General features: G+C 35.9%; 1 protein-coding gene across 2 annotated transcripts; it reads left to right on the top strand.

Annotated features, from left to right (window-relative positions):
• Nucleotides 1–83,591: 83,591 nt before the first annotated feature.
• On the top strand, nucleotides 83,592–204,983 carry BRWD3 (bromodomain and WD repeat domain containing 3). Of its 2 annotated transcripts, XM_082609032.1 has the most exons (41): nucleotides 83,592–83,812; nucleotides 83,942–84,000; nucleotides 84,203–84,232; nucleotides 84,634–84,693; nucleotides 95,610–95,760; nucleotides 97,127–97,225; nucleotides 127,952–128,112; nucleotides 129,413–129,634; nucleotides 133,759–133,859; nucleotides 134,366–134,436; nucleotides 135,404–135,504; nucleotides 138,002–138,042; nucleotides 141,638–141,742; nucleotides 142,772–142,925; nucleotides 146,719–146,853; nucleotides 147,873–148,001; nucleotides 149,283–149,508; nucleotides 151,282–151,449; nucleotides 153,742–153,925; nucleotides 157,266–157,359; nucleotides 159,124–159,273; nucleotides 161,968–162,044; nucleotides 162,636–162,804; nucleotides 163,913–164,026; nucleotides 168,303–168,410; nucleotides 171,272–171,396; nucleotides 178,896–178,978; nucleotides 180,050–180,161; nucleotides 181,112–181,173; nucleotides 181,277–181,432; nucleotides 182,096–182,216; nucleotides 183,229–183,354; nucleotides 183,441–183,519; nucleotides 188,121–188,177; nucleotides 189,267–189,407; nucleotides 190,287–190,361; nucleotides 191,704–191,853; nucleotides 193,173–193,336; nucleotides 193,703–193,800; nucleotides 194,346–194,504; nucleotides 199,744–204,983. In XM_082609032.1, the coding sequence occupies exons 1-41, from the start codon at nucleotides 83,782–83,784 to the stop codon at nucleotides 200,496–200,498; spliced, it is 5,403 nt and encodes a 1,800-aa protein (XP_082465158.1). In that variant the 5' UTR covers nucleotides 83,592–83,781; the 3' UTR covers nucleotides 200,499–204,983. The 2 variants fall into 2 exon arrangements, with proteins under 2 accessions (XP_082465158.1, XP_082465159.1); XM_082609033.1 differs by lacking the exon at nucleotides 191,704–191,853.
• Nucleotides 204,984–288,358: the final 83,375 nt, after the last annotated feature.

Raw genomic sequence — 288,358 nt, 5'->3', positions numbered from 1 at the left:
CCAGGACCAGATGGCTTTGCAGGTGAATTCTATCAAACATTTACAGAAGAGCTAACGCCTATCCTTCTCAAACTCTTCCAAAAAATAGCAGGTGGGGGAACACTCCCAACCTCATTCTAGGAGGACACCATCACCTTGATACCAAAACAAGAGAAGTATGTCACAAAGAAAGAAAACTACTGGCCAATATCACTGATGAACATAGATGCAAAAATCCTCAACAAATTGCTAGCAAACAGAATCCAACAGCACATTAAAAGGATCATACACCATGATCAAGTGGGGTTCATTCCAGGAATGCAAGGATACTTCAATATATGCAAATCAATCAACGTGATACACCATATTAACAAATTGAAGGAGAAAAACCATATGATCACCTCAGTAGATGCAGAGAAAGCTTTCAACAAAATTCAACACCCATTTATGGTAAAAACCATGCAGAGGGGCCTCCCTGGTGGCGCAGTGGTTGAGAGTCCGCCTGCCGGTGCAGGGGATACGGGTTCATGCCCCGGTCCGGGAGGATCCCATATGCCGCGGAGCGGCTGGGCCCGTGAGCCATGGCCGCTGAGCCTGTGCATCCGGAGCCTGTGCTCCGCAACGGGAGAGGCCACAATAGTGAGAGGCCTGCATACCGCAAAAAAAAAAAAAAAAAAAAAAAAAAAAAACCATGCAGAAAGTAGGCATAGAGGGAAATTACCTCAACATAATAAAGGCCATATATGACAAAACCACAGCCAACATCATCCTCAATGGTGAAAAATTGAAACCATTTCCACTAAGATCAGGAGCAGGACAAGGCTGTCCACTCTCACCATTCTTATTCGACATAGTTATGGAAGTTTTAGCCACAGCAATTGGAGAAGAAAAGGAAATAAAAGGAATCAAAATTGGAAAAGAAGGAGTAAAGCTGTCACTGTTTGCAGACGACATGATACTATACATAGAGAATCCTAAAGATGCTACCAGAAAACTACTGGAGGTAATCAATGAATCTGGTAAAGAAGCAGGATACAACATTAATGCACAGAAATATCTGGCATTCCTGTACACTAATGATGAAAAATATGAAAGTGAAATCAAGAAAACACTCCCATTTGCCATTGCAACAAAAGAATAAAGTATCTAGGAATAAACCTACCTAAGAAGACAAAAGACCTGCATGCAGAAAATTATAAGACACTGATGAAAGAAATTAAAAATGATACAAATAGATGGAGAGATATACCATGTTCCTGGATTGGAAGAATCAATATTGTTGAAATGACTCTACTACCCAAAGCAATCTACAGATTCAGTGCAATCCCTATCAAACTACCACTGGCATTTTTCACAGAACTAGAGCAAAAATTTTCAAAATTTGTTTGGAAAAACAAAAGACCCCGAATAGCCAAAGCAATCTTGAGAACGAAAAACAGAGCTGGAGGAAGCTCCTGACTTCAGACTATACTACAAAGCTACAGTAATTAAGACAGTGTAGTACTGGCACAAAAACAGAAAGATAGATCAATGGAACAGGATAGAAAGCCCAGAGATAAACCCACGCACGTATGGTCACCTTATCTTTGATAAAGGAGGCAGGAATGTACAGTGGAGAAAGGATAGCCTCTTCAATAAGTGGTGCTGGGAAAACTGGACAGGGACATGTAAAAGTGTGAGATTAGATCACTCCCTAACACCATACACAAAAATAAGCTCAAAATGGATTAAAGACCTAAATGTAAGGCCAGAAACTATCAAACTCTTAGAGGAAAACATAGGCAGAACACTCTATGACATAAATCACAGCAAGATTCTTTTGGACCCACCTCCTAGAGAAATGGAAATAAAAACAAAGATAAACAAATGGGACCTAATGAAACTTCAAAGCTTTTGCACAGCAAAGGAAACCATAAACAAGACCAAAAGACAACCCTCAGAATGGGAGAAAATATTTGCAAATGAAGCAACTGACAAAGGATTAATCTCCAAAATTTATAAGCAGCTCATGCAGCTCAATAGCAAAAAAAAAACCCAACACAATCCAAAAATGGGCAGAAGACTTAAATAGGCATTTCTCCAAAGAAGATACACAGACTGCCAACAAACACATGAAAGAATGCTCAACATCATTAATCATTAGAGAAATGCAAATCAAAACTACAATGAGATATCATCTCACACTATTCAGAATGGCCATCATCAAGAAATCTAGAAACCATAAATGCTGGAGAGGGTGTGGAAAAAAGGGAACACTATTGCACTGCTGGTGGGAATGTGAATTGGTACAGCCACTATGGAGAACAGTATGGAGGTTCCTTAAAAAACTAAAAATAGAACTACCATATGACCCAGCAATCCCACTACTAGGCATATACCCTGAGAAATCCATAATTCAAAAAGAGACATGTACCAAAATGTTCATTGCAGCTCTATTCACAATAGCCCGGAGCTGGAAACAACCTAAGTGTCCATCATCGGATGAGTGGGTAAAGAAGATGTGGCACATATATACAATGGAATATTACTCAGCCATAAAAAGAAACGAAACTGAGCTATTTGTAATGAGGTGGATAGACCTAGAGTTTGTCATACAGAGTGGAGTAAGTCAGAAAGAGAAAGATAAATAATGTATGCTAAGACATATATATGGATTTTAAGAAAAAAAAATGTCATGAAGAACCTAGGGGTAAAACAGGAATAAAGACACAGACCTACTTGAGAATGGACTTGAGGATATGGGGAGGGGGAAGGGTAAGCTGTGACAAAGCGAAAGAGAGGCATGGACATATATACATTACCAAACGTAAGGTAGATAGCTAGTGGGAAGCAGCCGCATAGCACAGGGAGATCAGCTCGGTGCTTTGTGACCGCCTGGAGTGGTGGGATAGGGAGGGTGAGAGGGAGGGAGATGCAAGAGGGAAGGAATTTGGGAACAGATGTATATGTATGACTGATTCACTTTGTTATAAAGCAGAAACTAATAAAAAAGTCTCATCTGTTAAATCGAAATGTTCCTCTTCATCTGATATATCAAAATTAATAAGTCCCCTAGATTTAGGAAGTGGCAGTGTAGTAGCCATTAAGGAAGTTTTATCTCCTGAAGAAGGCATTGACTTTTCTGACTTTACGTTCAAATCACCATTATCATGAAAAGAATTTAAACATTCTTTTATCAGATTCCACAAACTAAATGTAACAATGGTATTATGAGTAGGCCCTTGAGACTCAAAATATATTTTTTTAAATCTTCTCCAACTTTCTGCCAGATTTCTATATCAACAGAGCCGCCATCAGGAAACCAGGGAGATACATCATGGATATCCTGCAAAAATTCAGTCAACTGGGAGGTAGAAATATTATTACCCTGAGCTTTAAGCATTGAAAGTAAAACCTGAGCAAATAATTCACACTTCTTTGAGCCCAATTCTCCCATCTTATTTTACTTCTGACTATTGCCTTATGCCTCTATTAATTTCACATTTACTTGTGACCACACATACTTTTCATAAGGGTTCTCTTACCTTCATTTTGCTTTAATTCCCTTCATGCTTCATCTCTCTGTTCGGGTGCCATGTGCCATGGACCAGCCTGAGAAAGATGATTTCACCACTCAGGGTCAGAAGGGAAGGAGTAAGGAAAAGAAGTAGCACCAATGAATGGGGTCAGAAGGACCAAGACAACTGATGGTTGCAAGGCAAATTTTATTATGCTACGGTTGCAATTTATATAGACTGGAAAAAGGAAGGTTGCCAAACGGCGGTTTACATTACCTACAGACTGTCTCAGCTCAAGGTTAACTTTCCTGGGAGAAAACCCATAAACCCATAATCCTCCAAAATAACCTGCACGTGCAGGGGGAAGACAGCTTTGCTTGTCTCATTATACATTCTTTCTGATCTCTGGACCTTGGTAAATTATCTCCCTTGGAATGGACCAAAGAGGGGAACAAGTAGGAACACTCCCTTCGAGCAGTGGCGGTATGCCTGACATGTCCACAGACTGCTCTCAAAGCTGACCATTTCCCACACCAGAGCAACAGTCAGCTCTACCCACCACCAGTCCCGCCCATCAAGCCTCTTAGTTAGCTTCATCAACCAGAGGGCAGACAGCAGAAGCAAGAGGAACTACAGTCCTGAAGCCTGTAGAACAAAAACCACATTCACAGAAAGACAGACAAGATGAAAAGGCAGAGAACTATGTACCAGATGAAAGAACAAGATAAAACCCCAGAAAAACAACTAAATGAAATGGATATAGGCAACCTTCCAGAAAAAGTATTCAGAATAATGATAGTGAAGATGATCCAGGACCTTGGAAAAAGAATGGAGTCAAAGATGGAGAAGATGAAAGAAATGATTAACAAAGAACAAGAAGAATTAAAGAACAAACAAACAGAGATGAACAATACAAAAACTGAAATGAAAACTTCACTAGAAGGAATCAATAGCAGAAGAACTGAAGCAGAAGAACAGGTAAGTGACCTGGAAGACAGAAAGGTGGAATTTACTGCTGTTGAACAGAAGAAAGGAAAAAGAATGAAAAGAAATGAAGGCAGCCTAAGAGACCTCTGGGACAACATTAAACACAACAACATTGGCATTAAAGGGGTCCCAGAAGGAGATGAGAGAGAGAAAGGACCAGCAAAAATATTTGAAGAGATTATAGCGGAAAACTTCCCTAACATGGAAAAAGAAATATCCACCCAAGTCCAGGAAGCACAGCAAGTCCCTTATAGGATAAATCCAAGGAGGAACATGCCGAGAAACATAGTAATCAAATTGGCAAAAATTAAAGATAAAGAAAAATGATTGAAAGCAGCAAGTAAAAAAACAACAAATAATGTACAAGGGAACTCCAATAAGGTTAAAAGCTGATTTCTTAGCAGAAATTGTACAAGCCACAAGGGAGTGGCATGATATACTTAAAGTGATGAAAGGGAAGAACCTACAAGCAAAATTACTCTAACTGGCAAGGATCTCATTCAGGTTCAATGGAGAAATCAAAAGATTTACAGACAAGCAAAAGTGAAGAGAATTCAGCACCACCAAACCAGCTCTACAACAAATGCTAAAGGAACTTCTCTAAGTGAGAAACACAAGAGAAGAAAAGTACCTACAAAAACAAACCCAAAACACTTAAGAAAATGGTCATAGGAATATACATATTGATAATTACCTTAAACGTGAATGGATTAAATGTTCCAATCAAAAGACACAGGCTTGCTGAATGGATACAAAAGCAAGACCCATATATATCTTGTCTACAAGAGACCCACTTCAGACCTCGGGACACATACAGATTGAAAGTGAGGGGATGCAAAAAGATATTACATGCAAATGGAAATCAAAAGAAAGCTGGAGTAGCTATACTCATATCAGATAAAACAGACTTTAAAATAAAGAATGTTACAAGAGACAAGAAAGGACACTATATAATGATCAAGGCATCAATCCAAGAAGAAGATATAACAATTATAAATATATATGCACCCAACATAGGAGCACATCAATATATAAGGCAACTGCTAACAGCTATAAAACAGGAAATAGACAGTAACACAATAATAGTGGGGGGGGGGGCTTTAACACCTCACTTACACCAATGGACAGATCATCCAAAGTGAAAATAAATAAGGAAACAGAAGCTTTAAATGACACAAGAGACCAGATAGATTTAATTGATATTTATAGGACATTCCATCAAAAACCAGCAGATTACACTTTCTTCTCAAGTGTACACAGAACATTCTCCAGTATAGATCACATCTTTGGTCACAAATCGTCTCAGTAAATTTAAGAAAATTGAAATCATATCAAGCATCTTTTCTGACCACACTATGAGATTAGAAATGAATTACAGGGAACACAACACAAACACAAACACATAGAGGCTAACCAATAAGTAACTAAACAACCAAGAGATCATTGAAGAAATCAAAGAGGAAATCAAAAAATACCTAGAGACAAATGACAATGAAAACACGGTGATCCAAAGCCTATGGGAGGCAACAAAAGCAATTCTAAGAGGGAAGTTTATACCTATAGAAGCCTACCTCAAGAAACAAGAAAAATCACAAGTAAACAATGTAAACTTACACCTAAAGGAATTAGAAAAAGAAGAACAAACAAAATCCAAAGTTAGCAGAAGGAAAGAAATCATAAAGATCAGCACAGAAATAAATGAAATACAAAAAAAGAAAACACTACAAAAGATCAATAAAACTAAAAGCTGGTTCTTTGAGAACTTAAAGAAAATTGATACAACATTTGCCAGACTCAAGAAAAAGAAGGAGAGAATTCAAATCAATAAAATTAGAAATGAAAAAGGAGAAGTTAAAACAGACACCACAGATATACAAAGCATCCTAAGAGAATACTACAAGCAACTCTATGACAATAAAATGGACAACCTGGAAGAAATGGACAAATTCTTAGAAAGGTATAACCTTCCAAGATGGAACCAGGAAGAAACAGAAAATATGAACAGAACAATCAAAAGTAATGAAATTGAAACTGTTATTAAAAATCTTCCAACAAACATAGTCCAGGACCAGATGGCCTCACAGGTGAATTCTATCAAACATTTAGAGAAGAGCTAACACCCATCCTTCTCAAACTCTTCCAGAAATTTGCAGCAGATGTAACACTCCCAAACTCATTCTCTGAGGCTACCAGCACTCTGATACCCAAACTAGAAAAATACACTACAAAAAAAGAAAATTACAGGCCAATATCACTGATAAATATTGATGCAAAAATCCTCAACAAAATACTTGCAAACAGAATCCAACAACACATTAAAAGGATCATACTACAGGATCAAGTGGGATTTATCCCAGGGATGCAAGGATTCTTCAATATATGCAAATCAATCAATGTGATACACCATATTAACAAACTGAATAATAAAAAACATATGATCATCTCAGTAGATGCAGAAAAAGCTTTTGACAAAATTCAACACCCATTTATGATAAAAACTCTCCAGAAAGTGGGCATAGAGGGAACCTACCTCAACATAATAAAGGCCATATATGACAAACCCACAGCAAACATCTTTCTCAATGGTGAAAAACTGAAAGCATTTCCTCTAAGATCAGGAAAGAGACAAGGATGTCCTCTCTCACCACTATTATTCAACATAGTGTTGGACGTCCTAGCCACGGCAATCAGAGAAGAAAAATAAATAAAAGGAATACAGATTGGAAAAGAAGAAGTAAAACTGTCTCTGTTTGCAGGTGACATGACAGTATACATAGAGAATCCTAAAGATGCCACTAGAAAACTACTAGAGGTAATCAATGAATTTGGTAAAGTTGCAGGATACAAAATTAATGCACAGAAATTTCCTGCATTCCTATACACTAATGATGAAAAATCTGAAACAGAAATTATGGAAACACTCCCATTTACCATTGCAACAAAAAGAATAAAATACCTAGGAATAAACCTATGAAGGGAGACAAAAGACCTGTATGCAGAAAACTATAAGACACTGATGAAATAAATTAAAGATGATATCAACAGATGGAGAGATATACCATGTTCTTGGATTGGAAGAATCAATATTGTGAAAATGAATATACTCCCCAAAGCAATCTACAGATTCAATGCAATCCCTATCAAATTACCAATGTCATTTTTTATGGAACTAGGACAAATCATCTTAAAATTTCTATGGAGACACAAAACATCCCAAATAGGCAAAGCAGTCTTGAGGGGAAAAAAAACGGAGCTGGAGGAATCAGACTCCCTGACTTAAGACTATACTACAAAGCTACAGTAACCAAAACAGTATGGTACTGGCACAAAACAGAAACATACATAAATGGAACGAGATTGAAAGCCCAGAGATAAACCATGCACCTATGGTCAACTAATCTATGACAAATGAGCCAAAGATACACAATGGAGAAAAGACAGTCTCTTCAATAAGTGGTGCTCGGAAAACTGGACACCCACATGTAAAAGAATGAAATCAGAACACTCCTTAACAGCATACACAAAAATAAACTCAAAATGGATTTGAGTCCTAAATGTAAGACCAGACACCATAAAACTCTTAGAGGGAAACAGGAAGAGCACTGTTTGTTTGACATAAATCACAGCAAGATCTTTTTTGATCCACCTCCTAGAATAATGGAAATAAAAACAAAAATAAACAACTGAGACCTAATGAAACTTCAAAGCTTTTGCACAACAAAGGAAACCATAAACAAGATGAAAAGACAACCCTCAGAATGGAAGAAAATATTTGCAAATGAGTCATCAGACAAAGGATTAATCTCCAAACTATATAAACAGCTCATCCAGCTCAGTATTAAAGAAACAAACAACCCAATCCAAAAATGGGCAGAAGACTGAAATAGACATTTCTCCAAAGAAGACATACAGATGGCCAAGAAGCACATGAAAAGCTGCTCAACATCACTAATTATTAGAGAAATGCAAACCAAAACTACAATGAGGGGGCTCCCTGGTGGTGCAGTGGTTGAGAATCTGCCTGCCAATGCAGGGGACACGGGTTTGAGCCCTGGTCTGGGACGATCCCACATGCTGTGGAGTATCTTGTCCCGTGAGCCACAACTACTGAGCCTTCGTGTCTGGATCCTGTGCTACACAACAAGAGAGGCACGATAGTGAGAGGCCTGTGCACCACAATGAAAAGTGCCCCCACTTGCCATAACTAGAGAAAGCCCTCTCACAGAAACAAAGACCCAACACAGCCAAATATTAACTAATTAATTAATTAATTAATTTTTAAAAAGTATACCTTGATTGTGGTACTGGTTACATAACAATATGTGTTTGTCAAAAACTCACAGAACTATACCTTAAAAAAAAACTACAATGAAGTATCACCTCACATCAGTTAGAATGGGCATCATCAGAAAATCTACAAACAACAAATGCTGAAGAGGGTATGGAGAAAAGTGAACCCTTTTGCACTGTTGGTGGAAATGTAAATTGATACAGCCACTATGGAGAACAGTATGGAGGTTCCTTTAAAAAACTAAAAATAGAATTACCATATGATCCAGCAATCCCACTACTGGGCATATACTCAGAGAAAACCATAATTCAAGAAGACATATGCATCCCAATGTTCATTGCAGCACTATTTACAGTAGCCAGGTCATGGAAGCAACCTAAATGCCCATCGACAGATGAATGGATAAAGAAGTTGTGGTACATATATACAATGGAATATTATTCAGCTATAAAAAGGAATGAAATTGAGTCATTTGTTGAGATGTGGATGGATCTAGAGACTGTCATACAGAGTGAAGTAAGTCAGAAAGGGAAAAACAAATATCACATATTAACACATGTATGTGGAACCTAGAAAAATGGTACAGGTGAGACGGTTTGCAGGGCAGAAGTTGACAAACAGATGTAGAGGAAAAACGTATGGACACCAAGGGGGCAAAGCAGTGGGGGGTGTGGGTTGTGGTGTGATGAGCTGGGCCATTGGGTTTGACATGTATACACTGATATGTATAAAATTGATGACTAATAAGAACCTGCGGTATAAAAAAACAAACAAACAAAACCATCTAATACTAAATTTTCTTTGAGCTATTTGTATGAAAATATGTTAGTATAAATGTTTCAGACATTACATGAAATTTCTAAAAATCTTATATGTTCTGGTATAATGTTATAAGTCATAATTCTATTTATTACTTTAAAATGTATATCTCAGAAATAACTAAATTTCCTTGTCAATTGCATTATTATGAAGTTTCATTAAATCTTTAACTGTGATCATTTTTCAGTCTTTTGTCATTTACAGACAGTTCGGGGTGTATTCTGATGCTTTTGCAAAAATGTTCCTATAAAAGGGTTTCATCTTCAAGGAATTCATGGAAAAGACTCTGACAAGTACAGGTTTCTGGTAACTGACTATACTGCTGAACTAAATGAATAGGCATTTTCAGAACTCTAATGGAAAACTGATGAATTCATAAAAGTGCTAACAAAAGATCAAGATGAAAAAAAATTAATTACATGGGACTGAGTGAACTGATGAGGATGATTATAATTTTTGTGACTTTATGTTTGCATAAAAGGAAAAAATCTCACAAGGACTCAGAAGCAAAAAATATGCAAATCAATTTTCACTGCAAAGTAAACAAGCTGTTACAGTGGAGGATTACTGGACTGAATGTCAATATTATGACATAGTATGAGTGTGTTTCATGTTTGGTAATTGCCATCATTATTGCTTTTTTTGTGGTCATCCATTTACAATGCTTGGTGTCAGTTTATTTATCTCTTGTAAAAATAAAATACAGTGTGTGTGTGTGTGTGTGTGAAAAAAAAAGTACATACTTTGGATCATTCTTGGGCTTTCCTAACTGCACAAATGTGTGGTCAACACCTCCATCAGACAGACACTGAAATGGCATTCATATTTCAGTCAACAGCAGAACTTGAGGCACGAGAATAATTTTGGATGGATAGAAAGTAGTGTGAAGAGTAGGTGTTTATGAACCATTTGGACTATTCTTTTCTTTAGCATAAATTATTATTTTATTGCAACAGCTGAAACGGATGTTTGGAGTTTGATATAAAAACTGTATTTTTCTTTTAACAACTTTATTGTAGAACAATTGATATACAATAAATTGCACATATTTAAAGTGTAAAATCTGACACATCTTGATATATGTATACGTTAATGAAATGACCATTATAATCAAGATAATGAACATATCCATTAACTGAAAAGATTTCCTCATGCCTCTTTATACTCCCCTCTTTCCTCCCCTTTCTCATCTCCTGCATCACCAAGCAATCACTGAGCTTTATTTCACTACAGATTAGTTTACATTTTTTAGAATGTTAAATAAATGGAATCACGCAATGTGTACTATATTTTGTCTGGCTTCATTCACCCAGAATAATTACTTTGATATTCATTCCTGTCATTGTTTGTATATATATATATATATATATATATATATATATATATATATATATATATATATATATATTAATTTTTTGAGTAGTATTCCATGGTATAATTATATCACATAATGCCTATTGAAAGACATGTCAGTTGTTTCCAGTTTTTGGTTATTTCAAATAAAACTGCAATGAACATTCACATGTAAGTCTTTGTATGTATATATTATTTCATCTTCCTTTGGTAAATAACTAGGAATAGAATGACTGGGTCCTATGAAAGATGTATGTTTAACTCTTTAATAAAATGTTAAACTTTTTTCAAAGTGAATGTACCATTTTACATTCCCACAGCAAGTGTATGATAGTTCCAGTGATTCCACATCCTTGTCAACATTTGTTATTTGTCAGTCTTTTTATTTTAGTTTCTCTAATTGGTGCATAGTCGTATCTCACTATGGTTTTAATATGCACTTCTGCAATGATTAATGATGTTGAGCATCTTTTCATGTATTCATTTGCATCCCTATATCATTGGGGTGAAGTGTGTGTTTGCAGTATTTTGTCCATTCTTAGTTTGATTATTTATTTTATTATCGAGTTTGGAGAGAGTGCTTTATACATTCTAGACATGCATCTTTTTAGGTATTTGATTTGCAGAATACTTTCTACCATTCTCTGGTTTTTCTTTTCTTCTCTTAACAGACAGTTCTAAATTTTTATGATTTACAATTGATGATTTTTTTTTTAATTTTATGGGAAGCAGAGAGATGTTGGAGTAGAGGATGTGAGCTCACCTCTTCTTATGAAAACACCAAAATCACAATTAAGTGCTGAACAACCATTGACAAAAAAATGCTGGAACCCACCAAAAAAGATATCCTACATCCAAAGACAAAGAAGAAGCCACAAATAGATGGTAGGAGTGGAGCAACTGTGATAAAATCAAACACCATACCCCCTGGGTGAGGCACCCCAAAACTAGAAAATGATTATACCACAGAAGTTCTTCCACAGAAGTGAAAGTTCTGAGGCTCCCCAGCCTGGGGGTGTGGCAATGGGAAGAAGAGCCGCCAGAGAATCTGGTTTAGAAGGCCAACAGGGTTTGATCACAGGAATTCCACAGGAGTGGGAGAAACAGAAACTCCACTCTTGGAGAGTGCACACAATGTCAGATGCACACAAGAACCATGGGGAAAAAAATCAGTGGCCTCAAAAGAGCCTGGTCCAGACCTATCTGCTGGTATTGGATGAACTCCTGCAGAGGTCGGGGGTGGCTGTGGCTCACTGCAGGGACAAAGACACTGATGGCAGTGGTGCTGCAGAGTACTCATTAACATGAATCCTCCTGGAGGCTGCAATTTTCTCACAAAGACCTAACCCCACCCATAAGCCTGTAGGTTCCAGTGCTGGGATGCTTCAGGCCAAATAACAAACAAGGTGGAAACACAGCCTCACCCATCAGAAGATAGGCTATTAAAGTATCCCTGAGCACACAGCTGCCTGCTAAACACACCCCTTGATATGGCTCTCCCCACCAAAGGGACAAGACACATCTCCACCCAACAGTGGCCAGGAATCAAGCCCTCCCACCAGGAAGCCTGCATGAGTGACTTAGGCAGCCTCATTCAACAGAGGACAGGCAGCAGAATAAACAAGAACTACAACCCTGCAGCCTGCAGAACAGAACCCAAAATCACAGAAAGTTAGACAAGAAAGGATGGCAGAGGAATCTGTCCCAGATGAAGTAACAAGATAAAACCCCAAAAGAACAACTAAGTGAAGTGGAGCTAGGCAAACTACCTGAAAAAAAAATCACAGTAATGATAGTGAAGATTATCCAAGATCTCTAAAAAGAATGGAGACACAGATTGAGAAGATACATGTTTAACAAAAATCTAGAAGAAATAAAGAACAAACAAACAGAGTTGAGCAATACAATAACTGAAGTAAAAAATACACTAAAAGGAATCAATAGCAGAGTAACTGAGATAGAAGAATAGATAAATAACCTGGAAGACAGAAGGGTTGAAATCAGTGCCTTGGAGCAGAATAAAGAAAATCAAATGAAAAGAACTGAAGACAATTGAAGAGACTTCTGGGACAAAATTAAATGCACTGACATTCATATTATAAGGGTCCCAGAAGGAGAAGAGAGAGAGAAAGGACCTGAGAAAGTATTTGAAGAGATAGTAGCTGAAGACTTCCCTAATGTGGGAAAAGAAATAGTCACCAAACACCAGGAAGCACAGAGAATCACAGGCAGGAGAAACCCAAGTGGGAACATGCCAAGACACATAGTAATCATATTGACAAAAATCATAGACAAAGAAAAAATATTAAAAACAAGGGAGAAGCAAAAAATAATATATGAGGGAACTCCCATGAGGTTATCAGCTGATTTCTCAGCAGAGATTCTGCAGGCCAGAAGGTAGTGGCAAGATATAGTTAAAGTGATGAAAAGGAAGAAAGTGCAACCTAAAACACTCTACCCAGCAGGCTCTCATTCAGACTCAACAGAGATACCAAAAGCTTAGCAGAAAAGCAAAAGCTAAGAGAATTCAGAACCACCAGGCCAGCTTTGCAATAAATGCTAAAGGAAGTTCCCTGAGTGGAAAAGAAAAGGCCACTACTAGAAACAAGAATATTACAAATGGAAAAGCTAACCAGTAAAGGCAAACATATGGTAAAGGCAGGAAATCATCTGCACACAAATATGATATCGAAACCAGCAACTGTGAGAAGAGGAGAGCACAAATGCGGAATATTGGAAATGCATTTGAAATTAAAAGACCAGCAACTTAAAGCAATCTTGTTCATATATAGACTTCTATATCAAACCCTCATAACTGCAAACTGAAAAGCTACAATGGATACATGCATAAAAAAGAAAATGGAATCCAAACACAACACTAAAGTTAGTCATCGAATCACAAGAGAAGAGAGCAAAAGAGGAAAGGAACAAAAAAGACCTACAAAAACAAATACAAAGCAAGGAAATGTTAATAGGAATATACATATCAATGATTACTTTAAATGTAAATGGATTAAATGCACCAGCCAAAAGATATAGACTGACTGAATGGATACAAGAACAAGACCTGTATATATGCTGTCTACAAAAGACCCACTTCAGATCTAGGGACCCATACAAACTGAAAGTGAGGGGATGAAAAAAGGTATTCCATTGAAATGGAAATCAAAAGAAAGCTGGAGTAGGAATACTCATATCAGACAAAATAGGCTTTAAAATAAAGACTGTTACAAGAGACAAACAATGACAATAGAAAATGATCAAGGGATCAATCTTAGAAGAAGATATAACAGTTGTAAATACATATGAACCCAACATACAAGCACCTTGATGTATAAGACAAATGCTAACAGCCAAAATGGAGAAATCAACAGTAACACAAAAATACGGGGGAATTTAACATCCCATATTCATCAATGGACAGATCATCCAGATAGAACATCAATAAGGAAACACAGGCCTTAAATGACACATTAGACCAAATAGACTTAATTGATATTTATACAGCATTCCATTAAAAAGTAGCAGAGTACACATTTTTCTAATGTGCACATGGAATATTCTCCAGGACTGACCACATGCTGGGTCACAAAGCAAGCCTCCATAAATTTAAGAAAATTGAAATCATTTCAAGCAACTTTTTTGCCCACAACTCTATGAGATTAGAAATCAACAACAAGAAAAAAACTGTAAAAAGCACAAAAATGTGGAGGTTCAACAATATGCTACTAAACAACCAATGGATCACCAAAGAAACCAAAGATGAAACTTAAAAATACCTAGAGAAAAATGAAAGTGAAAACACGATGATCCAAAACCTATAGGACATGGCAAAAGGAGTACTAAGAGGAAACTCTATAGCAATACAATCTTACCTCAGGAAGCAAAAAAATCACAAATAAAAACCTAATCTTACATCTAAAGGAACTAGAGAAAGAAGAACAAGCAAAACCCAAAGTTAATGGAAAGAAATCATAAAGATCAGAGCAGAAATAAATCAAATAGAGAGGAAGAAAAAAATAGAAAAGATCGATGAAACCAAAAGCTGGTTCTTTGAAAAGATAAACACAATTGATTAAACTTTAGCCAGACTCATGAAGAAAAGAAGGGAAAGTGTTCAAATCCAAAAAATTAGAAATGAAAAAGGGAAAGTTATAACAAACTCTACAGACATACAAAAGATCATAAGAGACTACTGCAAGCAACTATACGCTAATAAAATGGACAACCTAAAAGAAATGGACAAATTCTTAGAAAGGTACAATCTCCCAAGACAGAACCAGGAAGATTGAAAACATGAATAGACCAATCACAAGTACAGAAATTGAAACTAAGATTTACAAACTCCCAACAAACAGAAGTCCAGGACCATGTGGCTTTACAGGTATATTCTATCAAACATTTAGAGAAGAGTTAACAGCTATCCTTCTGAGATTATTCCAAAAAAGTGCAGAAGAAGAAATACACCGAAACTCATCCTATAAGGCCTCCATCACCCTGATACAAAAACCAGAAAAAGATACCACAAAAAAAAGAAAATTATAGGCCAGTATCAATGATGAACATGGATGCAAATATCCTCAACAAAATACTAGCAATTTGAATCCAACAGTACATTAAAAGGATCATACACCATGATCAAGTGGGATTTATCCCAGAGATGCAAGGACTTTCCAATATTCGCAAATCAATCAGTGTGATACACCACATCAAAAAATTGAAAAATAAAAACCATATTATCATCTCAATAGATGCATAAAGAGCTTTTGACAAAATTCAACACTGATTCATGGTAAAAACTCTCCACAAAGTGGGCATAGAGGGAACATAACTCTACATAATACAAGCCATATATGACAAACGTACAGCTAACATTATACCCAAAAGTGAAAAGCTGAAAGCAATTCCTCTAAGATCAGAAAAAAAAGACAAGGATGCCCAGCCTCACCACTTTTATTCAACACAGTTTTGGAAGTCTTAGCCATGGCAATCAGAGAAGAAAAAATAAATAAATAAAAGAAATCCAAATTGGAGAAGAAGAAGTAAAACTGTCACTGTTTGCAGATGACATGATATTGTACATAGAAAAACCTGAAGATGCTACTAGAAAACTACTAGAGCTCATCAATGAATTCAGTAAAGTTGCAGGGTATAAAATTAATATACAGAAGTATGTTGCATTCCTATACACTAACAGCAAAATATCAGAAAGAGAAATTAAAGAAAAAATTCCATTTACCATTGCATCAAAAAGAATAAAATACCTAGAAATAAACCTACCTAAGGAGGCAAAAACCTGTATTCCAAATATGACACTGATGAAAGAAATTGAAGATGACACAGATGGAAATATATACCATGTTCTTTGACTGAAAGAATCAATATTGTCAAAATGACTATAGGACCCAAGGCAATCTACTATTCAATGCAAATCCCTATTCAATGCAATCCCTATCAAATTACCAATATCATTGTCCAAAGAATTAGAATAAAAAATCTTACAATTTTTATGGAGACACAAAAGACCCCAAATAGCCAAAGCAATCTGGAGAAAGAAAAACAAAACTGGAGAAATCAGGCTCCCTGATTTAAGACTATACTACAAATCTACAATAGTCAAAACAGTATGGTACTGGCACAAAAACAGAAATATAGATCAATGGCACAGGACAGAAAGCCCACAAGTAAACCCACACACCTATGGTCAGTTAATCTCTGACAAAGACTGTACAATGGACAAAAGACAGTCTCTTCAATAAAAGGTGCTGTAAAAATTGGACAGCTACAAGTTAAAAATGAAATTAGAACATTCTTTTACACCACACACAAAAAATAAACTCAAAATGGATTAAAGACCTAAATGTAACATCTGATATTATAAAACTCTTAGAGGAAAACATAGGCAGAACACACTTTGACGTAAATCACAGCAATAATCTTATTGAGCCATCTCCTAGAGTAATGGAAATAAAAACAAAAATAAACAAATAGGACCTAATTAAACTCAAAAGCTTTTGCACAACAAAGGAAACCAGAGACAAAATAAAAAGACAACCTGCAGGGCTTCCCTGGTGGTGCAGTGTTTGAGAGTCCACCTGCCAATGCAGGGGATGTGAGTTCATGCCCCAGTCTGGGAGGATCCCACATGCTGTGGAGCGGCTGGGCCCGTGATCCATGGCCACTGAGCCTGTGCATCCGGATCCTGTGCTCTGCAAAGGTAGAGGCCACAGCAGTGAGAGGCCCACGTACAGCAAAAAAAAAAAAAAAAAAAAAAAAAAAGACAACCCACAGAATGGGAGAAAATATTTGCAAATGATGAGACCGACAATGGATTAGTCTGCAAAATTTACAAACTGCTCATGTGGCTGAATAAAAATATATATATATATATAATAATAACCAACACACACAACCCAACCAAAAATTGGGCAGAAGAGCTAAATAGACATTTCTCTAAAGAAGACATACAGATTTCCAATAGGCACATGAAAATATGCTCAACATTGCTAATTATTAGAGAAATGCAAATCAAAACTACAATGAGATATCACTTCACACCAGTCAGAGTGGCCATCATCAAAAAATCTACAAACAATAAATGCTGGAGAGGGTGTGGGGAAAAGGGAACCTTCCTACCCTGTTGGTGGGAATGTAAATTGATACAGCCACTATGGAGAACAGTATGGAGGTTCCTTAAAAATATAATAATAGAATTAACATATGATTCAGCAATCTCACTCTTGGGCATATTTCCAGAGAAAACCATGGTTCAAAATGATACCTGCACCCCAATGTTGATTGCAGTGATGTTTACAATAGCCAAAACAGGGAAGAAACCTAAATGTTGATCGACAGATAAATGGAGAAAAAGACGTGGTATATATATACAATGGAATATGTCTTCCATAAAAAAGAATGAAATAATACCATTTGCAGCAACATGGGTGGACCTAGAAATTATCATACTAAGTGAAGTAAGTCAGACAAAGACAAATATCATATGATATTGCGTATATGTGGAATCTTAAAAAAATAATGGCACCAGTTAACTTATTTACAAAACAGAAACAGACTCACAGCCTTAGAGAACAAACTTATGGTTACCGGGGGGAAAGGTGGGGGGAGGGATAGACTGAGAATTTGGAATTGACATGTACACACTGCCATGTATAAATAGAAAACCAACAAAGACCTACTTTACCACAAAGGGAACGCTGCTCAGTACACTCTAATAACTTAAATGGGAAAAGAATTTGAAAAATAATACAAGTATATGTATAACTGAATCACTTTGCTGTACAACTGAAACTAACACAACATTGTTAATCAACTATACCCCAATATAAAATACCTTTTTAATTTATGCACTATGATTATGAGATTATATCTAATAATTTCTTAGATATAATTTGCCTAATCAAAGTTACAAATATTTTCCTCCCATGTTTCATTCCAGAAGTTTTTCTGTTAGGGGTTCTGCATTTATATGCTCTACTTTGAAATAATCTTGTATTTGGTGTGAGTTTCAAATAGAAGTTTAAATTTTTGCACATAGATAGACAATTGTTCTAGCACTCTTTGCTGAAAAGATTATCCTTTTTACACTGAATTGCCTTTGCTTCTTTGTCAAAAAATCAATTGGCCATATATGTGTGGGTGTCTTTCTGGGTTTTATTCTGTTTTATTGATCTCTTTGTGTATTTTTGTGATTATACTGCACTGTCTGGATTACTGTAACTATTAAGTGTTGAAATCAGGTGTATGTCCTCAAACACTGTTTTTCTTTTGCAAAGATGTTTTGGCTATTATAGATCCTTAGCATTTCCATATAAATTATAGGATCAGCTTGTCATTAAAAAAGAGCTTACTATCCCACTACTGGGCATATACCCTGAGAAAACCATAATTCAAAAACAGCCATGTGCCACAATGTTCATTGCAGCACTATTTACAATATCAGGACATGGAAGCAACCTAAGTGTCCATTGACAGATGAAGGGATAAATAAGATGTGGCACATATATAGAGTGTAATATTACTCATCCATAAGAAGAAATGAAATTGAGTTATTTGTAGTTAGGGGGATAGACCTAGAGTCTGTCATACAGAGTGAAGTAAGTCAGAAAGAGAAAAACAAATACCATATGTTAACATATATATATAGAATCTAAAAAACAAAAAAGGTTCTGAAGAATCTAGGGGCAGGACAGGAATAAAGATGTAGACATAGAGAATGGACTTGAGGACACGGGTTGTTGGGGGAAAAACTGAGATGAAGTGAGAGAGTAACATTGACATATGCACACTACCAAATGTAAAAAACATAGCTAGTGGGAAACAGCTGCATAGCACAGGGAGATCAGCTCCTGTTTTGTGACCATCTAGAGGGGTGGGTTAGGGAGGGTGGGAGGGATCCTCAAGAGGGTGGGTATATGGGGATATATGTACACATATAGTCGATTCACTTTGTTATACAGCAGAAACTAACACAACATTGTAAAGTAATTATACTCCAATAAAGTTCTAAAAAAACTACATAGAAAAAAGTCTGGAAGAAAATAAGCTAGAATGATAATAATGGTTGCCTTTGGAGAGTGGGAATCCTTTGGAAAGGTAGAAGGGCTTTTTTCCTACTTCTTTTAATTTTTCTTTGTCGTCTAACTTTTCCACCATTACTTTTTAGGGAAAGAGGATTTGTAAAAATGGCTTTACATCTACTTTCCTACTGTCTACAAATTAAAGCTTCTTACCATAATATACAAAAAGCCTACTTGGATTATTTGGGGGATTGATTTAAATCAAAAGATCAAGCTGTGCACATTGGAAGTGTTAAAAATATTGAGTTATTCAATCCATGTACAGCATATATCTCTCCATTTTTTTGATTTCCACTTCTTTCAGCAATATTTTATACTTTTCAATGAGTAATTCTTGCACTTATGTTTAATGTTTTATATTTTTATTGTACTGTAAATGGCATTTATTTTGATTACTGATTGTTCATTTCTGGTATATAGAGATAGATTTGATTTTTGATTTTTTGTATGTATCCTACAACTTTGCTAAACTCATTTATTAGTTCTAGAAGCTATTGCTTATAAATTACATCAGATTTTCTACATAGTTTATGTTTGTTATGAATAAAGATAGCTTTATTTTCTTCCTTCCCAACTTGGAAGCAAGTCCTTTTTCCTTGCCTCATTGAAATGCCTAGAACTTCCAGTACAATGATGAATAGACTTGGTGAAAGTAGATATTTTCTCCTTGTTTCTGATATTAGTGGTAAAGCCATAGTCTTTCACCATTAAGTATGATGTTAACTGTAAGGGTTTTTTTTTTGATATTTTATTAGATTCAGGAAGTTCTTTCTATTCCTAGTTTGTTGAGTGATTTTTTTTTGTCATGACAGAGCTTTGGATTTTATCAAATGCTTTTTCTACATCTGTTGAGGTGATAATGTTTTTTTCTTTTTCAGTTTTTTATATAGTAAATTACATTAATTGATGTATTATCCTTTTATTATACTGTTGGCTTCTATTTGCTAAAATTTTATTTCAAATATTTAAACATATATTTATTAGGGATATTGTTTTTTATTTTTCTTTTGATGTCTTTGTCTGGTTTTGGTATCACAGTACTGCTTTAACTTCAGTACTTGTTCTACTCACTGTGGCCTCCCCCAAACTCCTCATTCCAGCTCCTCAACTGCAAGATTAACACGTTCTACTTACATTCTCTTCCTTGTGCTGTGATCTGGAAACTCTCTCAAAGCAGTGACTCTGACAGTCAGTTGAGAGTCAGGGAATCACTGCCCTCCTTGCCTATTTTCCAATGTCTTGAGAATTTTTTCACGTTTGTTTCAATTTTTTGTCTGTTTTTTAGTTGTTTCAGGTGGGAGGGTATAACCACTTGTTACTCCATTTTAGGCAGTAGTGGAAACTTCACCACAATACTCTTTAATCCAAATGATGAGTCAGGAGGGCTAGTAAAACATTCTGTAAAGACATTATTATATGATTACCAGAAAAATGACCAAATGTTTATATATTAATTTCTATTAGTAAAAATATCTTCTTCCTAGTTACACAGAATGGAAATCCTCAGAATCATATTTGCCTTTTTCTGCCTCTTTGTTCTTTACAACTACACACCAAATTCAGTGAATTATAACCACAGATGTCTTCTCATTTATGATTTTCTTTCTATTCCCATTTCTCTTCTAGTTCAGGACCTTATCTTCTCTTACTTGTATTATCACAATAGCATTCTTACCAGTACAGTCCTCCCTAAATCTCTCCATGTTTCAATCCATCTTAAATATTTCCATGCCAGATTTATCTTTTGTCTAAAGCATAACTTGTGTCTAATTTTCCTGTTTATAAACCTGAATATGGTATAAACTTCTTCACCTGGAATTCAGTGTATTTTAGTATTTTCCTCCAAGATATCATTCCAACTTTTTAACCCAACATTCCTTTCATCTACCCTATGTACTCTAGCTAAACTGGAGTAGTTCATCCTTTTTTTTATTTCCATTCTTTATACTTTTGTGCTGACATGTTTTATTATGTTGTTTCCTCTATTTTAAATGTCCTGCTGAAACCCTACTTGTTCTTCAAAGCCTAGATCTAAATTCATTTCTTCCATGAGCTCTAAATCATTCTGGATGGAAAAAATAATTACCCCTTATTTTGTATTCCATGGCTTTTGTACCTTATTTATAACACCAACATCAGCTTTTTCAACTTTCTCATAGTATTCCTGCTACTAGATTGCATGTACTTAATCTAGTACAGGCACAACATTGGTTAAATGTTTAATTGAAAAACAGGAAGGATTAATAAATATCTCTATTGTTCCTGTTTCATTATTTCAGATATGAAAATGAAGGTAGAGAAATAACATTAGTTCCTAATTGGGTTTCAAACCTTTCATGGAATTCGTTAAATGGATTAAAAGGAAATTAAAGATAAGTATAAATTTTATTGAATTTCATTGAAATGACACTTTAATATTTTTGTTAGTTTTGTTTACAATTCTATTTTTTCCTTGAGATATAGTTGATGTACATTATTACATAATTTTCAGGTATACAACATAGTGATTTACAATTTGTAAAGGTTATATTCCAATTATAGTTATCATAAAATATTGGCTATATTCCCTTTGTTATGCTATCTACATATAACATTGTAGCTTATTTATTTTATACATATTAGTTAGTACCTCTTCATCTCCTACCCCTATCTTGTCCCTCCCCATTCCCTCTCTTCACTGATAATCACTAGTTTTTTCTCTATATCTGTGAGTCTTACTTCTTTTCTGTTATATTCACTAGTTTGTTGTAATTTTTAGATTGCACATATAAGTGATAACATACAATATTTTCTTTCTCTGTCTGACTTATTTCACTTAGCATAATGTCTTCCAAGTCCACTGATGTTCCTGCAAGTGACAAAATTTCATTTATTTTTATGGCTGAGTACTACTCCTTTGTGTGTGTGTGTGTCACATGTTCTTTATCCATTCATCTATTAATGGACACTTAGGTTGCTTCCATATCATGATAATTATAAAAAATGCTATTATGAACATTGGGGTGCATGTATCTTTGAGAAATAGTGTTTCCATTTTTTCTTTTCAGATTCACACTCAGGAGTAGAATTGAGTCTTTTGAGAAACCTCCATACTGTTTTCCACAGTGGCTGAACCAATTTAAATTACCCCCAACAGTGTATGAGGGTTCCCTTTTCGCCACATCTTCACCAGCACTTGATATTTGTGGACTTTTTTGATGATAGATATTCTGATAGTGTAAGGTGATATCTCATTGTAGTTTTAATATGCATTTATCTGATGATTATGGATGTTGAGCATCTTCTCATGTGACTGTTGACCATCTGTATGTTTATTTTGGAAAAATGTCTATTCAGGTTTTCACCCAGTTTTTAAATCAGGTTGATTATTTTTATACTGAGCTGTGTGAGTTGTTTGTATATTTTGAATATTAACCACTTACCAGTCATGTCATCTGCAAATATTTTTTCCCATTCAGTAGGTTGTCTTTTTGTCTTGTTTATGGTTTCCTTTGTTGTGCAAAAGCTTTTAAGTTTCATTAGCTCCCATTTGTTCATTTTTGTTTTTATTTCCTTTGTTTTAAGAGCCAGATCAAAAAATATTGCTATGATTCATGTCAAAGAGTGTTCCACCTATATTTTCTGCTAGAAATTTTAAAATTTCCAGTCTTACATTTAGGTCCTTAATCCATTTTGAGTTTATTTTTGTATATGGTGTTAGAGAATGTTCTAATTTCATTGTTTTACATGGAGCTGTCCAGTTTTCCCAGCACCACTTGTAGAAGAGACAGTCTTTTCTCCACTGTATATTCTTGCATCATTTTTCATAAATTATTTGACCATGAGTGCATAGGTTTATTTCTGGGCTCTATATCCTGTTCCATTGATCTAAATGTCTGTACTGTACTGTTTTGATGACAGTAGCTTTGTAGTATAGTCTGAAGTCTGGAAGCCCAATTCCTCTGGCTCTGTTTTTCTTTCTCAAGATTGCTTTGGGTATTCAGGTTCTTTTATGTTTCCATACAAATTGTAATTCTTTTTGTTTGAATTCTGTAAAAAAAATGCCCTTGGTAATTTGATAGGGATTGCATTGAATATGTTGATTGCTTTGGGTAGTATATTTGTTTTGGCAATATTGATTCTTCCAGTCCAATAACATGGTATACCTCTCCATCTGTTTGTGCCATCTTTTATTTCTTTCATCAGTATCTTATAGTTTTCTGAATATAGATCTTTAACCTCCTGAAGTAGGTTTATTCCTAGGTACTTTATTCTTTTGATGTGATGTTAATCAGATTGTTCCCTTAATTTTTCTTTCTGATACTTCATTGTTAGTGTATAGAAATATAACAGATTTCTGTATGTTAATTTTTTATCTTGAAAATTTACTGAATTCATTCATGAGTTCTAGTAGTATCTTCATGGCTTCTTTAGGATTTTCTTGTAGACTATCATGTCATCTGAAAACAGTGACAGTTTTATTTCTTCCTTTCCAATTTTGATTCATTTTATTTCTTTTTCTTGACTTATTGCTGTGTCTAGAACTTTCAAAACTATGTTGAATAATAGCGGCAAGAGTGAGCATCCTTGTCTTGTTACTGGTATTAGAGGAAATGCTTTCAGATTTTCACTGTTGAGTATGATGCTAGCTGTAATCATCTCATATGTGGCTTTTTATGTTGAGGTATGTTCCCTCTAAGCCCACTTTCTGGAGAGTTTCTTATCATAAATGTATGTTGAATAATCTCAAAAGCTTTTTGTATTGAGATGATCATATGATTTTTATTCAATTTTTTAATGTGGCATATCACACTGATTGATTTGTGGATATTAAAAAGTACTTACATCACTAGGGTAAATCCCACTTGATCATGGTGTATTATTTTTTATGTATTGTTGGATTCAGTTTGCTAATATCTTGTTGAGGATTTTTGTATTTATATTCATCAGTGATATTGGCCTGTAATTTTTTTTGTGTGTGATATCTTTATCAGGTTTTGGTAGCAGGGTGATGGCGGCCTCATAGAATGATTCAAAAGTGTTCCTTTCTCTGCAAATTTTGGAATAATTTCAGAAGGATAGGTATTAACTCTTCTCTAAATGTTTATTAGAATTCGCCTATGAAGCCATCTGGTCCTGGACTTTTGTTTGTTGGGTTTGTTTTATTACTGATTCAATTTCATTACCAGTAATTGGTCTGTTCATATTTTCTAATTCTTTCTGGTTCAGTCTTGGAAGGTTGTACATTTCTAGAAATTTGTCCATTTCTTCTAGGTTGTTCATTTTATTCACATCTTGTTGCTTGTAGTAGTCTCTTGTGATCCTTTGTATTTCTGTGTTGTCAGTTGTAATGTCTCCTTTTTATCTCTGATTTTATTAATTCGATTGTTCTCTCTTTTTTCTTGATGTGTCTGGTTAAATATTTATCAATTTTATTTATCTTTTCAAAACACCATCTCAGTTTTAGAAATCACTACAAGGATAAAAGTGCAAAAAACAGCAGCACCTGGAGGCTAAATGATATGCTACTAAACAACTAATGTATAACTGAAGAAATCAAAGAGTAAACCAAAAAATACCTGGAGACAAATGAAAACAAAAACACAATGATCCAAAATTTATGGGATGCAGCAAAAGCAGTTCTAAGGGGGAAATTTATAGTGAGACAACTTACCTCAGGAAACAAGAAAAATCTCAGCCAACCAAACCTTATACCTAAAGGAGCTAGAAAAAGAAAAACAAACAAAACCCAAGTTAGTAGAAGAAATCATAAAGATCAGAACAATAATATATAAGAAAGAGACTAAAATATAGAAAAGATAAATGAAATGCTATTTTTTTGCAGTGGTTCACAGAATTCTGAAGTGTAGTTCAGATTCAGAAGATAACTAATCTTCCAATATTTATTATGAAAGCCTCTTAGAAGAAATAATAGAATGGGAATCTAAAACAAGATTTTTTCCCCTTTTCTTCCAGTAATATTGATGATTGGGAGGGATTTTATTGCTCACTGGTGATTCCTATCACTAATTTCATTTTTTAGTAACTTATGAAAGAAGTATAGTGCCTTGCCTTTAGCAGAGTTAAATAGGTGTATGTTGAAATAATTTAGTTTTGAAGCCAAAAGTATAGCCAACCTTGCCATCTCTAAGAAGAGATTTCTTATCTCTGAAATTATAATATTTTATGTATGAGAACAACATCTTCAGTTTCCACACAATACCACACAATGCCCCAGCAGGTGCTTCCTGCCCCACAATAATTATTATTTACTAATGCCTTCCCATTTTTTCCTCTATATTATCCTTGGCAAAATTTTAAAATAACAGATAAGAATCATATTTGGAGCAGAAAATCAAAGTGTGTTTGTGAAATTTTGAGAAAAAAAAGGCAAATTATGCAAGTGAGCAAGTCAACTTTTTTTTTTTTTTTTTTTTTTTTTTTTTTTTTTTTGCGGTTCACAGGCCTCTCACTGTTGTGGCCTCTCCCATTGCAGAGCACAGGCTCCAGACGTGCAGGCTCAGTGGCCATGGCTCACAGGCCCAGCCACTCCACAGCATGTGGGATCTTCCCAGACTGGGGCACAAACCCCTGTCCCCTGCATCGGCAGGTGGACTCTCAACCACTGTGCCACCAGGGAAGCCCCAAGTCAACTTTTGAAAGTTGATTATGGGAGGTGGGTGAATTGGTTTCCCTATGCCTTTTTGGTGCAATTCAGATGATATTCCATGTTTCCAAAATTACATAACATTTCTAAGATGTCATAATACACTGGAAGAACTGCTGTAATTGCTAATACTTGCTTTTACCTTTACTAAAGCACCTAGAATTCAATAAAATCTAAGAAAAAGTTCTTATTTTAAATCTTGATTATTATACTTTTGCAATACTGAAGTTATTAAAAGTTTAGAAAGTTTGCTTCAGACTTATCACCATTAATAACTGAATAGGAACAAAAAGTATTTTTCCTTACCTTTTTTCCTTTAATTTCTCCCATTTCATACTTCAAAAATTAAATCATTTTTAAACTGAGCAGAAATCACCTATACTTCCCCTTACTTCATCCTCACCTACTGAAAGAAAGCGCCTTTGGAACAGCTTTCTTTAATTTCAAATTAAAACATTCAAAGAAATTTTATAAAAACCATATATGTAAATTAATCACCATGGCTTGTCATTTTAAATAGCTGTTGTTATAATTTTTATTTCTATGAAACTAGTAAAAAATTTACAGACAAATAAATATTAAATGTCACATTTGGTAAAATTATTTATTAAAACTATCTACTACTAAATTCCACATTGTTGTAAGTTCCAGAAATAAAAATCTGTGACAGCATACAGTCATCTCGAATTTCAAATTAATAAATCTTTTAAAAGATTCAAGGACAATGGTATGACCTAAATGTCCTTCATTATGAGCTCTGACAGCCAAATAATTCTCATGAAGTATTTTAAATGCTTACTATTAGACTGACATACCACTAACTTTCCCAATTTTAACTAAAAAAAGTAAAAACACTAAAGAACAGTAAGAATGTGGCAATTGTGACATAGGTGTTCTTACTTCTGTACAATTAGAAACTCAACACATTTTACACATAATGAGATTTAGCTCTTAGTCCACTTATCACTACTTTAACTGGGATCATTTTGCATATGACATGGTAGTTTTAGAGCCTAGCCTAAGTGACAGATTTTCCTTGAGTTTACTCTTCTGTTTTAAAATTTAACTAGAGTTTTTAGAAATAAATTCTAATGTGTTAATAACTCTTAATTAGAAGAATTTAATAAATATGCCACTGCTTGAAAGTTTATGTGGAAAAAGTTTTCAGGGTCTCAGTAGACTGTAGATTTAGCAAAAAGGCTAATGCTATTATAGGCTACATTAAAATAAATTTAGGGCTTCCCTGGTGGCGCAGTGGTTGAGAGTCCGCCTGCCGATGCAGGGGACGTGGGTTCGTGCCCCGGTCCAGGAGGATCCCACATGCCGCGGAGCGGCTGGGTCCGTGAGCCATGGCCACTGAGCCTGCGTGTCCGGAGCCTGTGCTCCACAACAGGAGAGGCCACAACAGTGAGAGGCCTGCGTACTGCAAAAATAGATAAATAATAAAAAATAAATAAATTTAGAGGTTAGAATAAAGGATGTGATAGTCTGGTTCCAGTTTGTGATGATTAGACCTAGTAAACTGTGTTCATTTCAGGACACCACACTTAAAGGACTTAAGCAAATTAGAAAATACCCAAGGCAGATAATGATTGTGATGATTTTAGAAGCAATAGTATCTGAGGAATGAATGAGCTGTAGTTGATTTTCATACTTTGTTTCCATATTGACACTAACTCTGGAGGAAATGTTTTAAACCAAGAAATCTGTGTACTTTTCATATCAATCCTCCCCTTCCATCATCTTATTGCCCCTTTCCATTTACTGGCCCCTTATAATTGAAAGTCAACATAGTATAGAAAAGAACTGAATTATCATCAAGACAAAAGAAAGAGATAAAAACATAAAGATTCAAAAGGAAGAAACAAAGCTAGTTATTTGCAGATAACATAATTGAGTACATAGAAAGTCTGAAAAAATCTATATTTCTATTATTTAAATTAATATGAAAATTTACTAAGGCTTCTAGATACAACATAAATGTACTGAAATGAAGTGTATCCCTTTATTCCAGAAAAATCAGAGAATAAACATAGAAAATAAACCATTAATAGTAATATCCAAAATTAAAGTACCTAGAAATAAATTTAATAAAAACATGTCAAACCTTTGTTTAGTTTAAATATTATAAAGATGCCAATTCTCTCTCACTTTAGAGAGAGATAAAAAGATTCAATGTTATCTCAAAAAAATTTTTCAATTTGCTTTTTTCATAGAATTTGACTAGCTAAATCTAAAATATATATGGAAATGAAAAAGCCAAGAATAGCCAAAACACTCTTAAAGAAAACAGATGATAAGATTTTAAGAGAAATATATAGACTTATTATAAAGCATATTAGTAAGATAGTGTGGTATTGACACAAGTATTGACAAATAGACTGAGAAAACAGAACAGAGAGAACATAAGAAGACCCACATATGTACAGGCATTTGACATATAACAGAAGATATTTCAGATCAGTGAAGAAAAGATGGAACTGCAATAATGGTGCTGGAATAATGATTTAAAAAATCTCCCTAAAATAGGAGTAGAAGGTGGTTTCCTCAATCTGATAAAATACTAAAACACTACCACTAGCATCATATTTAATGATGAAAGACTGAATACTTTCTCCCATAAACTGAGAACAAAGAAAGTATGTCTGCAACACTCAACATAGTACTCGATGTCTTAGCCAAAAAATAAAAAAAATAAATAAAAATAAAAGGCTCACAGATTGGAAAAGGTAAAGTAAAAGTTTCCCTATATATAAATGATAAGTATGTCTGCATAGACAATCCCAAGTAATATACAAAAACTTCCTAAAACGAATGAGTTTATTAATGTGGCAGTATTAAAGGTTAATACAAAAATAAATCATGTTTGTACGTTATTTTAAAGTTTTCAGAGGAAACTTGCGTAGTTAATGTTGGAATCCACATGAATAAAATGCTGATGGTTTATGAAGATATAACTTTTTAAATTAAACTTTTCTATTTTAAGAAAATTATAGGGCTTCCCTGGTGGTGCAGTGGTTGAGAATCTGCCTGCCGATGTTCATGCCCTGGTCCGGGAAGATCCCACATGCCGCAGAGCGGCTAGGCCCATAAGCCATGGCCACTGAGCCTGTGCGTCTGGAGCCTGTGCTCCACAATGTGAGAGGCCACAACAGTGAGAGTCATGCGTACTGCAAAAAAAAAAAAAAAAATTATAGATTCACATGGAGTTGTAGAAATACAACAGAGAGGTCCTATTACCTAATATACTTTACCTAGATTCCCCCAATTCTCACATCTTACAATAGAATGTACAATATCACAAGTAAGATATTGACATGGATAAAATGCACCAATTTTATTCATATTTCCTTAGTTTTGTTTGTCCTCATATTTATCCACCTCTACATAATAGTCAAAATAAAAAAGTTAAATCATCATAAGGATATTTCATGTTGCCTTTTTCTAAACATGCTTACTTCCATCCTACACCCTGTCCTGCTCCTAATCACTGGCAACCACTAATTTTCTTCATTTCTAAAATTTTGTCATTTCAAGAATGTTATATATGATAGTTACAGAATCACAGGAATTTGCAAAGATAGTACAAGATAGTCACAAGTACATTTTACTTAAATATCAAGCAAACCCACAAAATTGATGTTTTACAATTACATGTATAGTTCTATGCCATTTTTTACATGTGTAGATTTATGCAATCACTATTGCTGATTATGTTTGAGTTTTGTAGAAAAAATAAAAAATAAAAATTTGGAGGAGTGGGAAATATCCATGGAGAAAAACCCAATAAATATTTTAAAGTAAAAAGAAAAGAAAAAATTACCATGTTTGCAAACACAACAGTTAATAATTGGAAACTATATTTTACACACAATATCATTTACAATAGCTCCCCAAGATGAAATACTTAGGTATCAATCTCACAAACTATACACAGGAAACATAATGAAAAGTACAAAAAGATGATAAAATAAATATAACATAAATAAATACACATAAATACTGTGTCCATAGCTTGGAAGATTCAACCTAGTAAAGACTATTAATTCTCCTCAAATTGAGCTACAAGTTCAACTTGATTTCTATAAAAATAGGAGCAATTATGTACATATAGACAAGATAATTTTAAAATTTATAAGGGAAATGAAGATCACTGGAATAGCTACAATTTTGAAAAAGAAGAATAAAGTTGGAAAAATCACACTACTTGATTTTAAACTTACTATATAGCTACAGTAGTCAAGACAGTATGATGTTGGCAGAGAGACAGACATACATATCAATGGAATGGAATATAGATGCCATAAATAGACCAACACAAATACACCTAATTGATTTTTGACAATACAAAAGCAACTAAATAGAGAAAAGATAGACTTTACAACAAGTGGTACTGGAACAATTGAACATCCGTAGGCAAAAAAATAAACCTCTACCTAAACCTCATTTCTTTTACAAAATTAATTCAAACTAGATCATAGACCAAAATGTGAAAGGTAAAAGTGTAAAACTATTAGTGAAAATAAAACAAGATAAAATCTTTGGGGAGGAGGGTCAAGATGATAGAGTAGGAGGACGTGGAGCTCACCTCCCCCCACACCCACACAAACACATCAAAAGTGCATCTGCATGTGGAAAAACATGCACAGAAAACTAAATGGAAACTGGAAAATCTGTTATACACCCAAAGCTACAAGAAAGATCTCCATATAACTGGGTAAGATGGAGGAAAAAAAGGAATCAGATCGTGATCTGCTCCCCAGGGAGGAATCTGTAAGGAAAAGAAGGTCCACGTGGATGGACAATTATCCTGGGGAGGGAGCATGTTGACTCACAATCTAGGCCTTTCAGTCCTGGAGTCTTACACAGAATACACAAGCCCCTTTGACTGCTGGGAAATCTGCTGAGACAGATAGAAGGGGTAGAGAAGCCTAGACTTTATTCGTGAGGACTGCACACATGATGGCTTGCTAACAATTGGGGTGGAGAGAGCCTTCCACTTGAGGCTTGTATGACTATCAGTTACAGCAAGTAGCTGTAGTTATAGGTCAACATATGTGAAAACCAGGATAACCACAGATCAAAAACATATAATACATTCACAAAAACAAAAAGAACACAAGCATAACACAAAAGAAAATCATCAAACCACAAAAGGATAAAAAAAGAAGAAAGGAACAAAGAACTACAAAAAACAACTGGACAACAAGGTTTAAAATTGCAATAAGTACATAACTATCAATAATTACTTTAAATGTCAATGGATGAAATGCTCCAATCAAAATACATAGAGTGGCACATTGGATAAAAATTTAGAACTTAAAATATGCTGCTTATAAAAGACTCACTTCAGGGCAAAAGATACATACAGTCTGAAAGCAAGGATATGGAAAAATATATTTCATGAAAATGGGAATGATGAGAAGTCAGGAATAGCAATACTCAGACAAAATAGACTTTTAAAAAAATGATCATAAAAAAAGGCAAAAAAAGATATTGTATAATGATAAAGGGATCAATACAAGAGAATATTATACTATTTAGCATATACTCACCCTGTATAAGAGCACCTAAATACATAAAACAAATATTAACAAACATAAACAGAGGGGAGACCTTCAAGATGGTGGAGGAGTAAGACGTGGAGATCACCTTCCTCCACACAAATACATCAGAAATACATCCATATGTGGAACACCTCCTACAGAACACCTACTGAACACTGGCAGAAGACCTCACACTTCCCAAAAGGCAAGAAATTCCCCATGTACCTGGGTAGGGCAAAAGAAAAAATAAAAGACAGACAAACAAATAGGGACAGGACCTGCACCTCTGGGAGGGAGCTGTGAAGGAGGAAAAGTTTCCACACTCTAGGAAGCCCCTTCACTGGTGAAGACAGGGGTTTCTGGGATGGAAGCTTTGGAGCCATGGAGGAGAGTGCAGCAATAAGGGTGCAGAGGGCAAATTGGAGAGATTCCGACAGAGAGGATTGGTGCCGACCAGCACTCACCAGCCTGAGAGACTTGTCTGCTCACCTGATGGGGTGGGTGGTGGCTGGGAACTGAGGCTCTGGCTTCAGAGGTCAGATTCCAGGGAGAGAACTGGGGATGGCTGCATGAGCACAGCCTGAAGGGGACTAGTGCACTGCAGCTAGCAATGAGGGAGTCCAGGAAAAAGCCTAGAACTGCCTAAGAGGCAAGAGACAACATTTTGGGGTGCATTAGGAGAGGGAATTCAGAGCACTGCCTAACCGAGTTCTAGAGACTGGGGCAAGCCACGGCTATCAGCATGGACACCAGTGATGGGCACGAAAAAATAAGGCTGCTGCAGCCACCAAGAAACGTGTGTGCAAGCACAGGTCACTTATCCACACCTCCCTTCCAGGGAGCCTGTGCAGCCTGCGACTGCCAGGGTCCCGTGATCCAGGGACAACTTCCCCGGGAGACAAACGGTGCACCTCAGGCTCTTGCAATGTCACACCAGCCTCTGCTGACACAGGCTCACCCCGCATTCCATACCACTCCCTCCTCCTGGTGTGAGTGAGCAGGAACCACCCAATCAACTGCTACTTTAATCCCGTCCCATTGGGACAGGGAAAAGATGCCCACAGATGACATACATGCAGAGGTTGAGCTAAATCCAAAGCTGAATCCCAGGAGCTGTGTGAACAAATAAGAGAAAGGGAAATTTCTCCCAGCAACATCAGGAGCAATGGATTAAATCTCCATAATCAACTTGATGTACCCTGCATCTGTGGAACACCTGAATAGACAATGAATCATCCCAAACTTGAGGCAGTGGATTTTGGGAGCATCTGTAGACTTGGGATTTGCTTTCTGCACCTAAATTGTTTCTGATTTTATGTTTATCTTACTTTGTTATTTACAGTTTATTATCATTGGTAGATTTGTTTATTGATTTGGTTGTTCTCTTCCTTTTTTTAATATATAGATATTTTTTCCCCTTTTCTCTATTTGTTAGTGTGTATATGTACGCTACTTTGTGTGATTTTTGTCTGTATAGTTTTGCTTTTACCATTTGCCCTAGGGTTCTCTCTGTCCGATTTTCTTTCTTTTTTTTTTCTTTTTTTAGTATGGCTTTTAGCACTTGTTATTATTGGTGGATTTGATTTTTAGTTTGGTTGCTCTCTTCTTTCTTTCTTTCATTTTTTTTCCTTTTATTATTACTTTAACTTTTTTATTTTTAATCATTTTTATGTTTTTTTTTACTTTAATAACTTTTATTTTTTCTTTCTTTCTTTTTTTATCTCTTTTCTTTTGAGACATGTGGCTGACAGGGCCTTTGTGTTCCAGCCGGGTGTCAGGCCTGTGCGTCTGAGGTGGGAGAGCTCAGTTCAGGACATTGGTCCACCAGAGACCTCCCAGCTCCATGTAATATCAAATGATGAAAGCTGTCCCAGAGGTCTCGATCTCAACGCTAAGACCCAGCTCCACTCAACAACCAGTGCTGGACACCACATGCTAAACAACTAGCAAGACAGGAACACAAACCCACCCATTAGCAGGGAGGCTGCCTAAAATCATAGTAATGTCACAGACAGCCCAAAACACACCACAGGATGTGGTCCTGCCCACCAGAAAGACAATATCCAGCCTCATCCACCAGAACACAGGCACCATTCCCCTCCACCAGGAACTCTACACAACCCACTGAACCAACCTTAGACACTGGGGGCAGACACCAAAAACAACAGGAACTATGAAACTGCAGCCTGTGAAAAGGAGACCCCAAACACAGTAAGTTAACTAAAATGAGAAGACAGAGAAACACACACAGCAGATGAAGGAGCAAGGAAAAAACCCAGAAAACTGAACAAATGAAGAGGAAATAGGTAGTCTACCTGAAAAAGAATTCAGAGTAATGATAGTAAAGATGATCCAAAATCTTGGCAATAGAAAGGAGAAAACACAAGAAAGGTTTAACAAGGACCTAAAAGAACTAAAGAGCAAACAAACAATGTTGAACAACAAAATGAATGAAATTAAAAATTCTCTAGAAGGAATTAATAGCAGAATAACTGAGGCAGAAGAACGGATAAGAGACCTGGAAGATAAAAGAGTGGAAATAACTACCAGACAGCTGAATAAAGAAAAAAGAATCAAAAGATTTGAGGACAGTCTCAGAGACTCTGGGACAACATTAAATACACCAACATTCGAATTATAGGGGTCCCAAAAGATGAAGAGAAAAAGAAAGGGACTAAGAAAATATTTGAAGAGATTATAGTTGAAAACTTCCTTAATATGGGAAAGGAAATAGTCAATCAAGTCTAATAAGTGTAGAGAGTCCCATACAGGATAAACCCAAGGAGAAACGCGCCAAGACACATATTAATGAAACTAACAAAAGTTAAATACAAAGAAAAAATATTAAAAGCAGCAAGGAAAAACAACAAATAACATACAAGGGAATCCCCATAAGGTTAACAGCTGATCTTTCAGCAGAAACTCTGCAAGCCAGAAGGGAGTGGCAGGACGTATTTAAAGTGATGAAAGGGAGAAACCTACAACCAAGATTACTCTACCCAGCAAGGATCTCATTCAGATATGACAGAGAAATTAAAACCTTTACAGAAAAGCAAAAGCTAAGAGAATTCAGCATCACCAAACCGATTTACAACAAATGCTAAGGGAACTTCTCTAGGCAGGAAACACAAGAGAAAGAAAAGAAACCTACAATAACAAACCCAAAACAATTTAGAAAATGGGAATAGGAACATGCATATCGATAATTACCTTAAATGTAAATGAATTAAATGCTCCAACCAAAAGACACAGACTGGCTGAATGGAGACAAAAATAAGACCCATATATATACTGTCTACAAGAGACCCAGTTCAGACTTAGGGACACATACAGACTGAAAGAGAGGGGATGGAAAAGATATTCCATGCAAACTGAAATCAAAAGAAAGCTGGGGTAGCAATTATCATGTCAGACAAAATAGACTTTAAAGTAAAGACTATTAGAAGAGACAAAGAAGGATACTACATAATGATCAAGGGATCAATCCAAAAAGATATAACCATTGTAAATATTTATGCATGCAACATAGAAGCACCTCAATACTAAGGCAAATGTCTAAAATAGACAAAAAAAAATAAAAGTGAAAGCAACTATAACTGCAATTAACAGTGAAGTGATAAATGATCAAGATAAAAATTACACCAAAAATATAAAAATGTAAGGGAGGTGAGTAAAAGAGGTGGATCTTTTAGAATGTGTTTGAACTTTAAATGACCATGAGTTTAAAATAAGTGGATATAATTATAGGTCCACTTATATAAAACACATGGTAACCACAAATTAAAAACCCACAATAGATACACAGAAAGTAGAAGGAAAGGAACTGAAGCATGCTACTAAGGAAAATCATCAAACCACAAGGGAAGAAATGAAAGGAAAAACAAATGAATAGAGAAGGACTACAAAAACAAGTGGAAAACAAGTACTAAAATGTCAATAAGTACTTACCTATCAATAATTACTTCAATAGTCAATGGAAAAAATGCTCCAATCAATGACTTAGGGTGACTTACTTACTGCACTTGATCTTAGCCAAAAGGCCAAGAAGCAATGTGACTTACTTACTGGATTAAAAAAAAAAAAAAACAAGACCCATCTATATACTGCTTACAAGTGACTCACTTCAGAGGTAAAAACACACACAGAAAGAAAGTGCGGGGATAGAAAAATATTTCATGAAAATTGAAACAACAAGAAGAAAAATACTCATATCAAATGAAATAGATTTTAAAATAAAGTCAATAACAGAAGCCAAAGAAGGGATTTATATAATGATGAAGGGGTTAATACAATAATAGGATATTATACTCATTAACGTACATGCACCCAATACAGGAGCAACTAAATATATAAAGCAAATATTAACAGACATAAAGGGAGAAATGGACAGTACCACAAAAATAGTAGGGGAGTTTAACACCCCACTTACAGCAATGGACAAATCATCCAGACAGAAAATCAACAAGGCAACAGTGGTCTTAAATGACACAATAAACCAATGAGACATAGAATACGTACAGGACATTCCTTCCAAAAACAGCAGAATATACATTCTTTTCAAGGGTACATGGAACATTCTCCAAGATAGATGACATTCTAGGAAACAAAAAAAGGCACAAAAAATTTAAGAAGATGGAAATTATATCAAGAACTTTTCTAACCACAATGTATAAAACTAGAAATAAATTTCATCAAGAAAACAGAGAAAAGCAGAAACAGGTGGAGACTAAACAATATGCTACTAAAATAAAAATAAGTCAATGAAGAAATCAAAGATTAAATCAGAAAATACCACACGACAGAGGAAAATGGAAACAAGGTTTTTTTTTAAATCTATGAGATACAGAAAAAGCAGTTCTAAGAAGGAAGTTAATTACAATAAAGGCTTTTGTCAAAAAACAAGGAAAATATGAAATAAACAACATAATGTTCTATCTAAAGGAATTAGAAAAAGAAAAACAAACAAAGCCCAAAGTCAGCAGAGAGAAGGAAATAATAAAGATCAGAGAGGAAATAAATAATATAGAGATCGAAAAAAAACATAGAAAACATCAATTAAACCAAGAGCTGTTTATTTTTTAAAAAGATAAACAAAATTGAAAAACCTTTAGCCAGGCTAATCAAGAAGAAAAGAGAGAGGACCCAGAAAACAGTAAAAAATGAAAAAGGAGAAATATCAACTTATACCACAGAGGTACAAAAATCATAAGAGAACACTATGAACAATTACACACCAAAAAATTGGACTACCTAGAAGAAATTTTTAAGAAAATCTAGAAACAAACAATCTGCTAAGAAAGAATCAGGAAGAAACAGGCAATCTGAACCGACTAATCAATAGCATTGAAATTGAATTTGTAGTAAAACAAAAACCTGCTGGTAAACAGAAGTCCAGGACCTGATGGCTTCACAGGAGAATTCTACCAAACATATAAAGAAGAGCTAACAGCTATCCTTTTCAAATTACTGCAAAAAATTACAGAGGAGGGACACACTCCCAAATCCATTTTTTTGAAGGCACTGCTACCCTGATACCAAAACTAGACAAAGACACTATGAGAAAAGAATATTACAGGTCAATACCTGTGATGAATATAGATGCAAAAATCCTCAACAAATTATTAGCAAACTGAATTCACCAATACGTAAAAAGTATCACACACCATGGGCAAGTGGGATTTACTCCAGATATGAAATTTTATACACCACATTATCAAAAGGAAGAGTTCAACTCACATGATCATCTGAATAGATGCAGATAAATCATTTGAAAATAATTCAACAACCCTTCATAATAAAAACTCTCATCAAGGTTCATATAGAGGGAACACATCTCAATATAACAAAGGCTATTTATGACACATCCACAGCTAACATCATACTCAATGGTGAAAAGATGAAAGCCTTTCCTCTAAAATCAATAAGACAAGGATGCCCACTCTTGTTACTTCTAATTAACATAGTACTGGAAATTTTAGCCACAGCAATCAGACAAGTAAAAAATAAAAAGCATCAAAATTGGAAGGGAAGTAACAAAACTGTCACTTTGTGCAGATGACATGAAAATCTACATAGAAAACCCAAAAGTCCACCAAAAAGCTCTTGGAACTAATAAATGAATTCACTAAAGTTGCAAGATACAAAATTAATATATAAAATGTGTTGCTTTTTATAGATATAATAATGAACTATCAGAAAGGGAAAGCAAGAAAAAAATCCCATTTAAAATTTTATCAAAAAGAATAAAATATCTTGCAATAAACTTAACAAAGGAGGTGAAAGACCTATACTCTGAAAACTGTAAAACATTGATGAAGGAAATTGAAGATGATACAAAGAAATGGAAAGAAATCCTGGGTTCATGGATTCAAAGAATTAATACTGTTAAAATGACAGTATTAATCAAAGCAATCTACACATTTAATGTAATCCTTACCAAAATATCCATGACATTTTTCAGAAAACTAGAACCAATAATACAAAAATTTTTATGAAAACAGAAAATATCCCAATTTGCCAAAACAATCTTGAGAAAAAGGAACAGAGCTGGAGATATCAAGCATTCAGACTATACTACAAAGTTACAGTAAAGAAAATAGCATGGTATTACCACAAAAATAGACATATAGATGAATGGAACAGAATACACCCACATGCCTAAGGTCAACTAATCTACAACAGAGGAGTCAATAATATGCAATGCAGAAAAGGGAGTATCTTCAATAGTGGTGCTGGGAAAACTGAACAGATTCACGTAAAGAATGAGCTCAAAATATTCTCTAAAACTTTATACAAAAATAAACTGAAAATGGATTAAAGACCTAAATGTAAGACCTAAAATGATGAAACTCCTAGAAGAGAACATAGGCAGAACACTCTTTAACATAAATTGTAGCAATATTTTTTTGGATCTGTCTCCTCAGGCAAAGGAAAAAAAAGCAAAAATAAACAAGTGGAACCTAGTTAAACTTAAAAGCTTTTGCACAGCAAAGGAAACTATCAAAAAAATTACAAGACAACTTTCTGAATAGCAGAAAATATTTGCACATGATATGATGGGTAAGTAGTTAATATCCAAACTATATATATCCTAAATAGACATTTTTTCCAAAGAAGACATATGGATGGCTAATGAGCTCATACAAAGGTGCTCAACATTGCTAATTATTAGAGAAATGCAAATTAAAATGACACTGAAATATCATCTCACACCTGTCAGAATGGCTATAGTCAAAAAGACTACAAATAAGTGCTGGCTAGGATGCAAAGGAAAAGGAACACTTGCACACTATTAGTGAGAATATAAACTGCTGCATCCACTATGGAAAACAATATGGAGTTTCCTCTAAAAAACTAAAAATAGAACTGTCATATCATCCAGCATTTCCACTGCTGAGTGTATATCCAAAAAAAAAAGTGAAAACACTAACTCAAAAATATGCATGCACCCCAATGTTCATAGCAGCACAATTTACAATAGTCAAGATATGGAAGCAACCTAAGTATCCACCACAAAATGAACGGATAAAGAAGATATATATGAAGAGATTGGGAGGAAGACAGAGGAGGAGTAAGATGCAGAGATCACCTTCCTCCCCACAGATACATCAGAAATACATCTACACGTGCAACTGTTCCTACAGAACACCAACTGAATGCTGGCAGACCTCAGACTTCCCAAAAGGCTAGAAACTCCCAATGTACCTGGGTAGGGCAAAAGAAAAAAACAGAGACAAAACAATAGGGACGGGACCTGCACCAGTGGGAGGGAGCTGTGAAGGTGGAAAGGTTTCCACACACTAGGAAGCCCCTTCATGGGCAGAGACTGCGGGTGGTGGAGGGGGGAAGCTTCGGAGCCGCAGAGGAGAACACAGCAACCGGGGTGCGGAGGGAAAAGCGGAGAGATTCCCACACAGAGGATCAGTGCCAACCAGCACTCACCAGCCCGAGAGGCTTGTCTGCTCACCCGCTGGGGAGGGTGGGGCTGGGAGCTGAGGCTCAGCCTTCGGTAGGATCACAGGGAGAGGAAGGGCGGCGTGAACACAGCCTGAAGGGGTTAGTGCACCACGACTAGCCAGGAGGGAGTCTGGGAAAATGTCTGGACCTGCCAAAGAGGCAAGAGACTTTATCTTCCCTCTTTGTTTCCTGGTACGCGAGGAGAGGGGATTAAGAGTGCTGCTTAAATGAGCTCAGGAGACTGGTGCAAGTTGCGGCTAACAGCGCGGACCACAGAGACGGGCATGAGATGCTACGGCTGCTGATGCCCCCAACAAGAAGCCTGTGTGAGAGCACAGGTCACTCTCCACACCTACCCTCCCGGGAGCCTGTGCAACCCGCCACTGACAGGCTCCCGTGATCCAGGGACAACTTCCCCAGGAGAATGCATGATGCTCCTCAAGCTAGTGCAATGTCACGACGGGCTCTGCCACCGCAGGCTTGCCCCACACCAGTATACCTTCCTTGCCCCCGGCCTGTGTGAGCCAGAGCCCCCGAATCAGTGGCTCCTTTAACCCAGTCCTGTCTGAGCAAAGAACAGACGCCCTCAGGTGACCTACATGCAGACGCAGGGCCAACTCCAAAGCTGAATAACGGGAGCTGTGGGAACAAAGAAGAGAAAGGGAAATCTCTGCCAGCAGCCTCAGAAGCAGCAGATTAAATCTCCACAGTCCACTTGAGGTACCCTGCATCTGTGGAACACCTGAATAGACAAAAAATCATCACAAATTGAGGAGATGGACTTTGAGAGCAAGATATATTATTTTTTCCCCTCTTCCTCTTTTTTTCAATGTGTATGTGTATGCTTCTGTGTGAGATTTTGTCTGGATAGCTTTGCTTTCACCATTTGTGCTAGGGATCTGTCCGTCCATTTTTTGTTTGTTTTTCCTTTAAAAATTTTTCTTCTTAATAATTATTTTTTATTTTAATAACTTTATTTTATTTTATCTTTGTTTTATTTTACCCTCTTTCTTTCTTTCTTTCTTTCTACTTTTCTCCCTTTTTTTCTGAGCCGTGTGGCTGAAAGGCTCTTTGTGCTCCAGCCAGGAGTCAGTGCTGTGCCTCTGAGGTGGGAGAGCCAACTGCAGGACACTGGTCCACAAGAGAGCTCTCAGCTCCATGTGGTATCAAACAGTGAAAATCTCCCAGAGCTCTCCATCTCAACACCAAGACCCTGCTTCACTCAATGACCAGCAAGCTACAGTGCTGGACACCCTATGTCAAACAACTAGCAAGACAGTAACACAGCCCCATCCATTAGCAGAGAGGCTGCCTAAAATCATAATAAGGCCAAAGACATGCAAAAACACACCAACAGACATGGATCCGCCCACCAGAAAGACAAGATCCAGCCTCATCTACCAGAACACAGACACTAGTCCCCTCCAATAAGAAGCCTAAACAACCCACTGAACCAACCTTAGCCACTAGAGACAGACACCAAGTACAACAGGAACTATGAAACTGCAGCCTACAAAAAGGAGAGCCCAAACACAGTAAGATAAGCAAAATGAGAAGACAGAAAAACACACAGGAGATGAAGGAGCAAGGTAAAAACCCACCAGACCTAACAAATGAAGAGGAAATAGGCAGTCTACATGAAACATAGTTCAGAAAAATGATAGTAAAGATGATCCAAAATCTTGGAAATAGAGTAGAGAAAATGCAAGAAACATTTAACAAGGCCATAGAAGAACTAAAAAGGAAACAAGCAGTGATGAACAACACAATAAATGAAATTAAAAATACTCTAGATGGGATCATTAGCAGAATAACTGAGGCAGAAGAACGGATAAGTGACCTGGAAGATAAAATAGTGGAAATAACTACTGCAGAGCAGAATAATGAAAAAAGACTGAAAAGAACTGAGGACAGTCCCAGAGACCTCTGGGACAACATTAAATGCACCAACATTCGAATTATAGTGGTCCCAAAAGAAGAAGAGAAAAAGAAAGGGACTGAGAAAATATTTGAAGAGATTATAGTTGTAAACTTCCCTAATATGGAAAAGGAAATAGTTAATCAAGTCCAGGAAGAACAGAGAGTCCCATACAGGATAAATCCAAAGAGAAACATGCAGGACACATGTTAATGAAACTATCAAAAATTAAATACAAAGAAAACATATTAAAAGCAGCAAGGGAAAAACAACCAACAACACACAAGGGAATCCCCATAAGGTTAACAGGTGATATTTCAGCAGAACTCTGTAAGCCAGAAGGGAGTGGCAGGACTTATTTAAAGTGATGAAGGAGAAAAACCGACAACCAAGAATACTCTACCAAGCAAGTATCTCATTCAGACTACACAGAGAAATTAAAACCTTTACAGGCAAGCAAAACCTGAGAGAGTTCAGCACCACCAAACCAGTTTTTCAACAAATACTAAAGGAACTTCTCTAGGCAAGAAAAACAAGAGAAGGAAAAACCTTACAATAACAAGCCCAAGACAATTAAGAAAATGGGAATAGTAACATACATATTGATAATTACCTTAAATGTAAATGGACTAAATGCTCCCATCAAAACACACAGACTGGCTGAAGATACAAAAACAAGACCTGTAGATATGCTGTCTACAAAAGACCAACTTCAGACGTATTGACAAATACAGACTGAAAGTGAAGGGATGGAAAAGATATTCCATGAAAATGGAAATCAAAAGAAAGCTGGAGTAGCAAATCTCATATCAGACAAAATAGACTTTAAAATAAAGACTATTACAAGAGACAAAGAACACTACATAATGATCAGGGGATCAATGCAAGAAGAAGATATAACAATTGTAAATATTTATGCACCCAACATAGGAGCATCTCAATAAACAAGGCAAATACTAACAGCCATATAAAGGGAAATCAACAGTAATACAATCATACTAGGGGACTTTAACACCCCATGTTCACCAATGGACAGATCATCCAAAATGAAAATAAATAAGGAAACACAAGCTGTAAATGATACATTAAACAAGATGGACTTAATTGATATTTATAGAACATTACATCCAAAAACAACAAAATACACATTTTTCTCAAGTGCTCATGGAACATTCTCCGGGAGAGATCATATCGTGGGTCACAAACCAAGCCTTGGTACATTTAAGAAAATTGAAATTGTCTCAAGTACATTTTCCGACCACACTATGAGACTAGATATCAATTACAGAAAAATATCTGTAAAAAATACAAACACATGGAGGCTAAACAATGCACTACTTAATAACCAAGAGATCACTGAAGATATCAAAGAGAAAATCAAAAAGAAAAAAACTAGGAAAAATGACAATGACCACACAACGACCAAAAACGTATGGGATGCAGCAAAAGCAGTTCTAAGAGGGAAGTTTATAGCAATACAATTCTACATTAAGAAACAGGAACATCTCAAATAAAAAGCCTAACCTTGCCCTAAAGCAATTAGAGAAAGAAGGACAAAAACCCCCAAAGTTAGCAGAAGGAAAGAAATCATAAAGATCAGATCAGAAAAAAATGAAAAACAAATGAAGGAAATGATAGCAAAGTTCAGTAAAATTAAAGGCTGGTTCTTTGAGAAGATAAACAAAATTGATAAACCATTAACCAGACTCATCAAGAAATTAAGGGAGAAGACTCAAATCAATAGAATTAGAAATTAAAAACGAGAAGTAACATCTGACACTGTAGAAATACAAAGGATCATGAGAGATTACTACAAGCAACCCTATGTCAATAAAATGGACAACCAGGAAGAAATGGACAAATTCTTAGAAATATACAACCTGCTGTGACAGAACTAGGAAGAAATAGAAAATATGAACAGACCAATCACAGTCACTGAAATTGAAACTGTGATTAAAAGTCTTCCGACAAAAAAAAAAAAAAAGCCCAGGACCAGATGGCTTCACAGGTGAATTCTATCAAATATTTAGAGAAGAGCTAACACCTATACTTCTCAAACTCTTCCAAAATATAGCAGAGGGAGGAACACTCCCAAACTCATTCTACGAGACCACCATCACCCTGATACCAAAACAAGGCAAAGATGTCACAAAGAAAGAAAACTACAGGCCAATATCACTGATGAACATACATGCAAAAATCCTCAACAGAATACTAGCAAACAGAATCCAACAGCACATTAAAAAGATCATACACCATGATCAAGTGGGGTTTATTCCAGGAATGTAAGGATACTTCAGTATATGCAAAACAATCAACGTGATACTCCATATTAACAAACTGAAGTAGAAAAACCATATGATCATCTCAATAGATGCAGCGAAAGCTTTCGGCAAAATTCAACACCAATTTATGATGAAAATCCTGCAGAGAGTAGGCATAGAGCGAACTTTCCTCAACATAATAAAGGCCATATATGACAAACTCACAGGCAACATTGTCCTCAATGGTGAAAAACTAAAATCATTTCCACTAAGAACAGGAACAAGACAAGGGTGCCCAGTCTCACCACTCTTATTCAACATAGTTTTGTAAGTTTTAGCCACAGCAATCAGAGAAGAAAAAGAAATAAAAGAAATCCAAATTGGAAAACAAGAAGTAAAGCTGTCACTATTTGCAGATGACATAATACTATACATAGAGAATCCTAAACATGCTACCAGAAAACTACTAGAGCTAATCAATGAATTTGGTGAAGTAGCAGGATACAAAATTAATGCACAGAAATCTCTGGCATTCCTATACACTAATGATGAAAAATCTGAAATTGAAATTAAGAAAACACTCCCATTTACTACTGCAACAAAAAGAATAAAATATCAAGGAATAAACCTACCTAAGGAAACAAAAGACCTGTATGCAGAAAATTATAAGACACTGATGAAAGAAATTAAAGATCACACAAATAGATGGAGAGATATACCATGTTCTTGGATTAGAAGAATCAACATTGTGAAAATCTCTCTACTACCCAAAGCAATCTACGATTCAATGCAATCCTTATCAAACCACCACTGGCATTTTTCACAGAACTAGAACAAAAAATTTCACAATTTGTATGGAAACACAAAAGACACCAAATAGCCAAAGCAATCTTGAGAACGAAAAATGGAGCTGGAGGAATCAGGCTCCCTGACTTCAGATTATACTACAAACCTACTGTAACCAAGACAGTATGGATTGGCACTAAAACAGAAATATAGATCAATGGAACAGGATAGAAAGCCCAGAGTTACACCCATGCACATACGGTCACCTTATCTTTGATAAAAGAGGCAAGAATATACAGTGGATGAAAGACAGCCTCTTCAATAAGTGGTGCTGGGAAAACTGGACAGGTACATGTAAAAGTATGAAAATAGAACACTCCCTAAAACCATACACAAAAATTAACTCAAAGTGGATTAAAGACCTAAATGTAAGGCCAGGCACTATCAAACTTTTAGAGGAAATAATAGGCAAAACACTCTGCGACATAAATCACAGCAAGATCCTTTTTGACACACCTCCTAGAGAAATGGAAATACCAACATAAAAAGACATATGGGACCCAATGAAACTTAAAAGCTTTTGCACAGCAAAGGAAACCATAAACAGACCAAAAGGCAACCCTCAGAATGGGAGAAAATATTTGCAAATGAAGCAACTGACAAAGGATTAATCTCCAAAATTTACAAGCAGCTCATGCATCTCAATAACAAAAAAAGCAAACAACCCAATCCAAAAATAGGCAAAAGACCTAAATAGACATTTCTCCAGAGAAGATATACAGGTTGCGAACAAACACATGAAAGAATGCTCAACATCTTTAATCATTAGAGCAATGCAAGTCAAAACTACAATGAGATATCATCTCACACTGGTCAAAATGGCCATCATCAAAAAAGCTAGAAACAATAAATCCTGGAGAGGGTGTGGAGAAAAGGGAAGACTCTTGCACTGTTGGTGGGAATGTAAATTGATACAGCCACTATGGAGAACAGTATGGAGGTTCCTGAAAAAGCTACAAATAGAACTACCATATGACCCAGCAATCCCACTACTGGGCATATACCCTGAGAAAACCATAATTCAAAAAGACATGTACCAAAATGTTCATAGCAGCCCTATTTACAATAGCCCGGAGATGGAAACAACCTAAGTGTCCATCATCGGATGAATGGGTAAAGAAGATGTGGCACATATATACAATGGAATATTACTCAGCCATAAAAAGAAACGAAATTGAGCTATTTGTAATGAGGTGGATGGACCTAGAGTCTGTCATACAGAGTGAAGTAAGTCAGAAAGAGAAAGACAAATACTGTATGCTGACACATATATATGGAATTTAAGAAAAAAAATGTCATGAAGAACATAGGGGTAAGACAGGAATAAAGACACAGACCTACTAGAGAATGGACTTGAGGATATGGGGAGGGGGAAGGGTAAGCTGTGACAAAGCGAGAGAGAGGCATGGACATATATACACTACCAAACGTAAAACAGAGAGGTAGTGGGAAGCAGCCGCATAGCACAGGGAGATCAGCTCGGTGCTTTGTGACCACCTGGAGGGGTGGGATAGGGAGGATGGGAGGGAGATGCAAAAGGGAGGGGATATGGGAACATATGTATATGTATAACTGATTAAAGTTGTTATAAAGCAAAAAAAAAAATTAACTTCAAGAGCAATAAATCTCTAGTTAAACTTAAAAAACAAAATTGCAGAACACTCCCAAGCTTATTCTACAGGGCAACCATCACTCTGATACCAAGACCAGACAAAGATATCACAAAAAAAATTAAATTACAGGCCAATATCACTGAAAAATATAGATGCAAAACTCCTCAACAAAATACTAGCAAACCGAATCCAACAACACATTAAAAGGATCAGGGACTGCCCTGGTGGTCCAGCGTTTAAGACTCTGTGCTCCCAATGCAGGGGCCCCAGCGTTTGATCCCTGGTCAGGGAACTAGATCCCGCATGCTGCAACTAAAGATCCCACATGCTGTGATGAAGATCCTGTGTGCTGTGATTAAGACCTGGCACAGCCAAATAACTCAATAAAGAAATATTTTTTAAAAAAGGATCATACAGCATTATCAAGTGGGATTTATCCCAGGATTGTAAGGATTATTCAATATCCACAAGTTAATCAGTTCAATACACCACATTAACAAACTGAAGAATAAAAAAAAATATGATCCTCTCAGTAGATTCAAAAAAAGCTTTTGACCAAATTCAACACACATTTATGATAAAAACTCTCCAGAAAGTGGGCATAGAGGGAACCTACCTCAATATAATAAAGGCTATATATGAAAACCCCACAGCAAACATCATTCTTAATGATGAAAAACTGAAAAAAAATTCCCTTAAGATCAGGAACAAGACAAGGGTGTCCACTCTCAACAATTTTATTCAACATATATTTGGAAGTCCTAGCCATGGCAATCAGAGAAGAAAAAGAAATAAAGGAATCCAAATTGGAAAAGAAGTAAAACTGTCACTGTTTGCAGATGATGTGATGCTACACATAGAAAACTCTAAGGATGCTACCAAAAAACTTCTAGAGCTCATCAATGAATTTGGTAAAGTAGTAAGATACAAAAGTAATACACAGAAATCATTTGCATTCCTATACATTAACAATGAAAGATGAGAAAGAGAAATCAGAGAAACATCCCATTCACCATTGCATCAAAAATAATAAAATACCTAGGAATAAACCTACCTAAAGAGGCAAAAGACCAGTACTCAGAAAACTGTAAGATACTGATGAAAGAAATCAAAGATGGCACAAACAGATGGAGAGATATACCATGTTCTTGGATTGGAAGAATCAATATTGTGAAAATGACTATAGTACCAAAAGCAATCTACAGAGTCATTGCAATCCCTATCAAACTACCAAAGACATTTTTCACAGAATTAGGAAAAAAAAACCTTACAATTTGTATGGAAACACAAAAGACAATGGAGAGCCAAAGCAGTCTTGGGAAAGAAAATGGAGTTGGAGGAAACAGGCTCCCTGACTTTAGAATATACTACAAAGCTACAGTCATCAAAACAATATGGTACTGGCAAAGGAACAGAAATACAGATCAATGGAACAGGATAGAATTCCAGACATATACCCACACACCTATGGTCACCTAATCTATGACAAAGGAGGCAAGAATATACAATGGAGAAAAGTCAGTCTCTTTAATAAGTGGTGCTGGGAAAATTGTAGAGCTACATGCAAGATAATAAAATTAGTACATTCCTTAACACCATACACAAAAATAAACTCAAAATGGATTAATGACTAAAATGTAGGGATTTCTCTGGCAGCCTTTTGGTTAAGATTCTGCACTCCACTGCAGGGGGCACGGGTCAATCTCTGGTCAGGGAACTAAGAACCCACATGCCAGGTGGCATGGCCAAAAAAAGGGGGGAGTACACACGGTTTCTGGGGCAGGAGACCACTGTGTTCCCCTTTGCATGGCAAAGTAAGAAAGCTATTCTATTCTACTCAAAAAAAAAAGACCTAAATATAAAGCTGGATACTATAAAACTCTTAGAGGAAAACATAGGCAGAACACACTCTGACATAAATCACAGCAAGATCTTTTTAAATGCACCTCCTAGAATAAGAAAAATAAAAACAAAAATAAATGAATGTGGTCCAATTAAACCTAAAAGCTTTTGCACAGCATAGGACACCATATACAAAATGAAAAGACAGCAATCAGAATGGGAGAAGATATTTGCAAACGAAGCAACCAACAGAGGATTAACTTCTAAAATATACAAATAGCTTATGCAGCTCAATATCAAAAAACAGACAACTCAGTCAAAACATGGGCAGAAGATCTAAATAGAGATTTCTCCAAAGAAGACATATAGATGGCCAAAAAGCAAATAAAAAATGCTCAACATCACAATTATTATAGAAATGCAAATTAAAACTACAATGAGGTATCTCCTCACACCAGTCAGAATGGCCATCATCAAGCAGTCTACAAACAGTAAATGCTAGAGAGGGTGTTGGTGGGAATGTAAATTGGTACAGTCACTATGGAGAACAATATGGAGGTTCCTTAAAAAACTGAAAATAGAGCTACCATATGATCCAGCCATCCCACTCCTGGGCATATATCCAAAGAAAACCATAATTAGAAAACATACATGCACCCCAGTGTTCATTGCAGCACTATTCCCAATACCCAGGAAATGGAAGCAACCTAAATGTCCATCAATACAGAAATGGATAAAGAAGTGGTGGCACATATATACAATGGAATATTACTCATCCATAAAAAAAGAATGAAATAATGCCATTTGCAGCAACATGGATGGACCTAGAGATTGTCACACTGAGTGAAGTAAGTCAGACCGAGATAGACAAATATCATATGATATAGCTTATATGTGGAATCTAAAAAAAAAAGGTACAATTGAACTTATCTGCAAAACAGAGAGTTAAATATGTAGAAAACAAACTTACAGTTACGAGGGGGTTAGGGATTTAGGGATGAATTGGGAGATTGGGATTGACATATATATGCTACTATATATAAAATAGACAACTAATAAGTACCTACTGTATAGCACTGGGAACTCTACTCAATACTCTGTAATGGCTTATATGGGAAAATAATCTAAAAAAGAGTTGAGACATGTATATGTGTAACTCACTCACTTTGCTGTACACCTGAAACTAACACAATGTTGTAAATCAATTAAAATATTTTTTTAATTTACCTTTTTCCACTTGTGTTTAAAAAAACATGCATCTGAAGGAAAATGCTTGTGAAGATAGCATCTCAGTGTGTCGGATAATGGAGATTCAAAAGAGATAGTATGAAATTTCAGATCTCAGATTCTGATACTCAGGATTTTCAATGTCACAAATTAAATGCTTACTATATAGGAAAAAGAATAAAGGGGAAATTTCATTGCAGTGATAGAATATATTCTTGTTTACTCTAATCAAGTAACTGGTAGGCTCAATTAAATAGAGGGTGCCTACTTTACTATTTACATAAAAATAAACATAACCAGTAAACAATATCATACCAGAACTATACGTTTCAGAATAATTCATTTTCCAAGTAATGCCATTTGGTTCCATAGGGAGAAAACTTCCAAATTTCTGTACCCTGTAATGATGTCGGGTGTTCACATGTTCATTCTAAAGCACTAGAATAACCTCAGTCATGTTTATTAAGGTGTTTTAGTGTTCTGTGTTTTATTGTATTTAATTCTTGAAAATTTACATCAAATTCCACTCCAAAATTCTTGGCTACGAAAACAAGGAACAATGACAAACAGAATGCTAATTTAATACTTTATTTTAAGTTTACTTAACTTTATTGTTTTCTCTGAACATAGTTCTTTAAAAGCATTCCATTTAATTATATAATCCCTATAATAATGGCAATATAGGTACTCTTTTGCCATTGCTACTTTATTGATAAGAATGCTAAGATACTGAGATGTTTAGAGTTTCAGCAGCATGCCCAATGTCATATACGTAGCGTGTGGCAAAAATATCCACTATGTTATATGTTCACAAAGAATAAAAATGAAGAAAAATAATTTAAGAACCAGGTTTCTAATAATCTCATAAATTATTAGTTGTTCAGGCTCACACATTTTGTTGTCATAAACAGGCTTGTGTGAGTTTCCTTCCCAAAAACACCTTCTAGTAAGTCAGAAAGAGAAAAACAAATACTATATACTAAAACATATATACGGGATCTAAAATAAAAATGGTTCTGAAGAACTTAGGGGCAGGACAGGAATAAAGATGCAGATGTAGAGAATGGACTTGAGGACATGGGGAGGGGGAAGGGTAAACTGGGAGGAAGTGAGAGAGTGGCATTGACATATATACACTATCAAATGTAAAAGAGATAGTGGGAAGCAGCCGCATAGCACAGGGAGATCAGCTCAGTGTTTTGTGACCACCTAGAGGGGTGGGTTAGGGAGGGTGGAAGGGAGATGCAAGAGGGAGGGGATATAGGGATATATGTATACATATAGCTGATTCACTTTCTTATATAACAGAAACTAACACAAAATTGTAAAGTAATTATACTCCAATAAAATGTTAAAAAGAAAAAAAAGTACCAAAATAAATAAATTAATTTAAAAAAACATTATTTATATATTGATTTAATAGTGAATTATTGAGTGAGACTTAACATATTTCATGCTTTCCCTGCTCATAGACTAATGCATTTTTAAATTTAAAATAAAGCTCTTGAGGGAACTCAGATAATCTTTTAACATATTGCCAAGAAAGCACAAGACACATGTAAATAATAGAAGCTCTAAACGTGGGACAAACAAAAATTAGGCATAATATTGAAGGTCTGTTACTCAATGTGGAGTTGATGAGAATTCTCTAGAGTCTTACATTATAAAATAAGCCCAATTCATTTACTTCTGAACTACATAGAATCACTTTAAGTCAGTTTGTCCTTATACAGGTTTTCTAGTTGTGTGCAAAAAGGGAGGAGGGAAGGTGTTTAATTTTTTTTTACTGTGTGCTTGCCAAATAAAATGAGATTGTGTCACAAGTGAAAAAAAAACCTTCTATTTAATTTTGAAGTTTATCTTTTTACTGTTCTTATCAGAAGTTGGTCCCAGTATATGAAGTGGTTGTTCTTAACTTATAAATTTTAAAATAATTATAGATTCACAAGAAGTTACAAAATTAATACAGAGACATCCAGTGCACCCTTCAACCAGTTTCCCCCAGGGTAACTACAGTACAGTCAAAACCAGGAAATTGACATTGGTGCAATTTACAAATCTTAATTAGTTTCCACCAATTTTATATGTACTTATTTGTGTATGTGTGTGTGTGTACAATTTTATCATGTGTAGATGTATATAGCCATCACCAGAATCAAGATACATAACTATTCTATCCCTACAAAGACATTTCATGCTATCCATTTATAGTCATACTAACCCCACTTTCTTCCTCCCCTCATCCCTAATCTTTGACAACCACTAATCTGTTATTCATTTCTATAATTCTTCTAGTAGTTTTCTACTGCATACTCTTTCCCTCTCTTTCTGGGACCCCAATGCTGCTAATAGTATATCTTTTGTGTTTGTCTCACAGGTCTCTAAGACTCTTGTCATTTATTTTTTTTGTCATTTTCTCTCTGTTGTTCAGACTGGCTAAATTCTATTGTTCTACCTTCAAGTTGACTGATTACTTCCTCTGTCATATTAATTCTGTTATTGAAACCATCAGTTTTTTTAGTTCAGTTATTGTATTTTCAGTTCTAAAATTTTCATTTGGATCTTCTTTTTATTTTCTATTTCTTTGGTGAGACTTTCAATTTTTTATGTGTTTTAAGTGTGCTTGTAATTGCTCACTGAAGTATTTTTCAATAGCTTTAAAATCCATGTCAGATAATTCCATGTGTGATCTTGGTGTCAGTGTCTGTTGATTGTCTTTTCTTACTCACGTATAGTTGTCCTGATTCTTCATTTTGAGATTATGTTGTGAGACTCTGGATTCTATTTACCTTATGGTTACCAGGGCATCGGGGTGTAGGGATAAACTGGAAGATTGGGATTGACATATACGCACTACTGTAAATGAAATAATTAACTAATAAGAACCTGCTGTATAGCACAGAGCACTCTACTCAATACTTTGTAATGACCTATATAGGAAAATAATCTAAAAAAAATTTTTTTAAAGTAGATATATGTATATGTATAACTGATTCACTTTGTTATACACCTGAAACTAACACATTGTAAATCAACTATACTCCAGTAAAAATTTAAAAAAAGAAATTAATTACACTATATTTAAAATTCTCTAACAATCAATGATCACAAAATTAAAACATTCAATTTTGGTTACATTTAACATTTGCTGAATGAGTAATTCTTTTAAAATGGCAGCTAAATACAAAATCGTATCTGATAAAACCCACACATAAAATCTTCAGAGACAACTCATCTTATCTTTCAAGTTGGTACTTTCAATATGTTGAGATACCAAGGAATTTATATCATTGACATTCAGAGTTAAAGTGAGAAGCAGAGTGATGGTAACGGATTAGAGTTACAGAAATAATTAGTTCCTTAAAGAGAGTAGAGAACTAAAGATGATAAAATAGTTAAGAATACACACATTAAATGCAACAGTATTTTTTTAGAATGTTTCCATTTAAATTTATTTCTCTCTTGAAATATTTCATCATAAACATTTTTTCTAAATTTTCTCTATTTTCTCTAATATGTTAATCATAGGATTTTTTTCTTTTTTTTATTAGTTTCTGCTTTATAAAAAAGTGAATCAGTCATACATATACATCTGTTCCCACATCCCTTCCCTCCTGCATCTCCCTCCCACCAACCCTCCCCATCCCACCCCTCCAGGCAGTCACAAAGCACCGAGCTGATCTCCCTGTGCTCTGCGGCTGCTTCCCACGATCTATCTACCTTAAGTTTGGTAGTGTATATATGTCCATGCCTCTCTTTCTCTTTGTCACAGCTTACCGCGCCCCCTCCCCATAACCTCAAGTCCATTCTCAAGTAGGTCTGTGTCTTTATTCCCGTTTTACCCCTAGGTTCTTCATGACATTTTTTTTAAATTCCATATATATGTGTTAGTATACAGTATTTGTCTTTCTCTTTCTGACTTACTTCACTCTGTATGACAGACTCTAGGTCTATCCACCTCATTACAAATAGCTCAGTTTCGTTTCTTTTTATGGCTGAGTAATATTCCATTGTGTATATGTGCCACATCTTCTTTATCCATTCATTTGATGATGGACACTTAGGTTGTTTCCATCTCCGGGCTATTGTGAATAGAGCTGCAATAAACATTTTGGTACATGTCTCTTTTTGAATTATGGTTTTCTCAGGGTATATGCCTAGTAGTGGGATTGCTGGGTCATATGGTAGTTCTACTTTTAGTTTTTTAAGGAACCTCCATACTGTTCTCCATAGTGGGTGTACCAATTCACATTCCCACCAGCACTGCAAGAGTGTTCCCTTTTCTCCACACCCTCTTCAGCATTTATTGTTTCTAGATTTCTTGATGATGGCCATTCTGACTGGTGTGAGATGATATCTCATTGTAGTTTTGATTTGCATTTCTCTAATGATTAATGATGTTGAGCATTCTTTCATGTGTTTGTTGGCAGTCTGTATATCTTCTTTGGAGAAATACCTATTTAAGTCTTCTGCCCATTTTTGGATTGGGTTGTTTGTTTTTTTGCTATTGAGCTGCATGAGCTGTTTATAAATTTTGGAGATTAATCCTTTGTCAGTTGCTTCATTTGCAAATATTTTCTCCCATTCTGAGGGTTGTCTTTTGGTCTTGTTTATGGTTTCCTTTGCTGTGCAAAAGCTTTGAAGTTTCATTAGGTCCCATTTGCTTATCTTTGTTTTTATTTCCATTTCTCTAGGAGGTGTGTCAAAAAGGATCTTGCTGTGATTTATGTCATAGAGTGTTCTGCCTGTTTTCCTCTAAGAGTTTGATAGTGTCTGGCCTTACATTTAAGTCTTTAATCCATTTTGAGCTTATTTTTGTGTATGGTGTTAGGGAATGATCTAATCTCATACTTTTACATGTTCCTGTCCAGTTTTCCCAGCACCACTTATTGAAGAGGCTGTCCTTTCTCCACTGTACATTCCTGCCTCCTTTATCAAAGATAAGTTGACCATATGTACGTGGGTTTATCTCTGGGCTTTCTATCCGGTTCCATTGATTATATTTCTGTTTTTGTGCCAGTACCACACTGTCTTGATTACTGTAGCTTTGTAGTATAGTCTGAAGTCAGGGAGCCTGATTCCTCCAGCGCCGTTTTTCGTTCTCAAGATTGCTTTGACTATTCGGGTTCTTTTGTTTATCCAAACAAATTATGTAATTTTTTGTTCTAGTTCTGTGAAAAATGCCAGTGGTAGTTTGATAGGGATTGCATTGAATCTGTAGATTGCTTTGGGTAGTAGAGTCATTTTCACAATGTTGATTCTTCCAATCCAGGAGCATAGTATATCTCTCCATCTATTTGTATCATCTTTAAATTCTTTCCTCAGTGTCTTATAATTTTCTGCATACAGGTCTTTTGTCTCCTTGGGTAGGTTTATTCCTAGATATTTTTTTCTTTTTGTTGCAATGGTAAATGGGAGTGTTTTCTTGATTTCATTTTCAGATTTTTCATCATTAGTGTACAGGAATGCCAGAGATTTCTGTTCATTAATTTTGTATCCTGCTACTTTACCAAATTCATTGATTAGCTCTAGTAGTTTTCTGGTAGCCTCTTTAGGATTCCCTATGTAGAGTATCATGTCATCTGCAAGCAGTGAAAGCTTTCTTCTTCTTTTCCAATTTGGATTCCTTTTATTTCCTTTTCTTCTCTGATTGCTGTGGCTAAAACTTCCAAAACTAGGTTGAATAAGAGTGGTGAGAGTGGGCAGCCTTGTCTTGTTCCTGATCTTAGTGGAAATAGTTTCAGTTTTTCACCATTGAGGACAATGTTGGCTGTGGCTTTGTCATATATGGCCTTTATTATGTTGAGGAAAGTTCCCTCTATGCCTACTTTCTGCAGGGTTTTTATCATAAATGGGTGTTGAATTTTGTTGAAAGCTTTCTCTGCATCTGTTGAGATGATCATATGGTTTTTCTCCTTCAGTTTGTTAATATGGTGTATCACATTGATTGATTTGCGTATATTGAAGAATCCTTGCATTCCTGGAATAAACCCCACTTGATCATGGTGTATGATCCTTTTAATGTGCTGTTGGATTCTGTTTGCTAGTGTTTTGTTGAGGATTTTTGCATCTATGTTCATCAGTGATATTGGCCTGTAGTTTTCTTTCTTTGTGACATCCTTGTCTGGTTTTGGTATCAAGGTGATGGTGGCCTCATAGAATGAGTTTGGGAGTGTTCCTTCCTCTGAAATTGTTTGGAAGAGTTTGAGAAGGATGGGTGTTAGCTCTTCTCTAAATGTTGGATAGAATTCGCCTGTGAAGCCATCTGGTCCTGGGCTTTTGTTTGTTGGAAGATTTTTAATCACAGTTTCAATTTCTGTGCTTGTGATTGGTCTATTCATATTTTCTATTTCTTCCTGATTCAGTCTTGGCAGGATGTGCATTTCTAAGAATTTGTCCATTTCTTCCAGATTGTCCATTTCATTGGCATAGAGTTTCTTGTAGTAATCTCTCATGATCTTTTGTATTTCTGCAGTGTCAGTTGTTACTTCTCCTTTTTCATTTCTAATTCTATTGATTTGAGTCTTCTCCCTTTTTTTCTTGATGAGTCTGGCTAATGGTTTGTCAATTTTGTTTATCTTCTCAAAGAACCAGCTTTTAGTTTTATTGATCTTTGCTATTGTTTTCCTTCATTTCTTTTTCATTTATTTCTGATCTGATCTTTATGATTTCTTTCCTTCTGCTAACTTTGGGCTTTTTTTGTTCTTCTTTCTCTAATTGCTTTAGGTGCAGGGTCAGGTTGTTTACTCGAGATGTTTTCTGTTTCTTAAGGTGGGATTGTATTGCTTTAAACTTCCCCCTTAGAACTGCTTTTGCTGCGTCCCTTAGGTTTTGGGTCATCGTGTCTCCATTGTCATTTGTTTCTAGGTATTTTTTTATTTCCTCTTTGATTTCTTCAGTGATCACTTCGTTATTGAGTAGTGTATTGTTTAGCCTCCATGTGTTTGTATTTTTTACAGATCTTTTCCTGTAATTGATGTCTAGTCTCATAGCATTGTGGTCGGAAAAGATACTTGATACAATTTCAATTTTCTTAAATTCAGCAAGGCTTGATTTGTGACCCAGGATATGATCTATCCTGGAGAATGTTCCATGAGCACTTGAGAAAAATGTGTATTCTGTTGTTTTTGGATCAAATGTCCTATAAATATCAATTAGGTCCATCTTGTTTAATGTATCATTTAAAGCTTGTGTTTCTTTATTTATTTTCATTTTGGGTGATCTGTACATTGGTGAAAGTGGGGTGTTAAAGTCCCATACTATGAGGGTGTTACTGTCGATTTCCCCTTTTATTGCTGTTAGTATTTGCCTTATGTATTGAGCTGCTCCTATGTTGGGTGCATAAATATTTACAGTTGTTATATCTTCTTCTTGGATCGATCCCTTTATCATTATGTAGTGTCCTTCTTTGTCTCTTCTAATAGACTTTATTTTAAAGTCTATTTTGTCTGATATAAGAATTGCTACTCCAGCTTTCTTTTGATTTCCATTTGCATGGAATATCTTTTTCCATCCCCTTACTTTTAATTTGTATGTGTCTCTAGGTCTGAAGTGGGTCTCTTGTAGACAACATATTTATGGGTCTTGTTTTTGTATCCATTTAGCCAATCTGTATGTTTTGGTGGGAGCATTTAGTCCATTTACATTTAAGGTAATTATTGATATGTATGTTCCTATTCCCATTTCCTTAATTGCTTTGGGTTCATTATTGTAGTTATATTCCTTTTGTTGTGTTTCTTGCCTAGAGAAGTTCCTTTAGCATTTGCTGTAAAGCTGGTTTGGTTGTGCTGAACTCTCTCAGCTTTTGCTTGTCTGTAAAGGTATTAATTTCTCCATCAAATCTGAATGAGATCCTTGCTGGGTAGAGTAATCTTGGTTGCAGGTTTTTCTCCTTCATCACTTTAATTATGTCCTGCCACTCCCTTCTGGCTTGTAGAGTTTCTGCTGAGAGATCAGCTGTTAAACTGATGGGGATTCCCTTGTGTGTTATTTGTTGTTTTTGCCTTGCTGCTTTTAATAGGATTTCTTTGTGTTTAATTTTTGACAGTTTGATTAATATGTGTCTTGGCGTATTTCTCCTTGGATTTATTCTGTATGGGACTCTCTTTGCCTCCTGGACTTGATTAACTATTTCCTTTCCCATATTAGGGAAGTTTTCAACTATAATCTTTTCGAATATTTTCTCAGTCCCTTTCTTTTTCTCTTCTTCTTCTGGAACCCCTATAATTCGAATGTTGGTGTGTTTAATGCTGTCCCAGAGGTCTCCGAGACTGTCTTCTGTTCTTTTCATTCTTTTTTCTTTATTTTGTTCTGCATCAGTTATTTCCACTATTTTATCTTCCACCTCACTTATCCATTCTTCTGCCTCAGTTATTCTGCTATTGATCCCATCTAGAGTATTTTTCATTTCATTTATTGTGTTTTTAATCGATGCTTGATTCATCTTTAGTTCTTCTAGGTCCTTGTTAACTGTTTCTTGCATTTTGTCTATTCTACTTCCAAGCTTTTGAATCTTGGAAATAGAATCTTGGATCATCTTTACTATCATTATTCTGAATTCTTTTTCAGGTAGACTGCCTATTACCTCTTCATTTGTTAGGTCTGGTAGGTTTTTATCTTGCTCCTTCACCTGCTGTGTGTTTTTCTGTCTTCTCATTTTGCTTATGTTACTGTGTTTGGGGTCTCCTTTTTGCAGGCTGCAGATTCGTAGTTCCCGTTGTTTTTGGTGTCTGTCCCCAGTGGCTAAGTTTGTTTCAGTAGGTTGTGTAGGCTTCCTGGTTGGGGGGACTAATGCCTGTGTTCTGGTGGTTGAGGCTCGATCTTGTCTTTCTGGGGGACAGGTCCACGTCTTGTGGTGTGTTTTGGGGTGCCTACTGCCTTATTATGTTTTTAGGTAGCCTCTCTGCTAATGGGTGGGGTTGTGTTCCTGCCTTGCTAGTTGCTTGGCATAGGGTGACCAGCACTGTAGCTTGCTGGTCGTTGACAGAAGCTGGGTGCTGTTGTTGAGACAGAGATCTCTGGGAGATTTTCGCCGCTTGATATTATGTGGAGCTGGGAGGTCTCCTGTGGACCCGTGTCCTGAAGTTGGCTCTCCCACTTCAGAGGCACAGCGCTGACTCCTGGCTGCAGTACCAAGAGCCTTTCATCTACCCGGCTCAGAATATAAGGGAGAAAAAGTAGAAAGAAATAATTAGTAGAAGAAAGAAAGAGAGAGAGAAAGAAAGGAAGAAGGAAAGAAAGGAAGGAAGGAAGGAAGGAAGAATGAAAGAAAGGAGGGAGGGAGGGAGGAAGGACAAAAAGAAAGAAAGGAGGGAGGGAGGGAGGAAGGAAAGAAAAAGAAAGAGTGAAAGGAAGAAGGGAGGGAGGGAGGGAGGAAGGAAAGGAAAAGAAAGAGTGAAAGGAAGAAGGGAGGGAGGAAGGAAAGAAAGAGAGAAAGAAGGAAAGGAGGGGCTGAGGGAGGGAGGGAGGAAGGGAAGGTAGGAAAAAAAGAAAGAGCAGGTAAAGTAAAATAGGATAAAGTATAAAATATAGTAGCATTATTAAAATTAAAAAGCAATTATTGAAAAATAAACGGACAGAGAGAACCCTGGGACATATGGTGGAAGCAAAGCTGTACAGAGAAAATCTCACACAGAAGCATACACATACACATTCACAAAAAGAGAACAGGGGGGAAAATCAAAAATCTTGCTCTACAAGTCCACCTCCTCAATTTTCGATAATTCGTTGTAAAAAGAGGAAAAGGGCGAGAAGTCTGAAATCTTGCTGTCTAAGTCCACCTCCTTAATTTGGGATAATTCGTTGTAAAAAGAGGAAAAGGGGGGAAAGCCTTAAATCTTGTCCTCAAAGTCCACTTCCTCAATTTGGGATGATTCGCTGTCCATTCATGCACTCCACAGACGCAGGGCACATCAAGTGGACCGTGGAGCTTTAATCCGCTGCCTCCGAGGCTGCACAGAGAGATTTCCCTGTCTCTTCTCTGCTCTCACAGCTCCCGGGTCTCAGCCTTGAACCTGGCCCCGCCTCTGCGCGTAGGTCGCCGGAGGGCCTCCGTTCTTCGCTCAGACAGGACGGGTTTAAAGGAGCCGCTGATTCGGGGGCTCTGGCTCACTCAGGCAGAGCGGAGGGAGGGGCGCACAGAGTGGGGTGGGCCTGCGGTGGCAGAGGCCGGCGTGACGTTGCACCAGCCCGAGGCGCTCCGTGCGCTTTCCCGGGAAAGCCGTCCCCGGGTTCCGGGACCCCGGCAGTGGCGGGCTGCACAGGCTACCCGGAAGGCAGGGTGGACAGTGACCTGCGCTCGCACACATGCCTCATGGCGGCGGCAGCAGCCCCAGCATCCCACGCCCGTCTCCGGTGTCCGCGTCTTTAGCCGCGGCTCGCGCCCATCTCTGGTGCTTCTTTAAGCAGCTCTCCTAATGCCCTCTCCTCGCGCACCAGGAAACAAACGGGAAGAAAAAGTCTCTTGCCTCTTTGGCAGCTCTAGACATTTTCCCCAGACTCCCTCCGGGCTAGCCGTGGTGCACTAACCCCTTCAGGCTCTCTTCCTGCCGCCAGCCCCAGTCCTCTCCCTGCGCTCCGACTGAAAGCCAATACCCGAGCCTCAGCTCCCAGCCCCGCCCGCCCCGGCGGCCGAGCAGACAAGCCTCTCGGGCTGGTGTGTGCCTGAGGGCACTGATCCTCTGTGCCAGAATCTCTCCGCTTTGCCCTCCACACCCCTGTTGCTGTGCTCTCCTCCGCTACTCCGAAGCTTTCCCCCTCTGCCACCTGCAGTCTCCGCCCACGAAGGGGCTTCTAGTGTGTGAAAACCTTTCCTCCTTCACGGCTCCCTCCCACTGGTGCAGGTCCCGTTCCTATCCTTTTGTCTCTGTTTATTCTTTTTTCTTTTGCCCTACCCAGGTATGTGGGGAGTTTCTTGCCTTTTGGGGGGTCTGAGGTCTTCTGTCAGCGTTCAGTAGGTGTTCTGTAGGAGTTGTTCCACGTGTAGATGAATTTCTGATGTATCTGTGGGGAGGAAGGTGATCTCCTCGTCTTACTCTTCTGCCATCTTCCTCTGGGGCCCAACAGTATTTTTTTTAATTAAAAGACATTTAAGATCCTTTTTAAAATACAAGTCAAAAATTATCTGGTCTAAGATCTTTCCTATGTATGAAGTTTTAATACTTTTGTGAAATAATATATATTATAATAAGAAATACATAACATATAAGTAAAACTTTGCCTTTAAAATATTCGTTATGTATCTGTTGAATATGTGTAAAGAAAATTTAACTCAAGGTGTCCTATGTTTTTGTTTTTGTTTTTAAAGCATAGATTTATTGCTTTGCCAGGCAAAGGGAGACACACTGAGCTTCTGCCTCGAAAAACTATGTGTCTCCTGTCCTATGTTTCTAAAAGCTTCATTTTATTTATTTATTTATTTTGGCATGCTAAGCAGCTTGTGAGATCCTAGTTCCCCTACCAGAGGAATTCCCCATGCCCCCTGAGTGGAAAGGTGGAGTCCTAACCACTGGACCACTAGGGAGTTCCCAAAAGCTTCATTTTATAAATGATGTACACACTATCTAGCAGATCAACGGAATACTAAACATCTAACACCAATTAATGCCTGGCTTCCATAACACAAATATGATATCAGTACGCAGCATAACAGATGGTACTATTCCATTACAGATGGTGCTTTGTGCTATATTAAATACATTTGTAAAACTTAGAAAAACATATTTATACTTTATAGCGCTGATATCCTGTAAATTGTGACACTGATAAAATATAATAGAGAATTTGGAGACACAAGGGAGCGTGCTCTTGACTAAGAATATTTCTTAATAACTTCTAGCCTAAAAGGAGTGATTTTTGGCTATGGAACACCATCTAGAGAAAATGTGAGGAGAAAGAAAAAAAGTCTTTAGGCAAGAATGGAGTTAAATAACAATCATATTTAAAACAATCAAATAAAAAAACCCTAAGGAACGAACAACTTTAGGATTGTATATAATTTTGAATTTCTACAATCATGTAATTCCAATTATTTTTTACTTAAACAGTGAAACCTTAATAGTATTATATATGGTATTTATGGTTTCTATTTCTTTCAGAGGAGTTTTCTACAACACAGATCTTTTTAGAATGTCAGAGCTATAAAGGACCTTAGAAGTCATATGTGCTACTACCCTTCCTTTTACAAGTGAGGAACCTGAGGTCCAGAGTAGAGAAATAACTTACTCAGTGTCTTAATTACACCAAGAACCAGAACTAAAATCTCTGGAATCACCTGATTTCCAGAATAGTACTTTCTCATTCTAGCACACTATCTTTTAAACTCTATCATAAGTAAACATACATTATTTTTAACTAGAAAAAGGATCAACAAAACCACTGAAACCTCTGTAATTCTACTGAAGTGTTTACCACAGAGTGACTAGATCTTTACCCTTCTAACACCCCTGATTTATTTGCATGTAGTGGAGATCAATCTCTTTTCCCTTCTCATTTAGAAAACTGTTATGAGAAACTGATGAGTTTCTGGTACTTTATATCATTAAACAACATGAAAACTGGGATGGTAGGGTGTAAATTGAGAAAGTTAATAATAGTTTCCCCCAAAGTAAGAATGGAAACTTTTTGATCCACCACCTTCTGCTGGTATTAAAATTTACTGTATAACTCATTCCGACTGGTGAATTACTCAGATGAAGGAAAGGTCAGTAAGTGTGAAAGTAAACTGGTTTTGTTGTCAGAGTTCTGGATTTGAAACTAATTTACACCATGAACTGTATAAATTTAGACAAGTTATTTGAGTTTCCTAGAGAACAAAGCAGGAGGCCTAACCCTCCCAGACTTCAGACAATTCTACAAAGCTATGGTAATCAAAACACTGTAGTATTGGCACAAAACAGACATATAGATAAATGGAACAGAATAGAGAGCCCAGAAATAAACCCACACAACTATAGTCAATTAATCTTTGACAAAGGAGGCAAGAATATAAAATGGGAAAAAAGTATCTTCAACAAGTGGTGCTGGGAAAGTTGGACAGCTGCATGTAAACCAATGAGGTTAGAACACACCCTCACACCATGCACAAAAATAAACTCAAAATGGCTGAAAGACTTAGACATAAGACATGACACCATAAAACTCCTAGAAGTGAACATAAGCAAAACATTCTCTGACATAAATTGTACCAATGTTTTGTTATATCAGTCTCCCAAGGCAATAGAAATAAAATAAATAAATAAATAAGTGGGACCTAATCAAGCTTACAAGCTTTTGCACAGCAAAGGAAACCATAAACAAAATAAAAAGACAACCTACAGAATGGGAGAAAATATTTAAAAATAATGCAACTGACAAGGGTTTAATTTCCAAAATATACAAATAGCTCATACAACTCAACAACCAAAAAACAAACAACCCAATTGAAAAATGGTAAAAGACCTAAATAAACATTTATCTAAAGAAGACATACAGATGGCCAAAAGGCACGTGAAAAGATGCTTAACATTGCTAATTATTAGAGAAATACAAATCAAAACTTCAGTGAGGAATCAGCTCACACTGATCAGAAAGGCCATCATTAAAGTTTACAAATAACAAATTCTGGAGAGGGCATGGAGAAAAGGGAACTCTCCTACACTGTTGGTGGGAATGTAAGTTGGTGCAGCCACTATGGAAAACAATATGGAGGCTCCTCAGAAAACTAAAAATAGAATTACCATATGATCCAGCAGTCCCACTCCTGGGCATATGTCAGGACAAAGCTATAATTCAAAAAGACACATGCAACCCTGTGTTTATAGCAGCACTATTCACACTAGCCAAGACATGGAAACAACCTAGATATCCGCTGATAGATGAATGGATAAAGAAGATGTGGTATGTATGTACAATGGAATACTACTCAGACATAAAAAGAACAAAATAATATCATTTGCAACAACATGGATGCAACCAGAGATTATCATACTAAGTGAAGTAAGTCAGAAAGAGAAAGACAAATATCATATGTTATCACTTATATGTGGAATCTAAAATATAACACAAATGAACCTATTTACAAAACAGAAACAGACTCACAGACATAGAGAACAGACTTGTGGTTGCCAAGGGGGAGGGGAGTGGGGGGAGGAATGCACTGGGAGTTTGGGTTTAGTAGATGCAAACTATTACATATAGAATGGATGAACAACAAGGTCCTATTGTATAGCACGTGGAAATATATTCAATACCCTGGGATAAACCATAATGGAAAAGAATATTAAAAATAATATATATATATATATATATATATATATGTGTGTGTGTGTGTGTGTGTGTGTGTGTATAACTGAGCCACTTTTCTGTACAGCAAAAATTAACACATTGTAAATTAACTATACTTCAATATTTTTTAATTAGTTTATTTTCCTGAACCTCATTTTTCTCATCTGCTGATATAATACCAACTTCTCAGAGTTGTTACAGGAATTAAAGTGAGATAATACATGTAGAACATTTATCACAATGTATAGCTAATAAACGTTAGTTTTTACCTGAAAGATAAGGAATGCCAAAGAATGAGTAAATTCCACATTCATTTCTAAAAATATGAACATTTCTTGGGTATAACATACCCTGTATGAAAAGCAATTGTGATTTGTGTATGGGGAATCCTCAGACCTCTGCTAAAATGCAAATACAGGAATCTTATTTTGAATATTGGACTGAAGGTCACCATGCAACTGTTTACCACGAATCTCAGAATAAGGTTGCAGTGTCTCTGAACCAGGGTGGTTTTGCTCCCCAGGGGACATTTGGCAATATCTGTAGACATTGTTGGTTGTCACAACTAGGGTAGGAGGGGTGCTACACACATCTAGTGGGAAGAGGCCAGAGATGCTGTTAAACAGTCTACAATGCACAGGCAGCCCCCATCCAACATACAAACATACAACAAAGAATTATCTGGCCCAAAATATCAATAGTGATGAGGTTGGATTAACGTAATGAAGTTAGAATTTATCAGAAATTAATAGGTGAATATATGTTTAATTGATAAATGTTCAAGATATTCGTTGTGATATGCACTTGAAAAAATGAGTGATCATCTGTAAAGTATTAAAAAATTACAATATGTTATGCCCTATATAAATGTCCTATTTTCTAGAAAATGTGTCCACACTATCTAGGGATATTTTTTTAAGAATATTACTAGGCTTAAGCCTTTCACCTGTTCATTTTGATTTTTTTTTCATTTCTATTATTCTGAGCTCAGACACATTTATCACAAACTTTGGATCATAGCCCTTGACTTCAAGGAGCTTACAGTATAGCTGAAAAGGTAGGACATGCATTCAGAAAACTCTAGTATATTATAAGCTCCATGAGGGCAAGAGTCCTGTCTATCTTTTTTTTTAACTTTTTATTTTATATTGGAGTATAGCTGATTAACAATGTTGTGATAGTTTCTGGTTCATTCAGCAAAGTGACTCAGCCATACATATACATATATCCATTCTCCCCCAAGCTCCCTTCCCATCAGCCATTAAAAATAATGAAATAATGCCATTTGCAGCAACATGGATGGACCTAGAGATTGTCATACTAAGTGAAGTAAGTCAGACATAGAAAAAGAAATATAGTATGATATCTCTTACATGTGGAATCTAAAAAGAAATTATACAAATGAACTTATTTACAAAACAGAAACAGACTCACAGACTTAGAGAATGAACTTATGATTACCAGGGGGAAAGGTGAGAGGAAGGGATAGTTAGGGAGTTAGGGAGTCCTGTCTATCTTGTTCACTCTTGGGTCTCTTGTGTTCAGCACAGCACTCAGAAATATGTGAATAAAATAATCAGTGAACAAGGTACAGCAGTATATGTTTACATGAAATAAGTAATTAATGATATAAGAGGGAAAATGCTACATAAGTATGAGTTTGTACTGAAAATAGGTTAGGAAAGTTTCCTTTAAAGAGGGAGACAATAAATAAATAATAAAATTGAGTGACTAGAGAGGATGAAAGTGGAAGCCTCAGAGTGGAGGCAATATAGTCAAAGGCAAAGGAATAGCAATGATCTTGGTAGTAGAAAAATTGGCATAAAAGGGTATGATTTCTGTAGAGAAACAGAAAAATAAGAGATTAGAAGTTGAAAGGATGAACTTTTAAGGGAAACAAAAGATGTCAAAATGTGTTTTTTATTACCCGTACATAGTGAGTTTGATGTTTGCAGAATATCACAAGAAAAATGTCGAAGAAGTAGACAGTTTGAATTTCTGACCTCTGCTTGATTTTAGTCACTCTCCCCTTAAACTTTATGGTCTAGCTAATTGATCTACAATTCTATGATCTGAACTAACTGAAGTCTCCCCAAAACTCTATGCTCTCTATGACACTTAGGCTTTTGCACATACTGTTCTCTCTTCCTGAAATTGTCTTTCTAACTTCTTCCTCCCTTTCAAGGCCCCTCACTTAGTTAACTCCTGCTCATCCTTCAGGTCTCTGATTACATCTTTCCTCTGGGAAGTCCTCCCTGACCTCCTCCAAGATTAGGTTGGCTGTCCTTTTATGCTCCCATAGTACTCTTTACTTCAATTGCAGCACTTATCACACGGTATAATAATATTCTGTTTATTGTTATTGCTCACCACCAGTCAATAAACCTGTTGTGTGCAGTAAATGTGCCTTGTTCACTTTTGTATGTCCAGTATCTACCAATGTCGGCCACATAGTTGGAACTCAGTAAATATCTGTTGAATAAAAGAACGAATTATGCAGAATTAAAGTTAGGAGAAATGAGAGGACTACAAACATAGATTGGAATTAATTATATCAGAGATGTTAGCTGAAACCATGAGAATATGAGTTATCTAAAGAAGAGAAATAAACATAAAGTAGCCAAAGGCTAGTCAGACTTTGGTAGTGACAGTTAAGAAGTATGAGCAGAAATTGAGTAAATAAAGAAAATACAGAAGGAAAACATGAAATTTCGGAAGACAGTTGGAGTAATATAACATCATGGAAGCCTAGGTAAGAGTTTTAAGAAGTTTCTGCCACAAGCAGCAAAAAAACAAGGTGGAGAAAGGTGGTTGGATTTCATCATTTTTCAGTAGCAGTTGGAATAGAAACCTGATTGCAAACAATTAAGGACTGAATTAAGCTACAAAGAAATAGACTCATCTGTATCAGTCTGGGTTCACACAGTAATTTGAATAGGCAAAGTTTAAGGTAAAGAATTATTAACAATAACAGTGAATGGGAATAAGAGGGGATTGGCTAGTAAGAAGTAAATCCTTTAAAGAATGTAAGAATAGCAGAAATAAGGAATAGCTACTACTCCTAGGGCCGAGATAGAGCACGCAAAGTAAAGCATCCCCATCCCACCCCCTGCCCAGGACTGAGATCCAGACCTTATTGGAGTGGGCACTACCATGACAGAGAAGTCACTGTGGTGTTATGCTGATAGAACTTGCTGGAAATTTGCCTTCCAAGATTTACAGGAAACCACCCTCTGGAGTACCTAAGACAGCTGATCATGTGGAGGTATCAGCTAGAAAAATGCCCAAGGGGGAAGAGCTCAAGGGAAGCTGTGGGAGCTGGGCAGTAGAGAAGCCATGTCTGCTGAAGGAGCTAAGTACTTGGGAGGCTACACGTGCTACAGGAGCCAAGCACTGGAGAAACTGCCCTTATGCTGCAGAAGCTGGGCACTGGGGAAGCCACATGTACTGGAGTTTGCAGGTGAAATTTCCAGTGAGGGAAACTGGAGAAGTTGATGTCCTCCTGTGAGAATGAGATCTTGTTAGGCTGACAAACAGGTTTTAGAAAAAAAGTGGAATTTGCCTACAAGCATCAGGGTCTCCACAAAGCACCCTAGAAGAGAGAAAAGGAAAAATGCAGGAGAATTGAGAGCACTATGGAGTAGGGTAGGGATATGTTGGATGAGTATTTGTTATCTTAAAGGAGGTAACAGAAATAAGAGACTTGCATCTTCACTGGATGGATATTGAAAACTGAAATGGATAAAGTAATGGAGTAGAAGTAAAGATTATAGTCACAGGATTTTAGAGCTAAGAGGAATATATTCATTATATAGTTTATTTTAAGTCTAAATAAGTTATATGATTTGCCTAAGTTCACACAGTTAATGATGGAGCCAGAATTAGAACAAAATTTTTCTGACACTCACTCCATTCATTATTTGTGCTGCATCATGTTGGAAAGAGCTATTTTCAGAAAAATAAAACTACTAGCAAATTCATAAGAATTTCAAAGGACAAAGTGTACTTTGATGTCGTTAGCTCAGGTAGAAAGCAAGTTTACTCAGAATAAGAAATTCACATCAGACACTTTTGTAGGGAGTTTTTGTTTGTGATGCACTTTGAAGAAAGAGGTGATATTTGGGGACTAGGTGATTTGACTTCAGCTAAACTATTTAAAAATATGAAACAATAAACTGAATGAGCAATATGGACTTTAATGTATATAAAATTAATCACAGTGAATTTTCATTTTAATCAGAGAGCTGGGGAATTAAGAATTATGGCTTATAATGCCTGATTAATCAGAATTCCCAAAAACTTAAGGTGAAAATTTTATCTTACATTAGTAACTAAGAATGCTGAAATCAACAACATTTCTCTGAAGACTAAAAAATCTGTAGTAGGCTCTTAGATTATCACTGTGTTTTGTGGGATGCCATTCTACAGATTCATTGCATATACAGAGATTGAACTATTTATGTCCTGCCCCTCAGATATTCCCTAAAATGTAAAACAAAATTACTTTTTTAAATTTTTTGCTGAAAGTAGAAAATTATATACAATTTTTTATAATGAAAGTTCTCAGATATGAATGCAACTTTAATATGACTTGTTCTGTTCATATTTGTTGATAACATCTAATAGTTAAATAAGTGGACAATTTTTAAGGAATAAATCCTTAAATTGTGACTACTAACTTTTTTTTTTTTTTTTTTTGGTACGTGGGCCTCTCACTGCCATGGCCTCTCCCGTTGCAGAGCACAGGCTCCGGACGCGCAGGCTCAGCGACCATGGCTCATGGGCTCAGCCATTCTGCGGCATGTGGGATCTTCCCAGACGGGCACGAACCCCCGTCCCCTGCATTGGCAGGTGGACTGTCAACCACTGCACCACCAGGGAAGCCCGACTATTAACTTTTTGAATGATGCTATATAATTTTTCCCCAACTAAAGGAAAAAACTAGTCCAAATTCAAAAAATAAATCCTCTACAGTAAGTTCCCTACATATGAATGAGTTCCAACAGCGCATTCATAAGTCCAATTTGTTCGCAAGTTCAACAAAGTTAGCCTAGGTACCCAACTAACACAATCGGCTATATAGTACTAATAGGTTTATAATACTTTTCACACAAATAATACATAAAAAATAAACACAAAATACAAAGAAAACAATTCTAATCTTACACTACAGTACATTGAAAAGTACAGTACTACAGTACAGCAGCTGGCATACAGGGGCTGGCATCAAGTGAACAAGCAAGAAGAGTTCCTGACTGGAGGAGGGAGAGGAGGTGGGAGATGGTAGAGCTGAAGGATCATCAGCAATAGGAGACAGAGGGCAAGGTACAATTTCACTCACGCCTGAAGCTGATGGCACAGGTTTTGGTTCCTTGTTGGATTCAATTCGATCTACCCTCTTGAAAAAATGATCCAGTGATGTCTAGGTAGTAGCTCTTTCCTGGGCTTGAAATAAAGATACTGTACTACTGTACTCTATGCACTACTGTACAGTAAAGTATACAAAAGCACAACCACATGTAGAGTATGCACACACGTGACAATGTACGCCAGACACATGAACTAACTTACGTGATTGGACATGCTAACGCATATTTGCATCTTTGAAAGTTCGCAACTTGAAGTTTCATATGCAGGGGACTTACTGTAGTTTAAGACGAATGGATTAAAAAAAAGAGGAATGGAGACGATGGGCATTTGGGTCACTTCTCCATGTCACTTACTTGTGCCTCCAAAGCCCGCTTCAGCCCAATCCTCTATATACCACTTCCACTTGATAATGGTGTGTTGCTGTGCATGCCCAACTTTATGGCTTGGTGTGTCAGACAACACTCAGTTCATGATTGAAAGCTTAGGGCACATGGTAACTTGGTGGCCTACGGTGAAGCATTTAGTCGCTGTTAAGGCCCAGTAGCAGGCCAAGAACTCTTTCTCAAAAGGAAAGTAGCTATCTACAGAAGATGGCAGGATATTGTTCCAAAATCCTAAAGGTTTGTATTTTAATTCACCTAGACAGGCCTCCCAAAGACTTTAAAGTGTATCCCTACCTGGTTTAAGCACCACTGAAGAGTATCCCTACCTGCTTTAAGCACCATTGAATATGCAGGATCATATGGTCCAAATGGCAGAGCAATTTGCACAGCAGCCAGGACCTGTTGCAGAGACTTCTTTTGTTCTGGGCCCCACTAAAAGGTAGCAGCTTCTTGCATCACTCATTAGATAGGCCAGAGAAATACACCCAAATAGGAATATGTTAACCTCTATAATACAAAGAGGCCCACTAGGTGTTGTGCCTCTTTCTTGGTTGTAGGAGGGACCAGATGCAACAACTTATCCTTCATCTTAGAAAGGAATTCTCAACACGCCCCACATCACAAGATCCCTAGAAATTTCACTGAGGTAGAAGTCACCTGAATTTTAATCAGATTTATTGCCCATTTTCTGACATGCAACTCTCTTACCAACAATCTAGAGTAGTTGCTACCTCTTGCTTGCTAGGTCCAATCAACATAATGTCATCAGTGTAATGGAATAGTGTAATATCTTGTGGAAGGGAAAGTTGATCAAGGTCACTGAGAACTAAATTATGACATATGGCCACAGAGTCCATATACCTCTGAGGTAAGACAATGAAAGTGTATTGTTGGCCTTCTCAGATAAAACCAAAATGCTTCTGGTGGATTTTTATGTACAAGGATATAGAAAAAGGCATTTGATAGATCAATAGCTGCATATCAGGTACCAGAGGATATTTTAATTTGCTCAAGCAATTAAACTACATTTGGTATAGCAGCTACAATTGGAGTCACCACCTGATTAAGTTTATCATAATCCATTGTCATTCTCCAAAATCCATCTGTCTTCTGCACAAGCCAAATAGGATAGTTGAATGGGGATGTGGTGGAATTACCACCCCTATGTCTTTCAATTCCTTGATGGTGGCACAAATCTCTGCAATCCTTTCAGGAATGTGGTGTTGCTTTAGATATACTGCTTTTCTAGGTAGAAGCAGTTTTAAGGGCTTCCATGTGGTCTTTCATATCATAATAACCCTCACTCCACAGATCAGAGAACCAAAGTGGGGATTCTACCACCTGCTAAGTATGTCTATTCCAATTATGCATTCCGGAAATGGGGAAATAACCACAGGATGTGTTTGGGGACCCATTGTGAGATAGATCTGAGTTAAAACTCTGTTGATCACCTGACCTCTATAAGTTCCTGCTCTGATTAGAGGGCCACAGTGACATTTTGGTTCTCCTGGAATCAATGTCAGTTCAGAGCCAGAATCCAGTAGTCCCCAAAAGGTCTGATTATTTCCTTTTCCCCAGTATACAGTTACTTTGGTAAAAGGCCATAGGTCCTTTTGGGTAAAACTGAGAGAAAGATTAACAGTATAATTTTCAGGAGTGTACTAGGTCCTTCCTTGAAGGAAGGTGCCCTCCCCTTTATTCAAGGGTTTCTGGATCTGTAAACTCTCTCATCTGGGAATTGAGTGATTGTGACTCTCTGTTTCTATGATTTAGGTTCAACTTTGGTTTACTTGACTAAGAACTTTTCTGCTCATATAGATCAACTAAGGTTTTAGTAGGCTTCCTATCTCTTTCAGTTCTAGGAACACTATGATCAATTAGCCAATGCTCTAGGTCTGGACAAGTCATACTTTTGTAAATGCAGCTTTAACTTTGCTGTCCATTACAACAATCATGCCCACATTGCCTTTAAAGGTTGAGTGCAGCCAATTGGCCTCTGTCATCTGGGGATCCAATTATTCCCACTGCACTTAGGTTTCCCAATTCAGTAACTGTAGTTCCTACTGTGAGGTCTGGCTTATAAAGAAGAGCGATCACAGAACTCTTCAAGGATGCCGTGGCTCTCCTCACAAATATATGCCTCCCAGCATTGGCGAAATGTATGTCTTTTGGACCCTCCCAATTTGGGTGGGTTGGTCTTAAGTGACAAATCTACTCCACCATTCTAGTCTCCCTAAGCCCTAAGCCTTTGTAGCCCCTCCTCTGTTAAACCAAGGCATTTCCAGCATTTTTAATTCACTCATGCTGGTTACATTTTAGCCCTACCAAAAAACAAACCAAACAAACAGAGTATTTTCTAACTCCCCTGGCTGCAACATTAAACACATAATTTCTGTGTAATGAGCCCATATCAATAAATTTGACCTGATTCATTATGTTCCTTCCACCATTAACCACACCCTTCATATCCATTCCCACACATGTTCCCAGGACTTCTGTTTGTATAAATTAGAAAACTCAAGTAGCTCTTTTGGAATACATACCTCCTCATGGGTCACACATTGTACCTCATCTTTAGGAGCCTACAGGGACTTGAGTCTAGTTATAGGTCTAGAAGCAAAGAGTGGTGGTGGGGGTGGGCTCTGAGGAGAATCACCACTGTCTTACATGGCAACTGCCTTAGGGGAGGTCTTTAGAGTTTCCTTGGGCAATGAATGGTTAACCCACTTAGGTGGAGGTAGAAAGCCTGATACTGCTGTTGGTGGAAAAGCTGCTACCAATGAAGGTAGAGATGCCCCTGGCACCTCGCTGCCTCTACTGGAGGTGAAAGGCTGCTTCTGATGGGGGTTGGGAGGCCAATTCTGCTGGGATTGAGGAAGACACTTTCCATTGGTGGTGGGGAGGTCTCTTTGAATGGTAATTAAGATTAATCAGAATTTAGGGATCCAATGTCCTCAGCCTCATCAGGATCTTCCCACAATTTATGGGATCTCATTCTTTCTCAATCCATGTCCTCACTTTAACAGTAGACACCCTGCAAGGCTGGGAGTTCAACTTGCATTGTAACTCAACCAGTCACAGGATGAGGTTCTACATTTGAATTTTAGCAATTTCATCTCTGCAGCTATAATCAATAAGGTCTCCTTCATGACACACATAGAAGTTCTTAGGTCATTTTTGTTCCTCTTGAATTTGTGAATTTGAATCCCTGATCTCTTTTTCTTTCACTATTAGTGACGTTAGGAACAATCAACCAACATTATACTTATTAGTTTTTCAAAAATAGTGGAAATTATCATATACAGAGTTACCTAGCTCCTTGCTCACTAGTATATTTGAATATAATGAGATTAGAGAGTAAATTCCTTGAACCACTTTAGAAAACACACCCATAAAATTCTGTCCCTCTAGGAATTGGCTCACATGATTATGAAGCCTTGAGAAGTCCCAGATGTCTCCAGCTTGGAGGCAGTGGTGTAATTCACTCTAAGTCTGAAGCCCTGAGAATAAGGGGAGCCAATGGTGTCAATCCTAGTTAGAGGGCAGGAGAAGATGAGTTGAGATGAGATGTCCCATCTCAAAGAGTGAAATGGGGAAAAAAAGGGGCAATTTTCTCCTTCCCCTGACTTTTGTTCTTTTAAAGTCCTGAATGGATTTGATGATGCCTACCCACATTGGGAAGGGCAATCTACTTTACAGAGTCCACCAATTCAAATGTTAATCTCATCCAGAAACACCTTCAAAGACACACCCAGTAGTGTTTAATATAGACACCCATGATTAGTCAAATTGACACATTAAATTAACTATGACAATACTCATAGGATATATTGTCTATAGTTTTCTTGTGATGTGTTTGTTTGCTTTTGAGATCAGGGTAATACTTCATAGAATGATTTACAAAGCATTATTTTCTCTTATATATTTTGGAGGAATTTGTGAAGAATTGCCATTAATTTTTTAAATGTTTGCTAGATTTCAGGAGTAAAATTGACTGAGTCTGGGCTTTATTTGTTGGAAGTTGGAAGTTGGTTACTTGTTGTTTCTGTGAGCTTGGCAATAATGTCTCATCTTTCATTCTTGATTTTAGTAATATGAGCTTATTTTGGTCATTTTTTTCTTGGTTAGCTTATCTAGTTTTCTCAGTTTTGTTGGTTTTTCACATTATCAACTTTTGCTTTCATTGATTTTTCTCTACCATTTTTCCACTCTCTAGTTCATTAATTTTTTAAAAAATTTTCATTATTTATTTCCTTCTGTGAATTTTGCATTTCATTTGCTTTTCTTTTTCCAGTATATTGATACTATGGTGAAAGTTTAGTTTATTGATTTTGGATCCTTCTTCTTTTTTTCTTTTCTTTTTTTTTTTTTTTTTTGCAGTACACGGGCATCTCACTGCTGTGGCCTCTCCTGTTGCAGAGCACAGGCTCTGTATGTGCAGGCCCAGCGGCCATGGCTCACAGGCCCAGCTGCTCCACGGCATGTGGGATTTTCCCGGACCGGGGCACGAACGCGTGTCCCCTGCATCGGCAGGCGGACTCTCAACCACTGCGCCACCAGGGAAGCCCAAGGATCCTTCTTCTTTTGTAATATAAGCATGTACAACTTTAAATTTCCCTCTAAGCACTGCTTTAGCTGATTTCATAAGTTTTTGCTTCATTGCATTAATCTAAAATAATTTTTAATGCAATTGAAGAAGCTACAGGACTATGGCTATGCACTTACTCTGGTGAAACTGCCACTAGGACACATTCTAAATGTTTTTATAATGCTTTCCAACCTTATGTTAAATAGTTTTGGACAGTCTCAATGATAGGTGATACATTATCTTTTGAGGGTGAAAGCACATTTGGAGATATTTCAAAAGTAATTCAGAACAAAGTCTAGTGAACAATGGGGGGGGTAACACTATTTTTGTTTGAAAATTATTTCATATAGAGGACATTGTAAAAGAGAGTAATATAATTCTAAAGTCAATCAATGATTTGAGGTATATTTCTGTACTTCACAGATACCCTTAGAGGTCTACAAAATGAATTTGAATGAAAAGTTTTGAGAAATTCTGTACAAATATTACTACTGAAGACAATGAAAAGAATCAATATTTTCTCTTCTTGTTCACCTAGTTAGCAATCATTTACTGAGACTATAACCACATGCAAGAAAATCTGAAGGTTCTACTGAAGGTTTTGCTGTTTTTTGAAGTCATACTATAAACATCTTATTTTATCATTAGGTACTGATTTCCTCAAAGACTAATTTCCTTAAAAGGTCAGAATATCAGGCATTTCATGTATATACCTCTTGAAACATGGACCAGGACTGTCCTTAAAATTTGATTCATAATAAAAGAGAAATGTAGTTCACATTCCAATTTCTTTTAAAAAGAAATCCAATTTATTTAAATGTAACAATCATCAGATAAATACTCCTTTGGACAAATAAAATTTCAATGCTTTCATCAAAAAAGTGAATAAATAAAATAAATTTAAAATTTCCTTTTGGTTTTCTTTTTTGGTAATTTAGGAGTATGCTGTTTAATTTCCACATATTTGTAACTTTCCCAATTTTCTTGTTATTGACTTCTAATTTAATTCCATTTGGTCAGAGAACACAATTTGTATTACAGATCTTCCTTGACTTATGGTGGAGTTATGTCCTGATAAACCCATCATAAGTTGAAAATACTGTAAGTCAAAAATGCATTTAATATATCTAACATACTGAACATCATAGCTTAACTTAACCTCCCTTAAACATGCTCAGAACACTTGCCTACTCTTGGGCAAAATTATGTAACATGAAGCCTATTTTATAATAAAGTGTTGAGTATCTCATGTAATTTCTTGAATACTGTACTGGAAGTGAAAAAGAGAATGGTTTTGTGGGTACAGAACCATATGATGTTTACCCTTGTGATTGCATTGCTGACTGGGAGCTGTGGCTGATTGGGAGCCGCAGCTCACTGCTGTTGCCCAGCATCACAAGAGAGTATTATATTATATATATTCCTAGCCCAGGAAAATATCAAGATCCAGAATTCAAAGTATGGTTTCTACTGAATGCATATTGCTTTTGCACCATCGGAAATTTGAAAAACCATAACTAGTGTCATCCTAAGTTGAGGACTGCCTGCATTTCTATCTTTTAAAAATTATTAAGGTCAGTCTTATGGCCTAGAATACATCTCTTCCTGATGTATTGAAACTTCTATCATTAGAAAATGTTCCTCTTTATCTCTAGTAACATTTTTTGTTTTTAATTTTAGTTCTTCTGATATTAGTATACCACTCCAGCTTTCTTGTGGTTGCTGTTTGCATGATATATATTTTTTCATCCATTTCATTTTAATCTATTTGTATCTTTGAATTAAAAGTGTTTCACCTATAGACTGTATACAGTTGGATATTTTTTAACATCTTTATTGGAGTATAATTGCTTTACAGTGGTGTGTTATTTTCTGCTTTATAACAAACTGAATCAGCTATACATATACATATATACCCATATCTCCTCCCTCTTGTGTCTCCCTCCCACCCTCCCTATCCCTCCCCTCTAGGTGGACACAAAGCACCAAGCTGATCTCCCTTTGCTATGCAGCTTCTTCCCACTAGCTATCTATTTTATTTTATTTTATTATTTTTTAAAATTTATTTATTATTTATTTTGGCTGCACACGGGCTTTCTCTAGTTGCGGCAAATAGGGACTACTCTTCATTGCAGTGCATGGGCTTTTCACTGTGGTGGCCTCTCTTGTTGAGGAGCACGGGCTCTAGGCACGTGGGCTTCAGTAGTTGTGGCACGTGGGCTCAGTAGTTGTGGCTCACGGGCTCTAGAGCACAGGCTCAGTAGTTGTGGCATTCGGGCTGAGTTGCTCTGCGGCATGTGGGATCTTCCCGGATGAGGGCTCGAACCGGTGTCCGCTGCATTGGCAGGCGGATTCTTAAACACTGCACCACCAGGGAAGTCCCTAGCTATCTATTTTATATTTGGTAGTGTATATATGTCCATGCCACTCTCTCACTTCATCCCAGCTTACCTTTCCCCCTCCCCATGTCCTCAAGTCTATTCTCTACGTCTGCGTCTTTATTCCTGTCCTGACCCTAAATTCTTCAGAACCATTTTTTTTTAGATTTATATATATGTGTTAGCATATGGTATTTGTTTTTCATTTTCCAACTTACTTCACTCTGTATGTCAGTCTCTAGGATAATGTTTTTAATCCAGTAAGACAAAATGCCTTTTCATTAGATTGTTTTTTTTTAAACATCTTTATTGGAGTATAATTGCTTTACAATGGTGTGTTAGTTTCTGCTTTATAACAAAGTGAATCAGTTATACATATACATATGTTCCCATATCTCTTCCCTCTTGTGTCTCCCTCCCTCCCACCCTCCCTATCCCACACCTCTATGTGGTCACAAAGCACCAAGCTGATCTCCCTGTGCTATGTGGCTGCTTCCCACTAGCTATCTATTTTATGTTTGGTAGTGTATAATCCATTCATATTTAATGGCATTATTGAATTATTTGGATTTATGTATCATTTTACTTTTTCCCAACGTTATTGAGATATAATTGACATATAACATTGTGTAAGTTTAAGATGTACAAGGTGATGATTTGATATAAATATATATTGTGAAATGATTATCATATAAGGTTAGTTAACACATCCTTCACATAGTTATTATTTTTGTTGTTGTTATGGTAAGAACATTTCACATTGACTCTCTTAGCAACTTTCAAGTATACAAAACAGTATTGTTAACTATAATCACCATGTTGTACATTAGTGTTGAGAGTTTAGCTAAACTACTCCACAACATTGCTTCCTTGGTATCCATTTTGCATGGCCAAGTGGCCTGCAGGACCCTTGAATTGACATTAGCTCCTCCTGGGAAGACCTGACCTAGAAACAACCTGCAGAGTCACAAGCAAATATAAGCTCCTGATATGACTGATATCAAAAGCCCTTGTGATAAACAGTCCTCACCATCTTCCAGAGCCTTCCCCTCATGCACCCCTTAGATAAAACCCTTGCAAAACTTAGCAAACACCTGCTCTTTTTGGTTTGAATTGATCAATCTGGCTTTAGCCTGGGAATGCCAAAGTGCTCCACCCTCAGACTCTGTTAAAGGCGTGGATCTTAAGTCCTGCTGTTCTCTCTCAGACTGCACTCTGCTTTGACCTCCCACATTGCCCTTGAGGCATGCTGTGTACCTCTTCTAGGACCTGGAGTAATAAACTTCATTATTTTTTAAAATTAATTAATTAATTAATTAATTAATTTATTTATTTACTTATTTTTGGCCAAGCCTCATGGCTTGCCGGATCTTAGTTCCTGACCTGGGATGGAACCCGTGCCCCCTGCAGTGGAAGGGTGGAGTCTTAACAACTCTACTGCCAGAGAACTTCCAAAAACTTCTCTGTTTTAATTCCTTTAAGTCTTTTGTTGAACTGAGGCTCACCATCCAACACCCTGGGGCTCTACTTAAAAATAACTTAACACAACAATTAGATTCCCAGAACTTCTTTATCTTATAACTAAAAGTTTGTACCCTTTGACCAATATCTCCTTTTTTCCCCTGCTCCTGGCAAACACCATTCCACTCTATGTTTTTATGTTTGGCTTTTTTAGATTCACATATAAATGAGATCATACAGTATTTGTCTTTCTCTGCCTGACTTCTTTCACTTAGCCAAATGCCCTCAAGTTTCATCCATGTTGTTGCAAATGGCAGAATTTCCTTTCTTACTGATGAATAATGTTATATTGCATATATATATATATATATATATATATATATATATATATATACCAGATTTTCTTTATTCGTCTGTTTTTTTGTTTGTTTGTTTTTAGTTCCCTGACCAGGGATTGAACCTGGGCCACCTGCAGTGGAAGCACAGAGTCCTAACCACTGGAGCACCAGGGAATTCCCTATCCATTCATCTGTTGGTTGACACTTAGGATGTTTCCATGTCTTGGCTATTGAGGATAATGCTACGAACATGAGAGTGCAGGTATCTGTACAAGACAGTGATTTCACTTCCTTCAGATATATACCTAGAAGTGGGATTGCTGTATCATATGGTAGTTTTATTTTTAATTTTTTGAGGAAACTTATACTGTTTTCAATGCTGACTGCACTGATTTATATTCCCACCAACAGTTGTATCATTTCACTTTTTGTTCCTTTTTGTTCCTCTACTCCTTCTTTACTGCTTTCTTTTGCATTAAAGTTAATATTTTCTGATGCTACATTTAAATTTCTTTAATAATATTTTCACTATATTTTTGGGAGTTATTTCCATTGTGGTTGTTCTGGAGCTTACTATGTACATCATAACTCATCAGAATCATCTTAAAATTTATATTAACTTAATTCTGCTGAGATATAGAAATGTTATTTCTATATGACTCTACTCCATTTTACCCCATTTTGTGGTGTTAAACATATTACATTTATAAATTTTTCGATCCAAACAATATATTGTTATAATCATGACTTTATATAATTTAGTATTTTATAGAAGCTAAGAGAAGAAAGGAGAGCTAGTATATATTTATAGCTTTTTTATATTAACCTGATTATTTGTCATTTCTTGCACTCTGCATTTGTTCCTACCGATTTGACGTACCACATGGTATCATGTTCTTAACCCAATACATCTTTCTTCTCACTCACCTTCTTTTTGCTGTTATTGGCAAATATATTACATTTCTATATGTGATATGCCAAACAATAGATTATCTACACATTATTTTATTTTATACAATTAAAAATAATTTAAGAATGTAGGAGAAATATGTATTTTTACTGTCTTTTATAATTACATAGTAATCTTTACGGTTGCACTTTTTTCTCCATGTGGATTTGAATAATTTGAGTTTTTGTCTGGATTCAGTTGCTTTCAGCCTGAATAACTTACCTTTACAGTTCTTGTAATATGGATCTGCTAGCAACAAATTCTCACACTTTTTTTTTTTTTGTGGTACGTGGGCCTCTCACTGTTGTGGCCTCTTCCATTGCGGAGCACAGGCTCTGGACGCACAGGCCCAGCGGCCACGGCTCACGGGACCAGCCGCTCTGCGGCATCCTGGACCGGGGCACGAACCCATGTCCCCTGCATCGGCAGGTGGACTCTCAACCACTGCACCACCAGGGAAGCCCATAAAGTTGTTATTGATATAGTTGGATTTATGTCTGCCATTTTAATTTTTGTTCTATATATCTCATGTCTTTTTGTCCTATTCTTCCTTTTTTTCCCCTTTCTTTTGAATTAAGTAAATATTCCTTAGTGGAACTTAAATTTTTTTTTGTTTCGTTTTTTGAACTTTTTAAATTATTTTTTCACTCTTTTTAAAGTTATTTTCTTAGGGGCTCATCTAGGGTTGATTGTATACCTCTTAACAGAATGTAGTTCGCTTTTATACTAAATCAGTTCTTTTGAGATATACAAATGTTACTCCTATATAGTTCTATTCCCTCTTCCTTCTTTTTTTTCCCTATTTTTGTTATGCATATCACACCTATACAATGTATTAAAATATGTTAATATATTATAATGTATGTGATATGTTTTAATTCAAGAATACATTATTTTAAGAATTACATTATATAATTTTGTTATTTTAAGAAACAGACAGGAAAAGAGAGCAACTATTTATTTACAGAGTTTGGTATAGTAATATCTTTTTAAAACTTTTTTTTTGGTTTTTGGGCACTCTGAGTGGCTTGTGGGATCTTAATTCCCTTGCGGGACTAAACTCAGGCCCACGGCAGTGAAAGCACGGTGTACTAGCCACTGGACGGCCAGGGAAGTCCCTTAATCTTCTTATTTACTACTTCTGTCCCTCCATCTCAGAATTTCCTATTTTATTTTTTTCTTTCTTTTCTGGCCAGCCTGGGGAGAATTGTTAAATTTTCAACTTTGATCTTCTCTTAAAATGTGATTTTTAAAGAGTCAGAATAAAATAAATGATTTAGTGGGTTTAGTTATATATCTTCCAAAAGATATGCCCATGCCTTAACCCCTAGTACCTGTGAACATGACCTTATTTGAAAATAGAGTCGTTGTAGATGTAACTAAGTTAAGGTTCTCAAGATGAGATCATTCTGGATTTGGGATGGGGCCAAAATCCAATGTTTGTTGTGCTTGTAAGAAAAAGGAGAGGGAGATTTAACACAGGGACACACAAGGAAGAAGGCCATGTTAAGCTGGAGGTAGAGATTTGAGTTAGGCTACCATAATTTCCAGGAATGCCAGGAGCCATCAAAAGCTGGAAGAAGGGTTCTCCACCAGAGATTTTGAAGGAATTCTGGTCTGGCGACAGTTTGATTTCAGACTTCTGGCCTCCAGAACCGTGACATAATAAATTTCCCTTATTTTAAGCCGCTCAGTTTGTGGTAATTTGTTATGGCAGTCCTAGGAAACTAATACCTATCAGGTAAACATTCCTGATTTTTTCTATGTAAATCAATATTTGCTTTAGCTTATAAAAATTCCCTTCCCCTCCCAATTAAGCCTTTGGCCACAGGGTTAAGACTGGTGATTCTAATTGCAACAAAATAATTCAAAGCATTCGGCTTATCCTAAAGAACAAATGAACACTTTTATGATAACACACACATTTTAATAACTTTCCTTTTATCAACCTAGTCCTTATAGTCAAGAAAACAGTAGGGAATTTGTGCCAGTTTATTGATTTGTTGCTCATCATCTCCAAATTATCCATTATTGACTGCTCTACGAAAATGGATCTGGGCTATCTAAATATGTTTCCTTTGGTCAGCGAGAACTGAAGCTTTGTTAGTAGAGCAAACTGGAAATACAGTATAAGAAGAAAAGGTTTTGCATTCCGCTTCTGGAGTGCTTATGGAGTAGGCTGCTCCTGCAGCTTGTGCAGCTTTCTCTAGTGCCTGGTTCCTGTGGTGCATGCTTTTGGTAGCACCCAACAGCCTCCCCTGGCACCTTGCCTCTGGTGGTTTTGTAGTAAAGTGCCTCTGGTGAGACATTTCCCTGTGAACATTATTTCCCAGGTACCCTAGAGGGTTGATTCCAGAAAGTAGGCTTCTAGAAAGTTCCAGAAGTTGGAGTTTCAGCAAGGTACCACAGCATCTTTCCTGACATTGAATGAGCCTTGGTTGGCTGTGTCCTCTCCAACAATGTCTGGATCTTAGCCCTGGGTAGGCAATAGGGATTGAGAGTACTCTCAGCTCTAGGGTTAGTGGCTATTAAACTATCTGCTGTTATATTATATACTATGTCTTCTATTCCTATATTCTTTAGAGTTCTCTTTACACCTTACTAGGTAATTCCTCATTACTCCAATCTCCTGTCATTGTTAATAATTCTGTACCTTAAACTTTCTCTTTTCAAATTACTGTGTGCCTTATCTCTCCTGATTGCACCCAGACTGATATTGAAGCGATCACTGAAATAACAATGCCCTATACATTTTGAAATATGACACAAACATAGTCACATGACTTTTACAGCAATTACTGTGAAGTGGGCATGGCAAGTACTATTATATTTTATAGATGAGGAATAAGGTTCACAGAATTTCAGTGAGTTGTCCAAAGTCATATAGTCATTTTTATAACTTGTAAAATGTGGATAACAATAGAAACTACCTCCTAGGGTCATTATAAAGATTAAATGAGGTAAAATATGTAAAGTGCTTAGTACACTGTAATGGCTTAATGGTAACTGTTGTATATATTATACTTGGTCTGTAAAATATATTTAGTCTGGTGTTTTGCTAAGCTACTTGCAATGAGTTATCTAGGGCTTATAGATCTTTTCAATATCTAATATTTTTCAGTTAATGACATTTGTCTTATCAAGTACTACAGCATAATAACCAAAGATAGACCTATCATATCACATCTTGTGTGGTTCTTTCTTTCTGAGGGGAAAATAATGGCCAGAGTGAGAACTAACCAACCTAGGCTAAGTTTATGCCAGCATAATGAAATTCTAGGCACACTATGGTCAGTGGCTGAACTCTGAGTGAGGAAATCAAAATCCTAAGAATCCAGCCCTAACCTTAAAAGGTGAACCTTCAAATCAATATTTTAATGTAAACAGTACATGCAGCTTAAACAGCATTTCTGGCCTCATCAGGTTCAGCTTCTATTAATTACTTTTTGGTCAGGGCTTGAGGTGTGAATATATTACGTGAGGGAAAGTAGGGAAGTAGACTGTTTACTATATGTATATCAGTTACTCTACAAATCCTTTGATCACTTAAGATTTCAGTAACCAACTACTGAAAGTCGGTACTGTACTAAGAGTTAGGGGTTATATATTAATTAACGAAAGTTGCCCCAAACCTGTAGAAAACTACCTTGCCTACAGATATGCAATAATACATAAAAATCCATGGTTAACGTAAAATATTTTGACAGTATTTGAAGACACGATTGAAAATTATCTTATAGGAATGGGACAGATATGGCATGTGTTACACATTCAGAAGGGGAACAAATAAAATGCTTCATGTCTGCCATCAAATTCTTCCTGAAAATTTATCAGAATCAGGGGACGTTTTGAGAGCTGCTCTTTCTCTATAACAGTATGAGCCCTGCCCTCTGGACTGCTAAGTTCACAGCATTTTCATCTGGTACAAAAATCATTTTAAAGAGAAACAAGTGACAACGAAGTAGGGGCTCCTTTTCTTTCTCAGCACGCGATCCTTTAGCGGCTAGCCTCCTTTCGGTGGAAGAGAGACAAAAAAACCAAAGCCTCCTCGGTGCCGGGAGGGAATCGAAGAAAGCAGCTGAATCAAGTTGTCTCCTCACATGTTCCTCACGACCACGCCAGAGGGAAAGGTCCTCAATAGGAAAGGGCCCGGTTGTCCTCACAGGAAGGGTACCACTCTGGAACTCGCCGAAGGGAACGTCACCACTGAGTTCTACGGTAGCTGCCAGAGAGTCTGCCATCAGTTAGCACCTCCCCTTCCTTCCGGGAGCGGTAGCTAGGTAACTGTCGGCTGTATTGGAGAGCTGAGGACTGGAGGATGCATTAGTGCCTCTGGCGGTGAACAACGAGCGCTGCAGGTCCCTCTCACAGTTTTTACCCTCCCCTCTCTCCACCCCCTTTGCCCCCGCCCACCCCTCCGCCACTTCGGCTCCTCCCTCCTCTTCTCTCTCTCCCTCTCCTTCCTCCTCCGCCTCCTCAGCTCTTGGGCTAGAATATCTATGGGTCGAAACGTGATGCGATGAATCCGAGAGAGACCGAAACTGGGACGAGGAGTGCGGCGGAAGCGGCGGGACTCCTGGGCATGGGGGCTTCACCACAATAGAGGCAGCATCCCCACCCGCCCCCGCCAGCCCCTCTGGAGCAAATCCCCCAAACCCCTTCGGGAAAAGGATGGCGGCGGCACCTACCCAGATCGAAGCCGGTGGGTAGCTGTGTCTGGGGGCTAAAAGGATGGGGGCTTAGCGCGACGGCTGTCAGTTTCTTTTGAAAAAGCTTCTATTTTTTCTTCTTTGCCTCCCTCTCAACCTCTCCCCCCCCCCACCTTCCTCAGAGCTGTATTACCTGATCGCTAGATTCTTGCAGTCCGGACCCTGCAACAAATCCGCTCAGGTGAGAAGGGGAAGGAGATCTGGGAGTCTTGGGGAATGGTCCCAGTGGGGAAATCGAGGCAGCGGGGTTTGCGGTTCCGCTGTGGGTGAGGGAAAGGCCGGCCTTGAGTAGCCCTGCCGTCAGCGGCTGGGTTCAGTTTGGGGAGGGAGGAATGGGTTGATGGCCCGAGCTGCCCTCATATCCGTGTTTCCCTTTTGCTCAGGTGCTAGTGCAGGAGCTCGAGGAGCATCAGGTACGCACCCCCTTCGGGAAGAGGTGGGGACGGTTGGGGTGAGACTGGAGGAAGGGCAAGTAAGGGGCGGAGGGCTAGGGCCGGGAGGAAGGCTTGGATCTGGGCACTCATAGCTGTTGTCACAGTGGTGAACCGGCTTCTTTCCTCAAAAGGGGCGGATATCGCTGGGGTCTTAACTCGCCCCCTCTTTATGCCTGTGGGAGGTGTTTTTTCAGGATTTCCTCCTCCTCGGCCTCCTTCCCCCCACACTCATCTAGCTCTGAGACAACAGCTATCACGCCAACAGCAATAAAGACGCCAAAGGGTCGAGGACCCGGACCCAAACTGGGTCGGGTTGATGCGGAGCAGAGGCTTGGCCTTTATCGTTGCCCCCTCCCCCCTTTCTTTTCGCCGGCCCCCAGCTTATTCCGCGCCGCTTAGACTGGGAGGGGAGAGAGCACAGAAGAAGCTTCGAGGATCTGGTGAGTAAAGTTTTCATTTCAACTTAACCCAACTCTTTCTCCACTCCCTCCCCACCTTGTTCCCCCAACCCGCCCCCGACCCTTCAACCTATGCGGCTCTGGAGCTCAGTGCTAAGCCGAAGAACTGTCCCTTCCCCCCTCCCGGCGAGTCGGAGAAAGGGTACCTTGCCCTCCCCTTGGCCTCGTTTGTTTCCACCCGAAAACTTTGAAGAATGTGAACTGGTTATCAGAGATGCCGTATTGTGGATTATGAATATTTTACAAACATCGAGAAAGGCCCATTGTAGGGGGAAAAGGGAGAGAAACCAGGGGGTTATCTTGGGGCACGTACCAAGGACTGACGCTGGCCAATGACAGCGTTGGTAACAGCCCGGAGTTCCGGATTAGTGGAAGAAAACTGCTTTCTGGTTGGTCCTGGCTTGAAATACGGGAACAGAGGCCAGGCTGTTTTTTTTTTTTTTTTTTTTTCTTGGTCTGGGGGCGGTGGGCCGCACGGCAGAGGTGGTTCAGGAGGGGAGTTGACGGACCAGGGACTAGGGAAAAACGACACAATTAAAAATAATAGCATCAAGCTAATTTCAAAATTTGCCGGGGGTTAGATAATCGACTACGGAATAAAAGCATAATCGTTGTATATCTCAGATTGTAGAAAATAGCTCATCAAATCATTATTAAATCGCGTTTATGCAGTTAACAGTTTCACTAAATAAGAACTGTGGATTATGAGCTTTTTGAGAATTGACGAAACACGATTTTGGATTTACAAGGAAACAACGATGGTCATATGTTAAAATAGAATATACTTTAGTAAAGGACCAAAAGCATTGGATTGACTGTTGTTTGTTCAGCAAATATAATTCATAGTGTAAATGCACCTTCTGTTCGGCATTGACACACACAAAAAGGTGATCCTTTTTATTTTTGGGAGGATGTTCCCTTGTGTTAGCCACTGGCACAGTCAGTTGGAAGGAAATGAAAGGAGAAAGGGGTGATGTTACTAAAATCTAAGTTCAGCTATCTTTCCTTCCAGTAAGATCCAAACAGAGGAAAGTCAGACAAAGTTAAAGAAAGTTGGAGGGGTATGGTAGACTCTAAATATAAATAAAATGATTTAAAATTTGCTTCCATCAGGAAATAAATTCAAAAGTAATTTAAACAATATTTAAATTACTTTGGTGTTCATTAGATATTTTTCTTTGTATTAAATTACAAGAATGAGGCCATGCTAATTATCACCAAATCTACTGACTAAATTTTTTTTAGTTTTGCAAAGCACAGAAAATGGTATAATAATTATGATAAGGATAAACTCAACCATCTGTAATACGAATGGTAAAAAGTTCTCCGATGGATAAAAAATATTTTTGAAAAACTGCATGCATTACCAGTTTAATTTGTAGTCAGACTTTTTGTTGGACTGAAGTTCTTTCAAAAAAGGGCAAAAACAACAGTGCTTGCCAGTATGTTTTAATACTTTATGACTAATGTGGTTTTGAAGATAGAGTTTTATACTGAGGTGTATTGACAATATTTTTGTTTATATTTATTTGTTTCTAAGTAGACCATTTTAAGCAAGTAACATTTTTTAAAAGGAAAAAGCTTTTTAAAAATTAACTTGACAGTGGCAAAATGTAAATGAGCATCAAAATGATTAAAAATAGTCTCCTAACCACACACATGCATACACACACACACACACACACACACACAGAAAAAAAAAAGCCCAGTTTACTAGACTTCCTTTCCTTATATTGTAAAGGCATATTTTCATGTAATTGTAATCAATGTCCACTTTATGCTTTATATTTTCTTAGGTAACACTTTCACATATACTTATCTATATTTGAATAGTCATTGTTATTTTAATGGCAAGGAAAGATTCGGTTGTTTTTAAGTTGCTGTGATTAGAACTCAATTGCTAGTTGAACATTTGGTTTACTTCCAGTTTTTCACTAATATCTTTGCATAGTTAAGTAGTCTTTCTGCTTTTTTCCTTTTTTTTCTTTTCTTTTTTTTTCAGTTGTTTTTCTGGGCTATATTTCTGAAGTGGAGTTATCAGGTCAAGGGACTCATCCATTTTTTAGCTTTTGCTATATATTATAAAATTATTGTCCAGAAGATTATCCTAATTTATAATGTAACCATCTAGATACTTAGAATGAATTTTTAAAATATTTAAAAATCTTTTGGTGGCTTTAATAGGTGAAAATAGTCCTCAATTGAGTTAATTGGTTCTTTTCCGCATTATTAGTGAGGCTTAAACTTTAACAAGTTATTTTTTTAATTGTCATTAATCCATTTGTATATCCCTACATATACTTGATTTTCACCTTTATCTTTTTAATTTATTATTTTTATAATTCCTTATACATTTTTAATTTTTATATACACAGAATTTCTTCTATTGTTTGACTGTTATCTATGGATTAGTGTTATCTGTTTTGTTTTTAATTTACTTTTTGTATTGTACATATAGGTTTTTATTTCTCCACCAGCATCCAATTTTTGTAGGGATATTACATTTTGATAATATGGTCTTATTTTTATTCATATGTCTGTTCTCTACCTATAGATTTCTTTGTAAGGGAAGATGAGGCAGGGCTGAGAATTGAACAGAAGGAAAAGAAGTGGCTGAGAACTGAGTGTGCAGTGTTTGATTGCTAGATTCATCAGTCGTACTGTTGATAAAAATTATTTCAAATCTGACTTGAGATTTTGAGTGGCTTCATTGTAGGAGAGATGGATTTTTTTCTTGGGGTAGGTTTGTTTTGTTTTGTTTTGTTGTGTTGGCCACACCAAGGGGCATGCAGGGTCTTAGTTCCCCACCAGAGATTGAACCTGTGCCCCTGCAGTGGAAGCACAGAGTCCTAACTACTGGACCACCAGGGAAGTCCCAGGGTAGTATTTTTTAAAGTGCTATTAGAACAATGGATTTATACAGTGCGATCTTTGATTTAGCTACATGTTTTGGATTGAAATTTAGGGCAAAGTATTAATTAGTATAATTTTATAGCAGCACTTCAAACTGAAGATGTACTGGGATATACAAAGGAAAGAAGACACATGCATAATAAAGAGGTGAAGGACTATAAACAAGGATATCAAAATACTGAATTGAAGTTGCATAGTCATGTATACTACATACTTGAAACAAAAATCCTGCCTTTCTGTCCATATGTATATTTTCATTTGAATTGTCTATACTGCTTAACTTGATTTATCTAGAAGAATATTAAGATACTAAGTTAGATTTCTTCAACACTTCATTACTACTGTTACTATTGCATAGCCTAGAAATCCCTATTTTTTCTTTCTTAAATCTGATTTAGTGTTTTACTTATAATTTGGAACACACGGGAAGGTGCTTTTTTGTTAAAGCTGCTTGCAGCCAAGTATTGACATGCCAAGATCTGAAGTGCCTTTAAAAAAATGAGTCTGAACGTGAAATGTTTGTCAGTTTATGTTGAACTGTAACGTTTTTGACTATGACATTCAAAAAAATTCTAAATTAATTTTCAGAATTTTGTAATGATACAGGGAGAGATTTGAAGTCAGGGTGATTGTTTTTGAAGTTTGATCTGAGTATTTTTCTTTATTTCTGCTTGACTGTTATTTACAGCATAATAGAATTAGATTTGCTTCTTACATCTTAAGGTAGATAATATAAATAAATACAGATGTCCTTTCATTTGCGGTGACCCTGTTGAATTGTTGACTATTTTATTGCTTCCTCCTTGGAGCTTTATTGGGGATGACAAAACAGAGCAGTGAGGGGCGTGTGTGTGTGTGTGTGTGTGTGTGTGTGTGTGTAAACAAATGAACAGTTTTTGTTAATATACAAATTTTATATATTGGAATGGTGAGTTGGAAACATTTTTTAAAGGCATGCTTTAAGATTTTTGAATCACTGTATGGGTACTCCTATCATAAGACTGAACCAAAGACATAATTTTCTTTAGGTGTGGTATATATTTTTACATTTATTCAGCATTTTTCATCTGTAGACTTGAAAGCACCAATTAGTGCTTACATTTGGAGTGACATAGATTTTATTACCTTCATTTTATATTCAAAAGACTTGAAGCAGTTTTCTGCTATTTAAAAAACTTTGGTCAAGATTGTATGTTCACCGCTGTCTTTAGAAATAGTACATCTATGGTGATATATGTCATTATAAGAATTTACATCTGCATTTAACATATTTGACTTTAAAAATGTTTTCACATTATCTCATTTGATCCTCACCAACTGCTTTAAAACACTGTATTTGAATTCCAGACATACCTGCATTTTTTTCTTACCTTACCCAGCTCTTGTTCTCTAGTTACTAGTAATAGCTTAAATTGTCTATTAGAACTGTAGAATGATCTTTGAGTGCTGGTAGCGTGGTTATTGCATCTCTAAGTGTGGAAGCAATTTAAGCATGTGTGATTTATTAACTGTTATGTGGACACAGCCATAGTTAGGAGGAACAGAATGCATCATGGGAAACCAAAAAGCATGCGCTGCTTGACTCCCGTGTGGATATAATGTTAACTGATAGGTATTATGGCAGGCAGCAGTCAGTGTCTGTAAACTGGTATTCCTAACTACTGATTGGCTTGAGCCACGTGTACGCTCTTTTCTTTCTTTTTTGTTTGTTTTACCTATTCATCTGGATTGATCACTGGCTTTTTTTTCCACAATTGGGCTCTAGAAACATACTTTCAATGATTAAAATCCTTTTGGAGATTTAGCACCAGTTCTAGGAAAACTGGTATCTCAGTACAAATAAGATGGTATTAAGGAAACGAAGAGAGCTGCTGTTAAAGAGTAAGAATTTGGATTGTGTGAATGTTTCTTATCAAATTTTGTCCAGGAATCACCTTTGTGACATTTGAATATTAGTTTAGTTTGTGTGTTTTTGTTGAAGTTTTACTGATGTTGGTTATTGACTGATTAATAATTTTTTTGTAGGGAGCATAATAGTAATTTAAAGTTAACTTAGTGTTTGTGTCACATTTTAGAGATGCCTTTGTTTGACATTTCTCAAATAGGATTTCGTGGGTAGTAGAAAAGGCCATAAGATTTAGTCCAGGAGATAGTCATTACTCGCTGAGCCACCCCAGGCAAGTTACTTAACCTCTCAGAGATTCAGTTTCCTCATTTATAAAAGAAAAACCCCTACCTGTTTTGCAAGGTTGTTGTGTGGACCAAATGAGTTAAATATGAAAGAATGCAAATGAGTTGGTTACTACATTTTACTACATTTTAAATATAGGACAGAGAGTTTGAATGGTTAGCATTAAAATCTGAAGAACTATGACCCCAGAATTTATGTTTTATTTGGTAATTGGCTAATTATCACCACCCAATTTTCCTAATATTTTTTATAAGGTAAGGGGCATATAAAATAGTACCATTAAAAAAGCATTTAGGGCTTCCCTGGTGGCGCAGTGGTTGAGAGTCCGCCTGCCGATGCAGGGGACACGGGTTCGTGCCCCAGTCCGGGAAGATCCCACATGCCGCGGAGCGGCTAGGCCCGTGAGCCATGGCCGCTGAGCCTGCGCGTCCGGAGCCTGTGCTCTGCAGCGGGAGAGGCAACAACAGTGAGAGGCCCGCGTACCGCAAAAAAAAAAAAAAAAAAAGCATTTAAAAAGTGTCAGAATTGAGCCCAAAATGAGTGTCTTTGAAGTGCATCTGTGTTAAGCAAGGAATGATCACTAGGTGAAAATATATTTAGTGTTATTTGCATTTTTATGAATTACAGAAAAGTAATTCAATATGATACTGGTATAGTATTAACTCATTTTTAAGAAGTGGGAGGTATGTTTTTCCCATGTCTTGTTGCAGGGATCCTCAACCCTTCTGACTGATCTCTTCTTATCCTAATCTTATTTTCTATACATTATTGACAATTTATTTCTTGTGTTTTAAATTACCTTGTTGAAGATGTTTTCTTATGCCTTTTAGTATCTACCATGGTGATTTATAATTAGCTGGTTCTTAGTTATTACTTGTTCAATTTTCTTAACTTTTTTAGAAGTGTTTTCTTTTTTTCTTTCTTTTTTTTTTTAAATAAGTCACGGATGTTTGTAGCTTTTTTTAAAAAATTAATTAATTAATTAATTTTTTGGCTGTGTTGGGTCTTCGTTTCTGTGCGAGGGCTTTCTATAGTTGCGGCAAGCGGGGGCCACTCTTCATCGCCGTGTGCGGGCCTCTCACTATCGTGGCCTCTCTTGTTGCGGAGCCCACGCTCCAGAGGCGCAGGCTTAGTAGTTGTGGCTCACGGGCCTAGTTGCTCTGAGGCATGTGGGATCTTCCCAGACCAGGGCTGGAACCCGTGTGCCCTGCATTGGCAGGCAGATTCTCAACAACTGCGCTACCAGGGAAGCCCTTAGGAGTGTTTTCATGATATATATTTTTTAGGCTTACTAATCTGCTAGCTAGTATGGAGTTCTTTTTATTGGACCTTTGTCTACTGAGAAACTTCTAGACTGTGGGTGGGTCCCTTGTTCTTCTCTTGATATCATCTGACCTCAGGGTTATAGTACTTTTAGTGCTTTCTTGAGGCAGTATAAACCAGAGAATACTTGAGCCCTACGTGGATTGCTCTGCCTGTCTCATTCCTGAGGAAATCTTAAAACTAATAAAAATAAAAGTAAATGCTATGAACAATGATTAATATTTTCGAAAGAAAATGATAGGAAGTCTTAACACTTTGTAGCCCAACCTGTTAACCAGTGGTATTACTACAATGGAAAGGCCTGCTTTCTTTCCTTTGCTTCCCAGTTTTTCGTTTCTCCTCCTTCAATTTCAGCAAACATTAAAACTCAAATTTTAAATTATAAAGATAATATTGGATTATTGCAGACATTTATATTTTACTGAACAGTATCAAGCAGAAAATAAACTATTATTTTTTTTATATTTTCTTTCATCTTTTTGGTATATGTGTGGGCATTTTTTTCCTTCAAAATCAGATACTCTGGATAGAGTTTTTTATTTTTATTTTTTTTAACTTAATGTTGTGGAGGAGCATCTTAAACGTTGAGGAGATATATGTACTAGTCACTGTGCAAAGTGTGTTTACTGGATGGGGGTGCCTTTCTCTTTGCCTGGAATGCGTTTCCTTCCTTATGTCTGCCTTGTTAACTTTCACTTAGAATTCAGGTATGAAATTGGACAAGAACCCCTACCCCCAGGCTAAATTAGGTACTGTACATTGCTTCCTTAGTTCTATGTACTAAACCTCTGGGCGCTTGTAGATTTGATTTGTTTCTAGCTACTAGTTTGTTTCCCCCACTGGGATTATGGATTTTCTTAGGGCAGCAGTTTAATCTTTCCATTATATCCCTGTACTTCAAATGTCTGAATGAATGCATGCATGAGTGAATGATTTTGTTTTTGTTTTACAAATAATATGAGGTGGTTATCATTACTCCCTGTTTTGCAGATGAGGAAGCTCAGGCTCAGAGAGACTGAATAACTTTGCAGGTCATATAAGTAGGATCCTGGGGATGCTGGAAAAATTCAAATCTAAGACTTTTCTACTGTATCATACTGCCAGAAGGAGTAACAGCTAGTCAATTTTAGAGCCTGAGTAATCCAGGCTCTTAGACTTCAAAGTACTATGCTTATCTCTACTATACTTATATTGATATATTTAAAGCCTTGCTGTATTTTTCAAAATCTGTTTGTTTCCTGTCCCCAAATATCAAAAAGTCATGTGACTAACTTTATGGATGTTCATTTTCTATTCCCCCCCCCAAAAATTTCAAATCTCAGATAAAATGTTTCATTTTACTTCTTCAGCATATGGTCTCAGTTTCATTCTTCATTTTACCTGTGTAGTGATTTTAGTTAGAAAACAAAACATACAATTTTATTTTCTTTGTTTTTTAGTTACTTGTCTGATCTTATTATTTCGAAAAGCCAAAGGAAGAATGCTATCATGGCTATCTGAAAATTAGTATTTCAAATGTAGCTCTTGGTGCAGTTCTGGCCCCCTGAGATTAGGTACCTTTTGTATTTTATTCAGTGCCCAGCTGGATTCCTTTTAACTAATTATGAGTAGTAGGATCATCTCAGTGAGCTCTCTGGTCTTCTCAGTTGTCATAATGATTCTCAAGTGTGGTAATTTCAGTTGTTAGATTTGCTCTTTTTTTTTTTTTTTTTTTTTTTTCCGTACGCGGGCCTCTCACTGTTGTGGCCTCTCCCGTTGCGGAGCACAGGCTCCGGATGCGCAGGCTCAGCGGCCATGGCTCACGGGCCCAGCCGCTCCGCGGCATATGGGATCCTCCCAGACCGGGGCACGAACCCGTATCCCCTGCATCGGCAGGCGGACTCTCAACCACTGCGCCACCAGGGAGGCCCTAGATTTGCTCTTTAGGTCAGCCAGTGTTCCTATCAAGAAGGTTTATAATCTAGGCTTCGTTTAATTTCTTTCAGTTTATCAAATTTATAGTTTTAATTTTTTGCAGTCTGTGTTACTAATACAAATTTTCAAGGGGGAGAATATGAGAGTAGATGAGCCTTGTTTTAGTTGCTTAATTAATGATTCTGTGTTTTTAAATGATTACTGAGGAATTGATAAAAAATTTATATAACTAGCTGAAAATCAAACATCATTGTTTTTATAAAATGAAGTAGCCAGGGGGCCTAAGTTTAAGATATAAAGATATAAAGATATAATTCTGACAGATTTCTTTAAGAGGGTAATACTAAAAATTCATATCAGAGAACTCCCATTTTCTGGATTATATGTTACCATATATATATATATATATATATGTATATATATATATACACATATACATATACATATATATATACATATACATATATATATATATATACATATACATATATATATATATATATATATTGCAAGTTTTAGGGTAGTTAGATTTGTGTAACAAATGAATAACTCTTGAGATGGTAATGAAATGAGGAAAAGAAAATTGATAAAAAAGAAAATGCCACTAAAGACATCAACTACCATTGTGTGTAAAGACTTATAACATTTACTTGGTGAAAAAGTAATGACTGATATCAGAAGCCCAATTTATACAAGACAGTGTTGGGGGAAAAAAGGCACAAACTATTATAGATGTTAATATGCAGTATGTTAAGGCTTTTTTCTTTGAGATATATGTTTTTAGGAGTACTAACTATATTTGCATGTAGGCCTATTTAGGAATGCCCTATTGTGGAGAGAATGAATTACAAACTAGGATTTTAGGACATCAGTGTCTCTAGGTAACAAAAAAAAAGTCTTTAGATTGAATCATCACGTACTTTCACTTTAATATTACCTCTATATTTTAGTTCTATGTAGTTAATTGCTTGGAAAACAAAACTAGACATGTGTGAAATAACTGAAAGAATTTGCTTGATACTTTGTCCCAATCCAGAAGCTAAACCTTGTAGATGCAAATAATCAGGTTAAGTTGCCATTCTTTTTTTTTTTTTTTTTTTAATCTTAGTTCCCTGACCAGAGGTCGAACCCGTGCCCCCTGCAGTGGAAGCATGGAGTCTTAATCACTGTGCCAGGGAAGTCCCATAAGTTGCCATTCTTCCTGACCATCATGACAGTTGCCAGGCCCCAGTGATTTTGGTAGATTAAAATTCATTTTTGCAGGGACTTACGAAAGATAATTGGCAGGAAATAAATTTTTAAAATCACAATAGAATCATTTATTCTCAGATTCCTAAGTACATGTTGGATTGTAGTTCTTTGACCTGTGGTTCCTAAGAAAACAAAAAAGGCACCCTGATAGGAGAAAGCTTTTTCCTCTGTGAGTTCATATGATATTGCTTATAGGTAGACTTTGGTTTTTATTCATTCATTGATTCAGTGAACCAGTATTTATCAAGAACACACATAATCTCTTCTGGTGATCATTAGGGATGATTTACAAAATTATTCCTTTGTGTTATATTGTTTTTGACTTGGCGGTAATATATTGATATGTGTCCTATGTGATGGTAGGTATATATATGTGTATATATATATATGTATATTTCTCTCTCTGTAGCACTTATAAAAATTGGCATTGTAACTGTAAGTAGATTTTAGGGCCTTTTGTCAAGATGAGAATGTAGATGTTCTTTTCATCTAAAGATTTTTAATGTTCTAGTTTACTCTTTACTGTTTTAATAATTAGGTATTTATGAAACACATCAGTAACTTTAACATTAGCTTAGATAAAAAATGAAAACCAGTTTCGTTGTTTTATTGTCTCATCCATATCTACATTTGTTAATCATCTTCAGAAATTTACTTGTGTTTTAAAAATGAGTTAATGTTAAAAAAATAAATAAAGCACTTGGAGGAAAAAAATGAGTTAATGTTGCAATGAATTTTGAGTACATAGCTTGTTTAGAACATGGTATTTAAAATAATCATTAATTTGATACTTTTTTGAAAACCAATTAACTTTTTTAGGAGAAAGAGTTCTGCTTTAATTAAGCAAATGTGTCCTGTTAATCCTAAAGGGACTTAAGTGAGAGTTTGGTGCATTACCTTTTGTTTGCATTCTTATCATTTATATAGAATCTAGATTCTCTGATTCTTGATCACTGCTGATCAAGTACTAGTAGAGTTTACCCATCATCTTTGTACTTCTTTGATTTTTAGGCATGCTCCTTTTTGCTGTTTTGTAATGCTTATTGCATTAGATTAACAGCTAAGCAAATGATTTAATCAAGGCACGAAAAAGTAAGTTAAACTGCCATGTCATTTATGTGTTACCATTTGTTTAAATGATGCTTACTTTTTGTAGCTGTTTCTTAAATTTGGTTGAAGTATTAAATATTTAAAATGTTATTTTCCTTGTTTTAAAATTGTACTTTTTTCCATGATGTTTGGTAATGGACTAGGTTAATGTTTTTAAACCAAATTTGTTTTCCTGTATTTTACTTATGCTTTTTAGGTGGCAGCCAATGCACACATTCCTCCAGACTACCTCCTTAAAATTTGTGAGCGGATTGGTCCCTTACTAGATAAGGAGATCCCTCAGAGTGTTCCTGGGGTACAGACATTACTAGGTGTTGGTCGGCAGTCTCTGTTACGGGATGCCAAAGGTAAGATTTTTACAGTTTTTAGAGGAAGGAGTCAAGAGTAGTGTATTTTTATGTTAATTAAATGTCCCCATGCTTTTCTAAATACTAATTTTCTTTTAGTTTTTCTTATCTTGCCAACCTTGTTTTTATTTTCCTAGTGTACAAGTAAATTTTTAGAGGCCTAAATGGATCCCTTTTCTGTAAAACAGTGAATACTATAGAGGTAAAGACTATAAAATATCTTTGTAATCCTATGGAATAGAAATCTCAAAAGATTGCTGCTCTTATTAGTACAGTATAAATACATAAAATATTCTTTCATTACATTTTGATGTTCTTAATCTTTGAGTCTTGATATCATCCTAATCACATTGGGTACTTCATAACAGGTAAATAAAAATTATGATATGTAACTATGTTTATAATTAAAAATATTAAAAAAAAATCAATCCATCAGCATTCAGTAACAGTTTCTCTATTCCACTATTTTTCAGTCTTTTACAGATTTCTCCCAAAGTTTTACACGGAACCCCCATATGTAAATTATATAGATAGAATTTTCTGAACATAAAAATGTGAAATTAGGCGTTTAGGATGCCTTAGTGAATTAAATACTTCAGGTCTAGCAACCAATTTATTTCTATGTTTTGTTTTTTTACCATAATGTTTTAAAAATCCTAACTTACAAATATAAATAGTTACATAAATGATGTCAGTTTTTAAATATCTCATTTTATAATTTAAGGAAATTCTTCAATTCAGTTAATTTGAAACCTTTCAAGAGAGTAGTAGAATATTTTTGTTTCAAATTTGAATTATTAGGAATATTTCATATTTGCTTGAATTTTTTGACATAAACATTAAAGATAAAAAACACAACTATTTTTACTCAATTATCATCTGATATGCAGTGTAACAACCTGTCATGGCACAGCTGGCAGGCGCTCCATAACATGAGCATACACGAAGTATAAATGTTTCTGAATTTTACCTGGCATACTTGTGCTGTATTCATTTCCTTGCTTATACAGTTTTATATGAGAAGATGTGTATAAGCCTAAAGATCAAGAAGGGGACGAATGTAAACTTAAAACCTTATTAATCCATGAGATATTTACATAAGATTCAAATATATGTATAATAAAAGCTTTGGTTCTATATCAGCATGAAAATAAAATATCCTGATGATAATATTAAGGCATTGGTGTTTACCTATCATAATATAGATTATAACACTTTTAAACATATGCATGTTATTTCTTATTGTGGTTTTAATAGTTAAAAATGTATTTCAATAAATAAAATTGAAAACAGATATTTGCCTCTGGGGTACAGTTAAAAGAAAACTGTTCTATGCCTTGACTGACTTTTGAATCTTTTTGTATAGACTGTAAGAGTATACTATGGAATGGCTCTGCTTTTGCAGCTCTACATAGAGGCAGACCTCCAGAACTACCTGTAAATTATGTGAAACCTCCAAATGTGGGTGAGTAATGTCCATGTGAGTTATAAACATATTCTTAATTTGTTCCTTCCTGAACTCATTATACAGCCAAAAATACATACCAGAATTAAATTTGAAGTATAAACAAACTGCTTACATTCTTGAAGAGTTTCATGGTTGGTCCAGATTTTTTAAAGCATTTTTTTGTGTGTGTGTGATATGAGGGCCTCTCACTGTTGTAGCCTCTCCCGTTGCGGAGCACAGGCTCCAGACACGCAGGCTCAGTGGCCATGGCTCACGGGCCCAGCTGCTTAGCGGCATGTGGGATCTTCCCGGACCAGGGCACGAACCCATGTCCCCTGCATCGGCAGGCGGACTCTAAACCACTGTGCCACCAGGGAAGCCCTAAAGCATTTTTATGTAAAGCAAATATAATCATGGTTTTGTAAAAGGTAACCTTTTTTAAAAATTCATTTTCTTTCTTTCCCTTCCCCTCCTCTCCTCTCCTCCTCCCCCTCCCCCGTCCCCTCGTCCTCCCCTCCTCCTTCTCTCCCTTCCCCTTCCCCTCCCTTCCACTCCTCTCCTCTCCTGTCTTCCCTCCCTTTCTTTCTTTCTTTTCTCCTTCCTTCCTTCCTTTCTTTCTCTCTTTCTTCTTTCCTTCCTTCCTTTCTTCCTTTTCTTTCTTCCTTTCTTCCTTTCTCCCTTTCTCTCTTTCTCTCCTCTCCTCTCCTTCTCTCTCTCTTTCTCTCCTTCTCTTTCTCTTTCTTTCTTTCTCTTTCTCCCTTTCTCTGCTTCTCTCTTTCTCTTCTTTCTTTCTTTCTTTCTTTCTCTTTTTCTTTCTTTCTTTCTTTCTTTCTTTCTTTCTTTCTTTCTTTCTTTCTTTCTTTCTTTCTTTCTTTCTTTCTTTCTTCCTTTCTTTCTTTCTTTCCTCTTAGCAGAAGCATTTCCTTTTTTATATATTTCAGGTGTTTTTTACCATATGGATGTCTAGTTACATATTTCTGTGCTGAGCTCAAAGATTTTACAGGGAACTATGTAAAGATAGATTTCAGAAGGAAGCAAAAGTACATTCTGCTTACAGCTGCTTGCCAAACTTATAATGATGTAATAAATTTTATGTCTTTATTAAAAGAAAAAAAATCACCCTTCCCACTTGTAGTTTACTGAAATTCACATGTCCCGTTCATATTATTCCTGGGTCATCTCTGGCCAGACCATTATGAAGAAATAATAGTAGTGGTTCCCGAGGAGATCTAGCTAACAAAACCATTTATACTAAAGTTAATTCTTGTGAAGAATGTAGAGAACCAGGCAGCTAGATGAGTAACTGCCACTCTTTTCCTATTTTCTCACTCTTCTGAAAAATCACATTATTTTATATAGTGCCTAGTGCCTAGAGAATATGCCTTAAATTCAAATTGAAAAATAAGATTAGTTTTTTTAAGGAATACTATTTTATATAATTAGCTTATAGAACTTATTTACCCAAAGAGGTTAAATAAATTTAGATTAGAAATAATTTTTTAAAATATTTAGATGAAGTCATTGATAAAGATTCATAAGTTTTATTAAGATAAATTGGATTCTTTGATATATATTGCTAACACTACTCTTCCATAGCATGGATATTACTGGAAAAAGTAGACTACTGGGTTGGGTCTAATTGGACATGGTGTTTTTACTTTTTTTTTTTTTCATTTTCAGTGGCAGTTTGTTTACCATCCAGAATTTTCTGGTGTTCACTTTTCCCTTAAGCTTTATTCATAATTAATTTATTGAATTGAATTGAGATAGCTTTTATTTTTCATGCATTTATTTATGTTCAAAATATATAATAGTCTTAGTCGTACTATCAACATTGTTTATATGCTTTATACTTCCTTCAGTGGTCACACGTGAACCACTGAAGAGCAGCCTGTAGAGTATTAGGTTTTCAATATTTCTTTATTCTTTCTTTCCTTCTCTTTCTCTCTCTCTTTTTTTTTTTTTTTTTTTTTTTTTTTGCGGTACGCGGGCCTCTCACTGTTGTGGCCTCTCCCGTTGCGGAGCACAAGCTCCGGATGCACAGGCTCAGTGGCCAAGGCTCATGGGCCTAGCCGCTCCACGGCATGTGGGATCTTCCCGGACCGGGCACGAACCCATGTCCCCCTGCATTGGCAGGCGGACTCTCAATCACTGCATCACCAGGGAGGCCCTCTTTCTCTTTTTTTAAATATTTATTTATTTGGCTGCACCCGGTCTTAGTTGTGGCATGCGAGATCTTCATTGCCTCTTGTGAGATATTTAGTTGTGGCATGTGGGATCTAGTTCCCTGACTAGGGATTGAACCCAGGCCCCCTGCATTGCGAGCATGGAGTCTTAACCACTAGATCACCAGGGAAGTCCCTCTTTCCTTCTCTTTTAAAAAATTCTTTCTACTGTGCATATACATTCAAACTTCTGTTGGTTTTGTACAGTAAATGCTTCACATTCTGACTTAATTATTTTGTTATTCATAATGATAATTGCTTAGGAATTTTAGTGTCCCTGTCACTGATGCTTTCACTTTCTTAAATCTGCCATGTTATTTGAGGATGAGCTATTGAAATAGAGATAACTCAATCATGATGTATTTTCATGTAGTATATACTAGTCAAGATACTTAAGTTCAACATATTTAGAATTCAGAACCTGATAAAAACTCAGGGGAGTTGACTACGAAAGTAAACAAGATGAGTAGAAAATCTTTTAAAATTTGTTATTTGAGACAGTTTTCTCATTGTGGGGTACAGTTTTCCATAGCTACTTTAAAATCAATTTTATAGTTTCCCTGTATAAATAAAACTTAATCATGAAGGTAAGTCTTGAAGGTTTTATCAAAGAATCTTAGCACTAGAAGGAACTTTTAGCAACACTGTTTCTTGATAAAAGGGTTCCTTGGTCAAGTAAATGTGGGAAACACTGAGTTTAAAAAAATACAGAAACAAATGAATGCATGTAGGACTGCTCAGATCCTTTCATATGCTGAAATGCATTGTGAATCACCTTAAGGGGAGCATTATCTAAGTAATTTGACAGTGGAAATCCTTTTCCCAGAACACCTGTAACATTCTGAAACTTTCCTGGGAACAGATTTGGGAAACTGGGTTGCAAACCCCTGTTTAGAGCAGAAAAATCCAAAGCCCAGAGAAGTATATGACTGGCATACGTTACACTGCTTGCCTTCCAGTCTATTTCTAAACCATTTCATGGGGAATTCCCTGGTGGTCCAGTGGTTAGGACTCCACATTCTCACTGCCGAGAGAGCCCAGGTTCAATCCCTGGTTGGGGAACTAAAATCCCACAAGCTGTGTGGGGTGGCCAAAGGGAAAAAAAAAAAACATTTCATGGTCAGATGTTACCAATACTTCCTTTTATAAAAGATCTACACTTAGAACTCAAAAGATAAAGGATTAGCCACATTACTTTTATTTTTTAAGTCATATATTATGGTGTATGTATGATTTACATAAAAAGGTTCTCCCCCCATTTTTTTTGACCACGCCGCATGACTTGTGGGATCTTAGTTCCCCCAACAGGGATCGAACCTGTCCTGGCAGTGAAAGCCCTGAGTCCTAACCACTGGACCATCAGGGAATTCCCAAGTTCTGCCTTTTTAAGTGTGCAGTTCAATGAGTTTTGACAAATGAATACATTTGTATAACCACCACCAACACAATAAAAATATGGAACATTTTTATCACCCCTTAAATTCATGTCATGCCTCATTGCAGTTAATCCCCTATTCCTCAATCCCTGGAAACCACTCATCTATCACTGTACTTTTGCCTTATTTAGAATGTCATCTAAACGAAATTATGTAGTATGTAGCCTTTTGTGTCTGTTTGATTTCACTTAGACCTAATTCTTTTTTTATTCATGCATATCATTTCACCAAGTTGTATTCTGTTGTATAGATACACTGGATTCTGTTTGTCCATTCATCTATTGATGGACATTTGGGTTGTTCCAGATTTTGACTATTATAAATAAAGACCTATAAATATTCTTGTACAGGTTGTTGCATGAACATCTGTTTTCATTTCTCTGGGTGAATAGCTAGGTAGTGGATTGTTGGATCATATGGTAAGTGCAGGTTTAACTTTAAGACACTATCAAATTATTTCAAAAGTAGCTATTGCATTTTGTATTCCTACTAGCAATGTATAATTTTAGAATTAGCTTCTCAATTTCTATAAAAAGAAGCAACTGAGATTTTGTTTGGGATTACATTGAATTTGTAGATCAATTTGGGGAAAATTCACATCTTAACATTGAGCCTTTCATTCCAGGAACATAGTATAATTCTCCGTTTATTTAGGTCTTTTTAAATTTCTCACAGCAATGTTTTGTGAAATTTTTCCCTAAGGGTTTCTGATGCTATTTTAAATTGTGTATTTTTAAATTTCAGTTCCCAGTTGTTGTTAGTAAACACAGTGTTTTTTTTTTTTTTTGTATATTGCTAATCCAAAATTCTCTAACTAGATCTAATAGCCTTTTTTTCTTTTTTGACATTCTTTGAGATTTTCTACATGGATAATCATGTTGTCCACAAATAAAGACAGGTTCACTTTATCCTTTATAATCTTTTATGCCTTATAGTGCTTTTTTTTTTTTTTTTGCCTTGAACTGTTAGTACCTCAAGTACAATTGTGAATTGAAGTGGTAAGACTGGATGTTCTTGCCTTATTCCTGATCTTACAGGGAAAGCAGTCAATCTTTCACCATTAAGTATGATTGTAGATGCTCTTTATCAGGTTGAGGATGTTCCCTTCTATTCCTACTTCCTTTTTTTAAAAAAAAAACTTATTTTATTTTTGGTTGCGTCGGGTCTTATTTGTGGCACGTGGGATCTTTCATTGCATTGCACGGGCTCTCTCTAGTTGTGGTGTGCGGGCTCCAGAGCTCGGGGGCTCACTAGTTGTGGCACACGGGTTCCAAAGCATGTGGGCTCTGTAATTGTGGTGCGTGGGCTCAGTAGTTGCGGCTCATGGGCTTAGTTGCCCTGCAGCATCTGGGATCTTAGTTCCCCGACCAGGGATCGAACCTGCATTCCTTGCATTGGAAGGTGGATTCTTAACCACTGGACCACCAGGGAAGTCCCTATTCCTACTTTCTGTAGAATTTTTATTGTAAACAGATATGTCCCACGTTTAAAATTTTTTTCAGTATAGTTGGAATTGTACCAGTTATTTCTTGGCACTCACTTTAACTGGTATTTTATATAGTATAGTGCTACCCAATAGAACTTTCAGTGATTATGGAAATGTTCTATCCTGTGATATCCAAAACAGTAGCCACTAGTCACATGTGGCTATTGTATCTGAGGTCTAAGTTTTAAATTTTATGGAACTTTAAGTAATTTGACATTCAGTAACTGCATATAGCCAATGGACAGTGCAGATCTAGACCAGTGTGGGAATCCGTAAGCAGCCCTCTGGATAGGTGCATAATTTGGTAATAATATATTGCCTAATGATTTACTTTATATACTTAACCTGGAATGTTTCCAATTTTTGTACTTAGAAACTGCCTTTAGCTTTTCCTATTATGATTTTAGTAACTCACTTTAAAGATCACATTGTGCCACTTCTTTCCAATGAAAGTTTTACGATTGTCTTTGGCCCAAACCAATAAAATTCTGACCTTATCTGGACTCTCTACTATATTGGATTATTTAGTCAAATGTTCCCATCTTTTGTGCAGTTAATCAGCAATGTTATTTAGTAATTTAATGAAATGGAGGAGAGGGAGCATGGGAATGGAATTTGGGAGTTAATTCCCAGATTACATTCTCCAGACTAACAGCTGTAATACTTTAAATATATGTGTACTTAAATTTACCAGGAATAAATTTCCAAATTCCTATAGGGCAAGACCAACAATGCCTATATTTACATTATTACAGGTCTAAGCTCCAGTCATGCCACCTCATCAGCTGTATGCTTGACTAATCAAGTTGGTTTTGCATTGTGTCAAATTAAATCAGAGGAAAAACATTGAACTAAATTCAAAACAGTACTTTTCATATTAAGTCCCTGTCTTATTCTTTTTTTCTTAACTTTTTTAAATTGAAGTATAGTTAATTTTCAATGTTGTGTTAGTTTCAGGTGTATAGCACAGTGATTCAGTAATATATATATATATATATATATATATATATATATATATATATATATATATATATATATATATTCTTTTTTCAGATTATTTTCCATTATAGGTTATTACAAGATAATGAATATAGTTCCCTGTGCTATACAGTAGGTCTTTGTTGTTTTTCTGTTTTATAAATAGTAGTGTGTATATGTTAATCCCAAACTCCTGATTTTTCTTCCCTCCCCCACCACCATCCCCTTTGGTAACCATAAGTTTTCTATGCCTGTGAGTCTTTTTCTTTCAAAACAGTATCAATACCTAATACCACTCAAAGAAATCCTGGGGCATATGTAATTAATATTTGTAGTATTGTTTGAGATCTTACACTATAATCACTATGTATTGTTATTTCTTCATCCCTTTAAAAATTAGTAGTTGTTTTGGAAACTTTGTATTGGTTACATTAAAACTTGAAAATATAATTTCATATAAGTACATCTCTGCTTTGAGAGTTTGTCAGTACAGAAATAATTTAAAAAATCTGTTTCATGTCTGTTTGAAATGAATATTTGGAAGAACTAGTATTATAGTTATTACCCATCATGGTAAAAGTTTCAGAAATTGTCCTAATTATCACATTCTAAACAATTTTCATAAAATTATCCATAGAAATGGCAGCAAGATGCCTTGTTCATTTTAGTTTGAGACTTAACATTGTACCCAAGGAACAAATGTACATGCTTGTATTTCTAAACTGAGTCAAGGGCATGATGCTGTAAGACTCTAAACCTTTTGTTACCCCTTTTATCTTTAGTACAATTGACATATAGCAATGTCCTATAATTTACATAGTAAGCCTGTAATTTACAACTTATAAAACTCAGGAGGCTTGTATTAACTCTGTAGCCAAATTAATATTTATCTGTTGCCATAAGCTTCCATTTAACATTGATTGGCTCTTGACTTATTGGCCATTGTATGGTTATATGTCAACTTAAAGCCAGAATTCACTTGGAGGTGGGAAATCTACCTCTTGTTAATATGTAAATGTAAATTGAAAGAAAGTACTCTAAGGTAAACTTTATTTGGTTGAGGTTGGCTGGGTTTCTGCCAGGAATATTTGTCATCCTCCCTCTGATTTTATGTAGTTCTCATCTCTTGCCCATGTATCACACTTTGGCCAAGACTTGCTTTTTGTTGCCTGCTTCCCTCCACTTCACCTTCCTTCTTTTTGTACTTGATAATTATGCATGAAGCAAGTTGCTTCTAAAGTTATTGCTTTCTTGTATCTGGAGAGGAGCAAGGGATTCTTGTCACACCTGCAAGTAATTAGAACTGGAATATAAACTCAGAGTCTTTTGTATGTGCTACATTGTGAGTGCTCACTAAATATTAAATGAATGGAAGTGCTATGATTGCTGCCACATGGAAATGGAAGCATCCCTTTTAAAGGCATTTTTATGGTTTTATATAGCTTGTATGAGTTTCTAGCCCCTTGTATCCATTTCTGGAATCAATATTATATTAATATTAGGATAATAATTTTAGTTCCTTTATTTGAAAGGAAGTAGATTCTGTTGTGTCTTAGTATGATCATGTAAAATATAATGAAAAGATAATTTCTGTTTAATCCTATTAAGAACACTTTTTTCCTTTCCTCATTATTCTTTGTCATTCCTTTAGCTTTTTCTTTCAACATACACCAGAGTATTCTAAAAGGATCTTTTAGTATTTGTTCTATACATTTTACCCAGTACCTTATAGAAATAGAACTTTATAGTTCACAAAGGGAAGCTGTAAAACAGTTTAGATTTGTTTATTTGGAGGAAAAGACAGTCTAAAATGTCTGTATAATAACCAAATCAAATTAAATGGTTTAGAAGAAGATAGTAAAATAAAGATTTAGGATAGTTATTCCCAAATTATATTAAGTGAACTTTGCAGAAAGCCTGAATGGAATTAGAAATATGGTTTCTTTGCCATATCTTATATGATATTATCCTAGCAATAAGACATTCAATGACCATGAATACCAATAGCCTGTAGGACTTACTAGGTTTACTTAAATTGTACTGTGGATGGGTGTTAAGGGGTGGGAATGGCATCAGCCTTAAAGACTGTGAAGCTGTTACTCTGTGTGGTTAAGCTTTCAGAGATATAATTTGATTCATAGTAGCATCAAATCCATGAAAGAAATAATTCTGTTGTACTTCTACTACAGTTTTCAGGTTTTATTAAAATTCATTTTTGCCCTTTTTCTGGCTTCTTTTAAGACTTTATATTAATTTGTTGTTAGAGCTATTTTGGGAAATCCCAAACCAAGTTTCACACAGAAAACACTAGTCATTTTAAATCTGGAATTAACACTGAATTTCATGAGTCAATTTCCAATGTTCTTGGCAGAGTATTTTCTTGGTCTGTTATTGTCCTCTCTACCTATAGGAGCCGATTGATATGTTCAACTGCATTTTAACCAATCATAAGGTCGTATATATGCTATTATGCTATTTTTTAATTAATATTAAAAAAATAAAACTACAAATGTTAATCAATTGACTTTTTTGTAAAAGAGAAAAGACTAATCCAAGAATAATTTAGCCCTCTTTAAATACAACCTGTTTCCTGAAAAACTGTTTTTGAAGATGATGTTGATGGTGATGGGTGTGGTGTAAGAAGTCTGATCTGTGAACAATAATCCTTTCTGCCTTGTGTGTATAAAGCCTTAAGTCTTTTATTCGGTTAGCAATTATTGGTTGAGCCTGGTACTGTTTTGAATGCCTTAAGCTTTTGCTGAAAGCACCCCTCTCCCTGCTTCAACCTCTACCCTACCCCCACATTCCTGAGGTATGTCTTTGAGGTAGGTATGTAGCTACTATTTCTTAGAAGGTCACAATTTTGCTTTATTGTTATGAAGTTGTTTTAGTGGATTTTAAAACATTTCTTGATGCTATAGGCATCATATTAGAACATGCTTTTGGTAATAATGTCCTTTGTCCTTCATTCCTCTCATAGGGCTGGCCTAGCAAAAGGGTTGAGATTATTCTTTAAAATAGCTAGACCTGCTATTTCCAGAGCATTACTGGTAAAGAAGCATTTTTAAACTCCCTGGGTTGTTTATGGCTTCTATGGATATGAAGTTAGTTTGACCTATATTTAAAACAATTAATTCAGTTTATCTTTCAATGCCAGTTGCAGAAGAATTGGAAATATTCTTTTTATATAATCTGTATTAAAGTTTAAAAATTAAAAGTTAGCAAATTACACAAAGATTTCATGAACACTTTGTATAGCATATTATTAGATTGTAGGTGACAGATAAAATTGCTCAAGAGTTATGTGACTCATTTGTGTTAAAAATCAAATAATATCACCAGTTTGTACACATCTGGTTTTTATCTGGAGCTTGATGCCAAGTTGATGATATACTCTTTTTTTTTTTTTTTTTTAATATGGAACACTTCACGAATTTGTGTGTCATCCTTGTGCAGGTGCCATGCTAATCTTCTCTGTACCCTTCCAATTTTAGTATATGTGCTGCCGAAGCGAGCACGATGATGTACTCTTTTTCCCAGCAGATATGGTAGTTTCCTGGCTTTGGCAGGAAACTTTTAGCATCATTGATCAGATAGTTCCTGTGATATAAGCAGTAGAATTCAGTGAGTTATTCATCCTTATTGGCAGTGGAAGTTTCTTGTGGTTAGTGATTTTCTGCTTTAGGTTCAAGTGTTTTTAATTAATTAATTAATTAATTATTTTTTTTGGCTGTGTTGGCTGTTCGTTGCCGAGCACGGGCTTTCTCTAGTTGTGGCAAGCAGGGGCTACTCTTTGTTGTGGTACACGGGCTTCTCATTTCAGTGGCTTCTCTTGTAGTGGAGCATGGGGTCTAGGAGCGTGGGCTTCAGTAGTTGTGGTGCATGGGCTTAGTTGCTCTGGAGCATGTGGGATTTTCCCGGACCAGGGCTCGAACCTGTGTCCCCTGAATTGGCAGGCTGATTCTTAACCACTGCGCCACCAGGGAAGTCCAGTTCAAGTGTTTCTGTTTTTGTTTTTGTTTTTGTTTTTGTTTTTGTTTTGTAGCAGGGAGGGCTTTTGTCAGTACTAAACTGCTGAATGTGTAGGGTAATTCAAAATAACTTACCTTGTGCAAGTCTCATCAAACAAAGACCACTAGGAACAAGCCTGTAGTTTGACAAAATCAAATTTATTGACTCTTAGTGAGGGAATGTACTCCTGAGGCACCGTGGAAGGCCTCTGGGCAAGAGGGAGGAGGGAAGTGTCTTTAGTAAATTGTGGCTTACCACTGAAGAATTTTGAGGAGTGTCTGAAGGAAGCCAGGATTAGTTCTGGATTGGTGGCTGATTCTGAGGTTAATTGAGAGAAGTGGGGATTAACTAAGGGTTGGGTGCGCTCATGAAGCAGGGTGGTTTAGGAATTGGGTATCTCGCTCCAGTAATAAATGAAAATACCAAAGTGAGGATGGGGGCATCATTGGTAAGAAAGCTGTAATCACCCAAAGAAGGGGTCGCTATGATATTTTACAATTGCTGCATGACCTTGGGAAAAACAGTGTTTCCTGTTAACTTTTCAGCTGGTTTTATCTTTGTCTGTCCTCCCAGCCTGATTAATTGCAGGGCCTCTTTTTTCTTTTTCAGTCCTAAATGACATTTACTCTTTCAGTCCCAGATAAGTTTTGATTCTTTCAACATGTGTTCTTATAAATCTTTTAAAAACACATGGTCAACCTACAACAATTTGTTATTAATTGTGTTTAAGGGCTTTTCTGGATGTTCTTAGTCTGTTGAATTGAAAATCTTTTGTTTTGGTCTACAAACATTTTCTAACATCAGTTCAAAATTCCATGACAGTGTACCATAATTTTAAAACCAACAGATTTTTCTCCACTGTAAATAGAGAATGAGTCGAGTAGAAGAATGGTCTAACAGCTCTGATGTGGCCATCTCAAACCAACTCTTTGGTTCTTGGTGAACTTTCTAGTAAAACCCAATTTAGTAGATACCAGAGTCCCTGCCGATTTTGTTCAGTGTCTTTTGCAGGTAGAGGGAATATTGAGGAATATAATGTAGAATTTTTGATGTTATAGTTATTTCCTATTTCAGGCTCATTATATATTTTCTATAATGGCATTAAATAGACAGCACTGAAAAGTAAGAAGACTGTTGAACTAGAATCAAGAAACCTGGATTGAACCAAGGGTCTGCTATGTATTGATGTTAGGCAAGACATTTTCTTTGGGCTTTAATTTCCTTATTTACAAATTGAAAAAAATGCTTGCCTTCAGATCTCACAGGATTACTGTGAACTCAAATGAGATGTCTTTGGAATTACTTTATAAGCTTTAAAATGTTATGCAAATGTAACTTGTAATTATGATATTGGATCACACATGCTGATAATAATGTTGATAGTGATAATAATTACTCATAGGTTAAAGATCTGGTATTTGAGTTATCATCACAAAAAGATTATCTAGCTCACATGCGACTGTAGTGGGGTGCTTTTTTAGTATCTAAACTTAAGTTTCAGGACCTGATCTTTGTCTCCAAATCCAGTGCCCTTTCCACAAAAGTCTCAGCAAAGTAAGTAATATATATTTCCTAGTTGCCATAATAGAACCCCTTGTAAGAGCCTAGAGTCTGCGGTGGAGATGAAACTGGAAAGAGAGGTTGGGGCCCAATTATTCTGAACTGTCCATGTCAGGAGTCAGCAAAATTTTTGGATAAAGGGCCAGATAGTCAATTTTTTTTTGGCCTTCTGTATCATTTGGTCTCTGTTGCAATTACTCAACTCTGTGGTAATGTAAAAACAGCTCTAGATAATATGTAAATGAATGACCATGGTTGTTTTCTAATAAAATTGTATTTGTAAAAATAGGTGGTGAGCTGCATTTGGCCTGTGGACCCAAGTTGGCCAACCTCTGTTCTACACTAATGAATTTAGATTTTATACTCTAGGTACTGAAGAACCATTGGGTACTTTTGAATGGGAAAATTATATGATTGGATTTTTATTTTGAAAAGATAGCTCAGGTGGAAAAATATAAGATAAATTGGAGAGGAGAGAGAATGGAGGAGGCAGGCAGGGAAATCAGAGGGAAGGCTCTTATTGTAGGTATAGACAGGAGATGATGAGTGTGGGGGTAGTAGCAATAGAAATGGACATAACTGGATTGATTCAAGCAAAATTTTGGAGGTGAGATGAATAATACAGTTTGATTGGATGTGGGGCATAAAAGAGGAAGAGTAAAACTATTAGTAACAAAATTGAGGAGAGGGAAAATATAGAAAACTTGTGATGGAAGGATAATGGACATGATTTGGGAACTCTCCATCCGTGGTACATCTAGGTAGAGGGGAAGGATGTCCATTAGGTAGTTGAAAATGTGGTCCAGGAGCTCGCGTGAAAGATGTAAGTTAGAGATAAAGATTTGGCAGTAATTAGTATATGGGTAGGTAAGATTGCAGGGACAGCATGAAAAACAGAAGAAATCCCAGGATAGAATTTGAGTGCACTGTTAGCATTTCATCAAGGGTGAGTCAGGGTAGAAAAAAACAATATAAGAAACTAAGAAGGCAAGGTTTGGAGAGGCAGTAATGATATCTTGAAATGAGAATCAGAAATGATATCTTGTAAGTCATAAGAAGAAAATTGCATATTTGATCAATATTCCCTATCAAACTTACTATGGAATTTATATTCTCAATGGTTTTGGAAGGTTGAATACTAGAAATAATTTTTATTCAATTCAGCAAATACTTGAACACCAAATATATGCAAAACCTTTTCTAATGTTCAGGGCAGTCCTTGCTGTCAATAATTTTACTCTTTGGGGAGGTTTAGACAGATGCTGGATTATGATTATAGTACAAGGCATTGTCTCAGTTCTTCTGGGCTGATATAACAAAATAGTATAGGCGAGGTGGCTTATGAACAACATTTATTTCTCACTGTTCTGGAATTTGAGAAGTCGAAGATTAGGCACCAGCAGATTTGGTGTCAGGTTAGAACTGGCTTTCTGGTTCATAGATACCTCACATGGAGGAAGGGGCAAGGGAACTTTCTCAGGCCTCTTATATAAGGTCACTAATTTACTTCCCCAAAGGTACCACATCCTAATACCATCACATTGGGTATTAGGTTTTCAATATATGAATTTGGGGGAGGAGACACAAATGTTCTGTCTAAAGCAGACATAGACTAAGTGATTTAATGGAAATACAGTAATGGGCATTAAGGAAGGAAGGAGAGATGAAACTGATTAAGAGAAACATGGAAAGATTTTGAGGAATAAGTGACCTTTGAGATGAACTTTGAAGGCTTAATTATAAGTTGAAGGATGGAACATTACAGATGAGAGGATATCTGCATAGGACAGAAAAGAAGGCTTCTCTGATTTTAAGTGGAAAATTTATGCCCTGGAGGAGTATGAATTATGGTTGGATATTTTGGGAAAGGTGGGACCAGATAATTAAGCAAATACTTGAGGGTCTTTTGCTTCCAAGGGACTGAGCTAGGTCAGTACATGATACATTAGACGTTAATCTCTATCCTTAAAGTGCTTGTAATATTAGATCAGAGATATGCACAGATAACTAATACAAGGACCACGATAAGAAGTGAAACAGGAGGGTTTAGTTTTGGCTGAAGTGATTGAGAAAGATTTCATGAAAAAGAATGATTTTAGGCTATGCCTCCAAGGATAAGAAGGATATTGACAAGCTGAAATTGCAGAGGTTAGGCATAAGGCTAAGAGAGTAGCGTAAGCAAAGGTGCTGGGTTGGTAAACTGGGAGAAGTTTAGGTTTGAACTTTAGGTGGAAGTTCATTATTTTTTATCAATGGATGTCTAGTTGCTCCAGCACCATTCGTTTAAAATGATATCCTTCCTCCATTGAATTTGATTTGTACTTTTTTCAAACATCAGTTACTATTTGTGTGGATCTACTTGCTCCTCTATTCTGTTCCATTGATATATGTGTTTATCTCTTTACCAGGACCGCATTGTTTTGATTATTGTAGTTACATAGTAAGGCTTAACGTTGGAAAGAGTAGTCCCTCTCACTTTACTATTTGTGGAGATTGTTTTCAACATTCTAGGGCCAGTGCCATTCCATATAAATTTTAGGACAGGGTTATTAATATCTGTAAAAGCCTTTTGAAAGGAATTGCATTAAGCCTATAAATCAATTTGGGAGAAATAACGTGTTTACTATGTCGAGACTTCAATCCATGGACATGGTATGTCTATTTATTGAGGTCTCCTTTGATTTCTTTCATCAGCATTTTATAATTACAGCATATAGATATTGTACATGTTTTGTTAAGTATATATCCAAGTATTTAATTTTTGGAGTGATTGTAAATGTGTGTGGTTTTTTACACTTTATTTTTTATCAAGGTATAGTTGATTTACAATATTACATAAGTTTCAGGTGTAGAACATAGTGATTCACAATTTGTAAAGATTATGCTCCATCTGTGGTTATTATAAAATAGAGGCTATATTCCCTGTGCTGCACAGTATATTCTTATAGCTTATTTATTTTACACAAAGTAGTTTGTACCTCTTAATCTCCTACCCCTATCGATGATGTTGTGTTTTTAATTTTGGTTTCTGCATATTCATTATTAGTGTATAGAAATGCATTTGATTTATGTGTGTTGATCTTATTTCCTATGACCTTGCTTAGCCCACCTATTATTTCTAGGAGTTTTCAGTCTCTTTTAAAACATATTCTATCTTGCTTTTTTATACTATAGTTTTGGGATTAGATGATTTGGCAGATGTAATTATGATCTGGGTTGGTTTGGGCTAGAAGGTTTGGAACACAGTTTACCTATTGGTGCAAATGATAATTTTTAAAATTTTTTTCTCTCATTTTCAGAAAAAAAACTGTTATACAATATTTGTTAAGAGATCAGCCTCTGAAGTCATATTGCCTCGATTTGAATCCTGGCTCTCTCAGTTATTAGCTTGGGATCTTGGAGAAATTATTTAACCCCTTTATGCCTCAGTTTCCATGTCTTTAAAAAGAGGATGCTAATAGTACTCACTTTGTAGGGTTAAATAAGTTAAACATATAAAGTGCTTAGCATAGTGCCTGGCACATAAAAAGTATTAAATAAATGTTAAGGTTTATTATATAACAAGGGATTTTTTTTGTCTATTCTGGTTGGCAAAGTATGGATAATATAATGTTTTTGAATATATTTTATTATTTTCTTTAGCATAGAGATTACTATCATTAGAGTAATCGATCTAATACCAAATGTTTCCCTCTTCTCTCCACCCTACCCATTTTGGAATGTGAGAGCACTGAAATTCTAGAGAGGAAAGGAAAGGGAAGAATAGGAATGAAGCTTCACAGAAACTAAGTCTACTGTGCTAGATGTTCTACAAAATTCATGTCACTTAGATAGGTGGTATTATGCCTGTTTTATAGATTTTATAGGTAAGGAAGAAGCTAGGCCTCTTGTTCTTTTCTCAATACTATGTTGCCTTTTTACTCCATCATTCTGCCAAAATAGGGGGAATTGGTAGAACCCATTCTGTCAACACCTGTCGAGCTACTTGGCTGGCTCTTTGATTTTCCCACAGGATTACTATTGTATATATCCTTTGCCCTGCTCTCCTTGTCTGTCAAACACATGTCCTCATTTATATTGAATAGTGACTTGGTACCCAGAAAAACAAGGGGGTGAGTTCACTGCTTTGACCCATCAGTATCCTTTATTTGGTGGGGGGGTAAACATTGCTGATATGTTTAAACATAAAGCACTAACTGAGAGGTAGCTGTGGTATAAGAAAAAAAGAACATTGGACATAAATTCAAGTACCCTCCTTCTCTGTTAATTATCACCTGTATTACTTTGGAAAATTTGCTTCACCAACTTGGATCATAGTTTATTTATATGTAAAATGAGTGATTAGAGTAAAAATTAATCTTTAAAGTTCTTTCAAGCTCTAGCACAATTCTATAACATACACTAGTTCAAAGAGAGAAAGGTAAGTCATGGTTGTGTGTCGGTTACTTTCTAGGGCCTCAGAAATGCTGATTAGCCTCTCAGAATCTTCAATAGTGTTGGCTTGCATTTTTCCTTTCTATTTATTTATTTTTGACAAAAACATATTGTATACATTTAAGTTGTACAACTTGGTGTTTTGATATATGTCTACCATGTGAAATGATTACCACAATAAAAAATAAACCTGTCAGTTAGCTATTATGTTACCATTTTTGTGTATGTTATGAGAACACTTAAGATTTACTTTCTTACCAAATTTCAAGTATACGGTAGATTATTATTAACTGTAGTTACTAAGCTGTATATTAGATATCCAGAACTTTTTTATCTTAAAACCGAATGTTTGTACTCCTTAAACAGTATCACCTCCTCTGTCTCCCCCCAGCGTCTGACCACTACCATTCTACTTATTGTTACTATGAATTCAACTTTTTAAAAAAATTCTACATATGAGTGAAATCATGTAATATTTGTCCTTCTCCATCTGGTTTATTTCACTTAGCATAATGTCCACCAGGTTCATCCATGTTGTCATAGACAGCAGGTTTGCATTTTCTGATTGCCAAAGGCAGCTGTTTTTCCTGTCTCCTGCATTTCCTGTGTCTAGAATTAAAGAGCACAAAGCTCAGTTACATTTTAAATGTAAATCTCAATGAAAAATTTCATAAGACAGAAAATGATTACAAATATTAAATTTCTAATTGTACCTGTTGGCAAATGTCTCTTCCTGTGGTTGAATCAAATGCTTATTTGAGCCTATGCTTTTTATAAAAATGGGCATTTTTAATACACATTTTTAAATTGAAATATATTTGTTACACATATAATATTGTGTAAATTTAAGGGTGTAAAACATGTTGATACATTTACATATTTTAATATGATTACCATTGTAATGATAGTTAGCACCTCTATCACATTACATAATCATCATTTCATTTTAATGATTGGAATAATTAAGTTCTAAACTCAGCAAGTTTGATAATTATACAACAGTATTGTTGTCTATATTCACTATACTGTGCATTAGATCACAAGGACTTATTTACTGTTTACTAAGTTTGTGCCCTTAACCATCTGTCCTATTCCCCTACTCCCCAGCCCCTTATAACCACCATCTTACTGTCTTTATATAGTACTTGTCTTTCTCTGACTCATCACACTTAATATAAAGTCTTCAAGGTCCATACATGTCATCAGAAATGGCAAGATGATGCCCTTCTTTATCATGGCTGAATAATATTCCATTGTATACCACAACTGCTTTATCCATTCGTCTGTTATGGGTACGTAGGTTGTCTCCATATCATGGCTACTGTGAATAATACCAGAATAAAAGTGAGAGTGAATCTCTTCAATATTTTGTTTTCATTTCCTTTGGGTATATAGTGAAAAGTGGAATTGCTGGGTATTATGGTAGTTTTTTTTTCCTTTTCTTTTTCTTTTTTTTTTTTTTTGGCTGTGCCATGTAGCATGTGGGATCTTAGTTCCCCAACCAGGGATTGAACCCGTGACCCCTGCAGTGGAAGCATGGAGTCCTAACCACTGGACTGCCAGGGAATTCCCTGGTAGTTCTATTTTTAATTTATTGAGGAACCTCCATATTGTTTTCCATAGGGGTTGAGCCAACTTACATTCCCACCAACAGTTCCTTTTTCTCCTCATCCTTGCCAGTGTGTGTTATCTCTTGTCTTCTTGATGATAGCCATTCTAAAAGATGAGAAGTGATATCTCGTTGTGGCTTTGCTTTGCATTTCCCTGACAATTAGTGATGTTGAGTATCTTTTCATTTATCTGGTGGGCATTTGGATGTCTTCTTTGGACAAATGTCTGTTTAGTTCCTCTGCCCAATTTTTTTTTTTTTTTTTTTTTTTTTTTTTTTTTTTTTTTTTTTTTTTTGCGGTACGCGGGCCTCTCACTGCTGTGGCCTCTCCCGCTGCGGAGCACAGGCTCCGGACGCACAGGCTCAGTGGCCATGGCTCACAGGCCCAGCCTCTCCACACCATGTGGGGTCTTCCCAGACCGGGGCATGAACCCACATCCCCTGCATCGGCAAGAGGACTCTCAGCCACTGCACCACCAGGGAAGCCCCTCTGCCCACTTTTTAATCAGATTTTTTGTTATTGAGTTTTATGAGTTCTTTATATATGTTGGATATTAACCCCTTATCAGATATATGGTTTGCAAAAATTTTCTCACATTCTGTAGGTTGTGTTTTCATCATTTTGATTCTTTTGCTGAGCAGGAGCTTTTAAGTTTGATGTCCCACTTGTTGATTTTTGCTTTTGTTGTTTATGCTTCTGGTGTCATATGTGAATAATCATTGCCATGACCAATGTCAAGGAGCTTCTTCCTTACATTTTCTTTTAGAAGTTTTATGGTATCAGATCTCTGGTACATTTTGAGTTAATTTTTGTAAGTGGTGTAAGATAGGGGTCCAATTTCATTTTTTTGCCTGTGTTTATCTAGTTTTCTCAGCACCATTTGTTGAAGAGACTATCCTTTCCCCATTGAGTGTTCTTGGTTCCCTTGACTATGTTTTTGAATATTAGTTGACCATACATGGAGGGTTATTTCTGGACCCTCAATATGTTCCATTGGTGTGTGGGTCTGTGTTTATACCAATACCATACTGCTTTAATTACTATAGCTTTATAGTATAGTTTGAAATCAGAAAGTGTGGTATATCTGGCTTTGTTCTTTCTCAGGATTGCTTTGGCTATTCTGTGTTTTTTTGTGGTTCAATACAAATTTTAGGATTGCTTTTTCTATTTCTTTGAATTATGCCATTGGAATTGTTTTTTCTGAATTTTGAATTTTATTTTTAATTATGCCATTGGAATTTTGATAGGGATTGTGTTGAATCTACAGATAGATATGGGTGGCATGGATATTTTAACAATCTTTGCATCCATGAACATGGGATTTCTTTCCATTTGTTTGTATCTTCAACTTCTTTCAACAAAGTCTTGTAGTTATTTATTTATTTATTTTGTACAAATCTTTTACTTCCTTGGTTAAATTTATTCCTAAGTATTTTATTGTTTTTGATGCTATTGTGAATGGGATAGTTTTGTTTTCAGATGTTTTATTATTAGTGTATATAAATGCAACTCATATCTTTATGTTGATTTTATATCCTGCAACTTTGCTGAATGTGTTGATTCCTTCTAACATATTTTACTTGAGTCTTTGGGATTTTCTATATATAAAATCATATCATCTGCTAATAACAACAATTATACTTCTTCCTTCTTGATTTGGATGTCTTGTAGTTCTTTGTCTTACCTAATTGCTCTATCTAGGACTTTTAGTACTAAACTGAATGAGAGGGGTGAGAGTGAGCATTCTTGTCTTGTTCCTGGTCTTAGAGGAAAAGCTTTTGATTTTTCACCATTGAATATAATGTTAGCTATGGGTTTGTTGCATATGGCCTTCATTATGTTGGTATGCTCTTTCTATACCCAATACGTTGAAAGTTTTTATCATGAAAGGATGTTGTATTTTGTCAAATGCTTTTTCTTCATCTATTGAAATGATTATGTGATTTCTATGCTTCATTCTATTACTGTTATGTGTTATATTTATTGATTTGCATATGTTGAACCATCCTTGCATCCTAGGGATAAATTCCACTTGGTCACTTTCTTTTTTTAATTAATTAATTAATTAGCTTTATTTTTGGCTATGTTGGGTCTTTGTTGCTGCATGCGGGCTTTCCTTTCTTTAGTTGCAGGGAGCGGAGACTGCTCTTCGTTGCCATGCACGGGCTTCTCATTATGGTGGCTTCTCTTGTTTTGGAACACAGGCTCTAGGCACTCAGGCTTCAGTAGTTGTGGCATGTGGGCTCAGTAGCTGTGGCTTGCAGGCTCTAGAGCATAGGCTCAGTGGTTGTGGTGCACAGGCTTAGCTGCTCCACAGCATGTGGGATCTTCCCAGACCAGGGCTCAAACCTGTGTCCCCTTCCTTGGCAGGTGGATTCTTAACCACTGTGCCACCAGGGAAGCCCTGGTCATTTTCTATGATTCTTTGAATGTGTTCTTGAATTCCGTTTGCTAATATTTTGTTGAGAATTTTTTACATCTATGTTCATCAGGGATATTGATCTGTAGTTTTCTTTTCCTGTAGTGCTCTTATCTGCCTTTGGTATCAGAGTAATCCTGGCCTCATAGAATGAGTTTGGAAGTGTTCCCTCCTCTACAGTTTGAAAGAATTTGAGAAGGACTGGCATTAAGTCTTCTTGAAATTTTTGGTGGAATTTCCCTGTGAAACCACCTGTCCTGGGCTTTTCTGTGTTGGGATGTGTTTGATTACTGATTTAGTCTCTTTACTTGTTACTGATCTGTTCAGATTTTCTATTTATTCCTGCATCAGTGTTTGTAGTTTATGTGTTTCTAGGAATTTATCCATTTCTTCTATGTTATCTATTTGTTGGCATATAATAGTTCATAGTAGTTTCTTATGAACCTATGTATTTCTGCAGTATCAGTTGCAATGTCTATCATTTCTAATATTATTTGAGTCTCCACTTTTTTTTTTCATAGCCTAGCTAAAGTTGTCAATTTTGTTTATCTTTTTGAAGAACCAGCTCCTAGTTTTGTTGAACTTTTCTATTGTTTTTCTGGTCTCTATTTCATTTATTTTCACCCTGATCTCTATTATTTCCTTCCTTCTGCTGACTTGGGGTTTACTTTGTTCTCCTCTCTAGTTTCTTGAAGTGATGTTGTTTATTTCCAGTCTTTCTAATTTTTTTAATACATGAATTTATCACTATAAACTTATCTCAGAACTGCTTTTGCAGCATCTCATAGGATTTAATATGTTGTGTTTCCATTTTCATTTGTTTACAGATAGTTTTTTGTGGCCTTTTTGATTTTATCTTTTACCATTGGCTGTTCAGAATTGTGTTGGTTAGTTTCCACATATTTGTAGACTTTCCAGGTTTCTTCTTGTTGTTGATTTGTAGTTTCATATGATGATGGTCAGAAAAGATAGTTGGAATGATTTCAGTCTTAAATTTGCTAAGACTTGTTTTGTGTCCTGTCATATGATCTATTTAGGAAAATGTTTCATGTTCACTTGAGAAGAACGTTTCTTCTGCTGCCATTGGATGGAATGTTCTATATATCTGTTAAGTCTATTTGATCTAAAGTATGTTCAATTCCAACCTTTCCTTATTGATTTTCTCTCTGGGTGATCTATCCATTGCTGACAGGGGACTATTAAAGTCCTCTAGTATTGTTGTTTTGTTGTCTGTTTCTCCCTTCAGACCTGTTAGTATTTGCTTAATATATTTAGGTGCTTCTATGTTGGCTGCACATATATTTACAATTGTTATACCTTCTTGATGTAATGACTCCTTTTATCATTATATAATGACAGTTTTTGTCTTTGTTATCATTTTGGGCTTGAAGGTCTTACTTTGCTTGATAAATATGGCTACCCCCACTTTCTTTTGGTTTCCACTTGCCAGTAGTATCTTCTTCCATCCATTTAATTTGAGTCTATATGTCTTTAGAGCTGAAATGAATTTCCTGTAAATGGCATGTAGTTGGGTCTTGTTTTTTTTTACCCATCCAACCACTCTATGCCATTTGATTGGTGAATTCAACCATTTACATTTAGAGTGATTATTGATATGTAAGGCCTTACAACTGCCATTTTATTGTTTGCCTTGTGGTTGTTTTATGTTTCCATTGTTTCTTTTTCCCATTGTTTCTGCATGCCTTGTAAATTGTTGGTTTTCCATGGTGGAATGCTCTGTCTGTCCTATTTTTAGTTTCATGAATCTATTCTAGATTTTTGCTTTGTGGTTACCATGAGGCTTACATAAAACATCTTATAGATTAAAAAAAAAAGTCAATTTTATGCTGATAGCAACTTATCTTCATTCACCTTTAAAGATTTCCACCCATTTTCTCCTCTGCTTTTCTTTCTTTCTTTCTTTTTCTTTTCTTTTTTTTTTTTTTTTGGCTGTGCCATGCAGCATGTGGAATCTTAGTTCTCCAACCAGAGATTGAACCCATGCCCCCTGCAATTGAAGCAGAGTCTTAACCACTGGACCACCAGGGAAGTCCTTCTCCTCCACTTTTATATTTTCAGTTTCGCTATTTACCTCTTTTTATGCTGTGTATTCATTATCAAATTATAGTGGTTACAGTTATTTTTAATAGTCTTTCCTTTTAACCTGTATCTAAAGTTAAGTGGTTAACATACCATTCTAATATGGAATTACAGTTTTCTAATTCTGTCCATTTTTCTCCTTTAGTAGAGTGTTTCATATGTCATCATCTCGCTTTTTAGTTCTTTCGTTTCAGTTGGAGAACTCCTTTTAGTGTTTCTTTACAAAGCAAGTCTAGTGGTAATGAATTCCCACAGCTTTCATTTGGCTGAGAAAACCTTTATTTCTCCTTCACTTTTGAAGGATAACTTTGCAGGATAAAGTATTCTTGGCTGGCAATTTTTATCTTTCAATAATTGGAATATGTGAGTCCACACTCTCCTGGCCTATAGAATTTCTGCTGAGAAATCTGCTGATAGGCTAATGGGGTTTCCTTTGTACTTTACTTTCTCTTTTCCTGTTGCTGGCTTTAATATTCTTTATCATTGATTTCTGAAATTTTCATTATAATGTGTCTTACAGAACGTCTTTTTGCATTGCAGTAATAAGGTTTTCTATTAGCTTCATGTACTTGTATGTCCAAGTCCTTTCCCATGATTGGGATGTTCTCAGCTATTATTGTCCAATTATTTGTTCATCAGAGGGGAGAGAAAAAAAGAAAAACTCAACTGTTATGATGCTGACATCATTCCCCTAATGCACTTTAAATTTGGATTCTGCTATTGATAGCTGTGTCTTAGCAAGAAATCATGTGGAGTATGAAATTCTATAATACTCATTCTAATTCAACATTTTCTTTATTAAGTATATAAAATATAAAACCTTAAATTTAGTATAAAATACAAATATTTTATACTTTATTACAACTTTCCCCAATTTTAAACTTACTTACTACTTTACAGTTTTTGTCCTCTACCTGTTATATAATTGTTTCAGTATGTTTTAGCTTAGGCTTCCTAATCATTTTTTTTTTTTTTTTGGTCTAATAATGTTCTATCTTTCATGTATGAAGATAATAGAAGGAAATGTGCTTTGAGGTATTTTTTCACAGAATTTATTCACTTACAATGATCCTTCTATTTCTTTTTGCTTACTAAGCTACGTGTGTTGATATGATTGACTGAATTTAGGAGAACAAACTGTGTGGTCTTGAACTATTGTAGGAATAAGCTGATGTACTAATACAGTTTTTTTTTTTTTTTTTTGGTACAACAACCCTGTAATAAGTCCTCAGTTCGGATTTACTGTTGTTAAGTGTCCTTGTTATTGATTCTTCTAATTTTTTAAAGTTTTTTTATCACCATTTAATATTTGAGGGTCTAGTACTAACCTTTGAAATCAAGAGAATAAATAGTATATCTTGTGCCACACTCAACAAATGTTCTAAAATACACACACTTTTTTCTAACACTAGAATTTTATAGGTTATTGGTAGATTTTACTTTCTTTCCTATAAAATGGTGGGATGGATAACTAATGGAGAGGACAGTAAAAAAAGAGTAACTTAAGAAAAGAAGCACATCCTTATAATTCAGGATGCCAAAAAGTGAGGAAGGCAAAGCTATTATTGAAGACTAGATGAAAAAAGTCAGTCTGGTTCTAACCTTATTAATTTGGGACACAGTATTCCATATTGTAATTTTGAAAAAAATAGAATTTGATTACATAAAATGGTGCATTAATATCCAACATACACTAGAATATTATACACTTCAAATTATGATATTTTTATGTTCCTTTTTTCAAAGACCATTCAGTATTATTAATTTCTAAAGGTAATTAAATAGCATTTAAAATATTAATAGAAAAAATAGATTTCAGGAGAATCTTTATGTGCATTTTATTCATTTTAAATTAATTCTTTAATATGTTCTTCATAAAATTTGAGCCTTCTTGTGGGATAACTGTTACCTTGTATTCTCTCCCTTTTACTGTTCATTACCACTTCTAATTGATATGGAGAAAGCACAGGAAATTAAGCCAAAATAAGTTAATTTTACCATTTGTTACTGGGCTAGTAAAATTACCCATAAGAAAAAAAGTTATATGATGAAGTATAGCAGGTATAACATAGGGAAAAGATCCATAAAGGAGGAAGTGGCCAATAATTCATGACAGAAAACATATAGGTTAGGCAGAATATTTACAAATATTAGATATAATGCAACAAAGTGCACTAGAAAATTTAACATAAATACATTCAAAACTTGTAATGGTATTAGTACTTAAAGTGTTATGAGTGGCGATACTTGGTCATAAACAAACATATCTAATAGGAAGGTAAGGAGTAGCAGTGCATGTTAAATGTATTTACAAATCCATAGGCCAAACTGTGGCTGTGCTATGAAAAACAGTGTGTAGAGATTGAGTGAGAAATTTATATTGGATTATATTTACATTACAGACTGGACAGTATGGATGATGCTTTCCTAATGGAGAGGTAAAAAAGCAGGATATCTATATCAAACTAATAATGAATGTCCTTTTATTCCTCCCACTCCAATTTAGTTATTATGTTGAGCCATTTAAAATCACTACTTCTATTTGTAGAAAATGGTTGAATATCAACAATTTCATATGGGTCAATCCATATAAGAATACTCCCAAAACACCTTTAAAGTTCCAATTAGCATATGGGGAAGGAACCTATAGATTTATTAAAAAGGAATAGATGGAATACATTTATCACTAAAATGTAAGTGCTGGGCATAATTATATTTTGCTTTAGTGTTCTCTATCAAAGAGGAAGATCTCTAAACTGTAAAGGATAGAGCTAGCATGGTTAAAAGAAAAGAAAACCCAAGATGCATGAGTACCTAGCTGCTTTAAGAGTCCAAAATGAATTAAGTCACAGTATACTAAACTAGTTTTCACTGGCAGGTATTCTTTGTGAAATCAGAGTAGACAAGAGAAATGGAAATGACCAACGGACAGGTATACAATAAGGGAACAAAGAACAGATCTTTAAATTATTGATTGGTGAACTTAGCTTTAACCCCAGGAAAATTTTAGACAGGCTTATTTAATAAGTGGTTTGTGTACTTTTAGAAAAGAAGGAGGTGATCACTAGGACCCCAAATACATTTACTAGAAAAGAATGTCAAACTAACTTTAATCTGACTATTAGAGAGTGTAAGGCAGCTGTTTTAGAAAACTAATGTAGTCTTTGCAATCTTAAATTGTATTTATAGAGGCATAGCTGGAAATAATCCCCTGTACTCTGTGCTGATCAGACCACTGGGGATATTTTGCTCAGTTGTTTTTTTTTTTTTTTTTTTTTTGGCCATACCACGCGGCATGTGGGATCTTAGTTCCCTGACCAGGGATTGAACCTGAACCCCCTGCATTGTACGTGTGGAATCTTAACCACTGGACCATCAGGGAAGTCCTCGTATCTTTTTAAGAGGCTCAGACATTGATGAACTAGAGACTTACCAGGAAAAAGCAATCACAGTAGTGTTTATGGTGAAATAATGGTTTTTTTTTTTTCTATAGGGAATGATAGGAAAGAAAGGTGTTTGTAAATTATGGCTGTGAGTAATATAGAGGGGACCTCACATGTTGAGAGAAGACTTAAGGCACAAATGATAGCTATCTTTAAATATTTCATGGGTTACCATATAACAAAGGGATTTGACTTTTTTTTTTAAGTGTAGCTCTAAAGGGCTAAAACTGTGATTCTCTGGAACGTGTAGGGAAGGAAATTGAGCTCAGTGAAAGGTAGAGTCTCTGCAAAATTAGAGCAGCTCAACATATAAATCATTCATTTTTGAGAAATAATATTCTCTTTACTAGAAGTGTATAGGCAGAAGCTGAATGGCTATCTACCAGATACATTATAGAAAGGATAATTTTGTGGGGAGGGAAGTTGGGCTAGAATTGGTAGTTCCCAAATTTGGCCCAGTATCAGCATCACTTGCAGAACTTATTAGAAATAACATTTTCAGAGATATATATTTCTGCAGATCACTTCATTAAAGTATCTTATTCATTCCTGAAATTGAGTAAATGATGAAAGCTTTTGCCCAGTGGAATAATGTAAATTCCACAAGGATGGGAATCTTGTTTGACTCGTTTATAAGTTGTATTCTAGTGTCTGTCACAGTGCTTTAGCTCATAGTAGGTTGTCAACAAATACCTTTTAAAGAGAGAAAGCAATTATTCCATTTGTAGCTGTTTATTAATCTCTGTGACTTAAAAAGTTTATAAAATACACTGAATAAGTCTTAGCTTGTTATTACTTGAATCTTTAAGCATTTTGGTCTCTTGTTGGGTTAGTTCATATATCATTTTTTAGAGAACAGTTTGGAAGCTTATCCTACAAAGATTTAAAGAAAAAAACTTAGGAGACATAGTGGATTCTGAATGCAATATTTTGTATTTAAATAAATTTTATATGTATATATATTTGACTAGTTTATCTACTAAGTGAATTTGCCAGCATTGCTAAATACAAAGAAATTATGATGACATCAAAGATGTTTTTCTCAAAAGTTCTTAATGTATTTCAAGACAAGGTTGGCATGTTCACATCAGTACTCAAGAGAAAATGCTCTGTAGCTGATTGTTCGAACCTGACTATAACCATATCAGCTCCCCAGATAGAAAGGTGTCATAATTAAGGTGTACTATTTTTCAAGGTTGCCAGATCCTTAACAACAGTGGATGGAGAAGCAGGCATTTTGCTCTGACTAAAATGTTGATTGATTGCCCCGTTCCAACCAGTGTTTTGAGGGTTGTATTGTCATTTCACTTTTGTAACTTTGAGAGCTACATTCCTTAGTAAATTGAAGCTGAGATAACGTTTACTCTTTATAGTGTTTTTAAAATACTTAAATAAGTAATCAAGGTAATTAATTATATATACTAAAACTTATTACATACCTTTGAAATACAGTAGATTTTAGAAGGCTTAATATTGAGATTGCAATAATGAATAGTGGATATATTGGCATAGGATTGTGGGAATTTTTTTTAAATTTGTAGTTGTTTTTCATTAATATTCTACTTTGTTAGGGTGAAAGTTTAAATTGCTCATCTCTAATCTTGCATTCTGCTTATAATAGAAGAAGAAACAATGCATTCAAATAGTACATTTGATAGATATTTATTTTTAATTTTTTTTAAAAAGGGTATATATTTTATTTAATTAATTTATTTATTTGCTCTGTTGGGTCTTTGTTGCTGCGTGCAGGCTTTCTCTAGTTGTGGAGAGCAGGGGCTACTCTTCGTTGTGGTGCACAGGCTCAGTAGTTGTGGCTTGCAGGCTCTAGAGCACAGGCTCAGTAGTTGTGGTGCATGGGCTTAGTTGCTCCATGGCATGTGGGATCTTCCCTGACCAGGGATCAAACCCATGTCCCCTGCATTGGCAGGTGGATTCTTAACCACTGCACCACCAGGGAAATCCCTTATTTTATTTTTGACTGTTTTCTTTTTATTTATTTATTTTTTAATTGAGGTATAGTTGATTTACAATATTAGTTTCAGGTATATAACTGATTCAAAAATTTTTATAGATTATACTCCATTTATAGTTATTATAAAATATTGGCTATGTTTCCCTTTGCTGTACACTATATCCTTGTAGCTTATTTATTTTCTACATTGTAGTTTGTACCTCTTAATCCCCTATCCCTAATTTGCCCCTTCCCCCTTTCTTTTCCCCATTGGTAACCACTAGATTGGTTACCAATGGTCTATTCATATTTTCTATTTCTTCCTGGTTTAGTTTTAGGAGATTGTACATTTCTAGGAATTTGTCAATTTCTTCTACGTTGTCCACTTTATTGGCATATAGCTTTTCATAGTAATCTTGATAGAGACATTTAAATACAACACAGTGATAATTGTGTGTGTGTGTCCCTTTATTTTATTACTACTTTTGAGGAAAGGAATAAGGACTCTAAGCATCCCTCTCCCCTGAAGGAGCTATATAATATTTATGCTAGAAGAATGAGATCTACTTTCTAGTAAAATACTCAAGGATTGGTCAAAAGTGAACTCTTTTTAATTGTATTTTTAAAGTCAGTTATCAGCCATTACAAATTTCAGAAAATGTTCTTGATAAAGGATTCTTTAGAGATGTAAGAAAAGCAAAAAGCATCAGTACTGAAAAATAGTGGCTAAATGGAGAATACATGCAAAAGAGTGTTGACAGAACCCCTTATTGTATATAAAGCCTAAGGCTTGTTGACATTACCAAATGACTGAGAAAAATGTATAAATATTATTATCTCAGGTGCTATATGAATAAACAGAAATCGCTGAGATAAGAAAGAAGGAATATTTGATGATCCTGCTGTTGAATATGTGATATACCATATATAGGAATTTTTTGAATAGCTGTTAGTGGACTAGAGAACCTAATAGAAAACTTGAATTTAAGATAAAAATGTACTATTAGAAGAGTGTTAAGTGAAACTTAAAAAAAAATCTATACTTTTATCACAAAGCAGTTGGTTTCATTTTTCTTTTTCTTTCTAGTCTTTATACATATATGTATGCATTTTTTGTATAATTTAAATCATCATCTACTTACAAGTTCATATTTTATATTTTTTGCTTTGTAGTGCCTAAATTGTTCCACATTGATGGAGTTTTCATATTTTAATTATTAATTTTTACAGAATAGTCCATCATATATTCTGTAATTCTGATTCTTTATCTCTGCTTTTCTGATTTTTTTCTTCATGTTGATGGTGTTTTTTTGTTTGTTTGTTTTTAAGCTTCAAATTGGTTTTCAATCAGGGGCAGTTTTTCCCCAGGAGATGTTTGGCAATGTCTGGGGATATTTTTTGCTTGTCACAATTTGTTGTTGGTGGGGTGTTAATAGCATCTGGTTGGTAGAGGCCAGGTATGCTGCTAAACATTCTACAATAGACAGACAGCCCCCCACAACAAAGAATCCTCAGTCCCAGAGTTCCAAAGGCCAATAGTTCCAAGGTTGAAAAATCCTTCCTTAAAAGTAACACACCTTTTCCTCTATTTACTTACAGAATATGAATGTAAAAAAACAAAGCAGAAGTAATGGTTGATTGTTTCAAGGAACTCAGAACAGTAAGAAATGTTTGACTGGAGAGGGAAGATTGCTAAAGTCCGAAAGTTACGGTGCCTGCTCTTCCCATCTTAGAGTTGTGGCCATTTCTAGAGGTTGGCATAGGAAGCAACTGCCAAAAAGGAAACCTCTTACCTAGTACTTACCTAGTACTTATGGATTTTCCACCATTATTTATTCAGCATTTCGACATAAATACTCAGATTTCTAATGTGTTCTTATGATTTGCATTCAAAATTGGATTTTTCTATTCATCATTCAATTTTTGTCATTTTGTCAGTTTAAGGTGGCCAGTGGATTGACCTTTGCCTGAAAAAGACTTCATTACTTTTAAGATTGAGATGTTGAAAGGTTTCTTATTTTTGATTGTGGCATGCTTCTAATTGTACTAATCTAGCTACAACTCAATTCTTGCCTTAATTTTGCTTTGTTTCAACATAAAGCTATTATTATTTATACTATATTATTATGAAGTATGGTAAAATTTTGCCTTGCCTCAAGGTCACTTTAACTTTTAAGGCTTCTATGTTTTGATTAAAATATAATATGCTGGATGCTGAATAATTTCAGTGTGTAAAGGAAGACTGGTGGAATGTCACAGAGCAAGTAGGTACTTGTATATCCTTACATAGGGAACAAGATCTTCGTTTTAGGGAAGTGAGTAGAATCCAGATGGTATTTGGAGGAGAATTTTGCAGACTTATGCTTTATTCTGGCTGCTTTTTAAGAAAATTAGAACACAAAACAAACAAACAAAAAAGGAGCCAGGATCTAAGTTGACCTTATAAGAGATGAATTCTCAAAAGTTCATTGATTAGAGGGAGAGTCTATAGTTTCTGAAACCAAAAAGAGGGAGAACCTATAAAGTATAGAAAGGATTGTTTGTTACTGAAAACCTATGTGGTGTTATAGCTTCCTTCCTCTTTTTACTGTATAAATCTCTTGTATTGCTCTTGAATTTTTAGGCACAACTGTTTACAGGGTGGATGGGTATATGAAGGTAGGACAGGAGTTCATAGAATTTCCTATATACACTTTAAGATGTATTATACTTAACCAAATACCGTTTTTATTCTAAAATTATTTCATGTTATGGTAAGATTTACCTATATATATTTAAAGTTACAGTGTCTTTGACTGAAGTATACCAAGAAAGGCAAAATGGGATTGTACTTGGGAAACCATAGTAAGGTAAACAGAAAATCAGACTTCTGGGATTTGAAAGAAGAGTATTCTTAGTGCTTTGTGATAGTGAACTTGAGTTCATAAAATCGTGAAATGTGTGATGGAATTTAGACTTCTCACAGCGTAGAATTGCCACGGTGTGTGTACCCTGTTTTGTTTCATCATAATACTGATGATTTAACTTCATGTTAAATGTAGTTTTCACTTTTAGGTTTTAAGAAGTGAATCCTCTGTTTTCTGTTTTTCAGTGAATATCACCTCTGCCAGGCAATTAACCGGATGTAGTCGCTTCAGCCATATTTTCCCTTCATCTGCTTACCAGCACATTAAGATGCATAAGAGAATTCTGGGGCACTTGTCATCTGTCTACTGTGTAGCATTTGACCGAAGTGGGAGAAGAATTTTTACAGTGAGTTTAAAATTAATGATACTATAGCATATTAGAGATTTACAACAATGGAAGCTAGGCTTCATGGCATTGAATTATGCTTTGTAAGCAGTTCTTCCTTTTTAGACACAATGCATGCAAGAAAAGATGAGTGGAAATTGAAAATCTTTTCTCTTTCTATATAAATAAATGGATGAACTATAATTAACTCAATATTTGGGAAATCTAATTAAAAAATAAATCTTCAGAAGGCCTTATATTCTAGAGGTGGTTAATTTATGTGAAACAAGTTTATCTACTCAATTGGTTTCATTCCATTTTAGCAAACATTTATTAAAATGTATTTTCTATTGGTGCCAGTTCTGCTTAATTAATGATTACATCATCCTTATAGTTGAATAGTTGAACTACATGTTTAGTAATGAAGATTACAGTTATTGTATATATCTCTCTTTGAATTCAATAGTAATTATTTTTAAAATTGGACTTTTATTAACCAGATCATATTGTGTGCTTTTGAGCACAAAATAGTAGCACACTAATCTTTCCAAGTAAAGGCTTAGTCTCATTGTTTCAGTACCAAGTTAATGTAGAAGTGTAGGTAATAGCATACTTTTCTTTTTAAATTCCTAGGCTACAACAAAGGAAGTGGTTTGTATTTTGAGAAGTACAACTTCTTGGAGTTCATTACAGACTCTTCCATTGATGTTTTCATGACACAAAATGCATCACCTAAGTATATGGGTGTTGATGATGATGCGGATGATGATTTTCATCTTTTTATAAACAGATAATTATTAAATAGCTCATCTACCGCAGTAGAATTGCTTTTTACTATTTAAAGCTCTTTTGAAGTTCTCAGTAGGAAGTTCCACATAATATTTTCCCCAGAGATTATTAACAAAGTCTCATGTTTGCATGTAGATTTTAGGTTAAAGTTTTAAGTATTTGTAGAGAAAAAAAAATTCAAGCAATTAAGAAAAAAGACTGTCAGGTATAAGGAAAGAAAGAAATAATGGCAGAGATAGTTAATGCCAAATCAGTTAAAAGTAAAAAAATATTTTGAGTTGTCAGGATTGGTAGTAGTTTTGAGGAGTTATTCATATATGCCATTATCAGTTTGGACAGTGCTTTGTCAGTGCTGTCATTTGGACATATTTTATATTTTCTACTCACTCCATGTTATATGAAGAAAAGAGACTAAAAAGAAAAGGCTTAGAAGTAACTTAATAAAATTCTCCTTTGTTTTTGCTTTTATTGTGGGGGGAGGGTGCAAATTTCTGCTTTATTGTAAATCTTCTGTCCTTTTGTGTTGCTGTAGGGTTCAGATGACTGTTTGGTGAAAATTTGGGCAACAGATGACGGGCGCCTTCTTGCTACACTTCGAGGGCACTCTGCTGAAATTTCTGACATGGCTGTTAACTATGAAAACACTCTCATTGCCGCAGGCAGCTGTGATAAAGTTGTAAGAGTGTGGTGTCTTCGAACTTGTGCACCAGTTGCAGTCCTTCAGGGACATTCAGCTTCTATTACTTCCATACAGGTAAGAAAAATAAAAAGATACCTCTAGTAGATGTAATAAGAATGAGAATTCTCTTGTTTTTTGTTACATCGTGTGGATTATACAAAGAATGGCAACAGAAAAATATTGATCTCTTAAGGGCTTTGTCCCTACCTTGCAGACAGGTATTTTTTAAAGTTCCCTTTTCATATAAATCTGTTCCATTTAGAAATAAGTAAAAAGGTCATTGAAAAGGTTTTTCAAGTGCAGTGTAAGACATCTTCTTTATCTCATTTGTATTTGTGAAGAAGGGAAAAGACTTGGAATTGCCTTAAGGAACAACACCAGTACCTTTTAGGCAGGATATAAGTAGCTTCTAATTTGAATATTGGCATACTTTGTGTTAATATTTAATACAAAATGTTTATCAGTTCAGATTGTGTGTGTGTGTGTGTGTGTGTGTGTGTGTATGCATAGTTTAATATTAGGGAAATTTTTATTCTTAGTTTCAGTCATTTCTTATTTCAGCTTGATGTTTGACATACAAAACATTGAGTTTTTAAATATTTGTCCATATAGTGTTTTTACCAGATGTTGGTAGTGTAAGTCCTGGATACTCCCCAAAGAACTTTGTTCTCTTCTTTGTGTTGACAGCAAAACAGAGGAATCCTTCTGACACTGTCTTTTATTTTGGGCAAGGAGATCACTTTTGCGGATGAGATAATTACTCCCATTCACTTTTCTTTGTTCTTTAATCATTAATAAATATGCCAGTCATTTTTTTTGTGTGTGTTATTTAAATAATATATCACCTGTTTATGAGGGCCTAGCAGGAATTGGATTCAACATATATTGAATTTGAACATTTTTATGTCAAATTTTTGATGAGTTGAAATTACTTTTTGGATTTTGTTTTGGGATATTACTAGTTACTTGTGTTCCCACAATCCTATCTGACAGACTGTTTCTGGAATTTGGAGATAGTCTCATACAATATAAAAAATATGAATATTTGTTTATACTGGAAATGTTTATGGAACTGTTTGGCTCCTTCATAGTTTAATTTGCTAGTTTCTGTCTCATTTGATTTATGTGTGTAAGTGCCCTAGAGATCCATGGACGTCTTTGTTTTGTTTTGTTTTGTTTTATTTTGTTTTTGTGGTACGCGGGCCTCTCAGTGTTGTGGCCTCTCCTGTTGCGGAGCACAGGCTCCGGATGTGCAGGCTCAGCAGCCATGGCTCACAGGCCTAGCCACTCCACGGCATGTGTGATCTTCCCGGACCAGGGCACGAACCCGTGTCCCCTGCATTGGCAGGCGGACTCTCAGCCACTGCACCACCAGGGAAGCCCTGTTTTGTTTTGTTTTTGTATGGACCTCTTTTCTTTAACATTCTTTCCCTTACTGACCTCATCAACTCTCATGGCTTTAAATTTCATCTTGTATGCTGATGACTCCAAACTTGTATTTCCATCTTGGGGCCTATCTTTTAGCTCCATACTTGTACATTCAACTATCTACTTGGCATCATCACATGAATGTCTACGAGGCATCTCAAACTCAACATCTTCAAAACTTAACCCCTGTCTTCCTTCCTCAGATTTACTCCTCCCAAAGCTTTCCCCATCTAAACAAATGACAGTTTCATCCTTCCAATTGCTCAGAGTAGTCATCCCTGACTTTTTGTTTCTCATAGCCCATATCTAACTTGTTAGCAAATCATGTTGGCTCTACCCTCAAAATATATCCAGAATCTGAACAAATTCTCATGACCTCTATCATTACTACCCTATTTCAAATTACTATCATCTGTGACCTAGATTTTGGAAACAGACTTCTAACTGATCTTCCTACTTCTTCCCATCCCTCTTTTCTGTCCCAGTCTAGCCTCTGTGTAGCTGCATGAGTGATTTTACGATGGAAGTTTAAAAAAAACAAAGTTAAATCATGTCACTGATGCTCAGAACCTTTAATAGCCTCCAAATTCAGAGTTAAAGCTGAAGATTTTACAATGACCCACAAAGCCTTACATACTCAGCCTCTTGCTCTCTTTGACCTTATCTCCTACTACTTATGTCCTGTTCTCATTCTGCTTTAGCTGCTTTTTTAGACCACTCTAGCTACACTCCTGTCTTTGCTCTTGCTGTTTCATGTCTCTGAAATGGTCCTCTTTGGATAGTCACATGGTTTATTCCCTTACTTTCTAAGTGATGGAAATGTCTGTCACTTTTCCAGGGAGACCTCCTCTGACAAACTTACCACTCTAAAATTGTAAATCATTACCCCCCCCAGCACTCTTTCATTTTTGTTCATAGTAATGATAATTTAGCATGCATTCTGTATGCTTTATTTTTGCTAATTGACTGTCTCTGTTAACATCATAGTGTATTATTATTCTCTCAGTTTCTTTCTTTCTTTTTTAATAAAATTGAGGTAAAATGGTATGATGTTAATAGTGGTTGCCTCTGGGTAGTGGGATTATGAATAGCTTTTATTCTGTTTTTCTATATTTTCTAACTTTTCTTCAATAACTGTGTATTAATTTGTATTCAGAAATGCACATATGTGTTTTTATAATCTTAAACATGATTTCTTATTTAAAAACAATCCAGTTAATGTACATTAATGGACTGAATTCCCCTTTGTGATTGAAACATTTTAAATATGAGCATAATAAAGGTTTTAGTGATTCTTCAAACTTAATAAAATCATTACATTTCATATTTTATTTTCTCATTCCTATAGATCCTAGATCAGCAAATTTACAGGCCAGATAGTAAATATATTAGGCTTTGAAGGCCATATGGTCTCTGCAGCAGCTACTTAACTCTGCCTTTGCAATGCAGAAGCAATCATAGACAGTGTAAGGTGACTGTGTTCCAATAAAACTTTATTTACAGAAATGGGCAGGAAGCTGGATTTGGTGTGTGGGCCTTAATTTGAAGACCCCTACTATAGATTGTGGATTAAGCTTTCTATTGCATGCTTCTCTGTCAGAAATGAAAATATAAGCAGGCTACCTGAGTACTGGTTTCTTTAATGTTCATCAACTATTAATGGATAATATTAATTGATATTTTTTGTTTGATTTAAACTCTGTAGTCTTTAGAAGTTCTGTGCTTCCAAACAAGAAAACTAAATAAATGACTTCTAATATCTATAATGATTATTTTCTTTTGATTTGAGTTTAAAATTTATTCAAATCCAATGATCCTTGATTTTCATCTCATTAGAAGGTATTCATTATGTTTATTTGGGATTTTAATTTTTTTTAATTTTTTTATTTAATTTTTATTTATTTATTTGCCATGCTGAGTGGCTTGCAGGACCTTAGTTCCCCGACCAAGAATTGAACCTGGGCCATGGCAGTGAAAGCTCCAAGTCCTAACCACTGGACTGTCAGGGAAATTCCTATTTGGGATTTTTAAAGCTCATGAGCATGCTAGAGACCCTGGTTTGATTTTCAACCTTTTCCTGTGTCCCAGGTATCAGGAGCCTAGTTGGTTTTTCCCTTCTCTGATTCTCTTCTGAGGACCTGTAAAATACTGAGAGTTAGAGCCTGAGAATCCTACATGATAAAGACCATCGGATAGTAGTCATACTTTAAATTGGCAACTCAAGTATATTTTTTAATCTCTTTTTTCCACAATGATACAAACAGACATCAGACCTATTTTATGTTATCCATTAAAACACGTGAAGATGATTTAAATTTAAGAATGGTGAAATTTCTATCATACTTCATTGAAATTAGAGTTTAAAGTAAAATGTTAAAACCCAAAACTTAGACATTAACTTCCTTATCACTGTTTTAGACTTACTTCTGATGCATGCCTTTTTCATGTGAACTATACAAATTTTATATGGTTGCTATATAAGTGTATATTCAGCAGATTTGTAATGGTTTAACTAGTAATGACTTTGGTTTTTTTCTCCATTAAAAGTAGTAAAATAATAATATTAAAGTGTGATGTTGAATAATTTTAAAATAATTATCTTTAGGGCTAAAATATTTTATCCTAAATTCAATGAATGACTTTTCTAGTTTTTTGATATTTTCAATTTTTATAAGGTATTCATTAATCTAGGAAATTTAAATAAATAATTTCTTGAAACTGAAATTAAGCTTGAACATGAAAGGTTTCTATTTTAATTAATTTTTTTCCAGTTTTGTCCATCAACTAAAGGCACAACCAGATACCTCACTTCTACTGGTGCTGATGGAACTATCTGTTTCTGGCAATGGCATGTAAAAACAATGAAGTTTAAGTAAGTTTAAAATTGGGTTAGAAATTTTTCTTTATCACCTTGAGAGATTCTTGATAGTCAATGTATGTAAGTATATAAATTTATATATGTATGAGTGTGTATGTACATATCCATACCTACTTCAATTTGATGTTAGATATTTTAGAATAAATTTTTTATGAAACCAATGTTGAAGAGACTATTTAATTTATGCACAAAATTTTGATAAGGAGTATTTCTTTCATTTCTTACTCTGGTAAGAACACTTTGAACCTTTCTTCATGATGGTAGTAAGTAACATCGTAATTTGTTTGTAAAGCTAACATAATAATACTGATAGCATAAAATATATTTGTAAGTTTAAATGTATTTTTAACTTCAATAATGGGAATAGTACTTACTGACTACTTCAGTTTTGTGGTTTCTATAATATTGATGATAAATCTGTCAATATCTAGCAGTATGCTAAAATTCTTGCACATTAAATGTACATGATGAAAAATAAAAACATTTTACTTTTCTCTTAGAGATCGCCCAGTGAAATTTACTGAGAGATCTAGACCTGGAGTTCAGATATCTTGTTCATCTTTCAGTTCTGGTATGTGTAAAAATTGAATGTTTTGAGTACCTAAAATATTGAATAATCCAGTTATAAAAGATTTTTCAATTGTAAAATATTTTTTTTAATTTTGTGGAGAAAAAATGCGTATGTTTGAGAATTAATGGAAACATGCTAAAAATGTGAACCATATGTTATAACAGACAGACCTTTGTAGACTCTAATTAACATGTAATAGATTTTGAGTTGTTTTCTTATTTACAATTAATATGTTTTTATATAATACAGAATTTAGTTGGTAAAAAGTACAGCCTTCCCCCAATACTCATACACAATTCAACACTAAAATTCTGCCCTGACTTTTCAGAAAACATGTACAGTGGCTCCATGTAAAAGACATGTTCACAGTATATAAACAGTGCTTTTCTACTACTAAGAATTATGTGATGGTTAACCTTTTCTTTTTTGTTGTGGTAAAATATAACACGAAATTTACCATTTTAAGAACATTTTTTAAGTGTACAGTTCTGTGGCATTAAGTATATTCACATTGTTCTACATACATTACCACCATCCATCTCTAGAATTTTTTTCATCATCCCAAAAGCTGCTGAGTTTTCACACTCAACCACTGTAGCCACTATACAAAGAATTGTAGATATAGGTTATTTTATAAATAATTTTGGAACATTATGTTTTTACATAAAATATGAAGAAATGAATTCCTCAACGCCTTTAATGTTTATGATCCAAAGGCCTGTATTTAGTGTATAGTTGGTCTATTTTTATTGGGTGAATGGTATAGTTGTTCTTTAAATATTCCTCTTGTTTTTCTTGAATTTTACTTATTTTTCTTCAGAAATGTTAATATGTCTTTAATGGTTAGAAAATAACCTTATGTTTCTTGAAGGCTTTTTAATTAACAAGGTAACATATAACTAAGGAAGCCATCAGAGGGTTTTTAAAATTCTTTGGTACAATGTTTGTTTGTTTTTTAATCCTCTAGGTGGTATGTTCATTACAACAGGTAGCACTGACCATGTGATTAGAATATATTATTTGGGTTCTGAGATCCCTGAGAAAATTGCTGAATTAGAGTCACATACGGTAAGAACAAAATTAGAAAATTAAATATGTTGCTTTCTTTTTAAACATCCCTGGAAAATTGGTTTTATTTCTTCTTTTCTGATCTCTACCCTAATTTAATATAGATTGGTACTGAAACCTATATGGTAAGATGTCTCTTTGGTAATGAAGATCAGTGTAAAATTCTGGATTTAGTATGGTTGTAGTATTTAAGACAATTTCTATCTGACTGTATGGGAAGGGAAAATATATATATATATTACAGTAATAATTTACAAAAATCCTCTTCTAGCTTGCTTTATTTTATTAATTATATAAGTGTTTGTTACTTCGAAGTCTATACACTTATTAAAAGACACATTAAAGTATGTCTTAGGAAAAAAAATTCTTTTTACTGAATTTAGCTCATTGATCTTAGTTTGATTATTTTCAGAATGCCATCAGACTCCTGAAATCTAATCCCACTTAGTTATCAAAAACAGCCTTCCATACAGGGGACAATTTTATGCTGGGGTGACAGCCATTGGTGCCTGGCATTTTTCCTCCCAATCTCTTTCCACTCTCCTGTGACATTTTCAGGAATCTTGGAGCCACTACTGTTTATTCATATCCCTGTGTACCTTTCACTTCTTCCTTCAGTTTATTTCCTTACCTTCTCCAGGTAATTATTTACTGTTGAATATGGGAGTATTTCTGTTTCAGCTCACTGTATATCTCATGTTCCTCATTGTCAAAGCTGTATAGTCAGCATTTGAAAGTACTCAGCTTTACAAGTCTTACTGTTACTGTTCCTACTACTATTGACACTTGATTTGGAATAGTATTAGTACATATCAATAAAACACATAATTTCCCTGAAAGATGACTTTTAAAAAAAGATACTTTGTGAGTTCCAAAATCAATCATGTTCCCGAAATTTGTAGTAAAAGAGACCCCTGTTAGAAACCTTTTCCTTGAGCTTTTGGAAACACCCTCCTGCTTTTGTCTCACCATATAAACATAATTGGATATTCTCCTTATGAAAAGTTACTGAACCTAGCTGAGCTCTCACCTTGCTGTTACTTATTCCTAGATACTAAAATCCTGGAATATTATGTAAATTGTGAAAGAGAAAAACTTAGGAAATATATAAAGATCTCAATCTGAGACTATCCAGTAGGAAAAATCCACTTGTGCTAGAGCACACAAAGGAGGCATATTTACAGTTACCACCCAAGCAAGGTGTGTATACAGTTCAGTCAAATTCATTGAGAGCTGAGAGAGGAGGAGGTAATAAATGAATGGGAAATAATTGAGGGGGAAAAAGATGAAGAAACACTGATTGGTAGGTTTTTTGTTGGCAAGGGCCTAGCTAAGAAAAAAGTCAGAAAACTTAAACATTCCCTGTTGAAATCAGTGGCGGCTGTTAGTCATTGAAAGTAAGATGTCCTTCCAGAACATCTAAAATCAGTTATTGCAACTGGCAGTGAGAATCCCGAATCTGTCAGGTAAATACTCAGTGAAATCATGGTACAGTGTGAATCACAGATACGTCTGAACATATGAAGACGGTTTAACACGTTTTTAAAATGAAAAAAATAATTAAATACGAAGACATTTAGTATCTGAGCTTTATATTAAAAATTAAGTTCAGGGCTTCCCTGGTGGCGCAGTGGTTGAGAGTCCGCCTGCCAATGCAGGGGACACGGGTTCGTGCTCCAGTCTGGGAAGATACCACATGCTGTGGAGCAGCTGGGCCTGGGAGCCATGGCCGCTGAGCCTGCGCGTCCGGAGCCTGTGCTCCACAGCAGGAGAGGCCACAACAGTGAGAGGCCTGCATACTGCAAAAAAAAAAAAAAAAAAAAAAAATTAAGTTCAAATAAAAAAAGAAAATTAATTAAAAAATCAAGTTCAAATGTAGTTCAATAATTGTGGTTTGTGAAAATGTTTACATTTGAAGGTTCATTACTATAATATAATCACTACAATGCACATTATATTTGTAAAAGTATAGTTTAGTCATTGTAAAGGAAGGTTCAAACAACAGTATCTAAATTATAGAACCTAAAGATGGTCAAATGAATTCATTGTAAAATAATTAAATAAACCATGTAAGAAACAAATTATTGATTTGTTTTCTAAAATTTAAAAAAAAATGTTGTGAGGAACTTAATTCAACTACTATTAAATTAATTATTTTAAGTTGGCGTTTTAGATTAGTGTGCTGTCTTATTATGGGGGATATAATAAACTATCACCTATTCAGAACTATCTGTCTCTTGAGATTATGGTTTAGAAACAGGTTTGCTTATGTCTGGTTTTTCTCAAATTACTGCTGATAAGTATTCCTCCTTAGTTAATGTATTGTTTCAGCCTTCATTAATTTTTTAAAGAAAATTAGAGGGTTTTTTTAAAGAAAATTATAGCATTAAAAAATCTACTCCATGATACTTTCATATGTGAATATGACGGGAAGAGTACTTTATTCGTTTTAAAAATAAATTAATTCTAACCAAAAATCTATTGTTTTATGTTTTAGGACAAGGTTGTTGCTGTTCAGTTCTGTAACAATGGAGACAGGTAACTATGTAGTACATATCTGTATAAACAGATGTTTCACATATTTTACCTGTATTTCTTCAGAAAACACTACTTCTACTACATTTTTTTTTCTGTCCAGTCACTTAGGCTGAAAGCCCTTGTCGTCTATTTTTTTTTTTTTTTTTTTTTTTGTGGTACACGGGCCTCTCACTATTGTGGCCTCTCCCGTTGCGGAGCACAGGCTCCGGACACGCAGGCTCAGTGGCCATGGCTCACGGGCCCAGCCGCTCCATGGCATGTGGGATCTTCCCGGACCGGGGCACGAACCCGTGTCCCCTGCATCGGCAGGCAGACTCTCAACCACTGCGCCACCAGGGAAGCCCACCCTTGTCTGTCTTTGATGACATTCTTACCCCAGGTCTTCTAAGCTCCCATCCAAGTAGTAGCCATAGTCTCTCAGTTCTTCCTTTATTAGTGATTTTCCTTTTTCCATTTCTGTTATCTCACACCTTAGTCAAGAATTCCATTATTTGACCCATTACCTTCAGTTTTCTTTTCCCTTCTAAATGTATCTTGTCCATCTCTGTCAGATGAGCATTACCCTGTTCAGAAATCTTCAGTGTTTTCTCTTTGTTTATAGAATTCAAATGTTTTAGCCTGGCATTCAGAATTCTCTTCAACTTGACTTAGACCTACATTCTTTTCTTATCTACTATTCCCCATTTAAATACTTAGATCCAGCCCAATTGATTTAGTCATCATTATTATTACATCCCATATGCATTCTCTTATCCATTCTTTCACTTATACTTTACCTCACACCAGAAATAATCATACCCTACTTCCTTTCACTCCTTTTCTATACCGCCTATGTCCTCCCTCTTCCTTCTGCTCTCCTTCCTTTTATTTTCCTTCTCCCTCCTGTCTCTTTTTCTTCTCTAAGTTCTATCTTCCTTTTAAGGTTCATACCCTACCTGAAGCCTTTCCTGACTGCTTGAGATTTTAGCTGTCTTTTCTTCCTTTGAGCATCTGTATCGCTTACTGTCTCTACTACTCATATGATACACAATTTCCTATGTCTGTAAACTCAGAAATTATATACAGGTATTCATGTACCCTCTCAAATGTCTGGTCCCCAGAAGGTGATAATCTTCTGCCCTGGTCTACAAATTGACCTAGAATAGATTTAAAAATTCAACCACGTAGCATAAATTTGTATCCTTATCTGTCTATATAGACTTTATGTGGGTGACCATGTTTTATTATTAAATATTTTTCAAACACTGGGTGATTACTATGATGAATGTGTTCATCTTTGTTAAATACGAGAGTAAATAATGATGGTCCACAAAGAGTGATGTTTTTATTAGGAATGAGAAATCCTTAAAATAATTTTTACGTTGGTTTATTGCACCCTACTGAGCTATACACTGGAAGGTTTGTACAGCTACTATTCTTTCATTCTAGGAGTATATGAATTTTTTTTTAATTCTTTGCCTTTTTCCTTAAATGAGAAACATTATTTTATCTTAATTAGTTATGTGGCCAGTAAATACATCAAAAGATGTCCAATTTTACTAAAAATCAGAGAAATACAATTTAGAATAACAGTAACAATTTTTTTCTTTCAGAATGACAAGATATTGAAGAATGATAACACCCAATATTGACAAGGGTTTAGGGAAAATAGACACTCCCCCACAACCTTGATGATACTGTAAATTGTTTTTTAAAAAAACTTTTCAGGGAAATAATTTGGCAGTATGTCAAAAGCTTTCAAAATGTGCCTATCCTGAAGGGGGAATATAAGGGAGAAAAGATTCAGGAAGAGAGTATAAATTCTTTCTGAAAGGGTCCTTTATACTGTTATACTAGGAAAATGTCATTAATTTGACAGCTCCCAGTGTGTGCATCTGTGACCAAACCGGAAGCTGAGACAGAATAAAGCTTTTCTTTCTTAAAAAAAAAAAATGTGCCTACCCTTTGACTCAGCAAAGATATATATAAGGTTTTACAAGGATGTGTAGAGATATTCATCACAACATTATTTATAATGGCAAAGACTGGCAACAGTAAAAATATTCATCATTAGGAGGTTGATTAAATAAATTTTGATACATCCGTATTGTTGAACATTTATTGAAAGTGATGGTAGTTTTTATATTTGTAAACATAGAAATATATTAACAAAATAGAGTTGACCCTTGAAAAGCATAGGTTTGAACTGTTCAGGTCCACTTATGCAGATTGTTTTTCAATAAATACATTAGAAAAAGTTTTGGAGATTTGTGACAATTTGAAAAAACTCAGACAAACCATGTAGCCTAGAAATATCAAAAAAAATAAGAGAAAGGTATGTCATGAATGTATAAAATATATGTAGATTCACATATAACACACAAAATAAGTGTTAGTCAAGTGTTTATGTTATTGGTAATTCTGCTCAACAGTAGGCTAAGAGTATTTAACTTTGGGGGAGTCAAAATATACACGCAAAGTTTTGATTGCGTGGCAGTGTGGGGTTTGGTGCCTCTAATCCCTACATTGTTCAGGAGTCAAACTGTACACTTAAATTAAAGAAAAATATTGTAAACATTATATGTAGTGTAATTCTATTTTCCTTAGGGGGAATATCTAAGTATATATATGTCTTTAATAAAGTCTGAAAGAATAGAAACTAAATTATGAACAGTGATAGATTTATGGGTTAATGAATGTATTTTTATAACAGTTTTATTGAGATATATTCCACATAAAATTCAATGTTTTTAGTATATTCACAGGGTTGTGCAACCTTCACTATGATCAATTTTATTTTATTATTTTTTAATCGAAGTATATTTAATTTATAATACTGTATTAGTTTCAGGTGTACAACATAGTGATTCAATATTTTTATAGATTATACTCCATTTAAGGTTATTATAAAATAATGGCTATATTTCTTCATGCTGTACCCTATATCCTTGTTGCTTATCTGTTTTATACATAGTAGTTTGTATCTCTGAATCCATAGCCCTAGAACATTGTCATCACCCTAAAAAGATTTCCCATATCATACCCTTTAGCTTTCAATCCCCAATCTTTTTACACCACCACCTTCAGCTCTGAACAACCATTAATCCACCTTTTTGTTTTTATAGATTTGCCTATTCTGGATGTTTCATATTAATGGAATCATACAATATTTGGTCTTTTGTGACTTTTTCCACTTAGCATAATGTTTTCAAGATTCATCCATGTTGGAGCATGTATAAGAATTGGATTCCTTTTTGTGGCTGTCAAGCATTCGATTGTATGGATAGACAACAATTTGTTTATCCATTTATCAGTTGATCGACATTTGGGTTGTCACCACTTTTTGGCGTATAATGAATAATGTCATAAATATTCGTGTACAAGTTTTTGTGTGGACTTATGTTTTCATTGCTCTTGTATATTTATGGGGGAGTAGAATTGCTGAGTCATATGGTACTGTTTATCATTTTGAGGAACTGCCAAACTGTTTTACAAAGTGTACCATTTTTATTCTCTACAGAAGTATATGAGGATGAATGTATTACTTTTATAATTAGAAAAATAGTGATTTCCATTTTAGAGGGAGGTAATAAGGATATTTTAACTTTCTTTGCAGTTTAAGATTTGTTAGTGGAAGTAGAGATGGAACGGCAAGAATTTGGCAATATCAGCAACAAGAGTGGAAGAGTATAGTGCTAGATATGGCTACTAAAATGACTGGGTAAGATTGGATGTTAGATATTTTAGTGGTTCTCATATGGTATAGTATGGTTTACATTATTGAATTCTATTTAATAATGAAAATAAATATCTTTTTAATTTGGAGTTAATTGGTAGATGTGAAGTTTGCATCTGTATATAGTCTCTAAGCACTATTGCCTTTTGCTGTTGGTGGACAGATTGGATGATAGGAACATAGCTGACTCATTGAAAATTCTGGTCTCTTGTGATCCAAAGGTCTCTGTGCTTTACTAATGCCCATATAATCATTCTCTGCCCTGATTTTGTATGAGTCATTTTTTATATCTATTTATACTATTTTCTACTTTGAGGATTGTCCCTATTAAATGTCATCATATGTTTAGATATTTCTCTGACATACTGAGGATACCTTTATGTTTCATATTGCTAACATTCCTACTTGACATTATAAATACAATTAATCAGAATTCTGTTTCATCATCTTCACTGTTCATTGGAAGATATATAATTCCTCTTTAGGATACTGCAATTCCTTTAGGGTATGACCGGGAAATTAATTATCTTCCCATTAATAACAATATAGAACCAACTTTGTGGTCATAGTCAGCTACTGATAATGTCATTCAATTAAAGCAACAGTTACTGAATTTCTTATTGCTTTTTTATAAGACCTTTTAGTTTCAAAAATGAATATTTAAGAATAAAGTGTCCATTATATGTTTTCTTCTTATTTTCTGGTAGCAAATCTAACCTTGTACTTTATTTTTCAAGGTATCTGCAGATTCCTTTCTAATTTCACTTTTTTGTTGTTCTCATGTAACTAACTATATTTTTTTTGTCATTTTGTGTTTTTTTTCCTCCCTAAAATAATCTTATGGGTATTGCCCTATGTGTTACTCTTATTATTTTATTTCATGAATAGTTAAAAGTATAGTTTAGGAGTTTTTAATTTTAAAAATTGCATGCTCCTGGAGAGATTTTTGCCATAATTTGCTCTGTTAGATGCACCTTTGTTCAAAATTTATGAACCTGAAATCATTTTGTTTAGGAATAATTTGCCATCTGGAGAAGACAAGGTCACTAAACTTAAGGTGACTATGGTGGCTTGGGATCGCTATGATACCACAGTTATTACTGCAGTGAACAATTTCCTTTTGAAAGTATGGAATTCTATCACAGGCCAACTTCTTCATACTTTATCCGTAAGTATTCTATTTTTGGAATAATTAAAATGGTCACAAAGGGCATTATTCTAGAAGACAGGAAATTTCAGTGTTCTAGTTTACTTTCTATGGCTTACTGTCCTTTGGAGAAGTAATTATTCAAGTTACCTCTGTTGACATATCTACAAAATAGGGATGGCACATGGTGTAGCTGCTAAAAGCAAGTATGAAAACTTCTTAAGATCCTTTCCAAGACTGATATTTATTTACACATTATGTTATCATATGTGGTCAAGGGTATGTAAGTTATTTTGTTTTTAACATGAGTTGGGATGTTTTGTTATTAATGTTTTAAGTGTAGAGCTGACTTTATTTTAACAAGGGTATCCTGTATTTTACCTTTGGGGATTAATTTATGCAAGAAGTAGAGGTAAGAGGAAGAAGTAGGAGAAAATGGTGTCTTTCCTTCTTTCTTTTAAAAAAAGGAATTTGTCCTAGTTGAACTATACTTAAAAGCCTATTTCCTATCAGCTTCAATAATCGATTCATAAGTACTTTCAGAAGGGCCAAGTGACTGCCATATGGTTTACACAGTAGTAAATGATAGGGACTAGATACCAATTCTCATGGCTCATCTTTTTGTTGTATGCCATAGTATCATCCTTATTTGATGCCTATGTGAGATAATCTTTTCTAAGGCCTGTGAGGTTTCTAAAGATTTGTTTAATTTTGGGAGGATTTGCAGTTGATCTTTCATATACCTCCCAAGTCCTCCTTCCTAAGTAAAACCCTAACACTGTGTTAGGGGAGTTTTAGATTCTTCCTTTTATCTGTTAAATCAATGCTTATCTCATTCTGGCTTTCACTGTTCCCTGATACAAGTTTCTATTAATATGTGTGGAAAAACCTATACTGTTTGCTTTATTACTTACTAGGAAATGTTTGTCTATGTCAGCACAGTCCAATAAAAATATAATATGAGCCATGTATATAATATTAATTTTCTTAGTAGCCACAATAAAAAAATAAAATGTAACAGGTAAAATTAATTTTAATAATATATTTTATTTAACCCAGTATATCTAAAATAGTAACATTTGAACATGTAGTTAATATGACATATTAATGAAATTGTTCACATTTTTTCGTACTAAATCTTTGAAATCTAGTGTGTATTTTACAATTATAGAACATCTCAGTTTGCAGTAGCCACATTTCAGATGCTTAGTAGCCACATGTGGCCAGTGGCTGCAGGTCTTTATCTCTAAAAATCACAGCTTCAAACGCCATGTTGTAGCCATTGGTTTTATAAAATTCCATCTTAATAAATATCTTAATTTAGAGTTCTCTTTAGTGGTACACTTCCCATGGGCTGACTCATGGGTCATCTGTTTCCAGTGAATTTTAATGAAGAAATTTTAGGACAGACTATTTTTAGTCCTTGTAACAGTCAAATCTGCTTAGTTTTGGTATAGAATTTATATATTATGTGTTAACAATTTGTATGTCAGGGTCTTAACTAGGGCATAAAGTTCTTCCATTCAGCAAATACTTACTGAGTATCCACTGTGCCAACCATTGAGTTAGGAGTAAATGTTAAATTAAAGGGTCCCCATCCTCCTGGAGTTTACAGCTTATAAATAATTTTTTTTTAAAAGAAAGAAACAAGCATTTAATAAATAAATGCTAAGAAAGAAAAGTGCAAAGCAGGTTTCTAATAGGATGACCAAACCTGGTCTGGCAGGGTCAGGAAAAGCTTCCTGAGGAAGTGAAGTTTGGGTTAAGATTTGTAGCTCTCAGCCTAGATGTCACCTCCTTGACAAGCTCTTCCCTGATCAAACAATCTAGAGTAGCCTCCCAGTCATTGTCCTGCTTTATTTTCATCATAGTGTTTATCACTACCTGATATTTTCTTACTGTATTTTTTTGTTTGTTTATTTTCTGTCTCAGTATGGTCAATAAATATTTGGTAAATTACATATGTGAGAAGGTTGAAAGGTCCCTCTAAGAAGAGGGAAAAGCATGTACAAAGTTCTTGAGGTAGAAAGGAGGAGAAAGAAAGCCAATTTTTGGCTAGAGCACAGAAAGCAGAAAGAGTGTCACCCCATAGGACTGGAGAAATGGACAGGGGCCAGACCATACAAGGTCTTGCAGGATCTATCCTGAGACCAACAGGACACCATGAAAAGGTTTAAAAGCAAAGGAATAGCATGTGAATTTTGCTTTTGAAAAATACCCTGTAATTCTAGCAATAGAGTAGAGAGAATAGATTGGAATGAGATAAGAATGACTCTGGGTATACTGTAGGATTCTGTGATAGGATGGGCCATGATGATAATTTGGATTGTGTGGTAGTGGTGGAAATAGAGGTGTGCTTGATAAATAAAAATAGGGCAGATGATAAATGTTAAGACATGACTGAAGCTGGCTAGGTTTTGTTTCCCATGACCCAGTGACTATATCATTTTGGCCAAAAATGCAACCCCCTATTTAAAAGCCTCTCTTTCCTAATGTACACTAATGTAGTTGTATCACTATCATTTGAGTTTAACAGTGTAATTTTATTATTTACTAATTAGGAAACTGAGAAAGTATTTACTATATCAAATTGGATATTCAACAAGAGATTTTGTTATGATAAATAAATAATTTTTTGGTAGTCATTGGGAAAAAGTTTTGTGATCATATTTATTGTAATGGATTTTACCTCCTCATCTTCCACTTTTCATTTTGAGCCATTCTGAAGTTACTATTAGATTTTTGTCCATAATGGTGATATGGTAGGATACTCTATTTTTGTATACAATGATTTGGGATAAAATGCACTTTTTAGGTTCACAATATATGATCATTTCTAGAAGCCCCTGATGTGTAATATGCTGACGTGTTCCTAAGTGAAATCCAATTTCAGGATTTCCTGCATGTTTTTCTAAGACTTTGAGCCTGTTGTTAATGATGTACTCTCTAGTCAGGAGTTTAGGAAAATCAACAATGATCTAAATCAGGTTTTGGCAAACTTTTTCTTTAAGAGGCCATATAGTAAATATTTTAGGCTTTGAAGGCCACATATGGTCTCTGTTGCATATTCTTTCATTTTTTACCACCTGTTAAAAAATGTAAAAAACATTTTTATCTCTCAGGCTGTATGTCCAGAAACATACCGGGGCTAGATTTGGCTTGAAGTTTATAGTTTTCAGACTCCTGATCTAAGGTCTATAGAGATACTGATATTACTTGATTTATTGTCATGGAAACATATGAGCATTGGTTTTCAAACTTATTTTTTTTAGCAGCAAACCCATTTTTCAGATAGTATATTAGATGAAACCTTCAACTATAAAGTAGATAAAGGTAAAAAGGACAAACTATAGCTTGTTTGAATATATCATGGGGCCTCCCATGATACAATATGAATACCAGTGATAGAGAGTGCTGGATGAAGAATAATGAAGGTTTGTCTGTTATCACTGTGTTAGAATTGGGTGTTAATAAAAGATTCTGTTTGTCACATATTTTGTAACCTTTTAATAGCAGAGTCCTAGAAATAAGAATTCCACTTAAGGGACCTGGTTAATGAACTATAACTGATTTTGACTGTCTTTATTTTAAACACCTTTTCAGATATTCTCTTTATTGAATATTTTATGAAATCAGCATTTAAATATATAAGGAACTCTAAACTATTTCTTATAACGTGCATGTAGTAAATGCTGTTAAATTTGTGTACATGAATTCATCTGAATCAGATTGATAGCATACTCCCAAGATCTTTTAACCAAATAAGCCAGATACTCAGTGTTGCTTTTCATTTTTAATATTGATTTTGTCACAGGGACATGATGATGAAGTATTTGTTTTGGAAGCACATCCATTTGATCAAAAGATCATACTTTCGGCAGGTCATGATGGGAACATTTTTATTTGGGACCTTGACCGGGGGACCAAAATTCGGAATTATTTTAACATGGTAAGGGTAATCTATGCTTAGTTGATATTAAAACAGACTTCTCTTATGTGACAACTTGGTAATTAAAGTATACTTAGTGGCAAGTGTCATCTGTTTAAATCCATGTAATAACTTAGAGAATGACTCAAGACCCAAGAGTAAGGCCAGTTGAGAAATGCCTTTCAGGATGTCTCTGTTATTGTGGTGTTAGCACTTTCCAAATTCTTGTCCCCAGCTCTTAATTCTAGAAACTCAAATTTAATAAGCATTTGGAGCTAACACTAACCAAAATCACAAAAAACTTAATGTTTAAACTGTAATCCTAATTAATGAATCACAACAGTGACTGTATTGTATCTGTCTCTGGTAAGCCCCATATAGCTTAGTTAGTAATCAGAAAGCTGTTTGGCACACATGGAATTGGAGATATGGATACTTCTAAGATATATTTCATACAAACTATGGAAAAATATGGTGAGCCATCTCTTCTTCCAGTAGAACACCCTCCTGTGGTGATGGGAATACTCATATTCACCATATTTAGTGTTCCTTTCTGAAGAATAGTTCTGACTAAACGTTTCTAAATTGTTGGCCTTTGAGCTCCCTTTTATAGGCTTTATACAGATTCAGAGTGTTAATAATAATCCTCTGCCTTGTGTTAGTGAGATTGATTTGTGTACTGTAATTTTAGGATGGTTCTTTTAAAACTTACATTACAATTTAAATATGAAGATAATATATTGACTTTGCTGAGATAGCGCCTTTGTCAATTTGGTTGTGTTTAGGTCTTTATTATTCTCTTCAGTCATTCACGCAGTTCTTCTTCAGATATGACATTGCTAGTAATGTTTGATGTGAAATTCTCCCTAATTTCTTTTAGAGCTTTACTATTACAGTAGGGTTCTGGCTACAGTAGTCAGAGAGTACATTGGAATGTTGATGCATCACAGAATCCAAGATATTAGCAAGCAGAAGCTATTGACCACTTATTATTTGAAAATTACCTCTTAAGATGACTTAAAGTGACTCTTAAATTTCAGATTGAAGGTCAAGGCCATGGTGCAGTGTTTGACTGTAAATTTTCTCCAGATGGAAACCATTTTGCCTGCACTGATTCTCATGGGCATTTGCTGCTTTTTGGATTTGGATGCAGTAAATACTATGAAAAGGTTAGTATATTTAGTTTTTGTTGTAGATTGCAATTTTGTATTGTATCATTCATAAATTTTATTTGAAGTATTCCAGTTAATAAGGGTCACTCTGTGTCAATAGATATAAAATAACAAAGTCACGTTTTTTGGTAAAATTTTTCATCACTGGCAGAACATAAAGCTTGGCAGTTCAAATTACTATTAAGATATAGGATGATGTAGATATAAAAATTCATTAGGAGGGACTTCCCTGGTGGTGCAGTAGTTAAGAATCTGCCTGCCAATGCAGGGGACATGGGTTCGAACCATGGTCTGGGAAGATCCCACATTCCACAGAGAAACTAAGCCCATGTGCCGCAACTACTGAAGCCTGTGCTCTAGAGCCCATGAGCCACAACTACTGAGCCTGCATGCCACAACTACTGAAGCCCATGTGCCTAGAGCCTATGCTCTGCAACGAGAGAAGCTACAACAATGAGAAGCCTGCACACTGCAACGAAGAGTATAGCCCCTGCTTGCCACAGCTAGAGAAAGCCCGCACATAGCAATGAAGACCCAATTCAGCCAAAAAAAAAAAAAATCATTAGGAAATCCTTTTGCTTAGAACATATTCTCTGTACTGCCTTTCAGGTGTAATAAGAGAACAATTTTACCAGATTACATCCTCTACTTATCCTAAGTTGGGAATAAACAGCTGGTGACTGAATGCTTATATTCTTGCTTGGCTACTTTACCTATTATTGATCTTGTTAAAATACTTTGGAAGCTAACTTAATTGGTTTCTTATATTTTAGTAGCTGTGACTTTAGGATAGATTATAGAATCTTGGAGTTGGAAAAGAGCTTAGAATCTTTGAGTTCAGCTCAATACTTGTATCACCTTTGAGTGTCTTTCACACAATTGATATTTACCTGTCTCACCATTTATATTATACTCCATTGATCCTTATTTGAATAAAAATAAGCAAGAAAAATAGTTATAAAAGTTTGTATTTTTTTGCAACTTAAAAAATAACTAACTCTATCTACTGTGTTGTTGCTTTGCTTCTTCTTATTCTAATTGGAAAAATACGATATTGGAGGGCCAGAACGTAATATAGATTGTAGAGTTTTGTGGAGAAAAGATAGGATTATGATCTAGGTGATTCACTTCTACCTAGAGGGAACATATGACTATAGAGGACTATAAAGATAATGCAGAAATTGTGTGATTTGAAAAACACCTGTGCTCTAGGAATGAAAATAAATGCTTATTTATAAATTTCCTGTGCATATTAATTACTAAAAATCTGTCATAAAGATTCCAGATCAGATGTTCTTCCATACGGATTATCGACCTCTTATCCGTGATGCCAACAACTATGTATTGGATGAACAAACCCAACAAGCTCCTCATCTCATGCCTCCCCCATTCTTGGTGGATGTTGATGGAAATCCGCATCCCACAAAATTCCAAAGGCTAGTACCAGGACGGGAAAATTGTAAAGATGAACAGCTTATACCACAGCTGGGATATGTGGCTAATGGTATGTTCTCTACAAAATTAAATTTAAAACATTTTGCAAAATGTTATACTTGCTCCTGTTCTCTCTATAATATATCCCCATGCTAAACTCTGTAGAAGGTTATACTATATTTTACCTAATATTTTATTAATTTTCAGTTGCATAGAACTTTTTATCTTACCAGAGTACTTTTACACTGTTTATCTCACCTGGACACAGATAAATGGACTAGGACAAAGAAGAGTACACTCAAACAGAGAATGTGTTGACCTGCTTTCTTAGAACCCTGAACATATGTATGATCCTGTTGTTTATAGTATTGAAATCTAGTGATGATTAAATGTACTAACTTTAATGTGTCAAGCTTTTATAATTGGTGAAATTCCACTGCTCATAGTATTAGTATTTTAATTTGAGAGTACATAGTTAATGGACTGAAGAAGAGGAAATTTCAAGAACTACAAACTGGGCAGTGGCTGTTTACCCATCCTCATGTTTGAAATGTAAAGAATTATTGAGTTTTGGGGTGGGGGATGCTGAGTGTTTACATAACACTCAACCTTGGAGGATATTGAAGCAGTGATGAGTGATGCATTATGGGAATGTAGCAGAAAAAGACATTGAAATAAGCTATTCTCTATTAAAGCAACTCTTCTGGTTGGCATATTTCCCTTAGGTATACTGCCTCCACACCACCCTCCACACCAGAATGCCTTCATACCTTAGTTTGTTACTTGTAGGTTTTCTTCTAAGTATGAGGTAATAAGTTATTTATTTTCAAATGGATTTTTTTTTTTTTTTTTTTTTTTTTTTTTTTTTGTATTTTGGCTGTGCCATGTGGCATGCAGGATGTTTCCCTGACCAGGGATTGAACCCAGGCCTCCACAATGAAAGCAATGAATCCTAACAATTTGCAAGGAACTCCTGCAAATGGAATTTTATATCCTTACTAGGGAATTAAGACTTGACCTTTCTAGAATGAAATGTTGCATATCCTTTTTTATGTTCTCTCTCATAAAGATTTGTAGAGCAATGAAATGGTGTTACACACGTGCCAATAGTTACTTCTTTGATGTCATATTTATTAAATAAGGGGGAAAGGCATGAATATTAATAGGAGATAAAACTGAAAGCATATGAATAAAAAATCTGTAATTCATATTTTACTTCCAATAAGACCTGATCACTTGGCTACTCTACTAGATGCCATTTAATCTGACTAGAGGACAAGATGAAAAATAGGTCTAAGATGTATTTAAGAAAGAAAAAGATCATAGAAATAAATAAGTTTTTATTCAGACGTAATCATTGAATTTCATTATAAGAAATAATGTCTATACTCATCAATATACTGAGGTATTCTCAAAAGAGACAATATTTGAAAGACCATAATTGATTTCTTTCAGAAAGGAAATTCTCACGAAAGATGCAAAGCATTTTTGGTACTTTCAGTTGAACTTATTAAAACCTTACTCAAATCTCTACTCCCAAGTTTTAGCATGGAATATTCTATAGAGAAAATTCATTTTTAAGTTAATAATTTAATAATTTTTCTTTAAGGTGAGAAGGCTCTCATAATACTGTCTAGTTTGGGGACATTGGTTAAGTTAAACACACAAGCTGACATATTTAAAAGTTCTTTAAAAATATTTTATTTACTATACGTTTTATTTTCACTTTAATCCCTTTAAAACTATTTGTCTAGAAACTTATAGATTAAGCTTGAGTTTACTATATTTATGGTACACTGAAATGTAAATAATTTTGTGGCTTTATATCTTTGGTCTAATTAAGGTGATGGTGAAGTAGTAGAACAGGTAATTGGGCAACAAACCAATGACCAAGATGAGAGCATTCTTGATGGAATAATCAGGGAGTTACAAAGAGAACAAGATCTGAGGCTAATTAATGAAGGAGATGTTCCACATTTTCCAATTAATAGATCATATTCTGCTAATGGTGGTAAGTATGTATATATTTGTAAAAGGTATGATGAATGTACTTTAATTATTTTACTTGTACCAAGTAATTACATGTGAGGAACATTTTAGGTTTTTAAATAAAAGCAACATTTTTGTTAATTTACAGTTGTGATATGATACACTAAAGTGCCATACTCTCATTATCATTTGGGGCTAAAGTGATTTAGCATCTCCTAAGGAATACAGGTGCTGTATTTTATTTTATTTTGTTTTTATAAATTTATTTCATTTATTTATTTTTGGCTGTGTTGGGTCTTCATTGCTGCGTGTGGGTTTTCTCTAGTTGCAGTGAGCTAGGGCTACTCTTCGTTGCAGTGTGCAGGCTTCTCATTACTGTGGCTTCTCATGTTCTGGAGCACGTGGTCTAGGCGTGTGGGCCTCAGTAGTTGTGGCATGCGACCTCAGCAGCTGTGGTTCACAGGCTCTAGAGCGCAGGCTCAGCAGTTGTGGGTTCATTTGCTCCGCGGCATGTGGGATCCTCCTGGATTAGGGCTCAAACACGCATCCCCTGCATTGGCAGGTGGATTCCTAACCACTGCACAACCAGGGAAGCCCACAGACAGTGTATTTTAATATACTGTTTTCTGTTAACTCAGTTATGTATTTGCAGTCTTTACTTTTGTTCTAATAAGCAAGGTGCTACAATAAGTCCAGCCCCTTCTAAGGTAACCGACCTAAAAGTTTTCAAAATTAAAGGCACTTTAAAAATTAATACAAAAAAAATTGCCCTCCTTTGTTGAAAAGGACGCAACATATCATCTGTCTCTCGAGTTTACAAAAATACACTGGAAGACAAGAAGCCCTCTTCTTAGGGAATACAGATACTTCTTTTTTTTTGTTTTTTTTGTTTTCTTTTTTGTGGTATGCAGGCCTCTCACTGTTGTGGCCTCTCCTGCTGCGGAGCACAGGCTCTGGACACGCAGGCTCAGCAGCCATGGCTCACAGGCCCAGCCGCTCCGCGGCATGTGGGATCTTCCCGGACCGGGGCACGAACCCGCATTCCCTGCATCGGCAGGCAGACTCTCAACCACTGCACCACCAGGGAAGCCCCAGATACAACTTCTTAATTGACTTTGACAAGTTTGATTCTAATTACCACTATTATTCCAATCTATTGTATGTCTTCCTTCACTTTACATGAAATATGTCTATGCATCTGAGTTTTATATAATCTTAGCCTATGTCAGTTTTACTTTTATCAAGAACTATTAGTTCTGTTTACAATTCAGTCCTCGTGGGATTTTGGCCAATGTGTTTCTTTTTATATTTACATAATTGAGGACATTTATTTGGGTATTGTGACATTTTGGAGTCCACAGAAATGAATAAGGTGATTTAGATTTGAGGTGATTCACAGGGTCTTTTACTCATTTCCTGATTTCTTTAGTATCCCATAAAATTAAAATAAAAACATTCTTTGTTCATTTCACTTGGAGCACCTAGCTCAGATAAGCTTTCCTTAACCTGGAACAAGATAAGAAGTGGGCTGATAATCCTATATATCCAGGCCATTTGTTCCTAAGACATAAAAATTTTAGAACCCTGATTTAGAGGTCAGTAATTTCAATGCTAGGTTTCTGTGGTTAGGTTTGAAATGCTGTTAGTCAAAGGGACCCCACTGACTTCTCTTTGCAATGTTCATTTGTTTGTTTGTTTGTTTTTCTGGTGCTTATTTTAACAGTTTAATGTTTCAGTTTCCATTTTTGTTTTATTTGCAATTACAACAAAAATAAACAGGGGCCTTACTGGTGGATTAAAAACAAAAGTAAATTTTCTATTGCTCATTTCCCCTTTCTTTCATTCCTTGTCAATTTTGAAAATGAAATTTTGATAGGTTAATTTTTTAAATATTTTTTTCATACTATTTTAGAAAGCTTTATTGGAGTTCTATTCAAAAATCTTTTAATGGGTTAAATAAAGGTAGAATTTAGATTAACAAGCTGCTTTCTGAACTAGTACTAATAACATTTATGAATCTACCAAATATGTTAAATACACCTTTTGTATTTACTGAGCATTTAGTAGATGACAGATGTGAAAGTCCTCTGAAAAAAATTAAAAGAGCTATAGAGACAGTAAACATTTATTGAGTGCCTGCTTTATCTATAAGATTGTAGAAACCATAAAGGGGGTACAGAAAACGTATAAAAAAGGGATAGCAATATTGTCCAGCAGTACTGTCTTTGAATCTCCTATTTTATTTAGAGTTCTGATCTGGAAGAGTTTGGTGCCTTTGCTGAGAGTGTGGTGCCTTCCTTTGTTTTTGTTTTAGCTTTGAGAAATCCAAATATGGACATATCTTCTTCCCCAAACATTGGACTCCGACGTAGTGGTCAAATTGAAGGTGTCCGACAAATGCATAACAATGCTCCTAGAAGCCAGATGGCCACTGAAAGAGATCTCATGGCATGGAGCAGAAGAGTGGTGGTCAATGAACTAAATAATGGGGTTAGTAGGTGAGTCAATATGGTAACATTCTTTCTGAGTAAGTAAATTAAAATGTACTCTTTTTGACCCACCTCCTAGAGAAATGGAAATAAAAACAAAAATAAACAAATGGAACCTAATGAAACTTAAAAGCTTTTGCACAGCAAAGGAAACCATAAACAAGATGAAAAGACAACCCTCAGAATGGGAGAAAATATTTGCAAACGACGGAACTGACAAAGGATTAATCTCCAAAAATTACAAGCAGCTCATGTAGCTCAATATCAAAAAAACAAACAACCCAATCCAAAAATGGACAGAAGACCTAAATTGACATTTGCCCAAAGAAGATATATGGATTGCCAACAAACACATGAAAGAATGCTCAACATCACTAATCATTAGAGAAATGCAAGTCAAAACTACAGTGAGGTATCATCTCACACCAGTCAGAATGGCCATCATCAAAAAATCTAGAAACAATAAATGCTGGAGAGAGTGTGGAGAAAAAGGAACCCTCTTGCACTGTTGGTAGGAATGTAAATTGATACAGCCACTATTGAGAACAGTATGGAGGTTCCTTAAAAAACTAAAAATATAACTACCATACGACTCAGCAATCCCACTACTGGGCATATACCCTGAGAAAACCATAATTCAAAAAGAGTCATGTACCACAATGTTCATTGCAGCTCTATTTACAGTAGCCAGGACATGGAAGCAACCTAAGGGTCCATCAACAGATGAATGGATGAAGAAGATATGGCACATATATACAATGGAATATTACTCAGCCATAAAAAGAAACAAAATTGAGTTATTTGTAGTGAGGTGAATGGACCTAGAGTCTGTCATACAGAGTGAAGTAAGTCAGAAAGAGAAAAACAAATACCATATGTTAACACATATATATGGAATCTAAAAAAAATTAAAATAAAATGGTTCTGAAGAACCTAGGGGCAAGACAGGAATAAAGACATAGATGTAGAGTATGTACTTGACATGGGGAGGGAGAAGGGTAAGCTGGGATGAAGTGAGAGAGTGGCATGGACATATATACACTACCAAATGTAAAATAGATAGCTAGTGGGAAGCAGCCACATAGAACAGGGAGATCAGCTCGGTGCTTTGTGACCACCAACAGGGGTGGGATAGGGAGGGTGGGAGGGAGGCACAAAAGGGAGGAGATATGGAGATATATGTATACATATAGCTGATTCACTTTGTTGTAAAGCAGAAACCAACACACTGCTGTAAAGCAATTATACTACAATAAAGATGTTAAAAAATGTACTATATTAGGCTAATAACTAAGGTATTTTTCTTTAATTTAGCTGAGGCATGCATTAGTTTTTCCACATTATTTCTTTAGTTCATTCCATAACAACTATTTAAAGATTATCTTAAATTTACTTAGCTTTGTGATAAATGTTTTGGGGAATACTGAAAAATGAAAAAAACATAATCTCTGTCTTCTTTGAATTTATAGTCTAGGTTAGAAGATATGAAAAAAATACTATTAAGTAAGAACATGAGGCCATATGTGATTAAATAATGTCAGTGATACATGGACCCAATATTCAACAGTGGTTCTGAGGAAACTCAGAATTGGAGCAGTTTGGGAGTGCAGTATAGGTATGTAGTAGACCCAGTGCTTAGTGTATATTTAGAAATATCATTTAAGTAGACTTCTTTTGATGAAACGATTTCATTAAGATGAATTTCAAACTTAGAATCCCTATCCTTATTTGTAAACCTTAACATTTACTGTAATATTGACTCCAGATGATGCACAGCAACTAGAAATAGATTTGGAAAACAGAAAGGACATTGACAGAGAACATAGAAAATCCATTCAAATCATGATATCTTCCTAGCAACACCTTTTTACCAGCTGAGTCAACAAAGTAGCAAAATTAATTCACCTTTTCTTTCTTTGGTTTCACCTTTTCTTTCTTTAGCAGTAATAAGAAAAGGGAGACATAGCTAATATATGAACTGAATGCTACCCCTGGCAGTAGAACAATATGAAATAATTCTCTGTTAGAAGTAGAATTGAAAGCAAGGACTCAGATACTTGTATGCCAATGTTTATTGTAGCATTATTTCATAATAGCTGAATTGTAGAAACAATTCAAGTTTCTGCCAACAGATGAATGGATAAATAAAGTGTGATATATACATACACTGGAATATAATTCAGCCATAAAAACTTCTGATACTTGCTATAACATGGATAAACATGGAAAACATAATGCTTAGTGAAATCAGCCAGACACAGAAGGACAAATAGTGTATAATTCCACTTACATGAAATATCTAGAGTAGGCAAATTCATAGAGATATAAAGTAGATTAGATGTTAGCAGGGGCTGGTGAAAGGAGAAATAAAGAGTTTTTGCTTAGTGGCTATAAAGTTTATGTTTGGAGTGATGCAAAAGTTTTGGAAATAGTGATGATGGTTACACAACATTGTAAATGTCATTAATACCACTGAGTTACATACCTAAAATGGTTAAAATGTCCAATTTTATATTTAAAAGTGTTTTTGTTATCTACGTTTTTTTTGAATTTCTGAATTTTATTTTATTTATTTTTTTATAAAGGAAGTTCTTGTCATCAGTTTTATACACATCAGTGTATACATGTCAATCCCAATCTCCCAATTCATCACACCCCCACCCCTACCCCCTGCCACTTTACCCCCTTGGTGTCCATATGTTTGTCCTCTACATCTGTGTCTCAATTTCTGCCCTGCAAACCAGTTCATCTGTACCATATTCTAGGTTCCACATATATGCATTAATACACGATAATTGCTTTTCTCTTTCTGACTTATTTCACTCTGTATGACAGTCTCTAGATCCATCCATGTCTCAACAAATGACCCAACTTCATTCCTTTTTATGGCTGAGTAATATTCCATTGTATATATGTACCACATCTTCTTTATCCATTCGTCTGTCGATGGGCATTTAGGTTGCTTCCATGACCTGGCTCTTGTAAATAGTGCTGCAATGAACATTGGAGTGCACGTGTCTTTTTGAATTATGGTTTTCTCTGGGTATATGCCCAGGAGTGGGATTGCTGGATCATATGGTAATTCTATTTTTAGTTTATTAAGGAACCTCCATAGTGTTCTCCATAGTGGCTGTATCAATTTACATTCCCACCAACAGTGCAAGAGGGTTCCCTTTTCTCCACTCCCTCTCCATCATTTGTTGTTTGTAGATTTTCTGACGATGCCCTTTCTAACTGGTGTGAGGTGATACCTCATTGTAGTTTTGATTTGCATTTCTCTAATAATAAATAAACTATTGGTTTGCTTTTTGATGATTTTCTGTTACTTTGACCTTTGATTTGTTATTAGGGTTCAGGAAGAATGTCGAACTGCTAAAGGTGACATAGAAATAAGTCTTTATACAGTCGAAAAGAAGAAAAAGCCATCTTATGCTACCCAAAGGGTAAGTTTAGGCTTACAGTACTTTGCAATACACTATTTGTAAATATTTGCAGATACTAGGTTTTTGAAAGGTGGCAGTTATGTATTAAGGGATTATTTCAATAGGTGTCTGTATATAGGGAAACTATTTTTTTAAAACCCCAAATGGAGATATATGGTTATTAATAAGGGTAAAATTACACAAAGTTAGAACTATCCCCCCAAATCTAGGATATGTGGTCATTGTATGTATAGGATATTTGTATTAAAATACCATTTTCATATGGTTAAAGTAGAACTTTAAAATTAATGCTGGATCACTAATCACAATGTAAAACAAATGTTCAGATACCCTAGGCCAGAGGTTGGCAAACTGCCCATGGACTAAATCTGGTCTACTGCCTATTCCTATTAATAAAGTTTTATTGGAGCACAACCATACCTATTCATTTATATATTGTCTATGATTTCTTTCATGCTATATGGAATTGAGTAGTTGCCACAGAGATCATATGACCTGCAAAGCCAAAATATTTGTACTCTGGCCCTTTACAGAAAAATTTTGCTGACCCCTGCCCTAGGCTTACTCCTGGCCTACCTAATTAGGAGCAAAATCTGTTCTATATACATTAGGAAGATTCATATTCCCAGTAGAAACTGCTAATCAGGGAATAAGATTCCTGTACTCCATTAGGTGCATGTTAAGCCCCTTACTAGTACTCTGAGGTTGAACAAACTAGTGGCATAAGAATATAGTTTTGTTCCCAGAACTAATAACTATAACTCCTGAAGAGTATGGTAAATTGGAAAGTCTAGGTTGATTTTAATCTTATTAAGGAAATATAAGCAATGGGTACTGAATTTTAAGTGTCTTTTCAGTATTGATAAATACAATTTCAGGTAATTATTATATGAATATCTCTATTCTTAGATCATTTTGATACCCACTTTCTTAATTTGTATTCAGATTTTATTAGCTTATATGATGTTCTCTGATAAGATTATTTTCTTAGAGATTTTGAATGACTCACATCCATGATTTATATTCTTTTTTCCTGCTAAGCTGATTTGTCAAACATCAGACTTGTCTGAGATTAATAAACAGGGTAGTTGGATCTGTAAACATTTTTATTTATATTGAAAATGAGAAACGTTTACATGTAAGATAAGAAACTGACCCTTGATACTGATTTAGAAGACCTTTAAGCTTGTTTACTCCTGATGACATATTAGGGTTTTGACATATGGTGTATCAGTAATAATATTTTATACTTGTAAAGGGTAGAATAAAACAGTTTTTACTTTACATTTTTGTTATTAAAAATTAAATTTTTATTTTGACTCGTATACTAAATGTAGTTTTTTATAGAACTAAAGAAATACATGTTATATTAAGAATTATATATACACATACATATGATATATATATATATCTTGCTTCATCCTGTAATAAATTGTAGATAATATGGTATATGTAAATTCTGAGTGGGCAGATTCTTGCAACTTAGAATTTCAGCACTGTCTTTAATTTGATAATAAAGTTTTCAAAATATGGAAAGTTATCAGTATTAATGGAAGTGGGTTAAATATATAAAATGAAGTATATTTTAATGTAAAAACATAGTATAAAAATATATCTTGGGTTTTCTTTTTGGGAATTTATAACTATCTCTCACCTCCACCCTCACTCCAAATCAAGCCCAACTGATTCGCTTTATATATGTTCTTTTGTGTATATTCACTGAGACTTTCATTTTTTTTAATTTCTTTTCCTTCTGTTTTATAGAATGATTATCCTCCTAGCTGTGGGCGGTCTTTACGAAGGACACAACGCAAACGTCAGCATACTTACCAAACACGATCCAACATAGAGCATAATTCACAAGCATCATGTCAAAATTCAGGTGTACAGGAAGACTCAGATAGCTCCTCAGAGGTTAGATATCTGCTATTATTTACTCAATGTAATTTTTTGTTTCCCAGTTAGTGTCATCACTTTGGGTTTACTTATTTTTTAAAAATTTTTCAACTAGTTTTAATAACATGAGACTATCAATGAGGTCAATATCCGAGACCTTGTAAAATCACAAAGAAGTTAAGGCATATCTGATACCTAGATTCATTTTCAAACTTTTTTTTTCTATGAAAGGCTGAAAATCGACATATCATGAAAGAAATAGCAATTTGATAAACTTTGGGTTTATTTTTAAGGGTCAATTTAATAGAAAATTATTTTAATGACTTTCTTATGAGTATTATTTATTAATAAGACATTTAATAGGCAAATTTGAGCATTATATTGAATTCCTTTAGATATCTTCTCTTATTTGTACCTAAGATATTATCTTGGTTTAGGGTATCAAACATGCCAGGAAAAGTTTGGCTTTGGGACAGTAAGAAAAGAGAGTGAGAGCAAATCTGCCTAGAAATGGAAAGAAGTGGAATATTAACTGAGATAACTAGTTATACAGTTCCAGAACTTGTTGACTGTGTAATCATAATATACATGTTTTCTGTTATTGTTGACTTTACCAGTCATGGAGATTACTGAGTGATGATTTTTTTCAGACCTACCTTTTTCATGGTAATGAAATAAAGACTATAGCAGTTCTTTTCCTCATATTCCTCTCTTCTCCAGTCCTTTCCTTTTGTTCTCTTAATAACTATAATATTTAAGTGAATGAGTGTTTAATTATACATTGATAATGTATGGTACCCTCATTCTTCTCCCACCATTCACAATTCTTTAACTCTTATCAATGATATCCCTCTTTATCTCCCCCCACCCATGAAAATATTGATCTGAAAAGAATGATCACGTATTCAAGACTATCATACAGAGTGAAGTAAGTCAGAAAGAGAAAAACAAATATTGTATATTAACACATATGTGGAATCTGAAAAAATCGGTTTAGACAATCTTATTTACAAAGCAGAAATAGAGACAGACGTAGTGAACAAACGTATGGATAACAAGGAGGAAGGGGGGGTGGGATGAATTGGGAGATTGGGATTGACATATAAACACTATTGATATGTATGGAATAGATGGCTAATGAGGACCTACTCTATAGCATGGGGAACTCTACTCAGTGCTCTGTGGTGACCTGGATGGGAAGGAAATCCAGAGGGGAGGGGATGTGTGTGTGTGTATGGCTGGTTCACTTTGCTGTACAGTAGAGGCTAGCACAACATTGTAAAGCAACTATACTCCAATAAAAATTAAAAAAAAAAAACAACTATTGCCTCTGAGCCATGGACTTAAAGAATTAAAACAAAAAGACATTGAATGTAGATGGATTAAAGAGTCCTGTTGCATGAGTGTCACTAAGGCAGATAGGCAAGGAGAAATTCAGGGCAACATAGCAATTTAAGATGGTTAAGAAAACTAAAAATACATGAAAAAGAAGAAGAGAGAAGAAAAACGAAGATTACTTGGTACAGATTTTGTTGTTCAAAGGATGTGGTACTTTGACAAGAGTACCAAGACCAAAAGTAGATTGGTGTCTGCCAGGGGCTTGAGGTAGTGGGGAGTGAGGGGTCCTTGCTAATGGGTTTAAGGATTATTTTGGGGGTGATGAAAGTGTTCTAAAACTAGTGGTGATGGTTGAACAGCTCTAAATATACTAAAAACCATTGAACTGTATACTCTGAAGGGGTGAAGTTTATGGTATGTGAGTTCTATCTCAATAAGGCTGTTATTAAAAAAGAAAAAAATGTTATCTTTTTAATGTAATAATTGTGTTGTGGTTATGTTTTTAAAAAGAATCCTAATCTTAATAAATATTTGTAGTGGGAATGCTTTTTTTTCACAATAATCCCTGAGGTATGAGGCAATTGGTAAGGGTATATATACAAGATAGGCAGTGAGTTATTGTCTAAACTGGAGATTGTGTACACAAGGATGTTATCTATTTCCTCTACTTTGGTACGTTTGAGATCTTACATAATAAAAAGATGATTAACTTTTTTATGGAGAGTAATTATATTAACTTGGTAGAGGCATATAGGTATTTTTATCTTTCTTTTGTGTAGGTATTTTTAAAAATAATGACTTTCTATAAGGGAAAAATCTGAAAAAGAATATATATATTCATATAAATTCATATTTTTTTCATGTATATATGTATACATATAAAACTGAATCAAGAGGGAGGGGATATACATATACATATAGTTGATTCACTTTGTTGTACAGCAGAAACTAACACAACATTGTAAAGCAACTGTACCCCAATGAAAAACAAACAAAAACCGAATCACTGTGCTGTATATCTGAAACTAACACAGCATTGTAAATCAACTATATTTCAATTAAAAAAAGAAAACAGTGGTTTTAACAAAATTTAAGAGGGTTATATTTGTGTTTCTTAAGGAGTCTATTGCATCTTTGAAATAAGAAAAGGTGTCTCATATCAGTAAGATAGTAGATGCTAGAAATCTTTTAATACTTTGTAGGCTTAGTTACGAGTTACAAGTATATATAGAAGAATGATTACATACATTTTAACTAGAACTTTTCTTTGGAGGGGGGAATACAAAAAGTGTTATAAGACAGGTAATATATGCTAATTAATAATATGCTAGTTAATAATAACCATATATCTCAATTGCTGGCTCTTTATTGCAGGAAGATGAAACAGTTGGCACAAGTGATGCTTCTATAGAGGATCCTGTTATTGAATGGCAAAGTGAAAGTTCTTCCAGGTAGTTTTAATGGTTTTGATTTGGTCAATATCATTTGACAGTTTTAATGTGAAATTATGTTCTTGTAGGAATTTGGTAAAGGCAGAGTTAAAATAGTATGTTATAGTAGAAAGAGTATTGGGTTGGAAGCCCAGAGACCTGTTGTTTTATCCTAGCTCTACCAATATCTTTTTGCGCATGTCATCATGGGCTTTAGTTCCCTAAAATAGTTCCATCTGTAAAATAAGATTCTTTGTAAATCCAAGATTCTACACCTTGGCAGGCTATGTGTATTTATTTCAGGTTTAAAACAACTATATTTAACCATTTCCAGGGATAAGGAACATCTTTATTTAAAGAAGCTTTTGTCATTTGGACAGGAATTTTGAATTTTAAATCCTGTTATGGGAAACTAAGCATTATACTTTATCCAAGAAGCATTTCACTAAAATCACTTAGGTAATGATCAAAATTCTATATTTGATATTTTTTTTATCTTTGGTTAGAACAAAATCAAACCATGTCATTTATAATGCTGTTTGATTACAAAATGATCATCTTTCAATCATGAGGCAAAACTATTCCTTTTCTGAACTTATGTATTATTTACAGTGATTCATCAAGTGAATATTCTGATTGGACAGCAGATGCTGGAATAAATTTGCAACCTCCAAAAAGGCAAACGAGACAGGCAACACGGAAAATATGCAGCAGCTCTGAGGAGGAGAATTTGAAGTCACTTGAAGAACGGCAAAAGAAACCTAAACAGACTAGAAAGAAGGTTTGTAAGTTTACAGGTTGTTTTTCTTTTTTCTTTTTTTTTTTTGGTTTTGGCTTTTTCCTTTGATACTTGAATATTTAACAGTAACACTTCACTTTTATCTAAAAATAATATTCCATCTGAGAAACTAAGTAAAATTGTATAAAAGATGTAAAGATTTTTTAAATTTTTTCTGTTGTCAAAAGTAGAGGCTAGAGGGGCCTCCCTGGTGGCGCAGTGGTTGAGAGTCCGCCTGCCGATGCAGGGGATACGGGTTCGTGCCCCGGTCTGGGAGGATCCCATATGCCGCGGAGCGGCTGGGCCCGTGAGCCATGGCCGCTGGGCCTGCGCATCCGGAGCCTGTGCTCCGCAACGGGAGAGGCCACAACAGTGAGAGGCCCGCATACCGCAAAAAAAAAAAAAAAAAAAAAAAAAAAAAAAGTAGAGGCTAGAATATTTTCATTATTATTTTAACATTAAATAAATACATTTTGACAGTTGTTTGTTAAAATGTAGTAGAGTTTTTTAAATAAGCCACTGTAGTATAAAAGGATTATTCTTGTCATGTCACCAGTCATAAATTTCTATATATTTTTGACTTGTAAAATGGAAGGATATAATAAATCATGTAGGGCTTCTTCTATTTCTTTATGTTTTCATTTCATCCCAATGATGTTTTTTTCCCACTATAATTTCATTTGAATGATGTAAAAACTTAATCCACAGAGTTCCTTGAATATTAATTTAAAATGGATTCTGTATTCATTCTGTAACCTCTTGCTTTAGTAGACAGAATTATCTTCTTGATGGTCATCATTTAATTGGCAAAAAGTTATTGTGTTACTTGTATTTGAATTCCTTTGATATACTAAGGACATGAAGAGTAAAATTTGTGGTTTTTAGATAGTATATAGTGTCATATTATCTGTCAGCCAAAATTGAACATGTTACTCACTTGGTTGTTTTATTGGTACAAATGTTATGCATAATTAATTGGTAAAAGAAAATGTTTAAAATTTGTATATTTTGTGTTTTATTATAACCTGATGTTTTTAACATTTTCTACCTGCTATTTTTTCTACAACTGTCCATATATTTACAGTTTATATGTTTGTGAACTATATTTTAGAAAGGAGGACTGGTTTCTATGGCAGGTGAGCCCAATGAAGAATGGTTTGCCCCTCAGTGGATCTTGGATACCATACCACGACGTTCCCCGTTTGTCCCACAGATGGGAGACGAGGTAATTGTTTTCTGTTAAATAACGTTTTTCTCTTGGAACCTCAAGAGTACTCACTTTAATATCAGTCTTAGGCCATCCATATTCTCAATTCTATTATAGTTATATGTTCACCATCTTAACTGTGCTGCTCAATTATATATTTATTGTGGACAGTGACTGAATCTTACTAATTTTTGTGTCCTTTGTAGGGCCTGACACAGAGTCTTTAGTATAGTAGATGCTCAATGAACACTGAGATAAATTGATTGGCTTGTGAAGCCATGAAAATAATTGTCTTTATTTTTATCTTAATTGCCACATAGTAGAATTGAGTGGTATTTTGAATCCTAATCAAGTCCTAATACTGTTGTTTTTGCTTTGTTTTTTTGTTTTTGTTTTTTTAAAAGAAGCCCATGCTCAACCTGATAGAAAATATTCTAGAGGATGATCATCACCCCTTTCAATGCTTACGGGAAAGTCATTTCACAAACAAGGCCTTCCTACTGAACCTATGATTGAGTAACAGCCATATTTATGATTGGTCAGTCAAACACTGATTTAAATTCTATACAGTGAAAAATTTTTATTTGATTTTCTTATGAAAATCATGGTAGCATTGTTATATTTTGAGCCCTAGTTGGCTTGTATAGTCTCTGACATATTGACTAATCATTCATTTTTGAATGATTAAATGCTTACCCACAGTTGTCAACTTAAGACCCATAGTAGGAATGTAATATTATCATTGTAATAAAGAAGGAGCAAAACCTTGGAAATGGCTCTAAAAGTCTTGGAACCAATAAAAATTTTACCAAACATTTCTATAATTGTCTTCTATAGATATTTTGTACCAGAGATAGCTACCAAGTAGCCTTACAATTAAACTATTGCTTATTATAATATCTTTTGATATTATTAAAATGTTTCCTTTCCTGTGTGTCTTCTTGTAACTGTCGGACTTTTGAGCAATGCTCGTTTGTGTGGTTATTTTAGTAAAATGTGCTCTGGATGAATGCTGTATGAAAAAAAACTTAGAAGAGCTTTCTTAGGGGTATATCCAAAAATCACTATTTCTTGTATTTATTGCCTTTTTTTATGGAGGCTTAAGAGAAATAATTTTGAATTAATCTTAGAACAGGGGGACTTCCTGGCGGTCCAGTGGTTAAGAATCCGCCTTCCAATGCAGGGAGTGAAGGTTCAATCCCTGGTCAGGGAACTAAGATCCTGCATGCTAAGGGGCAACTAAGCCTGCTTGCCACAGCTACTGAGACCGCATGCCACAACTAGAGAGCCTGTGTCCCGCAACTACAGAGCTCATGCGCTCTGGAGCCTGTGCACCAAAACTAGAGAGCCCATGCACTGCAACTAGAGAGAAGCCCACATGCCACAGCAAAAGATCCCATGTGCTGCAACTAAGACCCAACACAGCCAAAAATAAATAAATAAATAAATAAATAAATACATAAGCAAATAAATATTTAAAAAAATCTTAGAACAGAATAAGTATCTGTATACTCTATGATCTGAGACTCCTCTCTATTTTATAGGACCATATTTACCTTTCCCTTTATTTTGTTAAACTTAGTGCATGATTATATGCTTCAAGACTAATGTGTATTAGGTAATGACAGTTGTTCAGGTAATGGAAAAGGTGTATAAGTGAATCAGACAGTGAAATACGTGAATTAAATAATGTTTTTAAAGAACCCATAAAGGCAGAAACATACTTTTATATAATCAATCTGTTAATGACAGCATTACTTTTTACTTTTAAGTGTTAAGCCTTCATTATTTTGCCTGGAATATCCCTACCCACAGGTCATTGCCTCTCAAAAATGCTCATTTTTCAAGGTTTAACTTAAATGCCAACTTCTTTTGGATGTTATCCCTACTTACCATTTGCTTGCCACTCCTTCTTCCTGTGCTTTCCCATCTAAATTATTTCTCTCTTATGATACATACTACATTCTGCCTTGTATCATACTCATATATCTACACGTCTGTCTATATCCTTGAGGGAAAGGATTTTATTTTGTTGTCTTACCATAGCACCCAGGGCCTTGTACATACATATTTGATCAATATTTGTTGAGTACTAGAATAAATATATAATAAAGGATATCTGAATAACATGCTTATCATGTTATTGGTAAGCATGGTAATGACTTTTTTTTACCACTACAGTTGTGTTTATATACTAATATTTAAACCTTTAAAAACATTTTACTTGTATTTTTAACTATTAGAAATTCTGACTTAGTGTTGATTGGTAGAATATGTCAGTGTATTTTTAAAATCTCCATAGTATGGTATTTTTTATGTTACTTTCTTCTATTTATCTCTACCACCCCTTTAAAAGTATTATAGGAAACATAAGGTTTTTTTTTCTTTTTTTAAACATTTTTATTGGAGTATAGTTGATTTACAATGTTGTGTTAGTTTCAGGTGTACAGCAAAGTGAGTCAGTTATACATATACATATATCCACTCTTTTTTTCTTTTTTGATTATTTTCCGATATACACCATTACAGAGTACTGAGTAGAGTTCCCTGTGCTATACAGCAGGTTCTTATTAGTTATCTATTTTATATAGTAGTGTGTATATGTCAATCCCTATCTCCTAATTTATTCCTTCCCCCCTTATTCCCTGATAACCATAAGTTTGTTTTCTACATCCGTGACTCTACTTCTATTTTGTAAATAAGTTCATTTGTACCCCCCATTTTTTTTTTAGATTCCACATATAAGTGGTATCATAATGATATTTGTCTTTCTCTTTCTGACTTACTTCATTTAGTATGACAAATCTAGGTCCATCCATGTTGCTGCAAATGGCATTACTTTGTTCTTTTTTACTGCTGAGTAATATTCCATTATATATATGTACCACATCTTCTTTATCCATTCCTCTGTTGAACATTTAGTTTGCTTCCATGTTGCTTCTGGCTATTGTAAATAGTGCTGCAATGGACATTGGATTGCATGAAACCTAATAAGATTTTGACAAATTACTTCTCTGTGCCCTAGTTTACTCAACTGTACAGTGGGGATAAAGGTATCTACCTTATAGGGCTCTGGGAAGGATTAAATTAAAGGATATTTGTAGGGCACTTAGGATAGTACCTGAGGCATGCTAGTCTCTCTGTCCTTTGTTATTGTTTTTAATCTTTCAAACACCCCTGCCAGCAGAGTGTCCTCTTCATTTGACAGGTGAGCATGTGGAAGGCCAGAGCCACATGGCCTGTAAGGGTGGAACCAACAGCAGTCAGGTCTCCTGACTTCTTCCCTGTCCCCATGGTTGCCTTTGTGTAATGATTGTGGGGTGTTTGGATTAATAATAAATAAAGGAAGCAGAGTGGGAAAAGCACCTACAAAGTAGGCCTGCTCTTTGGAAGAAGCTACATATACAAGAAGGGTGGCATTACTTAAATATTTTACTTGCAATCTGATCTTAAACTTCTCAGGTACAGAGTGCACCCAGGGATATTTAGGGAACATTACTGCAAGGCCATTCGCACTGGCATTGTTCTACCCTGGTGGGCACAGGCTTGGGACAATAAGCTGTATCCAATGTTGGCATTCACTTTGGAAATGTTTGCTGATTGTTTAATCGGATTCAGTATTCTGAGCCTTAAAGGAGGCTAAGATTTTTGTGGTTGGGAGGTGATTTGAACCTGTCAGTATGGTGTGAGGCTGAAAAAAAATTATTGTGGGAAAGAAACTTTTTTTAATGAATCAGAATATGGTAGTGAATGCTGTCCTAAAGAGGTGAACAGTTTTATCAAGAACTTGGATTCATTTTCCTTCCATACCATGCTAGTTCTGATATTATTTCTTACAAAAGAAAAATTTTAATCTGTCTAGAAATTACTGTATTTAGTAGCCTGTGGTTAGAAATATATATATATATATATATATATATATATATAATGTGTAGGCTATTAAAATGTTGATGCTTTAGAATGTCAATTACAGATTGAAATATATTACTTTAAAATATGACCACTTTTGTGTACATTTGTCATTAGTCTATTTCTTCAGAAATTTATGCAGGTTCTAGGGAGAAGAAGGACTGTGTGTGTTTTTATTATGCAATATTTAGCACAGGGCTACATAGGCATGAGTACTGAATGAACATTATTTGATTATAAGTACCTTTATTGTATATATTTTTTTCAAAATTATAATTATTTATACTCTTTGTAAACAGAAGAGGACATTTGTAGGAATATCTTGGGACGTATAGAGGTGTTAAATGGGATGCTGCTGTTTAATACCTCATGTTTTTTGTTTTAGCTTATATATTTTAGGCAAGGACATGAAGCTTATGTACGGGCTGTAAGAAAATCAAAAATATACAGCGTTAACCTACAAAAACAGCCATGGAATAAAATGGATCTCAGGGTAAGTTCACCAAATTAATAAGCTATGCAATTGAAGTATCTTGGGAATTGTTATTAGCCTATAGGCTTATTCTCAGTTTCTGGATATCTCACTGTTGATTGTGCAGCCAGGATAAAGTGATGTACCATACTCTTGTACAGCTGAGTGTTATGGGTCACATCTTATGGTTCCCGAAATTTGTATGCCACCTGTTGTCTTGATTATTTGACCTAATTTCCTTCAAGCTTCAGGTCCTGTAGTGTATACCATTCTATTGATATAATTGGAGCAAAGCAGTAGTTCCATGGTGTGGATATTTTCCACAGCAGCTTTGTACGTTCTCGAAGCTCAACTGTGACTGCATATGTGGACCACAAACACCCTTGAGATTATGGAAGATTTAAGATATAGTAAATATCATAAATTCTAAGAAACTCATGACTTTGTGGTGCTTTATTTATATCTTTTGATATAGTACCTATGTAGCTACATGTCATTGAATAAAACAGATATGTTTATTTTTTAGAGAAGGATTTTCTCACTGTAAATACATATTCATTCACTCATTCATACTTATGTAAATACAGACAAAGAGACATAGAGATACATACACCATCATTTCTACTTAGGTTTACATTTGTTTTTGTCGTTTTGTTTTTTCGACACTGAGAACAAGAGACTAAAGGGCAATTTTATGATAGTTTTCCAGGTAAATGAAGGGTTGTTGTGTAATGATGCTTAAAAGGATGCAAGAGAGAATGTATATATTTATTGAAATAAAGATTTGACACTTATAAAAATTGTATTAAAGTTATAAGGTGCTAAAATTTCTTATCAAGTGAGCTTTACATAATCATCTCCTGGGAAACAGGAATGCTACCATCTGTTCTGAATTAGGTGAAAATTGAGGTTTCTGTTCTTGTTTTGTTTTGTTTTTTTTTAGAATCAAAGGAATAAATAAACCATATGATTTCCTACTTTAAATTCTAACCCTGTGGTTATAGGATATTTTAGGAGGCAGCATATATGTGGTATAAGAGCCTGGGCTTTGGAATAAGACCTGAATTTCAATCCCAGCTCTGCTATATACTAATGTGTAACTTGCAACAAGTCACTCTACCCATGAGGCTCAGTTTTGTCATCTGTTAAGTGTGACTAATAATGATGTATAAGGATGGTATTATAAAATAATATTGTAGGCACTCATAAATGTAAGTCCTTTTCCCAAACATATACATAACATGTCCATCTGCCTACTTACAAACTGTATTTCTGCTAGAGGAGTGATTCTTTTCTTTTTTCAAATAGAAATATCACTTTTATTGACAAGATAGGGCCACAATGGGCAGCTCCACAGAACACAAATAAGACAGTCCCAAGACAAGAGTGTAAAATTGCAGCAGACAGGTTAATAATCTTTACCCTCATCCTCTCCCTCAGCACTATCTGCTCCAGCCTCCTCATACTCCTTCTCAAGGGCAGCCATGTACTCACGGGCCTCAGAAAACTCTCTTTCCTCCATGCCCTCACCCACATACCAGTGAACAAAGGCACTCTTTTTTTTTTTTTTTTTTTTTTTTTTCTTTTTGCGGTATGCGGGCCTCTCACTGCTGTGGCCTCCCCCGTTGCGGAGCACAGGCTCCGGACGCGCAGGCCCGGCGGCCATGGCTCACGGGCCCAGCCGCTCCGCGGCATATGGGATCCTCCCAGACCGGGGCACGAACCCGTATCCCCTGCATCGGCAGGCGGACTCTCAACCACTGCGCCACCAGGGAGGCCCCAAAGGCACTCTTGACATACATCAGGTCAAACTTGTGGTCCAGGTGAGCCTTCTTGCCATAGTTGACAGAGAGACATTCCATCAGCAGAGAGGTTAACCCAGAACCAGTTCCCCACCCAAACTGTGGAAAACCAGGAAACCCTGAAGGCCTGTACACTGGTCAGCCAGTGTCCGAGTTTGGTCCAAGACAAGGTCAATGATCTCCTTGCCCATGGTGTAGTGACCTTGGGAATAGTTATTGGCAGCATCTTCCTTGCCTGTGACGATCTGCTCAGGGTGGAAGAGCTGGTGGTAGGTGCCAGTGCAAACTTCATCAGTGATTGTGGGTTCCAGGTCTACAAACGCTGCCCTGGGCACATGCTCTGTCTCACTGAAGAAGGTGCTGAAGGAGTCATCTCCTCCCCCAGTGGTCTTGTCACTTGGCATCTGGTCATCAGGCTGGATGCCATATTCCAGGCAGTAGAGCTCCCAGCAGAAATTGCTGATCTGGACACCAGCCTGGCCAACATGGATGGAGATGCACTCATGCATGACTGAGACTTGTAGGGTTCCGTGGGGCTGGAGGAGGCGAGAAGACGGCCACAAAGATCTCCCACTGGCAGAATATCAAGGAGTTCTTGGGAGAAGTAGTGACAAGAGGAGTGATTCTTAACCAGCAGAGCAATTTTTAACTCCCCAGAGAAAAACCTGGGGAGTTTTTTCAAAATATATATGACTGAGCTTTATCCCAGACATAGGATATTCATAGGAATTCAATTCCATAGTAGTAGGGTTTAGGAACATGAATTTTAAAAAGGTTCCCAAGGGGATTCTGCTGTTTATCGTTGGTTTATAGCCCTGCCCTAAACTACAAATTGCTATTAAGGGGTCAAGAGCCATGTCTTATTACCTTTAACGCTTAGTGGAGTGCCTAGTATCTGGTGGGTATTAGGATAATTTTTATTTATTTATTTATTTTTATTTTTAAAGTTTTATTGGAGTACAGTTGATTTACGATGTTTCAGATAATTTTTAAATTGTTCAAATAATAATGAAATAATATGCAAATGTTAGGCAATTATTTATATAGAAAGTAATAATTTATTGTTATTCACATGAATAGGAACAAGAATTTGTTAAGATTGTAGGAATCAAATATGAGGTTGGACCACCTACACTGTGCTGCTTGAAGCTTGCATTTCTGGACCCCATTTCAGGCAAAATGACTGGAGAATCTTTTTCCATTAAGTGAGTACCTATCTTGGATTGCATGTGTGTGTGTGTGTGTGTGTGTGTGTGTGTGTATTTTAATCCCTATCATGTATTCTGCAGAGTACAAGTCTTAATGGGAAGGAAAACATGACAGCACTACAGGCTTTAGAGTTTAAAGACCAAGGTTTAATGCTTAATTCTTGCTTTGTATAACTCTTGCTTTGTTTCTCCACTTAATAGCTCCCTATCTATCTTTCTATCTATCTATATCTCAAGTGAAAAACGTACAATGTGAGAGTTGTGGGTTTCACTTTTATCTGGGGACTTACTTAGGACTATAGTCTAGTAGACAGACTCTCAGATAGCTCTGACAATCTGCTCTCAAGAGGTAGGAGGGAATGAGCCAGTGTATATATGATTTTTGGGGGGGCTGGGGAATACATATAGTCAAGCATACATTCTGCTAGTTATTGCAAGTCACAAGGATCAGATATCTCAGTTAATGATTTTATTGCTTTTCTATATATGGGAAGATGGAAGAATCTGGGGTCATTGAAATTCTTCATTACATATGCATCTTCAATATCTAGGGGCCCATATATCCAAAACACAGAATGTTTCATCTTGAATTCCTTTAAGGGTGTGCTGTAGGTCAGCAACTACAGTGGCTAATGACTTGACCCCTGTAGAACTGGAGTGGCAGGCAACATATTTCTGTTTACAGTACACCCCGTTGGTCATAAATTCAACCAAGGTTTGGGAAGAATGTCATGACCCATTTGTCCCATGGCATTATGAAGGCTTATTCTTAGGTCAGGCAAGGACTTTGTTGATAGGCCACTCAATGTGCTATTTCTGGATTAGGCTTGGGATCATTAGTTTTACTAGACTCTTATAATCCAGGAAATATTCTCCTTGTTGCTTCTTCCCATATCTAGAGTTGTGCTATTACAATTAATTTTATATGAAACTATGTATGTGATCAATTGCCTCAAGACATTTAAGCATCATTAGTTTTGTTGAAGACCTGGTTACATAACTGGGTAATGTAAGAAACAACTATCTTATAAAATAGGATAAAAATAATATAACTAGTGATATCGGGCTTCCTTGATGGCACAGTGGTTAAGAATCCACCTGCCAATGCAGGGGACATGGGTTCCAGCTCTGGCCCGGGAAGATCCCACATGCTGTGGAGCAACTAAGCCCGTGTGCCACAACTAATGAGCCCGCACTGTAGAGCCTGTGAGCCACAAGTACTGAGCCTGCCTGCCACAACTACTGAAGCCCACACACCTAGACCCCATGGTCCACAACAACAGAAGCCACAACAGTGAGAAACCCGCACACCACATTGAATAGTAGCCCCTGCTCACCACAAATAGAGAAAGCCCGCATGCTGCAACAAAGAACCAAGGAAGCCAAAAATAAATAAATAATAATAAATAAATAAGTAAGTAAGTAATATAGCTAGTGATATAAATAATGGCATAAGGGAGAGTTGAGGAAGATGGTGGAAGAGCAAGACATGGAGATCACCTTGCTCCCCACAGACACATCAGAAATACATCTACACGTGGAACTGCTCCTACAGAACACCCACTGAATACTGGCAGAAGACCTCAGACATCCCAAAAGGCAAGAAACTGCCCACGTACCTGGCTAGGGCAAAAGAAAAAAGACAAAACAGAGACAAAAGAATACGGATGGGACCTGCACCAGTGAGAGGGAGCTGTGAAGAAGGAAAGGTTTCCACACACTAGGAGGCCCCCTCGTGGGTGGTGACTGCGGGTGGCAGAGGGGGGAAGCTTTGGAGCCAGCCGCAGAGGAGAGCGCAGCAACAGGGGTGTGGAGGGCAAAGCGGAGAGATTCCTGCACAGAGGATCAGTGTCGACCAGCACTCACCAGCCCGAGAGGCTTCTCTGCTCACTCGCCGGGGTGGGCGAGGGCTAGGAGCTGAGGCTCAGGCTTCAGTCGGATCACAGGGAGAGGACTGGTGTTGGCGGCGTGAACACAGCCTGAAGGGATTAGTGCACCACAGCTAGCCAGGAGGGAGTCTGGGCAAAACTCTGGAACTGTCAAAGAGGCAAGAGACATTTTCCTCCCTCTTTGTTTCCTTTTGTGTGAGGAGAAGGGATTAAGAGCGCTGCTTAAAGGAGCTCCAGAGACAGGCGTGAGCTGCAGCTGTCAGTGCAGACCTCACAGACGGGCATGAGGTGGTAAGGCTGCTGCTGCTGCCACCAAGAAGCCTGTGTGCAAGCACAGGTTACTATCCACACCTCCCCTCCCGGGAGGATGTGCAGCCTGCTACTGCCTGGGTCCCGAGATCCAGGGACAACTTCCTGGGGAGAACGCACGGCATGCCTCAGGCTGCTGCAACGTCATGCTGGCCTCTGCTGCTGCAGGCTTGCCCCACATCTGTACCCCTCCCTCCCCCTGGCCTGAGTGAGCCAGAGCCCCCAAATCACCTGCTCCTTTAACCCTGTCCTGTCTGAGCGAAGAACAGACGCCCTCAGGCGACCTACATGCAGAGGCGAGTCCACTTCCAAAGCTGAAACCAGGAGCTGTGTGAACAAAGAACAGAAAGGAAAATCCCTCCCAGCAGCCACAGGAGCAGCAGATTAAATCTCCACAATCAACTTGATGTACCCAGCATCTGCAGAATACCTGAATAGACAACAAATCATCCAAAATTGATGAGGTGGACTTTGAGAGCAAGATTTATTATTTTTTCCACTTTTCCTCTTTTTGTGAGTGTGTATGTGTATCCTTTTGTGGGAGTTTTTGTCTGTATAGCTTTGCTTTCACCATTTGACCTAGGGTTCTGTCCATCCGGTTGTTTGTTTGTTTGTTTTTTCTTTCTTTCTTTCCTTAATTTTTTTAATAATTATTTTTTATTTTAATAACTTTATTTTATTTTATCTTACTGTATTTTATTTTATTTTATCCTCTTTCTTTCTATTTTTTATCCCTTTTATTCTGAGCCGTGTGGATGAAGGCTCTTGGTGCTCCAGCCAGGATTCAGTGCTGTGCCTCTGAGGTGGGAGAGCCAACTTCAGGACACTGGTCCACAAGAGACCTCTGAACTCCACGTAATATCAAATGATGAAAATCTCCCAGAGATCTCCATCTCAACAACCACACCCAGCTTCACTCAACGACCAGCAAGCTACAGTGCTGGATACCCTATGTCAAACAACTAGCAAGACAGAAACACAACCCCACCCATTAGCAGAGAGGCTGCCTAAAATCATAATAAGGCCACAGACACCCCAAAACAAACCACCGGATGTGGACCTGCCAACAAAAAAGACAAGATCCAGTCTCATCCACCAGAACATAGGCACTAGTCCCCTCCACCAGGAAGCCTGCACAACCCACTAAAACAACCTTAGCAACCGGGAACAGACACCAAAAACAAGGGGAATTACTAAACTGCAGCCTGCAAAAAGGAGACACCACACACAGTAAGATAAGCAAAATGAGAAGACAAAAAAACGCACAGCAGATGAAGGAGCAAGGTAAAAACCCACCAGACCTAACAAATGAAGAGGAAATAGGCAGTCTACTTGAAAAAGAATTCAGAATAATGATAGTAAAGATGATCCAAAATCTTGGAAATAGAATAGAGAAAATGCAAGAAACATTTATCAAGGACCCAGAAGAACTAAAGAGGAAACAAGCAATGATGAACAACACAATAAATGAAATTAAAAATACTCTAGAAGGGATCAATAGCAGAATAACTGAGGCAGAAGAACGGATAAGTGACCTGGAAGATAAAATAGTGGAAATAACTACTGCAGAGCAGAATAAAGAAAAAAGAATGAAAAGAACTGGGGGCAGTTTCAGAGGCCTCTGGGACAACATTAAACAAACCAACATTCGAATTATAGGGGTTCCAGAAGAAGAAGAGAAAAAGAAAGGGACTGAGAAAATATTTGAAGAGGTTATAGTTGAAAACTTCCCTAATATGGGAAAGGAAATAGTTAATCAAGTCCAGGAAGCACAGAGAGTCCCATACAGGATAAATCCAAGGAGAAATACACCAAGACACATATTAATCAAACTATCAACTTTAAATACAAAGAAAACATATTAAAAGCAGCAAGGGAAAAACAGCAAGTAACACACAAGGGAATCCCCATAAGGTTAACAGCTGATCTTTCAGAAGAAACTCTGCAAGCCCGAAGGGAGTGGCAGGACATAGAATTAGAAACGAAAAAGGAGAAGTAACAACGGACACTGCAGAAATACAAAGGATCATGAGAGAGTACTACAAACAACTCTATGCCAATAAAATGGACAACCTGGAAGAAATGGACAAATTCTTAGAAATGCACAACTGAGATGGAACCAGGAAGAAATAAAAAATGTGAACAGACCAATCACAAGCACTGAAACTGAAACTGTGATTAAAAATCTTCCAACAAACACAAGCCCAGGACCAGATGGCTTCGCAGGCTAATTCTATCAAACATTTAGAAAAGAGCTAACACCTATCCTTCTCAAAATCTTCCAAAATATAGTAGAGGGAGAAACACTCCCAAACTCATTCTACGAGACCACCATCACCCTGATACCAAAACCAGACAAAGATGTCACAAAGAAAGAAAACTACAGGCCAATATCACTGATGAACATAGATGCAAATATCATCAACAAAATACTAGCAAACAGAATCCAACAGCACATTAAAAGGATCATATACCATGATCAAGTTGTGTTTATTCCAGGAATGCAAAGATTCTTCAATATACGCAAATCAATCAACATGATACACTTTATTAACAATGGAGAAAAGCCATATGATCATCTCAATAGATGCAGAGAAAGCTTTCGACAAAACTCAACACCCATTTATGATACAAAGCCTGGAGAAAGTAGGCATATAGGGAACTTTCCTCAAAATAATGAAGGCCATATATGAAAAACTCACAGCCAACATCGTCCTCGTTAGTGAAAAACTGAAACCTCTTCCAGTAAGATTAGGAACAAGACAAAGTTGCGCACTCTCAACACTCTTATGCAACATAGTTTTGGAAGTTTTAGCCACAGCAATCAGAGAAGAAACAGAAATAAGGGGAATCCAAATTGGAAAAGAAGAAGTAAAGCTGTCACTGTTTGCAGATGACATGATACTCTACATAGAGAATCCTAAACATGCTACCAGAAAACTACTAGAACTAATCAATGAATTTTGTAAAGTAGCAGTATACAAAATTAATGCACAGAAATCTCTGGCATTCCTATACACTAATGATGAAAAATGTGAAAGTGAAATTAAGAAAACACTCCCATTTACCATTGCAACAAAAAGAATAAAATATTTAGGAATAAACCTGCCTAAGGAGACAAAAGACGGGTATGCAGAAAATTATAAGACACTGATGAAAGAAATTAAAGATGATACAAATAGATGGAGAGATATACCATGTTCTTGGATTGGAAGAATCAACATTGTGAAAATAACTCTACTACCCAAGGCGATCTATAGGTTCAGTGCAATCCCTATCAAAATACCACTGGCAGTTTTCTGAGAACTAGAACAAAATATTTCACAATTTGTATGGAAACACAAAAGACCCCAATAGCCAAAGCAATCTTGAGAGTGAAAACTGGAGCTGGAGGAATCAGGCTCCCTGACTTCAGACTATACTACAAAGCTACAGTAATTAAGACAGTATGGTACTGGCACAAAAACAGAAATATAGATCAATGGAACAGGATAGAAAGCCCACAGCTAAACCCACACACATATGGTCACATTATCTTTGATAAAGGAGGCAAGAATATACTAGTGGAGAAAAGACAGACTCTTCAATAAGTGGTGCTGGGAAAACTGCACAGTTACATGTAAAAGTATGAAATTAGAACACTCCCTAACACCATACACAAAAATAGACTCAAAATGGATTAAAGACCTAAATTTAAGGCCAGACACTCTCTAACTCTTAGAGGAAAACATAGGCAGAATACTCTATTATATAAATCACAGTAAGATCCTTTTTGACCTACCTCCTAGAGAAATGGAAATAAAAACTAAAATAAACAAATGGGACCTAATGAAACTTCAAAGCTTTTGCACAGCAAAGGAAACCATAAACAAGAGCAAAAAACAACCCTCAGAATGAGAGAATATATTTGCAAATGAAGCAAGTGCCAAAGGATTTTCTCCAAGATTTACAAGTAGCTCATGCAGCTCAATAACAGAAAAACAAATAACCCAATCCGAAAATGGGCAGAAGACCTAAACAGACATTTCTCCAAATAAGATATACAGATTGCCAGCAAACACATGAAAGAATGCTCAACGTCATTAATCATTAGAGAAATACACATCAAAACTACAATGAGCTATTATCTCACACCAGTCAGAATGGACATCATCAAAAAATCTAGAAACAATAAATGCTGGAGAGGGTGTGGAGAGAAGGAACACTCTTGCACTACTGGTGGGAATGTAAATTGATACAGCCACTATGGAGAACAGTATGGAGGTTCCTTAGAAAACTAAAAATAGTACTACCTTACGACCCAGCGATCCCACTCCTGGGCATATACCCTGAGAAAACCATAATTCAAAAAGAGTCATGTACCAAAATATTCATTGCAGCTCTATTTACAATAGCCAGGGCATGGAAGTAAACTGTGTCCATCATTGGATGAATGTATAAAGAAGATGTGGCACATATATACAATGGAATATTACTCAGCCATAAAAAGAAATGAAATTGAGTTATTTGTAGTGAGGTGGATGGATCTAGAGTTTGTCATACAGAGTGAAGTAAGTCAGAAAGAGAAAAACAAATACCTTATGCTAACACATATATATGGAATCTAAGAAAAAAAGAAAGATCATGAAGAACCTAGGGGTAAGACAGGAATAAAGACACAGACCTACTAGAGAATGGACTTGAGGACATGGGGAGGGGGAAGGGTAAGCTGTGACAGAGTGAGAGAGTGGCATGGACATATATACACTACCAAACGTAAAATAGATAGCTAGTGGGAAGCAGCCGCATAACACAGGGAGATCAGCTTGCTGTTTTGTGACTACCTAGAGGGGTGGGATAGGGAGGATGGGAGGGAGGGAGACGCAAGAGGGAAGACATATGGGAATATATATATATATATATATATATATATATATATATATATATATATATAACTGATTCACTTTGTTATAAAGCAGAAACTAACACACCATTATAAAGCCATTTTACTCCAATAAAGATGTTTAAAAAAAGGAGAAAAAAAAACAAGCAAAAAACAACCCCAATAAACATACACTGTAATAAAGAAAATAAAATACTTTATGCAAATATTAAAAAAATAATGTCATAAGTAAATATTTAAGCCAAACAGATCAAACAGATGGGGTTTAATTTAAGTAAAGGCATTCACTGGGACCTTGAGATTTGCAACATTTTGCTCAATACCTCCACATTAAGCATATATTCCTGGATGTTTAGAAAGTAACTTATACTGTTATATCTGTATACTGAATAATATGTACTTTACTTTCTCCTCAGGTATCATGACATGCCAGATGTCATTGACTTCCTTGTGCTACATCAGTTTTATAATGAAGCCAAAGAAAGGAACTGGCAGATTGGTAAGTATAGAATTCTCACTGAATAATTATTGTTTGAAGTAGAGTAAGTAACTTTTAAACCAATTTAACAGAAAGAAACCAGTAGACTGAAAAAGCTGTTAGCCAAATTAGAAAAATTAAATTAAATTTTTCTTTTCAGTTACATTTCAGTGATTTTATGAACATTGTAAGTGGCATAAAACCTTTTCTGTGAATACCTACTCTATTAGAATACAAATCTGTATTAAAAAGAAAATCTTGAAATGTCAATGGCCATGAAATGGAGTACTTAACACTTGGGCTCTTAACAGACCTTTACTGATTGTGGTTTTCTCTCTCCTTTGTCTTCCTCTCTGCCCCCCCACCCCCTCTCCATCTCCTTCTTCCTCCTCTTCTACCTCTTTCTATCTACTCCTCTGCCCGCCTCCTCTCTCACTCTCCTCCTCTCCCTTTCTCTCTTTCCCCTTCTTATTCTCTCCCCCTCTATTCCTCCCCCTTCACTAGCTGTTTAATGTTGGGCAAGATTTTGACCTCTCTCTGCCTCAATTCCATTATCTGTAAAATGGGAATCACATCAGAATCTACCTATAAGGTCGATATGAATAAAATGGTGCCTGACACAGCAAACACTATGTTATTATCTGCTATTAGTACTTTAAATTCTCCTTTCTTATGTGGGAGAAACATTTTTGTCCACGTGGTTGGTTTTGTATTCCTTAGCCATTTAGAGGTACAAAACTAGTATGAAGGGATTTTTAAAAACAAAATGGTGAAACAAAAAATAGAAGAAACCACTGTAGTATCATATGTGCAGTACAAAAAGCAGTATGCCTAATGATCCCAAGTAATTGATAAAAGTTAAATTATATGCGGTAATATGTGATTTATTTCAGAATAATTATTAGCATTTGGAAATCAAAATCCTTGAAGAGGGTAAAATATAAAATTCACATATATGGAAAACTCAGATTGAAACTTCTAATATTGCTGGATACAATGCTGCTTCTGTATTCAACAAAAACTAGAAGTTTAGAGTGGGAACAGAGTGATTATTCTCAAGAGCACTCTTAAGAATTTCTAAAAACATTGTAGGTGATAGATTCCGCAGTATAATAGATGATGCCTGGTGGTTTGGGACCGTGGAGAGTCAGCAGCCTTTTCAACCAGAGTATCCTGATAGTTCTTTCCAGTGTTACAGTGTTCAGTAAGTATATTTATGGTCTTTTACACCTGATATAATACTTTAGTACTATATGGACTTTCTATAAACCCTACCTTACCTAGCCTTATAAGACTTGTACCTGTAAGGAAGTAATCATAGTACCTTTAAGGAAGGAATTTGGTGATAAACCTTTTGGTCCAATATGCATGCTAACACAAAGCAGGAACTGAAGACTTATTTCTGCCTTCCTTATTCCTGTATTTTCTCTTAAGTATTTCTATTTTAGACAAGAATTACAATTATTATTTCATGAAGAATACTGAAATCAATTTAGTGTTTAATTGTTACAGCTGGAATATAATACTGAATATTTACATAGTCTTTTATTTAATGGTATGAATTCTAGACAGGAGTGACTGCATTATGTTTGGATATACTGTTTGTCTACAATTTACTTTTGCTCTTCATGAAATACCAGAGTTGTAAGATTCCTAATAAATAAAGTTTTCTTCTTAAGAATGATAGAACAAATGTTTATTCTATGAAGATTGACTTTTGGTCTCCATATTGTAGATCAAAGGGAATAATAAACTTTTGGAGAAGCTATAATACTCAACCTGTTAGAATAAAGTAGGTTATCTCATAGAAAGAAGTGATCTATTAAATCGACTTTTTTAACCTGAAAGGAATTTTCCAAAGAGATCTTTTTATTCCATACCCTGGCTTAACATTGAACGTATGCTTGGTTGGAATTAAAAAAAAAAAAAAAAAAAAAGCCCAGCAGAACTAAGAGTAAGCTTATGACTCTCTTTCATATTGATGGGCCATGTTTTCTCTATTAGAGGCTTATTATTATCTTTGTGTAAGCAAAGTTGTACTTCAAGGAAACTGTATTGTCCCTTTACAGATTTCACCCCCAAGAAGTAATGCAAATTATGCTAGTATATAAAGTGTCACCTGAATTTGATTTGTATCTTGTTATTTTTTAATAGCTGGGACAATAACGAGAGAGAAAAGATGAGTCCCTGGGATATGGAGCCAATTCCAGAAGGAAGTAAATATGCTTTTAAAAAATGAATTATAATTTTTCTAAAAGAAAAATGGCAATAGAATGATTCTAGAAACTAATTATTTCTGATTTTTCACTTTATGCGTAGCTGCCTTTCCAGATGAAGTTGGTGCTGGTGTTCCTGTGTCCCAGGAGGAATTGACTGCTTTGCTATACAAACCTCAGGAAGGAGAGTGGGGGGCTCATTCCAGAGATGAGGAATGTGAACGAGTTATTCAGGGCATCAACCACCTTCTTTCCCTGGGTATGGTGAATGTGAAAGAATATTAGGAAGATGGGAAGAAATAAGGAAAACCAGCAGAATTATAAGTTCTGTAAAAGGAAATGCATTTTCTCACTGTATACTTTTAACTCAAGAGGCACGGTGATTCTAGTTTTAATAATAACATTTTTATTTGCTTGGCCAAATTAATGACTGGCAAACTTTTTCAGTTCTGAGGCTATAATAGTGAAGGCAGCCATATAGGTGTCTTTTACTTTCTTGAGTCGTTTTGGCTTTCTAGCTATTCCCTGAGCTAAGTTTGGATCGATTTTTTGGTAAAGACAGTGGGTGCAGTAATATATTTTACTCCATGACTACTTATATTTTCTGAAGTATATCACAAGACATTTGACATTTATCCAGAAAAGACATACATTTGAAGTTAAACACAGTTCCCCTTTAATTTTGTCTTGTTTTTATCTGATTTGAACCAGTGTATCATGAATGATTGATTCATAGATAGAATGTCCAAATAAAAAGAATAACATTATAATAGTATTGGTCTAGTTTTTGCATAATTGAATCATCAGCATTTTAGAAATGTAGTATTATATCACCCACCCTTCTTGTTTACATGTGTTTTTGTTTGTTAACATGAAATGTTAGTGTTCTTTATAATTGTCTTTTTTTATTTTGTAAATGTAGATTTTGCCAGCCCTTTTGCTGTTCCAGTGGATCTCAGTGCCTATCCCTTGTATTGTACTGTAGTTGCTTATCCAACTGACCTCAACACCATCAGGCGGAGACTTGAAAATCGCTTTTACAGGTCTATTTAGTTTTTATCATTTCCTAAAAGCTTGTATAGTTTTATATCTTTTGCTTTCCTTTTTGCATAATGATACACTGAGATCTTTGTTTTCATAGTGTAAAATAACTGTTTAGAAGACCCGCTCCAAAATTTCTCCTGAAAATTTGGAACACTGATTTCCCTTTATTCAGTAGATTTTCACTCTTCCAGGGTAAGAAGGGGTATGGACAGGGAGGAAATTATGACTAGCACAAGTCACATATGAAACAAAAACTACAGTTAATTTTAGCTTATTAAAGGCAGATTAAGTAGTTTGTGGAATCATCCTGATTATGGTGCTCCAGGAACTTGGAGCATGTTTTAAATACCCTGTTGGGGAATTAGGCATTAGTTAATTAGATTTAATTACCAACCCCAAAATGTGTATAGAAAAAGCCAAGTTATTTTTTCCTTGGGTTTGGTTGGGAGTGGGGTGATTATGGGAAGGCAGTGGAGGGCAGCTTTTGGTAACTCTCTCACCCTAGAGTCTACTGTATCCTAACCACAATTATTCCATGAAATGGTTATAAATATAACCAGTTGGGTGTATTTTATATCTTTACCTATAATTTCATTCAATAATATATATCATAAAAGCAATGAGATAAAAATCTGTCCTTTTTGTTCTTTGCTTTTCTCTGAAAACGAAACATTCTTCTGTTGATTTATCAAAGCAGTATTTGTTTGTTTTTATTACTTTGACCTTGGTCAAATCACTATTTACCCACAATGTTGTGGGTTAGTTCTTTTCCATGTTTTCATATCCAAATTTATAGTCCAGTGGTTCTGAACTCTTGCCTGTGCTTCAAATACTCTAACTATATACCTTTATTAGTGCACATTAGTCACACACATATATTGAGTCACATACATATATTTGAACACCTTTGACATATCATGATTAAATGCCTAGTTGTTCTATGTTGTCTAATCCTAGAATAGACTTTAAATGTATGAACCAAGAGTAACAGGGTATTTTTTTCTTTCATAGGAGAATATCAGCATTAATGTGGGAAGTACGCTACATTGAGCATAATGCTAGGACTTTCAATGAGCCAGACAGTCCTATAGTTAAAGCAGCCAAAATTGTAACTGATGTCTTACTTCGATTTATTGGGTAAGAAGAAGTTTTATCTCCCACAGAGGCTGACTTCTGACTTCTAAAATTTATTGAAATGTATTTTAACTTATCTGTCTTCTCAGGGATCAGAGCTGTACTGATATACTGGATACTTATAATAAAATTAAAGCAGAAGAGCTAAACAGTACTGATGCAGAGGAGGTAAGAATCACAGCATGATTAGTAGGCATGAATTCCTTTTCTGTCATTTAAAGTACAATAAGTATTATATGTAAATGTTAAAACTAACTATGAGCAGTGAAGCTGATTTCTGAAAGCTGACTGAACACTTGCATTTTTTGTATTAAACTCTTTAACCTATATGTAGGTAATATATACCAAAAATATAGTGGTGCTACAGTCAGAGAGAGGTGGTCAGTCATCCTTTTTGACATAGTGGGTTTCAGTGATGAGAAATCAATACTTTATTTTCCAGCCCTTGAAAACAGGACAAAGCACTAATCAGTGTTTTAAAAGAATGGTTAGTTGACGGAAGTTTTAGTAGGGATTAATTTTCTACACAGTATATATAAAATTTTAAAGTATTTTATAATTTTAAACTTGAAAGTCTACATTTTTAATAGTTTCATGGAATTGCTATTTGATTTCCTTTATGAAAATTTGCAAACATAAACCAGTTTTTCTTAATGAAATGGAATTAGTATTGTCAGTAGACCCTCATGTATCTTATTTCCCCACCCAGTCATATCCCTAATTTACATTAAGCTATTTGTGACTAGAGGCCATGATAGAGAGAAGCAAAAACCAAGATAAGAGGCTTAAACAGTAATGAAAAGTGATAATTTAAAAATATTTAATGGAAAACAATTCATCCCGGAGATGAGTGACTCAAATATGCTGGATTTTATTGCAGTGGCTATTATTGTACAGAGGTATTTTACATGTTTATATTTTCTGTACTGTTAATTCCCAGAATGGTAAATCTCCAGTGTTTTTATTTTTACTTTTTATTTATTTTTCCCCAGTGTTTTTAAATTTTACAAAAATGTATTTGACTATAAAATGTTGTAAGTATTATTGAAGTTAAATGTTATTTACATATTAAGGAAAACTCAGATATGCCAATTAGATATTATCCTCCTGAAACTAATGAAAAATTTATCATTCTTATTCCTGATATTTTCTCTGACCTTTCATATAAATGCATTTTGATTCAGAATTTGATGTAGCAAGAATACCTCTTCAAAGTAGCATTACTTGGATTAGAATAGGAAATTAAAGTAAAATGTAATTCAGCAACCTCATTTTTCCTTTCTTCCTCCCTCCTTCCCTCTCTCCCTTCCTCCCTCCCTCCCTCCCTTCCTTTCAACATTTAAGTTCTACTCTTTAAGTAAATTGCAGTTATACAATACAGTGTTATCAATTATAGTCACCATGGCTTACATTAGATCCTTATATACTCAGACCTTATTCATCTTCTAGCTGGAAGTTTGTATCCTTTTACCACCCTCTCCATATCCCCACCCCCCACCATCTGGTCCACCACCCAACCGATTTTCTGTACTCTGTTTCTATGAGTTTGACTTTTCCTTTTTTTTAAGATTCTACATATGAGTGATACCATGCAGTATTTGTCTTTCTTTGTCTGACTTATTTCACTTAGCATAATGCCCTCAAGGTCCATCTGCATTGTCACAAATGGCAGACTTACCTTCTTTCTTAAGGCTGAATAATATTCCATTGTGTATATATATACACCATATCTTCTGTGTCCATTCATCTGTTGACAGACAGATTGTTTCCATATCTTAGCTATTGTGAATAATACTGCAATGAACGTGGGAGTACTTTATATCTTTGATATCTTGTTTTTATTTCCTTTAGATATATACCCAGAAGTGAGATTGCTGGATCATATGGTAGTTCTGTTTTTAATTTTTTGAGGAACCTCCATACTGTTTTCCATAGTGGCTGTACCAATTTACATTCCTACCAACAGTGCACAAGGACTCTCTTTTCTCCACATCCTCACCAGCACTTGTTATTTCTTTGTCTATTTGATAATAACCATTCTAACAGGTGTGAGGTGATATTTCACTGTGGTTTTCATTTGCTTTTCCCTGATGATTAGTGATGTTGAGTGCCTTTTCATGTACCCGTTGGCTGTTTGGATGTCTCCTTTGGAAAAATGTCTATTCAGTTTCTCTACCTATTTTTTAATTGGATTATTTGTTCTTTTGCTATCAAGTTGTTTATATCTTTTGGATATTAACCCCCTATGAAATATATGATTTGCAAATATTTTCTCCAATTTGGTACATTGCCTTTCATTTTGTTGATGGTTTTCTTTACTGTGCAGAAGTAGTCAAGTAGTCCCACTTGTTTATTTTTGCTTTTGCTGCCTTTTATTACCTTTGGATTTTGTCACATCCAAAAACATCATTGTCAAGACAAATGTCAAGCAGCTTACCCCTCTGTGTTTTCTCTTAGGAGTTTTTTTTTTGTTGTTGTTGTTTTGTTTTGTTTATGGTATGCGGGCCTCTCACTGTTGTGGCCTCTCCCATTGTGGAGCACAGGCTCCGGACGTGCAGGCTCAGCAGCCATGTCTCACGGGCCCAGCCTCTCCGCGGCATGTGGGATCTTCCTGGACCAGGACATGAACTCGTGTCCCCTGCATCGGCAGGTGAACTCTCAACCACTGTGCCACCAGGGAAGCCCTCTCTTAGGAGTTTTATGGTTTCATGTCTTACATCCAAGTCCTTAATCCATTTTGAGTTGTGTTTAATGTATGGTGTAAGATAGGTGTCCAGTTCCATTCTTTTGCAGGCGGATATCCAGTTTTCCCAGCACAATTTATTGAAGAAACTATCCTTTCCCTATTTTATATTCTTGGCTCTTCTGTTGTAAATTAATTGACCAATATGCATGGGTTTATTTCTGTGCTCTATTTTGTTCCATTGATCTCTGTGTTTTATGTCAATATCATACTCTTGTGATTACTATATATTTGTAACATAGTTTGGTATCAGGAGGTGTGATGCCTCCAGCTTTGTTCTTCTTTCTCAAGATTGCTATTAGAATTCTTTTATATGGTTCCATATGAATTTTAAGATTATTTTCTATTTCTGCAAAAAATGCTGTTGGAAATTGTGCTGAATCTGTATATTGCTTTGAGTAGTACAAACATTTTAACAATATTAATTTTCCCAATCCATGTGCATGGACTATCTTTCCATTTATTTGTGTATACTTCTGTTTCATCAATGTCTTATAGTTTTCAGTGTCCAGATCTTTCAACTCCTTGGTTAAATTTATTCCTAGGTATTTTATTCTTTTTGATGCAATTATAAATGGCATTATTTTCTTAATTTCTCTTTCTGATAGCCCATTATTAGTGTATAGAAACACAACTTATTTTTGTATATTGATTTTGTATCCTTCAACTTTACTGAGTTTGTTGATTAGTTCTAGCAGTTTTTTGGTGGAGTATTTAGAGTTTTCTATATGTAATATTATGTCATCTGCTAACAGAGACAGTATTACTTCTTCCTTTTTAATTTGGATGTCTTTTGTTTTTCTTGACTAATTGTTCTAGCTAGGACTTCCAATACTATGTTAAATAAAATAAAAGAGTGGGCATCCTTGTCTCGTTCCTGATCTTAGAGGAAAAGCTTTTGGGTTTTTTCCATTGACCATGAAGTTAGCTGTGAGTTTGTCATATATGGCCTTTATTATGTTGAAATAAAATCTATACCTATTTTGTTATACCTTTTGGATATTAACCCCACAGGGAGTTTTTATCATGGATGGATGTTGCTCACCTCAGAATGGCACTCTGGGTTAGAATAGAAAATTAAAGTAAAATGTAGTTCAGCAATTTTAGAAAGGGAAACCAATGGCTCATGAGCTACTTTGCTTTTTTTAAAAAAAAATTATTTGGGTATAGTTGATTTGCAATGCTGTGTTAATTTCAGGTGTACAGCAAAGTGAATCTGTTATACATATACATATACATATATCCACTCTTTTTTAGATTATTTTCCCATATAGGCCATTACAGAGTATTGAGTACAGTTCCCTGTGCTAGACAGTAGGTCCTTATTAGTTATCTATTTTATATATAGTAGTGTGAATACGTCAGTCCCAATCTTCCAGTTTATCCCTCCCCCACCGTTACCCTCCTGGTAACCATAAATTTATTTTCTACATGTGTAACTCTATTTCTGTTTTGTAGATAAGTTCATTTGTAGCCATTTTCTAGATTATCCGAGGCATTACCAATGTGCTTCACCATCACCAAGTTAATAGTGGTGTGTGGGCCTTGCCTCTTTGTATTAAAAAACTAACCCTCAGAGGGATACTTAACTGAATCTTATGTTTTAATACACATTCATATTTTCCCTATAGAAAAGAGATGTATTTCTTGAAGTAGCAAAATATTAATCATGAGTAATTCATGATTATAGTATATTAAATTAGCATGTCATATAAAATAATTTTTTAAAAAAATACTAACATTTAGGTAAAACTTTAGATACCAATCATTGTACTTTCCCCCTCACTTCCTATTCTGATTTAAAGAGAAACCTCATTTACTCTTCTTCTCCCAGTATATTTTCCAACTTGTATATAGCATGTAGGTGAAGTTTGGAGTGAGTCTCCCTCCCACCTTTGTTCTGTTGCCTGGTCCAATGAGGGAGTTAATTGTGATTATATTTGTCATTTCTTTGTAAATTTTATCTAATTTGTAAGACTAATTTATAAACTTAATATCTTCTCCCACTCTTCCATTTTAATTTTAGGATACAGAAATGGTTGATTTAGATTCAGATGGTCCTGGTACTTCATCTGGAAGAAGGGTAAGTGGATAAGTGAACTGCTGATAAGAAAAAATTCAGGCTTCCTGTGTCAGGGATCCCTAAGACCAACTCCACATATTTGGAGAATTGCTAGAAAGACTTATGGAACTCAGTATATATACTTGTTAACTCATTGCTAAGGTTTATGACAGTGACACAGTAAGGATACACAGCTGGATCACAGGGAAAAAGATACAGACAGAGTCTGGAGGAATCCATGTGCAGTTTTCTTTATGTTCTCTCTCTCCTCTGAAGGGCCACACATAGTACATTCTTTCCCCACAGTGAAAATATAGCAACATGTGTGTGATTAGAGACTGAGCTCCCAAAGAATTTATTGGGAGCTTGTTATGTAAACCCCATCTAGCTAGCACATGCCAAGATTCCAGACTCCCAGAAAGCAGGAAAGCATAGGAAATGTACAGGCAAGTGAATGTTCAACACAAGTGACATTCTTTGTACAAACAGTGTGGGCACAGTAAACCACCTTTATTACTTAGGAAAGAGTTCAAGTACCAAGTTCTTAGACGCCAGTCAAGGGCCAACCTTATAAGCAAGCCCTGCTATAGATAGCCTCAGGTCTGTTATGTTAACTCTGTTCTGCACACTTCTCCTCTATGATAATTAGACAAACATTTGTTGTATATAAGGAAAATGTTTCCTTTCAGATACTGAAACAGATTGTGTAAAAATGGCATCAAATACTAAAGGCAAGAATATATTATGACCACAAAGGATTTACTTAAGAATATATATATTGTTCAAGTGTTATTTTAAGAAAATTACGGTGCCATTGTCAAATATTCTTAACTAGCGGCAAAGACTAAGGTATTAAAATTATTGACCTTGTAGATTTTCTTAAAGTGAGAATTCAGAATGCTAGAATTCTTGCTGTTTCTAAGAATATAATATCCAGTTTTTATTTGTTTATATTTTTGCCAGGGAGAATGATGTTTAATCTAAACTAAGAAACTTTTAAATAGCAGCTGCTCTATCTTATATAGATATATATTAACATAGGAAGACAGGAGAAAATCAATGAAGACTTAAGGAAAGAGCTTTTAGATATAATTCTTTTAAAATCTACAGGTCAAATGCCGAGGCAGAAGACTGTCTTTAAAGTGTAATCCTGATGCTTGGAGAAAACAATGCACAGAACTGTTGGGCCTCATTTATGAACGTGAAGACTCAGAGCCATTTCGACAGCCATCTGATCCTCTTTCCTACCCAGTAAGTATAGTTATTTAAATAATTACCAATATGTAATTTCCCATAAATGTCCATGCTAAGTTCTAGTTAAGAGCCCTTTCCCCCCTTTCTTCCTTCCTTCCTTCTTCCTTCTTTGTTTGTGTATCTTTGAATTGTGAAAGTGGGTAGTGTGATTAGTCATGACTTTTTAAAATGCCTGACATGTACTTTGTAAATTACACAGTTGTAAACCAAATTTTAATCTAAACATCTTTGAATTTCCTTGCTGCTTTTATTTTGCATATTTGTATAATGTATTTTATTAACTTCTAATAAACTTCTACACACTGGAAACCCTTGATAACATATATCAGCCCTATTTAATTTACAATAAATAAGTTCTTCAATATGATCACTTAGAGTAATCAATATACCAAATTACTTTTCGTCAAAGATAAAAGCATGAGAACTTAAATTAGAGGATTCCTTTTCTAGGAGTATATCTATTTATATGTTGAATAACCTTTTAGTATAGATAGCAAATCTGTTTTAGCTTTTTCAGAAAAAAGGTACAGCAATATTTCAGAAATACATCAAACTATCCTCTGAAATTAGTAAACATCAGTATTCTCTGCATACACAGGTTTCAGTTGGGAAAAAATATTATTCAAATAAGGAACAAAATTACATTCAACAAAACTTGATTTGTTATTGTAGGGGGTTTAGGTAGAATAAATTAGTTTTGTGTTTTTCATGGTAGAGGAGAATGGTGAATGTAGAATTCCTTCATCTTAAATTATAGTCAGTAAAAACATAATTCCTGTTTATGGATCTTTGAGCTTTAAATCATAATTGCATTGCAAGTCTTGATATTTTGTTGTGGTGGCCTGGAAATACAATATATCTTCTTTACCCTAATAGGGCCATCAAGAGCAAGAGGGTGAATCCTCTGAGTCAGTTATTCCAGAACGACAACAAGATCCATCTCTTTGTGAGGTAGGCCTAGTAGTCTCTTAAAAGGCATATATGTTCTGGTTGTTTTTGTGTTGTTTTACTTTTTTAAATCCCCATACTGTAAATAAACCTTTTACAATTTGTAAAGCTATTTTTCAACTTTGCTCACTATCTTTTTACCTTTGTTTGAGTTTTTGGTTGTTTATTTTTTGTCTTTTAAACAACACATGCTCTGGAGAGTTCTTTGTAGCATCTGGGTAGATGTTTGTTTCTATAGGTCTAAAACTACTGTAGCAGAGTAGAAAGCATCAATTACACAACATAATTATGTCTGTAACTGCAGCTGATTGTTCCCAGTGGGACTTTATTCAGCAGGCTGACTGGGTCTTTTGAGTTTTGGTCATTGTATTACATGAAGTTCCAATATTTTTTCTCTATGAAAATGTTTGTTTCATAAGCCATATTATGTTGAAATACACTTTGGTTTTTATGATTTAGCAAAAAAAATTAAGAAGATACATTAAGATCAACTGTGGTTTCTCATACTTTGAAAAATACTTTCTCTTTTTTTAATACCTTTCTTCTGCTCCTTCATCTAGCCCTTTGGATTCTCCTTTGAGAGAAATGTTGTGCTTTTATTTCTTAATGATTCTAAGTAGGATGAAGGATCTAATATTGACTATGGTTTTCACTCCAGAACATGTTTATTATTGGTGGTTGTGGTATACATAAGTATAAATTTCAGATGTAATTCCATATGATAACCCTAGGAATATCTTAACTAGACTTGAAAGATTTAGGTTAAAATAGAAAGAATCTTCTCCTACCACTAACTAATAAAGATCAAACTAATTATGAATCTGAGACTGAAGACTTTAGATGAAGCACAAGTGTCACATTTATTAAAAAACAAAAAGATAGGAGAAAGGCACAAACATGGCCAATTTGATTTTGACCTTCAACTAATGACAGTTTAGGTAGAATACCCTCATGCCAACTCCCTGGCACATTGCTCAATGAAAGTAGAAGATGGGATTATTCACACAGAATTAAATAATTCCATGTCACAAATTCGCTACCTATTTCCAAGATATTCCCATCTATGTAGAGATGAAGCCAGTGGCTGTGGATTTTCTGTTCTGTCCCTTGAGAGAGTCATATGGTTTTCCATTGAAAGGTGAGGGCTAAGACCCTCCCACAGACCCCTGCTGTTTCCCTGAGCCACCAAAGACCTCTATTAAATGGATGGTTTGGGACTACGAAGAGGTAACTGGCAGATTGAAGAGCAGTGTGTTTGTTTCATGATGATGCAAATCTCAGTCCCATTGTATTATGTAGTGTTGTTACTCAGCCTGTGTGTTTAATAACACATTCTTCTTTGTAGGATTGTCATGTTATAGACACTCCTATGGACTTCAGCACTGTGAAAGAAACTTTGGAAGCAGGAAACTATGGTAGTCCTCTGGAATTTTATAAGGATGTTCGCCAAATATTCAGCAACTCCAAAGCTTATACCTCTAATAAAAAGTCAAGGGTATGAAAAAAACAATATTAGGTGGATTAATTACCTAAGTGTTTAGTTATATATATCAGGCAATTTTCTTTCACCAGTTTTAAAATTGCTAAACAAGTATGTACTACCATTCTGACATAGTTTCTAAAGTTTGATTCTCAGTACTTTCCCTGAAACAGTTTATTAAGCATGCATTAAAGATACATTTAGCATAGTCATTCTGAAATTAAGCCCTTCTTCCTTTCTCCTACCTGCCTCTTCTTTACTCTTAAGTAATACCTATATTTGCCAGAGAGAAGTCAAGGAAAGTAGTGGTAGAAATTTGAGTACTCTTTAATATGTCCAATAAATAATTTGATAAATAAAAATGGTTGATTGGATTAATTTATATGAAATATTTAGATTAGCTCTGAATATTTATGTTCCTTTATTATAACAAATTAGTGAACTATATTGGGAAATTATAACTGTTTATTCATACTCACATTTAATACTTTCTCTGTGTTTTGTCAGTATTTAAGCATCTTGAGAATGAAAAAGTAATAATTTTTTGTGTTTTCTAATCACTAGTATCTGATTAACTTTAAAATCAATTGCACAGTAGGTATATACATGCTCACTTCCACTTCATATGACATGAATTTTCACTGATTTCTGTACACATAATTTTTCACACTTGATTTATTTTCTACATTTACATGTGTACTGATAAATATTTGTATAATCTTTAAACAGTAGGTTTTATATTTTGAAGCCTTTTTTAAAAATATATATTATGAACATTTTTCCATCTTATTATTACTCTTTGAAAACAGAAGAGTAGGTGGTTTTGTGTAGGTGGTTTTGTGTTGTTTAACCAGCGTCCTGGTGCTAGAGATTTAGGTTGTTTTTAGTTTTTCACTTAAAATGGATAATGCTGTGTCTAACATCTTTAACATCCTTGAACGTAATTAGTTTTTGTGTGTAATTCTCTGATATTTCCTTAGGATAGATTCCTAAAGATGAAATTATTAGCCAAAGGATGTATATATTTTAACGTTTTTGGCAAATATTGCAGATTGTCCTTAGAATGTTGTTCAGGTTAAAATACCCACTGGCAATGTATAAGAATGTTTTTTCCTCCCCTTCCCAACATTGGATATTATCTTTTAAAAATCTTTATTAATTTGTAGGTGAAAATGGTATTTTGTTTAATTCTTCAGGAAGAATTTTTCAAGTGTAAGAAGCACATATATTATGTCTGAAAGGATGATGTTGATATTGTTCAGGCATGTTTATAACCTGTTATTTTTATATAATTAAAGTAGTTGGTAAAACAAGACTAATTTCTACCTTTTCAGATCTATAGCATGACATTGCGATTATCTGCCTTATTTGAAAGTCATATTAAAAATATCGTCTCTGAATATAAGTCAGCAATCCAGAGTCAGAAGAGGAGAAGGCCACGGTACAGAAAACGTCTAAGAAGTAGCAGCAGTTCATTATCTAGTAGCAGAGCTCCTAGGTATATTACATTGACATAGCAGTTTAGTTTTCAAAGCATCTTGTATGTATTACCTCACTTCTTAAAGTTTATTGACTGCTTTGAAGGAATCCAAGAGATTTTTTGTTGTTGTTGTTAGAACTCTTATACCTGTGTAAAGGTGGAGCTGGTAACCCAAAGCCTTGTTTATATGGATTTTACTATACCAAAACCTTTTTTTTTAAATTTTAATGATTGAAATTTAACTTTGTCCTATTACCAATTTGAAGTATTTCACTTAAATTATATTGCATTTCTTCTTTGCTTAGCTTAAGCATTTTGTATCATACTATCATAATATATTGCTAATAGAAAAAATTGTTCATTATTATATATTTTTACTTATAGTCCAAAAGGGAAACAGAAACAAATGAAGTTACAGCCTAAAAATGACCAGAATACCTCAGTGTCTTATGCCAGGACTAGCTCTCCTTTCTCATCTCCTGGTAAATATGTCTTTTGTTTTTCGTGTTCTGTATTTTAGTTTAACTAAAGAATATAGAAGAGGCAGCATGGTTTATAATGCAAGGAGCAGTGGATTTGGATGTATCAATAGAAAAGTTGCATTTTATCCCCAGTTCTCTGTGGTCCTGGGTAAGACATTAGGTCATAGGACTTAGTTTCTTCATTTTTAAAGTGAGGGTGTTAAGACTAGATGAATTTTAAAGTCACTTAGTTTTAAAATTATGTGACTTTATGATTTTTAACATCTGTAATATCTCAGACCACTCATCTATAATATATTTGCCAACCTAAGAATTGAAGATTCCTAGTGTGGGGAGGTGGTTTCCTTGGACAAGTTTTTCTGACAAACTGTGCTTGAAAGCTTAATGATGTAATAAAACATTTGTTCTCGAAATATTCATATTTTCTTTAAACAGTTTGTAATTTTGATGTTAGAGTGAAATAACTGAGATATAGTTTTTAAAAAAGCCTGTTTAAATTTCTGAAAACATAATTATGTTAACATTACAATTTTTTTAAATGTAAGTTTCAGATGCTGCTGAAGGGCTGTCACTGTATTTACTTGATGACGAACTGGATGGGCCATTTTCTTCATCGAGCTTCAGTGGATATAGCCGAAGTGGAAATAGCCATGACCCAGGGAAAGCCAAATCATTTCGAAATAAAGTTTTGCCGATTAAACAAGGTAAGAAATAAATATGGACAGGGCATTTATTCTTTGTTCCTTTATGATGGCAGACAAATCATTTAAAAGCTGATGTATTTAGGTAGTAAAAATTAGCATGTTCTTATAGTTAATGAGGATTTCAATATTGTCAGATTTGAGTCAGATAGGATTTCATATGCAGATTTCCAAACATATCTTAGTCTTTTAAAATAAAATTTTAAATGAGTAGGGAGAAAAAACTAAATGAAAAGATCTTTCCCCAAGCACAGTAAAAACTAGACTGTTTGACACATTTAGAGTTTTTCATATTATTAAACCGTATGAATAAGAAAGGAAAAAGAATCCAAAATCACCTTTAAATAGGCCTCATATATATATATATATATTTTAGGCCTCATATTTTTAAGGGCTACCCCAATTTTACAAAAGGGTTTGTGTTGAAAAGTGAGCCTTCTTTCAGTCAACATCCACTTTTAAAACCTTCCTTTGGTTTTCCAGTTATGTTACTCAGATATTCTCTTCCTTTGGGGGCCTGCTGTCTCAATAATTCAGGGGTTTTCAGACTGTTCTACCTATTTCTGGATAATCCAAAAAGGTACTTCAGAAATACTCAGAAGAGCTTTCTCCTTTCAACCAGAACAACTCTGTTTTTTATTTCATGTGATGAGCTTTCATATAACTTTTATTTGAATTATAATTTTCACTGCTTAAAAAGAAATCACAGACCTAATAATTCATTATCAGGTACATCCATTTTGGACCATGTCTGAGGGCATCGGTTATAAATACTGGAAGGTTATTGTTGTTATGCAGACTTTCTTCTTATACTTAGTCCTATGTTATGGACCCTGAGCATGTTCACAGAAAGTTCTAATATGTTCATCTATTTGAAGTTTGTGAAGAATGATTAATATGCTTTTATAAATATGTTTATTGGAATATATATTTCTATTTTATATAAATTTTTAATGAAAGATTAAGTAGCTTATTCATTGTTATTGAAGTATCAAATAACTTAAAAATAGATGTTCTAAAGATATATTTTATATCAGTTATGTGAGAAATATTGAAACTTCAGATTACTTTAAAATAATTAGTGCCTTTATTTTTCCAATTTATATCTTTACCCTCTCCTCTGATCCTGCTGCCATTGCATACTCATGGCACTTCTCTTTTTGCTCTATCCTTCACTGTCAAGCTTTTAGAAAGAATAGCTTATACTTCCTACCTCTATTTTCTTTCTATTTAAACATTCCTTTATGCTTTGTAGTCTGGCCTCTTCCCATACCACTCTCCAAAAGCTTTTTTCCCCAGAATCACCAGTAATCTTCAGTGACCAACCAGTGTCCTTTTCTTAGTCCCCATCTCCTTGATCTCTCTATATCGTTGCATGCTATTGACTACACCCACTAGGAACTCCACTGCCTGGCTTCTATACTCTACTGATCCTATATCTCTGTTTCTCCTATATTTCTATATTTTGTCTTTTCTTTGGCCTTTCATGCCACCTATTTTCAGTTTCTCACTTTTTTGTCTTCTACAAATAAAGGAATTTAATAACTACATCTATCATCTTTATGCTCATGACTCCAAATTCATATATCTAGCCCTAACCTCTCTTTATTCTACCAGTCTCATTTCCAGTACTTCTTTAAAAAAATTTCCCTTGAGTGCTTATCATCCATTTTTTTTAAATTTTTTTATTAGTTTCTGCTTTATAACAAAGTGAATCAGTCATACATATACATCTGTTCCCACATCCCTTCCCTCATGCATCTCCCTCCCTCCCACCCTCCCCATCCCACCCCTCCAGGCGGTCACAAAGCACCGAGCTGATCTCCCTGTGCTCTGCGGCTGCTTCCCACTATCTATCTACCTTACGTTTGGTAGTGTATATATGTCCATGCCTCTCTTTCGCTTTGTCACAGCTTACCCTTCCCACTCCCCATATCCTCAATTCCATTCTCAAGTAGGTCTGTGTCTTTATTCCCGTTTTACCCCTAGGTTCTTCATGACATTTTTTTTTTAATTCCGTATATATGTGTTAGCATACGGTATTTGTCTTTCTCTTTCTGACTTATTTCACTCTGTATGATAGACTCTAGGTCTATCCACCTCATCACAAATAGCTCAGTTTCGTTTCTTTTTATGGCTGAGTAATATTCCATTGTATATATGTGCCACATCTTCTTTATCCATTCATCTGATGATGGACACTTAGGTATCATCCATTTTTATGTTTCAAGATTGCTTCTTTTTTTGCACTCACTATTTCAGTTAATGGCACCATCATCTTCTGAGTCATCCAGCTTAAAATCTTACAGTGTTCTTTGACTCACCTTTTATCCCTCATAAGTGTCAGTTGCTAAGTTTTGTGAAGTCTACAACTTTTTAGTATCACTCAAATCTCTTGCTACAGTTTGTATTGCTATCCCCATAGTCTCTAGCCTAGTATAATAGTCAACATGGGCTGTCACAGCAAGATACCACAGATTGGCTTAAACAACAGATGTTCATTTTTTAGCAGCTATATTGAGATACCATTTGACATATAAAAATTGTATATATTTAAAGTGTACAATTTGATATTTTGATATACATATACACCATGAAATGGTCACCACAATCAAACTAATTAACATATCCATCACCTCTACATAGTTACCGAGTGTGTGTGTATGTGTGTGTGTGTTCAGGAGATTTAAGGTCTATCCTCTTAGCAAATTTCAGGTATACGATACAGTATTGTTAACTGTAGTCACCATGCTGCATATGTGATATCCAGAATAACTGAATCTTTGTACCCTTTAACCAACACCTCCCCATTTTTCCTCCCTCCAGCCCCTGGCAACCTCCATCCTACTCTCTCCCTCTATGAGTATGACTGTTTTAGATTATAGATACAAGTGATATCATGCAATATTTCTCTTTCTGTATCTTGCATATGTTGCTTAGCATAATGTCCTCCAGCTCCATGCATGTTGTCGTAAATGGCAATATTTCCTTCTTTTATCCATTCATCTGTAGAGAGACATACAGGTTGTTTCCATGTCTTGGCTGTTGTGAATAATGCTACACTGAACATGGGAATACAGATATCTCTTCAAGATGCTGATTTCAATTTCTTTGGGTATATATCCAGAAGTGGGTTTGCTGGATCAAATTGTAGTTCTATTTTTAGTTTTTTTTAGGGAACCTCCATACTGATTTCCATAATGGCTGTACTAATTTACTTTCTCACCAACAGTGTACAGGGGTTCCCTTTACTCCACATCCTCACCAACACTTGTTATCTTTTATCTTTTTGATATTAGCCACCCTAACAGGTGTGAGGTGATATCTGATTGTGGTTTTGATTTACATTTCACTGATGGTTAGAGATGTTGAGCACCTTTTCATATACCTACAACAGACATTTATTTTCTCACAGTTCTGGAGGTTCAAAATCCAAGACCAAGGTGCCAGCAGGGTTGGTGTCTAGTAAGGGCTTTCTTCCTGGCTTGCTCATGGCTACCTTCTCCCTGTGTCCTCGTGTGAGGTTTTTCTTTGCATACACAGACAAGGAGAGCAAGTGAGCACTGGTGTGTCTTTCTCTTATAAGGACACAGGCAAGTCCTGGTGCATTAGGGCCCACCTACCCTTATGATTTCATTTAATTTTAATTACTTCCTTAAAGGCTCCACGTACAGTCATATTGGGGGTTAGGGCTTCAACATATGTATTTGACGGGGTGGGGTGGGCACACAAAATTCAATCCATAACACCTAGACTATTAGATTAATCTTGTAATTGTGGTTACCATACAACCCTACTCTTTGCTCTCTCCAATTTTGCCAGTCCACTTTCCTATTTTCCTCTTACCTCACTTATTTTTGCCAATTGTTCTTTATCTTTAAATGTTGGAATATACTAAGTCTCAGTCCTCAGCCACCTTCTCTCTCTTCACTTGCTCTCTCAGCGAGCTTTCTTATTTCTCTTTGCCCTAAATGTTATCTCTTTACTGAAAATTTCCAAAATTATATCTCCAACTCTATCCAAGTCTCCCTTGAGTTCTGAACTGGTATATCCACTTGCTTTTTTTCTTTTTCTTTTTTAAAATGTCTTGACTTGGATTTCTAGTAGTATTTCTATCTGGAATCTTGATTTTTTCTTTCCACCAGATTGCCCAAATCTATTCTCCTTCATTGTTCTCTAACCTAGCAAAATATCTCTACCATTCACCAAGTTACTCAGGCATAAAACTTAGGAGTTGATCTTCATTTTGTGCTTAACACTTGACATCCAATCCATCAGCAATTTCTGTCAGTTTGAACTATGAAGGTTGGTTCTGGTAGCTCCCCCAGAAGGAAATATTCTAAATCTAATCACTTATCATCACCTTTATTGATACATCTCTCATCATCTCTTACCTAGATCATTGCAATGTACTCCCAACTGATCTCTGCTTTCAATCTTGCCCCTCCTATATTCCATTATCTATACAGCAACCATAGCACTCTTAAAAATGTAAATCAGATCCTGTCATTCTCTAGCTTTAAAACTCTCCACTGGCAGTCATCTCCTACTACTTCTTATTTTTCTCTTCCACTCTAATTATACTGGGTTCCTGTTTCCTTCAGTGGAATGTTCTTTCCCCAGATCTCACTTCATTCAGTTCTTTTCTCAAATACTGCCTCAGCAGAAAAGTCTTCCCTATCTAATATACCCCCCATACATACATTCACACTCTTTTTTTTACCCACTTTTCTTTTTCTTTGTAACCAATATTAGTACTTGAAGTTATATTATGTATTTGTTTACTTCATTGTCTATCAGGGTTTCCACACTAAAATATAAATTCAAAGATCAAGGACTTTGTCTCATCATTGCCATATTCCAAAGTCTGTACAATGCCTGGCAGATAGTAGGTAATCAATAATATTTGTTGAATGAATGAATAAAAATATTCTGATGCATGTTCCCAGATTATTCCTTCTAGAGTTCAAGCCCTTAAAATTTCTACCAAGCTACCTCACCACCCATCATCCCTCTACACTCCCCCCATCCCCTGCAAAAAGCAATTAGATAAAAATTAAAACCTTAGTATCTTTAATTTCAAACAGATTTAAATTCATACTCCAGCACTCTCCATGACTTTACCCCATCTATCTTTGGGCACCAAATATATTTTGATAGGCTTTTTATTTTACTTTTGAACCTAAATAACCATCTTATCAATGTCAAAGCTTAACTTTAAAAATTATTCATCTTGATTTAGATCACTCCCTTGATGGACCCCTTATAAATGGTGATGGCAGAGAGCCCCGGGCAGGAATCAAGAGGAAACTACTTAGTGCATCAGAAGAAGATGAGAGCATGGGAAGAGAAGAGAAAGAGAAAAAAGAAACAAAAGAGAAATCACATTTATCTTCCTCAGAGAGTGGAGAGTTAGGATCCAGTTTAAGTTCTGAAAGTACCTGTGGTTCTGATTCTGACTCTGAATCAACTTCCAGAACAGATCAAGATTACGTAGATGGCGACCATGACTATAGCAAATTCATACAAACTAGGCCTAAAAGAAAACTCAGAAAGCAATATGCCAATGGAAAAAGAAACTGGAAGACGAGAGGCACGGGAGGAAGAGGCAGATGGGGCAGATGGGGTAGATGGAGTAGAGGAGGCAGAGGAAGAGGAGGCAGGGGACGAGGCAGTCGAGGAAGAGGTGGAGGTGGCACGAGAGGGAGAGGGCGAGGGAGAGGAGGAAGAGGTGCTTCTAGAGGAGCCACCAGAGCCAAACGTGCACGTATTGCAGATGATGAATTTGATACTATGTTTTCAGGACGTTTCAGTAGACTGCCTCGAATTAAAACAAGAAACCAAGGCAGGAGGACTGTTTTATATAATGATGATTCTGATAATGACAATTTTGTGTCCACTGAAGATCCTCTAAATCTTGGTACATCCAGATCAGGCAGAGTCCGTAAAATGACAGAAAAAGCCAGGGTTAGCCATCTCATGGGATGGAATTATTAACAGTTAATAAATTTAGAATAATTTTAAAAATTTAATGGCCTTCTACTGCAGGGAATTTACCAGGAAATCTACAAAGCAAGTTGTGTGGGGACTTCTGCTTCCTTTCACATTGGTGCTTTTCCATTATGCCAGTATACATTTGTTTCAAGACTTTTGATCTCCACACTTCATTTGTTCAAACAAGCCTTATTCATTAGGCCTTAAATTTTAAAAAATTCTACACACACACACACAAACACACACAGACAGACATACACACACACCACAGACACACTACAGATTTACTACATGAAGGGAGCATTCAGCTTCTTAAGAGTAGCATGACATTTTTATCTCAATGGAATATCCCTCTTTTGCTTTTGTATCACAGAAGTATAGCACCTTCTTACAGAGTTTTATATAGTTTGTTTTTGCCATTTTGATTCCTGTACCAGTAATAATAACTTTTGCACAATACACCAATCCTAAAGGCAGCTATTAAATGTTTACAGTTTCTATATTGTAAGAACGATCTGGATTATTTTACTCTTCCCAGGCCAAACTTTCATGAATTGTACTGAACTGAAGTATATATTTATACTACAGTTTTTTTTGGGGGGTGGGGGGTTCTTAATATGCTTTTCATTGATTTGCTTAATTCATGTTAAAGGTGAGAAAGGGTTGGTGCCTTGTAAATATGTAGCAAATCTTTGTGGTGTGTCCTGATGTGTGCATTAACTTTATTAAAAAAAGAATACTTGAGGTATCAATCTAGACAAGGTGCCAAATGCAAAAGTTTCTTGCATCCATTTTCTTTTCCTATTATATTTTATTGCATTAATAGAACTTGTGTAGCTTAAAAAATAACTTAAACATTTGAAAAATCCTCATCCACAAAGAATAACTTAATAGTAGCTCAGCTACCTCTATTAACTACAACTACTGGAAACATTAAGAAAAATAGATGCTGTCATTCATTACTAAGGAGAAATAGAACAAGCTTGATAGGAGTGAATACTCATAAGTTATAAGCTGAGAGGTTAGTAATTATATTGGTTCTCAAATTAATAGTTGTAATTAACAAACTTTCTTTAGTATGCTCTACCTTATTAGTCTTTTCTTAGAACATATTTGTATAAGTAGACTTGATCTACTACTTATATATCTCTGCTACCACTTACTATTTAACAGCTGTGAGTGACTAGTTTTGAATTTTAAAATGTAACACAGCACCTAGTTTGAGTTGGAATGTTTTGGCTAGCTAATATTTTGAATCAACTTCAATAGGGTTCTGCTCATACCATTCCAAAGGGTTCTTCTGTGATAATCTTTCAGAATAGAACCTGGTTGCACTGCACACTGATATTTTGAGTCATTATTTTATATATTAAAAAACTTTAAACCGTATGGTCTTGTTTACAGCAGTAGAGTGCACATGGTTCCATAAGTGAGCTTGAGTTCCAAGATCAATTTTACTCTTCAAATTTGAGAGATTGCAAATTCGCTAATTCATTAGATTCTTAGATTTTTTGAGGTGAGAAGGATAATATTGATCTCTGTTTTTGTAGCAACCGATTTGTTGCGCATAGATCAGTCTTGTGGGATAAAAGAAACGTTTTAATGTATGCTTAGTAATCCCAGGATATTTCCTAAGCTAATGTATTTGTCTCATGCTTTCAATCATTTCATGCATCTGAAAATCCTTAAGTGCAGAGGAAGGAGTACACACATAACTTTGCTTTTTTGGTTGGGTTGGGTGGGGGTTATTCTCGGACTAACATCTTTAAGCAATTTTCACTTGCAGTAGAAATGATTTTCAGGCTTTAAGAAAGTATTGTGAATTAGTATTGTGAATTATTAATGGAACTAACTTCTGTTACTGGACAGTAGATCAAGCTGATTTTTTGTTGTTGTTGTTGTTGTTGTCTACTTTTCACTAAACCAAAATTACTTCTGGTTGTAACTCAGCTGCCACTTTTAACCATAATATAGATTCAAAATTATTCATGTTTAAAACTCTACATTTGATTTTTGCTAAAATCTACTATTTTAGTTATTCATATCTTAGACATTTAGACTAAATGTGTGCCTGTGTTTTCCTGGAATCGATAACACTTTGGCCTACCCTATTCAAAGTAACATAGTTACTTAAATTCATGGATATACTCAAATGTGTATCATGTGTATCATTTTAGTGTGAAAAAAATTTTTGACATTCTTCTATGAAGAGCCGACCTCTTGAAATGTAGAAGAATTGCCATCTGTGTGATTTAGCTATCTCAAGCTTTATTTATAATTTATTTTGAAAAATAAAAATGGCACATTTATTTCCCAAACGTCAAGATTTTCTAGGTTTAGATAATTAGAATAATAAGGCTGAAGACATTTTTAAGCATATTTTATATGTAGTGAGATACTGTGAAAATACTAGTGAACAGCATTTTGCTGTGATATTGATTTCAGTTATTAGGATTTAAAGTTAGTCACCAGGGTATGTTAGATGAGCATAGTTATCATTTATTACAAAACAAACAGATTGTTTTCTGTTTGCATGCAAATTATTTTAATAAGTGTGAAAATAAAAGTTTGGAAGACAGTATTTTTACTTTTATATCTGGACTCCCTCCCCCCCCATTTATACTTTGCTTTTTTTTTTGTAATACCACCTCCTGTGAATGTGTTGTAATTTATATCGCATTGATATTTTATCACTTTAATTTTTTAGAGGTCCTTAAAACCTAAATAAGATCTGGGTTTAGCCATAGCAAAGAAAGTAGGAAATGAGCTAAGAATTTTGAAGAAAAGTCTAAATCTTAAATAAATTGCTAAGAAAAAAACAGTTACATTTAGGCCCATGAGACCATATACATGTACAAGCCTATTCCTATGCTAGATATTAACAGTCAATGAATTGTAATATTTCTCATGAATGCTAATAATGTTTTAATTCCCAGCTTTAAGATCCTAGCATGTGTATCTGTTTATGAAAACAAAATTGTGTGTTTCTTCTATGGCTTGCTGTGTGTATCTCTTCCAGCAATAGGATGCTTTCCAAAACATTCACTAGCCTATTAATGTAATGACTAGATATGTTTGTGTGTGTGCACGTGGGTGCTCGTGCCTGCACGCACACACACACACATGCATAGGTCTATATGTAGATTTTTTCCCCCCAACTTGACACGCTTTATCTCAGACATTAAAAAAAAAAAAGTTTGTATGGAAGACAGCCGTTTTCACTGTCTACCAATTTATTGACTCTGTTGTAAAGTGCTTAGCCTGTATATATACTGCTTGATCATCCATATCATTATGCCTTCTAGATAAACAATCTAGGTTTTGTCGTGTACATGTGTCCTATTTTTTTTTTAATCTAATTTGCCCTTCTTTCATATGTTTCTTTGTCTGTTTCCCTTCCCAGAGATCAGGCTTGTGCTGGAATTTTTCCATACAGCACTTTGTTTACCCAGAGGCTAAGAAACTGAGTAAAATTAATAAATCTTATTCTGCACAACTGTGTGCTCAGATACCTAACTCAGCCTTCCAGTACTTTGAACTAAATTTGAGTCATTTATCTTTGTTGTTGTTTTTGTTGTAATCCTAGGTTGTCATCAGACAATAACAGAATAATTAAAAGAGAAAGATGTGAATGCTACTTCTAGCTTTTTGATAAAAACATTTTTGAGCATTTTTCAAAATTTGTATGTTGTGGTAGTGATAAAATTAAACACCTTATTACTTGCTCATATATCTCGGGAATTATTTTATGCACATTTACCAACTGGTACTTATCTTTAAAGTTGGAATTTTCTTTTTTTTTAAGCTGGAATTTTCACATCCTCAAAAAGACTTACATCCTGTATAATTTTCAGTATAATTTTATATCCAGCCTTTTAAACAATTACCAACATTTCAAGTTCTGAAATAAATAGTTTACTTCTGGGGGAAGGAATGGAAATTTCAACATTTAAAGTTCATTGTTTTAAATGTTAACTCCATCCCCAACATCTTTGTGTTACATGAGGGTTTATGAAAGTTATATTGAAAATAGAATATTCTAACATGGTTTTAAGGCTTGTTTTAAAAAATAGTGTGAAAATATTTTCATGCTTTTTTGCTTTTCACCTCTCAGTAAAGTTTCTTTACCAAGTTTAATTTACCAAATTTAACAAGTTTTGTTTAAATTCTAATTATGAGGTTAAATTATTTTCATGGTGCTATATTTTGTATAATATGGATTGTCCTCAAATTTTTTGACATTTATTTCTTATATAGTCTTATCCTTGATTATTTCCTTTTCCATCATTTCTCTCCTGCTTGCTTTTATCCTCATTTCTCTTTCTGCAATGAAGAGTGCACCTAATTTAGTAAACTTCAACAAGACTGGCAATTTATGATTCATTGATGGAAGAAGTACAGTAGAAAGGCCCTGCAGTTTAGAGTTAAGGTGTGTTTGTTTATTTATATGTATGCCTATTTGTTATTCTTATGCCTATCTTAATTAAATTTAGAATATGAGACTTTGACATAAAAGCATTGTAAGTATTTTCTAAAAAATAAAACTATTGATACGTATTAAAATCGCTATTGGTAATTGACTTTTAAAATCACATACAAAAATATTTAGAAACACAGTTGGGAAATGTGTTTTTACATATACCACCAGATACATATTAGGCAGTACTACAAATGTTAATTCTTTAAACAATACTGTGGTGATGGCAATCAGTAAGTTATTTCTTTGTCCTGTAACTTATCATCCTTGTCTTTTGTAATCCCTTACAAAGTATTAACAAAACTGTACTTTATGTTTGTTCTTAGTATCCATAAATTTTAAGGTAGAAAATCATTCAGTTAATAGTTGATGTGATATTGTATATGGACAAAATGTCCATTAAACTAAAATTCAGTAAAGAAAGGTAAACTAAACTGGCTTGGTTTATAAAAGATGTTTTGTTTGGCAATTATTAGTCTTTATAAGCAATTATCTTCAAAGAAAAAAAAACTGAACTAATTTGTTGCCATTCTTTATGGGATGTTTACAATAAAATTCCAAGTTGTTTGGAATCGATTGCACTCTTCCTGCTTTGTGCCTCAACTCAGGTACTGGAGATAAATTAACAAAAAGAAAGAAATATGGAGTTACCTTTGCATTATCCAGCTTCAGAAACGGTAACATGTAACTCTTAGGCCTTTCATTTCTTGTCTTTTGTCATATAATATTCTATTATTGTTATTATTTTAATTAGAGAAACTAGAGCTCTTCTTCCTATCAAAGAAATTTAAGGTGTTTTTTTTTTTTCTTTTTTTCCTTAGTTGTTGCAGATATTCTTTGGGTCACTTTTAGGTGAAAATATGTTAGCATTTTAAATGTGGGCTGCTTGGTGCATTAAAAAACAGCCTGCAAAGCTTTATTCAACATTTTGTTTTGTAGAGAGAGCTCTTTGAAATGAATAGATTTCTAATGTGTTTATAGCTTATAAGTTTTAACAGCTGAGCTATGAATCTCTGGCATTCTTATTTATAGTAAAATTGCCCACAGAGGCTTAACTATATTATAAATGGTGCTTTAATTCAATGTAAATGAAGAAGGGAGAGACCCAAGGTGAGAGGTAACTTTTAAGCCAGGAACTGGAGGCCCTAACAAGAACATGCCACTTATGCAACTAAATGGCTGCTGAGAATTTTCTTCCCAGTGGTCAGAACTCCATTCGTTTCAAGGTAAGTAAGCTGGCTAAAGACCCAACTGTATGTTTCATACATATACTGTCTGTTTTGTGTATTTAGAATTAAGAAATAAGGTATTTAGCAAAAATATCACCTTTGCCTTCTGGCATCATATCCTATGGCTATGAAAGTAGTCCACATTTTTGCAATATTTGGAGATTTAAGTGGAGATGCATTGTTTGGTATTTGTGTATAGTTGCTTGATTGGTTAAAGATAGCCCTCTTTAAAGATGTAAAAGTGTACATTAAAAATTATTAATTAGCAGGCTCTGTTGTTTTCTGACTTCGCCTGATACTTTTTTTTGAGATAAAAAAAGTAAAGAATTTTTATGACAAAATATTACAGTAGTATTCAGAAGAAGATCCATTTTTCTTTCTAGTTGGGAAGGTCAAGGACAGAGTGCTCTCTACCCTCTTCCTCAGTTTTATTCCCCTGACAATTTAAAGCTACTTTCCAAAAATGCACAAAATAAATTGAAACCAAAATATTGAGCCTGTGAGTTGGTTTTCTTTGGATATTTAAGCCTGTACACCTAAGTTGCTTTCTTAGGTCTTTTATATAAATAAATAAAGGATTTTTTTAATGATACAGATTGCCGGTAAACAAAATACAACATTAAATAAAATGAATATTTTATGGTGTCAGTGTTTTCTTGAAGTTTTGAAGAAACATTTTTTCTTCTTTCCTTTCTTGGTAACTTTAGTATGTTTTTCCTTTGCCAGCTGTGGCAATTGCCTTAATAATGTTACCTCTTATCTGTCGATTACAAACATCTAATAGATAATTCTAACTGTTATTAATTATTAACAAATTAAATCTTAATTTGACATTGGAGAACTTTTAAAAACAAATTTCTGAAGCTAGTATCCTTTCATTGATTTGTAAATTTTGTATAGTCAGATTACCTGCTCAGCATTTTTATGATTCTCTTAGAGAATAAGTTTTATAGTAAATATATGAAGAAATCAAAACATTTTAAATTGCTTCATTTAGGTTACTAATATTACTTGGTGAGATTTATTCATTTTTAGGATTTTTTTTGTGATTGATTTTTGTCATGCTACAGTTCTAAGTAGTTTTTGTATAGCAACATGTTAACTTATATTTGGAATTTTGTTTAGTCTGTCAAGTAATTTCAGGCAGTAAAACTGTCTGAAGGTGATTCTTTTTTTTTCTTATTAAAAAAGCTTAGGGCTTCCCTGGTGGCGCAGTGGTTGAGAGTCCGCCTGCCGATGCAGGGGACACGGGTTCGTGCCCCGATCCCGGAAGATCCCACATGCCGCGGAGCGGCTGGGCCCGCGAGCCATGGCCGCGGAGCCTGTGTGTCCGGAGCCTGTGCTCCGCAACGGGAGAGGCCACAGCAGTGAGAGGCCCGCGTACAGCAAAAAAAAAAAAAAAAAAAAAAAAAAAAAAGCTTAGAATATCATGTTAAAATGAAATTTTCAGCCCAAATTATAAATAGTTCATTTTTTAGGGGATTTTTTGTTACAATGGGTATTGTTCATCTGAAACATTAATAATGAAATAGTGGTGGTTTTGAATTGTTTCTATTTGTTAAACTTTAATTTACAAATTATAGCAAACCTTGTATGTAAGAACATAAGTGTTAATTTTGTCTAGTGTGGTCCTATGGAGCAGAAAATATCATTTGCTTGATCATAGTCACATTGCCTTTCGGTTTCGAAGGTTGCTGTTCATTTTTGTTGTAATTGTGTTGAGTAGTTATCATGATACAGAAAAATAGTTATTAAGGCAAAACAATAGTTCAAGTTTATGGTAGATATATTTTTACTCTCCAGTTGCCTCATAAAGATGACCGGTGAATACAATAAGTTTTCAATACTGTCAAAATATTAATCTTTTATTGCTTTGCTTATAATTATTCAAGCAGAAATTTCCAGAGAACAATCTGAGATAATGAGCTACGTTATTTTTCCAGATACATATGGGGATCTCCTTCATAGAAGAAGATATTTACCACCAGGAATTTGTAGCCTACATTTTTTTTTTTTTTTTTTGTACATGGGCCTCTCACTGTTGTGGCCGCTCCCGTTGCAGAGCACAGGCTCCGGACGTGCAGGCTCAGCGGCCATGGCTCGTGGGCCCAGCCCCTCCTCAGCATGTGGGATCTTCCTGGACCAGGGCACGAACCCGTGTCCCCTGCATCGGCAGGTGGACTCTCAACCACTGCGCCACCAGGGAAGACCTAGCCTACATTCTTTATATCAATGATAAGAAGTGGCTAAAGGAAGACTAGTCTATTCCTTCTCAGATTTGTTTATTTGTTCATTTTATTAATTCAGTCAATATTTATTAATTAATTTCAACATTTACTGAGTAATTGTTATGTGCCAAGCACTGTGATTTTTTTTAAAGAGCTTTTCAGTTTACAAATTTCATCTTCAAATATATTCTCAAGCACCAGAATGACACTATCAGTCAATTCCATTTTTCAGATCAGAAAAAATGAGTTTCAGTGAAATCTAGTAATTTGCCAAACATTACGTGGCTAGTAAATAGAAAAGCCTTGTTCATCCAGAATATCAGCTTCCAGGTTTCTAGTCTTAGCTTTTATATCTTATTAATGGAGTGATATTTGGTTCCATTTTCCTTTTTTCCATTGTCCATGAAAAGAAGACTCCAAAATCATGCAATAAGTACTTTGAAGATAACATTTCTTTTTGCTTATATCTAAGATCATTTAATAAATAGGACATTATGATGTGGGTCTTTATGCCTCTTAGTACTTTTAGGAGGTGGTTAGTTAGGAACTAAAAGTTTTAAAGATATCAGATGTGTAAGTAGAAAAATGAATGGAACTCTTAAAGTACATATCTTATGCATAATTACACAAAGGTAAATATCCAAGAAAAATGTAGCGAATTTACTTATATCTTATTTTGAGGATTAATTCTGCTAATAATGCACATAAGTGTCCTTTACAGTGCATGATAAAAAATTTATCAGTTACTGCTACCTTACACACTCTGTGCTCTCTGGCCAGCTGAAAAACCTAGGACTTTTTTCCCCTTCTGAATTTAAATAGTTTTTAAGTACAATTCTCAGAGAGTATAGCAAGGTTCCTGGTTTAAGCCATGGTTTTAATTTAGTTTAGGCTTTTGTTTTGGGCTTTTTTTTTTACATTCCTTGAATTACTTCTGAGTTTTACTCATTTAATTTGCCACTCTTCCCTTGCACCCTCATTTTTTTTTTTTTTTTTTTTTTTTTTGGTACGCTGGCCTCCCACTGTTGTGGCCTCTACCGTTGCGGAGCACAGGCTCCGGACGCACAGGCTCAGCGGCCATGGCTCACGGGCCCAGCCGCTCCTTGGCATGTGGGATCTTCCCGGACCGGGGCACGAACCCGTGTCCCCTGCATCGGCAGGTAGACTTCCAACCACTGCGCCACCAGGGAAGCCCTGCACCCTCATTTTTAAAAATTTCCCTAAATCCAAAATATCTAGGGAGAATAGAGTGTTTCAAAAAGAAAGCATTTACTAACCTAACTTTCATATACCAATCCTTCTTTGGTATCATTTTAATGATTTGTATTTTTTTCCTAGGTAAGACGTTGGGAAAGGGATGACATTTGGTGGGTTTCAAGTAGCCATATAAATATAGTAAAACTGAATTTGAACCCCTGCTAACTTGAATTTTATAACAGTATTTATTTATTTATGTATTTATTTATTTACTTACTTATTTACTTATTTTTTTTAATTTATTTTTTTTTGCGGTACGTGGGCCTCTCACTGTTGTGCCCTCTCCCGTTGCGGAGCACAGGCACCAGACGTGCAGGCTCAGCAGCCATGGCTCACGGGCCTAGCTGCTCCACGGCATGTGGGATCTTCCCAGACTGGGGCATGAACCCGTGTCCCCTGCATTGGCAGGCGGACTCTCAACCACTGTGCCACCAGGGAAGCCCTTTATTTATTTTTATAACAATTCTGTTACAGTTTATGTGGTTATTAGGGGAAAAACTTAAAGTAATTTAACTCAGAACTAATGTCCTTTGTTACATGGTAGAGCTCCCTTCTTTATTCTTAAGTAATGGGATTTTGCAATGGGTTTTGAAAAGCCATTAGGACTGCCCCAATTGCATTTGGTTCGTGGCATTTACATTGGCCTCATTCATATTTCACAATGCCACATTTTCTCTTCTAACCACTTTCCACTCATTGTCTTCCAAGGAAGAGAAATGTTGGTTTTCAACAGATTGACTGTTGAGTTGTTCTGTCAACAAAGATTGCTGTAAAAATCAAACAGAAAGGGAGTTGAAAATAGAGAACATTAATTTTCTCTGGGCTTGTTGCCTAATTTCTAGTAAGTTAATTCTGCTTTATTTTTGGCTTCAGAATAGGAGAGTTTATTTTTCTAGCTAGGTAGAGAAAGTCAGGTTTGGCTAACTGATTATACCTACACTAATCTTTGCTTATATTAGGAGAATATAACCTAGAAATCTGGCTTGGGGCCTTGTGCTGTGGTTGCACACCATTCTGTGGCCTGGCCTGTATGCTTGACATGTGTTTTGATGGAAGGAGTCTGACTCTAGAGTCAGGTACTATGGTTATGGTGGAAGGTAAGGGGAGAAAGGAAAGCTAAGGGGAAACTTTGATACCTCTCTAAGATCCACTTTAACTAGAGGAGAGAGAGGAATGGGGTTTGGAGGGTTAATGAGGAATGAAATCCTCTTGTGTTCAGGATTTGGGTGTCGATGCCTTCAAGCACAGCAGCCTCAGAAACAGGTTAGGGGAAGCCTCACGTGATTTTTTTTTTTTTTTGAGGGGATGGGCTATAAAGGGATTGTTTGTGATGGTGGAATTTTAATGTCAGAATTGATGGTATTAGTAATAATAGTTAGATTTCTTGAGAGCTCAGTGCTATTAGGAAGGTATTATTAGTCCTGTTTTGCAGATGAGGAAACTGGTGTGTAGAAATGCAAACAATTTGCCCAAGATCATGCTGCTAATAAATGACAGGATTTACCCTCAGATCATTTTCCAAAGTCTGTATACTTAACTATTATTACACATACCACTTCCCATTGGTCTAGTTTTAGCCTTAGATCTGTCAGAGACTTACTGAGTGGCTTTGGCCAATTCCCTTTTCTTCCTTGGTTTCTGTTGTCTTTAGCTATACAAGGCTGAAGTTGATCACTAAATGATTTCTAAAGTACTTATGATTTTATTCTCAATTTTTTGCATATCCTTTATGCATCTTCCTAATCTCCAAAACATACTTTCATTTGAGTCTTGATTTTCTTAGAATCTTGATAAGCCTTATACTCTACGGATTAAAGTTATTCATTTGAAGACAAATATCCTATCTGAACTGCTTTCATATGTTTCAATTTTCATAAAGGAAGGCTTGCAGAATGCAATTTAAGTGTAAAAAAGGAATTAGAAAGATTAACTTCTAGCCTGATAATGGGAGGAGCTCTTCTGACTCACTTCTCAGTGGAACTGGTGAAAACCTCTGGAAATGTAAAGACAAACGGCAAATAGAAAAAAACAAAAAAAGTATGTTCAAGAAAATCTATGAAAATTCTGCAAGAAAGGTGAGAATCTATGGTATTTGAACCAAGACCAAGGCTGCTCTCTCCTTACCCCATCCCAGGTCAGCAAGGCAGTGACTACTCTAGACTGCTACAGCCAAAAACAAAGGCTCCCTATCCCTCCAGATCCCAGGCTAAGGGCTTTCTTCCAGGTAGGAGCAGGATATCAGCATTTCTTATCCTTCCCCCAGCTATGTGTTACTGAGGCTAAGTCTCAATGAGGTTGACAAGTGGGGGCTCCCTTTTTCTGCCCAACCACCTTTCATGGTATGGAGGTTCTGCTTTGGTAGTGTGGGCTGAGAAGACTGAGGCCCTGGTCACTCTTTCCCCAGCTCATGATGTGGTTCTATGCCAGTAGAAGATCTCAGGCTGATGTCCCTTCCCCCAACTGAGTGCTCAACTCCTACAGTAGGGATCACTCAGAGGGAAGCTTGCCTTTTCCCCCACTACCAGCTCCAATGACCTGACTCAAGAGATTTTACCTTGCAGGGAGAAGCAGGCATAAAACAGTTTCCAGTAATAGCAGAATACACATTATCCTCAAGAGCACATAGGATATTCTTCAGAATATACTATATTCAAAGCCATAAGACAAGTTTTGATAAATTTAAAAGGATTAAATCGTGCAAAGTATGTCCTCCCACTATAGTGGAATGAAATTGGAAGCAAACAACAGGAGGGAATTGGAAAATTTATGTGGAAGTCAGACAATACTTAAATAACCAATAGGTCAAGGAGGAAATCATAAGGGAAATTAGAAAATACATTGATATGAGTAAAACTGAAACACAACATACCAAAACTTATAAGACCAGCGAAAGGAGTACTCAAAAGAAAGCTTATAGTTGTAAATACCTATATAAAATGGAAGGAGGACTTCCCTGGTGGTCCAGTGGTTAAGACTCCGTGCTCCCAATGCAGGGGGCACAGGTTCAATCCCTGGTCGGGGAACTAAGATCCCACATGCCACATGGTGCGCCCCCCAAAAAAAATAATAAAAGAAAGTATGAAAGCTCTCAAATCAATAACCTAACCTCTCACCTTAGGAAATTAGAAAAAGAAGAGCAACTAAACCCAAAGCAAAGAGGAGGAAGGACATGATAAATATTAGAGTTGAAATAGAGAATAGAAAAACAGTAGAGAATATTAAACAAAAAATCGACTCTATGAAGGGATCAACAAAAGTGACAAACCTTTAGCTATGTTAAGAAAAAATAAGACTCAGATTACTAAAATCAGGAGTGGAAGAGAAGGCATCACCTCCTACCTTAAAGAAATCAAAAGGATTATTAAGGAATATTATGAACAATGGTATATTAGTCTGCTATGTCTGCCATAACAAAATACCACAGACCATGTGGTTTAAACAACAGAAATTTCACATCTGCAGAGACTAGAAGACCAAAGTGCTGGCAGAGATGGTTTATTCTGAGGCCTCCCTCTTTGGCTTACAGATGGAAGCCTTCTTGCTCTTTCCTCACACAGAGGAGCATGCATCCCTGGTGTCTCTTCCTCTTCTTAGGAGGACACCAATCATATTGGATTAGAGCCCCACCCTTATGATCTCATTTAACATTAATTGCCTCCTCAAAGGCCCTATCCAAATACATTCATATTAGGGCTTAGAGCCTCAACATATGGGGCAGGGTACACAATTCAGTCCATGACAAACTGCATGCCAACAAATCAGATAACATACATGAAATGGACAAATTCCTAGAAAGGCACAAACTACCAAAACTAAGAATAAATAGAAAATCCAGATAGACCTATAACAACTGTTATGGACTTAATGTTTCTGTCTCCCAGAAATTCAAGTGTTGAAACCACAACCCTCAGTGGGATGATATTAGGAGGTGGGGCGTTTAGGAGGTAATTAGGTTTAGGTGAGGTGATGAGGGTGAGGCTCCCATGGTGAGATTAGTGTCCTTATAAGAAGAGAGACTAGAGCCTTGCTCTATATGCCATGTGAGGATAAAATGAGAAGTTGGCTGCTGCAAGCCAGGAAGAGGGCCCACACCAGATACTAAATTTCCCAGAACATTGACCTTAGAGTTTCCAGCCTCCAGAACTGTGAGAAATAAATTTTTGCTGTTTAAGCTATCCACTCTATAGTATTTTTGTTATAGCAGCCTGAACTAAGACAAGTAAATTGAATTCATAATTTAAAAACATCCCACAAAGAAAACCCCAGTCCTAGAGTGTTCACTGGTGAATTCTACCAAATATAATTAACACTAATCCTTCAAAAACTATTACAGAAAATAAAAGTGAAAAGGACACTTTCCAACATATTCTATGAGCCCAGTGTTACACAGATACTAAGATCTGACAAAGACAACACAAGAAAACTACAGACCTATATTCCTTGTGAGTATCAATAGGTACAAAAATACTAGCAAACCAAGTCCAGTAATATATATAAAGGTATATACACCATTATCAAGTGGGCTTTATCCCAGGAAAGCAGTTTGGCTTAAAATTTGAAAAATCAATTAATGTAATGCACCATACTAATAGAATAAAATGAAAACTACATTATCGTGTCATTAGAATTAGAAAAATCATTTGATAAAATTCAACACCAGGGCTTCCCTGGTGGTGCAGTGGTTGAGAGTCTGCCTGCCGATGCAGGGGATGTGGGTTTGTGCCCCGGTCCGGGAAGATCCCACATGCCGCAGAGTGGCTGGGCCTGTGAGCCATGGCTGCTGGGCCTGTGCGTCTGGAGCCTGTGCTCCACACGGGAGAGGCCACAACAGTGAGAGGCCCGTGTAAAGCAAAAAAAAAAAAAAAAAAATCAACACCAATTATTGATAAAAATTTGCAGCAAACAGAAGAGAGCTTCCTCAACCTGATAAGGGGCATCTATGAAAAACCCACAGTTAATATTATACTTAAGAGAGAAATACTGAATACTCTTCACTTAAGATCAGGAACAAGACAAGATTTCTGCTTCCTCCACTTCTATTCAACGTTGTCTTCAAGGTCCTAACATGGGTGTTTAGGCAAGAAAAATAAATAAAGGGCATCCAGAGTGGAAAAGAAGAAGTAAAATTATCTCCATTTGCAAATTTCATCATTCTGTATGTTGAAATTTTTAAAGAATGAATTTTAAAATATTAGAAAAAATGAATGAGTACAGCAAGTTTGCATGATACATGATCAATATGCAAAACAGTTATATTTCTATAGACTATCAGTGAAGAATCCAAAAATAAAATTGAGAAAGCAATTCCATTTACAACAACATCAAAAATAATAAAATACTTAGGAATAAGTTTAACAAAAGAAGTATAGGACCTGTACATTGAAAACTACAAAATACTTTTGAATGAAATTAAAGATCTAAATAAGTGGAAAGATATCCTGTATTCATGGTTTAGAAGACATAATATTAAAATGGCAATACACCCAAGTTGATCTACAGATTCAACACAATCTCCAGCAAAATCCCAACTGACTTTTGTGCAGAAACTTTAGAAATTCATATGAAAATGCCAGGGACTCAGAATAGCCAAAACAATCCTGAAAAGAACAAAGCTGGAGGACTCACGATCCCCAATTTCAAGCCTTACTAAAAACAATTGCAAGACTGTGATACTGATATAAATATAGACATATAAATCAGTGGAATAGAATTCAGTGTCCAGAAATAAATCATACATCTATGATCTATTGATTTTTGACAGTGGTGCCAAGACAATTTAATCAGAGTAAGAATAGTCCTTTCAACAAATAGTGCTGGAACAACTTGATATCCATGTGCAAAAGAGTGAAGCTAGGCCACTATATCACATCATATGCAAAAATTAACTCAAAACAGATTAAAGACCTAACTAAAATTATAAAACTCTTTGAAGAAAACCTGAGTGTAAATATCTGTCAACTTAGATTAGGTAATAATTTCATAGATATGACAAAGCACAAGCAACCAAAGGGAGGGCAATAAATTGGACTTCATTAAAATTAACGATTTTTGTGCTTCAAAGAACATTATCAAGAAAGTGAAAAGATAAACCACAGAAAGGGAGAAAATAGTTGCAAATCATATATCTGGTAAGGATCTAGGATCCAGAATATACATAAAGAACTCTTACACCTCAACAACAAAAAGATAAGCAACCCCATTAATAAATGGGCAAAGGATTTGAATAAATAATTCTCCAAAGAACATAAGCAAGTGACCAATAAGCACATGAAAAGTTGGTCAATATCATTAGTCATGGGGGAATGCAAATCAAAACCATGAGATACTACTTTCCATCTACTAAGAGGGCAATAATAATAATAATGATAGTAACAAATATTAGTGAGTATGTGGAGTGATTAGAACCCTCATACGTGTTCAAATCCAAAACAAAATTACTTGAGTGGGAAATTAGCCCAAGGCTATCATCATTTAGTTGCAAGGTGGAGGCCTAGTCTCATGTCTAGGAGGCTACCCTGAGCTGTGTGAGCCATTTCCATCTCTAGCTTCCTGGGGAATATGGCAGCGTCATTACCTGAAGCAACAGCAAGGCTTTCTTAGATGGGTCACTACGGTATCCCACCCTTCTGAAATATTGGAGGAGAGGTCCTCATTCATCATGTAATATGGTGATGTGCGATGCTAATAAGCCTTATCACCCAGATGAAGTAGCATTTCTTTAAGGCCTACACACTTCCATCATTCCTCTGGTTACTAAGAATTCTGGCCCTTTTCTAAGGTCACATTTTGACTTACCAACACTTATCGTCCCATCTTTTCTCCTGAAGCAGTATAGAAAGCAGACTTGGGTGGAAAGGTAGGGAAGTGGCCATAAAAATATCAAGACCCCAGTGACTGTCGAGACTTCCTCTTGCTAACTCCAAACCTCATTTTTTCCAAAGAATAAGGATTAGCTGGAAATGGCTAAATTCAAAAATGGTTTACTACCTGTCCCCTGGCCCAAAGTTTCTCAGGCTTGAACCCTAAAACCATAAAACCAAGTGTTTTTTAAATTCTTTGAAATCAAATTCCCTGTTTTCTCCTATTGCAACACACTTAACTTGAAAGCATCACAAAAATGTAGTAATACCACTGACCTATTTTCCCTCCTGTTCATCAGCAGTGTCCAGCCATAAATTTGTAGTAAAAAAGGTACAGAGATAAGATCACTTATTGGACTTATAATAGGATCTACTTCCAATGACTTGTCCTCCAACACAGGAATGAGAGAACTGTCAATTCTCCTATAAAATTCTGAATCAAAATTTAGAATCTTTCATAGTAGATTATACATGGTGATTTAACTGTATTGATATAAGTTGAACTGAGGTTAAAATCTAAACTCCTTATCATGATTTTCAAGACCCTACATGATCTGGTATATATGTACATTTCCTCTCCTACCTCAAGGCCTTTGCACTTGCTATTCTCTCTGCCTGGATCATATTTTGCATGGCTGTCTCCTACTTGCCATTGAGGTGTCAGCTCAAATATCTCTTCAGAAAAGTTTTACCTGGCCATCTTAACTAAAGAATAACACTTTCCATCTAGTACTTGTCACTATTTGAAATTATTTTTGCTTATTAGTGCTTTGTCTGTCTCGTGACACTAGAGTGGAACCTCCATGAAAACAGGGATATTGTCTCTTGTTAACTCAGAAGCTTAGTAGGTCTGTAGGTAAACATTTAGTTAATTAAATGCTTGAACCTGTCAATATGTTGGTAGAATTGTCTTTTAGAAACAACTGTATCTAAGAATACTTCCTTCAAGCAAATTTATTTTTGTCACACTCACTGATATTAGCAATAACGATAGAATAATCCTGGTCAAATTGATTTCATATTATGCATCTTCTGGAAGATTTTCACATTCTGTGCTGGGGGTAAAAATAAAAAGGACATTTTATTCGTACCACAGAGTTACTTCAGGTAAAAGAGACATTGTGACATGATACTGTAAGTTGATCATTCAGTTCATTAATTAACTGATCAATTGAAACATTTTTAATTTTGAAAATTATGCTTTAGGAAACCTGAGGACTTAACACTGAGAAGAAGACATTTAATTGATCTGGAGCAACTTCAAAGAATGGCATGACAAATTAGTCTTATTCTTCCATCTTTTGGAGGCAAATGTGCTTATATAAATGTCAGAATTTCTATTAGATTAGGGCCTTGCCAAAATAAGTTAGGGAAGGTAGACAAAAAGGAAGGGATTCTAAAGAAATGTGTCTTCATAAACAACACAGGACTTCTAAATCTCAGCATTAACTATCAGCAAAACTTCAACTCATTGTAACTATACAGAGAGCAAGAGAATCTTTAGTATAAGCAGTGATAAAAACCATATAAGGTGTTCTTGATTATAGACAACAATGTTCTATAAAAAAAAACGATTTAACATAAAAGGAAAATCTTTATTGGAGTGGTAAATATATTATTTGGAAAACGTATTGTCTGAATTTATAATCCATTGCTTTTAAAAATACTTCAGTGTGTATATGTTAATCCCAATCTCCTAATTTATCACTTCTCCCCACGTTTCCCTTTAGTAACCATAAGTTTGATTTTGAGATTGGTTATACTCTGTTTCTGTTTTGTAAATAAGTTCATTTATACCATTTTTATTAGATTCCACATATAAGTGATATCATATAAAATAGATAACTAATAAGGACAGGGAACTCTACTCAATATTTTGTAATAACCTATATGGCAAAATAATCTGAAAAGCAATGGATATATATATATATATATATATATATATATATATATATATATATATATATATCCAATTCACTTTGCTATATACGTGAAACTAGCACAACATTGTAAATCAACTATACTCATAAAAATTAAAAGAAAAAGAATAAAAGAAAAAAAACTTCAAAGTGGAAAGCAATTTGGTGGTTTTGCAGAAAGGTAAATAAAGAAATACCATATGATTTAGCAATTTTTATTCTCAGGTATATACCAAAGTAAATTAAATCAGGGACTCACATATATTTGTACACAAATAATTATAGCAGCACTATTGACAACAGTCAACAGTAGAGAACAACCCAATGTCCATTGATGGATGAATGAATAAACAAAATGTGATATATACATACAATGTAATATTAGCCTCAAAAAGTAGAGAAAGAACTTGAGGACATGGGGAAGGGGAACGGGAAGCTGGCACGAAGTGTGAGAGTGGCATTGACACATATACAGTATTAAATGTAAAATAGATCGCTAGTGGAAAGCAGCCACATAGCACAGGGAGATCAGCTCGGTGCTTTGTGACCAAATAGAAGGGTGGGATAGGGAGGGTGGAGGGAGACACAAGAGGAAGGGGATATGGGGATATATGTGTACATATAGCTGATTCACTTTGTTATACAGCAGAAACTAACACACCATTGTAAAGCAATTATACTCCAATAAAGCTGTTAAAAAAAAAGTAAGGGAATTCTGACACATGCTACAACATGGGTGAACCTTGAAGACATTATGCTAAGTGAAATCAGCCAGTCACAGGAGGACAAATATTGTATGATTCCATTTATATGAGGTTCCTAGAGCAGTCAAATTCATAGACACAGAGAATAAATGTTGGTTTCCAGGGACTGGATAGAGGGGAGAATGGGGAGTTATTGTTTAATGGATACGGAGTTTCTGTTTGAGATGGCAAAAAGTTATGGAAATACATAGTGGTGGATACAATGTGGATACACATTGTAAATGTACTTAATGCCACTGAATTATAAACTTAAAAATGGTTAAAAGGGTACATTTTATGTTATGTATATTTTACCACAGTTTTAGAAAACCATCTTTTTTTTTTTTTGTCTGATCTTTCATTTCTTTTAACTATCTGGATTAGTATAAGCAACTCCATAGTCTGGGAAGCCAATGTGGGCCTTAGAATCAGGCAGATCTTTCTCTGTTATTTATTAGCTGCATGATCTTTCACTTATGACTGAAACTCTCTGAGCTTCAGTTTTCTCATTTGTATGGATTTTCAACTTTTACTTTTTAGTAGTAGAATCCTGGCTGTGGGCAAAATCTCATACAGAAAAATAAAATCTTATTAGTGCCTAAATAGATAAAACATATAAAATCAATGGAACAGTGCTATATATAAAGGAGTTGTGTTTTGTGGTGATAGGGGTAAGAGGAAGAAGTCCCATTACCCCTACCCCTACCCCCAAGTCACTTCCGTGGAACCTTAGGACAGAGAATACCATGGTTTGAAAACCATTGGGCTAGCTATACTCTAATATCACTTTCAGTTCTGACATTCTATGATTATTTGCCTTAAAGAATTTGTAGTCTCTGATCATTGAAGTGCTGCTATTAGGAGCAATTTAAGATGACAAGTGTGTGAAAGTACTTCGTAAACTGCAGAGACCATCACAAGTGAGAGCTACAGTTGTTATGATTATGTTCTACTTTATCCCAAATGTGGTAAAGTGAAAAGAACATTGGACAGGGAAGTCAGAATACCCAGATCCTTTCTTGCAGTGGCATTTAGAGATACAGAGGGATATCGGTTAATACTAAAATGTAAATGCAAACAGTATAAACAGAACACTAGATGGCAGCATGAGAAAGGTTGAAAAGCAGAAAAAAAGAGAGCTACATTCCCCTGCCCACTCTTCCCCTCCCTCATGGTATTTGCTTTCATAACAAAACAATATTCATTAGGCTAATTTTTAGGTTTTAAAAATTTCATATTTAAACAACTCTAATATAATAACCTCTCTTCATTTTACAATCAGAAGAAACAAAGTAGAAACTAAAAGACAGCACCATAACCCCTTAAGTAGACAGTTGCCAAGATTCTGCTACTTTTTATTTTGGATGAAAGCTGGGTAAGGTCTATAGTACCATACCTTTAGTATACTTTGCAGTCCAGGATGATGTTAATTGAACTCAGTAGCTGATTGGAGAGCAGTAATGGACTGATATTAATATATGCGACCTAATACCACATTTTCACTCTTTCTGCTTGGGGCCAACTAGTTGAAGCCACAGGACGTTATCTTGACAGTTTGGGGTGATAAATCAAGGCATTAGTTTAAGCTAACAATCATGGAAGAGATTATGTTGGGCTTGTTTTTCCTTTGTTTCTGCATCCCCTCACTTTCTTAGTTAGTAACTGAATCTGTTCTTTGGAAGTCAAGGAAAGTCTAGGAGATGAAAGCCTTTTTATAAACAAGAGGCAAGCAAAAGACATGGGGGAAGGAGTCTGTCCCAGGATGGTCCCATAGGGTCCTGCTTGGCTACAAAATTCTAGCCTTTAAAACCATTCAGGCTAGTGTCCATGAGAGACAAAATGCTATAGGGATCTGAGAAATGGCACTTAAAGGTCTTGAACACACAGACTCGCTTGTCCCAGGGTCCAACAAAGAAGTGGCAAATCAAGCATGCCCGGATGTGGTATGGGAGAGCCTCATTTGCTGATCTTTGAACGTAGGCCTGGGGGCAGACATATGATTTGACACACTTTTGGAGGACTGCTGAGGTGCTATCTGGGATAGAGACTGGTGGATGCCACCTTTGTACTTTCCTTCTGTCTTGCTCCAGCTGCAGGCACCATCTCTATTTTCCCTTAAAAAAAAAAAAGCCTCTAGGTCCGTTTCTTTCCCTTTCTTTCTTTCTTTCTTTCTTTCTTTCTTTCTTTCTTTCTTTCTTTCTTCCTTCCCTCCCTCCTTCCCGCCCTCCCTCCCTCCCTTCCTTCCTTCTTTCCTTCCTTCTTTCCTGCTTTTTTCTTTCCTTCTGCCTTGCTCCAGCCAGTGACTGCAATATTATTATTATTTTTTTTAACTCTAGGGGGTTATTTCCTTTCTTTTTCTTTCTTTTTTCCTGGCAGGTGCAATCTTGACAATTTTCCTTTGCTTGTTCCAGCAAGTGGGTGCCATCTTTGCACTCTCCCTCTACTATGCTCCAGAGTGTCAGTAACTCACAGAGGGGAATTTTACATGCACCTGGTGCCTAGGTTTTATATCTGTAATCCCAATTTTTGTGGTTTCTGTCAGGGGACACTTCAGTATCACCTGGCTTCAGTAGCCAGTGGGGCTTTCACTCATGGGTCCCACAACACTGTAATCAACAGGAAAAGAGTTTTTAAATTGCTACCACCTCCAGTGCACAGCAAAAAAGCAATAGACCCCAGATCCCAGTCTTTCTATGATGAAGCCTGTTAACTTATCATGATAGTTGCAGCCTGAGGGGCAGGATTCTAACTAAACATGCATCTAAGGGCTGAATGTAATCTTTTCCAGAGGCCTTGTATTGTGGGCCCTATCTTTGCACTCTCCCTCTGCCTTAATCCAGAACATCCGTATCTCTTGAGGGGAGATTTTACATGAATCTGGTGCTCCAGTTCTTACTTCTAGTTCTCTGATCTTTGAGGCTGCAGCCTAGGGGAATGCCCCTTGATTGTATGGCTCTGGTAGCCAAAGGGACTTGCATTCTTGGGTCCCATGGGGCTATAACAATCAGAGAGATAGTTCCTGGCATGGTACCACTCACAGGGCTCTGCATAGACAGCATACTGAAACACACTCAAAGTCTCTTTGTGAAAGAGGTCTATTTGCTTGTCCTAGAACATTGACCTGAGGGTAGGCGTCAGGTTTGGCACATATCTAGAGATCTATAGACGTGTTCTCAGAGAAACATAAGCCAGTGCACACTAGCTTTGTGCTCTCCATCTGCCTCACTACAACTTGCTTGTATCTCCCAGACAGAAGCTTATACATTTGTTTGGAGACCTGATTTTTGCAGCTGCTGCCCAGGGGAATCTTTTAGATCACTTGGCACTGGTGGTCAGTGGGGTTGACACTTTCAGTCCATAGGACTGTATACATTTGCATACTCTAGAAGCTGCTACTGGGGAGTCTGGCTTCCAATCAGCCTAAATATAGGTGCTGACTGAGGTCCTCCCCTTTGGGACACTGAGGTCTTGTCATACCGTCAACTACTGGAAACCATTAAAAATAAAATAGGCTGCTTGAACAATCACAAAAGTTTGAGAGACAGCCAAGAATTACGGCAGGGTTGAACAATAAGGTTCATTTCCTACATGAAGTCACTCACTGAAGACTGGGAGAGGTGGTTGTTTTATCTGATGAGTAGATACCAACACAGGGAATCAAGCAAAATTAAGAAACAGAGGAATATGTTCCAAACAAAAGAACAAGGTAATACTTAAGAAAAAAAAACTTAATGAAATGGAGATAAGTGATTTACCTGACAAAGAGTTAAAAGTAATGTTCATGGAGGTCACTGAATTTAGGAAAAGAATGTACGAACACAGTGAGAACTTCAACAAAGAGGTAGAAAATATGAGAAAGAACCAAATAGAAATCACAGAGCTGTAGGATACAATAATTGAATTGAAAAATACAATAGAGGGTTTCAACAACAGACTGGATGGAGCAGGGGAAAGGATCAGTGAACTCGAAGTCAGGGCAGTAAAGCTCACCCAGTCAGAACAGCATAAAAAAATGCAAAAAAATGAAGATAAATTAAGGGACTTATGGGACAACATTAATCAGACAAACATTTGCATGATAGGGGCTCCAAAGGGAGAAGAGAGCAAGAAAAGGGCAGAAAATTTATTTGAAGATATAATGGCTGAGAACTTCCCTAACCTGGGGAAGGAAACAGACATCCAGATCCAGGAAGCAAAGAGATTTCCAAACAAGAAGAACCCAAAAGCACCCATATCAAAACATATTATAATCAACATGGCAAAATTAAAGACAAGGAAAAAAGTCTTAAAACAACAAGAGAAAAATAACTTGTTACACACAAGGAACCCTCATAAGACTGTCAACAGATTTTTCAGCAGAAAATTTTCAGGACAGAAAGGGGCAGTACAATATAGTCAAAGTGCTGAATGAAAAAAACTACCAACAAAGAATACTATACACAGAAAAGTTATCATTCAGAACTGAGAGTTAAAAAGTTTTCCAAACAAGCAAAAGCTAAAGGATTCATCACTCCTAAACTGACTATACAAGAAATGTTAAAAGAACTTCTTTAAGCTAAAAAAAAAGGGTGCTAATTAGTAACAAGAAAACATATGAAAGTGTAAATCTTACTGGTAGTTATATAGTAAAGATAGTGGATTCATCACATAAAGCTAGTATAAACATTAAAACACAGAAGTAGTTAAAATAATTATAACTACAATATATAGTAAAGGGATACAAAGATAAAAGATATAAAATGTAACATCAAAAACATAACATGAGGGGCAAATAGAAATATAGAACTTCAGAATGTGTTCAAACTTAATTTAATATCAACTTATAATAGAGTATTATAATTAAAGAAAGTCATCAAGCCACAAAGGAAGAGAGCAAGAGAAGAAGAAAGAAACAGAAACTACAAAAGAGCCAGAATAATTAACAAAATGGAAAAAAAATGTACTTATCAATAATTACTTTAAATGTAAATGGATGAAATTCTCCAATCAAAAGGCAGAGTGTGGTTGAATGGATAAAAATACAAGACCCATGTGTATGTTGCCAACAAGAGACTCACTTCAGATGTAAGGACACACACAGGATGAAAGTGGAGGGATAGAAAACAATTTTACATCCACATGGAAACCAAAAGAAAGCTGGAGTAGCTATACTTATATCAGACAAAATAGTCTTTAAAACAAAGACTATAATATGAGATACAGAAGGTCATTACAAAATGATAAAGGGGACAACCAAACAAAAGGATATACCATCTGTAAATGTTTATGCACCCAATATAAAGCACTTAAATATATAATGCAAATATTAATATACCTACAGGGAGAAATAGACAGCAGTACAATGATACTAGGGGATTCTAATATCCCACTTACATCAATGGATAAATAATCCAGAAAGATGATAAGGAAGCATCAGCCTTACATATTACACCAAATGGACTTAACAGAAATATAAAGATCATTCTATCCACAAGCAATAGAATACACATTCTTTTCAAGTGCAAATAGAACATTCTCTGAGATAGATCACATGAGTGGCCACAAAACAAGTCTTAATAGATTTGAGAGGGTTGAGGTTATATCAAGCATCTTTTCTGACCACAATGGTATAAAACTAGAAATCAGTTACAAGAAGAAAACTGGAAAATTAAAAAAAATATATATGTGTTGATTGAACACCATGCACTAGACAAACAATGGGTCAATGAATAGATGAAAAAAGAAATTAAAAAACTACCTTGAGACAAAGGAAAATGGAAATGGAACATACCAAAACTTATGGGATGAAGCAAAAGCAGTTCTGAGAGGGAAATTTGTAGCAATAAATGCCTATAGCAAGAAAAAAGAAAATCTCAGATAAACAAGCTAATTTTATACATCAAACATGAGAGAAAAATAAGAATAAATGAAACCCAAAGTTGGAAGGAAGGAAATAATGAAGATCAAAGTGGAAATAAATAATAGAGATCTAAAAAGACAATAGAAGAGATCAATGAAACCAAGAGCTGGTTCTTTGAAAAAATAGACAAAATTGACAAACCGTTAGGTAGACTCACCAAGAAAAAAAAAAAAAGAGAGCAGACCCAAATAAAACCAGAAATTTAAAAGATGTTTTAACTGATACTGCAGAAATACAGAGGATCATAAGAGACTAATATGAACAATCCTATGCCGACAAATTTGCTAACAAAGAAGAATTGTATAAATTTCTAGAAACATATGACTTACCAAGAGTAAATAATGAAGAAATAAGAAAATCTGAACATACTGATTACCAGTAGGGAGTTGACTCAGTAATTGAAAACCTCTGAACAAACAGAAGTCTAACACCAGAGAGCTTCACTGATGAGTTCTACCAAACATTCAAAGAAGGCTTACAACCATTACTTCTCAAACTTTTCCAAAAAAAGAAGAGGAGGGAACATTTCCAAACTCATTTTTTGAGTCCAGAATTACCCTGATACCAAAACCAGAAAAGGACTCTACAAAAAAAAAAATTACATGCCACTATCACTGATGTACATAGATGCAAAAATTCTCAACAAAATATTAGCAAACCAAATTCAACAATATATTAAAAAGATTATACACCATGATCAAGTGGGATTTATTCCAGGGATGCAACGATGGTTCAGTATCCATAAATCAATCAATGTGACACACCACATTAACAAAGTAAAGGATAAAATCATATGAGCATCTTAATAGATGGATTAAAAATATTTGACCTAATACAGCATCCATTTATGATAAAAACTCGACAACGTAGATATAGAGGGAATGTACAACAACATGATAAATGCCATGTATGACAAGTCCAGAGTTAACATACTCAGTGGTGAGAAACTGAAACATTTCCTCTAAAATTAGGAACAAGAAAAGGATTCCATTTCTGGACACTTTTATTCAGCATAGTATTGGATGTCTTAATGAGAGCAATTAGTCAAGAAAAAGAAATAAAAGATATCCCAATTGGAAAGAAAGAAGTAAAACTGTGTTATTTGCAGATGACAAAGAATTATATGTTGAAAACCATAAAGACTCCACCAAAGAACAGTTAGAACTAATAAACAAATTTATTAAAGTTTAAAATTATTATATAAGAATCAGTTAGTTTTTTATACCCTAATATGAAACTCTCAGAAAGTGAAATTAAGAAAATATCCCATTTACAATTGTATCAAAAAGAATTAAATATCTGGAAATAAATTTAGCCAAGGAGGTTAATGACCTATTACTCATAGAAAATTATAAGACATTGAAAAAGAAATTGAATGTGACAGAAATAAATGGAAAGATATTTTGTGCTCATGGATTGGAAGAATTAATATTGTTAAAATGTCCATACTACTCAAAGTAATCTACAGATTCAATGTAATCCCTATCAAATTCCAGTGGCATTTTTCACAGAACTAAAAAAAAACAATCCTAAAATTTGTGTGGAACAACAAAAGACCCTGAATACCTAAAACAATTCTAAGAAAGAAGAACAAACTGGTGGCATCACTCCCTCCCTGATTTCAAACTACATTACAAAGCTATAGTAATCAAAACAGCATGGTATTGGCATTAAGACAAACACATAGATCAATGGAACAGGAGAGAGAGCCCAGAAATGAACCCAAACATGTATAGTCAATTTATGACAAAGGAGACAAGAATGTACAATTGGGAAAAAGAGTGTCCTCAATAAATGATGTTGGGAAAACTGGACAGTCACATGCAAAAGAATGAAACTGGAACACTGTCTTGCTCTACCACAAAATCAACTCAAAATGGGTTAAAGACTTGAATGTAATACCTGAAACCATAAAACTCCTAGAAGAAAACATAGGCCATATACTCCTTGACATCAGTCTTGGCAATAAATTTTTGGATTTGACACCAAAAACAAAGGCAACAATAGTAAAAATAAACAAGTGGGACTACATCAAACTAAAAAAATGTCTGCACAGCAGAGGAAACCATCAACGGAATGAAAAGCAACCTACTAAATGGGAGAAAATATGTGAAAATTATATATCTCATAAGGGACTAATATCTAAAATATATAAAGAACTCATAGAACTTAATATCAAAATATCAAGCAACTCAAAAAATTGGCAGAGGATAGCAATAGATTTTTTTTTTCCAAAGAAGACATATAGATGGCCAACAGGTACAAGAAAAGATGCTCAACATCACTAATTATCAGGGAAATGCAAATCAAAACCACAATGAGATTACCTCACACTTGTTAGAATGGCTATTATCAAAAAGATAAGAGATAACAAGCATTGGTGAGGATGTGGAGAAAAGGGAAACCTTGTGAACTGTAGGTGGGAATGTAAATTGGTGCAGACACTATGGAAAATAGAATAGGGTTGTTTTTTTTTTTTTCCCCCTCCCTCATGCATCTCCCAGAATAGGGGTTTTAAAAATATTTTTAAATAGAACTGCCATATGATCCAGCAATCCCACTTCTTAGTATAAATCTGAGGGAAATGAAATCAGTATCTCAAAGAGATATTTGAACTCCCATGTTCATTGCAACATGAATTAAATGGCCTAGATATGGAAACAACCTAAATGTACTAAATGTTGTTTGACAAATGAATGGATAAAGAAAATGTTATAATTCATTTTCACATTCAACCATAAAAAGAAGGGAATGCTGCTATTTGTAAGAACATGGATGAACGTGGAGGGCATTATGCTAAGTGAAATAAAACAGAGAAAGACAAATACTGTATGGTATCACATGTATATGAAATCTAAAAAATAAAGCTGATTTCATAGAAACAGATAATAGAATGGTGGTTGCCAGGGACTGTGGGAAGGAGGAAATGGGAAGATGTAGGTTAAAGTGTACATACTTTCAGTTATAAGATAAGTAACTTCTGAGGAACTAATATACAGCATCGTGACTATGCTTACTAATATGGTATTGTGCACTTGAATGTTGGTGAGGGTACATCTTAAGAATTCTCACCACACACAAAAGGGTTACCTATTTGAGATGATTGATGTGTTAATTGTCTTGATCTTGGTATTCATTCTACATTGTATAGGTGTATCAAATTATCATGCTGTACATTATAAATATACACTATTACATTTGTCACTTATTTCTCAATAAAGTTGAAAAATAAAGATATTTCATTGTGAGGCTTGTTGCCATTTTGAAAGTTAATTACTTTCTCTCTTTTTTTTCTTACTGCTTTAAAAGTGTTTCTCTTTGTCTTTCATTTCACTTTGATCAGTTTTACTATGATGTGTCCAGTGTGACTTTTGAATTTATCCTGCTTGGTATTCTTAGAGTTTCATGATTCTAGAGCTTCCTGACTTTCATCAGTTCTATAAAAATTTAACCAGGTCTCTCTAAATAATTTTTGTGCCCTATTCTCTCTTTTCTCTTAACAGGATGTCAATTACACATATTCTAGATATTTTTTACTGTACCATACATCCCATGTTCTTTTCTATATTTTCCATCCTATTTTCCCTTCATCTCTCTATTCAAATGACCTATTTTTCAACCTACTCATCTTCCCTTTTGTTTTGTTTAATATGCTGTTAAGTCCACATATTAAGATATTGATTTTAAATATTTCATTATCTGGTTCCATAATCTTCATTATATTTTTAATATAAATTCCAGTTTTCTAGTAAGATTTTCCATGTTTTCCTCTATTTCCTTGATCATATTAATCATAGTTATTTTATTTGCTTTACTTCTTTATTGAGGTTTAGCATTCATATATTAAATACATAAAGTGCACTAAACTTAATTGGTGATGGACATACAGTTCATTTCTATTTTGTGTTATGATGAATGACTGCTATGAACATTATTGTGCATGTCTTTTGTTAGATGTATACACTTAAATCTCTGTGTATATCCATAGAAGTTGGATTAGGTTCATGGGGTATGCATAATTAAAGTTATTTTAAAGTGTCTGTCTGTAACTCCAATATTAAGATCACTTGTTTATGTGTTTCTATTTTGTTTTTTTTAAACATTTATTGGAGTATAACTGCTTTACAATGTTGTGTTCATTTCTGCTGTATAACAATGTGAATCAGCTATATGTATATATATCACCCCATATCCCCTCCCTCTTGCATCTCCCTCCCTATCCCACCCCTCCAGGTGGTCACAGAGCACCGAGCCGATCTCCCCTTGTGATGTAGCTGCTTCTCACTTGCTATCTATTTTATATCTGGTAGTGTATATATGTCAATGCTACTTTCTCACTTCTTCCCAGCTTACCCTTCCCCCTCCCAGTGTCATCAAGTCCATTCTCTACGTCTGCATCTTTATTCCTGTCCTGCCCCTAGATTTATCAGAACCAATTTTATTTTTTAGATTCCATATATGTGTGTTAGCATATATGGTATTTATTTTTCTCTTTCTGACTTACTTCACTCTGTATGACAGACTCTAGGTCCATCCACCTCACTACAAATAACTCAATTTCGTTTCTTATTGTGGCAGAGTAATATTCCACTGTATATATGTGCCACATCTTCTTTATCCATTCATCAACTTAGGTTGCTTCCATGTCCTGGCTATTGTAAATAGAGCTGCAATGAACGTTGTGGTACATGACTCTTTTTGAATTATGGTGTTCTCAAGGTATATGCCCAGTAGTGGTATTGCTGGGTCATATGGTAGTTCTATTTTTAGTTTTTTTAAGGAACCTCCATACTATTCTCCATAGTGGCTGTATCTACTTCCATTCCCACAAAGAGTGCAAGGGGGTTCCCTTTTCTCCACATCCTCTCCAACATTTATTGTTTGTAGATTTTTTCATGATGGCCATTCTGACTGGTGTGAGGTGATACCTCATTGTAGTTTTGATTTGCATTTCTCTAATGATTAGTGATGTTGAGCATCCTTTCATGTGTTTGTTAGCAATCTGTATATCTTATTTGGAAAAATGTCTATTTAGATATTTTGCCCATTTTGGGATTGGGTTGAGTCCTATTGTTTGCTTTTACCTCTTGGTTTTCTCTCATTTGGTCCTAAGTTCTTGAAATATGAATGATTTTAAGTTATATGTTGGGCATTGTGTATAAAAACTTGCTAGGGATCTGGATGTTATCTCATTCTATGTTGAATTTAGTTTTCTTGTCACCTGCAGTTAGGATGAGGACCGAACACTTTGGTTAGATAAGAGATTCAGATGGTTCTAGGCTTGTTATCAGACATTTTTAAAGCTGGTCTATTTCTGATTTGTTCTTACTCATGGTGCAGCCCTTCAAGGATTTCAACTGCAATCCTCGGGATTTTCCAAGGTCTCTCCCCTATTGGCAAGCCCTGAATTTTAATTTCGGCCTCTCCTGCTTTGTGAAAATGCTGAAAGTTATGTATAATTTCTTAGCGTATGCTTTTTGCTTGATTTCTCAGACTCCTGCCAATTCCCATTCCTATTTCACTGGCAACACAGCTAACTTCTCTGCAGTTTTCTGAAGTTTTTAACTCTGAGTTTTGACTCCCTAGCCTCTGGAGACTACAGAAAACTTTACACTTACTAATTTCTCTTCAATTTTCATGCCCCATATCAGGTATAAGAAAATGTCCACAAAGAAAATAGTATCAGATATGGTTTGCGTCAATTCATTTGTTTCCCTCTCTCTGGGATTTTGGCCTGTCAAGTCCTGAATGCTTTGATTGCTCTAAGATGCTTTCAAACAAGCGAGTTTAAAAAATATTAATCCAAAATTTATAATTGTTCCTAACAGAAGGGTTGATCTTATGCAAATTGTGTCATCATAGCCAGAAGTGGCAGTCCTTGGCTTATATTTAATTTTTACTTTTGTTATTTTATTTTGACTCTCCCTCTAAGTTACATTTAATTATCCAGGTGATAAAAAGTCCAAGATGTGACCATGGTAATGAATAAAATTGAGAGGTTTACATCTGGGCATATAACATTAACAAAGAGCCATTGCACCTTCCCATTTTGCACTCCAGAGTTCTAGCACCATGCAAGGGTATGAGTAATATCACTTAACCATTATTTGGACCAAATATTAGCTGAGTCAGTTTTTAAAACTTATTACCCAAGGGATTCCATTGTTTTCCTTTCCCAAGTTTTACTAGCATGGCTAAAGAAGTAGGGATTAAAATAAACTTTTGATAGGATGAGTAGGACTCTGGTTTCTCACATCATATTGCAGTAATTAAGAACACAGGCTCTTGCTTCAGATTGCCAAGGTTAGAATCTAAGCTTTTAAAAAGTCCAGGCTTTTCAACTTACTGATTATACGACCTTGGCAAAGGTACTTAACAGCACAGTGTCTCATTTCCTTACTCCGCACCTATAAAATGGGGATAATAATCGTACCAACCTCTTTGAAGATTACTTGAGTTAGTGTATTTAAATTACTTAGACTGTACCCAGCACATTGAAAAAGGTCAATAAATGTTAGCTATTAATATTATGTGTCCTGTAGCCCCCCTGGAATGGAATAATTTATAGACTACTAATCTCTTTCCATTTTTACTCTTCAATTTGTTCCTCCTTCTCAGTTTTTTATGTCTTCTTATGTTTATTTCCATTCTTTTACTCAAATATAATTTTCTTTTCTTCCACAACAATTTTTGGCAATTTTCATTTTCATATATTCTTTTACCATCTTAGTCATACACACAGATGTTCAAGCTGTGATTAATTTGTGCTTATAGCTCCTGCTACAAAAAGGAAAAATCCCTGCCACTAGATTAAAAAAATTATAGACACAGATATTTCAAAAAATTCTTCAGATTGATAAATCACAAGCTCTTGTTCTTTTTAAAATGTGTGTTTTGATCAAATCATGTACATTTATTCTTTTATATGAATGAAGAAAATTTATCCAAACTCCACCCTCCCACTATGCTCGCAATGTAATTAAATAAAAATAAAGTACAAATAAAACTGATTCTGACCTGCCAATCCCAAGGGACAAGATAAGCTTCCATACAAACAAGTTGTTAAAATGTTTTCCCTCCAGCCTAAGAACAATATAGTTCCTTGTTCATTTATTTATTCTCAGAAATCAGGAGGGAATTAAAATGCCTGTCCTCCTCCCCAAACATGTATATGGACTCAGCAGCAGAGAATAGGAACAATGGATGGAACATCTTTGTGTTGTGGGGACCATCAGTAACTATTATCTTTTACTTTCTTTTCATCATTCCCCTCTAACATTCCATTCTGTAGAATAAACACATATCTCTACTCTCAAGTGAAAAAAGTCAAATTCTCAGCTCAAATTATATACAGGTAAAAAAGATAATACCTCCAGGTAGGTGAGGGGCTCTCAGATAAATTTTGTACCCAAATAGCTCCCTTGTGACCCCTAATAAGATGCCTGGGATTGCTCCTTTCTGGATTCATTCTTTTGAGTTTATATTCTCTGTTATTGAAATTCCCCTGTTAAACTACAACTCCCTCTTCTCTCTCTAGGAAGCTAGCTAAGCTATTTTCAGCCAATAACACTCTGTTGTGACTCAGTACTGAAGTTTAGTAAATTTTTTGTTGGAATTGAGGGAGTGGGATAACAGATGGGAGAGTGACAATTTCAGACAGAAGAAGCTATGAAAGCAAGGGCAGCCTGGTTGCATAATGGAGCCTTGGGCCCTTAGGAAGGAGGTGGAAAAGGATACAGGCAATTTTACAGTATTTTCAAAGGCTAGGACTGGGGATTGCAACCCCTTCCTACTCCACCACCAAATTCTGATTTAATTAGTCTGAAGAATGGCCCAGCCACCTACAGTGTTTAATCACTCTACATGTGATTCAAAATGTAGTCATGCTTGAGAATTATTGCTCTAAATAGGACTTCAGAGGAGCTTTAGTGCATTAATGTGAAGTTTGTGTGCAGAATTCTGTGATATTTTTCAACATGCGCTTAAAACTCTGTGCAGGACACAGTGGTCCAAAGCATTCTATTCTTATTCATCCAGCTCTAAGAGGTTGTAGAAAACCAGTATCAGGACATTGATGGTTATCCAGATGTTTGAAAGCAGTCATCACCTCGTAGAACTGTAGTTAGTTAAGTATATTTTATGTCTATTAAAGAATCATAAAAAGACAATGGTACTTTACCATTTATAGACTAGAAAGTCTTTCAGTCCAAAAAGCTACACTGACCTGGAACAGTCCACCAAAGTTCAGCTTTCAAACATTCTGGATTCTGATAACTTAATTTTCCTATCACCTGTTTTAAAATTTATACATTCTATTTTTATTATATATCCTTGAAATTTTACTGTGTACATAAATTAAAATATCTAAAAGTAGTATGTTAATTCACTTTGCAAAAAATCTTAAACACTTTTACTTAAAACATTTTTACTCCAATTTCACACTTTCCAAATTATTGATTTGCTGTCATTTTAAAATCCCACAAATTAAACATTATTTTTAATTTTACAAACTGCTTATTTACATTTATCTACATATTTGCCAGATTCCTTGATCCTCATTCCTTCTTGCACTACTAATCCAATTCTGGGATTACTTTTTTTCCTATCTGGGCTATATTCTTCAGAAGTTATTTTAGTAAAGGCATATTAGGGTAAATTATTTAGAGGTCTATATTTCACACTTGTGATAAAAAGATAATTTTGTTAGCTACACAATACTATGTGGAAAGTCATCTTTTCTCAGCACTTTGAATATATAATCTGTTTTCAGTTTTCACTTGTTGCTTTAAGAGGTTGTCTGTTAGTTTAATTGCTTTCCATTGTACATAATCTATCCTTTCTCTCTGATTCTTTCTTTTTTTCTAAAAAGAGGTTTTCTTTATTTTTTGGAGTATGGTCAGGCCCACTTGATCCATAAACCAACCCCTGACTATTTAAAAAATATTTTATTGGAGTATAGTTGATGTACAATGCTGTGTTAATTTCTGCTACACAGGAAAATGAATCAGTTGTACACATACATATATCCACTTTTTTTTTAGATTATTTTCCCATATAGGCCATTACAGAGTACTGAGTAGAGTTTCCCGTGCTATACAAAGGTCCTTATTAGTCATCAATTTTATATATAGTCATGTATATGTCAATCTCAATTTCCCAATTTATCCCTCCGTTGCTTTCCCCCGTGGTAACCATAAATTTGTTTCCTACATCTGTGACTCTATTTCTGTATTGTAAATAAATTGATTTGTAGCCATTTTTTAGATCCACATAAAACTGATATCATATGATATTTGATATCTGTCTGACTTTCTCTGTCTGATTTACTTCACTCATTATGACAATTGATAGGTCCATCCATGTTGCTGCAAAGGGCATTATTTTGTTCTTTTTTATAGCTGAGTAATATTTCACTGTACATATCTTCACTGTACATAACATATCTTCTTTATCCAGTCTTCTGTTGATGGGCATTGAGGTTGTTTTCATATCTTGGCTATTGTAAATAGTGCTGCAATGAATATTGGGGTGCATGTACCTTTTTGAATTATGATTTTCTCTGGATATATGCCCAGGAGTGTTACTGCTAGAACATATGGTAGTTCTATATTAATTTATTTATTTTAAAATCTTTATTGGAGTATAATTGCTTTACAATGGTGTGTTAGTTTCTGCTTTATAAAAAAGTGAATCAGCTATACATATGCATATATCCCCATATCTCTTCAATCTAGTGTCTCACTTCCACATTATCTATCCCACCCCTCTAGGTGGTCACAAACATTGAGCTGATCTCCCTGTGCTACTTGGTTGCTTCCCACTAGCTATCTATTTTATATTTGGTAGTATATATAAGTCCATGCCACTCTGTCACTTCATCCCAGCTTACCCTTCCCACTCCCCGTGTCCTCAAGTCCATTCTCTATATCTGCATCTTTTATTCCTGTCCTGACACTAGGTGCTACAGAACACTTTCAGGTTCTTTTTGTTTTTTGGGTTTTTTTAGATTCCATATATATGTGTTAGCATATGGTATTTGTTTTTCTCTTTCTGACTTACTTCACTCTGTATGATAGACTCTAGGTCCATCCACCTCACTACAAATAATTCAATATCGTTTCTTTTTATGGCTGAGTAATATTCCATTGTATATATGTGCCACATCTTCTTTATCCATTCATCTGTCAGTGGGCACTTAGGTTGCTTCCATGTCCTGGCTATTATAAACAGAGCTGCAATGAATATTGTGGTACATGACTCTTTTTTTTTTTTTTTTTTTTTTACCATCTTGGAGTATAATTGCTTTACAATGGTGTGTTAGTTTCTGCTTTATAACAAAGTGAGTCAGCTATACATATACATATATCCCCATATCTCTCTCTCTTGCGTATCCCTCCCTCCCACCCTCCCTATCCCACCCCTTTAGGTGGTCACAAAGCACCGAGCTGATCTCCCTGTGCTATGCGGCTGCTTCCCACTAGCTAACGGTTTTACATTTGGTAGTGTATATATGTCCACGCCACTCTCTCATGTCATCCCAGCTTACACTTCCTCCTCCCCGTGACATCAAGTCCATTCTCTACATCTGCATCTTTATTCTTGTCTTGCCCCTAGGTTCTTCAGAAAAATTTTTTTCTTTAGATTCCATATATATGTGTTAGCATATGGTATTTGTTTTTCTCTTTCTGAGTTACTTCACTCTGTATGACAGACTCTAGGTCCATCCTCCTCACTACAAATAACTCAGTTTCGTTTCTTTTTATGGCTGAGTAATATTCCATTGTATATATGCACCACGTCTTCTTCATCCATTCATCTGTTAGTGGACACTTAGGTTGCTTCCATGTCCTGGCTACTCTAAATAGAGCTGCAATGAACATATTGGTACATGACTTTTTGAATTATGGTTTTCTCAGGGTATATGCCCAGTAGTGGTGTTGCTGTGTTGTATGGGAGTTCTATTTTTAGTCTTTTAAGGAACCTCCATACAGTTCTCCATAGTGGCTGTATCAGTTTACATTCTCATGAACAGTGCAAGAAGGTTCCCTCTTCTCCACACCCTCTCCAGCCTTTATTGTTTGTAGATTTTTTGATGATGACCATTCTGCCTAGTGTGAGGTGATACCTCATTGTAGTTTTGATTTCCATTTCTCTAATGATTAGTGATGTTGAACATCCTTTCATATGTTTCTTGCCAATCTGTATATCTTCTGTGGAGAAATGTCTCCTTAGTTCTTCCATCTGTTTTTGGATTGTATTTTTTTTATATTAAGCTGCATGAGCTGCTTGTATATTTTGGAGATTAGTCTTATGTCAGTTGCATCATTGGTAAATATTTTCTCCCATTCTGGGGGTTTTCTTTTCATCTTCTTTATGGTTTCCTGTGCTGTGCAAAAGCTTTTAAGTTTCATTAGGTCCCATTTTTTATTTTTGTTTTACTTTCCAGTTCTCTAGCAGGTGGGTCACAAAGGATCTTGCTGTGATTTATGTGAAAGAGTGTTTTTCCTATGTTTCCCTCTAAGAGTTTTATAGTGTGTTGCCTTACATTTAGGTCTTTAATCCATTTTGAGTTTATTTTTGTGTATGGTTTTAGGAAGTGTTCTAATTTCATTCTTTTACATGTAGCTTTCCAGTTTTCCCAGTACTACTTATTGAAGAGGCTGTCTTTTCTCCGTTGTATATTCTTGCCTCCTTTATCAAAGATAACGTGACTGCATGTGCATGGTTATCTCTGGGCTTTCTATCCTGTTCCATTGATCTATATTTCTGCTTTTGTGCCAGTACCATACTGTCTTGATTACTGTAGCTTTGTAGTATAGTCTGAAGTCAGAGAGCCTGATTCCTCCAGCTACATTTTTCTTTCTCAAGATTGCTATTGCTATTTGGGGTCTTTTGTGTTTCCATTCAAATTGTGAAATTTTTGTTCTAGTTCTGTGATAAATGCCTTTGGTTGTTTGATAGGGATGGTTGCATTGAATCTGTAGACTTCTTTGGGTAGTGTAGTCATTTTCACAATATTGATTCTTCCAATCCAAGAACATGGCATATCTCTCCATCTGTTTGTGTTGTCTTTGATTTCTTTCATCAGTGTCTTATAGTTTTATGCATACAGGTCTTTTTTTCTCCTTAGGTAGGTGTATTCCTAGTTATTTTATTCTTTTTGATGCTGTGGTAAATTGGATAGTTTCCTTAATTTCTGTTTCTGGTTTTTCGTTGCTAGGGTGTAGGAATGCAAGATATTTCTCTGTATTAATTTTGTATCTGGTAACTTTACCAAATTCATTGATTAGCTCTGGTAGTTTTCTGGTAGCATCTTCGGGATTTTTAATGTATAGAATCATGTCATCTGCAAACAGTGATTGTTTTACTTGTTTTTTGCCAATTTAGATGCCTTTTATTTCTTTTCTTTCTCTGATTGCTGTGGCTAAAACTTCCAAAATTATGTTGAATAAAAGTGGCTAGAGTGGACATCCTTGTCTTGTTCCTGATCTTAGAGAAAATGCTCTCAGTTTTTCACTGTTGAGAATGATGTTAGCTGTGGGTTTGTCATGTATGGTCTTTATTATGTTGAGGTAGGTTCCCTCTATGCCTAGTTTCTGGAGAGTTTTTTTTTTTTTAAATCATAAATGGGTGTTGAATTTTGTGAAAAGTTTTCTGTGCATCTATTCAGATGATTATATGCTTTTTATCCTTCACTTCTTTTAATAGAGATGAAGAAGATGGTAAAAAAGATCAATGCAACCAAAAGCTGGTTCTTTCAAAAGATTAAAAAAAAAGATAAACCTTTAGCTAGACTCATCAAGAAAAAATGAGACAGGGCTCAAATCAATAAAATTAGAAATGAAAAATGAGAAGTTACAATGGACACCACAGAAATACAAAGGATCATAAGAACATGCTACAAATAACAATGCTCCAATAAAATGGACAATCTACTAGAAATGGTAAATTCTTAGAAAGGTACACCCTTCCTATACTGAACCAGGAAGAAATAGAAAATATGAACAGAGCAGTCATAAGCACTGAAATTGAAACTGTGATCAAAAAATTTCCACATTGATGGATTTGTGTATATTGAAGAATCCTTGCATCCCTGGGATAAGTGCCACTTCATTATGGTGTATGATCCTATTAATGTGTTGTTGGATTTGGTTTGCTAGTATTTTGTAGGGGATTTCTGCATCTATGTTCATCAGTGATATTGGGTTGTAAACTTTTTTGTGGTGTTTTTGTCTGGTTTTTGTATTAGAATACTGCAGGCCTCATAGAATGAGCTTGAGAGTGTTCACTCCTTTGAAATTTTTTGGAATATTTTGAGAATGATAGGTGTTAACTTTTCTCTAAGTGTTTGATAGAATTAGCCTGTGAAGCCATCTGGTCCTGGACTTCTGCTTGTTGGAAATTTTTTTTATTACATTTTCAATTTCAGTACTTGTGTTGGTCTGGTCATATTTTCAATTCCTTCCTGGTTCAGTCTTTGTAGGTTGTAACTTTCTAAGAATTTATCCATTTCTTCTAGATTGTCCATTTTATTGGCATATTGTTACATGTAGTAGTCTCTTATGATCCTTTGTATTTCTGTGGTGTCCATTTTAACTTCTCCTTTTTCATTTCTAATTTTATTGATTTGAATCCTCTCCTGTTTTTCTTCATGCGTCTGGCTATAGGTTTATCAATTTTGTTTATCTTCTCAAAGAACCAGCGTTTAGTTTCATTGATCTTTGCTATTGTTTTCTTCATCTCTATTTCAGTTATTTTTGCTCTGATCATTATGATTTCTTTCCTTGTACTAACTTTGGGTTTTGTTCTTCTTTCTCTAGTTGCTTTAGATATAAGGTTAGGTTGTTTATTTGAGATTTTTCTTGTTTTCTGACATAAGATTATATTGCTGTAAACTTCCCTCTTAGGACTGCTTTTACTGTGTCCAATAGGTTTTGGATCATCATGTTTTCATTTTCATTTTTCTCTAGTTATTTTTTTATTTCATCTTTGATTTCTTCTGTGATCCATTGGTTGTTTAATAGTATATTGTTTAGTCTCCATGTGTTTTGTGTTTTTTCGGGGTTTTTTTCTGTAATTTATTTCTAATAACATAGTGTTGAAGTCAGAAAAGATGCCTATATAATTTCAGTTTTCTTAAATTTAATGTGACTTGATTTGTGACCCAAGATGTGATCTATCCTGGAGAATGTTCCGTTTGCACTTAAGAAGAAAATGTATTCTGTTGCTTTTGGATGGAATGCCCTATAAATATCAATTAAGTTCTTCAGATCTAATGTGTCATTTATGGCTTGTGTTTCTTATTGATTTTCTGTCTGGTTGATCTGTCTGCTGGTGTAAGTGAGGTGATAAAGTTCCCCACTATTATTGTATTACTGTCAATTTCCCTTTTTATGGCTGTTTGCATTTGCCTTATATATTGAGGTGCTCTTATATTGGGTGTATACATAGTTACAATTGTTATATCTTCTTCTTGGATTGATCCCTTGTTCATTATGTAGTGTCCTTCCTTGTCCTTTGTAATAGTCTTTATTTTAAAGTCTATTTGTCTCATATGATTATTGTTACTCCAGCTTTCTTTTGACTTCCATTTTCATGGAAACTTTTTCCTCCCCCTCACTTTCAGTCTGCATGTGTCCCTAGGCCTGAATAGGGTGTCTTGTAGACAGCATATATACAGGACTTGTTTATGTATCCATTCATTCAGTCTATGTCTTTTGGTTGGAGCATTTAATCCCTTTACACTTAAAATAATTATCAGTATGTATGTTCTTATTGTCATTTTGTTAATTGTTTCAGATTTGTTTTTGTCGGTCTTTGTTCCCTACTTTTGTTCTCTTCTCTTGTGGTTTGATGACTATCTTTAGTTTTGTGTTTGGGTTGCTTTTTCTTTTTTTGTGTGTGTATCTATTGTAAATTATTTGATTTTCAGTTCCCATGAGATTTTGATATAGAAGTCTATATATGTATGTTGTTGTTTTAATTGCTGGTCTCAATTTCAAAGGCATTTCTCATTTCCTGCATTTGTACTCTCCTCATGGTTGCTGGTCTTGATATCATATTTGTGTGTGGGTGATTTCCTACTTTTATCATATGTTTACCTTTACCAGTGAGCTTTCACATTTATAATTTTCTTGTTTCTAGTTGTGGCTTCTTCCTCCCACTCCCCGCTCATGAGACATTTCTTTAGCCTTTGTTGTAAGCCTAGTTTGGTGGTGCTGAATTGTCTTAGCTTTTGTTTGTCTGTAAAGCATTTTTTTTTTGGCTGAGCTATGCAGCTTGTGGGATCTTAGTTCCCTGACCAGGGATTCAACATGGGCCCTCGGCAGTGAGTGTGTGGAGTCCTAACCACTGGAACCCCAGGGAATACCCATGGTTGTCTGTAGAACTTTTTATTTCATGACTGATTCTGAATGAGAGCATAGCTGGGTAGAGTATACTTTGTTGTAGGTTTTTCCCTTTCATCAGTTAAATATATCCTGTCATTTCCTTTTGGCCTGCAGAGTTTCTGCTGAAAAGTCAGCTGATAACCTTATGGGAATTCCCTTGTATGTAATTTGTTGATTTTCCCTTGTTGCTTTTAATATTTTTTCCTTTGTATTTAATTTTTGTTAGTTTGATTGCTATATGTCTTGGTGTGTTCCTCCTTGAGATTATCCTGTATGGGGGGACTCTCTGTGCTTCCTGGAATTGGCTGACTGTTTCCTTTCCCATGTTAGGGAAGTTTGTGGCTACAATCTCTTCAAATATTTCCTCAAGCCCGTTCACTTTCTCTTCTTCTTCTGGGACCCCTATAATGCGAATGTTGGCATGTGTATTTATTTATTTATTTATTTATTTAGGCCACATTGCGAAGCTTGCAGGATCTCAGTTCCCCAGCCAGGAACTGAACCCAGGCCACAGCAGTTGAAGCACTGACTCCTAACCACTATCCCACAAGGGACCTCCCAGGTTGGTGCATTTCATATTTAAGTCTCAGAAGTGTCTGAGACTGTCCTCGTTTATTTTCATTCTTTTTTTCTTTATTCTGATCTATGGCAGTGATTTCCACCACCCTGTCTTCCAGCTCACTTATTTGTTCTTCTGCTATAGTTATTCTGCTATTGATTCCTTCTAGGTTATTTGTCAATTCAGTTATTGTGTTGTTCATCTCTGTTTGTTTGTTTTTTAGCTCTTCTAGGTCCTTTTAAAACATTCCTTGTATCTCCTTGATCTATGCCTCTACTCTTTTTCTGAGATCTTGGATCATCTTTACTAACATTGCTCTGAATATTTTTTCAGGTAGATTGCCTATCTCCACTTCACTTAGTTGTTTTATCTGGGGTTTTACCTTGTTCCTTCATCTGGAACATATTCCCCTGCTCTCTCATTTTGTCTAACGTTCTTTGATTGCAATTTCCTTTCCGCAGGCTGCAGACTTGTAGTTCTTGCTTCTGCTGTCTGCCCCCTGGTGGATGATGCTGTCTAAGAGGCTAGTGTAGGCTTCCTGGTGGGAGAGACTGGTCCAGCCCACTGGTGGTTGGAGCTTGGTCTGGTCCCTCTGGTGGGCAGGGCCATGTCAGCGGGCATGTTTAGCAGATAAATGTGCTCTCAGTATGACTTTATGCAGCTTGTCTGCTGCTGTGTGGGGCTTTGTTCCTGCCCTGTTTGTTGTTTGACTGAGGCATCCCAGCACTGGAGCCTGAAGGCTGTTGGGTGGGGCTGGTCCTGATGCTGAAATGGGGTCCTCCAGGAGAGCTCACACTGCTCAACATTCCCTGGGGCTTCTGCTACCAGTGTCCTTGCTCCCACAGTGAGCTACAGTTGACCCTCGCCTCCCCATGAGACCCTCCAAGACCCCTAGGTAGGTATAGCCTAGGTTCTATGGAAGTACTGCTTTGTGCTGGGTCCCAGTGCATGTGAGATCTTGTGTGCACCTTCCAAGTGTGGAGTCTCTGTTTCCCCAGTCTGTGGATTTCCTGCACTAAAACCCTGCTGGCCTTCAAAGCTAAATGTTTTGAGGTTTCTTCCTTCTGATGCCAGACCCTCACACTGTCTAGGAGGGTTATTTTTATGTGGGAACATTCTTGTGTAGCCTGCATAGGTTTAATCATTTTTGGTGAGAGGGCTGTTTTTAGTATGGATGTCTGCCATCTCTTTCATCAGTGTATGCTGGCCGTTATCCCCTTGATAGGAGGTGTGACTTATGTTGTGGCAACTAGACCCTGCACTGGATGTTGAGCAGAGCCTCCCCTCTGCTCTGTGGTTGTCACTGCCTTGTCAGGGGCAAGGCCTTCTCCCTAGATGTTGGAGTAGAGGCTTTGAGATCTGTCTCTTCATTGTGTTTCTGATCTGTGATATGAGGTAGGCAGGATTGGAGCACTCCCACTGGAGAGAAGGTACTGAGTATTCCATCTCTGGAGCTGTTCATCTGTCGGTGTGCTCTGTTGTGTCACCTTTCACACATTGTGTAAGCTCTCAGATTACACTGTTGTTGGCACTACTCTCAGCCCCACCTTAATCGTGGTTATGCCAGCAATTGGTCCTGGTGTCTCTCAGGCATTGTTTTCACCAGACCACAGCATAGATCCACTGAAGTCAGGTCCCATGATTGCAGTAATCATGGATCTGGACCTGCTGTGGGTGTTATGGGGACAGCTCAGACTCTGGCTGGGTCCAACTCCCACATGTACGTGACCACAAATTCCACAGCTCATAAAGCTAGACCTATCTTGGTTTCAGGAGCACTTGTTGTCCATTCAGATGTTCTGCAGGTGCTGAGTTTACAAATCCAGTTGCAGGGGTATAAATCCATGGTTCTCCTAGCAATGAGGAGAGATTTTAGCCCTTCTCCTCAGTTGCATGGCCCCTGGGCTTCAGCTGTGGTTTCAGCCCCACCTCTGCTTGTGGGACACCCACAGACATCTGCTCCCAAGTCTGCTTCAACACACATGAGCCTGCCCAGGTGGGAGGCTGTGGGGGAGGCAGCAGCAGCCAGGGGCAGAGGACCTTGTCCCAGTGGGGAGGGGATGGAGGAGTTGGTGGCAGCTGGGGGCACATGAGCCTGCTCCAGTTGGAGCCCTTCTTATTCCTCAAGGAGGCAGGGGCCTGCACATGGAGAGAAAGGTTTTAATGGTGGTCCCACCCTTTGTGTGTCATTCAATAATTGTGCTTCACTTCTATGGCGGTTGGGGTTTCCTCCATGAGCATTCCTGGTTGTGGAGCTCCTCACTCCTATCCCCTAAGGCTGTTTCCTCATAGCCAACATCAGTCCTTTCCCCATGTCTGCTCTCCAAATCCCACGTTCCAGCCCCCAGCCCCCATCTGCACTGGTGGATACACATTTCAGGCTGGGGTGTGGAGGGTTGTGTCACAGACCACCTGTGTAGGTCTCACTTTGTCTTGCCTGCCACAGACCAGGTGCTGCACTCTCCTCCTGGCCCCCAAAGCTCCCCTTCTGTCCCACCTTATCTCCCCACCAGTGAGATACTATTACTATTCTTCAATACTATTTATTGAAGATACTATTTTTCCCCATTGTGTGGTCTTGTCATCCTTTTCAAAAATTGTTGACTGTATATGCTTGCATTTATATCTGGGCTCTCTATTTTGTTTCACTTTTCTATGTGCCTATTTTTATGCCAGTACTGTTTTGATCACTATAACTTTGTTATACAGTTTGAAGTAAGGAAGGGTAATGCCTCCTACCTTGTTGTTCTTTAACAGGATTGCCTTGACTATTCAGATTTTTTCATGGTTCCATACAAATTTTAGTATAGTTTTTCTTTTTTCTGTTCCTTTGAAAAATGCCTTTGGAATTTTAATAGGGATTGCATTGATACTGCAGATCACTTTGGTTTGTATGGACATTTTAACACATTAATTTTTCCAATCCATGAGCATAGAATATTTTTCCATTTATTTGAGTTTTCTTGAATTTCTTTCACTAATGTCCTATGTATTTTAGTGTACAGATGTTTTATCACCTTAGTTAAATTAGGAATGACAGTTTTAAAGTGCTTTAAAAACACAGTCAATTTGGAAATCTATACTCCTCAAAACATTATTTAAAAAACGAATGTAAGTGAGACTTCTGCTTCTATGCATGAAGGAGTAAGGCAGTCTGGAATAACCCTTTTGCAGTTAAAAACTAAAAAAAAGTGAACGAAATATAGGAAAAAAAACTATTTTTCAGACAAAAGGGAGAACAAGACAGTAATCACGTAGAAAACACAAACAAATGTAATGAACCCTAAAATCACCAAAGATTTCTGTTTTGAGATAAGCCCTAGACTATCTCATATGTAGAGACAAACCTAAGAGAATTTGGGAATCACACTGAGTTGAGGAGAAATAGAAAAGACCAGGGAAGTGAGAAATTACAGGATACAGTGTCTGAGAGAAGGAAGCTACATAGAGTACAGGCTCTACAATTAGCATGGGGAATCCCTTAGGTCTTTGGCTGAATTCCAATCTTTGTATGCAGAGGATAAAGCCCCACAGATCAGGCAAGAACAACCTATGAGGAAAATTAATTACCAAGGATCTGTCAAACAAAAAAAAAAATTCCTTAGCTCATAGAGGGCTGAAAATAATTTATCTTACTTCCAGCTAAAGGGGAAAGATCTTGTTGAATACATACAACATCAGTAGAGACCCCAGAAAGGCTATTCCTAAGAAGCAAAGACAAATTAGAACTAGAATAAAGCTAATTCTAAGCCTTCCATAGAGAGTTTACAAATATTAAAATTATCAAATTAAGTCCCAAGTTATTTAACTGCCTACCAGAAAAAATTCAATAGTATTAGAAAGATGACAAAAAAATTCAGCACTCAGCAACATAAAATTCACAATGACTGGCATTGAATCAGTATTTCCTAGCTATTTAAAGAAACCAAAAATTATATCAATAAGAAGGAGTTAAATCAGTCAATTGAATCAGAAATGGCAAGGAAGATAAAATTACAAGACAAGAACACTAAAACGGCTATTATAACTATACTTTATATTCTCATACTTGGAAAAGAAAACATGAACATAATGAGAAAAGAAAGAATAGATATAAAAAAAAACAAAATTCATCTTCTAGAGAATACAATATCAGAAATGAAAAAAATGGATTAACAGCATGTCTAGAGTTTAGCTAAACTCCTCCATGATATTGCTGTCTTGGCATCCATTCTGTTTGCCCAAGCAGCCTATAGTGATGTTAATCTGATGCTAGCCCCCTCACAAAAGTGCATGCTCTAAATGGCAGCACACAGAGTCACAAGCAAATGCAAGTTCCTGATGTGATTTCTCCAAAAGCTCTTGTAATCAAACAGTCTCTCCTGTCTCCTAATGTCTTTTATTTTGTGTCCCTTAGAAAGAACCCTGTAGAACTTACTAAACACTGCTCTTTTGGTTTGAATTGACCAATCTAGCCTTAGGCCAAGAACCCCAAAACATTCTACCCACACACCCTAATAAAGGCATGTGTCCCGGGTCCTGTTTCTCTGAGCACTTTGCCTTGACTTCTCTATGTAACCTCTTGATGCATGACAGACACTTCCTCCAGGACCTGTGAATAATGAAATTCTCTATTTCAATTTCTTTTGTCTATTTTTGAACCATGTCTCACCATCCAGACCCTGTGCTCCAATTCAGAACTGATAATTTGACAAATTCATAAGAGAAGATTAGACATTTCAAAATAAAAGATTAGTGAACTTGAAGATATAGCAAAAGAAATAATCCAAAATGAGGCACAGAAGTAAAAAAGAAAAAAAAAAAGAAATTTAGTGAGCTGTGGGACAATATCAAGCTGTCTAAATATGTGTAATTAGAGTCCCAAAAGGAAAATATGATGTATAGACAATTAATTTGAAAAAATAATGGCTAACTTTTTCCAAATTTGATACAAATTATAATTTAAGAGAATCAATAATTTATACAAACCAGAGACAGAAGAAATATTGGAAATGTTGCATTGCTACACAGCACACACGATAAATGGAAAATAACAGTAAAAAATGAAGCCAGAGGGAATTCCCTGACAGTCCAGGGGTTAAGACTTAGTGCTTTCAATGCCATGGGCCCAGGTTTGATCCACGGTTGGGGAGCTAAGATCCCACAAACCATGCAGTGTGGACAAAAATGAAAAAAAAAGGCAGCCAGAGAAAAAAGTCATATTAAGGGAACAAAATGAGAATGACAACTGTCTTTATTTCAACACTGTGAAAGCCAGAAGACAATGGAGTAACATCTTTAAACGTACTGAAAGAAAAAATATCAAACTGGAGCATGATACACAGTAAAATTATTTTAAAAAATAAAAGTAAAATAGTGGCATTTTCATACAATGGCTGAAAGAATTAATTACCAGATGATTTGAACTACAAGAAATGTTAAAACAAGTCCTTCAGGGAGAAGGAAAATGATTCTAGATGGAAATTTGGGTCTCCACAGAGAAATGAAGAGGTTCAGAAATGGTAAAAATGAAAGTAAATAATAAATAATAAAAAATTAAGTAAAAATGTTTGAATATCTGAATTGTTTATTTACTGAGTAAACTGTTAAAGTTTAATTTTCAGAAAGTTTAACTCACTATTTTTATACAAATATAAAAGGAACAGGTGTCAAAGATTTTATTTAATTCATCAATTAATGAGGGAACCAGAAAGATTGTAAAACCAGTTCATTTGAGAAGCTAATTATGTATAGACAATCAAAAAAACTTTTTAGGATAAAATTGCTATTTTATTTATTTATTTATTTTAACTTTTTATTTTATATTGGAGTATAGCCGATTAACAATGTTGTGATAGTTTCAGGTGCAGAGCAAAGTGACTCAGCCATACATATTCATGCATCCATTCTCCCCCAGACTCCCATCCCATCCAGGCTGCCACATAACATTGAGCAGTGTTCCCTGTGCTATATAGCAGTTCCTTGTTGGTTATCCTATTTAAATAAAGCAGTGTGTACTTGTCAATCCCAAACTCCCTAACTGTGCATTCCCTCCATCCTGCCCACCCTGGTGACAATAAATTCATTCTCTAAGTCTGTGGGTCCATTTCTGTTTTGTAAATATGTTCATCTGTATCATTTCATTTTAGATTCTGCATACAAGCAATACCATATCATATTTCTCTTTCTCTGTCTGACTTACTTCACTGAGTATGACAATCTCTAGGTCCATCCATGTTGCTGCAAATGGCATTATTTCATTCCTTTTATGGCTGAGTAATATTCCACTGTATGTATACACCACTTCTTTATTCATTCCTCTGTCAATAGACATTTAGGTTGCTTTCATGTCTTGGCTTTATAAACAGTGCTGCAATGAACATTAGGGTGCATGTATCCTTTTGTACCATGTTTTTCTCCAGATATATGCCCAGGAGTGGAATTGCAAGGTCATATAGTAGCTCTATTTTTAGTTTTTTAAGGAACATCCATACTGTTCTCCACAGTGGCTGTACCAATTTACATTCTCACCAACAGTGTAGGAGGGTTCCCTTCTCTACACACCCTCTCCAGCATTTATTGTTTGTGGATGTTTTGATGATAGCCACTTTGACTGGTATGAGGTAATATCTCATTGTAGTTTTTATTTGTATTTCTGTAATCATTGGCAATGTTGAACATCTTTTCATGAGCCTCTTGGCCATTTGTATGTCTTTCTTGGAAAAATGTCTATTTAGGTCTTCTATCCAGTTTTCGATTGGGTTGTTTGTTTTGATGATATTAGGCCTCATGAGCTGTCTGTAAATTTTTGAGACTAATCCCTTGTCAGTCACATCATTTGCAAATATTTTCTCCCAATCTGTAGGTTGTCTTTTCGTTTTGTTTATGGTTTCCTTTGCTGTGCAACAGCTTTTGAGTTTAATTAGGACCGATTTGTTTTTGTTTTTATTTCCATTTCTCTGGAAGACGGATCAGAAAAGATATTGCTGTGATTTATGTCACAGAGTGTTCTGCCTATGTTTCCCTCGAGGAGTTTTATAGTGTCTGTTTTCAAATTTGTCTTTAACATATTTGGAGCTTATTTTTGTGTATGGTGTTAAAGAATGATCTAATTTCACTTTTTTTACATGTAGCTGTCCCGTTTTCCCAGCACCATTTGTTGAAGAGACTGTCTTTCCACCATTGTTTAGTCTTGCCTCCTTTGTCATAGATTAATTGACCATAAGTGCTTAGGTTAATTTCTGGGCTTTCTATCCTGTTCCCTTGATCTATAGTTCTATTTTTGTGCCAGTACCATACTGTTTTGGTGACTCTAGCTTTGTAGTATAGTCTGAAGTCAGGGAGCCTGATTCCTCCAGCTCCAATTTTCTTGCTCAAGATTGCTTTGGCTATTTGGGGTCTTTTGTGTCTCCATACAAATTTTAAGATTATTTTGTTCCAGTTCTCTGAAAAATGCCATTGGTAATTTGATTGGGAGTGCATTGAATCTGTAGATTACCTTGAGTAGTATAGTCATTTTGACAATATTTATTTTTCCAATCCAAGAACATGGTATATCTTTCCATCTGTTTGTGTCTTCTTCAATTTCTTTCATCAGCATCTTATAGTTTTCAGAATACAGGTCTTTTTTCTCCTTAGATAGGTTTATTCCTAGGTGTTTTATTCTTTTTGATGCAATGGTAAATGGGATTGGTTCTTGAATTTCTCTTTCTGATCTTTCATTGTTAGTGTATAGAAATGCAACAGATTTCTGTGTATTAATTTTGTATCCTGCAACTTTGCAAAAATTCATTGATGAGCTCAAGTAGTTTTCTGGTAGCATCTTTAGGATTTTCTATGTATAGTATCATGTCTTCTGAAACAGTGACAGTTTAACTTCTTGTTTTCCAATTTGGATTCCTTTTATTTCTTTTTCTTCTCTGATTTCCATAACTAGGACTTCCAAAACTATGTTGAATAAAAGTGATAAGAGTGGACATCCTTTTCTTCTTCCTGATCTTAGAGGAAATGCTTTCATGTTTTCACCATTGAATACGATGTTAGCTGTAGGTTTGTCATATATGGCCTTTATTATGTTGAGGTATGTTCCCTCTATGCCCACTTTCTGGAGAGTTTTTATTATAAATCAGGGCTTAATTTTGTCAAGAGCTTTTTCTGCATCTCTTGAGATGATCATAAGGTTTTTATTCTTCAATTTGTTGACGTGGTGTATCACACTGATTGATTTGCAGATATTGAAAAAAATCCTTGCATCCCTGGGATAAATCCCACTTGATCATGGTGTATGACCCTTTTAATGTATTGTTGGATTCAAATTGCTAGTATTTTTTGAGGATTTTTGTGTCTGTTTTCATCAGTGGTATTGGCCTGTAATTTTCTTTTTTAGTGGTATCTTTGACTGGTTTTGGTATCAGGGTGATGGTGGCCTCATAGAATGAGTTTGGGAGTTTTCCTTCCTCTGCACAAAATTTTTGTTTTAGATACGAAACATGTTAATTATTACAAGGCCATACAATATAACCTTTGGAATTATCTACTTGAACAGACAGAAATTATTTGCTCCTCCACTACACCAAATCTGTATGTTACAATGTAACTTTACTAATTTTGGGACTTTTAATCAATATCAGTGTGTTAAACTAGGTTCATTTTTCTACATAATCTTTGAGTGGAATTTGCCCTGTATAACATTAAAAGACATAATGCCCATAGGTTTATTTTACTTTCAAGTTTTGGATAATATATCATAGTAGAATGAATGGATAAATAAAATTTTCTTCTAGGATAAAAGTAAACTTTTTAATATCTATCGGAATGAGACTTGGATTGATGAGCTAATAAAAAAGGCCAATATCGAAAACCAGAGGAATCATGGGATATCTCACCAAACAAAGGAAAATATAGAATTACTATAAGATTTGAGAGAATGGTAGATTTTAGGTGAAATTCAAATGAAGCAGTGTTTCATGGGCAAAGCAGGACTGCATGTAAAGGGACGAACTTCTGATCTGGATTTCAAAGTGGACTCAAGATCCTGTGTCCTCGGGAAGAAATAGTATAGATGTGGGATGTTATACCCAGAAATCTTTTATCAGAGTACATTAGATGGAAATCAAGGTCTCTTACCTGGGTCAAAGTGATTTAGATCCTTCAGGTAAAATTAAGGTATTTTTTTTCTTCCTGATAGTGGCTCGAACAGTGATGTTTCTGATAGTCTATAATTTTAGAGAGAGTCACTCAAAGAAAGGGATTGCTATGATACTTTACAGCTGCAATGGGACTTGGGAAAGCATATTGTATTCTGTTAACTTTCAACTGGCTTTATCTTTGTCTCTTATTTCAGTCAGATAAATAGCAACAGCAGACTTCTACAGTCCAAATTGATTTTAAATTCCTCCAGTCAATTTGGTCAGTCTCATTTCAGAATCTAGGTATTAGTATTAAAATAGTGCTTGACTTTCTACAGCTCCTTTAGTCAACTGAATTTCCCCAAAATGACCTAAGTTGCTACCTCTTTTCCCTCTGCCAAGAATGAGTAACTCTTGTGATTTTATGTCCGGATTGGTATCTAGAACATGGTGCTTTCAGACATCTCTATGTTGATATATGCTTCCCTCCTGAGAGGATACCAGTATGCTGATGAAGAGTGAGTGAGAGTCAGAGACTTGCTTATAAATAGGGTGGGGCCCCAGGTAGCAATAGTTGATAAGTGGTAAACAAGTACAGAGGGTACACTTGCCTACCTGCCCTGAGGTTTGAAATAGATAAGGTTGTTTGCTAGGAAGCTGTTTTAGGGGGCCAGGTTTGCATATCTTTTGAGACACAGTGCAAATTTATACCAGAAAACAAATGTTTGCAATAGTGATTGAGGGAGGACTTGTGCATCAGTATCACCTGGAGAACTTTTTCTCACCTGCCTGCCACTGACCATTACTCATTTATCTTGTCCTTAGGTAAGCCCCTAGTTGAGAAAAATTGATTGAGAGAAAATGATGAATAATTTCAGAATTGCAAATATGACTAAAATATAAATAAGCTTTTAATTTGTATTTGATTGCAAATATTAGAATGTAGCAATATTGAACTTATGAGCCCATTGAACTATCATGGAAGAAAAATTATTCTTCTTCCCTCTTATGTATGTAGATGGAACATGCAAGTTAAATTGACAAAAAACAGATTAACAGGAGAAAAGATATATTAATGTTTTTAATTTTCATGTAGGGGAGGGGGCTTCACACACACAAAAATAGTAAAAACCAAAGAGGCAGTTATACCAGGGGGATTATATATCATTTTAACAAAGGATGATAAACTGAGAATAAGGGACTAGACAAAGGAAAAGTAGGTTTGGGATCCTAAGGGTGGTAAATAGTGAGATGTTAACTAAGAAAATATAGTAGATAGAGTTGTTTAGTAAGATTTGTTATGCAGGTTCAAGCCATTCTCTTTTTTTGTGTGTGGTATGCGGGCCTCTCACTGCTGTGGCCTCTCCCATTGAGGAGCACAGGCTCTGGACATGCAGGCTCAGTGGCCATGGCTCATAGGCCTAGCCACTCCACGGCATGTGGGATCTTCCTGGACCGGGGCATGAACCCGTGTCCCCTGCATCAGCAGGTGGATTCTCAACCACTGTACCACCAGGGAAGGCCAAGCCATTATCTTTTGATAAGAGTTGTTCTCTTTCTGGAAAGGGAGAGGGGAACACTTTTACAAATGGAAATGTATGCCCTGCTTTTAGGTAGATAAGAGCAGGGCAGAGAACTCCTCCTGTGTTTGCTCTTTCTTAATTGCCTTTAACTCAAAATAATCCTCATGCCAAAGTGGTATATTTTGAGGTGACATATTCTGACCTACTTCAGTAACTTTCAAATAGTTCACTTTCAAGTAGCTCTTTAAATATTTTTGGAATGCATTCCCTTATAGAAAAATGTCTTAAATGATGGGGAGGTTTCTGGTAGCTCATGAAGTTGAGTTATCACATTAAGTGCTTGAAATAATATGTATTTGTAGCAGAAAATAATATAAACCCAAACTCCAAGATATACAGGTGAAATGAAACAGAAAAAAAACTCCTCTCTCGCTCATCAGAAAATAATGGTAAAGCCTTTATTTTGAACTCTTGTGCTTGTGCTTGAGGAAAAGAAGATTTAGAGGAGTATGAGGCCTGAGATACTATACTACTGTTGAGCTTCTATAATATAAATTATTAAATGTATATTATAAATTTTGGTTACTTTTAAGTGCTTTATAGTAGAACATGATGTTGTCAATGAAAAATTAATCAGTCAATCTAAGAGAAATGGCAAATTTTATTTGAGCCAAATTAAGGATTATAACCCGGGAACAACATCTCAGAAAACTCTGAGAACTGTGCTGCCTATTAGAAATCAAGGCACAGTTATATAAGTTTTTTGAGACAAAGGTCTGGACATTAAATGATGTATTATTGACTGTGTACACAAGCCAGACATAAGCGTCATTGTGGTCCCTTACAAGAGCAAGAAGGAAGTTATCTTTTAAGGAGTTGGCTTTTTGGTGCTAGGAGAATGTTGCTCTTTATGGTGGAGCAAGTATTTCTGCCAGTGGGGGTGGGGGTCTGCTTGATGCATAATACAGATCCACAGTGCAGAGTAGGGGGGAAAGAGGAGGACAAAGGGCGGAGAAAAAAGTTCATATTTAATTTTTTCTAGCCTTGCCATAAGATATGAATTTTATTTCACAATTTCCCCCTTTTGATCATTAATCTTTCAATAGAAAGCATTAGGTGATCAAATATTTGGCCCCTTAATGCTTGGGTGGATGCTTGCCTGTCCAGGCCAATCATGTTCCTCAATGCTAGGTCCTAATAACACTGTTCTCTCTTTTCGGAGGTAATGCTAGCAGAATGTTCAGCAAGGTCCTACAGTCAATTCCCAGTAGAATAGAAAATACGAACAGACCAATCACAAGTACTGAAATTTAAACAGTGATAAAAATCTTCCAGCAAACAAAAGTCCAGGACCAGGTGGCTTTATAAGTGAATTCTATCAAACATTTAGAGAAGAATTAACACCTATACTTCTCAAAATATTCCAAAAAGTTGCAGAGGAATCAATGCTCCCAAGATCATTCTACAAAGGCACCATCACCTGATACCAAAACCAGACAAAGACATCCCCAATAAAAGAAAATTACAAGTTAATATCACTGACGAACACAGACTCAGAAATTCTCAACAAAATAAAAGCAAACCAAAGCCAACAACACATTAAAAAGAACATACACCATGATCAAGTGAGATTTATGCCAGGGCTGCAAGTCTTCAATATACATAAATCAATCAATGAGATACACCAGATTAGCAAACTGCAGGATAAAAACTATATGATCATCTCAATAGAGGCAGAAAAAATTTTCAAAAAAATTCAACACCGATTTATGAAAAAACTCGAGAAAGTCAGCATAGAGGGAATCTACCTCAGCATAATAAAGACCATATATGACAAAGTCACAGGTAACATCATTTTCAACAGTGAAAAGCTGAAAGCATTTCCTCAAAGATCAGAAAAAAAGACAAGCATGTCCTCTCACTACTTTTTTTTTTAGCTGTCTCTTCTTTTTTTTTATTAGTTTCTGCTTTATAACAAAGTGAATCAGTCATACATATACATCTGTTCCCACATCCCTTCCCTTATGCATCTCCCTCCCTCCCACCCTCCCCATCTCACCCCTCCAGGCGGTCACAAAGCACCGAGCTGATCTCCCTGTGCTAGGCGGCTGCTTCCCACTATCTATCTACCTTACGTTTGGTAGTGTATATATGTCCATGCCTCTCTTTCGCTTTGTCACAGCTTACACCTCCCCCGCCCCATATCCTCAAGTCCATTCTCAAGTAGGTCTGTGTCTTTATTCCCGTTTTACCCCTAGGTTCTTCATGACATTTTTTTTTTAATTTTTTAAATTCTGTATATATGTGTTAGCATACGGTATTTGTCTTTCTCTTTCTGACTTATTTCACTCTGTATGACAGACTCTAGGTCTATCCACCTCATTACAAATAGCTCAGTTACATTTCTTTTTATGGCTGAGTAATATTCCATTGTATATATGTGCCACATCTTCTTTATCCATTCATCCAATGATGGACACTTAGGTTGTTTCCAGGTCCAGGCTATTGTGAATAGAGCTGCAATGAACATTTTGGTACATGTCTCTTTTTGAATTATGGTTTTCTCAGGGTATATGCCTAGTAGTGGGATTGCTGGGTCATACGGTAGTTCTATTTTTAGTTTTTTAAGGAACCTCCATACTGTTCTCCATAGTGGCTGTACCAATTCACATTCCCACCAGCAGTGCAAGAGTGTTCCCTTTTCTCCACACCCTCTCCAGCATTTATTGTTTCTAGTTTTCTTGATGATGGCCATTCTGACTGGTGTGAGATGATATCTCATTGTAGTTTTGATTTGCATTTCTCTAATGATTAATGATGTTGAGCATTCTTTCATGTGTTTGTTGGCAGTCTGTATATCTTCTTTGGAGAAATGCCTATTTAAGTCTTCTGCCCATTTTTGGATTGGGTTGTTTGATTTTTTGCTATTGAGCTGCATGAGCTGTTTATAAATTTTGGAGATTAATCCTTTGTCAGTTGCTTCATTTGCAAATATTTTCTCCCATTCTGAGGGTTGTCTTTTGGTCTTGTTTATGGTTTCCTTTGCTGTGAAAAAGTTTGAAGTTTCATTAGGTCCCATTTGTTTATCTTTGTTTTTATTTCCATTTCTCTAGGAGGTGGGTCCAAAAGGATCTTGCTGTGATTTATGTCATAGAGTGTTCTACCTATGTTTTCCTCTAAGAGTTTGATAGTTTCTGGCCTTACATTTAAGTCTTTAATCCATTTTGAGTTTTTTTTGTGTGTAAGGTGTTAGGGAATGATCTAATCTCATACTTTTACATGTCCCTGTCCAGTTTTCCCAGCACCACTTATTGAAGAGGCTGTCCTTTCTCCACTGTACATTCCTGCCTCCTTTATCAAAGATAAGTTGGCCATATGTGCATGGGTTTCTCTCTGGGCTTTTTATCCTGATCCACTGGTCTATCTTTCTGTTTTTATGCCAGTACCACACTGTCTTAATTACTGTAGCTTTGTAGTATAGTCTGAAGTCAGGGAGCCTGACTCCTCCAGCTCCGTTTTTCGTTCTCAAGATTGCTTTGGCTATTCGGGGTCTTTTGTTTTTCCAAACAAATTTTGAAATTTTTTGTTCTAGTTCTGTGAAAAATGCCAGTGGTAGTTTGATAGGGATTGCATTGAATCTGTAGATTGCTTTGGGTAGTAGAGTCATTTTCACAATATTGATTCTTCCAATCCAGGAGCATGGTATATCTCTCCATCTATTTGTATCATCTTTAATTTCTTTCATCAGTGTCTTATAATTTTCTGCATACAGGTCTTTTGTCTCCTTAGGTAGGTTTATTCCTAGATATTTTATTCTTTTTGTTGCAAAGGTATATGGGAGTGTTTTCTTGATTTCATTTTCAGATTTTTCATCATTAGTGTACAGGAATGCCAGAGATTTCTGTACATTAATTGTGTATCCTGCTATTTTACCAAATTCATTGATTAGCTCTAGTAGTTTTCCGGTAGCATCTTTAGGATTCTCTATGTATAGTATGATGTCATCTGCAAACAGTGACAGCTTTACTTCTTCTTTTCCAATTTGGATTCCTTTTATTTCCTCTTCTTCTCTGATTGCTGTGGCTAAAACTTCCAAAACTATGTTGAATAAGAGTGGTGAGAGTGGGCAGCCTTGTCTTGTTCCTGATCTTAGTGGAAATGGTTTCAGTTTTTCACCATTGAGGACAATGTTGGCTGTGGGGTTGTCATATATGGCCTTTATTATGTTGAGGAAAGTTCCCTCTATGCCTACTTTCTGCAGGGTTTTTATCATAAATGGGTGTTGAATTTTGTCGAAAGCTTTCTCTGCATCTATTGAGATGATCATATGGTTTTTCTCCTTCAACTTGTTAATATGGTGTATCACATTGATTGATTTGCGTATATTGAAGAATCCTTGCATTCCTGGAATAAACCCCAGTTGGTCATGGTGTATGATCCTTTTAATGTGCTGTTGGATTCTGTTTGCTAGTATTTTGTTGAGGATTTTTGCATCTATGTTCATCAGTGATATTGGCCTGAAGTTTTCTTTCTTTGTGACATCCTTCCCTGGTTTTGGTATCAAGGTGATGGTGGCCTCGTAGAATGAGTTTGGGAGTGTTCCTTCCTCTGATTTTGTTTGGAAGAGTTTGAGAAGGATGGGTGTTACCTCTTCTCTAAATGTTTGATAGAATTCGCCTGTGAAGCCATCTGGTCCTGGGCTTTTGTTTGATGGACGATTTTTAATCACACTTTCAATTTCAGTGCTTGTCATTGGTCTATTCATATTTTCTATTTCTTCCTGATTCAGTCTTGGAAGGATGTGCATTTCTAAGAATTTGTCCATTTCTTCCAGGTTGTCCATTTTATTGGCATAGAGTTGCTTATAGTAATCTCTCATGATCCTTTGTATTTCTGCAGTGTCAGTTGTTACTTCTCCTTTTTCATTTCTAATTCTATTGATTTGAGTCTTCTCCCTTCTTTTCTTGATGAGTCTGGCTAATGATTTGTCAGTTTTGTTTATCTTCTCAAAGAACCAGCTTTTAGTTTGGTTGATCTGTGCTATCGTTTCCTTCATTTCTTTTTCATTCATTTCTGATCTGATCTTTATGATTTCTTTCCTTCTGCTAACTTTGGGTTTTTTTTGTTCTTCTTTCTCTAATTGCTTTAGGTGCAGGGTCAGGTTGTTTACTCGAAATGTTTCCTGTTTCTTAAGGTGGGATTGTATTGCTATAAACTTCCCCCTTAGAACTGCTTTTGCTGCGTCCCATAGGTTTTGGGTCGTCGTGTCTCCATTGTCATCTGTTTCTAGGTATTTTTTTATTTCCTCTTTGATTTCTTCAGTGATCACTTCATTATTAAGTAGTGTATTGTTTAGCCTCCATGTGTTTGTATTTTTTACAGCTCTTTTCCTGTAATTGATTTCTAGTCTCATAGCATTGTAGTTGGAAAAGATACTTGATACAATTTCTATTTTCTTAAATTTACCAAGGCTTGATTTGTGACCCAAGATATGGTCTATCCTGGAGAATGTTCCATGAGCACTTGAGAAAAATGTGTATTCTGTTGTTTTTGGATGGAATGTCCTATAAATATCAACTAAGTCCATCTTGTTTAATGTATCATTTAAAGCTTGTGTTTCCTTATTTATTTTCATTTTGGATGATCTGTCCATTGGTGAAAGTGGGGTGTTAAAGTCCCCTACTATGATTGTGTTACTGTCGATTTCCCCTTTTATGTCTGTTAGTATTTGCCTTATGTATTGAGGTGCTCCTATGTTGGGTGCATAAATATTTACAATTGTTATATCTTCTTCTTGGATCGATCCCTTTATCATTATGTAGTGTCCTTCTTTGTCCCTTCTAATAGTCTTTATTTTAAAGTCTATTTTGTCTGGTATAAGAATTGCTACTCCAGCTTTCTTTTGATTTCCATTTGCATGGACTATCTTTTTCCATCCCCTTACTTTCAATCTGTATGTGTCTCTAGGTCTGAAGTGGGTCTCTTGTAGGCAGCATATATATGGGTCTTGTTTCTGTATCCATTCAGCCAGTCTGTGTCTTTTGGTGGGAGCATTTAGTCCATTTACATTTAACATAATTATTGATATGTATGTTCCTATTCCCATTTCCTTAATTGCTTTTGGTTCATTATTGTAGGTATATTCCTTCTGTTGTGTTTCTTGCCTAGAGAAGTTCCTTTAGCATTTGTTGTAAAGCTGGTTTGGTGGTGCTGAACTCTCTCAGCTTTTGCTTGTCTGTAAACGTTTTAATTTCTCCATCAAATCTGAATGAGATCCTTGCTGGGTAGAGTAATCTTGGTTGCAGGTTTTTCTCCTTCATCACTTTAATTATGTCCTGCCACTCCCTTCTGGCTTGCAGAGTTTCTGCTGAGAGATCAGCTGTTAACCTGATGGGGATTCCCTTGTGTGTTATTTGTTGTTTTTCCCTTGCTGCTTTTAATAGGATTTCTTTGTGTTTAATTTTTTTTTTTTTTTGCTGTACGCGGGCCTCTCCCTGTTGTGGCCTCTCCCGTTGCAGAGCACAGGCTCCGGACGCACAGGCTCAGCAGCCATGGCTCACGGGCCCAGCCGCTCCGCGGCATATGGGATCCTCCCACACTGGGGCACGAACCCGTATCCCCTACATTGGCAGGCGGACTCTCAACCACTGCGCCACCAGGGAGGCCCTGTGTTTAATTTTTGACAGTTTGAATAATATGTGTCTTGGCGTATTTCTCCTTGGATTTATTCTGTATGGGACTCTCTGTGCCTCCTGGACTTGATTAACTATTTCCTTTCCCATATTGAGGAAGTTTTCAACTATAATCTCTTCAAATATTTTCTCAGTCCCTTTCTTTTTCTCTTCTTCTTCTGGAACCCCTATAATTCGAATGTTGGTGCATTTAATGTTGTCCCAGAGGTCTCTGAGACTGTCCTCTGTTCTTTTCATTCTTTTTTCTTTATTTTGCTCTGCATCAGTTATTTCCACTTTTTTATCTTCCACCTCACTTATCCGTTCTTCTGCCTCAGTTATTCTGCTATTGATCCCATCTAGAGTATTTTTTATTTCATTTATTGTGTTTTTAATCGATGCTTGATTCATCTTTAGTTCTTCTAGGTCCTTGTTAACTGTTTCTTGCGTTTTGTCTATTCTATTTCCAAGATTTTGGATCTTGGAAATAGAATCTCGGATCAGCTTTACTATCATTATTCTGAATTCTTTTTCAGGTAGACTGCCTATTACCTCTTCATTTGTTAGGGCTGGTAGGTTTTTATCTTGCTCCTTCACCTGCTGTGTGTTTTTCTGTCTTCTCATTTTGCTTATGTCTCCTTTTTGCCGGCTGCAGATTCGTAGTTCCCGTTGTTTTTGGTGTCTGACCCCAGTGGCTAATTTTGTTTCAGTAGGTTGTGTAGGCTTCCTGGTGGGGGGGACTAATGCCTGTGTTCTGGTGGTTGAGGCTCGATCTTGTCTTTCTGGTGGACAGGTCCATGTCTGGTGGTGTGTTTTGGGGTGCCTATGGCCTTATTATATTTTTAGGTAGCCTCTCTGCTACTGGGTGGCGTTGTGTTCCTGCCTTGCTAGTTGCTTGGCATAGGGTGACCAGCACTGTAGCTTGCTGGTCGTTGACTGAAGCTGGGTGCTGGTGTTGGGATGGAGATCTCTGGGAAATTTTCACTGCTTGATATTATGTGGAGCTGGGAGGTCTCTTGTGGACCCGTGTCCTGAAGTTGGCTCTCCCACTTCAGAGGCACAGCACTGACTCCTGGCTGCAGCACCAAGAGCCTTTCATCCACCCGGCTCAGAATAACAGGGAGAAAAATTAGAAAGAAAGAATTAGTAGAAGAAAGAAAGAGAGAGGGAAAGAAAGGAAGAAGGGAAGAAAGGAAGGAAGGATGGAAGAAAGAAAGAAAGGAGGGAGGGAGGGAGGAAGGATGGAAAGAAAGAAGGAAAGAAAGGAGGGAGGGAGGGAGGAATGAAAGCAAAAGGAAGAGTGAATGGAAGAAGGGAGGGAGGAAGGAAAGAAAGAAAGAAAGACAGGAGGGAGGGAGGGAGGAAGGAAAGAAAAAGAAAGTGGAAAGAAGAAGGTTGGGATGGAGGGAGGGAGGAAAGAAAAAGGAAGAAGGAAAGGAGGAGCAGAGGGAGAGAAGAAGGGAAGGTAGGAAAAAAAGAAAGAGCAGGTAAAGTAAAATAGAATAAAGTATGAAATATAGTAGCGTTATTAAAATTAGAAAGTAATTATTGAAAAAAAAAATGGACCGATAGAACCCTGGGACATATGGTGGAAGCAAAGCTATACAGAGAGAATCTTACACAGAAGATTAAACATACACATTCACAAAAAGAGAGCAGGGGGGAAAATCAAAAATCTTGCTCTCCAAGTCCACCTCCTCAATTTCGGATAATTTGTTGTAAAAAGAGGAAAAGGGCGAGAAGTCTGAAATCTTGCTCTCTAAGTCCACCTCCTTAATTTGGAATAATTCGTTGTAAAAAGAGGAAAAGGGGGGAAGGTCTTAAATCTTGTCCTCAAAGTCCACTTCCTCAATTTGGGATGATTCGCTGTCCATTCATGCACTCCACAGATGCAGGGCACATCAAATGGACCGTAGAACTTTAATCCACTGCCTCCGAGGCTGCACAGAGAGATTTCCCTTTCTCTGCTCTCACAGCTCCCGGGTCCCAGCCTTGGACCTGGTCCCGCCTCTGCGCGTAGGTCGCCAGAGGGCGTCCATTCTTCGCTCAGACAGGACGGGTTTAAAGGAGCCGCTGATTCGGGGGCTCTGGCTCACTCAGGCAGAGGGGAGGGAGGGGCGCGCAGTGTGGGGCGGGCCTGCGGCGGCAGAGGCCGGCGTGACGTTGCAGCAGCCCGTGGCGCTCTGTGCGCTTTCCCGGGAAAGCCTTCCCCAGGTCTCGGTACCCCGGCAGTGGCGGGGTGCACAGGACCCCCGGAAGGCGGGGCAGACAGTGACCTGCGCTCGCACACAGGCCCCGCAGCGGCGGCAGCCGCGGCAGTGGGTGGTGGGTGGCGGTGGCGGCGGTGGTGGAGGGCGGCGGCGGCGGTGGCGGCGGCGGCGGCGGCGGCGGCGGCGGCGGCGGCGTCGGTGGCTCACGCCCGTCTCCGAGGTCCGTGCCTTACCCGCGGCTCGCGCCTGTCTCCGGCACTTCCCCAAGCAGCCCTCTTAATGCCCTCTCCTCGCGCACCAGGAAACAAAAGGGAAAAAAGTCTCTTGCCTCTTCGGCAGCTCCAGACCCTTTCCCCGGACTCCCTCCGGGCTAGCCGTAGTGCACTAACCCCTTCAGGCTCTCTTCCTGCCGCCAGCCCCAGTCCTCTCCCTTCGCTCCGACTGAAAGCCGATACCCGAGCCTCAGCTCCCAGCCCCGCCTGCCCCGGCGGACGAGCAAACAATCCTCTCGGGCTGGTGTGTGCCTGAGGGCACCGGTCCTCTGTGCCAGAATCTCTCCGCTTTGCCCTCCGCACCCTTGTTGCTGTGCTCTCCGCTACCCTGAAGCTTCCCCCTCCGCCACCTGCAGTCTCCGCCCGCGAAGGGGCTTGTAGTGTGTAGAAACCTTCCCTTCACGGCTCCCTCCCACTGGTGCAGGTCCCGTTCCTATCCTATTGTCTCTGTTTATTCTTTTTTTCTTTTGCCCTACCCAGGTATGTGGGGAGTTTCTTGCCTTTTGGGGGGTCTGAGGTCTTCTGTCAGCGTTCAGTAGGTGTTCTGTAGGAGTTGTTCCACGTGTAGATGAATTTCTGATGTATCTGTGGGGAGGAAGGTGATCTCCGCGTCTTACTCTTCCGCCATCTTCCTCCGGGTCTCCTCTCACTACTTTTATTCAACATAGTTTCGGAAGTCCTAGCCCTGGCAATCACAGAAAAAAGAAATAAAAGGAATCCAATTTGGAAAATAAGTAAAAATGTTACTGTTTGCAGATGACATGATACTATACATAGAAAATCCTAAAATGCTACCAGAAAACTACTAGAGCTCATCAATGAATTTGGTAAACTTGCAGGATAAAAATTAATGCACAAAAATCTTTTGCATTTCTATACACTAAAATGAAAGATCACAAAGGGAAATCAAGGAAAAAATTCCATTTACCATCACATCAAAAAGAATAAAATACCAAGGAATAAACCTACCTAAGGAGGTAAAAGACCTGTATGCAGAAGATTATAAGACACTGATGAAAGAAATCAAAGACGACACAAACAGATGGAAAGATATAACATGTTCATGGATTGGAAGAATCAATATTTTCAAAATGACTATACTGCCCAAAGCAATCTACACATTCAATGCAATCCTTATGAAATTACCAATAGCATTTTTCACAGAAGTAGAACAAAAAATTTTACAATTTGTATGGAAACACAAAAAAACCCCAAAGAGCCACAGCAATTTTGAGAAAGAAAAACGGAGCAGAAAGAATCAGGCTCCCTGACTTCAGACTATACTACAAAGCTACAGTAATCAAGACAGTATGGTACTGGCACAAAAACAGACATATAGATCAATGGAACAGAATAGAACGCCCAGAGATAAACCCACGTACATATGGTCACCTAATCTATGAAAAATGAGGCAAGAATATACAGTGGAGAAAAGAAAGCCTCTTCAATAACTGGTGATGTGAAAACTGGTTAGCTACAGGTAAAAGAGTAAAATTAGAACACTCCCCAACACCATACACAAAAATAAACTCAAAGTGGATTAAGGACCTAAACATAAGGGCAGATAATATGAAACTCTTAGAGGAAAAAATGGGCAGAACACTCTTTGACATAAATCACAGCAAGACCGTTTTTGACCCATCTCCTAGAGCAATGAAAATAAAAACAAAAATAAACAAGTGGGACCTAATTAAACTTAAAAGCTTTTGCACAACAAAGGAAACCATAAATAAGATGAAAAGACAACCCTTAGAATGGGAGAAAATATTTGCCAACTAAGCACCTTAGAAGGGATTAATCTCCAAAATATACAAACAACTCATGCAGCTCACATCAAAAACAAACAAATAAACAACCCAATTAAAAAATGGGCAGAAGACTTAAATAGACATTTCTCCAAAGAAGACATACAGATGGCCAAGAAACACATGAAAGAATGCTCCACATTACTAGTTATTAGAGAAATACAAACCAAAACTACAAGGAGGTACCACCTTACACCAGTCAGAATGGCCATCATTAAAAAATATACAAACAATAATTGCTGGAGAGGGTGTGTAGAAAAGGGAATCCTCTTACACTCTTGGTGGGCTTGTAAATTGATATAGCCACTATGTAGAACAGTATGGAGGTTCCTTAAAATGCTAAAAATAAAACTACCATGTGACCCAGCAATCCCAGTCCTGGGTATATACCCAGAGAAAACCATAATTCAAAGAGGTGCATGCACCCTAGTTTTCATTGCAGCAATATTTACAATAGCCAGGACATGGAAGCAACCCAAATGCCCATCAACAGAAGAATAAAGTAGATGTACATATATACAATGGAATGTTACTCAGCCATAAAAAGGAACTAAACTGTGCAATTTGCAGAGCCATGAACGGACCTAGAGACTGTCGTACAGAGTGAAGTAAGTGAGAAGGAGCAAAACAAATTTTGTATAATATCACTTATATGTGGAATCTAGAAAAATGATACAGGTAAATTTTTTTGCAAAGTAGAAATAGAGACACAGACATAGAGAACGGATGTGTGGATACCGGGGGGGATGAGGGATGGGATGAATTGGGAGGTTGTGTTTGACATATATGCACTACTATGCATAAAATAGATAACCTGTAAGAACCTACTGTATAACACAGGGAACTCAACTCAGTTCTCTCTGGTGACGTAAATGGGAAGGAAATCCAAAAAAGAGGGGATATATGTATATGTATATCTGATTCACTTTGCTGTACAGCAGAAGCTAGCACATTATAAAGCAACTATACTCCAATAAATATTAATAAAAAAAATAAACACATGGGACCTACTTAAACTTCAAAGCTTTTGCACAGCAACGGAAACCATATACAAAACAAAAAGACAACCATCAGAATGGGAGAAAATATTTGCTAATGAAGTGACCAACAGGGATTAATCTCCAAAATATACTAACAGTACTTGTGACTCAATATAAAAACAAAAAACAAAAAAACAACCCAATCAGAAAATGGGTCAAATATCTAAATAGACATTTCTCCAAAGATGACCAAAAAGCCCATGAAAGGATGCTCAACATTACTAATTACTTGAGAAATGCAAATCAAAACTACAGTGAGTTATCACCTCACACTGCTTAGAATGGCACTCATCAAAAAAATCTACAAAAAGTAAATGCTGGAGAGGGTGTGGAGAAAAAGAGCCCTCCTACACTGTTGGTGGATTGTAAATTTGTACAGCCACTATGGAGAACAGTATGAAGTTCCTTAAAAAACTAAAAATAAAACTATCATAGGATCCAGAAATCCCTCTCCTGTGCATATATCTGGAGTAAATCATAATTCAGAAGGATACATGCACCCCAATATTCACTGCAGCACTATTTACAATAATCAGGACATGGAAGCAACCTAAATGTCCATCAATGGATACATAGATAAAGAAGATGAGGTACATATATATAATGGAATATTACTCAGCCATAAAAAGAATGAAAGAATGCCATTTGCAATGACACTGATTGGACCTAGAAATTGCCATACTGAGTGAATTCAGTTAGAAAGAGAAAGACAGTATCATATGCTATCACTTATATGTAAAAATCTAAAAAAGTTGTACAAATGAATTTATTTACAAAACAAATCGAGTCACAGATGTAGAACACAAACTTATGGTCACGCAAGGAGAAAGGCAGGGAGGGATAAATTGGGAGATTGGGATTGACATATACATATTACTATATATAAAATAGACAGTTTTTAAGGACCTACTGTATAACACAGGTAAATCTACTCAGTACTCTGTAATGGACTATATGGGAAAAGATTCTAAAAAAGAGTGGATGTATGTATATGTATAACTGGTTCACTTTCCTATACAGCAGAAACTAAGACAGCATTGTAAATCAACTATCCTCCAATAACAATTAATTTCAAAAAAACAAAAAAATATATTGCCTTGTTATAAAATGTGAATTTTATTTCACTATTTCCCCCTTTTGATCATTAATCTTTCCATAGGAAGCATTAGGTGATCAAATATTTGGTCCCTCAATGCCAGGGTGGTTGCTTTCCTGCCCTGAGTTCATCATGGTCTTCAGTGCCCAGTCCTAATCGCCCAGTTTTCACTTTTTGGTGGATTATACTAGTAGAATCTTCAGCAAGGTCCTACAGTCAATTCCAAGTGGTCCAATAAGATTTAAGCTAATATTCCTAATAAGTAAATTGTGTATGTCCATTATGTTAGACACTCTAAATGTGATCAAAATTTCAAGTGTTTTAGAAATCATTATCTTAGTACCCATAGATGACACAAAGCACAAAAGGCAAGAAACTGTCACCTTATAAGCTCCACAAACTAATTAAAATTGCCAGTGGACCAACAATATCATTAGCAAAGATTTAAGCCAGTATTCTCCTGACCCGAACCATTTCCCTAGTATTTCCCCTAAAACTGGGAAGAGGAGTGTTCAGAGCTGAAATCTGACTCTTTATATGGGTCATAAGTTGGTTACGTTTGAAGACTCAATGGGTATAAAGTTGCAGCATTCAGTATGTATTATAGCACAAGTTCTCCCTTGAAAAACAGTTAAAATATTAAGGCCCAGGCGATTCTGTAAGACTACACTTCTTATCATGGAGACTTCTGAATTAAGCAAGTTAATGGCTTGATTACTATCATTCAAAACTTGCTGAGTAAATTTAGTTAAATTATGTATGTGACTAATGATACCATCTATTCCAAGTGAAGGAACAAATATTGAGATCAAATGATTATACCTTTGGAAAACTGATTGAGACCAGTGTGCCCACATTAAAGACAGATTGACAGGGGTTGTTTCCAAGACGACCTTGGTGACCTTGAGCCTAAGGGAAAACAATTATATATCTTCCTAACCAACCTGGGGGCAGAGCCAAGGGCCTAAACTTGTTCTATAAATCTATTGTGTCCTGTTAGGAGCTACCCAATACTCCACATCTAATGAAAAGGAGTATTTATGTTCATGTTCAGAACTGGCATTATCATTTGGCCAGATAAGGGGGTCTCACTTAGTGATATTTGTGGTAACATTAGCTTGCATGCTGTTAGAGTTTCTTTCTTTTAAAATAAAATTTCTAAGGGCTATCCAATTAGAGCCTTGGAGAGGAGAATTCCAACAAGGCAACCTTGGAATACTGGACATAGGTACTTGGCCACAAACCCAGCAATTTGATGGATTTTTGAAATTTATATGCGATTGAGCCCAAGAAATACATTTGTTCATAAGCAAAAGTGTGAGCAATTGTCAAAGTAATCAGTATACAGGCCTGGTCCAGCATCTTGTGTCAGCTGTCTACTTCAGATGTCATCTTCTTCTCCTGGTTTGGTAGTGTTGATCTTAGTTAAAGTCAGGTGTCAGAAACAGGAATTGCAGTTCATTCAGGAGAGGTCTGATGTGGTACTTTCCAATGTGGCTGTAAATAGTCCTTTATCTGATGTCTTTTCCAGTATGCATAATCACCTGGTTGTAGGTCACAGATAATCCAACCTTAATCAAAAGTTAGATTACTGTGATAACTTGAAAAAGAGGCTTAGACTGTCCTTCTAACAACTAAGCTTTAAAAGGAGCTATCTGGGAAGTGAGTTTTAGCCAGTAAATACAGACCTTAGTTAATAAAATTAAAATTCAACATCTACTGAAACATAATCCTTTTCTCTCTATAATTATCTTCATTTCTACAAAATATAGCTAAATTAAGACTAATTTGGTTGCAAAAAAGTTCTGGTTAATTGATCACATGGGCTCTTTTAAATTGGCCTTGCTGGAACTTTTCATAATAAATCTCAGATTGAACTTTAAAATACTTTAATGCCAGGGAAGACACACAAAGAGTATGTCACAGATTCCAACTGTAATATCTATAGATTTAGGTGATAGATTTTGATGAATTCCTCTCTTCTCAAGGTCCCCCAAATAGAGATTCCTGTACCTGTTAGGAGGTGGCCTTCCTTATGTATCTGAGAAAACTGATGGGAACTTAAGAGTTTCCAAATTCTAGAAATATCAGGTAGAGAGAAAAGATAAATATTTCACTTCTACTTACAGAGGTGTAATTTAAAGATTTCCTTATACCTGGAAAACACAGGTTACAAACCAGTAATATTTCAGACAAAACCCAAAAATTATAACCATACCTATAATTTTGCTCATTCTGATGTGACTAATCCTTGATCTTAATCTTCCATTAACAGTTTTATGAAGCCATCAGTTTTTCCATTAGAATATTTAATTTTACCCAGTTCAGTGGTATGATCTGAAAGTTATTAGAAACCTGTACTATGAATCTTCTTGAAGATGAAACATACTTTTGCAAAAGCATCAGAGTAAAAAAACTGTCTATGAATGATAAAAGTTAAACAATGCAAGGATAAATAAACTCATTTACTTCTGTGACACACAATTTAAGATAATAAGTAGAATTGTGGCTGATATAATTTACCAGAACATACCAAAATTTTAGGAGCTCCATATAATTTCTAGAATATCTATATTAGTAACTTTTACCCATATGATACAGACTAAGAAGTTCTATCACCAGTCATTTGACAATGCTTCCCATGCCTAATTAGTTTAATATTCCTCTCTCTGAGGATGGAGAGAAATCAAATATTTTGAGGTGTTCCAGGAACCCTTTAGAAAACTCAAAAGTTAGCTAGAGGTCAAATGAACTTCATTTAGAATTTGATGTTTGGGAAGTTTGTCAAAAATATCAAAAAGTTTCAAAACACCTGGTCAAATAGGATCATAGTTCACTGTGAAACAATATCTATTCATTTAACCAAAGGAAAAATAAAAGATCTCAAAGGTTGTCATGAATCAATTAACTGCACAGAAACTCACACAATCTATTACCAAAAGCAGTTAAACATTTTAAGAACACTTTGTCCTCCTAGAGAGAAAACTAAATTCAGGTTTTGGACAACTTTAACTTTAAAATTCATCTTCTTAATTAAATTCAATCTTATCTTAGTCAGTCTGAACATGCACAAAACTCTCTCAGTGTTCTTCCTCCACAAACCCTCCACAGTTTTCTGTATCCATACTAATCTGTTCCTTATTTTCTTTTCCATTTGAAAACAGCCATCTCTAGGAGAAGAGTACCCTTTTTCCCTTTAACAAAATGCATTTCCATTCCTCACACCTTCTTTTACTGAAAACACGCATCTTACATTCCTGGCATACTGAAATGTTTCCCTTTTTATTTTAGTAGCTTTAATTACATATATTACAATTTTAACACTTAAAGGCTAGCAAAAACCAAGAAGCACGTAATTGGGAACTGTTTGCCATATCACCATTTCCTGACTGGAAAACTTATGCTTTAGTCTTCCTCTCCTAAGAAGGCAAAGGTAGGTAAACTTAGATTTGCCAGCAATTGATGTTCCAATATTTTATCTTATTTGAGATGATCTACAATAGTCAAAAAATTCCAATCGTTTAACTTAATGTAGCAAGTTATGAAAGTCATGAGAGACTATTCCTAAGTAGACATTCCTAAGACATAATTATTCCTGAAAGAGTTTACCTAAAAGCTCTTATCTCATTTACCTATATTTCATTTACACAAAAGTATTATCATATCAAGCTATTTTTTTCTGATACACATTGTCACAGGAATAATAAGATCTTATTTGATTTATAGTAAACCAAGGTACAATAAGAGTATTATAATTGATGTGGATAACTCTAAAGATGTCTGTATTAATTAAACCAAGAAGCTTAAGCTAACTTTAATACCAGATAGTAATTATTTTTTTCACATCTTTATTGGAGTATAATTGCTTTACAATGGTGTGTTAGTTTCTGCTTTATAACAAAGTGAATCAGCTATACATATACAAATATCCCCATATCTCCTCCCTCTTGCGTCTCACTCCCACCCTCCCTATCCTACCCCTCTAGGAGGTCACAAAGCACCGAGCTGATCTTCCTGTGCCATGTGGCTGCTTCCCACTCGCTATCTATTTTACATTTGGTAGTGTATATATGTCCATGCCACTCTCTCACTTCGTCCCAGCTTACCCTTCCCCCTCCCTGTGTCCTCAGGTCCATTCTCTATGTCTGTGTCTTTATTCCTGTCCTGCCCCTAGGTTCTTCAAAACCAGTTTTTTTTTTTTAAGATCCCATATAGATGTGTTAGCATATGGTATTTGATTTTCTCTTTCTGACTTACTTCACTCTGTATGACAGACTCTAGGTCCATCCACCTTACTGCAAATAACTCAGTTTCATTCCTTTTAATGGCTGAGTAATATTCCATTGTGTATATGTGCCACATCTTCTTTATCCATTCATCTGTCGATGGACACTTAGGTTGCTTCCATGTCCTGGCTATTGTAAATAGAGCTGCAATGAACATTGTGATACATGACTCTATTTGAATTATGGTTTTCTAAGGGTATATGCCCAGTAGTGGGATTGCTGTGTCGGATGGTAGTTCTATTTTTAGTTTTTTAAGGAACCTCCATACTGTTCTCCATAATGGCTGTATTAATTTACATTCCCACAAACAGTGCAAGAGTGTTCCCTTTTTTCCACACCCATTCCAGCATTTATTGTCTGTAGACTTTTTAGTGATGGCCATTATGACTGGTGTGAGGTGATACCTCATTGTAGTTTGTTGTTGTTGTTGTTGTTGTTGTTTTTCGGTACACAGGCCTCTCACTGCTGTGGCCTCTCCCGTTGCAGAGCACAGGCTCTGGACATGCAGGCTCAGTGGCCATGGCTCACAGGCCCAGCCACTCCACAGCATGTGGGATATTCCTGGACTGGGGCACAAACCCATGTCCCCTACATCAGCAGGCAGACTCTCAACCACTGCGTCACCAGAAAGCCCCCTCACTGTAGTTTTGATTTACATTTCTCTAATGATTAGTGATGTTGAGCATCCTTTCATGTGTTTGTTGGCAACCAGATATTAATTCTTTTTAAAAATATTTATTCATTTGGTTGTGCCAGGTCTTAGATTTGGCACATGTGGTCTTAGTTGTGGCATGCAGGATCTTCATTGCAGCATGTGGGATATTTTTCTTTTCAGTTGCATCATGTGGGATCTTTAGTTGTGGTATGTGGGATCTTTAGATGCAGCATGTTGGATCTTTAGTTGCAACATGTGAACTCCTAGTTGTGGCATGTGGGATCTAGTTCCCAGACCAGGGATCGAACCTGAGCCTCCTGCATTGGGAGTGCAGTCTTAGCCACTGGGTCACCAGGGAAGTCTTCAGATATTAATTCAATAAGGAGTATTTTCCAGATCATGTGAACCAAAAATCCATTCTGGCCAGTTTCTTTTATATTTCTGAGTGTTTATTTAAGTACTTAATTTCCTTTAAGCCAATTAAATAAAGCTCTTTTACAAATTAACTTTGGCAATACCACACGTCTACAACACACACATATAGACTCACAAAAACACATAAAGACAGAGACCGTACAGTCCCGTTCCAAAATTTCAGCCATGAATCAGGTACAGTAAGTCCCCTATATATAAATGAGTTCCATTCTGAGAGTGTGTTTGTAAGTTCAATTTGTTCATAAGTCCAACAAAGTTAGCCTAGGTACCCAACACAGTTGGTTATATAGTACTATACTGTAATAGGTTTATAATACTTTTCACACAAACAATACATAAAAATACAAACACCACAAATAAAGAAAATATTTTTAATCTTAACAGTACAGTATCTTGAGCTAACTTACATGATTGGACATGTGAACGCATGTTTGCATCTTTGAAAGTTCACAGCTTTAAGGTTTGTATGTAGAGGACTTACTATAAAGTAACATGAAACCCATCAGTTACAAAAGAGGTTGGATTTAAAATGGGTTTCTGGCAGATGGACCAAATCAAGGTCACATTTCTAGGTGGCTAAACAATTTTTACTAATACTTATAGAGAAAACACTTAAGATTTCTCTTTGTCCTTGACAAGACAAGTTCCAAATTACTTATACTCTTTCCTGAAATTTGCATTTTAAAAAGATAGCAGAGATAAGGTTCCTGGAGAAGACCAGGTAGAACATTTGCATCTCAAAGACATAAGAGGAAAAAGGAAAGTTCATTCAAGGAGGCCTTTGTTCCCTTAAAGTCAAAATTTTTTCTCAAAATTACAAACCTCTTAAGATAGATGGGGGGAAAGAAACAGAAAAGATGGTGGAGTAGAAGCACATGAGCTCAACTCTTCTTACAAAAACAACAAAATTACAAATAACTGCTGAACAACCATCACCAAAGTACCCTGGAACCTACCAAAAAAGATACCCTACATCTGAAGACAAAGAGGAAGCCACAATAAGATGGTAAGAGGGGTGCAGCCACAATAAAATCAAATTCCATACCCACTGGGTAAGCAACCTAAAAACTGGAAAATAATTATATACCAGAGGTTCTCCCACAGGAGTGAAAGTTCTGAGCCCCAAGTAAGGCTCACCTCTGGGGGTCTGGCAATGGGAGGAGAAGACCCCAGAGAATCTGGCTTTGAAGACCAGCAGAGTTTGATCACAGGAATTCCACAGCACTGGGAGACACAGAAACTCCACTCTTGGAGGGTGCACACAAGGTCTTGTGTGCACCAAGACCCAGGGAAAAAAGCAGTGACCTCATAAAAGCCTGTGCCAGATCTACCTGCTAGTATTGGAGGGTCTCCTGCAGAGGTGGGGGGTGGCTGTGGGTCACTGCAGGGACAAAGACACTGGTAGCAGTAGCTCTGGGTAATACTCATTGGTGTGAACCTTCCTAGAGGCTGCCTTTTCTCACCAAACCCTGCCCCACCAAGTAGCCAGTAGGTTCCAGTGCTGAGAAGCCTCAAGACAAACAACCAACAGAGGGAACAAAGCCCCACCCATCAGTAGACAGGCTGCTTAAAGTCTTACTGAGAACATAGCTGCCGGCTAAACACACCTCTTGACACAGTGCTGCCCAGCAGGGGGACAAGATCCAACTCCACCCACCAATGGGCAGGACCAGTCCCTCCCACCAGGAAGCCTGCATAGGCCTCTTAGCCTCATTCACCAGGGGTCAGACAGCAGGAGCAAGAACTACAAGCTTGCAGCCTGTAGAACAGAAACTGCAATAAAAAAAAGTTAGACAAAATGGGATGGCAGAGGAATATGTCCCAGAGGAAAGAACAAGATAAAACCTCAGAAAAAACAACTAAGTGAAGTGGGGATAGGAAATCTACCTGAAAAATAATTCAGAATAATGATAGTAAAGATGATCTAAGATCTCAGAAAAAGAATGGAGTCACAGATTGAGAAGAGAGAATAAAAGTTTAACAAAGAACTGGAAGAACTAAAGAACAAACAGAGATAAACAATAAGATAACTGAAATGAAAAATACACTAGAAGGAATCAATAGCAGAATAACAGAGGCTGTAGAACTGATAAGTGAGCTGGAAAACAGAATGGTGGAAATCACTGCTGCAGAACAGAATAAAGAAAAAAGGATGAAAAGAAATAAAGGCAGTATAAGAGACCTCTGGGACAACATTAAATGCACCAACATTTGCATTATAAGGGTCCAAGAAGGAGAAGAGAGAAAGGACCTGAGAAAATATTTGAACAGATAATAGCTGAAAACTTCCCTAACATGGGAAAGGAAACAGTAACCCAAGTCCAGGAAGTGTAGAGAGTCCCAGGCAGGATGAACCCAAGGAGGAACATGCTGAGACACATAGTAATCAAATTGACAAAAATTAAAGGCAAAGAAAAAATATTAAAAGCAACAAGGGAAATGCAGCCAATAATGTACAAGGAAACTCTCATGAGGATATCAGCTAATTTCTCAGCTGAAACTCTGCAGGCCAGAAGTGAGTGGCACAATATCTTTAAAGTGATTAAAGGGAAGAAACTATAACTAAGAATACTCTACCCAGCAAGGCTCTCATTCAGATTTGATGGAGAAACCAAAAGTTTTACAGACAAGCAAAAGCTAAGAGAATTCAGCACCATGAAACCAGCTTTGCAACAAATGCTAAAGGATATTCTCTAGGAGAAAAAGATAAGACCACAACTAGAAACAAGAAAATTACAAATGGGAAAGTTCACCAGTAAAGGCAAACATATAGTAAAGGTAGGAAATCATCCACACACAAATATGATATAAAACCCAGCAAATGTGAGAAGAGGAGAGCCCAAATGCAGGATATTGGAAAGGCATTTGAATTTAAAAGGCCAGCAACTTGAAACAATCCTGCTTATATATATACTGCTATATCAAAACCTCATGGTAACTGCAAACCAAAAATCTACAATAGATACACACACACAAAATAAAAAGGATTCCAAACACAACACTAAAATTAGTCATCAGATCACAAGAGAAGAGAAAAAAAGAGGAAGGGAAGAAAAAAAGACCTACAAAAACAAATCTAAAACAATTAACAAAATGGCAATTAGAAAGTACATATCGATAATTACCTTAAACTTAAATGGATTAAATGCTCCAAGCAAAAGACACAGACTGCCTGAATGGATACAAAAACAAGACCTGCATATATACTGCCTACAAGAGACTCACTTCAGATCTAGGGAACATACAGACAGAAAGTGAGGGGATAGAAAAAGATTTTCCATGCAAATAGAAATCAAAGGAAAGTTGGAATAGCAATATTTATATCAGACAAAATAAACTTTAAAACAAAGGCTATTACAAGAGACAAAGAAGGACAGTACCATAAGGATCAAGAGATCAATCCAAGAAGATATAACAATTGTACATATATATGCAGCTAACATACAAGCATCTCAATGTATAAGACAAACACTAACAAGCATAAAAGGGGAAATTGACAGTAACACAATAATGGGGGGGACTTTAACACCCCACTTTCATCAATGGACAGATCATCAAGAGAAAATCAATAAGGAAACACAGGCCTTAAATGACACATTAGACCAGGTGGACTTAATTGAAATTTATAGAGCATTCCACCCAAAAGCAGCAGAATACACATTCTTCTCAAGTACACATGGAACATTCTCCAGAATTTATTACATGCTGGGCAAAAAGCAAGCCTCAGTAAATATAAAAAGAAAAACATTGAAATCACATCAAGCATCTTTTCCCACCACACGCTATGAGGTTAGAAATCAACTACAATAAAAAAGCTGTAAAAAAAACACAAACATGTGGAGGCTAAACAATATGTTACTAAACAATAAGTGGATCACTGAAGAAATTGCAGAGGAAGTCAAAAAATACCTAGAGAAAAAATGAAAATGAAAGTACGACAATCCAAAACCTAAGGAATGCAGCAAAAGCAGTCCTAAGAGGAAAGTTTAGAGCAAAGCAATCTTACCTCAGGAAACAAGAAAAACCTCAAATAACCAGCCTAACCTTCCATCTAAAGCAACTAGAGAAAGTAGAACAAACAAAACCCAAAGTTAGTAGAAGGAAAGAAATCATAAATATCCAAGCAGAAATAAATGAAATAGAGATGAAGAAACTAAAAGCTGGTTCTTTGAAAAAATAAGCAAAAATGATACAATTTTAGAGTCATCAAGAAAAAGAGGGAGAATGCTCAAATAAATAAAATTAGAAATGAAAAAGGAGAAGTTAAAACAGATACCACAGAAATGTAAAGGATCATAAGGGGCTACTAAAAGCAACTATATCCCAATAAAATGGACAACTTAGAAGAAATGGACAAAATTTTAGAAAGGCACAATCTCCCAAGACTGAACCAGGAAGAAGTTGAAAATATGAACAGACCAATCACAAGTAATGCAATTGAAACTGTGATTAAAAAATTTCCCAACAAACAAAAGTCCAGGACCAGATGGCTTCACAGGTGAATTCTATCAAACATTTAGAGAAGAGCTAACACCAATCCTTCTTAAACTATTCCAAAACTTTGCAGAGGAATGAACATTCCTGAGCTCATTCTATGAGGCCACCATCACCCTGATACCAAAACCAGCCAAAGATACCAAAAACCAAAAAATTACAGGCCAATATCACTGATAAACACAGACAAAAAATCCCTCAATAAAATAGTAGTAAACAGAATCCAACAGTACATTAAAAGGATCATATACCATGATCAAGTGGGATTTATTCCAGGGATGCAAGGATTTTTCAATATCTGCAAGTCAATCAGTTTGATATACCACATCAACAAATTGAAGAACAAAATTTGCATGATGATCTCATTAGATGCAGGAAAACTTGAAAAAATAGGCCATCATTTGTTCTAGTACATACCAATGCAAACATTTTGAAGTGTTTAAACCAAATGCTAAAAGAAAATAAAGCTCTTTGGAGTTTTTTATTTTTATTTTTTTCCTTTATGAAAACTAACTTCTCCCATTCTTCTAGTATGAAGTGATACATATCCATAGCAGAAAACCAAAATGAGTAAGAAGAAAAACAAAAATCACAGATTAGTCTGTCATCCAGACATACTCACACTGAAGATGTTGATGCCTTTGTATGTACCTATCTCTAGCTGTATTTGCATATTGGAAAGTGTTTACTTGCAACTAATTTGCATCCTATTATACATATAATTTTAATCTACTTGCATGATATATAGGTATATTGGGGAACACATTTTCTTGCCTAAAATTCAAATATATTTACTACTGCTTGTACTTGGTGTTATTGAATAAGTGATTTAATTATTACTCCATTTTTGTGACATTTGGAAGTTTCCATTTTTGATGCAAAAACACTGCTGTGGTGATCATCCTGTTAGCTAGTATCTGTTTACATTTAGGGCTGTTTATTTTAGGTTTTCTTTCTTATATTTTAAAATAAATACATACGCATTGTTTAAAAAAAGATAAATAGGGGAGGTTTTGGGAGTGGTAAAAGGATCGGTAGGCTGTGGATTATCTTTGGAGCCACACATCTGGTCCTATAAAGACTAGATTTGTAAAACAAGGACAGTTACTTTTAATTCCTTAAGAGCTAGCCCTACAACTATTTTTCCCTGCTAATTTAATTTTAGGAAAGAGAAAAGCACTTACCACTGTTGTTTCCAGTACCCTGCCGGCAGAGATCCAGAAGACTGCGGGCTGTAATTGTGCACTAAAAATTCAGCTTTGGAATGCTAAAAGAACCCCATTTTGTCCATTTCAGGGCCCAATTTCTTTTCATTCTCAATTAAGTACTTGCAAGTATATATAAACCCAGCTGGTATTCCCATAGGTGGCTATTTTTCCATGGACCAAGGGGTGGGGGGATGGTTTCAGGATGATTCAAGTGCATTACATCTATTTTGCACTTTATTTCTATTATTATTACATTGTACTATATAATGAAGTAATTATACAACTCACCATAATGCAGAATCAGTGGGACCCCTGAGCTTGTTTTCCTGCAACTAGATGGTCCCATCTGGAGGTGATGGGAGACAGTGACATGTGAAGTGTGTTGCTTATGTCCAGTCTACTCCGTAATCTCATTTTGGTTGCTGTCACTGCAGAAAACGCTGCTTCAAAAAGGTAGGATGTTGGAAATGGAAGCAGGCTTTTCAGTGCTTTTGTGGCAATCTCTGGGTGGTCTGCCTTGACTTTAATCCAGAAAGTATGGAGATTTGAACTTGTCTCAAACATACTTTTAAGCCACCGTCATGTGTGATCTCAAGCAATTGACCCTCTTCTAGCACGGACAAAGTTGATTCACCTGGCTTATTCACAAATGGGTCACAGATCCATTCCTTCCCAGTATGGGGGCCTTTTGTGGTTGGAAAGTAATGCTCAAATTCTTTTGAAAGCTGAGATAGGTGATCAAGCACCAGCTGGGAGAAAGAAGGCCCTGGCTCAGTCTCTTTCAAAATCACTGCTCATGTTTGAAACATGTCAAAAATCCTAATGTTCACTCGCCGGCTCCATAATTCCAGTTTGGCTTTGAATGCAGCCACTTTATCTGCCAACTTGAACACAGTTGTCATTCTCTCCTGAAGTGACAGGTTGAGTTCGTTGAGCAGGTTATGTCACACAAGGAAGCAAGTTTTGCGAACCATTCTGTGTCACTGAAATGTGCTGCCAGTGGTGACTGTTCTTCTAAAAGAAATCTCTGGAGTGGCTCTTGTAACCCAAAATCTTTGGCCAGTGATCTACCTTTAGAAAGCCATCTCACTTCCATGTATAGGAGAAGACGTGTGTGCTCTACGTCCATCTCCTTACAGAGCCGCACAAACAGACATGAGTTAAGGACATGTACCTTAATGCGGTTGATAATTTAAATCACATCCTGCAAAATATTGTTAAGTTCTGGTGACATTTTTCAGCTAGCCAACAATTCTCTATGGATGACACAGTGTGGAAACTCACATTCAGAAGCAACCTCTTTGACCTGAGTAGTGAAAGCAGAAAGCCATCCAATCATGGCAGCAGCTCTGTCCGTGCATATACCAACACAAAATGACCAATTCAGTTTTCCTGATATGTAATTATTCAAAGACTTGAATAGTTCTGCAGCTGTGGTGTTCGTTGGTCACAAAGTACACGTAACTTATCCTCATGCACATCTTCCTGAAAAATATATCACAGAAAAACAAGCTTTGTTTTCTTGTTGTCAACATCAGTAGACTCGTCAACCTGGATTGTGTACCAAAGTGTCTCATGAATCCTCTCTAACAATTGTGCCTCAATATCCTCTGCTATGTCATCATTCATCTAGTGATGGTGCTAGCTGAAAGAGGAACACGTGCCACCTTTTGAACTGTAGCCTCTCCTAAAAGTTCATGACTACTGTCCTTAGCAGCAGGCAGGATCAACTCTTCACCAATTGTAAAACACTTCTTAGCTTTAGCAATGCGGTTAGCCACTAAGAATGATGCTCTCAGTGCAGATACATTTGATGAAGCGGTGGCCTTCAATAATTGCTTCTGTTCTTTGTGTTCACGTGTTTTCCTTTTGAAAAACTCCAAAGGCTTGTCTTTTAATGCCGTGTGCTTGGTCTCCATGTGGTGAAGCAGTTTTGAAGGTTTCAGGGCTTCTTTAGGTACCTATATATAATAATGTCTGAAGGAATTTTTAAATTTTGAGATTTTTATGAATACAACACAAGAATTCAGAGAATCCCTTAAAATTCCCTCTTTAGTGAAAATTAGATATAATTTATTCTAACTACACTAAATAGATATAATCACTATAAAGATATAGAGTGGAGTTTTGAGATAGGTTTCCAGTTCCTCCTCACTAAGGATCCGGTGGGAATCTAATCCTGTATAGTTAATAGAAGAAGGCCTGTTTGGTCCAGTCTGGATTCCTTTTCACCCTGTTTCTCCTGAACATTTTTATGTCCCTGAATTTCACGTTACTCAAAATTTGTGCTAGAATTGCTCAGATAATTTGCAAATTATTCTCAGAATTTACTTAGGTTATTCCTCAAAATTCCCTTTAAGGACATCTTTACAAAAATAAGTAGGTTTTCACAAGGGATTTGTTTTTTTCCTTATCTTTTGCAAAATCTTTGTTACCTCCTTTATTTGTTAACCAGGGAAACAGCTCATGTCTTTGTTGGTTCTGCAACTCTCTAACCTGAGTAACTCTTCCTGCCTAAGTTACTCTCAAACAGTGTTCTTTTGTCTCTGCTGTTAAAATACTGCAGGAATGGGGTGGTCTAGAGTCAAGTGGGATTGCTATACATTTTGTTTATTCTAATCCTTTGCGTGGGAGGTATCACTACTTGGTTGGAATTCACACTAGATATGAATTACCTCCTCCTCCTATATTTTTCAGAGTGTAATAATGTCAAGGGCTTACCATGCACTTCTTTTCTAATCACTTGGCTTCTGTCAACAAATATACTTTATGAAAAAAATAGGATTCCTCTGTTATGCCTAAGTTTTTTGAGTGTAAACTTAGCTCAGAGCACGTGGGTGACTAGTCATGGAGCTGGTAAGGGTAGGGAAACTTTTATCAGAACTGGGTTAGAATTTCTGGAACTGAGATTCTAGGCTCTGATGTCCTTCTGAAGTCTGTGAAACTACCTTGTCTAGGAAAGGTCACTCTGGTAGAAGATAATGTCACCCCTGGGAAAAAGACAAGTCAGGTACATAACAGTATTTTTTATTGTTCTAGCAACTTTACAAGGTAGAAATTTTAATAAACTTAGAGTTTGATATGTCTCAAAGACAACATATGGCCTTTGTTTATAGGATGTTATTTTTTATGAAAGCACTCTGTTCCTTTCCTCTGTTTTGTCGTTTCCTGAAACCACAAAATCTTTCAAGACACGCAACTATATGAGCTAATGTTTTCCATTCATTCAGGATCTGTTTTACTGATGTTTCAAATCTGAGATGAAAATAAATTTTAAAAAAAGCATTTTAAGCCAGGGTGATGATTATGTCTGTTTAGTTTCTTGTATGTTTACAATCTCCTGTCATATTCTCTGGGAATTCTTCCAGCCAGGGGAAAGTGTTTAAGTTTTTATACATTTTATTTCAACAAACTTAATTACCCTATGGATATTTGAACAATGTAAGGGTTCCAGTTTTCACAATACTTGACAGTAGGACACCATGAACATGTGCACAGAGCTGAGAAATGTGATTGATAATTCACCACTAAGTGAAAATGTCTTCACTTTTTTTTGGGGCTAATCACATTCTTCAAGGTTATATGAGGTACTGGCTGTTTGAGAGAACATAGTTTGTTAGGTTTAACTGAGGGAAATATAATAAAGCTCATATGCTTGCTTGGAGGATATAGAGTTACTAGTGGTTTCTCTAGAAAATGAAGAGGCAAGAGTGAGTAAATGATTGTCAACTTTCACTTTTTAAATTAAATTTACATTCACTCAAGATTATGAGGTAATTATGGAAGTTGCTGGGAAAAATATTAACAGCACATTAAAAAATTGAAATAGCTTTGTCTCTGTCTAGGGCATTGCTAGGTGTATAAATAATTTGTATTTGAATGTATCTTTTTTAATGTATTGTAAGATTGAGCTTCCCTTGCCTTCTCACCATAAAAAGGAGAAAGATGTTGTGTCATGTGGCAATGACGAACTTTATCTAAGCCCTGTGCTTCCAGAAAGCAGGGACAGTTGAAAAATCCCCCCATCCCTTTGTGTTCCAAACAACTAACAACAAAGGACCACCCTGTTCTGGTGTATTCCGAGAACTAACTGCCTCTACCATTCAGATAGCCTCACTGTTTTCCCTCTTCATGACCCCTTTTTCTACCAACTCTATAAAGGCTCATACTTCCTTCCTTTTCTTTGAGTGTTCCTCATTAATGACTGTTCTCTCTATTGCAATAACCTGAATAAATTCATGTCCTTAATTTTCCAGTGCATTGTGTCTTTGACAGTTTGGTGCCATGACTCAGATGGGATTCCAACTTGCTTTGGATCCCTGTTTATTCCACCCAAGTAACCAGGGATCTCAGAGCCTTTTTGCACTCTATTCTTGACTGGTGATCCACGTATCCAATGGTGAGTCTGATTCTTGGTCCTGTGTTCCAGACTCTTGTCCACTGATAGTTCAGTAAGGATTTGATTGTTTCTGAATAATCACTTGATTTTTCATGCCAGGTTATTTTGCTTTGTCTGACCATTTAGTGATTTCTGTAAGGGGATTAATGACTTATAGAGATCTTGTCTCTGTTGAGTGCAAGATGGCAAGGGAATCTGACTTGTTAGCCTTTTCTGTTTGTTTGTCTAACTGTTTTAAACTCAAATCAGTTAAAGACTCCTACCCAATGACAAGAGAATGGTTCTTTGATAAGAATTGGTGTGTTTTGTAATTTTGTGTTTACTTTTGACTCAGGGTTGAAATAGAATTGAAGCTATATGATTTTTATCTCTCCATGTGTCTGTGAATGTGTCTGTAATTCAGAAAGGCTTTTTACCTCTCATTATGTAAGTGTATAATGCTTTCTGACCTCCAGATGGTATTACCAAATTAAGCTGTAAAAAATCTTAAAGATCTACTCTGATTGGTTTAGGGATAAATAAGTGCTTATATAAAAGGAATGTTCTTAAAATTCCTAGAAAATAAGGACATTGATCTTCCAGTATTTTCAGTGTGTTAAAAAGTAAATGTACAGAAACAAACTCAAAAATGTTTTAAGAATTCAGGTTCACATAATTTAGGTAAACCTTTGGCAAATGAGATTGGTGTAATATTTTTTTGTTTAACAAAAACATCTATGTCTTCTCTGATAATCAATGTTAGGCACAACACTTTTAGATTTTTATTCTACTTGAGTTATGTTCTTCCTAAACAATACAGGTTCACTGATTGAATCAGCTATCATTAATTCTACTAAATGTTTAAGATTATGAAAAATGTAAATATATGCTTAACCAAATTGAATCATTATTCTGACAAAATTTATTTCAATAATAATTATTTTTTATTGTATGTCAGCTGAAAGATAATTTCCAAAATCTTTATGTAACTAAAAATCATTTACTAACTTAATTGTCATTGGATGTTTAGATCATTTGCAAGTAAGAAGAATACAGAAACATTATAAAGCATAATTTAAGTTTATATACTTTGGTTCTTATTTTTATATACTACAGAGAAGCGACATCTTTGTGTCTGTTAATGAATGTGTTCATTTTTGCCACTTTGAGAAGTTGTATAAAGGATATGTGTCACCATATAATACTATATTGTATGTATTCATGGGCTCTGCTATTCTGCTGAAAAATGTTCTTGTGTGACAGTTCACACACAAGTTATCTACCTTCTAGTTTTCTCTGAAGAATAGACATGAATTTAAAGTTATAATCAGTATACATAAATGAGACTCTACTAGGAGCAATGGGGTCACAGAAGTTCGACTTTGTATGCAAAGCATGCAGGATATGTTTTTGTTAAGGGAAAAAGAGAGTAGTTTTGGGCTTCCCTGGTGGTGCAGTGGTTGGGAGCCCACCTGCCGTTGCAGGGGATGCGGGTTCGTGCCCCGGTCTGGAAGGATCCCACATGCCACAGAGCGGCTGGACCCATGAGCCATGGCCGCTGGGCCTGTGTATCCGGAGCCTGTGCTCTGCAATGGGAGAGGCCATGGCAGTGAGAGGCCCGTATACTGCAAAAAAAAAAAATTAAATAAATAAATAAATAAATAAATAAAAATAAATAAGAGAGTAGTTTTCCTAAAGTAAATTTTTTTTTCCAGAATGAAAAAGAGCAAAGTATACTGCAAAATTTGAGTGGAAATAGAAAGTCATAGAAGTTTCATGAAAGAGGAATTTTATTTACCATGAACAAAGCTGGCTAAGATTTGATTGGTCTCTTCATAAAATTTTCAAAAAGAGCTGTGTTTCCTTTAGTATCAAGTATTATATACATGCAAAACTAGAGTTTGCTTTTTTCTCTCTGTTAAATTGACAAAATTTTCTTGGACTATCAGGTTGCTCTTAATAAAAATTCTATAAGGTTATTTTTTTTTATTCTGTGTAATCTGCGTAGATAGCAAATATTCTATGGCTTATGTTGACTTTATTATGCCCTTGATGATTGAAGAGAACAAACACTTCTCACTTAGGGAAGATGTAAGTTGTTTTACAATCATGTTACCTACTATGTTTACTTTAAAAATATTTTATTGTCATTGTGGTTAAATAGGTATCCAAGTACTGCTTCTCAGCAACCTAAAATCCTACCTTAATTAAGTGTTCAAATCTGACAACTTCTGACATTGAATTGAATCTTACTATCTCTTGTACCTAAAACTGTCTGAGATTTCCTGGAGGGCCCTTGGAAAATCATGAAAGATTTGTTCTTTGACCTTGTAAAAGGAGAGGTTCTAATAATAAGTGTTTATTTGAAGTAACAACAAGTGATGTGTTGCATGGCAATAGTTGTCAGATCGGAAGAGATGCTTAGATTTTCTGGCTAAATTGGTACAGATAAATGTTATTAGTATAAATATTTTAGAAATTGTATGCTGTATGGAGAGATCCTAGAGATTTATCAATGACTTCACTGTCAATATGTTTGTATTTATCAGAGTCCTCGTGCTGCTTTGCTTGTTATCAGACAATAATAATATAGTGTTATCAGTCCTAACTTAAGATTCTTAAAAAATGTTAACTTTGTCACAGCTTCAATTCTTCAATTTTGAATCTAGCTACTTTTATATTAGTAGTTCCAACTGAAGATTCACGTCACATCATAACCTACAGTTTTATTAATATACACACTTTAAAAAAATGAAGTATAGATAACTTACAATGTTGTGTTAGTTCCTGGTGTACAGCAACGTGATTCAGATATATATATATATATATATATATATATATATATATATATATATATATATCCCTTTTCAGATTATTTTACATTATAGTTTATTATAAGATATTGAATATTAGTCCCAGTAGGACTTTGTTGTTTATCTATTTTACATATAGTAGTTTTTATCTGCTAATCGCAAACTTCTAATTTAACCCTGCTCCTCCTTCCCCTTCGGTAACCATAAGTTTGTTTTCTACGTCAGTGAGTTTGTTTCTGTTTTGTAAATAAGTTCACTTCTATGATATTTCAAACTTCACATATGAGTGATGCCATATGACATTTGTCTTTCTGTGTCTGACTTACTTCACTTAATATGATAATCTCTAGGTCCATCCATGTTGCTGCAAATGGCAATATTTCATTCGTTTTTATGGCTGAGTAACATTCCAATGTATATGTATACACATCTTCTTTATCCATTCATCCATCAATGGACATTTAGGTTGCTTTCATATCTTGGCTATTGTAAATAGTGCTGCCATGAACATTGGGGTGCATGTATCTTTCTGAAATATGTCTTTCTCTGAATATATGCCCAGGAATGGTATTAGGGAATCATATGGTAACATTATTTTTAGTTTCATTATTTTTAAGGAACCTCCATACTGCTTTCCATATGGATGCACCAATTTACATTCCCACCAGCAGTATAGGAGGGTTTGCTTTTCTCCACATCCTGTCCAACATTTATTATTTGTAGACTTCCTGATGATAGCCATCAACTATTAACCTTATGGGGATTCCTTTGTATGTTATTTGTTGTTTTTCCCTTGCTGCTTTTAATATTTTTTCTTTGTATTTAATTTTTGATAGTTTGATTAATATGTGTCTTGGCATATTTCTCCTTGGATTTATCTTTTATGGGACTATCTGTGCTTCCTGGACTTGATTAACTATTTCCTTTCCCATATTAACGAAGTTTTCAACTATAATCTCTTCAAATATTTTCAGTCCCTTTCTTTTTCTCTTCTTTTTCTGGGACTCCTATAATTCGAATGTTGGTGTGTTTAATGTTGCCCTAGAGGTCTCTGAGACTGTCCTCAGTTCTTTTCATTCTTTTTTCTTTATTCTGCTCTGTGGTAGCTATTTCCACTATTTTATCTTCCAGGCCATTTATCCGTTCTTCTATCTCAGTTATTATGCTATTGATTCCTTCTAGAGAATTTTTAACTTCATTTATTGTGCTGTTCATCTTTCTTTGTTTGCTCTTTAGTCCTTCTAGGTCCTTGTTAAATGTTCCTTGCATTTTCTCCATTCTATTTCCAAGATGTTGGTTCACCTTTATCATTACTTTGAGTACTTTTTCAGGTAGACTGCCTATTTCCTCTTCATTTGTTTGGTCTGGTGGGTTTTTACCTTGCTCCTTCATCTGCTGTGTGTTTTTCTGTCTCCTCATTTTGCTTAACTTACTGTGTTTGGGGTCTCCTTTTCACAGGTTGCAGGTTCATAGTTCCCTTTGTTTTTGGTGTCTGCCCCCAGTGGCTAAGGTTGGTCCAGTGGGTTGTGTGGGCTTCCTGGTGGAGGGGACTAGTACCTGTGTTCTGGTGGATGAGGCTGGATCTTGTCTTTCTGGTGGGCAGAACAACATATGGTGGTCTATTTTGGGGTGTCTGTGACCTTATTATGATTTTAGGTAACCTCTCTGCTAATGGGTGGAGTTGCATTCCTGTCTTGCTAGTTGTTTGGCATAGGGTGTCCAGCACTGTAGCTTGCTGTTCGTTGAGTGGAGCTGGGTCTTGACATTGAGATGGAGATCGCTGGGAGAGCTTTCATCATTTGACATTACATGGAGCCAGGAGTTCTCTGGTGGACGAATGTCCTGAACTTGGCTCTCCCACCTTACAGATACAGGCCTGACACATGGCTGGAGCACCAAGACCCTGGAAGGAAAAAATAAAAAAAAATAATAAAATAAAAGTTATTAAAAAAATTCTTAAAAATTAAAAAAAAGAATAAAAAAAGAAAGAAAAAATGAAAGAAAGAAGAGAGCAACCAAAGCAAAAAAAAAAAACAAAAAAAAACAAAAAAACAAATCCACCAATGACAGCAAGTGATAAAAAATATACTAAAAAAAAAAAAAAAAAAGGAAAGACTGAACCCTAGGGCAAGTGGTAACAGCAAAGCTATACAGACAAAATCACACCAAGAAGCATTCACATACACACTCACAAAAAGAGAAAAAGGTAATAAATATATATATATATATATATATATATATATATATATATATATACATACATACATATATATATATATATATAAAAGGAACAGAGAAACCAAATCAATAAATAAATCTACCAATGATAATAAACTCTAAATACTAAACTAAGATAAACATAAGGCCAGGAAAAAATTAGATGCAGGAAGCAAACCCCAAGTCTACAGTTGCTCCTAAAGTAAACTGCTTCAATTTTGGGATGATTCATTGTGTATTCAGGTATTCCAGAAGTGCTGGGTATATGAAGTTGATTGTGGGGCTTTAATCCGCTGCTCCTGAGGCTGCATGGAGAGATTTCCCTTTCTCTTCTTTGTTTGCACACCTCCTGGGGTTCAGCTTTTGATTTGGCACCGCCTTTGCGTGTTGGTCCCCTGAGGATATCAGTTCTTTGCTCAGATGTGATGGGGTTAAAGTAGCAGCTGATTAGTGGGCTCTGGCTCACTCAGGCCGGGGTGAAGGAAGGGTACGGAATGAGGGGCGACCCTGCGGCAGCAGAGGCCAGCATGACGTTGCAACACCCTGAGGCACACTGTGTGTTCTCCAAGGGAGGTTGCCCCTGGATCACGGGACCTGGCAGTGGTGGGCTGCACAGGCTCCTAGGAGGGGAGTTGTGTATAGTGACCTGTGCTAGCACACAGGATTCTTGGTGGCTGCAGCAGCATCCTTAGTGTTTCATGCCCGTCTCTGGTGTCCATGCTGATAGCCATGGCTTGTGCCTGTCTCTGGAGCTCGTTTATGTGGTGCTTTGAATCCCCTCTCCTTGTGCACCCTGAAACAATTGTCTCTTGCCTCTTAGGCAGGTAAAGACTTTTTCCCGCACTCCTTCCTAGCTAGCTGTGGTGCACTAGCCCCCTTCAGGCTGTGTTCATGCAGGCAACCCCACTCCTCTCCCTGGGATCTGACCACCAAAGACAGAGCTTCAGCTCCCAGCTCCCACCCGCCCCAGTGGGTGAGCAGACAAGCATCTCAGGCTGGCAAGAGATGGTCAGCACCGATCCTCTGTGTAGGAATCTCTCCACTTTGCCCTCTGCACCCATATTGCTGCACTCTCCTCTGTGGCTCTGAAGCTTCCCACCCACCGCCCCCCATCTCTGCCAGTGAAGGAGCTTCCTAGTGTGTGGAAAGTTTTCCTCCTTCACAGCTCCCTCTCAGACGTGCAGGTCCTGTCCCTATTCTTTTGTCTCTGTTTTTCCTTTTCTTCTTTTACCCTACCCAGGTACGTGGGGAGTTTCTTGCCTTTTGGGAAGTCTGAGTTCTGTCAGCGTTCAGTAGGTGTTCTGTAGGAGCTGTTCCACATGTAGATGTATTTATGTTTTATTTGTGGGGAGGGAGGTGATCTCCATGTCTTACTCCTCTGCCATTTTGAAGGTTTCTCTGCACCTTTGATTTTTTCCATCAGTGTCTTACAGTTGTCTGAATACAGATCTTTTACCTTAGGTAGGTTTATTCCTAAGTATTTTATTCTTTTTGTTGCAATGGTGAATGGGATTGTTTCATTAATTTCTCTTTCTGATCTTTCATTGTTAGTATATAGAAATGCAAGTGATTTATGTACATTAATTTTGTATCCTGCCCCTTTACCAAATTCATTTATTAGCTCTAGTAATTTTCTGGTGACATCCTTAGGATTATCTAAGTATAGTATCATGTCATCTGCAAACAGTGACAGTTTTACTTCTTCTTTTCCAATTTATATTACTTTTATTTCTTTTTCTTCTCTGATTGCATTGCTAGGACTTCCAGAACTATGTTGAATAATAGTGGTGAGAGTGGACATCCTTATTTTGTTTCTGATCTTAGAGGAAATGCTTTCAGTTTTTCACCATTGAGAATGATGTTTGCTATGGGTTTGTCATATATGGCCTTTATTATTTTGAGGTAGGTTTCCTCTATGCCCACTTTCTGGAGAGTTTTTATCATAAATGGGTGTTGAATTTTGTCAAAAGCTTTTTCTGCATCTATTGAGATGATCATATGGTTTTTATTCTTCATTTTGTTAGTATGGTGTATCACATTGATTGATTTGCATATATTGAAGAATCCTTGCTCTCTGAGATAAATCCTACTTGATCATGGTATACGATCTTGTTAATGTGTTGTTGGATTCTGTTTGCTAGTACTTTGCTGAGGATTTTTGCATGTATATTCATCAGTGATATTGGTCTGTAATTTTCTTTTTTGTAGTATCTTTGTCTGGTTTTGGTATCAGGGTGGTGCTGGTCTCATAGAATGAGTTTGAGAGTTTTCCTTCCTCTGCAATTATTTTGGAAGAGTTTGAGAAGTATGGGCATTAGCTCTTCTCTAAATGTCTCATAGAATTCACCTGTGAAGCCATCTGGTCCTGCACTTCTGTTTGTTGGAAGATTTTTAATCACAGTTTCAATTACATTACCTGTGATTTGTCTGTTCATATTTTCTATGTCTTCCTGATTCAGTCTTGGAAGGTTATACTATTCTAAGAATTTGTCCATTTCTTCCAGGTTGACAATTTTATTGGCATAGAGTTGCTTGTAGTAAGTAGTCTCTTATGATTTTTTGTATTTCTATGGTGTCCATTGTAACTTCTCCTTTTTCATTTCTTATTTTATTGATTTGAGTCCTCCCCCTGTTTTTCTTGATGAGTCTGGCTAAAGGCTTATCAATTTTGTTTATCTTCTCAATAAAACAGCTTTTAGCTTTATTGCTCTTTGTTATTGTTTTCTTTGTTTCTATTTCATTCATTTCTCCTCTGATCTTTACGATTTCTTTCTTTCTACTAACTGTGGGGTTTGTTAGTTCTTCTTTCTCTAGTTCCTTTTGCTGTAAGTTTAGATTGTTTATTTTGACATTTTTCTTTTTTCTTGAGGTAGGATTGTACTGCTGTATACTTCCTTCTTAGAATTGCTTTTGCTGCATCCCATAGGTTTTGGATCATCGTGTTTTTGTTGTCATTTGTCTCTAGGTATTTTTTGATTTCCTCTTTGAGTTCTTCTGTGATCTCTTTGTTATTTAGTAGTGTGTTGTTTAGCTTCCATGTGTTTGTGTTTTTTATGGTGTTTTTTTTTTCTTTTTGCTGTAATTTATTTCTAA

The sequence above is a fragment of the Mesoplodon mirus genome (assembly GCF_964341445.2).
Source record: "Mesoplodon mirus genome assembly, chromosome: X".
Taxonomy (NCBI): Eukaryota; Metazoa; Chordata; class Mammalia; order Artiodactyla; family Ziphiidae; genus Mesoplodon; species Mesoplodon mirus.
Note: the sequence above shows the minus strand (reverse complement) of the source record. Positions and strands in the feature narration are given on the sequence as shown.

Coding starts and splice junctions, on each gene's coding strand:
- BRWD3 (XM_082609032.1), top strand. CDS start 83,782: ATGGCGGCGGCACCTACCCAGATCGAAGCCG. Junction 84,694..95,609: donor GAAGAAGCTTCGAGGATCTG/GTGAGTAAAGTT, acceptor TATGCTTTTTAG/GTGGCAGCCAATGCACACAT. Junction 146,854..147,872: donor TTCGGAATTATTTTAACATG/GTAAGGGTAATC, acceptor CTTAAATTTCAG/ATTGAAGGTCAAGGCCATGG.